Source organism: Telmatherina bonti (assembly GCF_933228915.1).
Source record: "Telmatherina bonti genome assembly, chromosome: 20".
NCBI lineage: Eukaryota > Metazoa > Chordata > Actinopteri > Atheriniformes > Telmatherinidae > Telmatherina > Telmatherina bonti.
The window spans coordinates 35705152-35993509 of record NC_136618.1 but is presented as its reverse complement, the minus strand read 5'-3'; the positions used below and the strand labels follow the sequence as shown (position 1 = coordinate 35993509).

At 46.0% G+C, this 288358-nt stretch overlaps 1 protein-coding gene across 1 annotated transcript; it reads right to left on the bottom strand.

Moving 5' to 3' along the window:
• Positions 1-98808: 98808 nt before the first annotated feature.
• Positions 98809-247895, bottom strand: vstm2a (V-set and transmembrane domain containing 2A; the record flags this gene model as incomplete). Its single annotated transcript, XM_079260017.1, has 5 exons — positions 98809-98885; positions 168085-168421; positions 172197-172247; positions 246722-246888; positions 247820-247895. The coding sequence occupies 5 exons, from the start codon at positions 247893-247895 to the stop codon at positions 98809-98811; spliced, it is 708 nt and encodes a 235-aa protein (XP_079116143.1).
• Positions 247896-288358: the final 40463 nt, after the last annotated feature.

Sequence of the window (288358 nt, the reverse complement as noted above, 5' to 3'; positions counted from 1 at the left end):
GTTGTCGACGTAACTGAAATACACAGTGTGTTGTTGACGTAACTGAATAACACACTGTGTTGTCGACGTAACTGAAACACAGTGTGTTGTCGACGTAACTGAAACACACACTGTGTTGTCGACGTAACTGAAACACACACTGTGTTGTTGACGTAACTGAAACACAGTGTGTTGTTGACGTAACTGAAACACACAGTGTGTTGTTGATGTAACTGAATCACACAGTGTGTTGTTGATGTAACTGAATCACACAGTGTGTTGTTGACGTAACTGAAACACACAATTTGTGGTTGACGTAACTGAAACACACAGTGTGTTGTTGATATAACTGAAACTAACAGTATGTTGTTGATGTAACCTAAACACACAGTGTGTTGTTGACGTAACTGAAACACAGTGTGTTGTTGACGTAACTGAAACACACAGTGTGTTGTTGATGTAACTGAAACACACAGTGTGTTGTTGATGTAACTGAATCACACAGTGTGTTGTTGACGTAACTGAAACACACAGTTTGTGGTTGACGTAACTGAAACACACAGTGTGTTGTTGATGTAACTGAAACACACAGTAAGTTGTTGATGTAACTGACACACACACTGTGTTGTTGATGTAACTGAATCACACACTGTGTGTTGTCGACGTAACTGAATCACACACTGTGTTGTCGACGTAACTGAATCACACACTTTGTTGTCGACGTAACTGAAACACACAGTGTGTTGTTGATGTCACTGAATCACACAGTGTGTTGTTGTCGTAACTGAAAAACAGTGTGTTGTTGATGTAACTGAATCAAACAGTGTGTTGTTGACGTAACTGAAACACACAGTGTGTTGTGTGTTGTTGACGTAACTGAATCAAACAGTGTGTTGTTGAAGTAACTGAAACACAGTGTGTTGTTGACGTAACTGAAACACACAGTGTGTTGTGTGTTGTTGACGTAACTGAATCAAACAGTGTGTTGTTGACGTAACTGAATCACACAGTGTGTTGTTGACGTAACTGAAACACACAGTGTGTTGTTGACGTAACTGAAACACACAGTGTGTTGTTGACGTAACTGAATAATACACTGTGTTGTCGACGTAACTGAAACACAGTGTGTTGTTGAAGTAACTGAAACACAGTGTGTTGTTGACGTAACTGAAACACACAGTGTGTTGTGTGTTGTTGACGTAACTGAATCAAACAGTGTGTTGTTGACGTAACTGAAACACACAGTGTGTTGTTGACGTAACTGAAACACACAGTGTGTTGTTGACGTAACTGAAACACACAGTTTGAGGTCTACGTAACTGAAACACACAGTGTGTTGTTGACGTAACTAAATAACAGAGTGTGTTGTTGACGTAACTAAATAACACACTGTGTTGTTGACGTAACTGAATCACACACTGTGTTGTTGACGTAAGTGAAACACACAGTGTGTTGTTGATGTAACTGAAACACACAGTATGTTGTTGATGTAACTGAAACACACACTGTGTTGGCCACGTAACTGAAACACAGGGTGTTGTTGATGTAACTGAATTACACAGTGTGTTGTTGTCGTAACTGAAACACACAGTTTGTTGTTGACGTAATTGAAACGCACAGTGTGTTGTTGACGTAACTAAATAACACAGTGTGTTGTCGACGTAACTGAATAACACACTTTGTTGTCGACGTAAGTGAAACACAGTGTGTTGTTGATGTAACTGAAACTCACAGTATGTTGTTTATGTAACTAAAACACACTGTGTTGTCGACGTAACTGAAAAACACAGTGTGTTGTTGATGTAACTGAATCACACAGTGTGTTGTTGTCGTAACTGAAACACAGTGTGTTGTTGACGTAACTGAATCACACACTGTGTTGTCGACGTAACTGAAACACACAGTGTGTTGTTGATGTAACTGAATCACACAGTGTGTTGTTGATGTAACTGAATCACACAGTGTGTTGTTGTCGTAACTGAAACACAGTGTGTTGTCGACGTAACTGAATCACACACTGTGTTGTCGACGTAACTGAAACACACAGTGTGTTGTTGATGTAACTGAATCACACAGTGTGTTGTTGTCGTAACTGAAACACACAGTGTGTTGTTGACGTAACTGAAACGCACAGTGTGTTGTTGACGTAACTAAATAACACAGTGTGTTGTCGACGTAACTGAATAACACACTTTGTTGTCGACGTAAGTGAAAATCACAGTGTTGTTGACGTAACTAAATAACACAGTGTGTTGTCGACGTAACTGAATAACACACTTTGTTGTCGACGTAAGTGAAAATCACAGTGTGTTGTTGATGTAACTGAAACACACAGTAAGTTGTTGATGTAACTGACACACACACTGTGTTGTTGATGTAACTGAATCACACACTGTGTGTTGTCGTAACTGAAAAACAGTGTGTTGTTGATGTAACTGAATCAAACAGTGTGTTGTTGACGTAACTGAAACACACAGTGTGTTGTGTGTTGTTGACGTAACTGAATCAAACAGTGTGTTGTTGAAGTAACTGAAACACAGTGTGTTGTTGACGTAACTGAAACACACAGTGTGTTGTGTGTTGTTGACGTAACTGAATCAAACAGTGTGTTGTTGACGTAACTGAATCACACAGTGTGTTGTTGACGTAACTGAAACACACAGTGTGTTGTTGACGTAACTGAAACACACAGTGTGTTGTTGACGTAACTGAATAATACACTGTGTTGTCGACGTAACTGAAACACAGTGTGTTGTTGAAGTAACTGAAACACAGTGTGTTGTTGACGTAACTGAAACACACAGTGTGTTGTGTGTTGTTGACGTAACTGAATCAAACAGTGTGTTGTTGACGTAACTGAAACACACAGTGTGTTGTTGACGTAACTGAAACACACAGTGTGTTGTTGACGTAACTGAAACACACAGTTTGAGGTCTACGTAACTGAAACACACAGTGTGTTGTTGACGTAACTAAATAACAGAGTGTGTTGTTGACGTAACTAAATAACACACTGTGTTGTTGACGTAACTGAATCACACACTGTGTTGTTGACGTAAGTGAAACACACAGTGTGTTGTTGATGTAACTGAAACACACAGTATGTTGTTGATGTAACTGAAACACACACTGTGTTGGCCACGTAACTGAAACACAGGGTGTTGTTGATGTAACTGAATTACACAGTGTGTTGTTGTCGTAACTGAAACACACAGTTTGTTGTTGACGTAACTGAAACGCACAGTGTGTTGTTGACGTAACTAAATAACACAGTGTGTTGTCGACGTAACTGAATAACACACTTTGTTGTCGACGTAAGTGAAACACACAGTGTGTTGTTGATGTAACTGAAACTCACAGTATGTTGTTTATGTAACTAAAACACACTGTGTTGTCGACGTAACTGAAAAACACAGTGTGTTGTTGATGTAACTGAATCACACAGTGTGTTGTTGTCGTAACTGAAACACAGTGTGTTGTTGACGTAACTGAATCACACACTGTGTTGTCGACGTAACTGAAACACACAGTGTGTTGTTGATGTAACTGAATCACACAGTGTGTTGTTGATGTAACTGAATCACACAGTGTGTTGTTGTCGTAACTGAAACACAGTGTGTTGTCGACGTAACTGAATCACACACTGTGTTGTCGACGTAACTGAAACACACAGTGTGTTGTTGATGTAACTGAATCACACAGTGTGTTGTTGTCGTAACTGAAACACACAGTGTGTTGTTGACGTAACTGAAACGCACAGTGTGTTGTTGACGTAACTAAATAACACAGTGTGTTGTCGACGTAACTGAATAACACACTTTGTTGTCGACGTAAGTGAAAATCACAGTGTTGTTGACGTAACTAAATAACACAGTGTGTTGTCGACGTAACTGAATAACACACTTTGTTGTCGACGTAAGTGAAAATCACAGTGTGTTGTTGATGTAACTGAAACACACAGTAAGTTGTTGATGTAACTGACACACACACTGTGTTGTTGATGTAACTGAAACACACACTGTGTTGGCCACGTAACTGAAACACAGGGTGTTGTTGATGTAACTGAATTACACAGTGTGTTGTTGTCGTAACTGAAACACACAGTTTGTTGTTGACGTAACTGAAACGCACAGTGTGTTGTTGACGTAACTAAATAACACAGTGTGTTGTCGACGTAACTGAATAACACACTTTGTTGTCGACGTAAGTGAAACACACAGTGTGTTGTTGATGTAACTGAAACTCACAGTATGTTGTTTATGTAACTAAAACACACTGTGTTGTCGACGTAACTGAAACACACAGTGTGTTGTTGATGTAACTGAATCACACAGTGTGTTGTTGATGTAACTGAATCACACAGTGTGTTGTTGTCGTAACTGAAACACAGTGTGTTGTCGACGTAACTGAATCACACACTGTGTTGTCGACGTAACTGAAACACACAGTGTGTTGTTGATGTAACTGAATCACACAGTGTGTTGTTGTCGTAACTGAAACACACAGTGTGTTGTTGACGTAACTGAAACACACAGTGTGTTGTTGAAGTAACTGAAACACACAGTGTGTGGTTGACGTAACTGAAACGCACAGTGTGTTGTTGACGTAACAGAATAACACACTGTGTTGTCGATGTAACTGAAACACACAATGTGTTGTTGACGTAACTGAATAACACACTGTGTTGTTGACGTAACTGAAACACACATTGTGTTGTTGAAGTAACTGAAACACACAGTTGGTGGTTGACGTAACTGAAACGCACAGTGTGTTGTCGATGTAACTGAAACACACACTGTGTTGTTGACGTAACTGAAACACACAGTGTGTTGTGTGTTGTCGACGTAACTGAAGCAAACACTGTGTTGTTGACGTAACTGAAACACAGTGTGTTGTTGACGTAACTGAAACACACAGTGTGTTGTTGATGTAACTGAAACACACAGTGTGTTGTTTATGTAACTGAAACACACAGTGTGTTGTTGACGTAACTGAAACACACAGTGTGTCGTCGACGTAACTGAAACTCACATTGTGTTGTTGTCGAAACTGAAACTCACATTGTGTTGTTGACGTAACTGAATCACACACTGTGTTGTCGACGTAAGTGAAACACACAGTGTTGTTGACGTAACTGAAACACACAGTGTGTTGTTGATGTAACTGAAACGCACATTGTGTTGTTGACGTAACTGAAACACAGTGTGTTATTGATGTAACTGAATCACACACAGTGTGTTGTTGATGTAACTGAATCACACAGTGTGTTGTTGAAATAAGTAAAAAACACAGTGTGTTATGTGTTGTTGACGTAACTGAATCAAACAGTGTGTTGTTGACGTAACTGAAACACACAGTGTGTTGTGTGTTGTTGACGTAACTGAAACACAGTGTGTTGTGTGTTGTTGACGTAACTGAAACACAGTGTGTTGTGTGTTGTTGACGTAACTGAAACACACAGTTTGAGGTCTACGTAACTGAAACACACAGTGTGTTGTTGACGTAACTAAATAACAGAGTGTGTTGTTGACGTAACTAAATAACACACTGTGTTGTTGACGTAACTGAATCACACACTGTGTTGTTGACGTAAGTGAAACACACAGTGTGTTGTTGATGTAACTGAAACACACAGTATGTTGTTGATGTAACTGAAACACACACTGTGTTGGCCACGTAACTGAAACACAGGGTGTTGTTGATGTAACTGAATTACACAGTGTGTTGTTGTCGTAACTGAAACACACAGTTTGTTGTTGACGTAACTGAAACGCACAGTGTGTTGTTGACGTAACTAAATAACACAGTGTGTTGTCGACGTAACTGAATAACACACTTTGTTGTCGACGTAAGTGAAACACACAGTGTGTTGTTGATGTAACTGAAACTCACAGTATGTTGTTTATGTAACTAAAACACACTGTGTTGTCGACGTAACTGAAAAACACAGTGTGTTGTTGATGTAACTGAATCACACAGTGTGTTGTTGTCGTAACTGAAACACAGTGTGTTGTTGACGTAACTGAATCACACACTGTGTTGTCGACGTAACTGAAACACACAGTGTGTTGTTGATGTAACTGAATCACACAGTGTGTTGTTGATGTAACTGAATCACACAGTGTGTTGTTGTCGTAACTGAAACACAGTGTGTTGTCGACGTAACTGAATCACACACTGTGTTGTCGACGTAACTGAAACACACAGTGTGTTGTTGATGTAACTGAATCACACAGTGTGTTGTTGTCGTAACTGAAACACACAGTGTGTTGTTGACGTAACTGAAACGCACAGTGTGTTGTTGACGTAACTAAATAACACAGTGTGTTGTCGACGTAACTGAATAACACACTTTGTTGTCGACGTAAGTGAAAATCACAGTGTTGTTGACGTAACTAAATAACACAGTGTGTTGTCGACGTAACTGAATAACACACTTTGTTGTCGACGTAAGTGAAAATCACAGTGTGTTGTTGATGTAACTGAAACACACAGTAAGTTGTTGATGTAACTGACACACACACTGTGTTGTTGATGTAACTGAAACACACACTGTGTTGGCCACGTAACTGAAACACAGGGTGTTGTTGATGTAACTGAATTACACAGTGTGTTGTTGTCGTAACTTAAACACACAGTTTGTTGTTGACGTAACTGAAACGCACAGTGTGTTGTTGACGTAACTAAATAACACAGTGTGTTGTCGACGTAACTGAATAACACACTTTGTTGTCGACGTAAGTGAAACACACAGTGTGTTGTTGATGTAACTGAAACTCACAGTATGTTGTTTATGTAACTAAAACACACTGTGTTGTCGACGTAACTGAAACACACAGTGTGTTGTTGATGTAACTGAATCACACAGTGTGTTGTTGATGTAACTGAATCACACAGTGTGTTGTTGTCGTAACTGAAACACAGTGTGTTGTCGACGTAACTGAATCACACACTGTGTTGTCGACGTAACTGAAACACACAGTGTGTTGTTGATGTAACTGAATCACACAGTGTGTTGTTGTCGTAACTGAAACACACAGTGTGTTGTTGACGTAACTGAAACACACAGTGTGTTGTTGAAGTAACTGAAACACACAGTGTGTGGTTGACGTAACTGAAACGCACAGTGTGTTGTTGACGTAACAGAATAACACACTGTGTTGTCGATGTAACTGAAACACACAATGTGTTGTTGACGTAACTGAATAACACACTGTGTTGTTGACGTAACTGAAACACACATTGTGTTGTTGAAGTAACTGAAACACACAGTTGGTGGTTGACGTAACTGAAACGCACAGTGTGTTGTCGATGTAACTGAAACACACACTGTGTTGTTGACGTAACTGAAACACACAGTGTGTTGTGTGTTGTCGACGTAACTGAAGCAAACACTGTGTTGTTGACGTAACTGAAACACAGTGTGTTGTTGATGTAACTGAAACACACAGTGTGTTGTTGATGTAACTGAAACACACAGTGTGTTGTTTATGTAACTGAAACACACAGTGTGTTGTTGACGTAACTGAAACACACAGTGTGTCGTCGACGTAACTGAAACTCACATTGTGTTGTTGTCGAAACTGAAACTCACATTGTGTTGTTGATGTAACTGAATCACACACTGTGTTGTCGACGTAAGTGAAACACACAGTGTTGTTGACGTAACTGAAACACACAGTGTGTTGTTGATGTAACTGAAACGCACATTGTGTTGTTGACGTAACTGAAACACAGTGTGTTATTGATGTAACTGAATCACACACAGTGTGTTGTTGATGTAACTGAATCACACAGTGTGTTGTTGAAATAAGTAAAACACACAGTGTGTTATGTGTTGTTGACGTAACTGAATCAAACAGTGTGTTGTTGACGTAACTGAAACACACAGTGTGTTGTGTGTTGTTGACGTAACTGAAACACAGTGTGTTGTGTGTTGTTGACGTAACTGAAACACAGTGTGTTGTGTGTTGTTGACGTAACTGAATCAAACAGTGTGTTGTTGATGTAACTGAAACACACACTGTGTTGTTGATGTAACTGAATCACACAGTGTGTTGTTGACGTAACTGAATAACACACTGTGTTGTTGACGTAACTGAAACACACATTGTGTTGTTGAAGTAACTGAAACACACAGTTTGTGGTTGACGTAACTGAAACGCACAGTATGTTGTTGAGGTAACTGAATAACACACTTTGTTGTCGACGTAAGTGAAAATCACAGTGTGTTGTTGACGTACCTAAATAACACAGTGTGTTGTTGATGTAACTGAAACACAGAGTAAGTTGTTGATGTAACTGACACACACACTGTGTTGTCTACTTAACTGAATCACACACTGTGTTGTTGATGTAACTGAATCACACACTGTGTGTTGACGACGTAACTGAATCACACACTGTGTTGTCGACGTAACTGAATCACACACTTTGTTGTCGACGTAACTGAAACAGACAGTGTGTTGTTGATGTCACTGAATCACACAGTGTGTTGTTGTCGTAACTGAAAAACAGTGTGTTGTTGATGTAACTGAATCAAACAGTGTGTTTTTGAAGTAACTGAAACACACAGTTGGTGGTTGACGTAACTGAAACACAGTGTGATGTTGACGTAACTGAATAATACACTGTGTTGTCGACGTAACTGAAACACAGTGTGTTGTTGACGTAACTGAAACACACAGTGTGTTGTGTGTTGTTGACGTAACTGAATCAAACAGTGTGTTGTTGAAGTAACTGAAACACAGTGTGTTGTTGACGTAACTGAAACACACAGTGTGTTGTGTGTTGTTGACGTAACTGAATCAAACAGTGTGTTGTTGACGTAACTGAAACACACAGTGTGTTGTTGACGTAACTGAAACACACAGTGTGTTGTTGACGTAACTGAAACACAGTGTGTTGTTTACGTAACTGAAACACACAGTGTGTTGTGTGTTGTTGACGTAACTGAATCAAACAGTGTGTTGTTGACGTAACTGAAACACACAGTGTGTTGTGTGTTGTTGACGTAACTGAATCAAACAGTGTGTTGTTGACGTAACTGAAACACAGTGTGTTGTTGACGTAACTGAAACACACAGTTTGAGGTCTACGTAACTGAAACACAGTGTGTTGTTGACGTAACTAAATAACAGAGTGTGTTGTTGACGTAACTAAATAACACACTGTGTTGTTGACGTAACTGAATCACACACTGTGTTGTCGACGTAAGTGAAACACACAGTGTGTTGTTGATGTAACTGAAACACACAGTATGTTGTTGATGTAACTGAAACACACACTGTGTTGGCGATGTAACTGAAACACACAGTGTGTTGTTGATGTAACTGAATCACACAGTGTGTTGTTGATGTAACTGAATTACACAGTGTGTTGTTGTCGTAACTGAAACACACAGTGTGTTGTTGACGTAACTGAAACACACACTGTGTTGTTGAAGTAACTGAAACACACAGTTTGTGGTTGACGTAACTGAAACGCACAGTGTGTTGTTGACGTAACTAAATAACACACTTTGTTGTCGACGTAAGTGAAACACCCAGTGTGTTGTTGATGTAACTGAAACTCACAGTATGTTGTTTATGTAACTAAAACACACTGTGTTGTCGACGTAACTGAAACACACAGTGTGTTGTTGATGTAACTGAATCACACAGTGTGTTGTTGTCGTAACTGAAACACACAGTGTGTTGTCGACGTAACTGAATCACACACTGTGTTGTCGACGTAACTGAAACACACAGTGTGTTGTTGATGTAACTGAATCACACAGTGTGTTGTTGTCGTAACTGAAACACACAGTGTGTTGTTGACGTAACTGAAACACACAGTGTGTTGTTGAAGTAACTGAAACACACAGTTTGTGGTTGACGTAACTGAAACGCACAGTGTGTTGTCGATGTAACTGAAACACACACTGTGTTGTTGACGTAACTGAAACACACAGTGTGTTGTGTGTTGTCGACGTAACTGAAACAAACACTGTGTTGTTGACGTAACTGAAACACAGTGTGTTGTTGACGTAACTGAAACACACAGTGTGTTGTTGATGTAACTGAAACACACAGTGTGTTGTTTATGTAACTGAAACACACACTGTGTTGTTGACGTAACTGAAACACAGTGTGTTGTGTGTTGTCGACGTAACTGAAAAAAACACTGTGTTGTTGACGTAACTGAAACACAGTGTGTTGTTGACGTAACTGAAACACACAGTGTGTTGTTGACGTAACTGAAACACACAGTGTGTTGTCAACGTAACTGAAACTCACATTGTGTTGTTGTCGAAACTGAAACTCATTGTGTTGTTGACGTAACTGAATCACACACTGTGTTGTCGACATAAGTGAAACACACAGTGTTGTTGACGTAACTGAAACACACAGTGTGTTGTTTATGTATCTAAAACACATTGTGTTGTTGATGTAACTGAAACACAGTGTGTTGTTGAAGTAACTCAAACACACAGTGTGTTGTGTGTTGTTGACGTAACTGAATCAAACAGTGTGTTGTTGACGTAACTGAAACACACAGTGTGTTGTGTGTTGTTGACGTAACTGAAACACAGTGTGTTGTGTGTTGTTGACGTAACTGAATCAAACAGTGTGTTCTTGACGTAACTGAAACACAGTGTGTTGTGTGTTGTTGACGTAACTGAAACACAGTGTGTTGTGTGTTGTTGACGTAACTGAATCAAACAGTGTGTTGTTGACGTAACTGAAACACACAGTGTGTTGTTGAAGTAACTGAAACACACAGTGTGTTGTGTGTTGTCGACGTAACTGAATCAAACAGTGTGTTGTTGACGTAACTGAATCACACAGTGTGTTTTCGACGTAACTGAATCACACAGTGTGTTGTCGACGTAACTGAATCACACAGTGTGTTGTTGAAGTAACTGAAACACAGTGCGTTGTGTGTTGTTGACGTAACTGAAACACACAGTGTGTTGTTGAAGTAACTGAAACACACAGTGCGTTGTGTGTTGTTGACGTGACTGAAACACACATTGTGTTGTCGACGTAACTGAAACACACAGTTTGTTGTTGACGTAACTGAAACACACAGTGTGTTGTCGACGTATCTGAATCACACAGTGTGTTGTCGATGTAACTGAAACACACACTGTGTTGTTGACGTAACTGAAACACAGTGTGTTGTTGATGTAACTGAAACACACAGTGTGTTGTTTTTGTAACTAAAACACATTGTGTTGTTGATGTAACTGAATCACACACAGTGTGTTGTTGATGTAACTGAATCACACACAGTGTGTTGTTGATGTAACTGAATCACACAGTGTGTTGTTGATGTAACTAAAAGACACATTTTGTTGTCGACGTAACTGAAACACACAGTGTGTTGTTGATGTAACTGAATCACACAGTGTGTTGTTGTCGTAACTGAAACACACAGTGTGTTGTTGACGTAACTGAAACACACAGTGTGTTGTTGAAGTAACTGAAACACACAGTGTGTTGTTGATGTAACTGAAACACACAGTGTGTTGTTTATGTAACAGAATAACACACTGTGTTGTCGATGTTACTGAAACACACAATGTGTTGTTGACGTAACTGAATAACACACTGTGTTGTTGACGTAACTGAAAAACACATTGTGTTGTTGAAGTAACTGAAACACACAGTTGGTGGTTGACGTAACTGAAACGCACAGTGTGTTGTCGATGTAACTGAAACACACACTGTGTTGTTGACGTAACTGAAACACACAGTGTGTTGTGTGTTGTCGACGTAACTGAAACAAACACTGTGTTGTTGACGTAACTGAAACACAGTGTGTTGTTGACGTAACTGAAACACACAGTGTGTTGTTGATGTAACTGAAACACACAGTGTGTTGTTTATGTAACTGAAACACACACTGTGTTGTTGACGTAACTGAAACACACAGTGTGTTGTGTGTTGTCGACGTAACTGAAACAAACACTGTGTTGTTGACGTAACTGAAACACACAGTGTGTTGTTGACGTAACTGAAACACACAGTGTGTTGTCGACGTAACTGAAACTCACATTGTGTTGTTGTCGAAACTGAAACTCATTGTGTTGTTGACGTAACTGAATCACACACTGTGTTGTTTATGTAACTAAAACACATTGTGTTGTTGATGTAACTGAATCACACAGTGTGTTGTTGAAGTAACTCAAACACACAGTGTGTTGTGTGTTGTTGACGTAACTGAATCAAACAGTGTGTTGTTGACGTAACTGAAACACACAGTGTGTTGTGTGTTGTTGACGTAACTGAAACACAGTGTGTTGTGTGTTGTTGACGTAACTGAATCAAACAGTGTGTTGTTGACGTAACTGAAACACAGTGTGTTGTGTGTTGTTGACGTAACTGAAACACAGTGTGTTGTGTGTTGTTGACGTAACTGAATCAAACAGTGTGTTGTTGACGTAACTGAAACACACAGTGTGTTGTTGAAGTAACTGAAACACACAGTGTGTTGTGTGTTGTTGACGTAACTGAATCAAACAGTGTGTTGTTGACGTAACTGAAACACACAGTGTGTTTTCGACGTAACTGAAACACAGTGTGTTGTGTGTTGTTGACGTAACTGAAACACAGTGTGTTGTGTGTTGTTGACGTAACTGAATCAAACAGTGTGTTGTTGACGTAACTGAAACACACAGTGTGTTGTTGAAGTAACTGAAACACACAGTGTGTTGTGTGTTGTCGACGTAACTGAATCACACAGTGTGTTGTCGACGTAACTGAATCACACAGTGTGTTTTCGACGTAACTGAATCACACAGTGTGTTGTCGACGTAACTGAAACACACAGTGTGTTGTTGATGTAACTGAATCACACAGTGTGTTGTTGATGTAACTGAATTACACAGTGTGTTGTTGTCGTAACTGAAACACACAGTGTGTTGTTGACGTAACTGAAACACACACTGTGTTGTTGAAGTAACTGAAACACACAGTTTGTGGTTGACGTAACTGAAACGCACAGTGTGTTGTTGACGTAACTAAATAACACACTTTGTTGTCGACGTAAGTGAAACACACAGTGTGTTGTTGATGTAACTGAAACTCACAGTATGTTGTTTATGTAACTAAAACACACTGTGTTGTCGACGTAACTGAAACACACAGTGTGTTGTTGATGTAACTGAATCACACAGTGTGTTGTTGTCGTAACTGAAACACACAGTGTGTTGTCGACGTAACTGAATCACACACTGTGTTGTCGACGTAACTGAAACACACAGTGTGTTGTTGATGTAACTGAATCACACAGTGTGTTGTTGTCGTAACTGAAACACACAGTGTGTTGTTGACGTAACTGAAACACACAGTGTGTTGTTGAAGTAACTGAAACACACAGTTTGTGGTTGACGTAACTGAAACGCACAGTGTGTTGTCGATGTAACTGAAACACACACTGTGTTGTTGACGTAACTGAAACACACAGTGTGTTGTGTGTTGTCGACGTAACTGAAACAAACACTGTGTTGTTGACGTAACTGAAACACAGTGTGTTGTTGACGTAACTGAAACACACAGTGTGTTGTTGATGTAACTGAAACACACAGTGTGTTGTTTATGTAACTGAAACACACACTGTGTTGTTGACGTAACTGAAACACACAGTGTGTTGTGTGTTGTCGACGTAACTGAAACAAACACTGTGTTGTTGACGTAACTGAAACACAGTGTGTTGTTGACGTAACTGAAACACACAGTGTGTTGTTGACGTAACTGAAACACACAGTGTGTTGTCAACGTAACTGAAACTCACATTGTGTTGTTGTCGAAACTGAAACTCATTGTGTTGTTTACGTAACTGAATCACACACTGTGTTGTCGACATAAGTGAAACACACAGTGTTGTTGACGTAACTGAAACACACAGTGTGTTGTTTATGTATCTAAAACACATTGTGTTGTTGATGTAACTGAAACACAGTGTGTTGTTGATGTAACTGAATCACACACAGTGTGTTGGTGATGTAACTGAATCACACATTGTGTTGTTGAAGTAACTCAAACACACAGTGTGTTGTGTGTTGTTGACGTAACTGAATCAAACAGTGTGTTGTTGACGTAACTGAAACACACAGTGTGTTGTGTGTTGTTGACGTAACTGAAACACAGTGTGTTGTGTGTTGTTGACGTAACTGAATCAAACAGTGTGTTGTTGACGTAACTGAAACACAGTGTGTTGTGTGTTGTTGACGTAACTGAAACACAGTGTGTTGTGTGTTGTTGACGTAACTGAATCAAACAGTGTGTTGTTGACGTAACTGAAACACACAGTGTGTTGTTGAAGTAACTGAAACACACAGTGTGTTGTGTGTTGTTGACGTAACTGAATCAAACAGTGTGTTGTTGACGTAACTGAAACACACAGTGTGTTGTCGACGTAACTGAATCACACAATGTGTTTTCGACGTAACTGAATCACACAGTGTGTTGTCGACGTAACTGAATCACACAGTGTGTTGTTGAAGTAACTGAAACACAGTGCGTTGTGTGTTGTTGACGTAACTGAAACACACATTGTGTTGTTGATGTAACTGAAACACAGTGTGTTGTTGATGTAACTGAATCACACACAGTGTGTTGGTGATGTAACTGAATCACACAGTGTGTTGTTGAAGTAACTCAAACACACAGTGTGTTGTGTGTTGTTGACGTAACTGAATCAAACAGTGTGTTGTTGACGTAACTGAAACACACAGTGTGTTGTGTGTTGTTGACGTAACTGAAACACAGTGTGTTGTGTGTTGTTGACGTAACTGAATCAAACAGTGTGTTGTTGACGTAACTGAAACACAGTGTGTTGTGTGTTGTTGACGTAACTGAAACACACAGTGTGTTGTTGAAGTAACTGAAACACACAGTGTGTTGTGTGTTGTTGACGTAACTGAATCAAACAGTGTGTTGTTGACGTAACTGAAACACACAGTGTGTTGTCGACGTAACTGAATCACACAGTGTGTTGTCGACGTAACTGAATCACACAGTGTGTTTTCGACGTAACTGAATCACACAGTGTGTTGTCGACGTAACTGAATCACACAGTGTTGTTGAAGTAACTGAAACACAGTGCGTTGTGTGTTGTTGACGTAACTGAAACACACAGTGTGTTGTTGAAGTAACTTAAACACACAGTGCGTTGTGTGTTGTTGACGTGACTGAAACACACATTGTGTTGTCGACGTAACTGAAACACACAGTGTGTTGTTGAAGTAACTGAAACACAGTGCGTTGTGTGTTGTTGACGTAACTGAAACACACAGTGTGTTGTCGACGTATCTGAATCACACAGTGTGTTGTCGATGTAACTGAAACACACACTGTGTTGTTGACGTAACTGAAACACAGTGTGTTGTTGATGTAACTGAAACACACAGTGTGTTGTTTTTGTAACTAAAACACATTGTGTTGTTGATGTAACTGAATCACACACAGTGTGTTGTTGATGTAACTGAATCACACACAGTGTGTTGTTGATGTAACTGAATCACACAGTGTGTTGTTGATGTAACTAAAAGACACATTTTGTTGTTGAAGTAAGTCAAACACACATGGTGTTGTTGAAGTAACTAAAACACACAGTGTGTTGTTGAAGTAACTAAAACACACAGTGTGTTGTTGATGTAACTGAATCACACAGTGTGTTGTTGTCGTAACTGAAACACAGTGTGTTGTTGATGTAACTGAATCACACAGTGTGTTGTTGATGTAAATGAATCAAACAGTGTCTTGTTGACGTAACTGAAACACACAGTGTGTTGTTGACGTAACTGAAACACAGTTTGTGGTTGAAGTAACTGAAACACACAGTGTGATATTGACGTAACTGAAACACACAGTTTGTGGTTGACGTAACTGAAACACACAGTGTGACGTTGACGTAACTGAATAACACAGTGTGTTGTTGACGTAACTGAATTACACACTGTGTTGTCGACGTAACTGAAACACAGTGTGTTGTGTGTTGTTGACGTAACTGAAACATAGTGTGTAGTTGACGTAACTGAAACACACAGTGTGTTGTTGACGTCACTGAAACACAGTGTGTTGTGTGTTGTTGACGTAACTGAAACATAGTGTGTAGTTGACGTAACTGAAACACACAGTGTGTTGTTGACGTCACTGAAACACACAGTGTGTTGTTGAAGTAACTGAAACACACAGTGTGTTGTTGACGTAACTGAAACACACACAGTGTGTTGTTGATGTAACTAAAACACAGTGTGTTGTTGATGTAACTGAATCATACACAGTCTGTTGTTGATGTAACTGAAACTCACATTGTGTTGTTGACGTAACTGTATAACACAGTGTGTTGTCGACGTAACAGAATAACACACTGTGTTTTCGACGTAACTGAAACACAGTGTGTTGTTGACGTAACTGAAACACACAGTGTGTTGTGTGTTGTTGACGTAACTGAAACACAGTGTGTTGTTGACGTAACTGAAACACACAGTGTGTTGTTGACGTAACTGAAACATACAGTGTGTTGTGTGTTGTTGACGTAACTGAAACACAGTGTGTTGTTGACGTAACTGAAACACACACAGTGTGTTGTTGATGTAACTGAATCACACACAGTGTGTTGTTGATGTAACTAAAAGACACAGTATGTTGTTGATGTAACTGAAACACACAGTGTGTTGTTGACGTAACTGAAACACACAGTGTGTTGTTGACGTAACTGAAACGCACATTGTGTTGTTGACGTAACTAAAACACAGTGTGTTGTTGATGTAACTGAATCACACACAGTGTGTTGTCGACGTAACTGAATCACACACTGTGTTGTCGACGTAACTGAAACACACAGTGTGTTGTGTGTTGTTGACGTAACTGAATCAAACAGTGTGTTGTTGTCGTAACTGAAACACACAGTGTGTTGTTGAAGTAACTGAAACACAGTGTGTTGTTGAAGTAACTGAAACACACAGTTTGTGGTTGACGTCACTGAATAACACACTGTGTTGTCGACGTAACTGAAACACACAGTGTGTTGTTGATGTAACTAAAAGACACATTTTGTTGTTGAAGTAACTCAAACACACATTGTGTTGTTGACGTAACTAAAACACATTATGTTGTTGACGTAAATGAATCACACACAGTGTGTTGTTGATGTAACTGAATCACACATTGTGTTGTTGATGTTACTAAAAGACACAGTAAGTTGTTGATGTAACTGAAACACACAGTGTGTTGTTGACGTAACTGAATGACACACTGTGTTGTCGACGTAACTGAAACACACAGCGTGTTGTTGACGTAACTGAATAACACACTGTGTTGTCGACGTAACTGAATAACACAGTGTGTTGTCGACGTAACTGAATCACAAACTGTGTTGTCGACGTAAGTGAAACACACAGTGTGTTGTTGATGTAACTGAAACACACAGTATGTTGTTGATGTAACTGAAACACACAATGTGTTGTTGATGTAAATGAATCACACACAGTGTGTTGTTGTCGTAACTGAAACACACAGTGTGTTGTTGAAGTAACTGAAACACAGTGTGTTGTTGAAGTAACTGAAACACACAGTTTGTGGTTGACGTCACTGAATAACACACTGTGTTGTCGACGTAACTGAAACACACAGTGTGTTGTTGACGTAACTGAATAACACACTGTGTTGTCGACGTAACTGAAACACGGTGTGCTGTTGACGTAACTGAATAACACACTGTGTTGTCGAAGTAACTGAAACACACAATGTGTTGTTGATGTAAATGAATCACACACAGTGTGTTGTTGTCGTAACTGAAACACACAGTGTGTTGTGTGTTGTTGACGCAACTGAATCAAACAGTGTGTTGTTGACGTAACTGAAACACACAGTGTGTTGTGTGTTGTTGACGTAACTGAATCAAACAGTGTGTTGTTGACGTAACTGAAACACACAGTGTGTTGTCGACGTAACTGAAACATACAGTGCTTTGTGTGTTGTTGACGTAACTGAAACACACAGTGTGTTGTCGACGTAACTGAATCACACAGTGTGTTGTCGATGTAACTGAAACACACACTGTGTTGTTGACGTAACTGAAACACAGTGTGTTGTTGATGTAACTGAAACACACACTGTGTTGTTTTTGTAACTAAAACACATTGTGTTGTTGATGTAACTGAATCACACACAGTGTGTTGTTGATGTAACTGAATCACACACAGTGTGTTGTTGATGTAACTGAATCACACAGTGTGTTGTTGATGTAACTGAATCACACAGTGTGTTGTTGTCGTAACTGAAACACAGTGTGTTGTTGATGTAACTGAATCACACAGTGTGTTGTTGATGTAAATGAATCAAACAGTGTCTTGTTGACGTAACTGAAACACACAGTGTGTTGTTGACGTAACTGAAACACACAGTTTGTGGTTGAAGTAACTGAAACACACAGTGTGATATTGACGTAACTGAAACACACAGTTTGTGGTTGACGTAACTGAAACACACAGTGTGACGTTGACGTAACTGAATAACACAGTGTGTTGTTGACGTAACTGAAACACAGTGTGTTGTTGACGTAACTGAATTACACACTGTGTTGTCGACGTAACTGAAACACAGTGTGTTGTGTGTTGTTGACGTAACTGAAACATAGTGTGTAGTTGACATAACTGAAACACACAGTGTGTTGTTGACGTCACTGAAACACAGTGTGTTGTGTGTTGTTGACGTAACTGAAACATAGTGTGTAGTTGACGTAACTGAAACACACAGTGTGTTGTTGACGTCACTGAAACACACAGTGTGTTGTTGAAGTAACTGAAACACACAGTGTGTTGTTGACGTAACTGAAACACACACAGTGTGTTGTTGATGTAACTAAAACACAGTGTGTTGTTGATGTAACTGAATCATACACAGTCTGTTGTTGATGTAACTGAAACTCACATTGTGTTGTTGACGTAACTGTATAACACAGTGTGTTGTCGACGTAACAGAATAACACACTGTGTTTTCGACGTAACTGAAACACAGTGTGTTGTTGACGTAACTGAAACACACAGTGTGTTGTGTGTTGTTGACGTAACTGAAACACAGTGTGTTGTTGACGTAACTGAAACACACAGTGTGTTGTTGACGTAACTGAAACATACAGTGTGTTGTGTGTTGTTGACGTAACTGAAACACAGTGTGTTGTTGACGTAACTGAAACACACACAGTGTGTTGTTGATGTAACTGAATCACACACAGTGTGTTGTTGATGTAACTAAAAGACACAGTATGTTGTTGATGTAACTGAAACACACAGTGTGTTGTTGACGTAACTGAAACACACAGTGTGTTGTTGACGTAACTGAAACGCACATTGTGTTGTTGACGTAACTAAAACACAGTGTGTTGTTGATGTAACTGAATCACACACAGTGTGTTGTCGACGTAACTGAATCACACACTGTGTTGTCGACGTAACTGAAACACACAGTGTGTTGTGTGTTGTTGACGTAACTGAATCAAACAGTGTGTTGTTGTCGTAACTGAAACACACAGTGTGTTGTTGAAGTAACTGAAACACAGTGTGTTGTTGAAGTAACTGAAACACACAGTTTGTGGTTGACGTCACTGAATAACACACTGTGTTGTCGACGTAACTGAAACACACAGTGTGTTGTTGACGTAACTGAATAACACACTGTGTTGTCGACGTAACTGAAACACGGTGTGCTGTTGACGTAACTGAATAACACACTGTGTTGTCGAAGTAACTGAAACACACAATGTGTTGTTGATGTAAATGAATCACACACAGTGTGTTGTTGTCGTAACTGAAACACACAGTGTGTTGTTGAAGTAACTGAAACACACAGTTTGTGGTTGACGTCACTGAATAACACACAGTGTGATGTCGACGTAACTGAATCACACAGTGTGTTGTTGATGTAACTAAAAGACACATTTTGTTGTTGAAGTAACTCAAACACACATTGTGTTGTTGACGTAACTAAAACACATTATGTTGTTGACGTAAATGAATCACACACAGTGTGTTGTTGATGTAACTGAATCACACATTGTGTTGTTGATGTTACTAAAAGACACAGTAAGTTGTTGATGTAACTGAAACACACAGTGTGTTGTTGACGTAACTGAATGACACAATGTGTTGTCGACGTAACTGAAACACACAGCGTGTTGTTGACGTAACTGAATAACACACTGTGTTGTCGACGTAACTGAATAACACAGTGTGTTGTCGACGTAACTGAATCACAAACTGTGTTGTCGACGTAAGTGAAACACACAGTGTGTTGTTGATGTAACTGAAACACACAGTATGTTGTTGATGTAACTGAAACACACAATGTGTTGTTGATGTAAATGAATCACACACAGTGTGTTGTTGTCGTAACTGAAACACACAGTGTGTTGTTGAAGTAACTGAAACACAGTGTGTTGTTGAAGTAACTGAAACACACAGTTTGTGGTTGACGTCACTGAATAACACACTGTGTTGTCGACGTAACTGAAACACACAGTGTGTTGTTGACGTAACTGAATAACACACTGTGTTGTCGACGTAACTGAAACACGGTGTGCTGTTGACGTAACTGAATAACACACTGTGTTGTCGAAGTAACTGAAACACACAATGTGTTGTTGATGTAAATGAATCACACACAGTGTGTTGTTGTCGTAACTGAAACACACAGTGTGTTGTGTGTTGTTGACGCAACTGAATCAAACAGTGTGTTGTTGACGTAACTGAAACACACAGTGTGTTGTGTGTTGTTGACGTAACTGAATCAAACAGTGTGTTGTTGACGTAACTGAAACACACAGTGTGTTGTCGACGTAACTGAAACATACAGTGCTTTGTGTGTTGTTGACGTAACTGAAACACACAGTGTGTTGTCGACGTAACTGAATCACACAGTGTGTTGTCGATGTAACTGAAACACACACTGTGTTGTTGACGTAACTGAAACACAGTGTGTTGTTGATGTAACTGAAACACACACTGTGTTGTTTTTGTAACTAAAACACATTGTGTTGTTGATGTAACTGAATCACACACAGTGTGTTGTTGATGTAACTGAATCACACACAGTGTGTTGTTGATGTAACTGAATCACACAGTGTGTTGTTGATGTAACTAAAAGACACATTTTGTTGTTGAAGTAACTCAAACACACATGGTGTTGTTGAAGTAACTAAAACACACAGTGTGTTGTTGAAGTAACTAAAACACACAGTGTGTTGTTGATGTAACTGAATCACACAGTGTGTTGTTGTCGTAACTGAAACACAGTGTGTTGTTGATGTAACTGAATCACACACAGTGTGTTGTTGATGTAACTGAATCACACACAGTGTGTTGTTGATGTAACTGAATCACACAGTGTGTTGTTGATGTAACTAAAAGACACATTTTGTTGTTGAAGTAACTCAAACACACATGGTGTTGTTGAAGTAACTAAAACACACAGTGTGTTGTTGAAGTAACTAAAACACACAGTGTGTTGTTGATGTAACTGAATCACACAGTGTGTTGTTGTCGTAACTGAAACACAGTGTGTTGTTGACGTAACTGAAACACACAGTGTGTTGTTGACGTAACTGAAACACACAGTTTGTGGTTGACGTAACTGAAACACACAGTGTGATGTTGACGTAACTGAATAACACACTGTGTTGTCGACGTAACGGAAACACACAGTGTGTTGTTGACGTAACTGAAACACAGTGTGTTGTTGACGTAACTGAATAACACACTGTGTTGTCGACGTAACTGAAACACAGTGTGTTGTGTGTTGTTGACGTAACTGAAACACACAGTGTGTTGTTGACGTAACTGAAACACACAGTGTGTTGTTGACGTAACTGAAACACACAGTGTGTTGTTGACGTAACTGAATGACACACTGTGTTGTCGACGTAACTGAAACACACATTGTGTTGTTGACGTAACTGAAACACAGTGTGTTGTGTGTTGTTGACGTAACTGAAACACAGTGTGTTGTTGACGTAACTGAAACACACAGTGTGTTGTTGACGTAACTGAAACACAGTGTGTTGTTGACGTAACTGAATAACACACTGTGTTGTCGACGTAACTGAATAACACACTGTGTTGTCGACGTAACTGAAACACAGTGTGTTGTGTGTTGTTGACGTAACTGAAACACAGTGTGTTGTTGACGTAACTGAAACACACAGTGTGTTGTTGACGTAACTGAAACACAGTGTGTTGTTGACGTAACTGAATAACACACTGTGTTGTCGACGTAACTGAAACACGGTGTGTTGTTGACGTAACTGAATGACACACTGTGTTGTCGACGTAACTGAAACACACATTGTGTTGTTGACGTAACTGAAACACAGTGTGTTGTGTGTTGTTGACGTAACTGAAACACAGTGTGTTGTTGACGTAACTGAAACACACAGTGTGTTGTTGACGTAACTGAAACACAGTGTGTTGTTGACGTAACTGAATAACACACTGTGTTGTCGACGTAACTGAATAACACACTGTGTTGTCGACGTAACTGAAACACAGTGTGTTGTGTGTTGTTGACGTAACTGAAACACAGTGTGTTGTTGACGTAACTGAAACACACAGTGTGTTGTTGACGTAACTGAAACACAGTGTGTTGTTGACGTAACTGAATAACACACTGTGTTGTCGACGTAACTGAAACACGGTGTGTTGTTGACGTAACTGAATAACACACTGTGTTGTCGACGTAACTGAAACACGGTGTGCTGTTGACGTAACTGAATAACACACTGTGTTTTCGACGTAACTGAAACACGGTGTGCTGTTGACGTAACTGAATAACACACTGTGTTGTCGACGTAACTGAATCACACACTGTGTTGTCGACGTCACTGAAACACACAGTGTGTTGTTGACGTAACTGAAACACACAGTGTGATGTTGACGTAACTGAATAACACACTGTGTTGTTGACGTAACTGAAACACAGTGTGTTGTTGATGTAACTGAAACACACACTGTGTTGTTTTTGTAACTAAAACACATTGTGTTGTTGATGTAACTGAATCACACACAGTGTGTTGTTGATGTAACTGAATCACACACAGTGTGTTGTTGATGTAACTGAATCACACAGTGTGTTGTTGATGTAACTAAAAGACACATTTTGTTGTTGAAGTAACTCAAACACACATGGTGTTGTCGAAGTAACTAAAACACACAGTGTGTTGTTGAAGTAACTAAAACACACAGTGTGTTGTTGAAGTAACTAAAACACACAGTGTGTTGTTGATGTAACTGAATCACACAGTGTGTTGTTGTCGTAACTGAAACACAGTGTGTTGTTGATGTAACTGAATCACACAGTGTGTTGTTGATGTAAATGAATCAAACAGTGTATTGTTGACGTAACTGAAACACACAGTGTGTTGTTGACGTAACTGAAACACACAGTTTGTGGTTGACGTAACTGAAACACACAGTGTGTTGTTGACGTAACTGAATAACACACTGTGTTGTCGACGTAACGGAAACACACAGTGTGTTGTTGAGGTAACTGAAACACAGTGTGTTGTTGACGTAACTGAATAACACACTGTGTTGTCGACGTAACTGAAACACAGTGCGTTGTGTGTTGTTGACGTAACTGAAACATAGTGTGTTGTTGATGTAACTAAAAGACACATTTTGTTGTTGAAGTAACTCAAACACACATGGTGTTGTTGAAGTAACTAAAACACACAGTGTGTTGTTGAAGTAACTAAAACACACAGTGTGTTGTTGATGTAACTGAATCACACAGTGTGTTGTTGTCGTAACTGAAACACAGTGTGTTGTTGATGTAACTGAATCACACAGTGTGTTGTTGATGTAAATGAATCAAACAGTGTGTTGTTGACGTAACTGAAACACACAGTGTGTTGTTGACGTAACTGAAACACACAGTTTGTGGTTGACGTAACTGAAACACACAGTGTGATGTTGACGTAACTGAATAACACACTGTGTTGTCGACGTAACGGAAACACACAGTGTGTTGTTGACGTAACTGAAACAGTGTGTTGTTGACGTAACTGAATAACACACTGTGTTGTCGACGTAACTGAAACACAGTGTGTTGTGTGTTGTTGACGTAACTGAAACATAGTGTGTTGTTGACGTAACTGAAACACACAGTGTGTTGTTGACGTAACTGAATAACACACTGTGTTGTCGACGTAACTGAAACACACATTGTGTTGTTGACGTAACTGAAACACAGTGTGTTGTTGACGTAACTGAAACACACAGTGTGTTGTTGACGTAACTGAAACACACAGTGTGTTGTTGACATAACTGAATAACACACTGTGTTGTCGACGTAACTGAAACACGGTGTGTTGTTGACGTAACTGAATAACACACTGTGTGTTCGACGTAACTGAAACACAGTGTGTTGTGTGTTGTTGACGTAACTGAATAACACACTGTGTTTTCGACGTAACTGAAACACGGTGTGCTGTTGACGTAACTGAATAACACACTGTGTTGTCGACGTAACTGAATCACACACTGTGTTGTCGACGTCACTGAAACACACAGTGTGTTGTTGAAGTAACTGAAACACACAGTTTGTGGTTGACGTAACTGAAACACACAGTGTGATGTTGACGTAACTGAATAACACACTGTGTTGTCAACGTAACTGTAATACACAGTGTGTTGTTGACGTAACTGAATAACACACTGTGTTGTCGACGTAACTAAAACACATTGTGTTGTTGATGTAACTGAATCACACACAGTGTGTTGTTGATGTAACTGAATCACACACAGTGTGTTGTTGATGTAACTGAATCACACAGTGTGTTGTTGATGTAACGAAAAGACACATTTTGTTGTTGAAGTAACTCAAACACACATGGTGTTGTTGAAGTAACTAAAACACACAGTGTGTTGTTGAAGTAACTAAAACACACAGTGTGTTGTTGATGTAACTGAATCACACAGTGTTGTTGACGTAACTGAAACACAGTGTGTTGTTGATGTAACTGAATCACACAGTGTGTTGTTGACGTAACTGAAACACACAGTGTGTTGTTGACGTAACTGAAACACACAGTTTGTGGTTGACGTAACTGAAACACACAGTGTGATGTTGACGTAACTGAATAACACACTGTGTTGTCGACGTAAGGGAAACACACAGTGTGTTGTTGACGTAACTGAAACACAGTGTGTTGTTGACGTAACTGAATAACACACTGTGTTGTCGACGTAACTGAAACACACAGTTTGTGGTTGACGTAACTGAAACACACAGTGTGATGTTGACGTAACTGAATAACACACTGTGTTGTCGACGTAACGGAAACACACAGTGTGTTGTTGACGTAACTGAAAAACAGTGTGTTGTTGACGTAACTGAAACACACAGTGTGTTGTTGACGTAACTGAAACACACAGTGTGTTGTTGACGTAACTGAAACACACAGTGTGTTGTTGACGTAACTGAAACACACAGTGTGTTGTTGACGTAACTGAATAACACACTGTGTTGTCGACGTAACTGAAACACACATTGTGTTGTTGACGTAACTGAAACACAGTGTGTTGTGTGTTGTTGACGTAACTGAAACACAGTGTGTTGTTGACGTAACTGAAACACACAGTTTGTGGTTGACGTAACTGAATAACACACTGTGTTGTCGACGTAACTGAAACACAGTGTGTTGTTGACGTAACTGAAACACAGTGTGTTGTTGACGTAACTGAAACACACAGTGTGTTGTTGACGTAACTGAAACACACAGTGTGTTGTTGACGTAACTGAATAACACACTGTGTTGTCGACGTAACTGAAACACGGTGTGCTGTTGACGTAACTGAATAACACACTGTGTTGTCGACGTAACTGAATCACACACTGTGTTGTCGACGTCACTGAAACACACAGTGTGTTGTTGATGTAACTAAAAGACACATTTTGTTGTTGAAGTAACTCAAACACACATGGTGTTGTTGAAGTAACTAAAACACACAGTGTGTTGTTGAAGTAACTAAAACACACAGTGTGTTGTTGATGTAACTGAATCACACAGTGTGTTGTTGTCGTAACTGAAACACAGTGTGTTGTTAATGTAACTGAATCACACAGTGTGTTGTTGATGTAAATGAATCAAACAGTGTGTTGTTGACGTAACTGAAACACACAGTGTGTTGTTGACGTAACTGAAACACACAGTTTGTGGTTGACGTAACTGAAACACACAGTGTGATGTTGACGTAACTGAATAACACACTGTGTTGTCGACGTAACGGAAACACACAGTGTGTTGTTGACGTAACTGAAACACAGTGTGTTGTTGACGTAACTGAATAACACACTGTGTTGTCGACGTAACTGAAACACAGTGTGTTGTGTGTTGTTGACGTAACTGAAACATAGTGTGTTGTTGACGTAACTGAAACACACAGTGTGTTGTTGACGTAACTGAAACACACAGTGTGTTGTTGACGTAACTGAATAACACACTGTGTTGTCGACGTAACTGAAACACACATTGTGTTGTTGACGTAACTGAAACACAGTGTGTTGTGTGTTGTTGACGTAACTGAAACACAGTGTGTTGTTGACGTAACTGAAACACACAGTGTGTTGTTGACGTAACTGAAACACACAGTGTGTTGTTGACATAACTGAATAACACACTGTGTTGTCGACGTAACTGAAATACGGTGTGTTGTTGACGTAACTGAATAACACACTGTGTTGTCGACGTAACTGAAACACAGTGTGTTGTGTGTTGTTGACGTAACTGAATAACACACTGTGTTTTCGACGTAACTGAAACACGGTGTGCTGTTGACGTAACTGAAACACGGTGTGTTGTTGACGTAACTGAATAACACACTGTGTTGTCGACGTAACTGAAACACAGTGTGTTGTGTGTTGTTGACGTAACTGAATAACACACTGTGTTGTCGACGTCACTGAAACACACAGTGTGTTGTTGAAGTAACTGAAACACACAGTTTGTGGTTGACGTAACTGAAACACACAGTGTGATGTTGACGTAACTGAATAACACACTGTGTTGTCAACGTAACTGTAATACACAGTGTGTTGTTGACGTAACTGAATAACACACTGTGTTGTCGACGTAACTAAAACACATTGTGTTGTTGATGTAACTGAATCACACACAGTGTGTTGTTGATGTAACTGAATCACACACAGTGTGTTGTTGATGTAACTGAATCACACAGTGTGTTGTTGATGTAACGAAAAGACACATTTTGTTGTTGAAGTAACTCAAACACACATGGTGTTGTTGAAGTAACTAAAACACACAGTGTGTTGTTGAAGTAACTAAAACACACAGTGTGTTGTTGATGTAACTGAATCACACAGTGTTGTTGACGTAACTGAAACACAGTGTGTTGTTGATGTAACTGAATCACACAGTGTGTTGTTGACGTAACTGAAACACACAGTGTGTTGTTGACGTAACTGAAACACACAGTTTGTGGTTGACGTAACTGAAACACACAGTGTGATGTTGACGTAACTGAATAACACACTGTGTTGTCGACGTAACGGAAACACACAGTGTGTTGTTGACGTAACTGAAACACAGTGTGTTGTTGACGTAACTGAATAACACACTGTGTTGTCGACGTAACTGAAACACACAGTTTGTGGTTGACGTAACTGAAACACACAGTGTGATGTTGACGTAACTGAATAACACACTGTGTTGTCGACATTACTGAAACACAGTGTGTTGTGTGTTGTTGACGTAACTGAAACATAGTGTGTTGTTGACGTAACTGAAACACACAGTGTGTTGTTGACGTAACTGAAACACACAGTGTGTTGTTGACGTAACTGAATAACACACTGTGTTGTCGACGTAACTGAAACACACATTGTCTTGTTGACGTAACTGAAACACAGTGTGTTGTGTGTTGTTGACGTCACTGAAACACACAGTGTGTTGTTGACGTAACTGAATAACACACTGTGTTGTCGACGTAACTGAAACACAGTGTGTTGTTGACGTAACTGAATAACACACTGTGTTGTCGACGTAACTGAAACACACAGTTTGTGGTTGACGTAACTGAAACACACAGTGTGATGTTGACGTAACTGAATAACACACTGTGTTGTCGACGTAACGGAAACACACAGTGTGTTGTTGACGTAACTGAAAAACAGTGTGTTGTTGACGTAACTGAAACACACAGTGTGTTGTTGACGTAACTGAAACACACAGTGTGTTGTTGACGTAACTGAAACACACAGTGTGTTGTTGACGTAACTGAAACACACAGTGTGTTGTTGACGTAACTGAATAACACACTGTGTTGTCGACGTAACTGAAACACACATTGTGTTGTTGACGTAACTGAAACACAGTGTGTTGTGTGTTGTTGACGTAACTGAAAAACAGTGTGTTGTTGACGTAACTGAAACACACAGTTTGTGGTTGACGTAACTGAATAACACACTGTGTTGTCGACGTAACTGAAACACAGTGTGTTGTTGACGTAACTGAAACACAGTGTGTTGTTGACGTAACTGAAACACACAGTGTGTTGTTGACGTAACTGAAACACACAGTGTGTTGTTGACGTAACTGAAACACACAGTGTGTTGTTGACGTAACTGAAACACACAGTGTGTTGTTGACGTAACTGAAACACACAGTGTGTTGTTGACGTAACTGAATAACACACTGTGTTGTCGACGTAACTGAAACACACATTGTGTTGTTGACGTAACTGAAACACAGTGTGTTGTGTGTTGTTGACGTAACTGAAACACAGTGTGTTGTTGACATAACTGAAACACACAGTTTGTGGTTGACGTAACTGAATAACACACTGTGTTGTTGACGTAACTGAAACACAGTGTGTTGTTGACGTAACTGAAACACAGTGTGTTGTTGACGTAACTGAAACACACAGTGTGTTGTTGACGTAACTGAAACACACAGTGTGTTGTTGACGTAACTGAATAACACACTGTGTTGTCGACGTAACTGAAACACGGTGTGCTGTTGACGTAACTGAATAACACACTGTGTTGTCGACGTAACTGAATCACACACTGTGTTGTCGACGTCACTGAAACACACAGTGTGTTGTTGATGTAACTAAAAGACACATTTTGTTGTTGAAGTAACTCAAACACACATGGTGTTGTTGAAGTAACTAAAACACACAGTGTGTTGTTGAAGTAACTAAAACACACAGTGTGTTGTTGATGTAAATGAATCACACAGTGTGTTGTTGTCGTAACTGAAACACAGTGTGTTGTTGATGTAACTGAATCACACAGTGTGTTGTTGATGTAAATGAATCAAACAGTGTGTTGTTGACGTAACTGAAACACACAGTGTGTTGTTGACGTAACTGAAACACACAGTTTGTGGTTGACGTAACTGAAACACACAGTGTGATGTTGACGTAACTGAATAACACACTGTGTTGTCAACGTAACGGAAACACACAGTGTGTTGTTGACGTAACTGAAACACAGTGTGTTGTTGACGTAACTGAATAACACACTGTGTTGTCGACGTAACTGAAACACAGTGTGTTGTGTGTTGTTGACGTACCTGAAACATAGTGTGTTGTTGACGTAACTGAAACACACAGTGTGTTGTTGACGTAACTGAAACACACAGTGTGTTGTTGACGTAACTGAATAACACACTGTGTTGTCGACGTAACTGAAACACACATTGTGTTGTTGACGTAACTGAAACACAGTGTGTTGTGTGTTGTTGACGTAACTGAAACACAGTGTGTTGTTGACGTAACTGAAACACACAGTGTGTTGTTGACGTAACTGAAACACACAGTGTGTTGTTGACATAACTGAATAACACACTGTGTTGTCGACGTAACTGAAACACGGTGTGTTGTTGACGTAACTGAATAACACACTGTGTTGTCGACGTAACTGAAACACAGTGTGTTGTGTGGTGTTGACGTAACTGAATAACACACTGTGTTTTCGACGTAACTGAAACACGGTGTGCTGTTGACGTAACTGAATAACACACTGTGTTGTCGACGTAACTGAATCACACACTGTGTTGTCGACGTCACTGAAACACACAGTGTGTTGTTGAAGTAACTGAAACACACAGTTTGTGGTTGACGTAACTGAAACACACAGTGTGATGTTGACGTAACTGAATAACACACTGTGTTGTCAACGTAACTGTAATACACAGTGTGTTGTTGACGTAACTGAATAACACACTGTGTTGTCGACGTAACTAAAACACATTGTGTTGTTGATGTAACTGAATCACACACAGTGTGTTGTTGATGTAACTGAATCACACACAGTGTGTTGTTGATGTAACTGAATCACACAGTGTGTTGTTGATGTAACGAAAAGACACATTTTGTTGTTGAAGTAACTCAAACACACATGGTGTTGTTGAAGTAACTAAAACACACAGTGTGTTGTTGAAGTAACTAAAACACACAGTGTGTTGTTGATGTACCTGAATCACACAGTGTTGTTGACGTAACTGAAACACAGTGTGTTGTTGATGTAACTGAATCACACAGTGTGTTGTTGACGTAACTGAAACACACAGTGTGTTGTTGACGTAACTGAAACACACAGTTTGTGGTTGACGTAACTGAAACACACAGTGTGATGTTGACGTAACTGAATAACACACTGTGTTGTCGACGTAACGGAAACACACAGTGTGTTGTTGACGTAACTGAAACACAGTGTGTTGTTGACGTAACTGAATAACACACTGTGTTGTTGACGTAACTGAAACACACAGTTTGTGGTTGACGTAACTGAAACACACAGTGTGATGTTGACGTAACTGAATAACACACTGTGTTGTCGACGTAACGGAAACACACAGTGTGTTGTTGACGTAACTGAAAAACAGTGTGTTGTTGACGTAACTGAATAACACACTGTGTTGTCGACATTACTGAAACACAGTGTGTTGTGTGTTGTTGACGTAACTGAAACATAGTGTGTTGTTGACGTAACTGAAACACACAGTGTGTTGTTGACGTAACTGAAACACACAGTGTGTTGTTGACGTAACTGAATAACACACTGTGTTGTCGACGTAACTGAAACACACATTGTGTTGTTGACGTAACTGAAACACAGTGTGTTGTGTGTTGTTGACGTCACTGAAACACACAGTGTGTTGTTGACGTTACTGAAACACACAGTTTGTGGTTGACGTAACTGAAACACACAGTGTGATGTTGACGTAACTGAATAACACACTGTGTTGTCGACGGAACGGAAACACACAGTGTGTTGTTGACGTAACTGAAACACAGTGTGTTGTTGACGTAACTGAATAACACAGTGTGTTGTCGACGTAACTGAAACACAGTGTGTTGTGTGTTGTTGACGTAACTGAAACACAGTGTGTTGTTGACGTAACTGAATAACACACTGTGTTGTCGACGTAACTGAAACACAGTGTGTTGTGTGTTGTTGACGTAACTGCAACACAGTGTGTTGTTGACGTAACTGAAACACACAGTGTGTTGTTGACGTAACTGAAACACACAGTGTGTTGTTGACGTAACTGAATAACACACTGTGTTGTCGACGTAACTGAAACACGGTGTGTTGTCGACCTCACTGAAACACACAGTGTGTGGTTGACGTAACTGAAACACACAGTGTGATGTTGACGTAACTGAATAACACACTGTGTTGTCGACGTAACTGAAATACACAGTGTGTTGTTGACGTAACTGAATAACACACTGTTTTGTCGACGTAACTGAAACACAGTGTGTTGTTGACGTAACAGAAACACACACAGTGTGTTGTTGATGTAACTGAATAACACACTGTGTTGTCGACGTAACTGAAATACACAGTGTGTTGTTGACGTAACTGAATAACACACTGTTTTGTCGACGTAACTGAAATACACAGTGTGTTGTTGACGTAACTGAATAACACACTGTTTTGTCGACGTAACTGAAACACACAGTTTGTGGTTGACGTAACTGAAACACACAGTGTGATGTTGACGTAACTGAATAACACACTGTGTTGTCGACGTAACTGAAATACACAGTGTGTTGTTGACGTAACTGAATAACACACTGTTTTGTCGACGTAACTGAAACACAGTGTGTTGTTGACGTAACTGAAACACACACAGTGTGTTGTTGACGTAACTGAAACACAGTGTGTTGTTGACGTAACTGAAACATACAGTGTGTTGTGTGTTGTTGACGTAACTGAAACACAGTGTGTTGTTGACGTAACTGAAACATACAGTGTGTTGTGTGTTGTTGACGTAACTGAAACACAGTGTGTTGTTGACGTAACTGAAACACACACAGTGTGTTGTTGATGTAACTGAATCATACACAGTCTGTTGTTGATGTAACTGAAACGCACAGTGTGTTGTCTGTTGTTGACGTAACTGAAACACACAAAGTGTGTTGTTGATGTAACTAAAACTCACATTGTGTTGTTGACGTAACAGAATAACACACTGTGTTTTCGACGTAACTGAAACACAGTGTGTTGTTGACGTAACTGAAACACACAGTGTGTTGTGTGTTGTTGACGTAACTGAAACACAGTGTGTTGTTGACGTAACTGAAACACACAGTGTGTTGTTGACGTAACTGAAACACACAGTGTGTTGTTGACGTAACTGAAACATACAGTGTGTTGTGTGTTGTTGACGTAACTGAAACACAGTGTGTTGTTGACGTAACTGAAACACACACAGTGTGTTGTTGATGTAACTAAAACACAGTGTGTTGTTGATGTAACTGAATCACACACAGTGTGTTGTTGATGTAACTGATTCACACACAGTGTGTTGTTGATGTTACTGAATCACACACAGTGTGTTGTTGATGTAACTAAAAGACACAGTATGTTGTTGATGTAACTGAAACACACAGTGTGTTGTTGACGTAACTGAAACACACAGTGTGTTGTTGACGTAACTGAAACGCACATTGTGTTGTTGACGTAACTAATACACAGTGTGTTGTTGATGTAACTGAATCACACACAGTGTGTTGTTGATGTAACTAATACACAGTGTGTTGTTCATGTAACTGAATCACACACAGTGTGTTGTTGACGTAACTGAAACACACAGTGTGTTGTTGACGTAACTAATACACAGTGTGTTGTTGATGTAACTGAATCACACACAGTGTGTTGTTGATGTAACTGAATCACACACAGTGTGTTGTTGATGTTACTAAAAGACACAGTAAGTTGTTGATGTAACTGAAACACACAATGTGTTGTTGATGTAACTGAATAACACAGTGTGTTGTCGACGTAACTGAAACACACAGCGTGTTGTTGACGTAACTGAATAACACACTGTGTTGTCGACGTGACTGAATAACACACTGTGTTCTCGACGTAACTGAATCACAAACTGTGTTGTCGACGTGAGTGAAACACAGTGTGTTGTTGATGTAACTGAAACACACAGTATGTTGTTGATGTAACTGAAACACACACTGTGTTGTCGACGTAACTGAAACACACAGTGTGTTGTCGACGTAACTGAAACACACAATGTGTTGTTGATGTAAATGAATCACACACAGTGTGTTGTTGTCGTAACTGAAACACACAGTGTGTTGTTGAAGTAACTGAAACACAGTGTGTTGTTGAAGTAACTGAAACACACAGTTTGTGGTTGACGTCACTGAATCACAAACTGTGTTGTCGACGTAAGTGAAACACACAGTGTGTTGTTGATGTAACTGAAACAAACTGTATGTTGTTGATGTAACTGACACACACACTGTGTTGTGGACGTAACTGAAACACACAGTGTGTTGTCGACGTAACTGAAACACACAATGTGTTGTTGATGTAAATGAATCACACACAGTGTGTTGTTGTCGTAACTGAAACACACAGTGTGTTGTTGAAGTAACTGAAACACACAATGTGTTGTTGACGTAACTGAATAACACACTGTGTTGTCGACGTAACTGAAACACGGTGTGCTGTTGAAGTAACTGAAACACACATTGTGTTGTTGATGTAACTGAAACTGACAGTGTGTTGTTGACGTGACTGAAACACACAGTGTGTTGTTGACGTAACTGAAACGCACACTGTGTTGTTGACGTAAATGAATCACACACAGTGTGTTGTTGATGTAACTGAATCACACATTGTGTTGTTGACGTAACTGAAACACACAGTGTGTTGTTGAGGTAACTAAAACACACAGTGTGTTGTTGAAGTAACTGAAACACACAGTGTGTTGTGTGTTGTTGACGTAACTGAATCAAACAGTGTGTTGTTGACGTAACTAAAACACACAGTGTGTTGTGTGTTGTTGACGTAACTGAATCAAACAGTGTGTTGTTGACGTAACTGAAACACACAGTGTGTTGTTGAAGTAACTGAATCAAACAGTGTGTTGTTGATGTAACTGAAACACACAGTGTGTTGTGTGTTGTCGACATAACTGAATCAAACAGTGTGTTGTTGACGTAACTGAAACACACAGTGTGTTGTGTGTTGTCGACGTAACTGTATCACACAGTGTGTTGTCTACGTAACTGAATCACACAGTGTGTTGTTGAAGTAACTGAAACACACAGTGTGTTGTGTGTTGTTGACGTAACTGAATCACACACAGTGTGTTGTTGATGTAACTGAAACGCACATTGTGTTGTTGACGTAACTAAAACACAGTGTGTTGTTGATGTAACTGAAACACACACAGCGTGTTGTTGATGTAACTGAAACACAGTGTGTTGTTGAAGTAACTGAAACACAGTGTGTTGTTGAAGTAACTGAAACACACAGTTTGTGGATGACGTCACTGAATAACACACTGTGTTTTCGACGTCACTGACTCACACACTGTGTTGTCGAAGTAACTGAAACACACAATGTGCTGTTGATGTAAATGAATCACACACAGTGTGTTGTTGTCGTAACTGAAACACACAGTGTGTTGTTGAAGTAACTGAAACACACAGTTTGTGGTTGACGTCACTGAATAACACACTGTGTTGTCGATGTAACTGAAACACACATTGTTTTGTTGACGTAACTGAAACACACATTGTGTTGTTGATGTAACTGAAACTCACAGTGTGTTGTTGACGTGACTGAAACACACATGGTGTTGTTGACGTAACTGAAAGACACAGTGTGTTGTTGACGTAACTGAAACGCACATTGTGTTGTTGACGTAAATGAATCACACAGTGTGTTGTTGATGTAACTGAATCACACATTGTATTGTTGACGTAACTGAAACACACAGTGTGTTGTGTGTTGTTGACGTAACTGTATCAAACAGTGTGTTGTTGACGTAACTGAAACACACAGTGTGTTGTTGACGTAACTGAAACGCACATTGTGTTGTGTGTTGTTGACGTAACTGTATCAAACAGTGTGTTGTTGACGTAACTGAAACGCACATTGTGTTGTTGACATAACTAAAACACAGTGTGTTGTTGATGTAACTGAATCACACACAGCGTGTTGTTGATGTAACTGAAACACACAGTGTGTTGTTGACGTAACTGAATAACACACTGTGTTGTCGAAGTAACTGAAACACGGTGTGCTGTTGACGTAACTGAATAACACACTGTGTTGTCGAAGTAACTGAATCACACACTGTGTTTTCGACGTCACTGAATCACACACAGCGTGTTGTTGATGTAACTGAAACACACAGTGTGTTGTTGAAGTAACTGAAACACAGTGTGTTGTTGAAGTAACTGAAACACACAGTTTGTGGTTGACGTCACTGAATAACACACTGTGTTGTCGACGTAACTGAAACTCACAGTGTGTTGTTGACGTGACTGAAACACACATGGTGTTGTTGACGTAACTGAAAGACACAGTGTGTTGTTGAAGTAACTGAAACGCACATTGTGTTGTTGACGTAACTAAAACACATTATGTTGTTGACGTAAATGAATCACACACAGTGTGTTGTTGATGTAACTGAATCACACATTATGTTGTTGACGTAACTGAAACACACAGTGTGTTGTTGAGGTAACTGAATCACACACAGTGTGTTGTTGATGTAACTGAATCACACACAGTGTGTTGTTGATGTTACTAAAAGACACAGTAAGTTGTTGATGTAACTGAAACACACAGTGTGTTGTTGATGTAACTGAATAACACACTGTGTTGTCGACGTAACTGAAACACACAGCGTGTTGTTGACGTAACTGAATCACACATTGTGTTGTTGACGTAACTGAAACACACAGTGTGTTGTTGAAGTAACTGAAACACACAGTGTGTTGTGTGTTGTTGACGTAACTGAATCAAACAGTGTGTTGTTGACGTAACTAAAACACACAGTGTGTTGTGTGTTGTTGACGTAACTGAATCAAACAGTGTGTTGTTGACGTAACTGAAACATACAGTGTGTTGTTGAAGTAACTGAATCAAACAGTGTGTTGTTGATGTAACTGAAACACACAGTGTGTTGTGTGTTGTCGACATAACTGAATCAAACAGTGTGTTGTTGACGTAACTGAAACACACAGTGTGTTGTGTGTTGTCGACGTAACTGAATCACACAGTGTGTTGTCTACGTAACTGAATCACACAGTGTGTTGTTGAAGTAACTGAAACACACAGTGTGTTGTGTGTTGTTGACGTAACTGAATCACACACAGTGTGTTGTTGATGTAACTGAAACGCACATTGTGTTGTTGACGTAACTAAAACACAGTGTGTTGTTGATGTAACTGAAACACACACAGCGTGTTGTTGATGTAACTGAAACACAGTGTGTTGTTGAAGTAACTGAAACACAGTGTGTTGTTGAAGTAACTGAAACACACAGTTTGTGGATGACGTCACTGAATAACACACTGTGTTTTCGACGTCACTGACTCACACACTGTGTTGTCGAAGTAACTGAAACACACAATGTGCTGTTGATGTAAATGAATCACACACAGTGTGTTGTTGTCGTAACTGAAACACACAGTGTGTTGTTGAAGTAACTGAAACACACAGTGTGTTGTTGAAGTAACTGAAACACACAGTTTGTGGTTGACGTCACTGAATAACACACTGTGTTGTCGATGTAACTGAAACACACATTGTTTTGTTGATGTAACTGAAACTCACAGTGTGTTGTTGACGTGACTGAAACACACATGGTGTTGTTGACGTAACTGAAAGACACAGTGTGTTGTTGACGTAACTGAAACGCACATTGTGTTGTTGACGTAAATGAATCACACAGTGTGTTGTTGATGTAACTGAATCACACATTGTATTGTTGACGTAACTGAAACACACAGTGTGTTGTGTGTTGTTGACGTAACTGTATCAAACAGTGTGTTGTTGACGTAACTGAAACACACAGTGTGTTGTGTGTTGTTGACGTAACTGAAACACACAGTGTGTTGTTGAAGTAACTAAAACACACAGTGTGTTGTTGAAGTAACTGAATCAAACAGTGTGTTGTTGATGTAACTGAAACACACAGTGTGTTGTGTGTTGTCGACGTAACTGAATCAAACAGTGTGTTGTTGACGTAACTGAAACACACAGTGTGTTGTGTTTTGTCGACGTTACTGAATCACACAGTGTGTTGTCGACGTAACTGAATCACACAGTGTGTTGTTGAAGTAACTGAAACACACAGTGTGTTGTGTGTTGTTGACGTAACTGAATCACACACAGTGTGTTGTTGATGTAACTGAAACGCACATTGTGTTGTTGACATAACTAAAAAACAGTGTGTTGTTGATGTAACTGAATCACACACAGCGTGTTGTTGATGTAACTGAAACACACAGTGTGTTGTTGAAGTAACTGAAACACAGTGTGTTGTTGAAGTAACTGAAACACACAGTTTGTGGTTGACGTCACTGAATAACACACTGTGTTGTCGACGTAACTGAAACACAGTGTGTTGTTGACGTAACTGAATAACACACTGTGTTGTCGAAGTAACTGAATCACACACTGTGTTTTCGACGTCACTGAATCACACACAGCGTGTTGTTGATGTAACTGAAACACACAGTGTGTTGTTGAAGTAACTGAAACACAGTGTGTTGTTGAAGTAACTGAAACACACAGTTTGTGGTTGACGTCACTGAATAACACACTGTGTTGTCGACGTAACTGAAACACACAGTGTGTTGTGTGTTGTGGACATAACTGAATCAAACAGTGTGTTGTTGACGTAACTGAAACACACAGTGTGTTGTGTGTTGTCGACGTAACTGAATCACACAGTGTGTTGTTGACGTAACTGAAACACACAGTGTGTTGTTGAAGTAACTGAATCAAACAGTGTGTTGTTGATGTAACTGAAACACACAGTGTGTTGTGTGTTGTCGACATAACTGAATCAAACAGTGTGTTGTTGACGTAACTGAAACACACAGTGTGTTGTGTGTTGTCGACGTAACTGAATCACACAGTGTGTTGTCTACGTAACTGAATCACACAGTGTGTTGTTGAAGTAACTGAAACACACAGTGTGTTGTGTGTTGTTGACGTAACTGAATCACACACAGTGTGTTGTTGATGTAACTGAAACGCACATTGTGTTGTTGACGTAACTAAAACACAGTGTGTTGTTGATGTAACTGAAACACACACAGCGTGTTGTTGATGTAACTGAAACACAGTGTGTTGTTGAAGTAACTGAAACACAGTGTGTTGTTGAAGTAACTGAAACACACAGTTTGTGGATGACGTCACTGAATAACACACTGTGTTTTCGACGTCACTGACTCACACACTGTGTTGTCGAAGTAACTGAAACACACAATGTGCTGTTGATGTAAATGAATCACACACAGTGTGTTGTTGTCGTAACTGAAACACACAGTGTGTTGTTGAAGTAACTGAAACACACAGTGTGTTGTTGAAGTAACTGAAACACACAGTTTGTGGTTGACGTCACTGAATAACACACTGTGTTGTCGATGTAACTGAAACACACATTGTTTTGTTGACGTAACTGAAACACACATTGTGTTGTTGATGTAACTGAAACTCACAGTGTGTTGTTGACGTGACTGAAACACACATGGTGTTGTTGACGTAACTGAAAGACACAGTGTGTTGTTGACGTAACTGAAACGCACATTGTGTTGTTGACGTAAATGAATCACACAGTGTGTTGTTGATGTAACTGAATCACACATTGTATTGTTGACGTAACTGAAACACACAGTGTGTTGTGTGTTGTTGACGTAACTGTATCAAACAGTGTGTTGTTGACGTAACTGAAACACACAGTGTGTTGTTGACGTAACTGAAACGCACATTGTGTTGTGTGTTGTTGACGTAACTGTATCAAACAGTGTGTTGTTGACGTAACTGAAACGCACAGTGTTGTTGACATAACTAAAACACAGTGTGTTGTTGATGTAACTGAATCACACACAGCGTGTTGTTGATGTAACTGAAACACACAGTGTGTTGTTGAAGTAACTGAAACACAGTGTGTTGTTGAAGTAACTGAAACACACAGTTTGTGGTTGACGTCACTGAATAACACACTGTGTTGTCGACGTAACTGAAACACAGTGTGTTGTTGACGTAACTGAAAGACACACTGTGTTGTCGAAGTAACTGAAACACGGTGTGCTGTTGACGTAACTGAATAACACACTGTGTTGTCGAAGTAACTGAATCACACACTGTGTTTTCGACGTCACTGAATCACACACAGCGTGTTGTTGATGTAACTGAAACACACAGTGTGTTGTTGAAGTAACTGAAACACAGTGTGTTGTTGAAGTAACTGAAACACACAGTTTGTGGTTGACGTCACTGAATAACACACTGTGTTGTCGACGTAACTGAAACTCACAGTGTGTTGTTGACGTGACTGAAACACACATGGTGTTGTTGACGTAACTGAAAGACACAGTGTGTTGTTGACGTAACTGAAACGCACATTGTGTTGTTGACGTAACTAAAACACATTATGTTGTTGACGTAAATGAATCACACACAGTGTGTTGTTGATGTAACTGAATCACACATTATGTTGTTGACGTAACTGAAACACACAGTGTGTTGTTGAGGTAACTGAATCACACACAGTGTGTTGTTGATGTAACTGAATCACACACAGTGTGTTGTTGATGTTACTAAAAGACACAGTAAGTTGTTGATGTAACTGAAACACACAGTGTGTTGTTGATGTAACTGAATAACACACTGTGTTGTCGACGTAACTGAAACACACAGCGTGTTGTTGAGGTAACTAAAACACACAGTGTGTTGTTGAAGTAACTGAAACACACAGTGTGTTGTGTGTTGTTGACGTAACTGAATCAAACAGTGTGTTGTTGACGTAACTAAAACACACAGTGTGTTGTTGAGGTAACTAAAACACACAGTGTGTTGTTGAAGTAACTGAAACACACAGTGTGTTGTGTGTTGTTGACGTAACTGAATCAAACAGTGTGTTGTTGACGTAACTAAAACACACAGTGTGTTGTGTGTTGTTGACGTAACTGAATCAAACAGTGTGTTGTTGACGTAACTGAAACACACAGTGTGTTGTTGAAGTAACTGAATCAAACAGTGTGTTGTTGATGTAACTGAAACACACAGTGTGTTGTGTGTTGTCGACATAACTGAATCAAACAGTGTGTTGTTGACGTAACTGAAACACACAGTGTGTTGTGTGTTGTCGACGTAACTGAATCACACAGTGTGTTGTCTACGTAACTGAATCACACAGTGTGTTGTTGAAGTAACTGAAACACACAGTGTGTTGTGTGTTGTTGACGTAACTGAATCACACACAGTGTGTTGTTGATGTAACTGAAACGCACATTGTGTTGTTGACGTAACTAAAACACAGTGTGTTGTTGATGTAACTGAAACACACACAGCGTGTTGTTGATGTAACTGAAACACAGTGTGTTGTTGAAGTAACTGAAACACAGTGTGTTGTTGAAGTAACTGAAACACACAGTTTGTGGATGACGTCACTGAATAACACACTGTGTTTTCGACGTCACTGACTCACACACTGTGTTGTCGAAGTAACTGAAACACACAATGTGCTGTTGATGTAAATGAATCACACACAGTGTGTTGTTGTCGTAACTGAAACACACAGTGTGTTGTTGAAGTAACTGAAACACACAGTGTGTTGTTGAAGTAACTGAAACACACAGTTTGTGGTTGACGTCACTGAATAACACACTGTGTTGTCGATGTAACTGAAACACACATTGTTTTGTTGACGTAACTGAAACACACATGGTGTTGTTGATGTAACTGAAACTCACAGTGTGTTGTTGACGTGACTGAAACACACATGGTGTTGTTGACGTAACTGAAAGACACAGTGTGTTGTTGACGTAACTGAAACGCACATTGTGTTGTTGACGTAAATGAATCACACAGTGTGTTGTTGATGTAACTGAATCACACATTGTATTGTTGACGTAACTGAAACACACATTGTGTTGTGTGTTGTTGACGTAACTGTATCAAACAGTGTGTTGTTGACGTAACTGAAACACACAGTGTGTTGTGTGTTGTTGACGTAACTGAAACACACAGTGTGTTGTTGAAGTAACTAAAACACACAGTGTGTTGTTGAAGTAACTGAATCAAACAGTGTGTTGTTGATGTAACTGAAACACACAGTGTGTTGTGTGTTGTCGACGTAACTGAATCAAACAGTGTGTTGTTGACGTAACTGAAACACACAGTGTGTTGTGTTTTGTCGACGTTACTGAATCACACAGTGTGTTGTCGACGTAACTGAATCACACAGTGTGTTGTTGAAGTAACTGAAACACACAGTGTGTTGTGTGTTGTTGACGTAACTGAATCACACACAGTGTGTTGTTGATGTAACTGAAACGCACATTGTGTTGTTGACATAACTAAAAAACAGTGTGTTGTTGATGTAACTGAATCACACACAGTGTGTTGTTGATGTAACTGAAACGCACATTGTGTTGTTGACATAACTAAAAAACAGTGTGTTGTTGATGTAACTGAATCACACACAGCGTGTTGTTGATGTAACTGAAACACACAGTGTGTTGTTGAAGTAACTGAAACACAGTGTGTTGTTGAAGTAACTGAAACACACAGTTTGTGGTTGACGTCACTGAATAACACACTGTGTTGTCGACGTAACTGAAACTCACAGTGTGTTGTTGACGTGACTGAAACACACATGGTGTTGTTGACGTAACTGAAAGACACAGTGTGTTGTTGACGTAACTGAAACGCACATTGTGTTGTTGACGTAACTAAAACACATTATGTTGTTGACGTAAATGAATCACACACAGTGTGTTGTTGATGTAACTGAATCACACATTATGTTGTTGACGTAACTGAAACACACAGTGTGTTGTTGAGGTAACTGAATCACACACAGTGTGTTGTTGATGTAACTGAATCACACACAGTGTGTTGTTGATGTTACTAAAAGACACAGTAAGTTGTTGATGTAACTGAAACACACAGTGTGTTGTTGATGTAACTGAATAACACACTGTGTTGTCGACGTAACTGAAACACACAGCGTGTTGTTGAGGTAACTAAAACACACAGTGTGTTGTTGAAGTAACTGAAACACACAGTGTGTTGTGTGTTGTTGACGTAACTGAATCAAACAGTGTGTTGTTGACGTAACTAAAACACACAGTGTGTTGTTGAGGTAACTAAAACACACAGTGTGTTGTTGAAGTAACTGAAACACACAGTGTGTTGTGTGTTGTTGACGTAACTGAATCAAACAGTGTGTTGTTGACGTAACTAAAACACACAGTGTGTTGTGTGTTGTTGACGTAACTGAATCAAACAGTGTGTTGTTGACGTAACTGAAACACACAGTGTGTTGTTGAAGTAACTGAATCAAACAGTGTGTTGTTGATGTAACTGAAACACACAGTGTGTTGTGTGTTGTCGACATAACTGAATCAAACAGTGTGTTGTTGACGTAACTGAAACACACAGTGTGTTGTGTGTTGTCGACGTAACTGAATCACACAGTGTGTTGTCTACGTAACTGAATCACACAGTGTGTTGTTGAAGTAACTGAAACACACAGTGTGTTGTGTGTTGTTGACGTAACTGAATCACACACAGTGTGTTGTTGATGTAACTGAAACGCACATTGTGTTGTTGACGTAACTAAAACACAGTGTGTTGTTGATGTAACTGAAACACACACAGCGTGTTGTTGATGTAACTGAAACACAGTGTGTTGTTGAAGTAACTGAAACACAGTGTGTTGTTGAAGTAACTGAAACACACAGTTTGTGGATGACGTCACTGAATAACACACTGTGTTTTCGACGTCACTGACTCACACACTGTGTTTTCGACGTCACTGACTCACACACTGTGTTGTCGAAGTAACTGAAACACACAATGTGCTGTTGATGTAAATGAATCACACACAGTGTGTTGTTGTCGTAACTGAAACACACAGTGTGTTGTTGAAGTAACTGAAACACACAGTGTGTTGTTGAAGTAACTGAAACACACAGTTTGTGGTTGACGTCACTGAATAACACACTGTGTTGTCGATGTAACTGAAACACACATTGTTTTGTTGACGTAACTGAAACACACATGGTGTTGTTGATGTAACTGAAACTCACAGTGTGTTGTTGACGTGACTGAAACACACATGGTGTTGTTGACGTAACTGAAAGACACAGTGTGTTGTTGACGTAACTGAAACGCACATTGTGTTGTTGACGTAAATGAATCACACAGTGTGTTGTTGATGTAACTGAATCACACATTGTATTGTTGACGTAACTGAAACACACAGTGTGTTGTGTGTTGTTGACGTAACTGTATCAAACAGTGTGTTGTTGACGTAACTGAAACACACAGTGTGTTGTGTGTTGTTGACGTAACTGAAACACACAGTGTGTTGTTGAAGTAACTAAAACACACAGTGTGTTGTTGAAGTAACTGAATCAAACAGTGTGTTGTTGATGTAACTGAAACACACAGTGTGTTGTGTGTTGTCGACGTAACTGAATCAAACAGTGTGTTGTTGACGTAACTGAAACACACAGTGTGTTGTGTTTTGTCGACGTTACTGAATCACACAGTGTGTTGTCGACGTAACTGAATCACACAGTGTGTTGTTGAAGTAACTGAAACACACAGTGTGTTGTGTGTTGTTGACGTAACTGAATCACACACAGTGTGTTGTTGATGTAACTGAAACGCACATTGTGTTGTTGACATAACTAAAAAACAGTGTGTTGTTGATGTAACTGAATCACACACAGCGTGTTGTTGATGTAACTGAAACACACAGTGTGTTGTTGAAGTAACTGAAACACAGTGTGTTGTTGAAGTAACTGAAACACACAGTTTGTGGTTGACGTCACTGAATAACACACTGTGTTGTCGACGTAACTGAAACACAGTGTGTTGTTGACGTAACTGAATAACACACTGTGTTGTCGAAGTAACTGAATCACACACTGTGTTTTCGACGTCACTGAATCACACACAGCGTGTTGTTGATGTAACTGAAACACACAGTGTGTTGTTGAAGTAACTGAAACACAGTGTGTTGTTGAAGTAACTGAAACACACATTTTGTGGTTGACGTCACTGAATAACACACTGTGTTGTCGACGTAACTGAAACTCACAGTGTGTTGTTGACGTGACTGAAACACACATGGTGTTGTTGACGTAACTGAAAGACACAGTGTGTTGTTGACGTAACTGAAACGCACATTGTGTTGTTGACGTAACTAAAACACATTATGTTGTTGACGTAAATGAATCACACACAGTGTGTTGTTGATGTAACTGAATCACACATTATGTTGTTGACGTAACTGAAACACACAGTGTGTTGTTGAGGTAACTAAAACACACAGTGTGTTGTTGAAGTAACTGAAACACACAATGTGTTGTGTGTTGTTGACGTAACTGAATCAAACAGTGTGTTGTGTGTTGTTGACGTAACTGAAACACACAGTGTGTTGTGTGTTGTTGACGTAACTGAATCAAACAGTGTGTTGTTGACGTAACTGAAACACACAGTGTGTTGTTGAAGTAATTAAAACACACAGTGTGTTGTTGAAGTAACTAAAACACAGTGTGTTGTTGATGTACCTGAAACACACAGTGTGTTGTGTGTTGTCGACGTAACTGAATCAAACAGTGTGTTGTTGACGTAACTGAAACACACAGTGTGTTGTGTGTTGTCGACGTAACTGAATCACACGGTGTGTTGTCGACGTAACTGAATCACACATTGTGTTGTTGACGTAACTAAAACACAGTGTGTTGTTGATGTAACTGAATCACACACAGTGTGTTGTTGACGTAACTGAAACACACATGGTGTTGTTGAAGTAACTGAAACGCACATTGTGTTGTTGACGTAACTGAAATGCACATTGTGTTGTTGACGTAACTAAAACACATTATGTTGTTGACGTAACTGAATCACACACAGTGTGTTGTTGATGTAACTGAAATACACATTGTGTTGTTGATGTAACTAAAACGCAGTGTTTTGTTGACGTAACTGAATCACACACAGTGTGTTGTTGATGTAACTGAAACACACATTGTTTTGTTGACGTAACTGAAACACACAGTGTGTTGTTGACGTAACTGAATCAAACAGTGTGTTGTTGACGTAACTGAAACACACAGTGTGTTGTCAACGTAACTGAAACACACAGTGTGTTGTCGACGTAACTGAATCAAAAAGTGTGTTGTTGACGTAACTGAAACACACAGTGTGTAGTTGAAGTAACTAAAACACACAGTGTGTTGTTGAAGTAACTGAAACACACAGTGTGTTGTTGACGTAACTAAAACACACAGTGTGTTGTTGAAGTAACTGAAACACACAGTGTGTTGTGTGTTGTTGACGTAACTGAAACACAGATTTTTGTTGACGTAACTGAAACACACAGTGTGTTGTTTATGTAACTAAAACACAGTGTGTTGTTGATGTAACTGAATCACACACAGTGTGTTGTTGAAGTAACTAAAACACACAGTGTGTTGTTGAAGTAACTGAAACACATAGTGTGTTGTGTTTTGTTGACGTAACTGAATCACACACAGTGTGTTGTTGATGTAACTGAAACACACATTGTTTTGTTGACGTAACTGAATCACACACAGTGTGTTGTTGATGTAACTGAAACACACATTGTTTTGTTGACGTAACTGAAACACACAGCGTGTTGTTGACGTAACTGAATCAAACAGTGTGTTGTTGAAGTAACTGAAACACACAGTGTGTTGTTGACGTAACTGAATCAAACAGATTGTTGTTGACGTAACTGAAACACACAGTGTGTAGTTGAAGTAACAAACACACAGTGTGTTGTTGAAGTAACTGAAACACACAGTGTGTTGTGTGTTGTTGAAGTAACTAAAACACACAGTATGTTGTTGACTTAACTGAAACACACGTGTTGTCGACGAAACTCAAACACACATGGTGTTGTTGACGTAACTGAATCTCACAGTGTGTTGTTGACGTAACTGAAACACACATGGTGTTGTTGACGTAACTGAAACACACATGGTGTTGTTGACGTAACTGAAACACACATTGTGTTGTTGATGTAACTGAAACACACAGTGTGTTGTCGACGTAACTGAAACACACAGTGTGTTGTCGACGTAACTGAATCAAACAGTGTGTTGTTGACGTAACTGAAACACACAGTGTGTAGTTGAAGTAACTAAAACACACAGTGTGTTGTTGAAGTAACTGAAACACACAGTGTGTTGTGTGTTGTTGAAGTAACTAAAACACACAGTGTTTTGTTGAAGTAACTGAAACACACATTGTGTTGTTGATGTAACTGAAACTCACAGCGTGTTGTTGACGTAACTGAATCTCACAGTGTGTTGTTGACGTAACTGAAACACACAGTGTGTTGTTGAAGTAACTCAAACACACAGTGTGTTGTTGACGTAACTGAAACACACAGTGTGTTGTTGACGTAACTGAAACACACATTGTGTTGTTGATGTAACTGAATCTCACAGTGTGTTGTTGACGTAACTCAAACACACAGTGTGTTGTTGAAGTAACTCAAACACACATGGTGTTGTTGACGTAACTGAAACACACATGGTTTTGTTGACGTAACTGAAACACACAGTGTGTTGTTGAAGTAACTGAAACACACAGTGTGTTGTTGACGTAACTGAAACACACATTGTGTTGTTGATGTAAGTGAAACTCACAGTGTGTTGTTGACGTAACTGAATCTCACAGTGTGTTGTTGACGTAACTGAAACAACGCACTGTGTTGTTGACGTAACTGAAACACACAGTGTGTTGTTGAAGTAACTAAAACACACAGTGTGTTGTTGATGTAACTGAAATGCACATTGTGTTGTAGACGTAACTAAAACACATTATGTTGTTGACGTAACTGAATCACACACAGTGTGTTGTTGATGTAACTGAAACACACAGTGTGTTGTGTGTTGTTGACGTAACTGAATCAAACAGTGTGTTGTTGACGTAACTGAAACACACAGTATGTTGTTGACGTAACTGAAACACACATTGTGTTGTCGACGAAACTGAAACACACAGTGCAATGCTGACGTAACTGAAACACAGTGTGTTGTTGACGTAACTGAATCACACAGTGTGTTGTCGACGAAACTGAAACACACAGTGTGTGTTGTTGATCATCACCATACACAGTGCAATGATGACGTAACTGAAACACACACTGTGTTTTTGACGTAACTGAAATACACAGTGTGTTGTTGAAGTAACTGAAACACACAGTGTGTTGTTGACGTAACTGAAACACACATTGTGTTGTTGATGTAAGTGAAACTCACAGTGTGTTGTTGACGTAACTGAATCTCACAGTGTGTTGTTGACGTAACTGAAACACGCACTGTGTTGTTGACGTAACTGAAACACACAGTGTGTTGTTGAAGTAACTAAAACACACAGTGTGTTGTTGAAGTATCTGAAACACACAGTGTGTTGTGTGTTGTTGACGTAACTGAAACACAGATTTTTGTTGACGTAACTGAAACACACAGTGTGTTGTTTATGTAACTAAAACACAGTGTGTTGTTGATGTAACTGAATCACACACAGTGTGTTGTTGACGTAACTGAAACACACATGGTGTTGTTGAAGTAACTGAAACACACAGTGTGTTGTTGATGTAACTGAAATGCACATTGTGTTGTAGACGTAACTAAAACACATTATGTTGTTGACGTAACTGAATCACACACAGTGTGTTGTTGATGTAACTGAAACACACAGTGTGTTGTGTGTTGTTGACGTAACTGAATCAAACAGTGTGTTGTTGACGTAACTGAAACACACAGTATGTTGTTGACGTAACTGAAACACACATTGTGTTGTCGACGAAACTGAAACACACAGTGCAATGCTGACGTAACTGAAACACAGTGTGTTGTTGACGTAACTGAATCACACAGTGTGTTGTCGACGAAACTGAAACACACAGTGTGTGTTGTTGATCATCACCATACACAGTGCAATGATGACGTAACTGAAACACACACTGTGTTTTTGACGTAACTGAAATACACACTGTGTTGTCGACGTAACTGAAATACACAGTGTGTTGTCGACCTAACTGAAACACAGTGTTGTCGATGTTTCTGAAACACACAGTGTGTTTTTGACGTAACTGAAACACGCACTGTGTTGTTGACGTAACTGAAACACACAGTGTGTTGTTGAAGTAACTAAAACACACAGTGTGTTGTTGAAGTAACTGAAACACACAGTGTGTTGTGTGTTGTCGACGAAACTGAAACACACAGTGTGTTGTCGACGTAACTGAAATACACAGTGTGTTGTCGACCTAACTGAAACACACAGTGTTGTCGATGTTTCTGAAACACACAGTGTGTTGTTGACGTAACTGAAACACGCACTGTGTTGTTGAAGTAACTAAAACACACAGTGTGTTGTTGAAGTAACTGAAACACACAGTGTGTTGTGTGTTGTTGACGTAACTGAAACACAGATTTTTGTTGACGTAACTGAAATACACAGTGTGTTGTTTATGTAACTGAAATGCACATTGTGTTGTTGATGTAACTGAATCACTCACAGCGTGTTGTTGACGTAACTGAATCTCACATGGTGTTGTTGAAGTAACTGAAATGCACATTGTGTTGTTGATGTAACTCAAATGCACATTGTGTTGTTGACGTAACTAAAACACATTATGTTGTTGACGTAACTGAATCACACACAGTGTGTTGTTGATGTAACTGAAATACACATTGTGTTGTTGATGTAACTAAAACACAGTGTTTTGTTGACGTAACTGAATCACACACAGTGTGTTGTTGATGTAACTGAAACACACATTGTTTTGTTGACGTAACTGAATCACACACAGTGTGTTGTTGATGTAACTGAAACACACATTGTTTTGTTGACGTAACTGAAACACACAGCGTGTTGTTGACGTAACTGAATCAAACAGTGTGTTGTTGAAGTAACTGAAACACACAGTGTGTTGTCGACGTAACTGAATCAAACAGATTGTTGTTGACGTAACTGAAACACACAGTGTGTAGTTGAAGTAACTAAAACACACAGTGTGTTGTTGAAGTAACTGAAACACACAGTGTGTTGTGTGTTGTTGAAGTAACTAAAACACACAGTATGTTGTTGACGTAACTGAAACACACGTGTTGTCGACGAAACTCAAACACACATGGTGTTGTTGACGTAACTGAAACACACATGGTGTTGTTGACGTAACTGAAACACACATTGTGTTGTTGATGTAACTGAAACTCACAGTGTGTTGTTGACGTAACTGAAACACACAGTGTGTTGTCGAAGTAACTCAAACACACATGGTGTTGTTGACGTAACTGAATCTCACAGTGTGTTGTTGACGTAACTGAAACACACATGGTGTTGTTGACGTAACTGAAACACACATGGTGTTGTTGACGTAACTGAAACACACATGGTGTTGTTGACGTAACTGAAACACACAGTGTGTTGTTGAAGTAACTGAAACGCACAGTGTGTTGTTGAAGTAACTGAAACACACAGTGTGTTGTTGACGTAACTGAAACACACATTGTGTTGTTGATGTAACTGAAACTCACAGTGTGTTGTTGACATAACTGAATCTCACAGTGTGTTGTTGACGTAACTCAAACACACAGTGTGTTGTTGAAGTAACTCAAACACACAGTGTGTTGTTGACGTAACTGAAACACACATTGTGTCGTTGACGTAACTGAAACACACAGTGTGTTGTTGACGTAACTGAAACACACAGTGTGTTGTTGACATAACTGAAACACACAGTGTGTTGTTGACGTAACTGAAACACACAGTGTGTTGTTGACGTAACTGAAACACACAGTGTGTTGTTGATGTAACTGAAACTCACAGTGTGTTGTTGACGTAACTGAAACTCACAGTGTGTTGTTTACGTAACTGAAACACACATGGTGTTGTTGACGTAACTGAAACACACAGTGTGTTGTTGAAGTAACTTAAACACACAGTGTGTTGTTGAAGTAACTGAAACACACAGTGTGTTGTTGACGTAACTGAAGCACACATTGTGTTGTTGATGTAACTGAAACTCACAGTGTGTTGTTGACGTAACTGAATCTCACAGTGTGTTGTTGAAATAACTGAAACACACAGTGTGTTGTTGACGTAACTGAAACACACAGTGTGGTGTTGACGTAACTGAAACACACAGTGTGTTGTTGACGTAACTGAAACACACATTGTGTTGTTGATGTAACTGAAACTCACAGTGTGTTGTTGACGTAACTGAATCTCACAGTGTGTTGTTGACGTAACTGAAACACACAGTGTGTTGTTTATGTAACTAAAACACAGTGTGTTGTTGATGTAACTGAATCACACACAGTGTGTTTTTGACGTAACTGAAACACACATGGTGTTGTTGAAGTAACTGAAACGCACATTGTGTTGTTGATGTAAATGAAATGCACATTGTGTTGTTGACGTAACTAAAACACATTATGTTGTTGACGTAACTGAAACACACATTGTGTTGTTGATGTAACTGAAACTCACATTGTGTTGTTGACGTAACTGAATCTCACAGTGTGTTGTTGACGTAACTGAAACACACAGTGTGTTGTTGAAGTAACTCAAACACACAGTGTGTTGTTGACGTAACTGAAACACACATTGTGTTGTTGACGTAACTGAAACACACAGTGTGTTGTTGACGTAACTGAAACACACACAGTGTGTTGTTGATGTAACTGAAACACACATTGTTTTGTTGACGTAACTGAATCACACACAGTGTGTTGTTGACGTAACTGAAACACGCACATTGTTGTTGAAGTAACTAAAACACACAGTGTGTTGTTGAAGTCACTGAAACACACAGTGTGTTGTGTGTTGTTGACGTAACTGAAACACAGATTTTTGTTGACGTAACTGAAACACACAGTGTGTTGTTTATGTAACTAAAACACAGTGTGTTGTTGACGTAACTGAAACACACATGGTGTTGTTGAAGTAACTGAAACGCACATTGTGTTGTTGATGTAACTCAAATGCACATTGTGTTGTTGACGTAACTAAAACACATTATGTTGTTGACGTAACTGAATCACACACAGTGTGTTGTTGATGTAACTGAAACACAGTGTTTTGTTGACGTAACTGAATCACACACAGTGTGTTGTTGATGTAACTGAAACACACATTGTTTTGTTGACGTAACTGAAACACACAGCGTGTTGTTGACGTTACTGAATCAAACAGTGTGTTGTTGAAGTAACTGAAACACACAGTGTGTTGTCGACGTAACTGAATCAAACAGATTGTTGTTGACGTAACTGAAACACACAGTGTGTAGTTGAAGTAACTAAAACACACAGTGTGTTGTTGAAGTAACTGAAACACACAGTGTGTTGTGTGTTGTTGAAGTAACTAAAACACACAGTATGTTGTTGACGTAACTGAAACACACGTGTTGTCGACGAAACTCAAACACACATGGTGTTGTTGACGTAACTGAAACACACATTGTGTTGTTGATGTAACTGAAACTCACAGTGTGTTGTTGACGTAACTGAAACACACAGTGTGTTGTCGAAGTAACTCAAACACACATGGTGTTGTTGACGTAACTGAATCTCACAGTGTGTTGTTGACGTAACTGAAACACACATGGTGTTGTTGACGTAACTGAAACACACATGGTGTTGTTGACGTAACTGAAACACACAGTGTGTTGTTGAAGTAACTGAAACACACAGTGTGTTGTTGAAGTAACTGAAACACACAGTGTGTTGTTGACGTAACTGAAACACACATTGTGTTGTTGATGTAACTGAAACACACAGTGTGTTGTTGACGTAACTGAATCTCACAGTGTGTTGTTGACGTAACTCAAACACACAGTGTGTTGTTGAAGTAACTCAAACACACTGTGTGTTGTTGACGTAACTGAAACACACATTGTGTTGTTGACGTAACTGAAACACACAGTGTGTTGTTGACGTAACTGAAACACACAGTGTGTTGTTGACGTAACTGAAACACACATTGTGTTGTTGATGTAACTGAAATTCACAGTGTGTTGTTGACGTAACTGAATCTCACAGTGTGTTGTTGAAATAACTGAAACACACATTGTGTTGTTGACGTAACTGAAACACACAGTGTGTTGTTGACGTAACTGAAACACACAGTGTGTTGTTGACGTAACTGAAACACACATTGTGTTGTTGATGTAACTGAAACTCACAGTGTGTTGTTGACGTAACTGAAACTCACAGTGTGTTGTTGATGTAACTGAAACTCACAGTGTGTTGTTGACGTAACTGAAACACACAGTGTGTTGTTGAAGTAATTCAAACACACATGGTGTTGTTGACGTAACTGAAACACACATTGTGTTGTTGATGTAACTGAAACTCACAGTGTGTTGTTGACGTAACTGAAACTCACAGTGTGTTGTTGACGTAACTGAATCTCACAGTGTGTTGTTGAAATAACTGAAACACACAGTGTGTTGTTGACGTAACTGAAACACACAGTGTGTTGTTGACGTAACTGAAACACACAGTGTGTTGTTGACGTAACTGAAACACACAGTGTGTTGTTGACGTAACTGAAACACACATTGTGTTGTTGACGTAACTGAAACACACAGTGTGTTGTTGAAGTAATTCAAACACACATGGTGTTGTTGACGTAACTGAAACACACATGGTGTTGTTGAAGTAACTGAAACGCACATTGTGTTGTTGATGTAACTGAAATGCACATTGTGTTGTTGACATAACTAAAACACATTATGTTGTTGATGTAACTGAATCACACACAGTGTGTTGTTGATGTAACTGAAACACACATTGTGTTGTCGACGAAACTCAAACACACATGGTGTTGTTGACGTAACTGAAACACACATGGTGTTGTTGACGTAACTGAAACACACATTGTGTTGTTGACGTAACTGAAACACACATTGTGTTGTTGACGTAACTGAAACACACATGGTGTTGTTGACGTAACTGAAACACACAGTTTGTTGTTGAAGTAACTGAAACACACAGTGTGTTGTTGAAGTAACTGAAACACACAGTGTGTTGTTGACGTAACTGAAACACACATTGTGTTGTTGATGTAACTGAAACTCACAGTGTGTTGTTGACGTAACTGAATCTCACAGTGTGTTGTTGACGTAACTGAAACACACAGTGTGTTGTTGAAGTAACTCAAACACACAGTGTGTTGTTGACGTAACTGAAACACACATTGTGTTGTTGTCGTAACTGAAACACACAGTGTGTTGTTGACGTAACTGAAACACACAGTGTGTTGTTGACGTAACTGAAACACACAGTGTGTTGTTGACGTAACTGAAACACACAGTGTGTTGTTGACGTAACTGAAACACACAGTGTGTCGTTGACGTAACTGAAACACACATTGTGTTGTTGATGTAACTGAAACTCACAGTGTGTTGTTGACGTAACTGAAACTCACAGTGTGTTGTTGAAGTAACTTAAACACACAGTGTGTTGTTGAAGTAACTGAAACACACAGTGTGTTGTTGAAGTAACTGAAACACACATTGTGTTGTTGATGTAACTGAAACTCACAGTGTGTTGTTGACGTAACTGAAACACACACTGTGTTGTCGACGTAACTGAAACACACATTGTGTTGTTGATGTAACTGAAACACACATTGTGTTGTTGATGTAACTGAAACACACAGTGTGTCGTTGACGTAACTGAAACACACATTGTGTTGTTGATGTAACTGAAACTCACAGTGTGTTGTTGACGTAACTGAAACACACAGTGTGTTGTTGAAGTAACTCAAACACACATGGTGTTGTTGACGTAACTGAAACAGACAGTGTGTTGTTGTAGTAACTGAAACACACAGTGTGTTGTTGAAGTAACTGAAACACACAGTGTGTTGTCGAAGTAACTCAAACACACATTGTGTTGTTGACGTAACTGAAACACACAGTGTGTTGTTGAAGTAACTCAAACACACAGTGTGTTGTTGACGTAACTGAAACACACAGTGTGTTGTTGAAGTAACTGAAACACACAGTGTTGTTGAAGTAACTGAAACACACATTGTGTTGTTGATGTACCTGACACTCACAGTGTGTTGTTGACGTAACTGAATCTCACAGTGTGTTGTTGACGTAACTGAAACACACAGTGTGTTGTTGAAGTAACTCAAACACACAGTGTGTTGTTGACGTAACTGAAACACACATTGTGTTGTTGACGTAACTGAAACACACAGTGTGTTGTTGACGTAACTGAAACACACAGTGTGTTGTTGACGTAACTGAAACACACATTGTGTTGTTGACGTAACTGAAACTCACAGTGTGTTGTTGACGTAACTGAAACACACAGTGTGTTGTTGAAGTAACTGAAACACACAGTGTGTTGTTGAAGTAACTGAAACACACATTGTGTTGTTGATGTAACTGAAACTCACAGTGTGTTGTTGACGTAACTGAATCTCACAGTGTGTTGTTGAAGTAACTGAAACACACAGTGTGTTGTTGACGTAACTGAAACACACAGTGTGTTGTTGACGTAACTGAAACACACAGTGTGTTGTTGACGTAACTGAACCACACACTGTGTTGTCGACGTAACTGAATAACAGTGTGTTGTCGACGTAACTGAAACACACAGTGTGTTGTTGACGTAACAGAAACACACACTGTGTTGTTGACGTAACTGAACCACACACTGTGTTGTCGACGTAACTGAATAACAGTGTGTTGTCGACGTAACTGAAACACACAGTGTGTTGTTGACGTAACTGAAACACACACTGTGTTGTTGACGTAACTGAAACACACAGTGTGTTGTTTGTTGTTGACGTAACTGAATCACAGTGTGTTGTTTGTTGTTGACGTAACTGAATCACAGTGTGTTGTTTGTTGTTGACGTAACTGAATCACAGTGTGTTGTCGACGAAACTGAAACACACACTGTGTTGTTGACGTAACTGAAACACACAGTGTGTTGTTGACGTAACTGAAACACACAGTGTGTTGTTGACGTAACTGAAACACACACTGTGTTGTCGACGTAACTGAAACACACAGTGTGTTGTTGACGTAACTGAAACACACACTGTGTTGTCGACGTAACTGAAATACACATTGTGTTGTTGACGTAACTGAAACACACAGTATGTTGTTGACGTAACTGAAACACACAGTGTGTTGTTGAAGTAACTCAAACACACAGTGTGTTGTTGACGTAACTGAATCACACAGTGTGTTGTCGACGAAACTGAAACACACAGTATGTTGTTGACGTAACTGAACCACACACTGTGTTGTCGACGGAACTGAATAACAGTGTGTTGTCGACGTAACTGAAACACACAGTGTGTTGTTGACGTAACTGAAACACACACTGTGTTGTTGACGTAACTGAAACACACAGTGTGTTGTTTGTTGTTGACGTAACTGAATCACAGTGTGTTGTTTGTTGTTGACGTAACTGAATCACAGTGTGTTGTTTGTTGTTGACGTAACTGAATCACAGTGTGTTGTCGACGAAACTGAAACACCCAGTGTGTGTTGTTGATCTTCACCATACACAGTGCAATGATGACGTAACTGAAACACACACTGTGTTGTTGACGTAACTGAAACACACAGTGTGTTGTTGACGTAACTGAAACACACAGTGTGTTGTTGACGTAACTGAAACACACAGTGTATTGTTGACGTAACTGAAACACACAGTGTGTCGTTGACGTAACTGAAACACACATTGTGTTGTTGATGTAACTGAAACTCACAGTGTGTTGTTGACGTAACTGAAACTCACAGTGTGTTGTTGAAGTAACTTAAACACACAGTGTGTTGTTGAAGTAACTGAAACACACAGTGTGTTGTTGAAGTAACTGAAACACACATTGTGTTGTTGATGTAACTGAAACTCACAGTGTGTTGTTGACGTAACTGAATCTGACAGTGTGTTGTTGAAGTAACTGAAACACACAGTGTGTTGTTGACGTAACTGAAACACACGTGTTGTCGACGAAACTCAAACACACATGGTGTTGTTGACGTAACTGAAACACACATGGTGTTGTTGACGTAACTGAAACACACATTGTGTTGTTGATGTAACTGAAACTCACAGTGTGTTGTTGACGTAACTGAAACACACACTGTGTTGTCGACGTAACTGAAACACACATTGTGTTGTTGATGTAACTGAAACACACATTGTGTTGTTGATGTAACTGAAACACACAGTCTGTCGTTGACGTAACTGAAACACACATTGTGTTGTTGATGTAACTGAAACTCACAGTGTGTTGTTGACGTAACTGAAACACACAGTGTGTTGTTGAAGTAACTCAAACACACATGGTGTTGTTGACGTAACTGAAACAGACAGTGTGTTGTTGTAGTAACTGAAACACACAGTGTGTTGTTGAAGTAACTGAAACACACAGTGTGTTGTCGAAGTAACTCAAACACACATTGTGTTGTTGACGTAACTGAAACACACAGTGTGTTGTTGAAGTAACTCAAACACACAGTGTGTTGTTGACGTAACTGAAACACACAGTGTGTTGTTGAAGTAACTGAAACACACAGTGTGTTGTTGAAGTAACTGAAACACACAGTGTGTTGTTGACGTAACTGAAACACACATTGTGTTGTTGATGTACCTGACACTCACAGTGTGTTGTTGACGTAACTGAATCTCACAGTGTGTTGTTGACGTAACTGAAACACACAGTGTGTTGTTGAAGTAACTCAAACACACAGTGTGTTGTTGACGTAACTGAAACACACATTGTGTTGTTGACGTAACTGAAACACACAGTGTGTTGTTGACGTAACTGAAACACACAGTGTGTTGTTGACGTAACTGAAACACACATTGTGTTGTTGACGTAACTGAAACTCACAGTGTGTTGTTGACGTAACTGAAACACACAGTGTGTTGTTGAAGTAACTGAAACACACATTGTGTTGTTGATGTAACTGAAACTCACAGTGTGTTGTTGACGTAACTGAATCTCACAGTGTGTTGTTGAAGTAACTGAAACACACAGTGTGTTGTTGACGTAACTGAAACACACACTGTGTTGTCGACGTAACTGAAACACACATTGTGTTGTTGACGTAACTGAAACACACAGTATGTTGTTGACGTAACTGAAACACACAGTGTGTTGTTGAAGTAACTCAAACACACAGTGTGTTGTTGACGTAACTGAATCACACAGTGTGTTGTCGACGAAACTGAAACACACAGTATGTTGTTGACGTAACTGAACCACACACTGTGTTGTCGACGTAACTGAATAACAGTGTGTTGTCGACGTAACTGAAACACACAGTGTGTTGTTGACGTAACTGAAACACACACTGTGTTGTTGACGTAACTGAAACACACAGTGTGTTGTTTGTTGTTGACGTAACTGAATCACAGTGTGTTGTTTGTTGTTGACGTAACTGAATCACAGTGTGTTGTTTGTTGTTGACGTAACTGAATCACAGTGTGTTGTCGACGAAACTGAAACACACAGTGTGTGTTGTTGATCTTCACCATACACAGTGCAATGATGACGTAACTGAAACACACACTGTGTTGTTGACGTAACTGAAACACACAGTGTGTTGTTGACGTAACTGAAACACACAGTGTGTTGTTGACGTAACTGAAACACACAGTGTGTTGTTGACGTAACTGAAACACACAGTGTGTCGTTGACGTAACTGAAACACACATTGTGTTGTTGATGTAACTGAAACTCACAGTGTGTTGTTGACGTAACTGAAACTCACAGTGTGTTGTTGAAGTAACTTAAACACACAGTGTGTTGTTGAAGTAACTGAAACACACAGTGTGTTGTTGAAGTAACTGAAACACACATTGTGTTGTTGATGTAACTGAAACTCACAGTGTGTTGTTGACGTAACTGAATCTCACAGTGTGTTGTTGAAGTAACTGAAACACACCGTGTGTTGTTGACGTAACTGAAACACACGTGTTGTCGACGAAACTCAAACACACATGGTGTTGTTGACGTAACTGAAACACACATGGTGTTGTTGACGTAACTGAAACACACATTGTGTTGTTGATGTAACTGAAACTCACAGTGTGTTGTTGACGTAACTGAAACACACACTGTGTTGTCGACGTAACTGAAACACACATTGTGTTGTTGATGTAACTGAAACACACATTGTGTTGTTGATGTAACTGAAACACACAGTGTGTCGTTGACGTAACTGAAACACACATTGTGTTGTTGATGTAACTGAAACTCACAGTGTGTTGTTGAAGTAACTGAAACTCACAGTGTGTTGTTGACGTAACTGAAACACACAGTGTGTTGTTGACGTAACTGAACCACACACTGTGTTGTCGACGTAACTGAATCACACAGTGTGTTGTTGACGTAACTGAAACACACAGTGTGTTGTCGACGAAACTGAAACACACAGTATGTTGTTGACGTAACTGAAACACACACTGTGTTGTTGACGTAACTGAACCACACACTGTGTTGTCGACGTAACTGAATAACAGTGTGTTGTCGACGTAACTGAAACACACAGTGTGTTGTTGACGTAACTGAAACACACACTGTGTTGTTGACGTAACTGAAACACACAGTGTGTTGTCGACGTAACTGAATAACAGTGTGTTGTCGACGTAACTGAATCACACAGTGTGTTGTCGACGAAACTGAAACACACAGTATGTTGTTGACGTAACTGAAACACACACTGTGTTGTTGACGTAACTGAACCACACACTGTGTTGTCGACGTAACTGAATAACAGTGTGTTGTCGACGTAACTGAAACACACAGTGTGTTGTTGACGTAACTGAAACACACACTGTGTTGTTGACGTAACTGAAACACACAGTGTGTTGTTTGTTGTTGACGTAACTGAATCACAGTGTGTTGTTTGTTGTTGACGTAACTGAATCACAGTGTGTTGTTTGTTGTTGACGTAACTGAATCACAGTGTGTTGTCGACGAAACTGAAACACACAGTGTGTTGTTGACGTAACTGAAACACACAGTGTGTTGTTGACGTAACTGAAACACACAGTGTGTTGTTGACGTAACTGAAACACACACTGTGTTGTCGACGTAACTGAAACACACAGTGTGTTGTTGACGTAACTGAAACACACACTGTGTTGTCGACGTAACTGAAACACACATTGTGTTGTTGACGTAACTGAAACACACAGTATGTTGTTGACGTAACTGAAACACACAGTGTGTTGTTGAAGTAACTCAAACACACAGTGTGTTGTTGACGTAACTGAATCACACAGTGTGTTGTCGACGAAACTGAAACACACAGTATGTTGTTGACGTAACTGAACCACACACTGTGTTGTCGACGTAACTGAATAACAGTGTGTTGTCGACGTAACTGAAACACACAGTGTGTTGTTGACGTAACTGAAACACACACTGTGTTGTTGACGTAACTGAAACACACAGTGTGTTGTCGACGAAACTGAAACACACAGTGTGTGTTGTTGATCTTCACCATACACAGTGCAATGATGACGTAACTGAAACACACACTGTGTTGTTGACGTAACTGAAACACACAGTGTGTTGTTGACGTAACTGAAACACACACTGTGTTGTCGACGTAACTGAAACACACAGTGTGTTGTTGACGTAACTGAAACACACAGTATGTTGTTGACGTAACTGAAACACGCACTGTGTTGTTGACGTAACTGAAACACACACTGTGTTGTCGACGTAACTGAAACACACAGTGTGTTGTTGACGTAACTGAAACACACAGTGTGTTGTTGACGTAACTGAAACACACATTGTGTTGTTGACATAACTGCATGATTAAAACCCAACTTTGGGAATTTTCTGCTCTGTCATAAAATGTGAAACTCTTTTCCTCTTCTCCTGTAGGACTATTTCCTGCTTTGGACAAAAGACATCTTCTTTGTAAGCAATAGACAAACTGTGGGGGACATGACACGTGTAAAGCATGATTCATAAATGTTTAAACTACCTTGTAGGGAAGTGGGTACTCACATTACATTTTTACCTGCTGGTACATGTGGGATTTGGATACTCCATTTGCACATCTGGATTTGTCCCAGTCTCATCTGACATTGTGTGTGGAACTGCTGCTGGATCGTCTATGTTGTATGTAGATTCAAATGATGTTTTCTTCTGTATTTATTTCATTTTTACGGAATAGCTTTTTACCTGTTGGGTGGATAATTGTGCTCCACTTGGCAACAAGGTAACCCAGACTGATGCAGAGAGCAGTTTCTCGTCTGTCAAACAAGCATGTGGGAAAACATCCTGTGAAAACAGCATTCATCTATATCAGAAGGGTCACGTCATTGGCATTAAGCAAAGCAGAGAAAAACATCTGTCTGATTCTCTTGAAGAGCAAATCGGCAGGTACAGGCAAACGAGGCAACATGGACCTGAAACGTCAAGTGGTCATCCACCATGACACCAAGATACCAGGCAGTAGCCGTAGGAACAAGTGTGATAAAGTCAAGCTCCACACTTAATTGCGGATGTAAGGAAGGATTGGCTGGACAGACAATGAGGTCTGTCTTGGACAGATTGAGCTGAAGGTGGCGATCCTTCATCCAGAGACATCAGCAAGGCAAGCTGATATTCTCATTGAGCACTGACCCCTGTTTTCAACTCATGTGATCTGGACACCTCTCCTCACCAGGATACTCTGAAGGATCTTCCTGAGCGGTTGGGCGAGAACCAGGAGAGGACAGATCCAGAGATGCCGAGCTCAGAGAGTGGAGAGGAGAATCTGATGGTTGGCTGTGTCAAAAGCAACAGACAGGTCCAGCAGGACCAGGACTGTGGACTGACCAGTGGATCTGGTCCAGCAGGACCAGGACTGAGGACTGACCAGTGGATCTGGTCCAGCAGGACCAGGACTGAGGATTGACCAGTGGATCTGGTCCAGCAGGACCAGGACTGAGGACTGACCAGTGGATCTGGTCCAGCAGGACCAGGACTGAGGATTGACCAGTGGATCTGGTCCAGCAGGACCAGGACTGAGGATTGACGTGTGCGTGTGTGTGTAGCAGGACACACACACACACACACACACAAACCTCATGTTTGACGTAGTTCAGTTGAACAAGTCAGCTAAGCAGTTTCTTCTGGGTGGCCAGCAGGAACCACACTGGCTGCAGGTCTCCAGAGAAGGCCCTGCTAACTCCATGTTTAAATGTTAAATGTACCAAACCAAGAAGAAATTCCTGTCTTTCCCTTTTAACTACTCTACAATACGCTGACCTCAGTTAATTTACTCCCATGAGTTGTTTTCTGTGTCCCTGGCTACATATTTTACCTGTTCCATACTGTCTATCTCTGCTTGGAGGGGGGGGCTGTTGGTGGTGGAGGGGTGTTTGGTGGGGCATGTGTGGTTGAGAGTGGAGGGATGGGGTGGTGGGGTGTGAGTGTGTGTGGGGGCGGGGTGGGTTGGGGTTTGTGTGACTTGGTATGGGTGAGTGAGTAGAGGTGGGGTGGGGGTGTGTATGTGATGGGGGATGTGTGTGGATTGCGGAGGGGTGTGTAGATGGGGGTTGAGAGGGGAGTGCGTGTTGGGGGAGGGAGGGTGTGCATGTATATGTGTGTGTGGTTTGGTGGTGGAGGGGGTGGTGCCCTGTACCCGGGGAGCGCAGCTGGTGCACTGAGGTGCCCTGGCTGCCACTAGGTGGCGGTCTGGGGATCCTGGTCCTCCGTCGGTGTGGGCTGTGCCCTCTGCCTGCGGGGGCGGGGGGCTGCTCTCGGCCTCTTGGGGCCCTGGGGCCTGCGCTCTGTCTGCCCTGGGTGGCCGGTGCCCAATGGTCGGCCCTTGTCGCCCTAGACCTGCTTGGGCCTGTTCCCCCTGACTGCGGGGGACTCTGGTTGGGCACCTCCTTCGCCACCTCCTGGGCAGATGCATGGCTGGCTCCGGAGTGGGGGGGTTGGGGTCTGTGCCTGGGGGTGACTGTCGGTTACCCGGGTCTCTAGGTCCTCCTGGCCTGCCTCTAGCCCTAGGCGGGCGGGGTCACATTGGCATGATCACTCTTCTCTGAACACGTTCCACTCTAAATGTTCTGCATGAATGTTCTGCATGTGTCACAGTCACTGAGTCATCCAGCAAGTTTATTCATTGACAGCAGGAAGCTCTCTTTCTGTCTTTCTGATTTAACCTGCTAGTTTCTGGTCCTCCTGGTTGTCAATGGTTCTGTTCTCCACAGGGACAAAAACACACATACCCATATATACACACTCATGGGTATGAGTGTGCATATATGTATGTATATCTATCTATATATGTATGTGTGTATGTATATGTGTGTGTATGCATGTGCATGTGTGTGTGTGTGTGTATATATATATATATATATATATATATATATATATATATATATATATATATATATATATAAATGAGTTTATCTTGTTTATTGTTGTATTATACGTCATGAGTTTATCTTGTTTATTGTTGTATTATACGTCATGAGTTTATCTTGTTTATTGTTGTATTATACGTCATGAGTTTATCTTGTTTATTGTTGTATTATACGTCATGAGTTTATCTTGTTTATTGTTGTATTATACGTCATGAGTTTATCTTGTTTATTGTTGTATTATACGTCATGAGTTTATCTTGTTTATTGTTGTATTATACGTCATGAGTTTATCTTGTTGAAGCACTACTGGACATCAAGTTGTAGCTGTACACAATCTGAAAGATAATAAAAAGCCTTTGAGATGACTTGATACATCCTTGTTTATTTACATGGTATGTTAAGGTACAGGCCGGTCCAGGCCCAGACTAACACTGGACTGATGGATACCCCCCCATCCCCCCTCTTTGGGATGACAGATTCTGAAAGATAAGACAAGACACAACAAATCACCCCAATCTTATCAATCAATGATGGTGTCTCACCTGTTTTTGTTGCCAGGCGATCCCTGGGTGTTGCCCGGCTTTGCAGAAGCTGATATTTGCATCTGACTAAACTTCTCTACATGAATATTTGCTATTTTTCTAGTTTCTTCCACCTCGTATGCTGGAGTGAAGCACAGTACAATCCAACACTTTCACCAATACTGAACCCACGCTCTGCTAGGACGTCTCCAGGCATCAGGTAGCATGCCTCTATCTGTCATGATCTGTGTATCACAGATTCTCCCTCCCCGGGCAGAAGATATAAAAGAGGCGTAGCTTTGTGGTGCAACACCAATCAGAAACTTTACAGTGATGTTTGCAGTTCCACCATGTCTCTGCTTGGGCAAGTACATTAGAGGGTCAATAAATACTTCAAAACAATCAACTATTCCAGCTACTCTACTACCAAATGCCTCCCTGAGTGCCATTGTAGCTTGAAGAACGTCTCGCTCTGGCCATTCAAGTTGGAATTCTAAGCTTTTATGAAGAATGTCAATCATTTTATGCCAAACTGTAGAAGCAGTAGACAGAGATGTTGAATCTTTCAATGGGAGATTCAGCCTTTGCAAAACTAAAGTGAACTGGTCCAATGCAGACAAGACGGACATAAAAGCACAGGCCATGTAGTGATCACTCAGTTCAGAAATCTGAAGGAAAACTAAGAAGTTGGGAGCCCCGTGTAAAACTAAGTCTTCATGTGTTTCAGAAGACTCCAGGCTGATGTGCGTGTCCAGTGCCTCCATCCGAAGATCTCTGAGCTCCACTGTGGTCTGAGAACATCCTCCATCCTCTCAATGTCTTCCTGTTTATTATGTATGTTTCTTCACCTGCACAGATTAAACTGTACAAACCTGAGACTTTACAGACACTCTAAGTTTATACCATCCATACACACTATCTCGCCCATCCTCTTCAGATCAGCCACATACTGGAGGAAATGTGTGGCCTTATGAGGATATAATATCATGATAATGTAATGATAATAATGTTGGTTATGATCTTATTACATCATTTCACCTTGGTAATTTAATGTCTCCTGGTCACTGACGTCTTCTGACTGTGTGTTGTCATCAGGCTGCGTCTATTCGGAGCTGCCAGCTGTCAGATCTGGGCTCATCTGTCTGCTGTTGAAGATGCAAATAGCCGCTACACATTCCAACCGACTTTGTTGCTCTTCTTTGAGCTTCATCCTCTGCTCTCGTTAGAGGCATGTGAACGTTTAGGCCTAGTTTTTTGATTACCAAGATTGACTGTTGGAGCCCAGTCTACTGACTCTGTCAACCGAAGCGTAGTGGCAGCCTGCAAAAGCCCAAGTACGTCCATATTACACTATTGTAAACATGTATTTAACGACACCCTGATGCAACGTAGCACAAACAGAAAATGTGTTTTTAACATTTGATGAAGTGGTGGCTGCAGACGTGCATTAGCAGACTCTGCTCCTTCCGATAGCAAACGTAGGTTTAACATCCACTTTTTACAGCGTAGTTCTGGGAGTTTCTTCAATTTCTCAGCTCTATGAACTATCTTCGGTACCCTAACGTATCGCTTTTCCTTCTCTCAGTTAGAACGTCTGGAGCAGCCATAAAGTACACAAAACAAAGGTGTTTTGACGGCATATCTTCAGTGTTCTCCTCAGGCGTCTCCATCTGAACTCGGCACGCTCACAACGCGTGACGTCACAACACTGTGACGTCGCGTGGACCCAAGCTGTGGCGTGTCAACAGTTAGCATTGTTTTAGCATATCACTGGACGAGTCAGTTTTGTGTATTTTATCATTTGTTGAGGAATTTCAGAAGACAAAAGCCACAATAATAAGTTCCATCCAAGAATATTTCTGGCTTTTCTGATCACGTATCAGTTCAAACCAAGGTTTTAAATGAGTGGACCCATTTCTTGTCTTCAGTTTCAACTCTAAATCATCTCGTTTCACATTACCTGCATGATTTTAACTATTAACACAGGTGTGTGTTTTATTTTTGGTTTGCATTAGTTGCAATTTTTATCTATTTTAATCTTTGCTGTGTTTTTTTTTAGGATTGTGGAAACCGAGCCGTGACTGGACAGCGGATTCCAGTTAGGTCACCACCCCTGTTTCTGGCTGAGTGGAGAGAGCAGGACAGGAGGAAGCAGAGACAAGCCAAAGCAGAAGGACAGAAAGGGAGGAGGCCAAACTACGGTGCAGCAGAACCTGGTCCAGAACTGCTCTAGGTTCTGCCGAACTGGACCAGGTTCTGTCAAACTGGACCAGGTTCTGGGTGTGGCCAGGAGGAGATTAACACACCTTGCTAGTAAAGCAATGTGGAAAAGCTTGTGTGCACCCCTTTCCCTCCCCCTTAGAACTGCTACATCTGGGCAACACTTTTCTTCTCCCCCAGCGGGGCATGTTGGTCCGGAGGGCATCCCAGGCCGTCCTCCTGCTGGATCTGCATTACCTTACTGGGAAATTAGAGCTTCCAGTTGCTGGGGGGTGTTTGCTGGGGTGGGTCTGTTTGGGCAGCTGTCTGGACTGGACCAGCTCTCCCAGATGCTGGTCTGGGCCTTCGCCAGGGTGCTGGGTGGCTCTGGGTTCTGTCCCTGCCTCATGCATGGGGGGCCGATGCCTGGCAGGGCTTGTGGTCTGCTGGGCAGGGTCCCCTAAAGCCTGTGCCCCCTGGTGGGGGCTTTCCTCTGCCTCCTTCAGAGCGGCATGTGGTGGTCCCTGCACTGGGCGGCTGAAGTTCCACGCTGCTGGTTGGCTGCTGGTTTTCTGGGACTAGGAGCCCTCTTGGCTCGCCCCCCCCATTCTCCAAGGCATTCCTACACACACCTGCACATATACTGGTTGCTGCTTTGTACGCAGCAATCCGTGGTTTTTTATTCCTGATGTTTTTTCTCCCAGGATTTAGGACTCGTTTTAAATAAATTAGACAGAAAATGCAGATTTTTTTGCTTCCTAATGTCTTTATTCCATATTTTACTTCATTAACTGTTTGTTTTACTGACAGCATGAAGATTTGCTCCCATACAGCGTTTAATGGTACGGCACTCAGATTTCTCTACTGGAGGTCATGTTGCTTCATCAAGCAACACCTCCAGTTGCACACGTCCAAACTCACCGGGCTGAAAACCACGAAATGGGAAAAAAAGCCTCATTTAAACGGCGACAGTTCGCACCTGCCATCTCTGACACAATCCCTCACCTGCCTGCCGTCTAGATTGCACATGCACATTACTACTCGCTGATCAGGATCTTAGTAGATCTGGCGCCAGTAGAACACATCAGACTGTGTTCAGACAGAGGCTTCTTCACCTCTGCTGCAATACGGAAGCAGATGAAATCATTCCCGTCTGAGGGAAAGTTGTGGAACGCACGGTCTCTCAGTAATAACATGCACATTTTCTTCTCATTAGGGATTTATAAAGTATGAATTCATCTCAACTGCAGTTTATGTTTAATCATACATGGATGATTTTTGATCCTTGACAGTAATGGTATTCATGTGTTTAAGACACGTGACTTAAACCTTGGAACATAATCAACTATGTTTTCATATCAACCCAGTGTGCTGCTCTTCCCTGTAATTGTTTGACACGTTTAATTTTGAAGAAGTAATACACGAGGGATTTATTCCATCAAATTGTCTTAAATCTTGTGCAGAATGACATTTGAGGGGTAGTACATGGCAGCACAGCTAACTGAATGTAATGAGTGTGTCTGAGACATGGCTCTGAGGATGGCCTTGAGTTAACAATATTTTGTGTTAATTAAAATGTTAATTAGACCATCCCACTAGCTGGACCCAGAGAGGCAGTGTTTTCTTTTTAGGTCACTCCATCTGACCTCCATCCAACTTCACAAATGTCGCGTATCAGCAGGGAAGCCCTCTGAAGTTTTTCGAAATCAGAGATGTGGCCGTGAAAGAGGAACACGTGCCATGTTTAACACGTAGCGGAACATTCTGGAGCATAGCAGCAGAAACTGAACTGATGGATGTAGATTTGATCATCAGCCTGCTGGGCTTTGTGTTTGCAACACATTATAATGTTGCAGATGTTGATTCTGTTGGTCTCGTTTCATCATCACCGCTACCGTGCAGTTCTGACATCACAGTGAAACCCAGGAGGTTAAAATCTCCATTTCAACTTCATCTCCATTTCCATTTCATTTCAACTCCAACTGACAAAAACATTGGGACATTGTGTGAGACAGCCCCCCCCCCCCTAAAGAAAAAGTAAGAAGAGGTAAAATCTGTTTGTCTTCACTGTCGTTTGCTGATATCTGATTTTTCCTTTTTGCTTTGTACGACCTCCGTCACTCTGCACGTCCATGTGAAGGGTCTTCAGCCTGGAAGTGATGCAGAAGGAGGCGTGTGCAGCACCCACTGCTTATGGAAGTAATTATGGATCTAAAACGACGTGTTGGGTTCATGCGGTGTGTGTGTGTGTATGTGTGTGTTGACTTTGAGGGAGTTGAGCAATCAGAGTCCACAAAATGATGTAATGATATGTTAGAATATTATGTTTTTATACCATGATTATTCTGACAACTGGCTGCATTATTTTCATATATACACACATGTAGTTCAACAATGGTAAATCACTGTAATATCCCTCTGTTATGGAGCGTCACCATAGCAACGTGTTCGTCCACTGATTCAGATCAGCTGCTTTTGACAGGTAAATGAGAAAAACGCGCTGTAGCTTGACAACGGTTGTTTAGCACAAAAATGATTGCATAGACATAGATCTGGGTAGGGATGCTGGCTCTATGTCTCTACCAACCTCCTCTGCCTTTGGTAGACTTCTTGTGTGTTTGGAAACAATCACTTGAAAGCATCAATGAAGTGGTAGTCTACTGGGCGGTGTGTGTGTCCACACTGCTCCATGGGTCAGAAGCCTGAACTGTTTCCGGGCGACACATCAGACACCTGGACGTCTTCAACATCATGTCCCTACGGCTCATCCTTGGCATCACCTGGGAGGACTGTGTCCCCCAGGCCGAAGTTCTTCTACGCGCCTGCCCCATCAGCATCGAGGCGACCCCAGCACACAGCCGACTCCGGGGTCAGCCATGTCCTTTGGATACCTGGCTGCTGACCGCCCTACCAGGTGCTACATGGAAAGCTCCTGTCGGCTAATAGAAAGCCAGACGGCTCAAAGCTGCACCACAACAACCAGCTAAAGAGGACTCTAAAGACGAGCAGGATCAACCCAAACCACCCGAAGTCAGCTGCTCCGTCTACCATAGCAGGGTCTCACACACCTGGAGGAGAAAGACAACCAACCACCAACAGGGCAACAAGGATGTCGCTTTGCTGTTCCAACACCACCTCAGCCTCCTGCAGCAGGTCTCACATGCCCTGACTGTTGCAGAGCATACAGTGGCATCATCAGCAGCAAGACAACCCCTGACAGTCCTATACAACAAAAGGACACATCTTTGACAGCAATGAGCCGCCTGGTGATTTCCTCAAAGAGACGGTCTTTCGTCAGAGCAACGAACACAAAGGTGGACAGCAAGATGTATTTTCTAGTCATTGCTTTACGAAGAAAAACTGCTAAAACTGTCTGCTCAGCATGCATCAGTGTGTACTTCTGTCAGGTGGCTGAGTAATAGCTCTGAGAGGGTGGAGGAGGTGGAGAGATGGGTGGAGAGGCAGGTGGAGAGATGGGTGGAGAGGCAGGTGGAGAGGCGGGTGGAGAGGCAGGTGGAGAGATGGGTGGAGAGGCAGGTGGAGAGATGGGTGGAGAGGCAGGTGGAGAGATGGGTGGAGAGGCAGGTGGAGAGGCGGGTGGAGGAGGTGGAGAGATGGGTGGAGAGGCAGGTGGAGAGATGGGTGGAGAGGCAGGTGGAGAGATGGGTGGAGAGGCAGGTGGAGAGATGGGTGGAGAGGCAGGTGGAGAGATGGGTGGAGAGGCAGGTGGAGAGGCGGGTGGAGGAGGTGGAGAGATGGGTGGAGAGGCAGGTGGAGAGGCGGGTGGAGGAGGTGGAGAGATGGGTGGAGAGGCAGGTGGAGAGATGGGTGGAGAGGCAGGTGGAGAGATGGGTGGAGAGGCAGGTGGAGAGGCGGGTGGAGGAGGTGGAGAGATGGGTGGAGAGGCAGGTGGAGAGGCGGGTGGAGAAACAGGTGGAGAGACGAGTGGAGTTTTGGTACAAAGAATTGTGGCTTGGGCTCCATAATGAGTACTAAATAAATATTCTATCCAAGTCGTATTACGGCACACTGAACTATTTACCTGGCATCGGTCACTGAACTACCTGGAGAGACCAAAACATAAATGTCACTCAGATAACAGAAACTCTGAAAGAACGAAACTCTTCAAAAGAAAAAGAACACATACTCATGTCAAAGTGTAATTGCACTTAATTAACAGCCTTCTGTTTCCCTAAACAGCCAGAATGAGTCGTGTCTGGCAGTTCCAACATGCTACACCACACAATCAATCATAGTTAGACATACACCCACACAGATACATATGCAAATACTCATTAATGTGCTGCACATTACCATTCTCCCCATTACACTCACGTTGAGATTAAGTATATGTGTCACACATTATCATTCTGCTCAGGTATGAAAAGCATTACTGCTCTTTTTAGTCAGAGCCATTCAGCCTGTTCCCTTTCCTACTTTATGACTCTTATCTGCCATCTTTTATAATACGAGTCAATGAAACTTGCAGAACATCAGCGGAAGGTCTTTCCAATGTCAGCTGTCCAATCTCAAAATGAAGACAGTGATTAAAAGGAATAAAGACAGGGAGTAGTGGGCCTCGAGGTGACAGACAGGCCGTCTGAAAGTAAGGACTTCTTCAAGTGGCCATTTGCTGTCCAAACCACAAAACGACGGCCCCAATTACATGTTTGCCGCCTGCATGTGAAGAGGCGGCTCGGCAAAGCAAAATGACTTCCACTGCTGACATTAAATATTTCACACAATTTCTGAGATCATGAATAGCTTTCAAAGCCAATCCAAGATTCATCTGTAAAGGGCTGCTTCTCATTTGTTTTCACTTCATAGTAATGACATACTTCTCATTTCCACTTGAAAATCCATCACTCTTTTGTCATTTGAATCCACTCTATACCATCAAATTACTGTTTTGGAAATGATGGTAGCTTGTGGGAGCTTAAAGGTTCCAATTTCATTTAAATAAGGCTGGTTCCATTCATTTTTCCCAACCATTTAACCTTTTATGTGCAGTTGATAAAATGTTTAATGTGGATGGACGTTGTTAAGGAGGGAACAGAACAAGGCTGTCCCACTGCGGCAGATATATCTATATGTCCTCTGTCACGGTTTAGTTTTCTGTTTTGTATTATTCAGGAATATCAAGATATATTAAAAAAAAACAATAAAATAACATAACCCTACACTATGCTTGGAGATCTTCCTAATGTCCTCAAGTGAGAAAACAAGTTCAGATGTTGTTAATTTATTTACAGCAAAAACAAATTTATGACATTCATAAAGGCTTTGCAAACTGTGGTAATGTGGGATACCAGAGGTGCTAAGCTCTGGTCCGGTCCGGTCCGGTCCGGTCTGATCTGGTGCGGTCCAGTCCGGTCTGGTCTGGTCTGTTTTGTTCTGGTCCGGTCCGGTCCGGTCTGATCTGGTGCGGACCAGTCCGGTCTGGTCTGGTCTGTTTTGTTCTGGTCCGGTCCGGTCCGGTCCGGTCTGATCTGGTGCGGTCCAGTCCGGTCTGGTCTGGTCTGTTTTGTTCTGGTCCGGTCCGGTCCGGTCCGGTCTGATCTGGTGCGGTCCAGTCCGGTCTGGTCTGGTCTGTTTTGTTCTGGTCCGGTCCGGTCCGGTCTGATCTGGTGCGGTCCAGTCCGGTCTGGTCTGGTCTGTTTTGTTCTGGTCCGGTCCGGTCCGGTCTGATCTGGTGCGGACCAGTCCGGTCTGGTCTGGTCTGTTTTGTTCTGGTCCGGTCCGGTCCGGTCCGGTCTGATCTGGTGCGGTCCAGTCCGGTCTGGTCTGGTCTGTTTTGTTCTGGTCCGGTCCGGTCCGGTCCGGTCTGATCTGGTGCGGTCCAGTCCGGTCTGGTCTGGTCTGTTTTGTTCTGGTCCGGTCCGGTCCGGTCTGATCTGGTGCGGTCCAGTCCGGTCTGGTCTGGTCTGTTTTGTTCTGGTCCGGTCCGGTCCGGTCTGATCTGGTGCGGTCCAGTCCGGTCTGGTCTGGTCTGTTTTGTTCTGGTCCGGTCCGGTCCGGTCCGGTCTGATCTGGTGCGGTCCAGTCCGGTCTGGTCTGGTCTGTTTTGTTCTGGTCCGGTCCGGTCCGGTCTGATCTGGTGCGGTCCAGTCCGGTCTGGTCTGGTCTGTTTTGTTCTGGTCCGGTCCGGTCCGGTCCGGTCTGATCTGGTGCGGTCCAGTCCGGTCTGGTCTGGTCTGTTTTGTTCTGGTCCGGTCCGGTCCGGTCTGATCTGGTGCGGTCCAGTCCGGTCTGGTCTGGTCTGTTTTGTTCTGGTCCGGTCCGGTCCGGTCTGATCTGGTGCGGTCCAGTCCAGTCTGGTCTGGTCTGTTTTGTTCTGGTCCGGTCCGGTCTGATCTGGTGCGGTCCAGTCCGGTCTGGTCTGGTCTGTTTTGTTCTGGTCCAGTCCGGTCCGGTCTGGTCTGATCTGGTTTGTTCTGGTCCGGTCTGATCTGGTGCGGTCCAGTCCGGTCTGGTCTGGTCTGGTTTGTTCTGGTCCGGTCTGGTCTGGTCTGGTCTGGTCTGGTCCGGTCTGGTCCGGTCTGATCCGGTCCGGTCTGGTCTGGTCTGGTTTGTTCTGTTCTGGTCTGGTCTGGTCTGGTTTGTTCTGGACCGGTCCAGTCTGGTCCGGTCTGGTCTGTAAGCAGTGGAGTGCAGTCAGGGGAGGCAGGGGAGGAAGTGTCCACCCAAAGCAGAAAAGAATAAATGAAATCGTTCCATTTTAATCAATTGTTTTCATTTTTTCCACATTCTTTCATAATTATTTTTTATATAATCTTTCAAGTTATAATTTCTTGTAGCCTGTAGTACATATTGATTTGAAAGTGATGGTATTTGGTGCTTTTCATAGCTCATAAAAACCACTCAACAGCTCCTCCTCCTGGCCAGGTAGAGAAGCTGCACAGGTAATATTACTGTATTACAGTCAAAGCCACGCCCTCCATTGACGGCACAGTGCTGCGCTAAATGTTCCCCTCATATCATCAATAGATGTGTGTTGCACAGTCCGTTTGTCCATATGAAACCCGTAGAGGAAGATGGACTGCCCGCCGGGATCTGCTGCAGGTTTTGCCTTCCTGTTAAAAGAGAGTTTTCCTTCCCACTGTCGTCTCGTGCAGCTCAGGATGGGGGATTGAAGCTTCCATGCCATCTGTTGGTTTCTCTGAGCTATTTATCATGAACTAGCTTGAATTGATGTGTCTCTGAAGTGAGATGACATTGTTGTGGAGCACTTCTGTCAAGTTCTGGATTTTAAAATATGGGAAATTCTCTGGCAATCGCTCAGACGGTGGTGGTGTGAGTATGAGAGGTGTCGCTCACCGGCCGTACCCGATCGTCAGCTGGGGGTACGTGCAGTTCTTTCTTTGTGGTACATTAAGTTTAATGATTGCTGTGTGTTTATTCTTCTCGGGAGCGGGGGGTTTGTCTCCTCATATCAGTGTATTTTCTCCCTACATCAAAATACGGGAGAAAAACGGGGGACTTGACAGCTTTGTTGTGAAGTGGCTCTGGACAAATAAAGCTGAATTGAGGCTCATTGACATAAAACGGGAAATCACTACACTGCTTTTTTAAGTTATTGTACTATTCCAATGGTCTACGTCGTTTGGTAAAATCAGTGAATGCTTCGCTCTGAAGCTAGCTGACAGCCTAACTGGCAGGATAACCCTGCTAAAGAAGCTTAAACTTTTTCCACGTCTTTTTTCTTTTGAAGAAAAATGCCAATCTGGTCTACTGGTTGTCGTTACATATAAAGTTAATTGGGAGAGTCTGAGCACTGCGTTTAAATCATTTAGCTGGCTTAGCAACTTTTTTTATTGGTGTCTTACAATCTTGATTTTGTTTAATTCAGCAGTCATTTGGCACCTGCCTACACATGTAAATTATCACTGGCGTGTCAATCACAATTTGGAACAGTCAACCTACCTAACCCTTGAGATCACGGCACATGCCTGGCTGTAAGGCCCCAAATATCCAAAACCTGTATCCACACCTATGGAACAACATCATACTTGTTTATAGTCCATTCTGGTCACTTCAGAAGAAGTCAGATTAGGCGGTTTGGATATCTGATTAGTTGGTCACCTGCCTTTGGACGTACTGTACCTCATTCCTCTGGAATAAAAGCCTGGAGCAGAACATGGGAAGCCTACGGATCCGCAGGAGGAGGTGGGGTACTTCATTAGGAAGAGGGATGTCTCGGTTTCTGTCCTAAACTACTTTCCTCTGTGAATCTCAGAAAAATGAAAGATAGTTGAAGGATGGATGGATAGATGGACATCTAGGGTGTGAAACTACTGTTGGCAGTCACAAGAGTGTGGCGACCTGTAATCAGCTGGAAGCCAAAAGGTTTAAGGCAAGTTATGCTTTACAACCTGGCACATTGCGCAGAAAGGACAACCTCTTTAACCATACTTCTCACCATGAGTGACAACTAACAGACTGAGACAGAAATGGGATTGATTAAACCACTTGCTTTGATGGTACGTAAAAATGACCAGTTCCCGACACCATTCTTGACAACAAGTTGATAAGAGTGGGTCATTTCATAGCCTGACGTTGTGTCCAAAGTTTACATGAAGTAAACCTGCATGAATGCAACCTTTAGATGCATTTAATTGTGTTAATTGCGCTTTAAGCAGTTATAAGTCATAAAGGTATGTAACATGAGCACTGCAGAGAACGTACTGCCTTGGGGTCTTGCAGGACCACAAACTGCAATTTTCCTCTTTTGCCTCTCACAACAAGGCAGTGATGCCTTCAAATTGTTAAACAATATCCATCCATCTTCTTTGGTGCTTGGTACACTTAAATGTCCCGTCGCTCTGCTAAAGACCTTGTCTCTGCCAGAACAACACATAGTGAGCTTTTCAAACCTTTTACTTGTACATGTACCTCTGTGATGTGGCACAAACCCAAGATTAATTTCATTGTCACACTCTCTCCAGCTTGTATCAAACAGATCTTCTGAACTCAACAGTTTCAGGATGTACTGACAAAGAAATCTCTCTTAATGATTAGAGCATAAAGCGTAAGACCAAAGCTGTGTCCTGAGTTCATGACTGTACAAACAGGTAAAATGATGGTACCATGAGATGAACTAGTATCCTGCTTATGCTGGTAAATCCTATCGACACTGCAACCAGGTGGGTGGTCCGTTGATGTTGCAGAGGCAGTGTTTGCTGAGGTTTTCGTCAAAGTTGTCCACTGCTCAAAGAAAAAAAAAAAGAACTCAGTCATACTTCTGGGATATTATAGGCCCAGTTAGGAAGTAATACTGATTGTGAAATAATTTAATCTTTTTGACAAGTTTGGCAGAGGGTCAGTAACTGTCTGGACAGACGTATGCTTGGGCTACACAGACCTCCATGTGCTAGCTAGAAGTACCTTGGCTGATATTGGGATGAGATCCTGAGACCGGCTGTCAGACCAGGTCCTGCTGCAGTGGGACCTGGGTTCTTTCTGATCTGGGACAATGATTATGTTGTACAGACATGTTTGTGTGATTGCTCTGAAAACAAATAACCTTTATGCAGTTTACAGCATTAAGATTAAAGCTAGTTAGGAAAGTCCTGGAGAGAGCACATCAAACTTATGTTTACATGATATAAATACCAGTAGTTGCATCATGTGTTCCTATCCATACTTTATTCATTTTTCCAGATTAGGTACCAGTTTGTCACTGGTTTTCAGAGCCTTCACAGTCAATGAGAACCAATGTTGGGGTCATCCCTCTAAAAAAGGTAACTAGTTACTTTCACTTGTTACTTCCATAAATTGTAACCTTACTTGTTACACCATTTGAAAAGTAACGTCTCTACTTTTTACTGTGCTTTTCAGTTTCTTACTTAATCGTGTAAATCAGGTGTCGGCGAATAGATGTGGCCTGGGCCAAAATATTTCTGACCAACTGAAAGGCACCAAAATCACTCCGCGGACTGGACAACAAACTGGAGTTTGTGTCGGCTCGGTTTGGCAGAAACTGCCCCGTTTCAGCTGATTGGGAGTCATGAGGATGACCACTGAGTGACTCAAGGCTGGATTAAAGTTACCCCCAACCGACAAGAGCTTCGCTATCTCGAATCTGGCTCCCTTGACTAGCCTTGGAGGCTAGTTTATCAAATCTCCTGGAGTGTCATTCTGCTTGATGCTCTGTCCTACCCTCCCCTGCTTCCATCCTCACAGGCTTGTGGACTTTCCTGTATCTGCTCTTCACACCCACATGCCCACCATCAGTGGCAGAGACTGAAGAGATGTACTGGTGGAAGCTCACAGACTCAGTTACTTACAGACAACACACGCAGGCTCATGCTCATAACTGCAGATACACCTCCCGTGGACTCATGCTCCTCCACCCAGCCACAGCCAAGCAGCAGCAGCCTCCTGAGCAGCTTGTTTTATGAAGCACTTCCACCTTCACTCTGTAGCTCGGAGAGAGGGGGAAGATCACAGTCAGACACAAACCGGAACAGTCGAAGACAGATGACCGTTAACATTAAAATCAATTACCCAGCACGGTGAAGCTACTTCAGCTTCTGCAGCCCAGTCAGGGAACCAGACCTCACAGTCATGGTTTGGACTTTTTGTGTCTTTTTAGTTTTTTTTTTTTGTTTGTTTGTTTTTTTTCCAGTTTTCCTTGTTTAGTTCTCTCATTTCTGGTTTCCCGTTCATTAAGTTCACCTGGACTCATTTAGTTGATTCATTACACCTGTGTCTTGTTCTGTTTCCCTGTATTTATACCCTTTGGTTTCCGTTCCCACTGTTGGTTCATTGTGTTTGCTTCTTGTGTTAATGTGTCCGTCACCTGTTTTGTCTTTCAAGTTTGGGATTAAAAACGTCTTGGTTCTGCATCCAGCCCCATTGTCCACAGGGTCCACACCTCTACGCTGCATGACACATGGTATGCCTTGGTGATATAGCAGCCTGCTGCAGCAACCTGTGGGTCATAGGCGCTTAAGCTGGAGTATCATGCAGGAACAGCCAGCGCCGAGCTCTAAGATGAAACAATGAGTAGCAATGAATGAGTGAGCTACAGCACTGCCTACCTGCCACCAACCTCAAGCCGAAGCAAAGGATGCCAGCCAGAAGCAGATGCAGAAAGTGCGCCTGCTAGGGACGGCAGCCCTGCTAGGGACGGCAGCCCTGCTAGGGACGACAGCCCTGCTAGGGACGGCAGCTCTACTAAAGACGACAGCCCTGCTAGGGACGGCAGCCCTGCTAGGGACGGCAGCCCTGCTAGGGACGACAGCCCTGCTAGGGACGACAGCCCTGCTAGGGACGGCAGCTCTACTAAAGACGACAGCCCTACTAGGGACGGCAGCCCTGCTAGGGACGACAGCTCTACTAAAGACGGCAGCCCTGCTAGGGACGGCAGCCCTGCTAGGGACGGCAGCTCTACTAAAGACGACAGCCCTACTAGGGACGGCAGCCCTGCTAGGGACGACAGCCCTGCTAGGGACGACAGCCCTGCTAGGGACGGCAGCTCTACTAAAGACGACAGCCCTACTAGGGACGGCAGCCCTGCTAGGGACGGCAGCCCTGCTAGGGACGACAGCTCTACTAAAGACGACAGCCCTGCTAGGGACGACAGCCCTGCTAGGGACGACAGCCCTGCTAGGGACGGCAGCCCTGCTAGGGACGACAGCCCTGCTAGGGACGGCAGCTCTACTAAAGACGACAGCCCTGCTAGGGACGACAGCCCTACTAGGGACGGCAGCCCTACTAGGGACGGCAGCCCTGCTAGGGACGACAGCCCTGCTAGGGACGGCAGCTCTACTAAAGACGACAGCCCTGCTAGGGACGACAGCCCTGCTAGGGACGGCAGCTCTACTAAAGACGACAGCCCTGCTAGGGACGACAGCCCTGCTAGGGACGGCAGCCCTGCTAGGGACGGCAGCCCTGCTAGGGACGACAGCTCTACTAAAGACGACAGCCCTGCTAGGGACGACAGCCCTACTAGGGACGGCAGCCCTGCTAGGGACGACAGCTCTACTAAAGACGACAGCCCTGCTAGGGACGACAGCCCTGCTAGGGACGGCAGCTCTACTAAAGACGACAGCCCTGCTAGGGACGACAGCCCTACTAGGGACGGCAGCCCTACTAGGGACGGCAGCCCTGCTAGGGACGACAGCCCTGCTAGGGACGACAGCCCTACTAGGGACGGCAGCCCTACTAGGGACGGCAGCCCTGCTAGGGACGGCAGCCCTACTAGGGACGGCAGCCCTGCTAGGGACGACAGCCCTGCTAGGGACGGCAGCTCTACTAAAGACGACAGCCCTGCTAGGGACGACAGCCCTACTAGGGACGGCAGCCCTACTAGGGACGGCAGCCCTGCTAGGGACGACAGCCCTGCTAGGGACGGCAGCCCTGCTAGGGACGGCAGCTCTACTAAAGACGACAGCCCTGCTAGGGACGACAGCTCTACTAAAGACGACAGCCCTACTAGGGACGGCAGCCCTGCTAGGGACGACAGCCCTGCTAGGGACGACAGCCCTGCTAGGGACGGCAGCCCTGCTAGGGACGGCAGCCCTGCTAGGGACGACAGCCCTGCTAGGGACGACAGCCCTGCTAGGGACGGCAGCTCTACTAAAGACGACAGCCCTACTAGGGACGGCAGCCCTGCTAGGGACGACAGCTCTACTAAAGACGGCAGCCCTGCTAGGGACGGCAGCCCTGCTAGGGACGGCAGCTCTACTAAAGACGACAGCCCTACTAGGGACGGCAGCCCTGCTAGGGACGACAGCCCTGCTAGGGACGACAGCCCTGCTAGGGACGGCAGCCCTGCTAGGGACGGCAGCTCTACTAAAGACGACAGCCCTACTAGGGACGGCAGCCCTGCTAGGGACGACAGCTCTACTAAAGACGACAGCCCTGCTAGGGACGACAGCCCTGCTAGGGACGGCAGCTCTACTAAAGACGACAGCCCTGCTAGGGACGACAGCCCTACTAGGGACGGCAGCCCTACTAGGGACGGCAGCCCTGCTAGGGACGACAGCCCTGCTAGGGACGACAGCCCTACTAGGGACGGCAGCCCTACTAGGGACGGCAGCCCTGCTAGGGACGGCAGCCCTACTAGGGACGGCAGCCCTGCTAGGGACGACAGCCCTGCTAGGGACGGCAGCTCTACTAAAGACGACAGCCCTGCTAGGGACGACAGCCCTACTAGGGACGGCAGCCCTACTAGGGACGGCAGCCCTGCTAGGGACGACAGCCCTGCTAGGGACGGCAGCCCTGCTAGGGACGGCAGCTCTACTAAAGACGACAGCCCTGCTAGGGACGGCAGCTCTACTAAAGACGACAGCCCTGCTAGGGACGGCAGCTCTACTAAAGACGACAGCCCTGCTAGGGACGGCAGCTCTACTAAAGACGACAGCCCTGCTAGGGACGGCAGCTCTACTAAAGACGACAGCCCTGCTAGGGACGGCAGCCCTGCTAGGGACGGCAGCCCTGCTAGGGACGGCAGCTCTACTAAAGACGACAGCCCTGCTAGGGACAGCAGCCCTGCTAGGGACGGCAGCCCTGCTAGGGACGGCAGCCCTGCTAGGGACGGCAGCCCTGCTAGGGACGACAGCCCTGCTAGGGACGGCAGCCCTGCTAGGGACGGCAGCTCTACTAAAGACGACAGCCCTGCTAGGGACGGCAGCCCTGCTAGGGACGGCAGCCCTGCTAGGGACGGCAGCCCTGCTAGGGACGGCAGCCCTGCAGCGACTGACTGCCAACAGGGAAAGGACACAGAGGTGTCCTGCTACACCACCACAACTCTCAAATATCCTGTTTTGGCTGGAAACTCCAGTTTTTTACCCGAGAAGAAACAACTTATAACTCACGTCACCCAGACACACAGCGAACCCTCCCCCACCCCCGCCAACCACTCTTTCTCCCACTTCGAACCTCTTGGTGTTTGCCAGAGAATTTCCCTCATTCTAAAACCCAGAACTTGAAGGGAAACGTATGTTACAATGTTTGTTGCAACACAAATAAAGTACAAACGGTTTCTTGAGCGACTGCATTTCTTTAGAACCCTTCTACATATTTGCTCAGCTGTGCTTTTCTAACATGCAGCCAGACAGCGGACAGATTGCTCCAAGGCGGCAGAAGCTTTTTACAACCAATTCATGCAATAAACAATACCCTCTATAACAATCTGTTATAGAGGGTATTTGTCTTTCGGTTTCTGGAATACAAAAAGGTTTGTAATAATGAGGAGCTGTGTGTGCAGCAGGTTACAGAGCGGAGATGAAAGAATATCATTTTCTTTTTTTTCTAAACAAGTTCAAGAAGCTCCTGTCTAGAGAATAACCAAGCCTGTGCCTCGCAGGTAATTTGAATTTCAGGACCCCTGCTGTATATTTAGAACCACTCAGTTGTTTGAAGTAGCTACATGCACCCTGCAGAGTTACACTGTTATGTGCACATTACTCCCCCAAACAGCCTGGATGTTACCTTAAGGTTTACCAGATGTGATGAATACACTTCCTTCCTCTTAAAACACACAGCCAGTCTTTCTTCTGCGTCTGGAAGCAGATCCATTCAGCTGTATCATTCACGCTAATTTAATGTTTACATTCCCTCACAGAAGAAGATGTGTGATTAGAGTTTTAAACATAAAGCTGTCGTATAACTACACACCTTCTGACACGTGCTTCTGATGGAGTGCATGATGCACGGAGGACAAGGATCGAGCAGGTGAGTGATAAACAGGTGTTGAAACCGTGTCCTGGAGATGGAGGCAGGAGGGTCTGTTAGCTGAGCTGCAGCATGGGACGTGTGCCAGGACGGTTGGCCTCACAGAGAGTGAAAGGTCTGTTTGGATGGAGTTTGCGGGGCTCAACTTATTGGAAAACCTCTTCAGATCATTAGTTGTGTCTGGACTTCCATCACTCTGATCGCCCTTCCCGGAGTCTGCACTCTTCTTTACTCATTCTGCCAGTGCTGCTTTTTATTTGCAGGATTTTTGCGTAGGCAGCTGATCAGGAGCCAAAGCCAGCCGCTGCTGCTTTGTGTGTCTTTAAATATGACTGCAGATGTGTGAAACATGGTTGGTTGTTTTGGCTGCATTTCTGACCGTATTGATATGAAGATTTTACCCACAGATTAATCACAATAGTTCATTCAGTTCTTATGAAACAGAAAATATTTTGGATTTTTGTTTGGAAAAAGTCCAAAGTTTTTGGACGTCTTCAGTAAAACTGCAGGTTGTTAATAAGCTGAGCTGCAGGGCTTTGGGTTTGTTTTTTGTGTGTTTGTTGGGTTTTGGTCCATGTAAAATGTCCTGAGATACATTTGTTGTGCAGTTAAGTAAATCTGAAGAGAAATTCAATCCAAGCAAGTGATGCCGAGACTGAATGAGGAAATGAACTGAGAGGCAGAGGAAATGGTTGCAGAAAGTTTAACCTGAAACTTCCTCAACACACACACACACACACGTGCTCACACACATGCACATGTTGCCACAATTAGGTTTGTCGCTATTTGATTCGTAAAAATCAAATTTAAAAAAAAAAACAAAAAAAAACAAAAACAAAAGGAAATTAAAGATCAAGAAGCCATTTGTGAGCGGATTGGCTTGTTTTTCACCTGCTCTCAGTCCAACACTGTAACTGTGGACTTTGGTTCTAACAAAGTCTTCGATGACTTATACAAGTTTTACTTCCAAATAAAGCCTAAACACAATCATTTTGTGTCTTTGTTTCCTGCAGGTAGACTTGCAATTTAGGATTTTACTATTTTCAAATTGATTATATATATATATATATATATATATTTTTTTTTTTTTTTTTTTTTTTTTTTTTTTAATTTATTTATTTTTTTTGAACAACATGACATTTAATTATCATCTGGTGCCACAACGAACCTGTTGTTCCAGTAGCTGTGGGTTTTACACAACTTTGATAGGTTATTTTAAATCTACAGAAGCACACTTTCAAGTACACAAGTACAATCATAGGCAACATAGTTCCACATACATCTAAACATCTAATCCACATTTGAGCTCATTAAAATATACTATAAGTATATGTTTCCAAATTTGAAAATATTCCAGTTTAGTACAAAGCAGTATTAGGTTAAGATATTTTCTAGAACACTACAAGTTAAAGTATACTTCCAACTTAAACTGAGTTAAGCAAGAAAATAAACTTCAAGTAGAATACTTTTTATTAAAGGAAGCACAAGTCCATGACTTTTATTAACGTTGTTAATAAATGTTGGCAGTCATGTTTAAAACATACTTAAGTCTCACAGCATATCATTGTTGAGTGATCAACCAGCCAAATTGATGTGTGGTTTTGTATATATGCTCAGTGTCTGCAGTGGGCACAAGCTGTACATTGGTGCAGTCAGCTACCCCTGTTAATCTGGGATATCCAGTTCTGTACCTCGTTTAATGACTGCAGAGTGGGTGGAAACCTAAAACTGGCCATCAGGCAGCACATAGCATTTAGGACTTGGACAGCACATCTGAAAAATATGATAGGGAGGTACAGACTGTGACAGCTACCATGTGCTGGAATGACCCAGATGGGAACATGCAGACTAGAAGTTGTGTCATTTGTGGGTATTGCATGTCTCCTCTCCAAATCCATCCTGAGTTCTTCCAACAGCTCCAAAATGCTGGATAGGCCATATGTTTTTAATATTGTCACCTCATTCATTGTAAAAAATATTCAGAAAACGGTGAAAAAAGGGTGTTCATCTCTTTGCTCCTGTAAATCCTGTATATAAACAGAGAATCCATCTACCTTCAATAGAACAAGATACAAGGATACTTTAGTCATTCCAGAGGGGAAATTAATGATTCAAATGCATTTTACAGACAAACATAGAACAATTACACAGAACACAGGTCCGGGCAGTATTTAGGCCACGCAGCCAGCTTTATCTGTCGTCTTTGAGTGGAAGAAACAACATGAAGTAAACATGGGTTGGAGGAGAAAAAAGGAAGTTTCTCTGTGCCGCCCTTACAGGGCAGTCTAGAGATTCAACAACAACAACAAAAAAAAAAAGCAAGCACTGATTTCAAGTGTGGTGGTTTAGTTAGTTTAGTTGAGTGACTGCAGGAGTTTCTGTCTTGGTTTCGGGCCTTTGTTTGCACTGCTGGTGTCGGGCTCTGCCGTAACACGTTTCTATAAGATCTACAACAGCTGAGTCCGTGAGTCATGCTCTCTGTCCACAAGCAGAAAGACCTGTGATTCTACCTGTGTGAGTCATCCGAGCAAAGGCACGGCCTGCCACAACTAAGATCATAATTTCATGTGCCGCCAACCCATCTCTGTCTGATATGGCTTCTGACCGAAGCGTGTCTCCTACAGACAATGCAATCCGCAAAACCTGTCCTGTCCAATGTCTTTCACACCAGCTGCATCCCCTAACACCTCCCGTCTCTGGAACTGTCATTACCCGGTAAACAAAACAGTGTTCATCAGTTCACTGATGTCAGTCTCAGACGACGGCTTGGGTTGGTCCCTCAGACAACACTTCCCCTTCTGGTCCTCTCCGCCATGGTGACACAGTCCACCTGCAGAAGAGAGACTACAGAGCAGTCCACTATTACATAGATGGAGAACCTAATCCCTCCTGCCTGGCCCTGCAGCTAGCTTCCTGCTCTGGATCCAAAACGTTGCCATTATACTCACACTTTTCCTGGGCCAGGACTGAGTAGATGTACCCAGAATGGCTGCGTCACCTCAGGCTTCTGGTCCTGCCTTCCCACCGCTGAGCCAGTGGTAAGTTCCATCTCCAACTGCTCCCTCCTCAGCAGTCCTCTTCTGCTCCACGGTCTGCTCCCTGCTCCGTTAGTCACACCAGCAGCTCCATTTTTATCCAGCAGAGACACTCGCACCTGTTCCCATTTATCAATTAGCATGGCTTGGATGGGTCTCCAGGGGGAGTTAGTGGCACATCAATACTAAGGTCAAACAAGCAATGGCTTGCAGTAAAAACACTTCAATCCAATCCATGCACTTTGGCCCTGACGCACATGTTAATCTTGCTTTGCAGGACAGACCTCAGAAGAAGAAGAGCTAACTCCGAGTCGAACTGCTCCTTCAGCTCTGGCAGTTCTCTCCACTTTGGAAAGATGGTGAATGTTAATCCATTTCTGTCCCTTCATAGATTTGACAGCAGGATAGCAGTGTCGTGGCCTGTGAAGTACATGCTCATCTTTCAGGCCCCTTTGGTAAACTTTGGCTTTTTTGAAACAACCACAGAGAAAAAAGCATCTAGCAGGAAGACGTGTTGGTATAATAAGCCATTTAGTCACTTCTGCATCTTTAACTAGAACTGTAGCGCTCAACACACAGACGTGCATCTCGAGTCGTTTTCATCATTCAAAGTGAGCTAGCGCACACTTGTTTGTTTAGATTTGAATGATGTTGTTTGTCAGAGGTTTTCATTTGGTAAAGCAGGCATTGTGTTCTGTTCACACACTCAGTGTTCAGTTCTCCTGGGCTCCACATTTTAATCAACCCACCCACTCACACACTTATTTGCTTAACTCCTCTCAGACGGCTGCTTCTGGGTCTTTTGTTGGCTTAAACTCAGAGCTTTGCACCTTAAGATGACAAGACTGCATTCAGTAACTGACAGCAATGAAGCCCCAACAGGTTGTGTCTGAATCAGGTGCCAATCTGGTTTTCCTCCAAAGCCTCTGGCTTCCTAAAGCCTTCAGCAGTGAAGGATGCTTAGCACTGAGGGGTGTGCACAAACAAATTCTCATTCCTTGGGGTGTTTCGTGAAATGAAACAATCAAGCAGGGTTAGGAAGTCACACGGTACATTACGGTGACAGATTCAATAAAGGCCTTACATCAATGCCAGTGACAATCGATAACTTTTAATGAGTGCAAATAAATAATGCAAGAACGTTGGCGCGCGCACACACACACACACATACACACACACACACACACACACACACACACACACACACACACACACACACACACACACACACACACACACAGACAGGTCATTGAAACTTTGGTGAAGTTTAATGCCCTTCAGTTGCTTTGGGTTTCTTAAAACGTCTTTTGGTGGGGTTGGTTTATCACCATCTGACTGCACCAATAAGACAGAGGAAGAGGAGCTTTTCTTCATCTGCTGGTTCCCTCCTTCCAGTAAAATAAGTGAGGATGAAATTGGTTGTGGTGAGGGAAATTATGGTGGAATAAAAGGAGAGTAACAAGAGCAAGTCAAGCTTGAATCTGAGAAATAAATCTTTATTTTCTGACGGTTTCACGAACATTTGTATGTTTTATCATGTCAGGAGGATTTTCTTCTGCCTGATTTCTCCTTTTCTCAACCTGAGGCTGGGAGCTGCACAACATGCATAACCTGCCTGCTGGAGTCTCTGCTGTGTGTGTGGTTTGTGATTATGTCTGAACACTTTGTTTAAACATAGTGGTTAGGTTCTAAATGAACAGCTGTTAGCCTTGCAGGCGTGGTCAGACTTCAGTTTAGCAGCTATAAAACCAAAACTTGCTGCCAGTTCAGCAGGTGATGAATGAAGCGAATCAGTTTGTCCTGGCGGTGTGTGTGTTTCCCACACAGTGCAACGTCCATCCATTGGCTGTGCAGTGTTCATGGGGAGACATTGCTCTAAGTCAGCAGAGTTAAGAAGAGAAACAGGGTTGTGTTTTGTAAAACAGAAGATGGCTGCTTTACATGGATGTACGCTTCATAGCGTTACATATCCAACGTTTACATGGATGAAGTGATCCAGTCGGTAGTATTTACATAACAAACAGGTTGATATGATAGTAATCCACATGCCCACAAGTTCCACTGAAGGAGGTTTTCTCTGCTGTTTACTTTCAATTCAACTTTTCAATTCAGCTTCATTTGTACAGCGCCACTTCACAACAATGTTGTCTCAGAACACTTTACATTCACATCATTTCCAGCCAGTTCATACATATCCTATAATAGAAACCAACTGATTGCATCGAGTCATGACTTGGATCCAATCCTCCATCCTGAGCTGCACGAGGCGACAGTGGGAAGGAAAAAACTCCCCTTTAACAGGAAGAAAACTTTCGGCAGAACCCGGCTCAGGGTGAACCTTCTGACCCTCAGAATACTCAGTGACCCTGAAGTCTTTCAGGTTCTAACAGAAAAGTTTCCTGTCTTGTTGTCACCTTCTTTCACCTTTCACCTCCCTGATACATCACATCATGTACCCTCGGGGGGAGGGTACATGAAACACTAGAAAAGGATGTGAAGGGATGAGTGTATACAGTCAGTTGTACAGAACATCTGGATTATATCTTTTTTTTTTTTTTTTTTTTTGTCTTGTCCAGCATTTAGGCAGCAGAATGATGGTCTGGATGTTCTGCTGAGCAAATTTTCTCTGCCAAGGGAAGCTTTATAGATATAATGATCCCCTTGACTTTCTGAATTTTTATTTTATTTCTATGTTTATTTTGTATTGTTGTTTGAATTGTAGAGTTTGTACTGCTGGACCAGAGAGGACAGACAAAAGACAGAAAGAGAAAGGAGAAGAAACACCTCATAAGAAAAGGGAAAGAGATAAAGGGAGAGAAAAGGGAGAGAAAAAAACAACAACTAAAAAATAACCCAAAAACAAAAAGAAAGACAACAACCTAGAGATGTATACATACACACATACAGGCACACACATACATATACACACACATACACACGCATACATACACATACATATACACACACGTATACACACATAATATATATATATATACACAAATATATACATATGTACACATATACATATACACATACATACATATACACACACACCTCTATGCACACACATACACACACATACATACGTACAAACATATACGCCCTCGCCAGTATTAACACATATACATACACATACAAGCCAACTTTAGATCATAGTAACTAAACTATGAATGTAAAAAGTTAAATATAAATGAGAAACAAACAGAAATGAGAAAACCAGCTGCTGTTAGTGAATAAACCTGCAGACGACTCGGTGACTCTGTCACATGCAGAACATGCAGAGTGGAACGTGTTCAGAGAAGATCATGCCAGTGTGACCCCTCCCACACAAAGGCAAGAGGCACGCCAGGAGGACCCCCGAGACCCGGGCCATCGGCAGCCATCCCCAGGCACAGACCCCAACCGCCCCACCCCGGAGCCAGCCATGCACCGACCCAGGAGGAGGCAGAGGGGGGTCCCAGCCAGAGTCCCCCGCAGTCAGGGGGAACAGGCCCCAGCAGGCCTGGACCAGCGAGGACCGGCCCCGCCGGGCACCGGCCCCCCAGGGCAGACAGAGCGCGGGCCCCACAGCCCCAAGAGCCCAGAAGCAACCCCCCCACCCCCGCAGGCAGAGGGCCCAGCCCACACCGACGGAGGGCCGGGATCCCCAGACCGCCACCGAGCGGCAGCCAGGCCGCACCCCAGTGGACCAGCAGCGCTCCCCGAGCACCAAGACCCTCCATGCACCCACGCACACAAACACACACACACACACACATACACACACACACACATACACCCACGCACACAAACACACACACATACGCACACACGCACACACATACACACACACACACATACGCACACACACACACAAGCACACATGCACCCACCCACCTACCCCCACCCACACCCACACGCATCCACACTTCCTCCTTAAACACACCCTATACACCCATTCTCTGACACACGCTCAAACTCACACTCTCCTACCCCCGTTCTTTATACACACACACCCCCTCACACACACATCCCTGCTCCCTCTATAATCACCCATTCTTCCATACACGCATACCCCACTCTACACACACACACACACACACCTCCCTACACCCCTCTATCCACATTCACACTCCTCATTGTACACCCACCCCATCACTTCCCTGCACCACCAACATAACCCCACATACACACCCCCACCCATCTGCATACACCCCCCCTTCCTCCTATCCCAGCGGCCATCCACTTTCCTAAATTCTTTCACCCTGATCCCCCCACCCCCCCTCTACCCTAACATTCAGTCACCACTTCATCCATTGGCTCCTGCACGCCCTCACCTTTCTTTCCCAACGTGTCCCCTGTGAGATACCCCCGGGGGAGCAGGGGATAGGAGGGCCACGATCAGGGCCCCACAACTACCCCCCACCCCTGTCAACGCCCCCCCACCACTCCACACATGCAGCCGATCCAGCACCACCCAGGGCCAGCAGCAGTCCCACCCCCGCCAGGCCAGCCCAGACCCAGGCCCCCTGAACAGCACCACTCCCCCGCCCAAACCCCCCCGGCACAGCCCCAGAAATAGGGGCGTGGCAGGACCCCATTGTCACCCCCTCCCTCCCAGCTTATGAATGATTGTGAAGTGTGTGTTGTTTGCAATTAAAATTGGGAAGAAGTAACCACATCATGTTGGGAGCGGGACCACCAAAGCAGCCCCGCCCACCGCACACTGCATGGCCCCCCCCCCCAAAATATGTCCATGTGTTGTCAGTGTGTGTTTTGTGTTATGTTGACTAAGTGTAATTAAAACTGGGAGGTGAACCGATGCTGGGTGCAGCGATGGAGACCACCTTGATGGCCTCTCTCACCATCCAGATCAACGTGTCCACCTCCCAACGCCCTGCCTGTGTGGTGGAAGAAGGGAAGGAGGGGGGTCCGGGGATTTAGGTCCCGAGGGAAGCGCCCCTCCCTCAAGAAGAGGAGCCACCTGCGGCACGAGGCACGTCCCCCATTCCCGGGGCCCCCGAAGGCCAGGACAGGCCAAGGGCAGCTGCCCCAACAACCAGGGCCCTCAGCAACACCAACAAAGGAGCCGCCACCGGCCCCAGAAGGCACCAACGAACCACATGCAAAAGTGGGGGGGGGGGCAAAGAAGAGGAGGGGCGGGAGAAGGAGAGACAGACCAAGGGCCCACCGCCCCCACACCCCTAGGAGACGCCCCCACCCAGAGACACGTTGCATTCCCTCCTCCTTTACACACCAACACATTCACACCCCCTCACCATCAGCCTGGTGTACACACACATCTACACACACACACACACCTACAGACCCACACATCTACACACACACACACACCTACAGACCCACACATACATCTATACACATACACACCCATTCTAACCCCCCCCCCCCCCGAGAAGCAGGGGACAGCCCCGGGCACCGGAGCCCAGGACCCGCACCCCGCCCACCCCGCAGCGGCACGGCCACCCGTCACGGAGCCAATACCCGCCGATCCAGCCCCCGCCAGCGACCTCGCCCCCCCGCCGCAAGGCAACTCCAACCATTGATCAACCCAAGGCCTCCCGCCAGGTCTGGAAACCTAGCCCCCCCAGTAATGAAGCAGCCAAGATCCCTGTCCAGGGGTCCACCCCAGACCCACAGCCACCTGAGCCACCCAGCCACTCCCCAGCCCCGAGCGGGATGAGGTCACACTCCCCCCCCTACACTAAGTGATGGAGCTGATCACAGGAGACCAGAGAGAGTGAAATCCAACTGACTGATCCTTTGAGGAGGCAGACATCATTTCCATGCTGATGTAATCTAATAACAGATTTCTAAACTGCTGGATACACAGATTCTGTTTGCTTTTCCAGTTCACAAGGATAGTTTTCTTTGCAATGCACAGGCTGCTGAGGATTGGTTTTGGATTAGATTATATCTAAGTTATGGAAATTGTCCCACCTATATGGACGACTGATCAGAAATGTACATTTTTAAATCAGGGTCAACTTTGTTGTTTTTGGCCAATAAATAAGTTCACCCTGATGAAGCGTGTACTGTAAAAAAAAAAAAAAAAAAAAAAAAAAAAAACAACAACTACAAGGCAAAAACATGACTTTTGGGCAGAACGCTGCAGGATCTGGATGTTTTTAAAGGTGGCGTGTCTCATCCAGCCCTGTTCAGCTACTGTTGGCATTCTACCTCTGCAAAGTTAGCTTTCTATTGAGCAGCGTTAGCTCTTTGAGCTGAATGGTGGCACCATAAACCAACGCTGGCACATATGATGGACACTTTTAACAGGTTCACTCAGAATGTAAGAGTCAAGGTACAGAGTTTTTTTAGGTTTCGATCCATACTTGTTGCTGTGTATGCACTGGGAGTATTACACACTGGTTGAGGTGGTTAAAACCCAGCTGTGTCCTTCAGAGATCCAGTTCTGAGACTGGTTCCCACTCTCGTGCTTCTGCAGTCCATGTTGTGGGTATTCCTCAATGTTTGGAGCACACATTCAGTTCCCTCTCCTCAACAGCAAATCCACCGTCGCTTGAACCATATCTGCATCATGGGATAGAATAATGAAGGATTTCTTACAGTCATTGGTTAAAAATGTGAGATTTGTTTGCTGACAGTGTCAAACTGTACATGTGACCACTAGCAGTCATAGCTTATTATTAAGCAGCTAAACCCTACCAATGTGTACAATGATCAACTATTTCCCAACTTATGGCAGAACAGAACACTTCGCATTGATGAAAAGGTTATTTGTTTCTGGGAGATGTACATTACCTGTGAGACAAGAGAGACAGTTCATTTGGAACCCCCCAGGACACAAAGCCAGTGTGCTTGGCCCCCTCCTGTGTTTCTTCCACACGTTTTTACATGAATCTAGATGCAGAACAAAGCTGGGAGATGAATCATCAGCTGCACTGCTGTCCATGGCTTCCACTGAAGTTTCCACTGAAGTTTCCACAGTCTCAGATGGACTGGTCTCTTAGGTTTGGGAAGCATTACATTCAAAATGGCTTCGTTCCTCTTCAGCTTACAGTGATGAATAAATGTGTCCTCTGTTCCATTTACAGTCATGAAGCAATTTAAACTGATAGTTCTTGTTGCTATTTCACATATATATTGTACCAATGTGTTGGTGTATGCTTTCTAACTGAGCAATGGAAATGACTCATTTTGACCTTATAATAATTAATTAAAGTAATTAATGTATACATTTTGGTAGCAAATTCTTAATGGAATAATGTTTGTAGAGTAATGGAGAAATGTTCTGACTGAAACCTCGTTGTTAAATCCTGAAGGAACTGATGTCCGCGTGTGAAAGGTCTTGTCGATCCCGCTCATGTTTACTCCCTCCAGTTACTGCTAACGTTTGCAAGGCACCACCAGGTCACCCAGTTTGTCCCTGAGCTGGGAAATGAAACAAACCAGTGGGGATCCATGGGAATGTGGTAACTGTAATGAATGTAAAGTGTCATCAAACAAACAGATGCAAACTTTGTTGTTGCTTTCTGCAGAGTTCAGTACAGGAGGAAAAACATGTTTTGTTCTCTCCTTTTCGTGCAGAGGCATCTCGGAGGAAATCCATATCTCTTACCTTTAGGCAACTGCAACCCCACAGTGTCTTTGGTTCCATCTTCAGCATCTTATTTCATGTAGGATGTCAACCTTGAGGCATGAGGAAGCAGCTGAGAACACACTGTGGCAAAGCGTGCGGTGCCACTAGTGGGGGGGGATCTTTGTAGCTCTCTTCCTCTGCCCGGGTCATGTTTCTACAATACATCCATGTATATTTCATGAGCACAGAAAAATGTAAACTTCACTTGTCCCTTTACATTATTTTTCCTCCTCAGTGAAGCACATAGAAGACACAGACCCCGGCCATCTGTGATTTATCGGCACAGCAACAACAGAATATACTTAAATATGCATAGAATTAGACCTGGTTAGTCATACAATAATTCTAACTTTTCCTGCTTCTTTATGCAGCAGCAGGACCAGTGCTCTGATTAAAGGGCCTGAGGCATGCTCTCTCTTTGCCTCCTCATAAATAAATGTGTCATTGCTGGCTGAATTAACAAACACAGACTCGGGGTTAATTAGACGCGAGCACCGAAGGCGTTGTGAAGGCCTGTCGGAATACAGAAATATTCCTCTTCTTTGTCTTCATATTCTTCTTCTGTCAAAGGATGAATTGCCTTTTTGGGGCCTGAAGATGCTCAGCAACGTGGACTGTCCCCCCAGAGGAGTGTGAAAGACGCCGAACGTTGGAGTGTTGAGGCAAGTTCCAGCCAATCAGACTCCACAGCACCACCTGTTTCCACAGCCTTGGCACTGCACCTCATCAAACCTGATGAAGTCTGGCCCACATATGGAACGTGCCAGGAGGACGACAAGTCAGTTTAGACTAAGTCCAGTGGGACGTCGGCCATTATGGTTCAAAGTAGCCATGCTCTGTTTGTCCAAAGATGATTCCCATATGCCTGAAAGTCCTTTTCGACATGGGAACCCACAGGGCGAACACACGGGGAGAACATGCAAACATGCAAAGCGGAGGCTGGAACCGCCAACCTGCTTGCTGTGAGGCAACAGTGCTCAGCACGACTCCACCATGCATCTTCTCTGGACTTACATGATACATAAACTAAACTTACAGTACCGCCAAGCCGGCTCCAGTACCGCCAAGCCTGGTCCAGTTGTTGTCAGAACCCCCATAGTGGGGAGTTACTGAGCAGAAGGCATCGTTGACCAGCCTCCTCCACCCACTCGTTTCCACACATCATGAAGCAGCGTATCACACAGAGCTGCTGCATGACAACAAGCCAGGTAGTGCTGCACCTGCATCAGCGGCTGCATGTGAGGGCGAGAGCGGCGTAGCAGAGAGGTTGCCAGGCGACAGGGTAGCCTTACAGACCGAAGGGGGGTAGGTTCTTCATCACCCGGCTTTCTCCACTGTTTGCAGCTTTGCATTTGAAACTCGCTGATTGTGCTAACCTGATTAACTCAGCCTCTGCTGCCAAATTCACTTCCAAAGAGGATCTCATGCCTTGCTGCTCATCTTCCTCCCTCCTGGTTCCATTTCCCAGCCCGTCTTTGCAGAGATGAGTGGATGATGAGATTTGACAGGCCCATTTGCAGCAACAGGAGAAAAGTTTGTGTTTGAGTTTTCTTTAAATTCCTGCCAAAACCTGCAGTAAAACAAAGATGCCCTGACTTCGTACTGAGAGCGTTTCACCCTCCGTACAGATTAATACTTTGATGGAGTTAAACACCCATCATAGACAAAGCTCCCGTATGCAGCAAAGGAAGACAAGTTAAAGTTATACATTTATCATAAGAACCGTCTCGTCTTCCGTGGAATCTGTACTTACAGCACAGATCCATAAATATTTTAGAAAGTTTAGTTTTGCAAATGTTTTCTCCTCATTCTTGACAGCAGATCCAGTTTCAGCTTCTTGGAAACATAATCAGCTGTTTTTCAGCAGAGCCTCCAGGATCTGTGAAGGTTAAAACCCAGAGTCTGAATGACTGAATGCTGCTGCAGATGACCTGAACCTCCACGTTAACCAGGCCTAAACGGCTTTGGGATGAATCAGACAGGAATGGAAACTAAAAGACCTGAGCAGAAGCTATGAAGCTTCATGTCTGGAAGAATGTGTCTGGGCACGACTCGCAGCACGTCTCCATGGCAGTTCTCCTCCCTCGCAGCACGCCTCACTCGCAGCTCGCCTCGCTTGCAGCACGTCTCCCCTGCAGCATGCCTCAACTGCAGCACACCTCCCTTGCAGCACGTCTTGCTCGCAGCTCGCCTCGCTTGCAGCACGTCTCCCCTGCAGCATGCCTCAACTGCAGCACACCTCCCTTGCAGCACGTCTTGCTCGCAGCTCGCCTCGCTTGCAGCACGTCTCCCCTGCAGCATGCCTCAACTGCAGCACACCTCCCTTGCAGCACGTCTTGCTCGCAGCTCGCCTCGCTTGCAGCATGCCTCAACTGCAGCACACCTCCCTTGCAGAACGTCTTGCTCGCAGCTCGCCTCATTTGCAGCACGTCTCCCCTGCAGCATGCCTCAACTGCAGCACACCTCCCTTGCAGCACGTCTTGCTCGCAGCTCGCCTCGCTTGCAGCATGCCTCAACTGCAGCACGTCTCCCTTGCAGCTTGCAGCTCGCCTCGCTTGCAGCATGTCTCCCTTGCAGCTCGCCTCCCTTGCAGAACGCCTCCCTTGCAGCCCGCCTCGCTCGCATCTTGCCTCGCTCGCAGCTCGCCTCGCTCGCAGCATGCCTCGCTCGCAGCACGCCTCCCTTGCAGCACGCCTCCCTTGCAGCATGCCTCGCTCGCAGCTCACCTCCCTCGCAGCACATCTCGCTTGCAGCTTTTCTCGCTTGCAGCACGTCTACCTAGCAGCTCACCTCCCTTGCAGCACGCCTCCCTTGCAGCACGTCTCGCTCGCAGCTCACCTCCCTTGCAGCACGCCTCCCTTGCAGCACGTCTCGCTCGCAGCTCACCTCCCTTGCAGCACGTCTCGCTTGCAGCTTGCCTCACTTGCAGCATGTCTACCTTGCAGCTCACCTCCCTTGCAGCTCGCCTCCATTGCAGCACGTCTCCCCTGCAGCACGTCTCGCTCGCAGCTCACCTCCCTTAGAGCACGCCTCCCTTGCAGCACGCCTCGCTTGCAGCACGTCTTGCTCACAGCTTGCCTCCCTTGCAGCACGTCTCGCTCGCAGCACGCCTGCTGACTATGAAGCAGGATTGGTGACAAAACGAGACTGATTTTCCTTTCTAGAGCTGGTTTGCTTCTGAGCAGGGTTTGGCATCATAAAGTGGGATCCAGTCAGGCGTTTTGTAGGTAAAAGAAAGGACGTGAATGCAGACTCCAGCAGTATGAAGGTGTTGCATCACACGACGAGAGGGGAGAGTTGGGTCTGAAACGGAAGCTGATAAAAAGCTTTTTGCTGATGACTCTGCGACGGACCTGTGCAGATGATCCCTGCCTCTCGGCTGGTCGGTGCTGGGATCGGCTGCAGCTTCCCCATGGCGCCGAGTGGGGCTGAAAGGTGAGTAAGGATGTTATTGGCCTTTCCACAGCGTGCAGTGTAAACACAGCATGAGTAGTGTGTGGTGGTGTGAAAGGTTAAGCCGTTTGCATGTTCTCTCTGCCTACTCCTCACACTTCTAAAATGTACATGTTATGTGAGAAAAAGCTGCTTTATTCCATGTTTCTATTTTATTTAGCTTTATTCTGTATGTTTCAGATACAGGGAACTGATATGATTACAGGCTGACCACTGACATGTGGATTGTCTGAAAATACAGTGTTCATTTCCACATGTTGCTCTGAGGTTAAAGATGTGGACTTAGGGAGGGGGAACCCACATCACACCCCCCAAACTGGCATGGAGAGTGAACGAGTTGCGCTAGAACTCCTCCCGGTCGCTGGAGCAGGCGTACCACTACATCTACTGGTGTAAGTATCACATGTTTTACTGGTGACACATCTTTTTATTATATTATACCTTTATTAAATACAACAATCTCCCATAAAATTCAATAAAAGCTATTCATAAGAACAACCGTCTGTCATTTTTAGACTCCTCTTTTTTTATATATTTTTTGCAGTTTGCGGCCATATTTATAGGAAATGTGATTGTAATACACACTACTGTTGTTTTCATTCAGCCTTTCACACTGACAAAAACACCTTCTCCATGTTTTTCTCTCTGTTTTGGACAAGAAGAAACAGCATGAATGTTTTTTGGCAAATGATGATTTTAATCTGTGATCATATCATGTTCCTGTCTCTGAGTTAATAGGGATAATGTAACAGTGAAACAGCAGTGTTATAATAAACACTTAGTCTGGGTTTACACGCTCACACCAGCTGCTAGAGATGCTCTGACTGGTTTATTTACACATTTTTATTAAGAAATTCATCAAACTCTGCAAATTTACTTCTTCCAGATGGTAGACCAGGACTTTAAAGATACATTCTTTAACTTTCTGAGCTTAAAACTCGACGTCCTGGACTTGTCAGATGACACAGTGACATCTATCTTGTGTATTTCTAGAGTCGCAGCTACTAGACTGAGAAACTGCACTGTACAACTTTCACATCCAGGACGCGGCGTTGGGCTTCATGGTATAATACGGAACTGGATGTTCTGACAACACAACGTTGCTGATTCAACAAAGAGACATGAAGATACAAAGAGAGGAAAAAAGGGTCATGGTGAGATGGTCTTCTGATGGCTGGAGTGAGCTGACAGGTCAGGTAGGATGCAGGATGGAGGCTGGGTTAGCCGTCAATGGGGTGGGGGGGCGGGTGCTGATGGGAACATGAAAAAAGTTCTGTAATGTGTCTTTAAAGGGTTAAAGATATAAATTGGTCGCATTAAGGGCATTAATTACATTTTAAATGTAGAATTTTACTGGGATGTTTATAATTCGGTTGTTTTGTTGGTGTTCGTAGTATTTCTGCATCCCTGCTGCCAGAACATTTCCTTTGTTTTAACTGCTGTTTCCAAGTTTCCTCTCAGAGACTGTGTGTGTGTGTGTGTGTGTGTGTGTGTGTGTGTGTGTGTGTGTGTTGGCGATGGACTGGTGACCTGTCCAGGCGTACCGTGCCAGACATTGGGTGGGATAAGCTCCAGACTCCCCCGTGCCTGGGATAAGTGGGTGTAACACATAGATGGGCTTGAATCTGAGCAAAATGACGAAACAAGCGAAGGTCTTGCTGAACATTTTCTAGTCTGGATGAGAGGAAGTGATATGAGACCTTTCCATCAAACCTTGTGACGAGGGAGAATCCCTTTTCGCTTTCTTCTTCTGGAGTTTTCTCCCACAGAAAATTCTGAAACTTGCTTCTTTGTTCATTTAGTTAGATTTAAAATGTCAAACCTTCACTGCAGCAAAAAACAAGAACTGTTTCTGAGCTGCATTCAAAATGAAAGGAAAAGGAGTGAAAAGTGCCACAGAAGTAAGTTTCCTGGAAAGTGGGACAGTGTTCAGCTCTGTCAGCGCTCTCTGCAGCTCATTCTGCTCAGTATGCGACCAAGCAAACAGATGGCATCCGTCAGTGTTTGAATTTCATCTGTGAAAATGGTTTATTTAAATATTATTCTGATATTGTCATCATAATACAAACTGTTGCAGTGTTTCAGTACAGAAGCCTCACAGAATACCAAGGAGAAGATAATTCATCAGTATGTCTGACAGGTAGACAGGACATGAGAGGAAACAAGACATCTGGATCGGATGGAGCTCAGACTACAGAAAATGTTTTTTCAGATATCATCCCTGTAAAAAGGAACTTAACGCTGAATTTCCCCTCTTTGGCAATAGAGACCAGCTGAGTCCAGCCGCCATTGAAACCCTTCCTTCAAATCATTCTTCATCTCAGTCACAACATCCATTCAGCCGCAACTGCCAACCGAGTGTGATCCAGGACACGTCTCTGACATGTAGATGGATATCCATCTCATTTCTCTTTAAAACGTGTTGAAAACATTTTTCCCGAGTTTATAGAGAAGAGATGAAGACTGACTTTGGACTTGTTAACACATGAATATGAACACATGACACCATTGTTACGAGTACATGCTGTTTTATTTCCTTTACAGCTTATCCGACACGTTGCACAGGATGGCGCGTCCACCCACACCCTGCCCTCTCTCTGATGGGGTGCAGTTCCTCTGAATCTGCTGTAAATTCTCCTCCTCACCTTGGAACTACGTTGTTTTCCTCTTTTCTTTTTTCCTAGAACTCAATTTTTCCCATAAAAACAGACCTTGTTTGGTTGAAACACAAAGCGACCGTGATGGGAGGAAAATGGTCTGATCCGGCCAGGATCAGCTGATTGGGACTGATGGGCTCCTCTTGCATCTGCCCTCAGTGCTGAATCAGCACATCTGGGAGCACCGCTAATGAATGGAGGCTCAATGTTTTACATGCGAGGTGGTCTAAGCAATGGAGACGAGTGTTTGGCCTGGTGAGAACAGCACATTCATTAATGCAATGAAAGCACAGATCATTCTTCATGTGTTCATGCAGAGTTTGGGCGTCAGAGCAGCAGAGGACCGTGATGGGGGACACCTGCTGCGGTGCAGTAGCTGCATGGTCTTTCACTGCTCCTCTATTATTTATCCATCTTCCAGCTTGGATTCAGATCTTTGCTGCCGATGGATGGAGCATAATTTCATCTGAGCTCAAAAGGTAAGAACAGAAAAGAGCTCTTTTATTTTGGCGGGGTTTCTACAGATCATGACGATGTGAAAACTGAAGCGCTGCTCTGTTGGTGTCAGATTGTCAAAGCATTTTGTTCAGAAATGCTCTGCGTGAACAGGACTGGTGGCCTCTCGCCCGTTGGCAGCAGAGACAGACCCTGATGAGATCATACATGGAAGGAAATCTAATCAATGAGTTATCAGCTGGAAATGTTCCTGCACGATCTAAAAGAATCAGTGAGTATTCTCTAAGTGGATCTCTTGTCTGTCCATTGTCAGTCGAAAAATGTGGGAGAAAATGTCGCTGAGGATCACCCAAACACAACCGAGCTCCTGCCTGAAGTTCTCCTGTTGGTTCCTCCCAGCGAGGCCACGCTGTTGGCTTCAGACCCTCTCAAGCACACATCAGGAGCTTCAACATCACAAATTGTCATTTCTGTTTTATTCTCACTGAGGAGACGATACAAATTAAATCGACAAAAGGACATTGTTTTTTCACACCAAAGCTAGCACATAAAGTAAAGCTAAAATCAACATATCGTAACAGTAAAGTCCACGTTTCCAACAATGTGTCCACCCTCCATGTCAGCCTTCAGACGGGACCCAGCATGCACAACTCATTATGTTTCACCAACAAGATGTAAAATTATGCACATCTGAAATCTGGATGGCCAACACAGCTGAAAGAAATATGCAAAACCTGACCTTTTTTTTTAACCTATTGGTGAACATTAATAGTCTAATTTAACACATACTTGAATCTGATTTCTCTCCTGGCGAGGACTAAAGTGCCTATTCACAATGAGCTTCCACGGCCAGAGTGATGTCTATGTACACAGCACATACATTAATCTAAGTGTTTCAAATTAAACAGACATATATCTAGGATCATATATATTACACAAATATAGATTCTTCATTTTCTTGTTGACTTTGAGCGATGAACACATGAAGTAGAACAGTAACACCAGAAAGTCTTTCAGCATTCACGCTGCAGCTCACATGGCGTCCGGACAAAGGTGATCCGGCTGCTGTAGGTGTGGCTGGTGGCTGCAGTAGCTGATGAGTTGGGTGCAGGAGCAGTGGGGGTGAGGAGGTGAGGAGCCAGCTGCCGTTTGGATGGTGGTGGTGGGGGGGGTGGGCTGAGGGGGTTGCGAGGGAGCAAAACAGGCAATTTTTCACTTTTTTTCTCGTTTGCTCTGAGAGCAAACAGGTGGAGCGGGGCTGGCTGCAGACCAGTTCCTCAGATTATAACAAGGCATCCCACACCAGGCCGCACACCAGCAGCAGGATGGCCAGGCCACAGCTGCATGATATTCTTGTACCTGCAAAGACAAGAAACGGAGAGTTAACATGTTTTCTGACATCTGCTTGACACGGAGTAAAACTTGATTCGCAGATCTTCTCAGCAGCTCGACGGGCTGCTCGCAAGTAAAGCAGCCAGTTTTACAAAACCCTGACACACACATGAGCATACTGACACACACACATATGCACACACACCTCGTGCCAGGTTCCATGTAGAACCATGAGACTGTAAAGAACAAACGTCTGGCTCACCACAGTGACCTGCTGAGCGAACACCCTCGTGGTCCCCACCGTGATTGGACCATGCTGAAGCCCACACCGTGACCATTCCCCCAACCTGCAGAATGTTGATGCCCGTTTCAACCGTTGTCACGCCCTCATACATCATGTGTCTTTCACATTGATATCATCAAAAGTAGACGCCGCAGCATCTATTGGAGCGCTAGAAATGCGGCGGCCATATTGGACCAGTAGCTCATCCGACAGCCCTCCTAGCGGAGGAGCCAAACAGCTGTTCCAGGTTGCCGTGAGAAACAGTCCACGTGGGATTACCTAGCTATGTGTGAACTCGGCTGTTGGTCTTGTTGTAGGAAGTGACCATTACTGTGCTGTGTTGATGGCCATTGGCAAATCTTAGGCAGGTAGGCTATGTCTACTGGTTTTGAACCAGCAAGTGATCAACCAGCACTGCCTTGGATAATAACTGACACTAGAACATTATTATAGAAATATAACCATTATTACTAGTCTATTACACTGTCAGCTGACTTTACATCAGCCAGTTATTTCACCAACAGGAAGATACTTCTCATGTCTCATTCTCACCACAGTTAACTAAGTGCAGTTGTACATGTTGATCTGTCTTTCCTGTCCTCTCCACCCCAACCAGTCGAGGCAGATGGCTGCCCTCCCTGAGCCGGGTTCTGCTGGAGGTTTTCTTCCTGTTAAAGTAAGTAAGTAAGTAAGTAAATTTTATTTATATAGCACCTTTCACAGACAGAAGTCACAAAGTGCTTCACAAAAAAGCAAAATACAAAAATAAAATACATATAAAAAGATACAACAAAAACACTGTATATAAAAATAGACACAGAAACTGCTGGTCATAACACCCCTAATCTACACAGGCTGGGTTGTTTCGGCAGGCTGGGTATGCCTGCCGAAACAAGAAGGTTTTAAGATTGCTCTTGAACACATCAACAGACTCAAGCGAATGTAGGGAGGATGGAAGATCATTCCAGAGCCTCGGCGCAACAACCTGAAAAGATCGGTCTCCTCGGGTCCTAAAACGAGAACGAGGGACCATGAGTAAGTTTTGATCCAACGATCTCAACCTCAAACTCAAATGGGGGTATATGGCCATGCAAGGCTCTAAAAGTGAGCACCAGGATTTTGAAATTCACACGAAAAGAGACAGGGAGCCAATGGAGAGTTTTCCGAATTGGCGTGATATGAGCCCTTCGGTTGCATCGAGTCAGCAACCGCGCAGCAGAATTTTGGACCTGCTGCAGACGAGACAACTCTTTTTTGTTTAGACAAGAAAACAAACCGTTACAATAGTCTAAACGAGAAGACACAAAGGCGTGGATAATCATCTCGAGCTCACCTTTGGATACCATTGTTCTAAGTTTAGAGATTTTACTCAGCTGAAAGAAACAATTTCGAGTGAGCTGCTTTGAGTGATGCTGTAATGACATTTCCTTGTCAAAAATTACTCCAAGATTTCTGAGACTTGACTTACAAGACAAGCTGTGAACACTCAAATACTGTTTGATCCCTGGAATAGCTTCATCAGGGGCGATCAGGGGGTGTTTTTTCTGAATTAAGTTGAAGGGAATTTGTGCCAAGCCATTGTTTAATTTGCACTAGACAGTTCATTAAAGAGTTCAGTTTCTGAATCTCCGAAGCCTTAAAAGAACAGTACAGTTGAATGTCATCAGCAAATAAATGGTAGGGAACATCATCAAACTCCTAAATAATCTTTCCTAAAAGGAGGACATAGGGGCATAGGACAAAGGGAAGTATTTTCCTTTCCACTGTCGCCTCGTGCAGCTCAGGATAAAGTTGAACTGAAAAGTTGAATTGAAAGTAAACAGCAGAGAAAACCTCCTTCAGTGGAACTGGTGGGCATGTGGGTTACTATCATATCAACCTGTTTGTTATGTAAATGCTACTGACTGGGTCACTGGAAAAAAAGTTTTTCAATAAGCTAAATCACAAGTTTAAAAGGTCTGACTCATTATAAACAGGTTAGTTAAAAAACCGTACAATATTTTTTTTTTCATTTGGGAAATCTTAACGTGTCGTCTCCCAAGTTTCCAGTTTTCATATTTCAGGTTTTCCAAAGAAAAGATTTGATGAATAAGTGGAAGGATTGTGTGGAAGATAGTCCTATTTCTGGGCTTTTAGCTGTAAAACTCTCTCAGATACTTTGTACATGTGGAAATGTGCTCTGGGATGATGTGTTCTTGTGGTAACATGAGACATTTTACTCTCTGTGCAGCCTTAAAGGTTTCTCTTCTGCTCTGTGACAATGTTTTTACATTTTCCATTTCTCTGCCATTGATCTATACGTGTATTTATATAAATATTTCTATTCTGCATATGTTTCCTTGTCTCTAATCACACATATTACATCTTATGTACATATCGGATTGATTTTGATGAAGATTTATTCGTGTTTTCCTTTTCTGTAAAAGCAATTGATCACATAGTTATGAATTATGCTGACAGTTTACATAGGATTTGCATATATTTTCATTTTCTCATATTTAACTTTATCCATTATGTTTCATGTAGAAATATGTTTTATTCAGAAATGGTTTGTATGTAAATTTGTTGTATCTTCTGATCATTACAGTAGTTGTCTTTTCTTCTATTTTATTATACATTAGCATGTGAATATGTAGGTGTATGTTTGTGTGTTATATATATATATATATATATATATATATATATATATATATATATATGTGTGTGTGTGTGTGTGTGTGTGTGTGTGTGTGTGTGTTTGTGTGTGCCGCAGTATGTTTATGGTTACATGTCCATCAGAATCTTTCATTTAATGATAAAGAATAAAAAATTTGCTAAATCTAATATTCTAAAAATATGCCTTGTATTATATTCAGAGATACAACCGATTTCATGCATTGGCGCTTTATTGCACCAGTCAGTGAGCAGAGTGGGAACCAGTCTAAGATGGAAGATGGAGGCCCTATGACTCGTCAGGACCAGTAGCGGTCAGCGTGGCGTCTAGATTTGATTTTTATGGTAGTTAAGTCAGTTAGTCCACTAGTTGGCAGCGTTGAGTAAACAGTTCAGTTGCACGTTCTGAGGTCAGTTCAGATCGGTTGGTGGCAGGAATACCCCACTCTCTTCATAAGCTCCTGACGTATGCAATGCTCTTCTTCTTCCTGTTCCTCTTTTTCTCTGGTTTGTTGCGTTTGCTGGTCACAGATGATCCAAAACGGGTTTCAACCAGTCCAAATGAGCTCCTTTCCCTCCGCTGCTAATCGCTCTTCACTGGTTTCCGGTTGCAGCACGCATCAAATTTAAAGCTTTGCTTCTGGTTTACAAAACAGTAACTGAAACGTCTCCCGTCTACCTTCACTCCCTAATCCAGACCTACACTCCCTCTCCACGGCTACGTTCCACCAGTGAAAGACGCCTCGTCTTACCACCACAACGTGGGACTAAATCACCAGCCAGACTCTTTTCCTCTGATGGTGGAATGATCTCCCAAACTCTGTCCGCTCTGCAGAGTCCCTGTCTACTTTCAGAGCAAGCTGAAGACTCAGCTCTTCCAGGAGAACTTCAACACTTAGTTTAGCTGTATTAAGTGGAAAGTTGGAGAACTTAGTCCAGTTCTTTACAACAAACTTTATGATATTAATTCTTGGTATTATATCGGTGATATTATGGGGTGGGAAGGGAGTAAACAAAAAGCAACAAAAAAAAAAAGAAAAAAAAAAAGCCTGTAGCACTTCATGGAAGGATCTGTGTCCAACTGGACAGTCCACCAGCACCTTCCTACCATGTCCTCTATTGTTAATTAATTAATTAATTAATTTCCTGCTTGTGTTGTTCTCATTCATATGTAAGTCTCTTTGGATAAAAGCGTCTGCTAAATGACTGTAGAATAGAATAGAATAGAATAGAACATGTCAACTAAACTGGCCATCACTGTGGGTTCCAGGGGTATCGCTCCATTTACTGTGTCAGTAAATTCTACACGAGGCTGATGAAAACTGAGCACATCATGTGTGGAAACGGCGCGGGAAGTGGAAAAAAAGCACCCATCTGTGTGTTTGTTGTTGTGTCAAGCATAAATATGTCTCATGGATGCCGTGTGGGATACCCAGTCACTCATACGAGGGCGATCGCCATGGCAACCACCTCTGCAGACTGAGCAAACATGGTCCCTGACATGTTTAACTTGTTTAGCAGAGAGAGCAAAAAAGCCAAAATAATAAATAAATACATCATTTAAAAGTATAAACAACAACTTTCATTTTATATTCAAGTAATAAATAAATAAATAATTTAAAAACATAAACAAAAACTATCATTTAATATTTAAATGATAAAAAATTTAAAAACAGAAACAATAACAACCATTTAACATTCAAATAAATAAAAAAACCCACAAGTACATCTCCTGCTGTTCTTTTATTTTTATTTTTTTGTTTCAGGCTTGTTTACAAATAGAAAGTCTGGATTTATAATATGTCCACATTAGAGCAAATAAAAACAATTGTGTTTTTTCAGAATAAAAGTTGTGTTTTTTAAAATGTCAAAATGTAATCTAACAATAAAAGCACTGAATTAATCAGCAAAATGTCCCCTTCATTCTGATGGAATTGAACGGATTACATTTGTTTTGTGTTTTGTGGGTAGAATGATCATAACATGTTATGTCAGCATCTGTCCACAGTGTGTTTCTGTCAGGTGCCCGTCATGACAACATCTGGATCGCTGTGAGGCATCAGATCTGAGCAACCACAAAATCTGGACAGAAGAATAAGAGAACACAACTCAGAGATTTGCTTCCCTCATCAGTGGACATGCAGTCCAACGCTACCGTGTGTTTACATGCATCGCAGCAACGCTGGAATGAATCTGCAGGTCTGAAGCAGATGGAGACAGTCCAGCTGACCAACATGTCTGACACGAAAGCAAAAATGTCTGAGAGCCATGAACCCGGCAGAGAAGAGAACAAACATCAACGCAACGCCAGTAAATTCGACACAAATGAGCAAAAGATCCTGCAGAAAAGAAAACGCACAATGTGACAAAAGCTGATAAAAATAAGTAAACGTGACCTCAGGAACCCTAACCCTTTTAAAGAAAGCATGTTTGAACTGTTCTGAGAGGCTTTTACACGGCCAGATGCCGCCAACAGCTCTGCCTGTTTGCTCAGCATCTGACGTGACTAACAAGTATACAAATCAGAACACAGCCTCCTCTGCTCAGCTGGATTTGCCTGCTTCTTGGAGATACTGAACCTGAACCAATGAGAGCAGAGAAACAGATGTCAGCTGTAGAGTCGTGTGCAGCAGATGTCTGAAGGAGAACCTTCTCCTGTCAGAGGAAACTGGGAGCATCTAACTGGGAAAATGATGTGAGACACCACAGAAGCACAAAGACGTTTTACCAAGATATTCACCAAACACAACACACTTTCACTGGAAGAAGCAGAGCACATGTATGTGTGTATGTGTGTGTGTGTGTGTGTGTGGGGGGGGGGGGGGGGGGGTTGTTCCTGGTGGTGCAGCTCTGCCGTCTAGGGAGCGGGGTGGGGGGGGGGGGGGGGGTGAAAGGTACAGAGCTGTACTCTCTCCACCACAACGCATGTGGCTCGAGGTGATCTAGAGAACAGGAACGCTGCAGTCGCTCCGAGGCAAGGCCTCCTGCACACTGGGAGTGATGAATCAGCCTCCAGCAGGGTGTGGAAGGACAGCCGCGGGCAGAAGGCATCCGCCAGCGCTGATCCAGGAACACAAGCTTTTTACTTTCCTCAGCTGGAGCAGTGAAGGACCCGTTGAACCACACACACCTTTCCAATGAAATTGGGGGGGAGGGGCTTACGCAGCTTCAAGAGAGTTCTTCTGCACGGGGGAGGGGCTTACGCAGCTTCTAGAGAGTTCTTCTGGACGGGGGAGGGGCTTACGCAGCTTCTAGAGAGTTCTTCTGGACGGGGGAGGGGCTTACGCAGCTTCTAGAGAGTTCTTCTGGACGGGGGGGGGGCTTACGCAGCTTCTAGAGAGTTCTTCTGGACGGGGGAGGGGCTTACGCAGCTTCTAGAGAGTTCTTCTGGACGGGGGAGGGGCTTACGCAGCTTCTAGAGAGTTCTTCTGGACGGGGGAGGGGCTTACGCAGCTTCTAGAGAGTTCTTCTGGACGGGGGAGGGGCTTACGCAGCTTCTAGAGAGTTCTTCTGGACGGGGGAGGGGCTTACGCAGCTTCTAGAGAGTTCTTCTGGACGGGGGAGGGGCTTACGCAGCTTCAAGAGAGTTCTTCTGGACGGGGGAGGGGCTTACGCAGCTTCTAGAGAGTTCTTCTGGACGGGGGAGGGGCTTACACAGCTTATAGAGAGTGCTTCTGGACGGGGGAGGGGCTTACGCAGCTTCTAGAGAGTTCTTCTGGACGGGGGAGGGGCTTAAGCAGCTTCTAGAGAGTTCTTCTGGACGGGGGAGGGGCTTACGCAGCTTCTAGAGAGTTCTTCTGGACGGGGGAGGGGCTTACACAGCTTCTAGAGAGTGCTTCTGGACGGGGGAGGGGCTTACGCAGCTTCTAGAGAGTTCTTCTGGACGGGGGAGGGGCTTAAGCAGCTTCTAGAGAGTTCTTCTGGACGGGGGAGGGGCTTAAGCAGCTTCTAGAGAGTTCTTCTGGACGGGGGAGGGGCTTACACAGCTTCTAGCGTGTACGCGGCAGATGTTGATTCTAACAAAGAAATGAGACACAATACACACTTTCAAGTCACTCAGCAAAAGTGTTCAATAACACCTGTAAAGCTGCTAAACTTATTTCTAGCAGCCGTTTCCTTTCTTACAGCTGCTGGAGGGTCTGACAAACTGCTACATATATCACCAAAGTGCTGCGATTTAGCGGAAGTTTTAATTATGTTTAATTTCTGTCATACAAAACACACTGAAGTGCTTTTCTCTCTGAAATATATCATATATCTATGTGTCATATTTTCTTTAACCATAGGCCTCTTTAATATCATGTGTAGACCTCGTTTTAACTGGTCAATGTTGTTTCGGGTTTATATTGGGACCGTTTCACTGTTTCATAATCGTCCACTTGGACATTTGAAATTAAGTTTTTCTTTAATAAAATACTCTCACTGAATCACAGGAAAATTCTGGATGTTTCCTGTTAGAGAATCATTTGGTTGTTCCTGATTTCCAGCATCATTAATTGTGCATTTCATCTTCTGAACCGCTTGGTCCGTTTAAGGATCACAGGAAGCTGGAGTCTACCCCAGCAACCACTGGGCGAGAGGCAGGTACACCTAGACAGGTCACCAGTCCATCACAGGGATGAATCCTGCATATTGCCGTTTTGGGAGACTAAATAACAAATGCAGTAAATGTTTGTAGTTGTTTCTCCAAACCTCTCTGCAGTCAGTAAGACACGGTGAAGAGCAACGAACAGTAGAAATGATGGAGACTTTACTTTGTACGTTCAGTACACGTTTCATACGCGATTTCAAGTTCAATTTCTCTGCTGTTATTAAAATGTATTTCTATTGTCTTTCAGGTTTAACATCATCCATAGCCTTTTTTCATTTAAGACAGTGATTTAGGCGTTTCAAGGTGCTCCGAGTTCCACTTTCATCACTGACAATAAACTCCAGTAAACATAAGGCACAGTTTACACACAAATATGAAATATTATTTACTGTACTGAGAGGTGGCAGCTGTCATCATACAAGTGGTTCACCACCAGAAGTGACACTTAAACTTTGTCACACAAGGCAAATGTAACCTTTTAGCAAAGCCCAGAACACCCAGCGGGGTCTAAATACTTTTCATTCTGCCTTTATGTACCACATAAACATGTTTACCACAGCTGTGTTTACTATTTTCTGTTTATTCCAGCATAACCTGACCAACTTGATCTGAGAATTATTTTTTTCAGTAAAAGATATTTTATTAACTCTTTGGAGCCAAAAATACAAAAATCAGCAAGTAAGCAAAAGTATGATTTACTTCAATAAACCCCCCAAACTGAATCCTGTTTACAAAAGAAACACAATGCTTGTCCATCAGTTTTATATCCGACCAATGTTGGAACCACCATGTCTGGTTGCTTCAACATCCAGCAGAAACTGGGAGAGTTGCAGATCTGAACTTTACAGAGAAGCTGACAGCAACGCTTCTCGGTGACAGCGCTGTAAAAATGTCACATCTCACACGGACTCGTTTATTGCCAATAAATCTGGTTACTTCATTTTAATCAGGTTAGCGGTGGAAAAACTGTCACTGACCATCCTGATGACAAGCACGCGCCACTTCCTGGAACACATGAGATCTGGATCATCAGACGTTAGCTTAGCCTCACGCTGACTCTCCATCCATTCCTCTGTTTCGTTCTGCAATTTACAGATTACCCAGAGTAGAGCAGCGACGGTATGCTAGGATCTGTGATCACACCGCCATGACTGGATCAAGTGACACGTGCACAGCGCCGTACCAGAAAAACTAGGTCACCCGGAGCGCTGCTGTCAGATTGAGAGGTCTAAGACTCTCTCCCAGTTTGCCTTTAACATGGAAAGACCATGTAAAACTGGTTATGACTATTTAATAGTAACAGTATTATCTGTAATTCACAAATTATTCAGAGAACAAATTATTCATTGGTTAAATCTGGAAATGCTCTAGTCTACCAGTAGAGGGAGTGCTACGGATGCCGAGTTAAAACGGCTCTATGACGCTATGTCTAGTTTTCTATGGTGTTATAGTGTTGAATACTCATCAGACATGTGAACGGCAGCGCTTTTTTTTTTTTTTTTTTTATCACCGAAACGCATGTTTGAGTTTTCCAGGACTCTCTGTGTGTGGTTTCCATGGCAACAAAAATAATTGGTTTTAGAGTTTTTTTCTACTAGAAATTTTAGCGATGTCCAGAGGGAGGGACTCTGTGATTGGTCATCTTCTCCAGGTTGTTCATGTTCACGGGAAAAAAGCCACGCCCACCTTCACTGCTCAGTATAACTACTCCTAGCAGCTGACCAATCAGACGCAGCCTGCAGGACACGGGGCAGAGCTTTCTCTGTTGGTTTGTTTCTGGCTGATCTGAAAGGATCAATACAACATGAACGGAGGGGTTTGTGGAAAATTATTGATTATTTCTGGACTCGTATAATAAAATAAATTCGACTGGAATGTGCATCATAGAGACACCTTAAACTAGTCTGCCGTTTCATTACGTTCCTACAATGCCAGTAGATCACCTCAGTAGGGTTAGGGTTAGTACATATAGTAGAAAAGAATCAATAATCAGCATGTATTTATAGGTAATAATTTACTGTCAAACAGGAAGTAGAACGTGTATGTTATAATCCATGATTAGAAACTAATTCACCATTTAATGGTTGTTTTTAGTTTAAAGGCAGCGTTGCAGAAAACAGCAGCTAGTTAGTATCGTACTGTTTAGTCTGTGAGCATTTACAGTATTCCTACAGTTTTCCAACAGTTTTCCTACAGTTTTCCTACAGTTATCCTACAGTTATCCTACAGGTTTCCAGCAGTATTCCTGCAGTATTCCTACAGTTTTCCTACAGTATTCCAACAGTTTTCCTACAGTTTTCCTACAGTTATCCTACAGTTATCCTACAGGTTTCCAGCAGTATTCCTGCAGTATTCCTACAGTTTTCCTACAGTATTCCAACAGTTTTCCTACAGTTTTCCTACAGTTATCCTACAGTTATCCTACAGTTATCCTACAGGTTTCCAGCAGTATTCCTGCAGTATTCCTACAGTTTTCCTACAGTATTCCAACAGTTTTCCTACAGTTTTCCTACAGTTATCCTACAGTTATCCTACAGGTTTCCAGCAGTATTCCTGCAGTATTCCTACAGTTTTCCTACAGTATTCCAACAGTTTTCCAACAGTTATCCTACAGTATTCCAACAGTTTTCCAACAGTATTCCAACAGTATTCCAACAGTTTTCCAACAGTTATCCTACAGTATTCCAACAGTTTTCCAACAGTTATCCTACAGTATTCCAACAGTTTTCCAACAGTTATCCTACAGTATTCCAACAGTTTTCCAACAGTTATCCTACAGTATTCCAACAGTTTTCCAACAGTTATCCTACAGTATTCCAACAGTATTCCAACAGTATTCCTACAGTTTTCCTTCAGTATTCCTACAGTATTCCTACAGTTTTCCTACAGTATTCCTACATATTTCCTACAGTTATCCTACAGTTATCCTACAGTTATCCTACAGGTTTCCAGCAGTATTCCTGCAGTATTCCTACAGTTTTCCTACAGTATTCCAACAGTTTTCCAACAGTTATCCTACAGTATTCCAACAGTTTTCCAACAGTATTCCAACAGTATTCCAACAGTTTTCCAACAGTTATCCTACAGTATTCCAACAGTTTTCCAACAGTTATCCTACAGTATTCCAACAGTTTTCCAACAGTTATCCTACAGTATTCCAACAGTTTTCCAACAGTTATCCTACAGTATTCCAACAGTATTCCTACAGTTTTCCTTCAGTATTCCTACAGTATTCCTACAGTTTTCCTACAGTATTCCTACATATTTCCTACAGTTATCCTACAGTGTTCCAACAGTTTTCCAACAGTTTTCCTTCAGTATTCCTACAGTATTCCTACAGTATTCCTACAGTTTTCCTTCAGTATTCCAACAGTATTCCTACAGTTATCCTACAGTATTCCTACATATTTCCTACAGTTATCCTACAGTATTCCAACAGTTTTCCAACAGTTTTCCTTCAGTATTCCTACAGTATTCCTACAGTTTTCCTTCAGTATTCCTTCAGTATTCCTACAGTATTCCTACAGTTTTCCTACAGTATTCCTACATATTTCCTACAGTTATCCTACAGTATTGCAACAGTTTTCCTTCAGTATTCCTACAGTATTCCTACAGTTTTCCTACAGTATTCCTACATATTTCCTACAGTTATCCTACAGTATTGCAACAGTTTTCCTTCAGTATTCCTACAGTATTCCTACAGTTTTCCTACAGTATTCCTACATATTTCCTACAGTTATCCTACAGTATTCCAACAGTTTTCCTTCAGTATTCCTACAGTATTCCTACAGTTTTCCTTCAGTATTCCTACAGTTTTCCTACAGTATTCCTACATATTTCCTACAGTTTTCCTACAGTATTCCTACATATTTCCTACAGTTATCCTACAGTATTCCAACAGTTTTCCTTCAGTATTCCTAGTTTTCCAACAGTTTTCCTACAGTACTGGTAGGGGGTACTGGTCTGTGGACTGGTTGCAGGTATAAACTGTGATGTGGATGAATGGCATAGAAGAGACTTTGTAAGAAGCTGTTTGTGCTGAACTTTCAGACTGTGTGTGAAACAGAATTCTGCACTCGTGTGTGTGGTGTGTGTTGTTTGTGTGGTGTGTGTTGTGTCTGCGCCCTGCAGAGGAACATATTGCTGTATTTTAGCATGTAAACACAAACTGGCAAAATTTCACTTTTCGAAAACACACAGATGGCTGGAAATGTCAGAAAGGCATCTCAGCTTGCATGTTGACTGAACAAACTTCACAGTTTTATGGGATTGTGAAAAACACGAGGTCGGGACGAGGATGAGGAGGAGTAGATGTCTGCCAGAGGAAGGCTGGTTGACCTTCAGCTTCCTGGAGGAAAGCATGCGTGCATGTCCAGGGAAGCGCACAAAGAGGGCTTCATGGTTGTGCAGATAGATGCAAGCGGCGTGTAAAAGGACTTGGCATGTTTTCACCAGAGAACATGCTTTTGCCTCACATGTGCAGCTGTTACACATCTGCAGCAAAAAGGTCAGAGGTCAGCGCTGGTTACACTGCAAATGCAGGCTAACCAAACACTTAATGTAATAAGATTCAGGTTTCTATCAAGGGAAATAATCTGCTGCAGCCGCGAGATGGTGGACCTGGGAAAGCAGGACAAAGTTTCTGCATTTCAGAAGCGAGAAATGTGTTGAAACAAGTGGTGAAAGATCCAATCCAAGTCCTTCAGTCAGAAACCAGTTCACAACAAGCCTGACAGTGTTTCCTGCAGTTCTTTTCCTTACAGAGCAAATATCTGAAAGAGAGAAACTAAACACATTATTCTACTGAATTTAACTGGTTTCCAATAATGAAATAAAAGGCTACGACCGTAAATGATCTCATTTTTATTTATTTTATATTAATTTGTTTATTTTCTTTCCCCTGACTTTTCTGTTTCTAATCCCTTACACCTCGGGCATTGTTGCATTTTAACTTCCCCGCTTGTGTTAAATGTTTTTAATAAAATTCTTTCATATTATCTATTACAAAAAGATTACAAATGTATCATTTTAGAGAGAAATATGGACTCAAAACATCTGCAAGTTGTTGAAGTTGTGAATGAGAAAGTGAAGTTTGGAAGATGTTGCAGCTGCACAAACATTTTGCTAAGTCTGCACGGACAAATATTTCTGATTCATATCAGATTGGATGTGTGACGTGTGTGTGGATGTGTGTTTACATGATGCAGAGATGTGAAGTGATTGTAATACTTCTGGTATACACAACGTGTATAATTTAATAGCAAGATTTTCTTGTCAGAAGATTTTCTGTTGGAGGAATGTGAGCAAGATGGATCCATATTTCACACAGCTGGTAGTAATTGATCATTTTAAGTTAAGTGTTTATGTCACTGTGGCACACCTAAAATAGGGTGGCCACATTTGTGATATTTTATTTGAAAATTGTGATTTATTTTGACTGAAGTATTTTTTTATGGGAGCAATAAAAGTGACGGATGCTTCCTGTGCTATTGAGACATGATTTGAGAGAGAGAGAGCACAAGATGCGCTGTGGTCTTACTTCCCTCTTTCACCTGCTTAAATACAGGTCGGTAAAGCATGTAGCAACCATCTATAATTTTGATACGGAACCTGGAGTTATTCTGGTGGATTGTAACAAATTTAATGTGGTTTAATATAGTGTTGTCATATGTAAAACATACTTTTGAGTAAGTTCTCACGAGTGGCCGCCATTTTGTGCCGCCCGCGCCATAGTTTACACGAGTGAGACAGCCGTTCGGTGGATTTTAATGGCTCCGGTTTACATAAAATAATTGTTACAGCCAGTGTTTAGGCATCTTGAATGGAAAATAGCCATATGTTTATGCTATTATAAACATATGGCTATGTTTATAACAGCATTAATAAATTTAGACTTGATCTGAGAGAGAGAGCACAAGATGCGCCGTGGTCTTACTTCCCTCTTTCACCTGCTTAAATACAGGAAACATCTCTGCTACTGTGGTTATCAGCCCTGAGACCCGTAACATCACCATGAAGGAAAAAAAAAAAAAAAAGGAAAAGAAACCAAAAATTAACAGAAGTCCTTGTTCAACGGGAGCGGGGTCTCGCCACCGTTAACAAATCCCACCTTTTCTCAGTTTCCCAATGACTGAAATATATCGTCACAGTTGTTTTATATACCAGTACTATAAAATACATGATACTGTCATTAATTATGATAATAATAATAATAATAATAATAATAATAATAATAATAATAATAATAATAATAATAATTATTATTATTATTATTATTATTACATAATTGAAGATCCTATTTAATGTACTTGAATAAAATAGCAGCGCTTTCCATTAATAACATAAATACAGAATAATTACATTAATAGCATCAATAATAATATTACTCAGCAAACAATAATAATCACACATGTAATACTACTAATTATGTTCCTAATAATACTACTAATCATACGAGTAATCATACTCCTAATCGTACTACTAACAATACAAGCAAACATACTACTAATCATACCAGTAATCATAGTGACTATTATTCCTGGATCATTCCTTACATGCAAATATGAATATGTGGACCATGTTGGTGTTACCTTGCCAGTCCCCTGTGCCCCCCCTCCTCCCCTCCTGATCAGCAACAGCATCTCAGGATGAAGATGTGTTGTAAGGATGGGCGTTCCAGCAGCACCCGCCTACATTCAGACATGACTGGCAGGGCCACCAGGTCATGATGACCTCCCTCTGAATCAAATCCAAATAACTGGTCGCTGAATGCTGCAAACTGTGCTCAATCAATTCTTCTGTGTCAGTTTTGACGTCTTCTACATCCCCTGAAAAGTCTGGCAAATATCTCAGGACTGTGCCACATTCTCTCTTGGATCATGTGATCAAGCTACACTTGAACGGAACAGCTGGAGGTTTGCAATTTATACATTATTGATTTGCTGTTGTGGTGGTTATTGTTATTTCATATTGGATTTTCAAAGCCATTTTTCACTTTGAGGGAAAACAAAGAGTAAAAGCATGTTGTACAGATGTGATTTCATTAGGTGGAGTAAGAATGGACAGAATGTAGCTGCAGTTGACATGTTCAATCAAATGTCCTCTGCAATATCAGTAAAACACCACATTACTACAGCAAGGCCATGCTTACAGCTGACATTAGCATGTGTCGGGGTATATTGGATCACACCTGGCAGCCCAGTGCGCCTCCACCAGTTCCTGCTCTGCATGCTAATATAATGAAGTCATTCAGCAAAATCCTGATTTATTCACTGAATTCAAATATTTTATAAATTCTCACAACAGAAAAGCATGATATGGGTGTAACCTTTCCATTCTTCTCATGCTCATGGCGAAGATGGACGCTTTTCTCTTTGCTCCCCCCCCCCCCCCACACACACACACACACACACACACACACACTCATTCCACCCTGCTACTTTGTCCTGTATGACTTACTTTTTATCTCTTTATTCCTTAAACCTTTTACATCATGGATCTGATGGTCTCTCAAAGCAATCGATCACATTTTTTCATCCTGGAGATCGGGCAGAGGGGAGCCCGCATGTCCTGACTGGACACATCCAGCTGGATATGATTTTGGACTCGCCAAGCGGAGACCGATGTGTCTGGCAGTTCTGTCTATTGAGGATGTAGAGGATATCTACAATTTCAGCCTAATGGTCCTCGGTTTTCTGCTGATTGGAGCTGGATTTCTGTTGTACCTGAAGATCTGCCAGATACAGGTAGCAACTGGCAGGCTGCCTATATTCTGTGGCAGTCTTTACCGAGTAAGCGGTGCACAGACTCAAGCATTGACTGAGCTAGATTGCAAATAGGATGCCAATCTAGACCAAACTGGTAAATTGGTGATGATGATCCACAGAATCGATTCCAGCGTGGAGCGGATGTCTGCTTGTATCGGTGGACATTGACCCCCCCCCACCTTCAGGCTGTTTGGAGCTGCCAGTGTGAGACCAGTTATGGACTCAAGGTTGGGAGCACAATATTTTCCTGGCCTGAAACCCAAACAATCAATCCTATCAGGACTTGTTGGGGGGGGGGGGGGGGGGGGGGGTGCCACAGTCCCCAGCATCCACATGGACTGTGGCACCTGGTTGCAGTCCACACACACCCTTGACTCCCCGTCTTGTTGTCTATCCTATGAATTTAGGCTTATGTGTGTGTGAGGTGTTTTTTTTTTTTTTTTTTTTTTCGTCCCCATGAGGCACAGTCTGGTGGTACCTGTTTTTTACCCTCTACCCTGAATCCTAATGTACTTCTGTTCTTATCTGCTGACAGGTGGTGCTGGATAAAGCTGGCTGAGAGGCCTCAGTCTGCCTGGTTCTGTAACTCTATGTATTATTGTTTTCTGTGTTTGTCTGTCTGACCTTGGAGGGGTTGTACTGGAACTTTGAATCTCCCATAGGGGATGAACAAAGTATTCTTGATTGATTGACTAACCTGCCTCCTCAGTGACAGCTGAATGGACTCAACCCTCCTCCAACCCTAAACAAACTCCAGTATATCCAGGAAATGGAAGTTTGAGGTGAAAGGTTTTAATAAACATTTCAACAGGTTTTGCTATGTAGTGTGATGAGGTTTTACCTTTGCTGTGTACAGAACTTTGGTTGACAGTGTTGTTTTTAAGAATTAAATGGGATTTGATTGGATTGGAGTGGATTTGATAAATCAAAAGGTAAATGATGAAACATTATTACTAAAAACTGTGTTTATAGTTTAGTTGTTTTACTTCAGACACTGTTGTTTTGTTTTATTCTCTTATAAAGAGACATATGTACTTGTCTCTTTCACATGAAAGTACTTTCATGAAGTACATTCATCCCAAAGTTCTGAATAATTGAAGGCATGTCCTTCTCACTGGCAGGTACCCAACATACGGCTGCAAGGGGAATGTATCACAACCACGGGTTTTAGATGGCTAACAGCAAAACTTAGCTTCAGCCTGCCTACCTTCGTAAACTGGTTAGCTTGGTTAGCTATTAGCGACAGGCAGGCGGAGTTTGCTTATTTTTGTCATTTCCAAGAGCATCTTGGTGGGATGCTGCCAGTGGCCCAATAATCTTCATGTCACCCCTTCAGAAACGTACTGGTGACAAAGGCTCCATCCATCTTTTATACAGCATGATATCACCACACTGGCCAGTGTCAACCATGCATGCACCAGCAGGACATTGTTTTTGGAGGACAGGAAGAGATGTAGAAAGGGAAAGGGCATCAGATCAGACCAGAGTGAACATCAGACTGACTTTTACTGACTGGACAGATGTCAGAGAAGAAACAGGATGTAAAATGCAGGATGAAGTCATCTTTAGCAAGTTCTGCAGGTTTTTGCCTCCTCTAGAAGGTAAAGCAGTGTTGGAGCACCAAGCATGTTGTGCAGATGTGAACTCCTTTCTTGTTTGGTGTTTTTCATACCGTCAGCTCTATCTGACTTCACTTACGTTTGGTGATTTTATTTTGTTTTGACGACTTCATCGTGCCGTTGATCAGCGGATGGGACCTGCCTGACTGATGGTTTAGTGTAGTGAATGAGAGAACCAGACAGGACACAGCAGTGAGGACAAGAAGCAAACAGCTTCTCAACATGACACACACAGTTTCTGCTCATTTCTCATCTTCAAAAGCCAGATTTTCCTAAGAACACACGGTGTGTGGATGTAGTGTAAGTCTGTCTCTGAGGACAGATATACAGACATGGTTTTACTAAAAAACTTAAACACTGAATGTTGCACAGTTGTTAATCTTTTCTGACTTTCTTTTTTTTCCACCGACGGTCATGTCATGAGAAAGAAAATAATGGTTTGAATCTGACCTGCTGTTCAGCTACAAAGCACCACGGTTCTGGCATGATCTGTGACAAATCTGCAATCTATTCCCTGAGATTAGGCTGGGCATTAATCTTCCATGCTCCACATGTCTGGAACAGATCTGCAATCAGATCCAGCTCTTGGGGACTGTAGACTGTACTGTAGCTATGTGGTTACCATGGTCTTCCTTTTAAAATCGGTTCATTTTATTTAAATTTCTCAAATCTATGCCACTCTCTTTAAAAAATAAAATACAAATATATATGAAACAAAACAAGAATCAAACATTATGATTAAGTTCTGTGAGAACTAAATAAAGAACCAGCGCAGATCTGTAGGTTCTGCACAGCCAGCGTGGCCAGGTCATTCTGTATTATATTATATTGACAGAAACATTGCTCCTGATATAAACAAGAAAAGGTAGTTCCAAGACTTTTGATGTTCCAATCCAGTGCATGGACTGGGAATCACCCAACCTGCCAGAAGCATGACGCTGTTTTAAGCAAAATTTCGACCTTATGATTCTGGGACCCCTCAACAGAGATCAGAGGACCAGAAATGCAGCTTCGTTTTGCTGTGAACTGAAGACAAACATCGAGACACTAGGAAAATGTGGAATCTCACAGAGCATGAAACGAAAACCTTTAAAACGTACCACTACAGATTCTCAGCATACCTCCCCCCAAAAGCAAACCCCATATTCGAGAAAAAGATGGAAGGAAGTGCTGAGCCATTTGAGCATTTTGTCAAACTGCTGGTTAAAGATTGTAACTATAACCACTCTGATGAGATGGTCTTATATTTGGCGCCAACTCACTAAAAGTAAGAGAAAAACTGCCTTGTTGTATATATGAGCCAATGCTAGAGAAAGCTGTTGACATAGCCCGCTCCCATGAGCTAGCACTAATTACGCTCAAGCATTCACAACTTTGGACAGCCTATACACTGCAAGACTGGCAAACCAGGTTATGCCAAGCATGCTAGCAGACCAAATGAAGCCCTCAAAACCGTCACGTAAACCTTGTAGTGCCAGCACCACAACAATTAGATGGAGTGCCCACCAAAAGCAGTACAGTGTCTGAAGTGTAGAAAATTCAACCACTTCACCAAAGCTCCATGCTCCAAACCAAACAGGACACAGGGAGGTACACACCGTTGAAATTAGCCTCTCTTACACAGAGTTGTTTATGGATACTGTCAGAGCAGAGGCAGAGGTTGATTCACATTCGCAAGCATAGATTTATGCTTGCGACAACAAAGTACAACAAAGTCGGCATACACCTACAAAGGATTCCAACAGGCTCACGCCGGTGCTGCAGAAGGACTCATATGACAATCAGGGGGGCGCACCAAAGTTACTGTTACCTGGAAAGCACATACAGGTACTGGAAACCAGACCCTCTCAATGTGACGTCTGTAAGGGAGATGCAGCCACCAGAATATGAGGCAGAGCTGGAAATATTTCTTGCCATGGTAAATGATTTTCACCCAACCTAGCAGAAACAAGAGTACTACTCAGAGACTTGTTGCATCAAGAAACCGAGTTTAAGTGAGACAAAGCATGAGCTAGGACATTTCAGTAGTCACACCTGGACCAGGGCCAGCATTGGCCTACTTTGACCCTGATGAAGAAGTTGCCTTGCAAGTGGATGGATCAAAAAGCGATTTGGGGGCAGCACTCATGCAGGAGGCAGACCAGTTGCATATGCTCCAAAACTACACAACAGCCTGCCTGCAACACATGCTTTCTCTACAGGAATACAAGATAACTCTCATCACCAACCAGGACAGGAGATTCCAGTGGTTGATACCTTTCCAAAAACCCATGAATGACAGCTCACTATCTGAAAGCATGGAGACTCAAGTACACACCGTCATCAGCACAGCACCAGTGGCTACAGACAGGCTTGATGACATCAGGACAGCTACAGCTAATGGTGAGCATCTGTGTGCCCTCAGGTGTGCTATCCAGCTAGGTCAGACACAAGGAACAAATGTCCTCCACTGACCAGTGAGTTTTAGAACCACCGCAGCAGCTTTCCTGAGACAGATGGCAGTAGTAGTAGTAGACATAGTCAGTCACAAGCTCAGACAAGACATGCTGCAACATATACACACAAGACACTTTGGCATAGAGTAAACACAGGGCCATGGAAACGGGAACAAAGTGTGACATCTGGCAAACACACTGCAGGTCCAACCAAAAGGAACACAACGTGTCCACAGATCTATTCTCTGCAGCTCTGAAAACGTCATTGCTATATGTGACCAACAGGCACTGAAATGGAGCGCCTTCTCAACATCACCTTGACTGCTGTCATCCACAAAACAAAAGCTGCACTCACAAGAAGATCATGTGCCATATACATATGCCACATGTCTTTTGTCTCAACAATATTTTCTTTTTTGTGTCAAGGTTGAAAAGTTTTAATAGTCGGCTTCATGTGGAACCTTTATTTAATATTGTGAAACAGCGAAACGGGATATGCATAAAAATGTTGGCTGAAGTTGTTGTAGCTCCAAAGGCAGAAAACGCTTAAGACAGAACCAGTCAGCATCTTCTGCACAGCTCCTGTGTTAATTATTATATCATAACTGCCAGTCATAACAAAGGCCGACATGTGAAACAGGCGATCCTCGATTTACAAACGACTTCCGTTCCGACCGCTGCAACGTAACCCAAAATTCTGTGTAAGTGGATTTTTTACCCTTCAGTACCCTATATTTTCCCCTTCATCACTACAGAACTATCTAAATACACGTATTATACATCATATTAATAGAAAATCAGTACAGGCAATCAAAATATGCTCTGAGGCATCATGCGACGTGTTGTAAGAGCTTATATGGACCCTTGTAACTTTGAAACTTGCTCTATTTTTTTTAAATATATATTTACTGAGTGAAACAACATAAGTCAAGAACCGCGTAACCTGAGGACCGCCTGTATACATTTCAAAACAAGTTTCAATTAGAGACAAACTAAAAATTCAAAATGAAATGAATAAATACATTTGCAGTCTGATGAATGTTATTATGAAATGGGATTTAACCAGAACTTAACCTCTTTAGTCATTTCAGATGGTGAATGAGCTTAAAGTTGTTGCTTCATGTTGATGTTAGAGGTTTGTCTCTGATTCACTGGAACCAAATACGTCTCGTTTCCACCAACAGTTCCACTAACAGTATTGGGTTGGAGGGGTTGAACCTGGAACCTTCTGGTGGAAACCCAGGAACATAAATCCATGCAAGCTCATGTTTCATATTCATAAATGAAATTTTTCATTGCTCTTTATAATATTATTCCAATAGTGTGCAGTAACTGGGCATTGATCTGTTAAATAAACTACGTTCCCACCTCTGTCTGACATTTTACACACTGGAGAAATGTTAGAACTGCTATTTATTAAGAAACTGAGGTGAACATTGTATCCTGTAGAATATTCCAAAATGACTTTCTTTAAATCGGTTCCATATAAAGTTCTGATGTGACATTAAAAAAACATTCTTCCTGACTAGGTTGGATTGCAGGGTCTTACCCCCATTATTTACCATTAGCCACCCTTCCAGTCAGACTGCCCACCCAGTGCAGTCCTGCAGCACCTGCACACAGCCTTGAAGCTCTGTTTTGTTTTGGTTTCTTCCAGTTTGACCGTACATGCATCTCATGCTTTTTGAAGTCTGCTGCAGATTTGGATTGTGCTTACCTGATCCGCTGGATGTTTGCCTTCATAAACTCAGCTAGATGTTCCTCCTCAGCTGCTTCTGCAGAAACACCGTCCAGCTGTTTGGGTTTCAGTGCACTTCTGAATGTGGACATGTATTCCAACAAAATCTAGTATGATGTAAAATCCAGAATGGATCCATCTCTGCAGACCCCCCTCCACAGCAGGGGACAGAACTGGATTCAGCCTGGGGTGAAAATATTTCTAACCAACTGAATGACCTTTTCACAGCTAAAACCTGTCTTTCTTTCTGTTTATACATTTATTAATACATAATATTATATATCATTATATTCAAATGCAAACAGTAAAACGTATGTTTATACTGTCTGTGTTTCATGCACAAGACAGAAGCAGATGTTAAACGTTCTGCTTCCAAACCAGCTCGGGAGGCTGAGTGGAGGAGAATCTGCAGCTCATTTTACCTAGCAGCAGCCAGCTGCAGATAGCTTCATGGTGTTGAAAGGCCGACCAGGAGATGGTGTCAGGAGCTTCCCCTCCGACCTTCTGACCCTAAAAGAGTTACTCTGAAATCATATATTCATGGCAGATTCACAAATGTTTGTACATGATTATCACAAGCTTTAACACTATATGTATTTTGTTCGTAACGCGGTAGTTGATTAGTTTTCTTATAACCCGTTTTAGTAACTTTTATAAGTGGTGAGATCGGGACCCCCTCCCTCTCCAGGCCCTGTATGTAGCTGTGGGGGGAGGCGAAAACAAGTTCCCCTCGTAGTTGACCTTGGATGGCAGATGTTTTATGATGTTTGTAATACAATAGTTCAACTAACTGTAGTAAACTTTTATAAACCTTTGGTTTTTAGTAGTAGTAATTCTTGTGAAATTATATTTACCATATAAAGGATTATAAAGCAGTATTATAGACGGTGTGTTTAAAGCGTTAGTAGGTGAGAATTCATCCCTATTCCCTATTATGAATTTCACAACATCAGACACATCAGACTCCTCCCGGTTTCTCAGCTTGGGCTGGAAGAAGATGCAAGATTCACAAGGACTTCCTGTATGCCGTAATTGTTGTGAAGACCAACACCTTATCTCTCCGGAACCTGCATCGGCGGAGGCCTGAAACACCTGGAACGGAAGGCTTCTTAGCGCATTAAAACAGAGCTTCTTTGTGTAACTGTTCCCCCTCCCATTCGGGAAGATGCATACTTCTTGAAGGAGGGGACTAGTAGTTTTGTGTGTAATAATTTGTATTACAGTAAATGAGAAATGTATGTGCGTTCTATAAGGTGGAGTTTAAAGTTTAATATAAAAACTGTGGACAAAGACGGAGCGAGGGCTTTTGCAGCTCCGCTGCGGCCCCAACGCATCACTTTGAAGAAATTGGACCGAATTGGAAACGACCGTGGAGAACTTATCATTGTGTGGGATCTGTAACTCTTTGGAGATTTTAGTCCTGCAGAAAATATAGTTCTTTCCGGATGGAAAGAGTGGTCTTTCTGAAAAGGAAGATAGAATTTGAGCAAAATAATACTCTCTGGGGATTTAGTCCTGCAGAAAATGTGGTTCTTTCTGGAGAGAAAGAGCATTTTTTCTGAAAAGGAAGATATAATAGTATAGAAGGGGAAAAAATACTCTTTTGAGATTTAGACCTGCCAAGAAACAGAATTCTTCTAAAAGAAGGATTGCCTTTCTTGAAGAGGAAGTTTAGAATTTTATAGAAAAAAAGAAACCCTTTTGGGATTCAGCCCTGCCAAAAAGGAGAATTTTTCTGAAAAGGAAAATTATTCTTTCTTGTAGAGGAATACAGCATATAGAAAAAAAAAGAAAAAAAAAAACACCCTGTTGGGAATTTTGGTGAGGAAAAATATTTTTTTTCTGAAAAGGGAAAACAGTTTTTCCTCAAAAGGAAGAATAGACTTTAACAAAAAAAATATTCTCATCTGAGACATATGGGTTTGTGCCTCTATGGAGATTATTCTGAATAAAGAAATATAACATTTTAATACTTTTCTCTGAATGAGGAAGATATTTCCTTACAGGTAAATGAAACAACATTTAGTATGGGTTAAACCCTCAGGGGAATTTTCTTTATTATTCTTTGTTTGTATTAATCTCATTGTAATAACCTGAAAAACTTCAATAAAAGATGTAAGTGTTAAGTTATAACCTTAACCTCCCAACAAAAAGTTAGCTTCTTTATTCTTCCAGTTTAAGGACAAGAAAGCGGGAAGGAGTCCTCAAACTCTCCAGGTAAGCCCCTTTACCCAGACGCCAGCAGAGGCAGAAGGTCTGGAACTATTATGCTGTTCTTATAACCTTCCGACCCCTGGCAGCAAAAAACTAGACTAAGCTCAGAGGGTACAAAGAACCGTTTAGTTAGGGTAATAGTTGGGACCTTTTTGTAGGGGATCAGTGTGAGAGACTATCCCTGGGGGGTCAGGGTGAGAGTCTGCCCCCCACCCCCTAACGAGTAAGAGATAGGCTTCGGCAATATTCTCTGAAGGGTTTTATGAAAATAACTCCAGTAAGAAATTAGCTTCAGTAACAGTTTCTCACAAGGGTCTAGTAATATTATATAAAATAAATGGTGGTAAACTAACGTCAGCAACAGTTTCTTATTGGATATTAAAAATAATTCAAAGAACTAGTCCTAGGGATAGTTCTAGAGAGTTCGAACCTCATAACCAGAATCTCACTGGTTATAAAAGTATAAAATGAGAAATTAAATAACCAGAATCTTACTGGTTATAAAAAATATTAAAAGAGAAACCGCTCGACCGGAGTCTCACCGGTCGAAGAAAAGAAGAAAAGAGAGGAACTTGAGAGGGAATTGTTTTGCAGTTACATTTCCTTTGAGGGTTCAACAACGGTAAACTTCCTTCACTTTACCTAACAGCAGCTAGCTGCAGATAGCTTATTATCAACAGAATCTAACAGGCCAGATATTATTGTTAGCTGCCAATTTTGCCCCCCTGGCCGCCAGTTGCTGACCACTGCTCTAAATTATACTTCCACCTCATCTGATCCTGGACATCGGGAAACTAGCAGCAGAACAGTGCAAGGCCTGTGCTGTGACAATGTGCAGTGTGGTTGAGATATGTAGAAATGATCATATTTAAGTAAATATTAAAAGTACTTGAAATTGAAGTTCATGTAGTTTTGGAAAAGCCAGGTACAGCAAGACATCATGATTTTATTTGATAAAGTTTTTGAATATGTACATTTCAAACAGTGGAAATGAACTTTTGGCTTCTGTGGTGAGAAGGAAACTTTAGTGATATTAGAATACAATCAAATAAATGAAATAAAATGAAATGAAAAATACTTTATTAATCCCCAAAGGGAAACTCAATATTGTAGTATATAATAATAATAACTAGAGGAGGTCTTGTTCCGGAGGCTGATGGCTGCTGGCAGGAATGATCTTCTGTATCTTTCAGTCTTACATCGGACCTGAAGAAGCCTCTCACTGAACACACTTTGTTGTTTCATCACTGTGTTGTGGAGAGGGTGTGAAGAATCCTCCATCATCTTCATCAGCTTGTGCAGCATTCTTCTTTGGACAATCAGCTCCAGCGGCTCCAGAGTTACTCCAAGCACAGAAGCAGCTTTCTGGATCAGTTTGTTGATGCTCTTCAAGTCTCTGGTTCTGATGCTACTACCCCAGCAGATGCTGCAAAGCTGACTGCACTCTCCACAACAGACTTCTAGAAGATATGCAACATCTTGGTGCAGACGTTAAACCATCTCAGCTTCCTTAAGAAGTACAGTCTGCTCTGACCTTTCTTGTAGATGTAGTCAGTGTTGCATTTCCAGTCCAGTTTGTTGTCCAGCTGAACTCCAAGATACTTGTATTCCTCCACCACCTCCACCTCCTCTCCCAGGATGGAAACAGTGCTTTGTTTATTCTTCTTCCTCCTGAAGTCAACAATCATCTCTTTTGTTTTGCTGCCAATTATTATGAGATGATTGTCACCGCACCATTTAACAAACTGACTGACCAGTTCTCTGTACTCTGCTTCTTGTCCATCCCTGATACACCCCACAACTGCAGAGTCATCAGAGTATTTCTGCAGATGACAGGACTCAGAGTTGTACTGGAAGTCTGAGGTGTACAGAGTGAAGAGGAATGGCCAGAGTACAGTTCCTTGTGGTGCACCAGTGCTGCTGACCTCCATCTCAGACACACAACCTTTCAGTCTCACAAACTGGGGTCTGTTTGTGAGGTAGTCATAGATCCAGGTGGTTGTGGAGGTATCCACCTGGAATTTATGGAGCTTCTCACATAACAAAGCAGGCTGAATGGTATTAAATTGCACTGAGAAATGAAAGAACATGACCCTCAGAGTGCTGCCTGAATGGTCCAGATGAGAGTGTGCTCTCTGGAGCAGGTATATGATGGTATCTTCAACCCCAAGTCCATTACGATATGCAAACTGGAATGGGTCCTGAAAGGTGTTTACTTGCTTGTTGAGGTGAGCCAGTAAGAGTCTCTCCAGGACTTTCATGATGTGAGATGTCAGGGCAACTGGTCTGTAGTCACTTGGTTCAGCTGGTTGTGTTTTTTTAGGCACTGGAACAAGGCAGGAGGTTTTCCACAGCACTGGGACTCTATTTTGTCTCAGACTGGTGTTGAAAAGGTGCTGGAGAATCGGACATAGTTGTTCTGAGCAGGTCTTGAGAACTCTGGGACTGACACCATCTGGACCTGCAGCCTTGTTCTGGTTCAGTTTCTCAAGTTGCTTCTTAACCTGATTGCAGGAGACCAACAAGGTGGAGGTCTCAGGATGTCCTGATGTGGAGGGAGATGAAGCTGTGTTCTGGTCCATGACTGAGCTGCAGGGTGACAGATTGGAGGCGTGACAGGAAAGCAGTGGGCTTATGGAGGGTGTGTGGTCTGTTGGGCTGGAGGTAGGGGGTGAACTGAACCTGTTGAAGAATATGTTCAGCTCATTAGCTCTGTCCAGACCTCCATCAGGCTGGTCCCCCTTTAACTTGAAGCCGGTGATCTTCTTCATTCCAGACCACACATCCCTCAGGTTATTCTGCTGGAGCTGACTTTCTAACTTCTTCCTGTAGTCCTCCTTGCACTTCTTAGTTTGTGTTTTAAGTTGTTTTTGTGTTGTCCTCAATAACTCCCTGTCTCCATCCCTGAAGGCTTTCTTTTTGATGTTCAGCAGCTTTTTCAGGTCACTGGTGATCCAGGGTTTGTTATTGGGGAAGCACCTCACTGTTCTTGTTGGGACGATGCCGTCCACACAGAAGTTTATGTAATCTGTCACACACTCAGTCATGGCGTTGATGTCGTCTCCATGAGGTTCACAGAGGACGTTCCAGTCTGTAGCCTCAAAGCCTCCTCTAAGAGCATCTTCAGCTTCAGCAGACCAGATGTTGATAGTCTTTGTGATGACTGGTTGCTGCTGAACGATGGGCTTGTAGGTGGAGGTGAGAAGAACCAGATTATGGTCAGATCTTCCTAAAGGAGGCAGGGCAGAACAACTGGATCCATTATTCATATTTGCATAAAATAAGTCCAACATCTTATTTTCTCTGGTGGAGCAGCTGACAAACTGCTGGAATGTTGGTAGAGTTGCAGAGAGGGAGACGTTGTTGAAGTCTCCGGAGATCGCCATGAATGAGTTTGGATGCTGTGTTTGTAGCCGAGCAACGACGGAGCTGATGACGTCACAGGCTGTGTCTGGTGCGGTACCAGGTATTATATAAACCACTACCAGAATAACACAGGTAAACTCTCTGGGTAAATAATATGGACGGAAGCTCACAGCTAACAGTTCGATAATATATAATATATAATATATAAATATTGCACGCTTATAGTCATTGTTGGAGTAGCTGACTTAAAACAGGTTGCAGGCGACTCATGACCCTGACAGGATATCAGCCCCACTGTGTTTTATCTTAAAAATGTTCTTTTTGCATCAATATCAGCAAAGCTGACCGGAAGCTCTGAAACAGTGCAGTCCAGCTAATTCCCCACACAACCTAAATGTCAGTTACATTTAACTAGATTTCACCTGGATCATTTATGCTGATTAAACGTGGACAAAGCTGACTCAGCTTAAAGTCTTTGTGTTTTACTGATCAGTGCAGCATCTCCATGTTGAAGTAAAAACTACCTCTGGCATCACTGTAAGACAGGTTTGGATTTGGTTTGGGTTTTTGTAACCGCTTAAGTTGTGATAAGCAGTTTATAATTTTTTACATATAAATGTTTTTTAAGGTTGCCACAGTTTCCAAATCTGTGTCCCCCCCTCGCCCCCAGTAAACTGTCTCTAGACACTACCCTGAAGATTACACAAATCCTGAGATTCCTGCAACAATACAGGACTTTGTGCAGATATTTGCAGTTAATAAGTAGGTAAACCAGATTGACTCACAAACAAGGTGAAGCTTATTAACGTGACACCATCACAGAAACATGCATCATGTGTACGTGAGTCTGCATATACGACAAGAGCTGCCAGGTCATGGAATAAGATCAAGTGATCCAAAAAAATATTTAAAAGTTCATCACTACAAAAAATGATGCAGTGACAATGTGAATACATTTAAAAAAATTAAATAAATAAATGAACAAAATAAAATGTGTAGTTTATTTATTTAAAGAAAGAAAATGTAATAATGAAATTATTAATGTAGAATGTTTGTAAGTCAGTGAAATTTCATTTTCTACATCTGGAGCTTTTTCTTTCTGCATTTTTTCATTGTTTTTTGTTATGACAAAATGCTACAAACATTGAATGTTTCCGACTGAATCATATTATCATGGTTGGACCCAGTGCCATTTAATAAAGCAATCTGGTCTTTTAAACATATTTACTCTCCTTTAAGATCCTGCAGCGGTGCAGAAGAACAAGTAGCCATCTCCTCTCTGACGGGACAGTTTGATTTGTCACCAGCCTATCAGATGGCAGCGTGAAGAAAAGGACAACTTCATCTTCATGTTTTCATTTCAAACACCTGAACATCGCCTCTGCTACCGACTAGCAGCTACCAGACGTCTGTTAACTGCAGTTTGTTGAATGACTGACTGAAGCATTACCATCTCTGAGGGACAGGAAGCTTAACTGCAGCTCATTTTGCTTTTCACCTGCTGACTTATGCAGCCTCCAGGTGCAAAGCTAAGTATTGTCGCAGCCCTGATCTAGTCCCGTGGTGTAGAATCTACTGTGATGAAGTGCTTCATATGTCTCATCTTCAGCATTTTAAACATCCGCTTAGCAGAAATCCCAGTCTAAAGAAGTGTCATGGCTTCCGCAGATTTTAATGCATGAAAAAGACAGTAAAAGAGGAAAAGTTTTGTTTTTTAACATCAGTCACACTGAAAGAAATCTGTGTTCAGTGAAACAAAACACCATCAGCATGCAAGCAGAAGCTCAGAAAGGGTTTCCATCAGCGGAACCAGGAAAAAAGCCCAGTTCCAGCAATCCTGCAGCTCTAACTGGGAGGCACCAGTGCTGCTTTTCATCGTCTCATGGCTTCTGTCACGTGCATCTCTTTAGCACATCTTTGTTCCTGGGAGCGGGGATGTGAAGAACACAGAGTTGTATTCCCTTTGCTAAGCTTCTTCAGAACGTTTCTTTTCTCCTTCCTTTCATCTTCCCAAGGTGCGTTTTAAGATGCACCGAGCTTCTCAGAGAAGAGGGAAAGATTTCCAGGTCAGGAGAAAAGAGACGATTCCATTAAGTAAAAATGAGCTAAACACTGTGAGAAGAGATGTTTTTCTCTTCTCTTCTAAATTGACCTTGCTATGATGAAGCAGGTATGCTGCTATTTTTACAGAAGAACAAAGAAACATTTTCACATCTTTTTGATCTCTGTTGCATTTTAATTTCAGAAAAAAAACAGCAAAACACACAAAATCCCAACTGAATACACACGTGCAGGCAAAAACAAAAGGCCTTTTATCTGGACAGTAGCTGTGTTTTCTCATTCATCCATCATTGTGGCTAAGAGCTTCCTCCACCTGATTCCTGTCAATGTTTGCATGACAAGGTCACAGAGTCTGCGAGATGTGACGGGGATTCGCTGCTTGTTCAGCTAAAAGGAAGAGCTCACGGAAAAAAAGGAATGTTTGGACAATTAACTTCCAGCTCGGAGCGTACAGCGCTTTGAGCTATCTGCAGCATCGGAACGATGCTTCGGCGTGGCTATCTCTGTCTCTGCTATCATAGAGACGTCTGTTGGGTGTGTTGGGTGTGACACCGTGTGTTGCGTTTATCAATATGTGTTGGGTGTGTCAGTGTGTGTCGGGTGTGTCAGTGTGTGTCAGTGTGTGTCGGGTGTGTCAGTGTGTGTCAGTGTGTGTCGGGTGTGTCAGTGTGTGTCAGTGTGTGTCGGGTGTGTCAGCATGGGTAGGGTGTGTCGGGTGTGTGTGTCAGCGTGTGTCGGGTGTGTCAGTGTGTGTCGGGTGTGTCAGTGTTGGTAGGGTGTGTCAGAGTATGTCGGGTGTGTCAGCGTGTGTCAGAGTGTGTCGGGTGTGTCAGCGTGTGTCAGAGTGTGTCGGGTGTGTCAGCGTGTGTCAGCATGTGTCGGGTGTGTCAGTGTGTGTCGGGTGTGTCAGTGTTGGTAGGGTGTGTCGGGTGTGTCAGAGTATGTCGGGTGTGTCAGCGTGTGTCAGAGTGTGTCGGGTGTGTCAGCGTGTGTCAGAGTGTGTCGGGTGTGTCAGCGTGTGTCAGCATGTGTCGGGTGTGTCAGCGTGCGTCGGGTGTGTCAGCGTCTGTCAGAGTATGTCGGGTGTGTCAGCGTGTGTCAGCGTGTGTCAGCGTATGTCGGGTGTGTCAGCGTGTGTCAGAGTATGTCGGGTGTGTCAGCGTGTGTCGGGTGTGTCAGCGTGTGTCGGGTGTGTCAGAGTGTGTCAGCGTGTGTCAGAGTGTGTCGGGTGTGTCAGAGTATGTCGGGTGTGTCAGCGTATGTCGGGTGTGTCAGAGTGTGTCGGGTGTGTCAGCGTGTGTCGGGTGTGTCAGTGTGTGTCGGGTGTGTCAGCGTGTGTCGGGTGTGTCAGTGTGTGTCGGGTCTGTCAGCGTGTGTCAGAGTGTGTCGGGTATGTCAGCATGTGTCAGCATGTGTCGGGTGTGTCAGCGTGCGTCGGGTGTGTCAGCGTGTGTCGGGTGTGTCAGCGTGTGTCAGAGTATGTCGGGTGTGTCAGCGTGTGTCGGGTGTGTCAGCGTGTGTCGGGTGTGTCAGCGTGTGTCAGAGTATGTCGGGTGTGTCAGCGTGTGTCAGTGTGTGTCGGGTGTGTCAGCATGGGTAGGGTGTGTCGGGTGTGTGTGTCAGCGTGTGTCGGGTGTGTCAGTGTGTGTCAGAGTATATCGGGTGTGTCAGCGTGTGTCAGCGTGTGTCGGGTGTGTCAGCGTGTGTCAGAGTATGTCGGGTGTGTCAGCGTGTGTCGGGTGTGTCAGCGTGTGTCGGGTGTGTCAGCGTGTGTCAGAGTATGTCGGGTGTGTCAGGGTGTGTCGGGTGTGTCAGCGTGTGTCGGGTGTGTCAGCGTGTGTCAGAGTATGTCGGGTGTGTCAGCGTGTGTCGGGTGTGTCAGCATGTGTCGGGTGTGTCAGCGTCTGTCAGAGTATGTCGGGTGTGTCAGCGTGTGTCAGCGTGTGTCAGCGTATGTCGGGTGTGTCAGCGTGTGTCGGGTGTGTCAGCGTGTGTCGGGTGTGTCAGAGTGTGTCAGCGTGTGTCAGAGTGTGTCGGGTGTGTCAGAGTATGTCGGGTGTGTCAGCGTATGTCGGGTGTGTCAGAGTGTGTCGGGTGTGTCAGCGTGTGTCGGGTGTGTCAGTGTGTGTCGGGTGTGTCAGCGTGTGTCGGGTGTGTCAGTGTGTGTCGGGTCTGTCAGCGTGTGTCAGAGTGCGTCGGGTGTGTCAGTGTGTGTCGGGTGTGTCAGTGTGTGTCGGGTCTGTCAACGTGTGTCAGAGTGCGTCGGGTGTGTCAGTGTGTGTCGGGTGTGTCAGCGTGTGTCAGAGTGTGTCGGGTGTGTCAGCGTGTGTCGGGTGTGTCAGTGTGTGTCAGAGTGTGTCGGGTGTGTCAGCGTGTGTCGGGTGTGTCGGGTGTGTCAGCACGTGTCGGGTGTGTCAGCATGTGTAGGGTGTGTCAGCGTGTGTCAGAGTGCGTCGGGTGTGTCAGTGTGTGTCGGGTGTGTCAGCGTGTGTCAGAGTGTGTCGGGTGTGTCAGCACGTGTCGGGTCTGTCAGCATGTGTCGGGTCTGTCAGCATGTGTCGGGTCTGTCAGCACGTGTCGTGTGTGTCGGGTGTGTCAGCATGTGTCGGGTCTGTCAGCATGTGTCGGGTCTGTCAGCACGTGTCGGGTCTGTCAGCACGTGTCGTGTGTGTCGGGTGTGTCAGCGTGTGTCGGGTGTGTCAGGTGTGTCAGCGTGTGTCGGGTGTGTCAGCGTGTGTAGGGTTTGTCGGGTGTGTTAGCGTGTGTAGGGTGTGTCGGGTGTGTCAGCGTGTGTAGGGTTTGTCGGGTGTGTTAGCGTGTGTAGGGTGTGTCGGGTGTGTCAGCGTGTGTCGGGTGTGTCAGTGTGTGTCAGAGTGCGTCGGGTGTGTCAGTGTGTGTCGGGTGTGTCAGCGTGTGTCAGAGTGTGTCGGGTGTGTGAGTGTGTGTCGGGTGTGTCAGCGTGTGTCAGAGTGTGTCGGGTGTGTCAGCGTGTGTCGGGTGTGTCAGCGTGTGTCGGGTGTGTCAGCATGTGTCGGGTCTGTCAGCATGTGTAGGGTGTGTCAGCATTTGTCGGGTCTGTCAGCACGTGTCGTGTGTGTCGGGTGTGTCAGCGTGTGTCGGGTGTGTCAGTGTGTGTCGGGTCTGTCAGCGTGTGTCAGAGTGTGTCGGGTGTGTCAGCGTGTGTCAGAGTGTGTCGGGTGTGTCAGCGTGTGTCAGCATGTGTCGGGTGTGTCAGCGTGCGTCGGGTGTGTCAGCGTGTGTCGGGTGTGTCAGCGTGTGTCGGGTGTGTCAGCGTGTGTCAGAGTATGTCGGGTGTGTCAGCGTGTGTCGGGTGTGTCAGCGTGTGTCGGGTGTGTCAGCGTGTGTCAGAGTATGTCGGGTGTGTCAGCGTGTGTCAGTGTGTGTCGGGTGTGTCAGCATGGGTAGGGTGTGTCGGGTGTGTGTGTCAGCGTGTGTCGGGTGTGTCAGTGTGTGTCAGAGTATATCGGGTGTGTCAGCGTGTGTCAGCGTGTGTCAGCGTGTGTCGGGTGTGTCAGCGTGTGTCAGAGTATGTCGGGTGTGTCAGCGTGTGTCGGGTGTGTCAGCGTGTGTAGGGTGTGTCAGCGTGTGTCAGAGTATGTCGGGTGTGTCAGGGTGTGTCGGGTGTGTCAGCGTGTGTCGGGTGTGTCAGCGTGTGTCAGAGTATGTCGGGTGTGTCAGCGTGTGTCGGGTGTGTCAGCATGTGTCGGGTGTGTCAGCGTCTGTCAGAGTATGTCGGGTGTGTCAGCGTGTGTCAGCGTGTGTCAGCGTATGTCGGGTGTGTCAGCGTGTGTCAGAGTATGTCGGGTGTGTCAGGGTGTGTCGGGTGTGTCAGCGTGTGTCGGGTGTGTCAGCGTGTGTCAGAGTATGTCGGGTGTGTCAGCGTGTGTCGGGTGTGTCAGCATGTGTCGGGTGTGTCAGCGTCTGTCAGAGTATGTCGGGTGTGTCAGCGTGTGTCAGCGTGTGTCAGCGTATGTCGGGTGTGTCAGCGTGTGTCAGAGTATGTCGGGTGTGTCAGCGTGTGTCGGGTGTGTCAGCGTGTGTCGGGTGTGTCAGAGTGTGTCAGCGTGTGTCAGAGTGTGTCGGGTGTGTCAGAGTATGTCGGGTGTGTCAGCGTATGTCGGGAGTGTCAGAGTGTGTCGGGTGTGTCAGCGTGTGTCGGGTGTGTCAGTGTGTGTCGGGTGTGTCAGCGTGTCGGGTGTGTCAGTGTGTGTCGGGTCTGTCAGCGTGTGTCAGAGTGTGTCGGGTGTGTCAGCGTGTGTCGGGTGTGTCAGTGTGTGTCGGGTCTGTCAGCGTGTGTCAGTGTGAGTCGGGTGTGTCAGCGTGTGTCGGGTGTGTCAGTGTGTGTCGGGTCTGTCAGCGTGTGTCAGAGTGCGTCGGGTGTGTCAGTGTGTGTCGGGTGTGTCAGTGTGTGTCGGGTCTGTCAGCGTGTGTCAGAGTGCGTCGGGTGTGTCAGTGTGTGTCGGGTGTGTCAGCGTGTGTCAGAGTGTGTCGGGTGTGTCAGCGTGTGTCGGGTGTGTCAGTGTGTGTCAGAGTGTGTCGGGTGTGTCAGCGTGTGTCGGGTGTGTCGGGTGTGTCAGCACGTGTCGGGTGTGTCAGCATGTGTAGGGTGTGTCAGCGTGTGTCAGAGTGCGTCGGGTGTGTCAGTGTGTGTCGGGTGTGTCAGCGTGTGTCAGAGTGTGTCGGGTGTGTCAGCGTGTGTCGGGTGTGTCAGCATGTGTCGGGTCTGTCAGCATGTGTCGGGTGTGTCAGCGTGTGTCGGGTGTGTCAGGTGTGTCAGCGTGTGTCGGGTGTGTCAGAGTGTGTAGGGTTTGTCGGGTGTGTTAGCGTGTGTAGGGTGTGTCGGGTGTGTCAGCGTGTGTAGGGTTTGTCGGGTGTGTTAGCGTGTGTAGGGTGTGTCGGGTGTGTCGGGTGTGTCAGCGTGTGTCGGGTGTGTCAGTGTGTGTCAGAGTGTGTCGGGTGTGTCAGCACGTGTCGGGTGTGTCAGCATGTGTAGGGTGTGTCAGCGTGTGTCAGAGTGCTTCGGGTGTGTCAGTGTGTGTCGGGTGTGTCAGCGTGTGTCAGAGTGTGTCGGGTGTGTCAGCGTGTGTCGGGTGTGTCAGCATGTGTCGGGTCTGTCAGCATGTGTAGGGTGTGTCAGCATTTGTCGGGTCTGTCAGCACGTGTCGTGTGTGTCGGGTGTGTCAGCGTGTGTCGGGTGTGTCAGGTGTGTCAGCGTGTGTCGGGTGTGTCGGGTGTGTCAGCGTGTGTAGGGTTTGTCGGGTGTGTTAGCGTGTGTAGGGTGTGTCGGGTGTGTCAGCGTGTGTAGGGTGTGTCAGGTGTGTCGGGTGTGTCAGCGTGTGTCAGAGTATGTCGGGTGTGTCAGCGTGTGTCGGGTGTGTCAGCATGTGTCGGGTGTGTCAGCGTCTGTCAGAGTATGTCGGGTGTGTCAGCGTGTGTCAGCGTGTGTCAGCGTACGTCGGGTGTGTCAGCGTGTGTCAGAGTATGTCGGGTGTGTCAGGGTGTGTCGGGTGTGTCAGCGTGTGTCGGGTGTGTCAGCGTGTGTCAGAGTATGTCGGGTGTGTCAGCGTGTGTCGGGTGTGTCAGCATGTGTCGGGTGTGTCAGCCTCTGTCAGAGTATGTCGGGTGTGTCAGCGTGTGTCAGCGTGTGTCAGCGTATGTCGGGTGTGTCAGCGTGTGTCAGAGTATGTCGGGTGTGTCAGCGTGTGTCGGGTGTGTCAGCGTGTGTCGGGTGTGTCAGAGTGTGTCAGCGTGTGTCAGAGTGTGTCGGGTGTGTCAGAGTATGTCGGGTGTGTCAGCGTATGTCGGGAGTGTCAGAGTGTGTCGGGTGTGTCAGCGTGTGTCGGGTGTGTCAGTGTGTGTCGGGTGTGTCAGCGTGTCGGGTGTGTCAGTGTGTGTCGGGTCTGTCAGCGTGTGTCAGAGTGTGTCGGGTGTGTCAGCGTGTGTCGGGTGTGTCAGTGTGTGTCGGGTCTGTCAGCGTGTGTCAGTGTGAGTCGGGTGTGTCAGCGTGTGTCGGGTGTGTCAGTGTGTGTCGGGTCTGTCAGCGTGTGTCAGAGTGCGTCGGGTGTGTCAGTGTGTGTCGGGTGTGTCAGTGTGTGTCGGGTCTGTCAGCGTGTGTCAGAGTGCGTCGGGTGTGTCAGTGTGTGTCGGGTGTGTCAGCGTGTGTCAGAGTGTGTCGGGTGTGTCAGCGTGTGTCGGGTGTGTCAGTGTGTGTCAGAGTGTGTCGGGTGTGTCAGCGTGTGTCGGGTGTGTCGGGTGTGTCAGCACGTGTCGGGTGTGTCAGCATGTGTAGGGTGTGTCAGCGTGTGTCAGAGTGCGTCGGGTGTGTCAGTGTGTGTCGGGTGTGTCAGCGTGTGTCAGAGTGTGTCGGGTGTGTCAGCGTGTGTCGGGTGTGTCAGCATGTGTCGGGTCTGTCAGCATGTGTCGGGTGTGTCAGCGTGTGTCGGGTGTGTCAGGTGTGTCAGCGTGTGTCGGGTGTGTCAGAGTGTGTAGGGTTTGTCGGGTGTGTTAGCGTGTGTAGGGTGTGTCGGGTGTGTCAGCGTGTGTAGGGTTTGTCGGGTGTGTTAGCGTGTGTAGGGTGTGTCGGGTGTGTCGGGTGTGTCAGCGTGTGTCGGGTGTGTCAGTGTGTGTCAGAGTGTGTCGGGTGTGTCAGCACGTGTCGGGTGTGTCAGCATGTGTAGGGTGTGTCAGCGTGTGTCAGAGTGCTTCGGGTGTGTCAGTGTGTGTCGGGTGTGTCAGCGTGTGTCAGAGTGTGTCGGGTGTGTCAGCGTGTGTCGGGTGTGTCAGCATGTGTCGGGTCTGTCAGCATGTGTAGGGTGTGTCAGCATTTGTCGGGTCTGTCAGCACGTGTCGTGTGTGTCGGGTGTGTCAGCGTGTGTCGGGTGTGTCAGGTGTGTCAGCGTGTGTCGGGTGTGTCGGGTGTGTCAGCGTGTGTAGGGTTTGTCGGGTGTGTTAGCGTGTGTAGGGTGTGTCGGGTGTGTCAGCGTGTGTAGGGTGTGTCAGGTGTGTCAGCGTGTGTCGGGTGTGTCGGGTGTGTCAGCGTGTGTAGGGTTTGTCGGGTGTGTTAGCGTGTGTCGGGTGTGTCGGGTGTGTCAGCGTGTGTAGGGTGTGTCGGGTGTGTCAGCGTGTGTAGGGTTTGTCGGGTGTGTTAGCGTGTGTAGGGTGTGTCGGGTGTGTCGGGTGTGTCAGCGTGTGTAGGGTGTGTCAGGTGTGTCAGCGTGTGTCGGGTGTGTCGGGTGTGTCAGCGTGTGTAGGGTGTGTCAGGTGTGTCAGCGTGTGTCGGGTATGTCGGGTGTGTCAGCGTGTGTAGGGTTTGTCGGGTGTGTTAGCGTGTGTAGGGTGTGTCAGGTGTGTCAGTGTGTGTAGGGTTTGTCGGGCGTGTTAGCGTGTGTCGGGTGTGTCGGGTGTGTCAGCGTGTGTAGGGTTTGTCGGGTGTGTTAGCGTGTGTAGGGTGTGTCGGGTGTGTCGGGTGTGTCAGCGTGTGTAGGGTGTGTCAGGTGTGTCAGTGTGTGTAGGGTGTGTCGGGTGTGTCAGCGTGTGTCAGCGTGTGTAGGGTGTGTCGGGTGTGTCAGGTGTGTCAGCGTGTGTAGGGTGTGTCGGGTGTGTCAGGTGTGTCAGCGTGTGTAGGTGTGTCGGGTGTGTCAGCGTGTGTCGGGTGTGTCGGGTGTGTCAGCGTGTGTAGGGTTTGTCGGGTGTGTTAGCGTGTGTAGGGTGTGTCGGGTGTGTCGGGTGTGTCAGCGTGTGTAGGGTGTGTCAGGTGTGTCAGTGTGTGTAGGGTGTGTCGGGTGTGTCAGCGTGTGTAGGGTGTGTCGAGTGTTTCAGTGTGTGCCGGTTGTGTCGGAGGTGTCAGCGTGGGTAGAGTGTGTCAGCGTGTGTCGGGTGTGTCAGAGTGTGCCGGGTGTGTCAGTGTGTGTCGGGTCTGTCAACGTGTGTCAGAGTGCGTCGGGTGTGTCAGTGTGTGTCGGGTGTGTCAGCGTGTGTCAGAGTGTGTCGGGTGTGTCAGCGTGTGTCGGGTGTGTCAGTGTGTGTCAGAGTGTGTCGGGTGTGTCAGCGTGTGTCGGGTGTGTCGGGTGTGTCAGCACGTGTCGGGTGTGTCAGCATGTGTAGGGTGTGTCAGCGTGTGTCAGAGTGCGTCGGGTGTGTCAGTGTGTGTCGGGTGTGTCAGCGTGTGTCAGAGTGTGTCGGGTGTGTCAGCACGTGTCGGGTCTGTCAGCATGTGTCGGGTCTGTCAGCATGTGTCGGGTCTGTCAGCACGTGTCGTGTGTGTCGGGTGTGTCAGCATGTGTCGGGTCTGTCAGCATGTGTCGGGTCTGTCAGCACGTGTCGGGTCTGTCAGCACGTGTCGTGTGTGTCGGGTGTGTCAGCGTGTGTCGGGTGTGTCAGGTGTGTCAGCGTGTGTCGGGTGTGTCAGCGTGTGTAGGGTTTGTCGGGTGTGTTAGCGTGTGTAGGGTGTGTCGGGTGTGTCAGCGTGTGTAGGGTTTGTCGGGTGTGTTAGCGTGTGTAGGGTGTGTCGGGTGTGTCAGCGTGTGTCGGGTGTGTCAGTGTGTGTCAGAGTGCGTCGGGTGTGTCAGTGTGTGTCGGGTGTGTCAGCGTGTGTCAGAGTGTGTCGGGTGTGTGAGTGTGTGTCGGGTGTGTCAGCGTGTGTCAGAGTGTGTCGGGTGTGTCAGCGTGTGTCGGGTGTGTCAGCGTGTGTCGGGTGTGTCAGCATGTGTCGGGTCTGTCAGCATGTGTAGGGTGTGTCAGCATTTGTCGGGTCTGTCAGCACGTGTCGTGTGTGTCGGGTGTGTCAGCGTGTGTCGGGTGTGTCAGTGTGTGTCGGGTCTGTCAGCGTGTGTCAGAGTGTGTCGGGTGTGTCAGCGTGTGTCAGAGTGTGTCGGGTGTGTCAGCGTGTGTCAGCATGTGTCGGGTGTGTCAGCGTGCGTCGGGTGTGTCAGCGTGTGTCGGGTGTGTCAGCGTGTGTCGGGTGTGTCAGCGTGTGTCAGAGTATGTCGGGTGTGTCAGCGTGTGTCGGGTGTGTCAGCGTGTGTCGGGTGTGTCAGCGTGTGTCAGAGTATGTCGGGTGTGTCAGCGTGTGTCAGTGTGTGTCGGGTGTGTCAGCATGGGTAGGGTGTGTCGGGTGTGTGTGTCAGCGTGTGTCGGGTGTGTCAGTGTGTGTCAGAGTATATCGGGTGTGTCAGCGTGTGTCAGCGTGTGTCAGCGTGTGTCGGGTGTGTCAGCGTGTGTCAGAGTATGTCGGGTGTGTCAGCGTGTGTCGGGTGTGTCAGCGTGTGTAGGGTGTGTCAGCGTGTGTCAGAGTATGTCGGGTGTGTCAGGGTGTGTCGGGTGTGTCAGCGTGTGTCGGGTGTGTCAGCGTGTGTCAGAGTATGTCGGGTGTGTCAGCGTGTGTCGGGTGTGTCAGCATGTGTCGGGTGTGTCAGCGTCTGTCAGAGTATGTCGGGTGTGTCAGCGTGTGTCAGCGTGTGTCAGCGTATGTCGGGTGTGTCAGCGTGTGTCAGAGTATGTCGGGTGTGTCAGGGTGTGTCGGGTGTGTCAGCGTGTGTCGGGTGTGTCAGCGTGTGTCAGAGTATGTCGGGTGTGTCAGCGTGTGTCGGGTGTGTCAGCATGTGTCGGGTGTGTCAGCGTCTGTCAGAGTATGTCGGGTGTGTCAGCGTGTGTCAGCGTGTGTCAGCGTATGTCGGGTGTGTCAGCGTGTGTCAGAGTATGTCGGGTGTGTCAGCGTGTGTCGGGTGTGTCAGCGTGTGTCGGGTGTGTCAGAGTGTGTCAGCGTGTGTCAGAGTGTGTCGGGTGTGTCAGAGTATGTCGGGTGTGTCAGCGTATGTCGGGAGTGTCAGAGTGTGTCGGGTGTGTCAGCGTGTGTCGGGTGTGTCAGTGTGTGTCGGGTGTGTCAGCGTGTCGGGTGTGTCAGTGTGTGTCGGGTCTGTCAGCGTGTGTCAGAGTGTGTCGGGTGTGTCAGCGTGTGTCGGGTGTGTCAGTGTGTGTCGGGTCTGTCAGCGTGTGTCAGTGTGAGTCGGGTGTGTCAGCGTGTGTCGGGTGTGTCAGTGTGTGTCGGGTCTGTCAGCGTGTGTCAGAGTGCGTCGGGTGTGTCAGTGTGTGTCGGGTGTGTCAGTGTGTGTCGGGTCTGTCAGCGTGTGTCAGAGTGCGTCGGGTGTGTCAGTGTGTGTCGGGTGTGTCAGCGTGTGTCAGAGTGTGTCGGGTGTGTCAGCGTGTGTCGGGTGTGTCAGTGTGTGTCAGAGTGTGTCGGGTGTGTCAGCGTGTGTCGGGTGTGTCGGGTGTGTCAGCACGTGTCGGGTGTGTCAGCATGTGTAGGGTGTGTCAGCGTGTGTCAGAGTGCGTCGGGTGTGTCAGTGTGTGTCGGGTGTGTCAGCGTGTGTCAGAGTGTGTCGGGTGTGTCAGCGTGTGTCGGGTGTGTCAGCATGTGTCGGGTCTGTCAGCATGTGTCGGGTGTGTCAGCGTGTGTCGGGTGTGTCAGGTGTGTCAGCGTGTGTCGGGTGTGTCAGAGTGTGTAGGGTTTGTCGGGTGTGTTAGCGTGTGTAGGGTGTGTCGGGTGTGTCAGCGTGTGTAGGGTTTGTCGGGTGTGTTAGCGTGTGTAGGGTGTGTCGGGTGTGTCGGGTGTGTCAGCGTGTGTCGGGTGTGTCAGTGTGTGTCAGAGTGTGTCGGGTGTGTCAGCACGTGTCGGGTGTGTCAGCATGTGTAGGGTGTGTCAGCGTGTGTCAGAGTGCTTCGGGTGTGTCAGTGTGTGTCGGGTGTGTCAGCGTGTGTCAGAGTGTGTCGGGTGTGTCAGCGTGTGTCGGGTGTGTCAGCATGTGTCGGGTCTGTCAGCATGTGTAGGGTGTGTCAGCATTTGTCGGGTCTGTCAGCACGTGTCGTGTGTGTCGGGTGTGTCAGCGTGTGTCGGGTGTGTCAGGTGTGTCAGCGTGTGTCGGGTGTGTCGGGTGTGTCAGCGTGTGTAGGGTTTGTCGGGTGTGTTAGCGTGTGTAGGGTGTGTCGGGTGTGTCAGCGTGTGTAGGGTGTGTCAGGTGTGTCAGCGTGTGTCGGGTGTGTCGGGTGTGTCAGCGTGTGTAGGGTTTGTCGGGTGTGTTAGCGTGTGTCGGGTGTGTCGGGTGTGTCAGCGTGTGTAGGGTGTGTCGGGTGTGTCAGCGTGTGTAGGGTTTGTCGGGTGTGTTAGCGTGTGTAGGGTGTGTCGGGTGTGTCGGGTGTGTCAGCGTGTGTAGGGTGTGTCAGGTGTGTCAGCGTGTGTCGGGTGTGTCGGGTGTGTCAGCGTGTGTAGGGTGTGTCAGGTGTGTCAGCGTGTGTCGGGTATGTCGGGTGTGTCAGCGTGTGTAGGGTTTGTCGGGTGTGTTAGCGTGTGTAGGGTGTGTCAGGTGTGTCAGTGTGTGTAGGGTTTGTCGGGCGTGTTAGCGTGTGTCGGGTGTGTCGGGTGTGTCAGCGTGTGTAGGGTTTGTCGGGTGTGTTAGCGTGTGTAGGGTGTGTCGGGTGTGTCGGGTGTGTCAGCGTGTGTAGGGTGTGTCAGGTGTGTCAGTGTGTGTACGGTGTGTCGGGTGTGTCAGCGTGTGTCAGCGTGTGTAGGGTGTGTCGGGTGTGTCAGGTGTGTCAGCGTGTGTAGGGTGTGTCGGGTGTGTCAGGTGTGTCAGCGTGTGTAGGGTGTGTCGGGTGTGTCAGCGTGTGTCGGGTGTGTCGGGTGTGTCAGCGTGTGTAGGGTTTGTCGGGTGTGTTAGCGTGTGTAGGGTGTGTCGGGTGTGTCGGGTGTGTCAGCGTGTGTAGGGTGTGTCAGGTGTGTCAGTGTGTGTAGGGTGTGTCGGGTGTGTCAGCGTGTGTAGGGTGTGTCGAGTGTTTCAGTGTGTGCCGGTTGTGTCGGAGGTGTCAGCGTGGGTAGAGTGTGTCAGCGTGTGTCGGGTGTGTCAGAGTGTGCCGGGTGTGTCAGTGTGTGTCGGATGTGTCGGGTGTGTCAGCGTGTGCCGGGTGTGTCAGTGTGTGTCGGATGTGTCGGGTGTGTCAGCGTGTGTCGGGTGTGTCAGCGTGTGTCAGAGTATGTCGGGTGTGTCAGCGTGTGTCGGGTGTGTCAGCATGTGTCGGGTGTGTCAGCGTGTGTCAGAGTATGTCGGGTGTGTCAGCGTGTGTCGGGTGTGTCAGCGTGTGTCAGAGTATGTCGGGTGTGTCAGCGTGTGTCAGAGTATGTCGGGTGTGTCAGCGTGTGTCGGGTGTGTCAGCGTGTGTCAGAGTATGTCGGGTGTGTCAGCGTGTGTCAGCGTGTGTCAGCGTATGTCGGGTGTGTCAGCGTGTGTCAGAGTATGTCGGGTGTGTCAGCGTGTGTCGGGTGTGTCAGCGTGTGTCGAGTGTGTCAGAGTGTGTCAGCGTGTGTCAGAGTGTGTCGGGTGTGTCAGAGTATGTCGGGTGTGTCAGCGTATGTCAGCGTGTGTCAGCGTATGTCGGGTGTGTCAGCGTGTGTCAGAGTATGTCGGGTGTGTCAGCGTGTGTCGGGTGTGTCAGCGTGTGTCGAGTGTGTCAGAGTGTGTCAGCGTGTGTCAGAGTGTGTCGGGTGTGTCAGAGTATGTCGGGTGTGTCAGCGTATGTCGGGTGTGTCAGAGTGTGTCGGGTGTGTCAGCGTGTGTCGGGTGTGTCAGTGTGTGTCGGGTGTGTCAGCGTGTGTCGGGTGTGTCAGTGTGTGTCGGGTGTGTCAGCGTGTGTCAGAGTGTGTCGGGTGTGTCAGCGTGTGTCGGGTGTGTCAGTGTGTGTCGGGTCTGTCAGCGTGTGTCAGTGTGAGTCGGGTGTGTCAGTGTGTGTCGGGTCTGTCAGCGTGTGTCAGAGTGCGTCGGGTGTGTCAGTGTGTGTCGGGTGTGTCAGTGTGTGTCGGGTCTGTCAGCGTGTGTCAGAGTGCGTCGGGTGTGTCAGTGTGTGTCGGGTGTGTCAGCGTGTGTCAGAGTGTGTCGGGTGTGTCAGCGTGTGTCGGGTGTGTCAGTGTGTGTCAGAGTGTGTCGGGTGTGTCAGCGTGTGTCGGGTGTGTCGGGTGTGTCAGCACGTGTCGGGTGTGTCAGCATGTGTAGGGTGTGTCAGCGTGTGTCAGAGTGCGTCGGGTGTGTCAGTGTGTGTCGGGTGTGTCAGCGTGTGTCAGAGTGTGTCGGGTGTGTCAGCGTGTGTCGGGTGTGTCAGCATGTGTCGGGTCTGTCAGCATGTGTCGGGTGTGTCAGCGTGTGTCGGGTGTGTCAGGTGTGTCAGCGTGTGTCGGGTGTGTCAGCGTGTGTAGGGTTTGTCGGGTGTGTTAGCGTGTGTAGGGTGTGTCGGGTGTGTCAGCGTGTGTAGGGTTTGTCGGGTGTGTTAGCGTGTGTAGGGTGTGTCGGGTGTGTCGGGTGTGTCAGCGTGTGTCGGGTGTGTCAGTGTGTGTCAGAGTGTGTCGGGTGTGTCAGCACGTGTCGGGTGTGTCAGCATGTGTAGGGTGTGTCAGCGTGTGTCAGAGTGCTTCGGGTGTGTCAGTGTGTGTCGGGTGTGTCAGCGTGTGTCAGAGTGTGTCGGGTGTGTCAGCGTGTGTCGGGTGTGTCAGCATGTGTCGGGTCTGTCAGCATGTGTAGGGTGTGTCAGCATTTGTCGGGTCTGTCAGCACGTGTCGTGTGTGTCGGGTGTGTCAGCGTGTGTCGGGTGTGTCAGGTGTGTCAGCGTGTGTCGGGTGTGTCGGGTGTGTCAGCGTGTGTAGGGTTTGTCGGGTGTGTTAGCGTGTGTAGGGTGTGTCGGGTGTGTCAGCGTGTGTAGGGTGTGTCAGGTGTGTCAGCGTGTGTCGGGTGTGTCGGGTGTGTCAGCGTGTGTAGGGTTTGTCGGGTGTGTTAGCGTGTGTCGGGTGTGTCGGGTGTGTCAGCGTGTGTAGGGTGTGTCGGGTGTGTCAGCGTGTGTAGGGTTTGTCGGGTGTGTTAGCGTGTGTAGGGTGTGTCGGGTGTGTCGGGTGTGTCAGCGTGTGTAGGGTGTGTCAGGTGTGTCAGCGTGTGTCGGGTGTGTCGGGTGTGTCAGCGTGTGTAGGGTGTGTCAGGTGTGTCAGCGTGTGTCGGGTATGTCGGGTGTGTCAGCGTGTGTAGGGTTTGTCGGGTGTGTTAGCGTGTGTCGGGTGTGTCAGCGTGTGTCGGGTGTGTCAGAGTGTGTCAGCGTGTGTCAGAGTGTGTCGGGTGTGTCAGAGTATGTCGGGTGTGTCAGCGTATGTCGGGTGTGTCAGAGTGTGTCGGGTGTGTCAGCGTGTGTCGGGTGTGTCAGTGTGTGTCGGGTGTGTCAGCGTGTGTCGGGTGTGTCAGTGTGTGTCGGGTCTGTCAGCGTGTGTCAGAGTGCGTCGGGTGTGTCAGTGTGTGTCGGGTGTGTCAGTGTGTGTCGGGTCTGTCAGCGTGTGTCAGAGTGCGTCGGGTGTGTCAGTGTGTGTCGGGTGTGTCAGCGTGTGTCAGAGTGTGTCGGGTGTGTCAGCGTGTGTCGGGTGTGTCAGTGTGTGTCAGAGTGTGTCGGGTGTGTCAGCGTGTGTCGGGTGTGTCGGGTGTGTCAGCACGTGTCGGGTGTGTCAGCATGTGTAGGGTGTGTCAGCGTGTGTCAGAGTGCGTCGGGTGTGTCAGTGTGTGTCGGGTGTGTCAGCGTGTGTCAGAGTGTGTCGGGTGTGTCAGCGTGTGTCGGGTGTGTCAGCATGTGTCGGGTCTGTCAGCATGTGTCGGGTGTGTCAGCGTGTGTCGGGTGTGTCAGCGTGTGTAGGGTTTGTCGGGTGTGTTAGCGTGTGTAGGGTGTGTCAGCGTGTGTAGGGTTTGTCAGCGTGTGTAGGGTTTGTCGGGTGTGTTAGCGTGTGTAGGGTGTGTCGGGTGTGTCAGCGTGTGTAGGGTTTGTCGGGTGTGTTAGCGTGTGTAGGGTGTGTCGGGTGTGTCGGGTGTGTCAGCGTGTGTCGGGTGTGTCAGTGTGTGTCAGAGTGTGTCGGGTGTGTCAGCACGTGTCGGGTGTGTCAGCATGTGTAGGGTGTGTCAGCGTGTGTCAGAGTGCTTCGGGTGTGTCAGTGTGTGTCGGGTGTGTCAGCGTGTGTCAGAGTGTGTCGGGTGTGTCAGCGTGTGTCGGGTGTGTCAGCATGTGTCGGGTCTGTCAGCATGTGTAGGGTGTGTCAGCATTTGTCGGGTCTGTCAGCACGTGTCGTGTCTGTCGGGTGTGTCAGCGTGTGTCGGGTGTGTCAGGTGTGTCAGCGTGTGTCGGGTGTGTCGGGTGTGTCAGCGTGTGTAGGGTTTGTCGGGTGTGTTAGCGTGTGTAGGGTGTGTCGGGTGTGTCAGCGTGTGTAGGGTGTGTCAGGTGTGTCAGCGTGTGTCGGGTGTGTCGGGTGTGTCAGCGTGTGTAGGGTTTGTCGGGTGTGTTAGCGTGTGTCGGGTGTGTCGGGTGTGTCAGCGTGTGTAGGGTGTGTCGGGTGTGTCAGCGTGTGTAGGGTTTGTCGGGTGTGTTAGCGTGTGTAGGGTGTGTCGGGTGTGTCGGGTGTGTCAGCGTGTGTAGGGTGTGTCAGGTGTGTCAGCGTGTGTCAGGTGTGTCGGGTGTGTCAGCGTGTGTAGGGTGTGTCAGGTGTGTCAGCGTGTGTCGGGTATGTCGGGTGTGTCAGCGTGTGTAGGGTTTGTCGGGTGTGTTAGCGTGTGTCGGGTGTGTCGGGTGTGTCAGCGTGTGTAGGGTTTGTCGGGTGTGTTAGCGTGTGTCGGGTGTGTCGGGTGTGTCAGCGTGTGTAGGGTTTGTCGGGTGTGTTAGCGTGTGTCGGGTGTGTCGGGTGTGTCAGCGTGTGTAGGGTTTGTCGGGTGTGTTAGCGTGTGTAGGGTGTGTCAGGTGTGTCAGTGTGTGTAGGGTTTGTCGGGCGTGTTAGCGTGTGTCGGGTGTGTCGGGTGTGTCAGCGTGTGTAGGGTTTGTCGGGTGTGTTAGCGTGTGTAGGGTGTGTCGGGTGTGTCGGGTGTGTCAGCGTGTGTAGGGTGTGTCAGGTGTGTCAGTGTGTGTAGGGTGTGTCGGGTGTGTCAGCGTGTGTCAGCGTGTGTAGGGTGTGTCGGGTGTGTCAGGTGTGTCAGCGTGTGTAGGGTGTGTCGGGTGTGTCAGGTGTGTCAGCGTGTGTAGGGTGTGTCGGGTGTGTCAGCGTGTGTCGGGTGTGTCGGGTGTGTCAGCGTGTGTAGGGTGTGTCGGGTGTGTCGGGTGTGTCAGCGTGTGTAGGGTGTGTCAGGTGTGTCAGTGTGTGTAGGGTGTGTCGGGTGTGTTAGCGTGTGTAGGGTGTGTCGGGTGTGTCGGGTGTGTCAGCGTGTGTAGGGTGTGTCAGGTGTGTCAGTGTGTGTAGGGTGTGTCGGGTGTGTCAGCGTGTGTAGGGTGTGTCGAGTGTTTCAGTGTGTGCCGGTTGTGTCGGAGGTGTCAGCGTGGGTAGAGTGTGTCAGCGTGTGTCGGGTGTGTCAGAGTGTGCCGGGTGTGTCAGTGTGTGTCGGATGTGTCGGGTGTGTCAGCGTGTGCCGGGTGTGTCAGTGTGTGTCGGATGTGTCGGGTGTGTCAGCGTGTGTCGGGTGTGTCAGCGTGTGTCAGAGTATGTCGGGTGTGTCAGCGTGTGTCGGGTGTGTCAGCATGTGTCGGGTGTGTCAGCGTGTGTCAGAGTATGTCGGGTGTGTCAGCGTGTGTCAGAGTATGTCGGGTGTGTCAGCGTGTGTCGGGTGTGTCAGCGTGTGTCAGAGTATGTCGGGTGTGTCAGCGTGTGTCAGCGTGTGTCAGCGTATGTCGGGTGTGTCAGCGTGTGTCAGAGTATGTCGGGTGTGTCAGCGTGTGTCGGGTGTGTCAGCGTGTGTCGGGTGTGTCAGAGTGTGTCAGCGTGTGTCAGAGTGTGTCGGGTGTGTCAGAGTATGTCGGGTGTGTCAGCGTATGTCGGGTGTGTCAGAGTGTGTCGGGTGTGTCAGCGTGTGTCGGGTGTGTCAGTGTGTGTCGGGTGTGTCAGCGTGTGTCGGGTGTGTCAGTGTGTGTCGGGTCTGTCAGCGTGTGTCAGAGTGTGTCGGGTGTGTCAGCGTGTGTCGGGTGTGTCAGTGTGTGTCGGGTCTGTCAGCGTGTGTCAGTGTGAGTCGGGTGTGTCAGCGTGTGTCGGGTGTGTCAGTGTGTGTCGGGTCTGTCAGCGTGTGTCAGAGTGCGTCGGGTGTGTCAGTGTGTGTCGGGTGTGTCAGTGTGTGTCGGGTCTGTCAGCGTGTGTCAGAGTGCGTCGGGTGTGTCAGTGTGTGTCGGGTGTGTCAGCGTGTGTCAGAGTGTGTCGGGTGTGTCAGCGTGTGTCGGGTGTGTCAGTGTGTGTCAGAGTGTGTCGGGTGTGTCAGCACGTGTCGGGTGTGTCAGCATGTGTCGGGTGTGTCAGCGTGTGTCGGGTGTGTCAGGTGTGTCAGCGTGTGTCGGGTGTGTCAGCGTGTGTAGGGTTTGTCGGGTGTGTTAGCGTGTGTAGGGTGTGTCGGGTGTGTCAGCGTGTGTAGGGTTTGTCGGGTGTGTTAGCGTGTGTAGGGTGTGTCGGGTGTGTCGGGTGTGTCAGCGTGTGTCGGGTGTGTCAGTGTGTGTCAGAGTGTGTCGGGTGTGTCAGCACGTGTCGGGTGTGTCAGCATGTGTAGGGTGTGTCAGCGTGTGTCAGAGTGCTTCGGGTGTGTCAGTGTGTGTCGGGTGTGTCAGCGTGTGTCAGAGTGTGTCGGGTGTGTCAGCGTGTGTCGGGTGTGTCAGCATGTGTCGTGTGTGTCGGGTGTGTCAGCGTGTGTCGGGTGTGTCAGCATGTGTAGGGTGTGTCAGCATTTGTCGGGTCTGTCAGCACGTGTCGTGTGTGTCGGGTGTGTCAGCGTGTGTCGGGTGTGTCAGGTGTGTCAGCGTGTGTCGGGTGTGTCGGGTGTGTCAGCGTGTGTAGGGTTTGTCGGGTGTGTTAGCGTGTGTAGGGTGTGTCGGGTGTGTCAGCGTGTGTCGGGTGTGTCAGCGTGTGTCGGGTGTGTCAGCGTGTGTCGGGTGTGTCAGCGTGTGTCAGAGTATGTCGGGTGTGTCAGCGTGTGTCGGGTGTGTCAGCATGTGTCGGGTGTGTCAGCGTGTGTCAGAGTATGTCGGGTGTGTCAGCGTGTGTCGGGTGTGTCAGCGTGTGTCAGAGTATGTCGGGTGTGTCAGCGTGTGTCAGCGTGTGTCAGCGTATGTCGGGTGTGTCAGCGTGTGTCGGGTGTGTCAGCGTGTGTCAGCGTGTGTCAGCGTGTGTCGGGTGTGTCAGCGTATGTCGGGTGTGTCAGCGTGTGTCAGCGTGTGTCAGCGTATGTCGGGTGTGTCAGCGTGTGTCAGCGTGTGTCAGCGTATGTCGGGTGTGTCAGCGTATGTCGGGTGTGTCAGCGTGTGTCAGCGTGTGTCAGCGTATGTCGGGTGTGTCAGAGTATGTCGGGTGTGTCAGAGTATGTCGGGTGTGTCAGCGTGTGTCGGGTGTGTCAGCGTGTGTCGGGTGTGTCAGAGTGTCGGGTGTGTCAGCGTGTGTCGGGTGTGTCAGAGTGTCGGGTGTGTCAGCGTGTGTTGGGTGTGTCAGTGTGTGTCGGATGTGTCGGGTGTGTCAGAGTATGTCGGGTGTGTCAGCGTGTGTCGGGTGTGTCAGTGTGTGCCGGGTGTGTCAGTGTGTGTCGGATGTGTCAGCGTGTGTCGGGTGTGTCAGCGTGTGTCGGGTGTGTCAGCGTGTGTCAGAGTATGTCGGGTGTGTCAGCGTGTGTCGGGTGTGTCAGCATGTGTCGGGTGTGTCAGCGTGTGTCAGAGTATGTCGGGTGTGTCAGCGTGTGTCGGGTGTGTCAGCGTGTGTCAGCGTATGTCGGGTGTGTCAGCGTGTGTCGGGTGTGTCAGCGTGTGTCAGAGTATGTCGGGTGTGTCAGCATGTGTCGGGTGTGTCAGCGTGTGTCAGAGTATGTCGGGTGTGTCAGCGTGTGTCGGGTGTGTCAGCGTGTGTCAGCGTATGTCGGGTGTGTCAGCGTGTGTCAGAGTATGTCGGGTGTGTCAGAGTATGTCGGGTGTGTCAGCGTGTGTCGGGTGTGTCAGCGTGTGTCGGGTGTGTCAGAGTGTCGGGTGTGTCAGCGTGTGTCGGGTGTGTCAGCGTGTGTCGGGTGTGTCAGCGTGTGTCGGGTGTGTCAGAGTGTCGGGTGTGTCAGCGTGTGTCGGGTGTGTCAGAGTGTGTCGGGTCTGTCAGCTCGTGTCAGAGTGTGTCGGGTGTGTCAGCGCGTGTCAGAGTGTGTCGGGTGTGTCAGCGTGTGTCAGCGCGTGTCGGGTGTGTCAGCGCGTGTCGGGTGTGTCAGCGCGTGTCGGTTGTGTCACCGCGTGTCGGGTGTGTCAGCGTGTGTCAGCGCGTGTCGGGTGTGTCAGCGCGTGTCGGGTGTGTCAGCGCGTGTCGGTTGTGTCACCGCGTGTCGGGTGTGTCAGCGGGCAGAAAACAAACTCAAAACTGAAATATTTGATCGGTTCAACCCAACACAGCTCTCCACTTTTTGGCCAAACGTGTTTGGCTCGGTGAAACGGAGCTGTAGATATTGATTTCATGGCAGCGAAGCAGACGGGCTCACCGAGGCACCTCCACAGGGAGCTGCCCCTGGCTTAGTGCCAGTCTAACGCTGCTGGTCCTCAGCTGGCTGGCAGACTGGTTGGCTGACTGTGTCTTCGGACTGCTTGCCTCTGTGTCTGGTGTCTGTGCTTCATAAGAAACCATGACTGGCTTGACTGACTGCTGATGTTATGACAAGGCATCTGGACAGTTTTCAGCTGTGAAGGAGGCCAAATGTGACAGCAGAGCTTGGTGAGTCACCAGGTTCCCACCAGCAGCCCACATTAATGCAACATCTTCCAAACCATTAAGCCGTAACGGCCTAGAGGGACAGAGCGGATCAGGACTTCATGCGTCTGTTGTTCTTTCCTTCAGACATTTAACACTTAAATCTCCTCTCTCACTTCCTGTTGCTTTACAAGGAAGCATAAATGATCTGAACCTCCTCCTCATCACTTTTCTCTTACATGTAAAAACAAGATAAAAGAAAAGAAGGAATGGAAGCTGAAAGTGAAGAAGCCATGTGGGTGTGCTTCTGCTAGTGTTTCATGACAGACTTCCAGGTTTCAGCTTTCCACACTGCTCAGATGCTTTCTCTGCTAACCCCCCCCCCCCCCCCCCCCCCCCCCTTATTTCTGTCAATTTCCTCAGTCTAACAGTTTCCATCACTGTATTTGTGATGGACTGGTGTCCAGGTGTACCTGCCTCTCACCCAGTGAATTCCGGAATAGACTCCAGCTTCCCCGTGAGCCTTAATCAGACTGAGTGGTTCGGACAGTGAATGAATGAATACGTCGGGTTCTATCATCCTTTTTTCTTTTCTTTCTGTCTGATTTTTAAGTGTTTCTGTCAATTTTCTGTGTTTCAGCTTTTCTTCGGTAAAGGATGAGTTTTCTTCATCTCCTTCTCTGTTTGGCTGCGTTGATCTTTTCCTCCTCTGCATTCAGCTAGCTTCCTGTTAGAGATGGAAGCTCGGGGGTCAGGTGGGGATCATGATTCAGTGTGATTCTTCAGATTCCAGTCGATCCAGCTGCAGGTCATGGCGACGCCGTCAGACCTTTACAGTTCCCCCTCTTTCAATTCCCCCTCACCCCCCGCAACCTTTATGATACAGGATTTAGAAAAAATGCCTGTATGTGTGTGAGTGTGTGTGTGTGTATTATATGTACAGTATATGTAGGTGAGGAGTAGGTAGGGGAGGGGGCCTATTCCACCTTTTACTTGAGCGTCATTCCAGGTGTATTATGTGTGGCTGCGTGTTGGCATGACGTGGTTTGGTACGATGCTGAACTGAGATAAACGTGGCGTTCCTGCCTGGGGGGAACTGACGGGGAAAAGTAGCTCGTTCTCTCTCTGATGTTTGTGTAACTTCATAGAAGAGTCTTTAGGGGACATGCGCATCAAATGCAGCGCTCTAAGAACATAATTCTTAAACTGATTTATCATTAACAAGAAGAGAAAAGCTAAAGCAATTTGGCTGTAACTGAACAGTTTACTGAGTGGAAAATACAACAGAACAGATGTTGTCTGACGGAGCTCAGCAAGCTTCACTTGGTCTATTGCAGAAACAAATAAATAAACATTTTAAAGCACAAATTAATAAAACACAACTGAACATCCTGGATGTGACGTTCAGAACACCAGATACAATGCTTTTCTCTCCATCAGAGGAAATGTTAACACACCCAAACAAGCATCAAATAAATACTATAACCATACACACACACACACATATTTTATACATATATATATATATATATATATATATATATATATATATATATATATATATATATATATATGACCCGATGTGTATATATATATATATATATATATATATATATATATATATATATATATATATATATATATATATATATATATCAAGCTGAGTTCGTATTGTTTTGGTTTCGTGTTTTCGTGCAGACCCTCAGGTGGAGACAAGTCTGGCTTCGGGGACATTTTGTTTTTATTTCTCTTTATTTATTTCTGTGGCTTTTGCTTTTTTTCCCTATATTCAGCACGGGTCACCTCTGAGCTTTGAGAGAACAACACTGCCAGGAACAATGGAGCCGACCTGTGATCTAACAACAGCTGACACACTCAAACCGCTCCACTGCTGAGCCCCCCCCCCAACTGTTTACAGATGCAGCAATGCGGAAAAAGAAATATCTGCACTCTCCCAGGTTTAATTTCATCTCGTTCCATTTACCTATTGTTGCTCATCAGCCTCAACTGGAGCAGCAGGGGTAATGGAAGTCTGTGGCCCTCAGCCGTAACAGCTCTCTGCAGCTCTGTGGAGGTGGCTAAGGCTGCCTGATCAGACACAGAGAGGCATTTATCTCTGTCAGACACACCGCACACAGGACTCTCTGCAACACAGTTGTCAGCATAATTTGGCTGCCTCATAATCTCTGACTCTGCAGCCCTGGGGATTATTCAATTTCTACATCTATTCAGTGGCAAGTAATATGTGCCTGTGTTCAGCTGCAGGCTGCAGACGGCTATCTGGTGCTCAGCCCAGCGCTAACTCCATCTGACCTGTCTGGCCAGTGAAGAAATGACTGGAAGAGCACAATTACAACAATACGAGATACGAATAAGTCTGAGAAATTATGAGTGATTTTACTCCAAACCCGGTGAGGCGTAACATACTGAGATTATCCCGTAAATACCGGAGTAAAAAATACCAGAGAAACGCAGTAAACTGTGTTTATTACAGACTGTAACCAGCGTGCTTCTTCCTTCCACGCTGCTGGGGATGATGGCAGGATGGTTTCTGTGGGTACATCACATCCACAGGACCAGTCAGAACCAGTCAGGACCAGTCAGGACCAGTCAGAACCAGTCAGGACCATTCAGGACCAGTCAGGACCAGTCAGGACCAGTCAGGACCCGTCAGGACCCGTCAGGACCATTCAGGACCATTCAGGACCATTCAGGACCAGTCGGAACCAGTCAGGACCAGTCAGGACCAGTCAGGACCAGTCAGGACCAGTCAGGACACTTCAGGACCATTCAGGACCAGTCGGAACCAGTCAGGACCAGTCGGAACCAGTCAGGACCATTCAGGACCAGTCAGGACCATTCAGGACCATTCAGGACCAGTCGGAACCAGTCAGGACCAGTCAGAACCAGTAAGGACCAGTCAGGACCAATCAGGACCAGTCAGGACCATTCAGGACCATTCAGGACCAGTCGGAACCAGTCAGGACCATTCAGGACCAGTCAGAACCAGTCAGGACCAGTCAGGACCAGTCAGGACCAGTCAGGACCATTCAGGACCATTCAGGACCAGTCGGAACCAGTCAGGACCATTCAGGACCAGTCAGAACCAGTCAGGACCAGTCAGAACCAGTCAGGACCATTCAGGACCAGTCAGGACCATTCAGGACCAGTCAGGACCATTCAAGACCATTCAGGACCAGTCAGGACCAGTCAGAACCATTCAGGACCATTCAGGACCAGTCAGAACCAGTCAAGACCAGTCAGGACCAGTCAGGACCAGTCAGAACCATTCAGGACCATTCAGGACCAGTCAGGACCAGTCAGGACCAGTCAGAACCATTCAGGACCAGTCAGAACCAGTCAGGACCAGTCAGGACCATTCAAGACCATTCAGGACCATTCAGGACCAGTCAGAACCAGTCAGGACCAGTCAGAACCAGTCAGGACCAGTCAGAACCAGTCAGGACCAGTCAGGACCAGTCACAACCAGTCAGGACCAGTCAGAACCAGACAGGACCATTCAGGACCATTCAGAACCAGACAGGACCAGTCAGAACCAGTCAGGACCAGTCAGAACCAGTCAGGACCAGTCAGAACCAGTTGGGACCAGTCAGGACCAGTCAGGACCATTCAGGACCAGTCAGAACCAGTCAGGACCAGTGAGAACCATTCAGGACCAGTGAGAACCATTCAGGACCAGTCAGAACCAGTCAGGACCAATCAGAACCAGTCAGGACCATTCAGGACCAGTCAGAACCAGTCAGGACCATTCAGGACCAGTCAGAACCAGTCAGGACCAGTCAGAACCAGTCAGGACCATTCAGGACCAGTCAGAACCAGTCAGGACCATTCAGGACCAGTCAGAACCAGTCAGGACCAGTCAGGACCAGTCAGGACCAGCCAGGACCAGTCGGGACCATTCAGGACCAGTCAGAACCAGTCAGGACCAGTCAGGACCAGTCAGAACCAGTCAGGACCAGTCAGGACCAGTCAGAACCAGTCAGGACCATTCAGGACCAGTCAGAACCAGTCAGGACCAGTGAGAACCATTCAGGACCAGTGAGAACCATTCAGGACCAGTGAGAACCATTCAGGACCAGTCAGGACCAGTCAGGACCAGCCATGACCAGTCGGGACCATTCAGGACCAGTCAGAACCAGTCAGGACCAGTCAGAACCAGTCAGGACCAGTCAGGACCAATCAGGACCATTCACAACCAGTCAGGACCATTCAGAACCAGTCAGAACCAGTCAGGACCATTCAGGACCAGACAGGACCATTCAGGACCATTCAGGACCAGTCAGAACCAGTCAGAACCAGTCAGGACCAGTCAGAACCAGTCAGGACCAGTCAGAACCAGTCAGGACCATTCAGGACCATTCAGAACCAGTCAGGACCAGTGAGAACCATTCAGGACCAGTGAGAACCATTCAGGCCCAGTCAGAACCAGTCCGGACCAGTCAGGACCAGTCAGGACCAGCCAGGACCAGTCGGGACCATTCAGGACCAGTCAGAACCAGTCAGGACCAGTCAGGACCAGTCAGAACCAGTCAGGACCAGTCAGGACCAATCAGAACCAGTCAGGACCATTCAGGACCAGTCAGAACCAGTCAGGCCCAGTCAGAACCAGTCAGGACCATTCAGGACCAGTCAGAACCAGTCAGAACCAGTCAGGACCATTCAGGACCAGTCAGAACCAGTCAGGACCAGTCAGAACCAGACAGAACCAGTCAGGACCATTCAGGACCAGTCAGGACCATTCAGGACCAGTCAGGACCATTCAAGACCATTCAGGACCAGTCAGGACCAGTCAGGACCATTCAGGACCAGTCAGAACCAGTCAGGACCATTCAGGACCAGTCAGAACCAGTCAGGACCATTCAGGACCAGTCAGAACCAGTCAGGACCATTCAGGACTAGTCAGAACCAGTCAGGACCAGTCAGAACCAGTCAGGACCAGTCAGAACCAGTCACAACCAGTCAGGACCAGTCAGAACCAGACAGGACCAGTCAGGACCATTCAAGACCATTCAGGACCAGTCAGGACCAGTCAGGACCATTCAGGACCAGTCAGAACCAGTCAGGACCATTCAGGACCAGTCAGAACCATTCAGTACCAGTCAGAACCAGTCAGGACCAGTCAGAACCAGTCACAACCAGTCAGGACCAGTCAGAACCAGACAGGACCATTCAGGACCATTCAGGACCAGTCAGGACCAGTCAGAACCAGTCAGGACCAGTCAGAACCAGTCGGGACCAGTCAGGACCAGTCAGGACCATTCAGGACCAGTCAGAACCAGTCAGGACCATTCAGGACCAGTCAGAACCATTCAGGACCAGTGAGAACCATTCAGGACCAGCCACGACCATTCTGGACCAGTCAGGACCAGTGAAAACCATTCAGGACCAGCCAGGACCAGTCAGGACCAGTCAGAACTAGTCAGGACCAGTCAGAACCAGTCAGAACCAGTCAGGACCATTCAGGAACAGTCAGGACCATTCAGGACCAGTCAGAACCATTAAGGACCATTCAGGACCAGTCAGAACCAGTCAGGACCAGTCAGAACCAGTCAGGACCAGTCAGGACCAGTCAGAACCAGTCAGGACCAGTCAGAACCATTCAGGAAAAGTCAGGACCAGTCAGAATCATTCAGGACCATTCAGGACCATTCACAACCAGTCAGGACCAGTCAGGAAAAGTCAGGACCAGTCAGAACCAGTCAGAACCAGTCAGGACCATTCAGGACCAGACAGGACCATTCAGGACCATTCAGGAGCAGTCAGAACCAGTCAGAACCAGTCAGGACCATTCAGGACCAGACAGGACCATTCAGGACCATTCAGGACCAGTCAGAACCAGTCAGAACCAGTCAGGACCAGTCAGAACCAGTCAGGACCAGTCAGAACCAGTCAGGACCATTCAGGACCATTCAGAACCAGTCAGGACCAGTGAGAACCATTCAGGACCAGTGAGAACCATTCAGGCCCAGTCAGAACCAGTCCGGACCAGTCAGGACCAGTCAGGACCAGCCAGGACCAGTCGGGACCATTCAGGACCAGTCAGAACCAGTCAGGACCAGTCAGGACCAGTCAGAACCAGTCAGGACCAGTCAGGACCAATCAGAACCAGTCAGGACCATTCAGGACCAGTCAGAACCAGTCAGGACCAGTCAGAACCAGTCAGGACCAGTCAGAACCAGTCAGGACCATTCAGGACCAGTCAGAACCAGTCAGAACCAGTCAGGACCATTCAGGACCAGTCAGAACCAGTCAGGACCAGTCAGAACCAGACAGAACCAGTCAGGACCATTCAGGACCAGTCAGGACCATTCAGGACCAGTCAGGACCATTCAAGACCATTCAGGACCAGTCAGGACCAGTCAGGACCATTCAGGACCAGTCAGAACCAGTCAGGACCATTCAGGACCAGTCAGAACCAGTCAGGACCATTCAGGACCAGTCAGAACCAGTCAGGACCAGTCAGAACCAGTCACAACCAGTCAGGACCAGTCAGAACCAGACAGGACCATTCAGGACCATTCAGGACCAGTCAGGACCAGTCAGAACCAGTCAGGACCAGTCAGAACCAGTCGGGACCAGTCAGGACCAGTCAGGACCATTCAGGACCAGTCAGAACCAGTCAGGACCATTCAGGACCAGTCAGAACCATTCAGGACCAGTGAGAACCATTCAGGACCAGCCAGGACCATTCTGGACCAGTCAGGACCAGTGAGAACCATTCAGGACCAGCCAGGACCAGTCAGGACCAGTCAGAACTAGTCAGGACCAGTCAGAACCAGTCAGAACCAGTCAGGACCATTCAGGAACAGTCAGGACCATTCAGGACCAGTCAGAACCATTCAAGACCATTCAGGACCAGTCAGAACCAGTCAGGACCAGTCAGAACCAGTCAGGACCAGTCAGGACCAGTCAGAACCAGTCAGGAAAAGTCAGGACCAGTCAGAACCATTCAGGACCATTCAGGACCAGTCAGAACAAGTCAGGACCAGTCAGGACCAGTCAGAATCATTCAGGACCATTCAGGACCATTCAGGACCAGTCGGAACCAGTCAGGAAAAGTCAGGACCAGTCAGAACCAGTCAGAACCAGTCAGGACCATTCAGGACCAGTCAGAACCAGTCAGGAAAAGTCAGGACCAGTCAGAACCAGTCAGAACCAGTCAGGACCATTCAGGACCAGTCAGGACCATTCAGGACCAGTCAGGACCATTCAAGACCATTCAGGACCAGTCAGGACCAGTCAGGACCATTCAGGACCAGTCAGAACCAGTCAGGACCATTCAGGACCAGTCAGAACCAGTCAGGACCATTCAGGACCAGTCAGGACAATTCAGGACCAGTCAGAACCATTCAGGACCAGTCAGAACCAGTCAGGACCAGTCAGGACCAGTCACAACCAGTCAGGACCAGTCAGAACCAGACAGGACCATTCAGGACCATTCAGGACCAGTCAGGACCAGTCAGAACCAGTCAGGACCAGTCAGAACCAGTCGGGACCAGTCAGGACCAGTCAGGACCATTCAGGACCAGTCAGAACCAGTCAGGACCATTCAGGACCAGTCAGAACCATTCAGGACCAGTGAGAACCATTCAGGACCAGCCAGGGCCATTCAGGACCAGTCAGGACCAGTGAGAACCATTCAGGACCAGCCAGGACCAGTCAGGACCAGTCAGAACTAGTCAGGACCAGTCAGAACCAGTCAGAACCAGTCAGGACCATTCAGGAACCAGTCAGGACCAGTCAGGACCAGTCAGAACCAGTCAGGACCAGTCAGGACCTGTCAGAACCATTCAGGACCATTCAGGACCAGTCAGAACCAGTCAGGACAAGTCAGGACCAGTCAGAATCATTCAGGACCATTCAGGACCATTCAGGACCAGTCGGAACCGGTCAGGACCATTCAGGACCAGTCAGAACCATTCAGGACCAGTCAGAACCAGTCAGGAAAAGTCAGGACCAGTCAGAACCATTCAGGACCATTCAGGACCATTCAGGACCAGTCAGAACCAGTCAGGACCATTCAGGACCAGTCAGAACCAGTCAGGACCAGTCAGGACCATTCCTGACCATTCACGACCATTCAGGACCAGTCAGAACCATTCAAGACCATTCAGGACCAGTCAGAACCAGTCAGGACCAGTCAGAACCAGTCAGGACCATTCAGGACCATGCAGGACCAGTCAGGACCAGTCAGAACCAGTCAGGACCAGTCAGGACCAGTCAGGACCAGTCAGAACCAGTCAGGACCATTCAGGACCAGTCAGAACCAGTCAGGACCATTCAGGACCAGTCAGAACCAGTCAGGACCATTCAGGACCAGTCAGGACCAGTCAGAACCATTCAGGACCATTCAGGACCAGTCAGAACCAGTCAGAACCAGTCAGGACCATTCAGGACCATTCAGGACCAGTCAGGACCACTCAGGACCAGTCAGAACCATTCAGGACCATTCAGGACCATTCAGGACCAGTCAGGACCAGTCACAACCAGTCAGGACCAGTCAGAACCAGTCAGGACCAGTCAGAACCAGTCAGGACCCGTCGGGACCATTCAGGACCAGTCAGGACCAGTCGGGACCATTCAGGACCAGTCAGAACCAGTCAGGACCAGTCAGAACCAGTCAGAACCAGTCAGGACCATTCAGGACCAGTCAGAACCAGTCAGGACCATTCAGGACAAGTCAGAACCAGTCAGGACCAGTCAGAACCAGTCAGAACCAGTCAGGACCATTCAGGACCAGTCAGGACCATTCAGGACCAGTCAGGACCATTCAAGACCATTCAGGACCAGTCAGGACCATTCAGGACCGTTCAGGACCATTCAGGACCAGTCAGAACCAGTCAGAACCAGTCAGGACCAGTCAGAACCAGTCAGGACCATTCAGGACCGGTCGGGACCATTCAGGACCAGTCAGAACCAGTCAGGACCAGCCAGGACCAGTCAGAACCAGTCAGGACCATTCAGGACCAGTCAGAACCAGTCAGGACCATTCAGGACCAGTCAGGACCAGTCAGAACCAGTCAGGACCAGTCAGGACCAATGAGAACCATTCAGGACCAGCCAGGACCAGTGAGAACCATTCAGGACCAGTCAGAACCAGTCAGGACCATTCAGGACCAGTCAGAACCAGTCAGGACCATTCAGGACCATTCAGGACCAGTCGGAACCAGTCAGGACCATTCAGGACCAGTCAGGACCAGTCAGGACCAGTCAGGACCAGTCAGAACCAGTCAGGACCAGTCAGGACCAGTCACAACCAGTCAGGACCAGTCAGAACCAGTCAGGACCAGTCAGGACAAGTCAGAACCAGTCAGGACCAGTCAGGACAATTCAGGACCAGTCAGAACCAGTCAGGACCAGTCAGGACCAGTCAGAACCAGTCAGGACCATTCAGGACCAGTCGGAACCAGTCAGGACCATTCAGGACCAGTCAGAACCAGTCAGGACCAGTCAGAACCATTCAGGACCATTCAGGACCAGTCACAACCAGTCAGGACCAGTCAGAACCAGTCAGGACCAGTCAGAACCAGTCAGGACCAGTCACAACCAGTCAGGACCATTCAGGACCAGTCAGAACCATTCAGGACCATTCAGGACCAGTCAGGACCAGTCAGGACCAGTCAGAACCAGTCAGGACCAGTCAGGACCAGTCAGGACCAGTCGGGACCAGTCAGAACCAGTCAGGACCAGTCGGGACCATTCAGGACCAGTCAGGACCAGTCGGGACCATTCAGGACCAGTCAGAACCAGTCAGGACCAGTCAGGACCAGTCAGGACCAGTCAGGACCAGTCAGAACCAGTCAGGACCATTCAGGACCAGTCAGAACCAGTCAGGACCATTCAGGACCAGTCAGAACCAGTCAGGACCAGTCAGGACCAGTCAGAACCAGTCAGGACCAGTCAGAACCAGTCAGGACCATTCAGGACCAGTCAGGACCATTCAGGACCAGTCAGGACCATTCAAGACCATTCAGGACCAGTCAGGACCAGTCAGAACCATTCAGGACCATTCAGGACCATTCAGGACCAGTCAGAACCAGTCAGAACCAGTCAGGACCAGTCAGAACCAGTCAGGACCAGTCAGGACCATTCAGGACCATTCAGGACCAGTCGGGACCATTCAGGACCAGTCAGAACCAGTCAGGACCATTCAGGACCAGTCAGGACCAGTCAGAACCAGTCAGGACCATTCAGGACCATTCAGGACCAGTCAGGACCAGTCAGGACCAGTGAGAACCATTCAGGACCAGCCAGGACCAGTGAGAACCATTCAGGACCAGTCAGAACCAGTCAGGACCATTCAGGACCAGTCAGGACCAGTCAGGACCATTCAGGACCAGCCAGGACCAGTGAGAACCATTCAGGACCAGTCAGAACCAGTCAGGACCATTCAGGACCAGTCAGGACCAGTCAGGACCAGTCAGAACCAGTCAGGACCATTCAGGACCATTCAGGACCAGTCAGGACCATTCACGACCAGTCAGAACCAGTCAGGACCATTCAGGACCAGTCAGGACCATTCAGGACCAGTCAGAACCAGTCAGGACCATTCAGGACCAGTCAGGACCAGTCAGAACCAGTCAGGACCAGTCAGGACCAGTCAGGACCATTCAGGACCAGTCAGGACCAGTCAGGACCAGTGAGAACCATTCAGGACCAGCCAGGACCAGTGAGAACCATTCAGGACCAGCCAGGACCAGTGAGAACCATTCAGGACCAGCCAGGACCAGTGAGAACCATTCAGGACCAGTCAGAACCAGTCAGGACCATTCAGGACCAGTCAGGACCATTCAGGACCAGTCAGAACCAGTCAGGACCATTCACGACCAGTCAGAACCAGTCAGGACCATTCAGGACCAGTCAGGACCAGTCAGGACCATTCACGACCAGTCAGAACCAGTCAGGACCATTCAGGACCAGTCAGGACCATTCAGGACCAGTCAGAACCAGTCAGGACCATTCAGGACCAGTCAGGACCAGTCAGAACCAGTCAGGACCAGTCAGGACCAGTCAGGACCATTCAGGACCAGTCAGGACCAGTCAGGACCAGTGAGAACCATTCAGGACCAGCCAGGACCAGTGAGAACCATTCAGGACCAGCCAGGACCAGTGAGAACCATTCAGGACCAGCCAGGACCAGTGAGAACCATTCAGGACCAGTCAGAACCAGTCAGGACCATTCAGGACCAGTCAGGACCATTCAGGACCAGTCAGAACCAGTCAGGACCATTCAGGACCATTCAGGACCAGTCAGGACCATTCAGGACCAGTCAGGACCAGTGAGAACCATTCAGGACCAGCCAGGACCAGTCAGGACCAGTGAGAACCATTCAGGACCAGCCATTTTCTTCGTGCAGAATTTTCTAGAGGCGAAGCTGTTTCAACAGAGGATAAAAGGATTAGCGGCTTCAGAAAGAGGAAAATTTGCGTCTGGGTTCAGTTCAAGGTCAACGGCTCCGAGGGTGCAGGCAAACCTCCGGAGCTGTCTACTACCAGCTCCAACAACTTGGACCGCTTTAGGATCAACTATCTCCTGGTGAAATGTGAGTTTCCCGCCAGGCGGGTGTTCAGTAACTCTGCAGGTCTACAGACCGGTCTGCAGGAGCCGCCTTCCAGACAGTAACGACGAATCGAAGCGGTTTCTATCTTCATGTGACACTGAAAGTACACGCTTTTACCAGATGGACCTTCTCATAAACATCTCATGACATAGGAATTTGTTTGTCCACTCTAAACCAGTTTAATCTTGTCTCTGTGTGCTTTCAGGGGTTCATCTTAGATCACTTTCTGCATTCTGACCCGAACTGAATCAGTTTTATTTTACGACAAGTCCATTTAAACAAGCAGGTTGATGTGGTTTTTGTTCAGTACCCATGTGACCGGCTGGAAAAACTTCATGCAGGTTTTATTTAGGGCAGTTTACACATGAAGACGTTTCTGCTGCTGCTTTTATAGACTTAATGCATCTCCAGACGTCTGTCCCACCAACACAGTAGCTGTGTTTACCTGTGTTTTGGTTGTTGTTGTTTTCTTACTGATCATCATCACCAGCAACATTTCCTTCCAAAGGTTGTTTATTTGGCTTGGAATTAGGATGTTTCAGGATGATAAAATGGAAAAAGTCAGACCCTCCGGTCTTCATAAACGTCTCACATGTTGCGTCATTACAACCAAACAAGTTTGTTATTAGTTATTAATATTGCTGCTGTAATTTCCAACAACACCCCAGTTTAACTGGTCTGTTTACATGTACATCAACAATGTGTGGTGTAGATGCGCCCGTAGTGAGGGAAGATCTGCTCAGACTGATAAAACTTTGGCTTTATCATGATCATCTTCATTGGTTTTGCCTTCATGCTGGATGTAAAGACAGAGTGGACTGCTGGGAAAGTCCTGGCAGAGACACGCAAAAACCTCACCGCCCACCTACTGTCTGAAGTACCTGTAGCCCAGTCTTTCCTGCTGGTCATTCTTTTTCTTTGGTTGCACTGCTCCTGGATTGTCTACAAGACGTGACGTTGGCTCGTTGAGCTCAGTGGGCTCGTTGGGTTCATTGAGCTCGTTAAGCTTGTTGAGCTCGTTGAGCTCATTGGGCTCATTGAGCTCATTGGGCTCATTGGACTCGTTGGGCTTGTTGGACTTGTTGGACTTGTTGGGCTTGTTGGACTTGTTGGACTTGTTGGGCTTGTTGGACTTGTTGGGCTTGTTGGACTTGTTGGACTTGTTGGGCTCATTGGGCTCGTTAGGCTTGTTGGGTTTGTTGGGCTTGTTGGCCTTGTTGGGCTTGTTGAGCTCATTGGGCTCATTGAGCTCGTTGAGCTTGTTGGGCTCGTTGGGCTTCTAAGATGGCTGCACTCTGTCGGGCTGAGTAGGTTTGTGATGCGCCGGGTTCCCATCTGCTGCAGGTACACTCTGTGTTTCTTCAGCATGCAATTTCTTATCTGTTATGTCTGCCAACGTTTTCAGATGCCTCTGTCAGCGTAAATGTTTGATGGATTGGCTTATTGGAACTGGTGAGCAGCCATGGTGCCTCTGCATTGGTTGCAAACCAGTCAGCGGGTGCTCGTGCTGGTTGGACGTGTTCGCATCTCATTGAATGATCGTTACATTTGTGATATTCATTGTGACATATTTTTGGTTCATTTCTGTAAAAGAGAGCAGAGGAAACGTCAGCACACTGATTAGTTGATCAACACATGGAAAAGGAACTTGTATATTAATGTCTATTTTAAAGAGTACTCTCACTGACTGAATTATTGAGATTTATGTGGAATGATGATCCTGGATTAAGACTTTCCGTTGCTAATTGGTTATGACGTGTGTTTGGACATTAATTTCCTTATTCTGATAGAATATGATAATTTATTTTTCATCAACTGTATTATTTCCTACCTGGTCCTGTTTGTACTGGCCAGGTTCCGTACAATTGATGGAGAGCTGGTCTTTAGACTCTGAGTCTGATAACCAGCATCTGCCAGTGCGACAGAAGGCACTGCAGCCCTGATCACACATATTTCCCTGAGAGACTTTTGCCTTTTATAGGCTAAAGAAGTGGCTTTGACAGGTTATGTGTATTTCTTTTTTCTTGTTTTTGCATTGGACTTATTCCCTACATTGAATTAAATGTTATTGTGGATTGTAAATATGTATATATATATGAGCAGTTTTCACTAAAGAAAAATACATCACCGCTATTAACTGCAATTCTGCGTCTGTAGTCCATTGGTCCATTAAACGCAGCATTTCCCTCCGAACTGAAGCAAGCCTTCTCATATTGGACTGGATTTCCCTGTAGCAGTTGGAGCACATGCTGCACACCGCCGTGCAGCTTTTCATGCACAAATAATCAGACAGTTTACTCTGAGGTGAGGAGGATTTTAACCCTCTGCACGTAGCAGCCGCCTAAAGAAGAGCAGGCCTGCAGTGGAAGTCATGAATCTCGGTGAGGCTTTGCTATAGCTCCGCGGTGATTTCTCAGACCCTACGGGAGACATTTAAAGTCTCAGACTGTTCATGGGAAATGAACACTTTAACAATGGAGTCTTGAAGCCATTACAGCCAGTGAGAAGTTGGCTGAAAGGGTCGAATCAACATATTTCATATTGTGAAAACAGGAGTGACAGGATGAAATAAGGCTGCAGACTTCTCGAACATCTGAGTGAATAAGTGTGTTCAGTAGTTATGACCCGCTCCACCATGCAGCAACCAGCTGATGCCTGGCAGGCCATCATTTCACGTCTCTGTGTCCTTGTCAAAACTCCAAGGAATCTCACATTTACTGGATTTAAATATTTGCAAGGAGACAACTTGAGCCTGTTTCGCCAGGTGTAAGGGTCTAAAAAAAGATGATAGTTTAATCACGTAAATAAAGCAGATTTCATAAGAAAGGCTGCATGCAGACATGGAAGAATCCTGCTGCTGCTCATTCAGCAACTTTCCTCACAGTTTTGTCCAAAACATCCTTTCAACAGTTTCTCTGCTTGTTGGCAGCCGGGGCGTCCCACTCATGTCCTCACTGTTGTCCTCTCCACGGAAGGTCACGTATCAGAAGTCATGCAGCTGATAGTTAGACTCTTAACCTAGAGATACACACACTCACCGTACACAGGCGGACATGTGTGTACATGTACTCCATGTGAAGTATTTGCTGGTTGATTTGGGTTTTAAACAGTTCTATCTGCAAGTTCAATCTAAGTACTAACGATCTCTGACTCTGAAAAAAAGGAAAATATTTAGAACAATGAAAAGAGGAAATGTCATTTGTGGTTCGTTTTACAGTGAAATTCATCAGAACTCTGACAAGAATTCTGGTAACCAGATTTTAAGCCATTTATTTTGTGTTTTGCTTTGTTTGCGCGAGCCAGAGACGTCCTTTTGCCTCCGTCACAGGAAGGACACGGAAAAATACCAGCCGCCATGTGAGCTTCCTAAAACAGCAGTTTAAATGCAAAGCTGCAGCAAACCGTGCAGAAGTCCATCGAGATGATATGACTTTATTCACTTAGGTATAGCAGAGAGGTCTCAGGCTGAACTTCATGTATTCATTCATTCATTTCCTGAACCGCTTAGTCCAGTTAAGAGTTGCAGGAAGCTGGATTCCCTCCCAGTGATGTGAGAACTGCAGTCCTCCCGTGATGGACCAGTTACCTGTCCAGGTGAGAGGCAGGAACACCTGGACAGGTCACCGGACCACCAGTTTTTTTTACTGTCTGTGGAAAGCAGATGGATGGATGATGGTGCTTAAACTTCATTACATGTCATATAAACACATATGATTGTTTGTATATTGATCTTTCTCACTCCACTAGATATTACTAGTGTAGACATTACTTCCCAGTGACGCCTCATGCAGCTCAGGAGGACTGGATCCAAGTCCAGACTCCATGTATAGTTTTGGCTGTGCTTAACTGGACTATTTGTTATAAACTGGCTGGAATTGATGTGTCTGTGCTGAGATGACGTTGTTGTGAAGCGGCGCTGAAATAAACAAATAAAGCTGAATTGGTTTAAAGTAAAATAATGTTGCTGTTGTCATTGTATTCTAATCCAACAGGATGGATGGAGAAGGGGTGGGATTTACGAAACTTTGGCTCAGACCCACTCCTTTTGAAGGAGGAAACTTTGTTGTTTTGGTTTTATTTTATTTATTTATTTGTTTATTTTCATTCTGGTGTTGTTGTCAAATCAAAGTCAAATCAATCATATTCTAGTGTAGTTCATGATTAACTTAAATCTGAAAAATGTTTGTTTTTTTGTCAAAAAGTCTACATGAAAAGAAATAGTTCTTTAAGTAGGGCCAAATTAGTACTGTATCACATATAGTTACCATGTTACCATGGATACGATGATGAGCTCAAGTCAACAGAAACGTTGATTGGAGCTCAACTAATTAGGTGCAGGTCCATTTTGCTGGCAAGCTAACCTTGGTGCCGTCATGTTTCCGTGCTCGCCACGAGTGCTCAGCTCAGAATCAACAACTTTTTAAAAAATGTTCTGATATTCTGCGTCTTATCTTTGCTAATAACCAATCCTGTCACCACGCTGCCGCCACATAGCCACCACGTAGCCGCCACGCTGCCGCCACGCAGCCGCCACGCTGCCGCCACATAGCCGCCACGCTGCCGCCACGTAGCCGCCACATAGCCGCCACATAGCCGCCACGTAGCCGCCACGCTGCCGCCACGTAGCCGCCACGCTGCCGCCACGCAGCCGCCACGCTGCCGCCACATAGCCGCCACGCTGCCGCCACGTAGCCGCCACATAGCCGCCACATAGCCGCCACGCTGCCGCCACGTAGCCGCCACGCTGCCGCCACGTAGCCGCCACGCTGCCGCCACGCAGCCGCCATGCTGCCGCCACATAGCCGCCACGCTGCCGCCACGTAGCCGCCACATAGCCGCCACATAGCCGCCACGCTGCCGCCACATAGCCGCCACGCTGCCGCCACGTAGCCGCCACGCTGCCGCCACGTAGCCGCCACGCTGCCGCCACATAGCCGCCACATAGCCGCCACGCTGCCGCCACGTAGCCGCCACGCTGCCGCCACATAGCCGCCACGTAGCCGCCACGCTGCCGCCACGTAGCCGCCACGTAGCCGCCACGCTGCCGCCACGTAGCCGCCACGCTGCCGCCACATAGCCGCCACGTAGCCGCCACGCTGCCGCCACGTAGCCGCCACGCTGCCGCCACGCAGCCGCCACGCTGCCGCCACGCAGCCGCCACGCTGCCGCCACGCAGCCGCCACGCTGCCGCCACGCAGCCGCCACGCTGCCGCCACGCTGCCGCCACGCAGCCGCCACGCTGCCGCCACGTAGCCGCCACGCTGCCGCCACGCAGCCGCCACGCTGCCGCCACGTAGCCGCCACGCTGCCGCCACGCAGCCGCCACGCTGCCGCCACGTAGCCGCCACGCTGCCGCCACGCAGCCGCCACGCTGCCGCCACGCTGCCGCCACGCAGCCGCCACGCTGCCGCCACGCAGCCGCCATGCTGCTGCCATGCAGGAGACTGCAGAAATGGCGGCACAAGATGGTGGAACAGAGTTGCCATAGAACGGCCTGTAATGAGGATATTGTACTGAAGCTCAAAGGCTCTGTGGACATGACTGTTACTATTAATGGAGCGGATGCATCAAACCCCCCCCCCCCCCTCCCATATATTTATTTCCTGAAGACGTAAATGCGCCATGTGCACCCTCTGTCCAAACAGAACCCATGACAACCCACTGATCCAATGCAGAATTACGTCAGGATGTGTTTCATGTAAACCTCCATTTGGAATTCTTATTTCCATGTAAAGTCATTCATTCTGAATTAAAAAACACCATGTAGGCGTTGATACTGTGACATCATAAACAATATCATGCTGCAGACTTTGGTTTCATAGACATATTCACTCATTTAGAACAGGCCAGTCAACCTGCTGATGCATTATTAATCTCAATGTTTCCACATGTAATCTTTCCTTCTACAGACATGCACAGAGACACTCTTCTTTGTCTACTATATTATATGGCTTTTTACTTAGTTTATCATTCTATAGAAACATACAATAATTCATAAAATAATATGTTATCAACTTTATAAAGGAGAAATATTCTATAAAAACTGACTGGTATCATTTTCTTGTCCTGTTTATGACTGAGGTGAACCTGGTATTTACATGTACATGTATGCAGGAACTTTTATACGATGTGTGTTTATTCTCCAGTGAGTGGCAGTGTGTTTGGGGACTCTCCTAATGTCTAATGAAGTGGTAAAGTTGTAAACATACCATCCTGACTTATGAATATGGTAGAAAACAGCCTTTGAGTAGTGGACACGATGCATTAATGGGTAAAGTTGAGTTTTCTGTCTTGTACGTTCCACAGGTGAGTACATTTTCTTTATTCCTATGTTTGAGCATTTAATTGTCTGCAGTCGGAGTGTGAAGGAGATTTTTAGCAAAATGGTAAAATGCAGCTGGAAAACATGTCCCACTCTGCCTTTTAATACCAGCTGAAAACAACCAGATAATGCTGGAAATTGCAACAAATCTCCATGCATCCATCCCAGAAGATCGCCTGCAGCGTTACTGCAGCTGCCGTGCCACAACCGCAGCAGGAAACCCGGGAAACAAAACCTGCACCAGGCACCACAAGCTGTCCGAAACATTGCCAGTGGACACAGCTCATATACTGGGAGAACACCTGTGAGGTAGGATGAACTGAGCTTGTGACAAGCTGTGCATCGCTGATTTGTTACTGGTTGTTTTGAAGTTGTTTTGTTGTCATTGTGACGTATGTCCCTGGTGGCTTTGATGGGTGTTGACATGCTGGGCAGCAGCTGGAAGAACTAGAGGCCAGAGATGGTAGTCTGTATGCATTATGATATTCCCATGCCTCATGGTGGGCAGGGCTGGCTTTGGCCTTATTACAGTCTGCTGACCTGTGTCTAAACATGCCCCCCCCCCGCCCCCACCGCACCCCTTTTCCCTTTAAAACCAGAACTGTTTGTGTCCCCTCATGCAAAGTGCAGCTACTGCTGCTAAACCTGTTGAACGACGATGTCTGAAACCACGGTGGAACTTCCCAAACTGAGAAAAGCTAAAACTCATTGACAGAGAGAAATGTTTGGCCCAAATGTGCCGCTTTGTTTGTCCACTAGGAAGTCCCCAAAGCCAGACGGATCAGAACCACTTCTGGTCCAAAGATACAACATCCGGCCCACATCCGGCCCACATCTGGCTCACATCCGGCCCACATCCGGCTCACATCTGGCCCATATCCGGCTCACATCCGGCTCACATCAGGCCCACATCTGGCTCACATCTGGCTCACATCCGGCTCACATCCGGCCCACATCCGGCCCACATCCGGCTCACATCTGGCCCATATCCGGCTCACATCCGGCCCACATCCGGCTCACATCCGGCCCACATCTGGCCCACATCTGGCTCACATCCGGCTCACATCCGGCCCACATCCGGCCCACATCCGGCTCACATCTGGCCCATATCCGGCTCACATCCGGCCCACATCCGGCTCACATCCGGCCCACATCTGGCCCACATCTGGCTCACATCTGGCCCACATCCGGCTCACATCTGGCCCATATCCGGCTCACATCCGGCTCACATCAGGCCCACATCTGGCTCACATCTGGCTCACATCCGGCTCACATCCGGCCCACATCCGGCCCACATCCGGCTCACATCTGGCCCATATCCGGCTCACATCCGGCCCATATCCGGCTCACATCCGGCCCACATCTGGCCCACATCTGGCTCACATCTGGCCCACATCCGGCTCACATCTGGCTCACATCCGGCCCACATCTGGCCCATATCCGGCTCACATCCGGCTCACATCAGGCTCACATCTGGCTCACATCCGGCTCACATCCGGCTCACATCCGGCTCACATCCGGCCCACATCCGGCTCACATCCGGCCCACATCTGGCCCACATCTGGCTCACATCTGGCCCACATCCGGCTCACATCTGGCTCACATCCGGCCCACATCTGGCCCACATCTGGCTCACATCTGGCCCACATCCGGCTCACATCTGGCTCACATCCGGCTCACATCTGGCTCACATCCGGCTCACATCCGGCCCACATCCGGCTCACATCTGGCTCACATCCGGCTCACATCCGGCCCACATCTGGCTCACATCCGGCCCACATCTGGCTCACATCCGGCCCACATCTGGCTCACATCCGGCTCACATCCGGCCCACATCCGGCTCACATCCGGCCCACATCTGGCCCACATCTGGCTCACATCTGGCCCACATCCGGCTCACATCTGGCTCACATCCGGCCCACATCTGGCCCACATCTGGCTCACATCTGGCCCACATCCGGCTCACATCTGGCTCACATCCGGCTCACATCTGGCTCACATCCGGCTCACATCCGGCCCACATCCGGCTCACATCTGGCTCACATCCGGCTCACATCCGGCCCACATCTGGCTCACATCCGGCCCACATCTGGCTCACATCCGGCCCACATCCGGCCCACATCCGGCTCACATCTGGCCCATATCCGGCTCACATCTGGCCCATACAACACCTTTTAACTGAGCCATGCTAGAGTAAAGTAGCTGAACATGTCTGCTATCTGGGACCAATAAATGTGTTTAACGATCCTAGAAACACAGCAAATAAAGTGACTTCAGAGTTCAATCTGTTTTCTTTAAAGCCAGAATCCCTCACAGCTTCATACACAACGCAAGCAGGAAACTTTATCTTCCTCTCATGGCAGGTAAACAGCATGTAAAGTGAGGACAAACAAGCAGAAAACTTACGAAAGGAATCAGTTTTCATGTTTCATATCAGTCTTTAGGATAGATGTGTGTGTGGAGAGTTTTGGCTCGTGATTGCCTTCCCCAGCATCACCAGACATGGTTGTGTGATGGTTTGAGTGGTTATTGTGTGATTGTGCTGCAGAGTCCAGGATAACGTGCACATTTTGGAGGTAAAGTAGGAAAAACAGGCATGAAGACCCTAAATGTGTCATGGAAAAGTTTGAACACCACAGTCATCAGATTGTTAAACAGGGAAACAGGAACGCTTTGATTTTCCAGTAAGTTAGAAAATACCATCACGTGTGTTGCTGGGAAGGAGTTGGAACTCCTCCAGGCTCCATCCACAACTCATGATATTCATTCACACACGGAAACAGTGACCATGGTGACCAACGTCGTAGTAACAGGGTGATAACATGATGTCATCATGTGGAGGCAACCTCCTACCTGAGCCGGGCTTGTGTTTATCTGTGTTGGAAGATGTGTGAGACGTGGACGTGGAGGCCACCCTCTGGTCTGAATTCATGTGGTCCTGGCCCAGAGTTGAGCTGAACTTCCTTGGCTTCTTATCTGTCAGGTGCAGCGGGGAGCTTTCCTTGGGTGCCAGCGGCGGCCGGCGAGGCCTGACAGTGGCGTTGACCTTCAGCCAGGCTTGGGCTTTGTACTCCACAATCTCTCCATAGTTAGCCCGAGTCACCCGGCACTCGTAGAGCCCTTCGTCATTCTTACTGACTCTGGAGATCTGCAGTTTGTGTGAGATGTCGTTGCCCTGGACTTTAACTGTCTGTTGAAGAAGCAAACAGTCACAGTGTCACAAGCCGTAGTATGATCTTCATCACGTCAGGCATAGAAACTTTTCCATTTTTCATACTATCACTAGGTCATTACCAGGCCTGATCTGTGAGATGACCAGCTAGTGTAACTGGTTAACACAAGCTTGTTCCCACAGTCAGTTTGTAAACCAGTTGGTACCGAGTTGGTCTACATGCAGGCTGTGTTCTAGGTTTTTGGTGTTTTCTGTGGCCTGGCATTTATACTGCAGCATATGCAGGGCTTAGTATAGATGCATTAGCTCCATCTTTACGGAACACTTTTCTTTTCTAACATAATCAGTTCAGCCAGTCTTTTAAAAACGAATGAAACATTGTCTCCGTGATCTTGACGTAACAAGGTCATTATCATGTTAGCATACAGGAGAATGTCCACTCTGGGCTCCTGTACATCCTCTCTTTCTTTTGTTTTCAGATGTGTGACTTCCATCAGCATCATTCATCATCTGCAGATGTAAAGAAGGACAAAGATTGATGATGATTTAACCGTAAACAGCCAAATGTATGCTGCATTAAAATGACTGAAAATAATAGGAATGTGAAGAACAATGTCTGATCTGATCCAGGCGGTCCTGCAGGCTCTGGAGGAGAAAAGGAACAAGCCGGACCGAGGATGTTTGACCCGGCGCAGACAGAAGACAGGTTGGAGAGAAAACAGTCACGATTTCTGGAAAGATCCTGAAATTATGATAAAAATATGCCTGAACTGATAAATCTTTGATGAATCTTTTTGTTCGAGTGAGAGGCAGGAGCTCATCCTGCAAATGCAGCCTGGAACGGAGGAAGGAGACCTTTGCTTTAAAAATATAAATCTTTTTCCACAGAGGTCTTTCTTTCTTTTAAACATCGTACGCCTGTCTGGTCCTCTCTTCTGCTAAATACCAGTACAGCTCCTCCTCTGGTGGGAATGGGGAGATATTATTCTAATGGTTTGACTGGTTTCACCAAAGTGCAGCGTGAACACGGTCCGCATGGATACACCCCCCTACAGCTGGACCCAGTCTCCAACCGAACCGAGTCTCCAACCAGACCGAGTCTCCAACCGGACCGAGTCTCCAACCGGACCCAGTCCCCAACCGGACCGAGTCTCCAACCAGACCGAGTCTCCAACCGGACCCAGTCCCCAACCGAACCGAGTCTCCAACCAGACCGAGTCTCCAACCGGACCGAGTCTCCAACCGGACCCGGTCCCCAACCGGACCGAGTCTCCAACCAGACCGAGTCTCCAACCGGATCGAGTCTCCAACCGGACCCAGTCCCCAACCGGACCGAGTCTCCAACCAGACCGAGTCTCCAACCGGACCGAGTCTCCAACCGGACCCAGTCCCCAACCGAACCGAGTCTCCAACCGGACCGAGTCTCCAACCGGACCGAGTCTCCAACCGGACCCGGTCCCCAACCGGACCGAGTCTCCAACCGGACCGAGTCTAGCGGACTATTCTGATGTGAATGCAGCCTAAATATTGTACTTATTGAAGTGTAATATTGTTCAGGACCTGGTGAAATATGGTCTAAATGGAGAAAAAACATTTTCTAAAATGAGGCTAATTTGCATTTTTCACAGACAGAATAAAGGCGTCACCAATCAGAAGCACGTTAACGGATCGACATGTTTAGAAGATTTCAGTCCACATGTGGCCCTGCGATGGACCGGCGAGCTGTCCAGGGTGTACTCCGCCTTTCGCCCAAAGACTGCTGGGATAGGCTCCAACTTCACGCAACCCTTCAACGGACTGAGCGGTTAGGATAATGGATGAATGAACGAACGAACAAACGAATGAATGAATGAATGAATGAATGGTTCCACATTTGAATGTGTATTTTTAGATCAGGGTGTAATGTGTTCGAGGCTTAACCGAAGCATTTCCAACTGTAGCTAATCTCAGCGTTATTTATTGACGTGTGTTTGGAGACGACAGTTTGGAGAAGTGGAACTAGAAACATTTTCCATGCATGAGAAATGAGAAACTGCTACCAGTTTCTGCACCTTTCAGCAGGACAGTCATCACGAAGCAGGACACAGCTTGTTGTTAATCCATGAGTTAAATAAGGATTCTCTCATGGCTTTTTTATGCAACCCATGTTACAAAATCACTGCTTGAGCTCCAGTTAAAGCCTAAATTACACAGATTACCTTACTGAGATGAAATCATCATCACATGGTTTCACCAACAGCATTAAGCTTTTCATGAAGTGACCATAATTCACGTTTTCTCCTGTTTTTATTTAAGTCAGGTGGAATGAAATAAAAACCCTTCGTGTACATATTCCACATGATCCTTTTTGCGTCTGCCGGCTACACCGGCGGTAAGTGGATGTAATGTCATTTCCATTGAGGCTTGTGTTGCAGTGTTGGCGTAGAGCCGTTAGTGGGAGAGGAAAGCAAACAGCACTAATCAGCATGGCATGCAAATGTACCGCTTCAGATTTAAAACTAGTTTAGGATTATTAAGGAGGAGAAACTGAAATCAGGAAACGGCGCTGAGAAAGCAGCCCTTTGTTTACATCAGATGGTTTTTTCTTCTACTGTTTTTGTTTGGAAGGTCAACCATTCTGTGAGGGCCAAACGGAGGTACTCCCTTCAGACATGATACTTGTAAACACGCGGTTGGTGGTTGGAGGAACTTTTTCAGGCTTCATGTAAACAGAACAGATTTGATCAACATGTGTCCTGACTGGAGAAGCTCTGCACATCTAAACATGGCTACAGACATGTAACACACCAGTCGTACTGATGATGAGGACTACATAAACATCTCGGTTTGGCTGAGACGTTGACAAAGTCTACTTGGTACTGGGCTGTTTCCGGTAACTGAGCCCTGAGCCAGTTCTTCAGGCTTCTGTTTAAAGACATGAGTGTATGTGTACGACCGGCTCTAGGCCTCTGAGTGGCAGTAAAGAGATGAACATTACTGGTGAGTGAACGTAGACGGCGCCTGGAGCGGACAGAACATTTCAGGCTATCATTGTAGCTGTTGCTGCAAACCTTTATTAAATCATAGTGTGTGTGTGTGTGTGTGTGTACACATTATATCATAAAGGTCAGCAAAGCAGAACAAAATTAGAGGGAAGCTCTTTGCACAGAGATCCAGCAGAGATCTCCAAAGAACTAGTGTGGCTCCAGTTTGGCCCCATTGGGTCCTGACGTCTCCCGCTGGGGGCCTCAGGTTTTAACAGGTTAACAGAGAAACATAAATATACTGTAGATGGAAATGTCTGGAGAGTTAAAATCAGCCTTGCTGTGTTGGAGCCTGACGCCGTTTAATTAACTGAAACAAGCAAACATAGCTATGCTTGCACTTTATGCACTTTAGTCAATGTTAGTGAAGTCTAGGAAGTACTTGAAAGCCAGAAGACAAAGGAGCGATGATTTGGTTGCTCACACGCTGGTATCCAGGACTTAGAGGGGTTTAGATGTGTCACTTGCCATTACACATGACTTGTGTGACAATCTGAGGTCTGTTTAGATCCAGGCTCTGGGCACAGAAAGCACACAGAGCTGCACAGAGAGGGGGAATGGTTGCTGGTGCATGAACGCAGGAAGAGAAACACTCAGGCTGTAATGATATGCTGCCAGTGATTTCACTGATTAGCTCCCTTCTCTGCTGGAAGGTGTATTATTCAGGAAATCAGCTGCTGTTGTGTTTGCTCATAAAGAATCCCTGCTGACGTCGGCCACAATGGAGCGTGTTTGGTTGGAAAGGATGCATGACGTGTTCTTCAACTTACACTTATTTTTGTCCCCTCGTCATCGGGATCAGGCTCTGGTATCATCTCCATCTGGAAGCACAGAGAAGGAGGGAAAGGCGCATTAGCAAAGTGACAGTAGCCTGTTGGGTACAAGCTAGCCCAAAGAGCCACTCATAGATATATTTTATGCAGGCACAGTGTTGGACTCCCTGAAACCAGCGTAGAGATTGCTAAGACAAGTTTGAGAAAAGGCATCATCTATCCGCCGAGGCTCATAAATGTTTCAAACTAACATCAACACACAGTTTGCAGACTGAGCGACTCTGCTGCCACTGTGCTGCCTCTGACAGTAAACCCACTCTCCCCACTGTTTCCCATTTATTTTTAGATTCCTTGAGTGCTTCTGTGCAGAAATTAAAGACAACTTCCAGATGTCACTGCAATTTTAGAGGGAAAAGGGATTCACACCAGGACAACCAGCTCTTCATGCCTCTAAACCTTCAGCTTTCTCTGCAGACAGACTGGTCTTACCCAGAGATATATACAACAGGCACAGTGTCAGCAGACTTCTGATACAGGTAAAACCTGCTGAATCACAGCTCCCAGGCTTCAGAATCGCTTCTGCTGGAGCCCTGCTGGCTGGTTCTAACATGATGGCATGCATTAAGCCCACAGCCAGCATCATGGACTGGCCATTGAGTTTAGAATCATTTATTTACCCCACATCAGAAGCCAAATGGACAAGTGCCCAGCGAATAGCAGAAAAACCAAAATGGCTGCTGACAACAATGTTGAGGAGAGGAGGAGGTTTGTCCAGAGGAAGCTTCTGGCTCTACGGCTGAGGAAAAGAGGAAGGGCAGGAGACGATAAGATGGCTACTTATGAGCGTTTGCTGCACACAGCGTTCCTTCAAGTGCTGTAATTATGTTGGATGAAGGAGGCTGCTTTTCTCTGGAGGATGTTGGGTAGACAGGTGATTAATGAGGAGAATTAGGAGCCGTAGCTTTCGCTCTCTGCATGTATGCACCACTCTTCCACCGTGACTCCACAGACAGACCTGGCATCCTCTGCTGAAGGAGACGGAGGTCGCCGGGACGCATCTTCAGGCGAGGCCCATTAATCGTCTTGTATCTTGGAGTTAAGACTGCTTAAGGTCATCAGTCTTACAAACCAGCAGCTATATGGCCTTGGTCTGTAGACCCTGAGGGGAAGGAAGGAGGACTTCTACTGGCAGCAGAGGCTCCTCTCTGGTCTGCTCAGAGAGATGCTGGGCTCACAACAACATGGCAGATGGAAAGACTTTGCAGGTTCCCACCCCTCAGAATAAAGTTCAGAAGCAAAACCATCTGAAACATCAGAAGCTCTGTTTGTTTCCAGAACTAAAATATTCCTGTTGAGTCTGGACTTGGGGACCATTCAAACCATCACTAAGATGAGATGGTCCCGATCCATGAACAGCCTTGTCCTTCAGTTGTCCACCAGGAGGAATGGGAGAATTTCCCAGACTCACTGGGCTGTAGTGTTTTCTATTTCCTTACGACCGTAACGTCTTTGCATAAGCTATGGTTTAGTGTTGGCTCTGTTTCCTCTGGGAGCAGCAGCACCCGAAGCTGGGAGGAGAACTGCTGTGTCTGGACGTCATCAGCAGAGGAGAAAGTCTGAGAATGCAGAGATCTGAGGGAAGACAGGATGCAGGACGGATGCTGAATCAGCCGTTGGGAGGGAATGCCTCACTGAGGACGTCTGCCAAAGTTCAGGTGGTATATCACCATCCTGGTGCTGGATGTTTGGGAGACATGAACGGTTGGTCCTGAAATCCAGCCATGTTGATGCTGGACTTTGTAAGAGGGACTCAGAATGTGGCCTGCAGGCCACAACTTGCGTGTTGATGAAGTGTCAGTAAGAGCTGAGTTTGGAGTGAAATGACAACTTTTCACCTGCAGCAAGAGTCAAAAAGTCACCTGAAAGTGAACTGCTTTCCAGCTAAAGCGTGATGAAGATTACAATTCTCCGTCCTCAGAGTTTTAAATGCAGCCTCAGACCTCGGTGGGAGGAAGAAATGACTGAATGATAAAAATCATCTCATCATTCGTTATAGTCTGCTCTGACAGCTGAAAGCTCCACTTGAATAATCTGTTAATACGTCATAATTAAGTGCTGTCTGGAAGGATGGTCGTGCTCCACTGTTTAAGTCACATTTTCATCCTATCTATTATCCTCAACACTGAACTCAATCTACCTGCAAGCCAAAGCTTTTTCTTTTATTCATAATTTGCTGTGATATTTCTGCACGTATTGTTTTAGTGCTGTTTGCAGATTTCATCCTCCTGGCGATGAAACTGGAAACCACTGATCTGCACTCTTCCGATCTGAAAATGTGTTGAACTCAAGTCTCGCTTGTTAAAGAGAAAAATCAAATAACAAAATGGGATTATTTCAACATCTTACTGTAAGTTACTGAAGGTTTAACTTTTCTTTTACTGTTGCCTGAAAGGATGCATCCGAACTTCATATCAACCCAGTTCATCTAGGATTCAGTTAAATGATGTCAGACAAAGAGCTGTGCATGATGTTATATCAGGTAAATCTGAGCAGATTTACGTTTGTCTGAACAGAGGTGAATATCTTAGAGCGTCACAAGCCGATATTAATGATGGACGATGTCAATCTTTCATCAGGGGAATCCAGGGACAGACCTCACATTCACCTTAGGAACGCCATGAAGATCCAACACAGTTAATGACAGGAAGAGAGAATAGTTCACTATAAACCCCCTTCATCTCCATGGAAACTAGCAAGACCTTCATCTCCATGGAAACTAGCAAGACCTTCATCTCCATGGAAACTAGCAGGTCCGTCATCTCCATGGAAACTAGCAAGACCTTCATCTCCATGGAAACTAGCAAGACCTTCATCTCCATGGAAACTAGCAGGTCTGTCATCTCCATGGAAACTAGCAGGTCCGTCATCTCCATGGAAACTAGCAAGACCGTCATCTCCATGGAAACTAGCAGGACCTTCATCTCCATGGAAACTAGCAAGACCTTCATCTCCATGGAAACTAGCAGGTCTGTCATCTCCATGGAAACTAGCAGGTCCGTCATCTCCATGGAAACTAGCAAGACCGTCATCTCCATGGAAACTAGCAGGACCTTCATGTCCATGGAAACGAGCAAGACCTTCATCTCCATGGAAACTAGCAGGGCCTTCATCTCCATGGAAACTAGAAGGTCCTTCATCTCAAATGAAGGCACAGGACTCATGCTGGTATAGTTTTTAGGGTTGGAATGAAACTTTTCACGACAAAGCAGCGACAGGAAGACATGATATGTGATTGTGGCTGTGAGCCGCCAGAGTTTCCGTCCCACCGTGATGAGACAGATGTCTTCGTTACCAGGAGAGTTTCTGCTTTCATACGACACCTTGCTTGTGTGGTTCTCTTGTAAAAGTCAACCGAAACTATTCTCATATGTGTGTTACGTTTCCATATTACTGCGTGTGGTTTGGGTTTGGTTCAGCTGGCAACGCTTGGCAGAGCCTTATAGCCTTGTCATTTGCCGGGTTATGTTAGGATTGGTGCCTCCTGGTGTCTGCAAACATCTTCTGTACAACACAGTCTGCCTTCTGAACAAATGAAGCGAGTGGTGACCGAACCAAGACGGTCATATGGGGAACAAAAGAAGAAGATATGCGCAAACATCTGGTTTCTCCACCTTCTGAAAACAAACACATGAGCAGGTATGTCTGCCAGAAGTCGTCAGGAATGATATATGAATGACTCGTTGGTAATATCAGAGGTCGCAGCATCAGTGTCAAAACCAACAGCTCCAGTTGGATTCATGTGGAAACTGGGAGGAGGACCAATGAAGAGATGAGGGTATTCCTTCAGGATAGATGGTTCTTCTGAAACGAGACCTCGTCACCTTTCAAACATTTTAAAATGGTTTCGTCCAACCTGAGCATCGGATCTGACTGCAGGAAGGAGGCGCAGCCATTAGTCATCCTGTTCTGCACCACTGCAGTCAACATGATTGCAACTTAATGAATGTTCAGTATCAATTAATGATCTTGACATTTCTTATCTGTTAATAAAGACGTTAATCTGCGACAAAGACGTTACGTTGCCTGTCAGGTAAAACAGGTAAACGCATTTCCATTTTCAGCCTTTAAATGTTTCCTTTCAAATCTTTGAAGACATTTTGAAAGTTTCTCCAGACACAGTCAGACTGAATCTCCACTCCCACCCCCCGTATTTAAATTCTGTCGCACGAGTGCCTTCTGAGCCGAAACCTCGGCCACTCACGAGTATCTCCATTTCAATCACTTGTCTCTTTATTGCAAAACCTTTCCAGCATGACTCGCTGCCATTTTTCATGCAAATCTCAAATTGACTTCTTGTAAAATGTGCCGTGCAATTACTGAGCATCAGAAAGCCTCATTGAGGGGCTGAAAGTAAATTAATGTCACATGAAGAAAAATGGTCATCATTTAAAGTAAAACCTCGACACAGAGCCCACTGTGTGGCTCCGCCTGGTGATGAGGTCAGAGGTCATGGGAGGGCTTGGACCCCAGCTCATGTCTACACACAGCGATGCTGAACGTTAAAACGAGTTTATCCTGCGATCATCGGGATCCGCAGGAAGACTCAGAGTTCAGATTCAGGTCAGGAACTTCATGTGACCCATCAAAGCCTTTAATCTGATTAAGTGATGGAGGTAGGAACTGCTATTATGTCTGTTGTGGTGAAAAGCTCCTCATCACAACACCAGCGTCACAATACGCATTTATAATTCCTCCAAAATGTGCACGTGTCACATGCACTGAAATAAGCGACACACAAACATATTCAGGTAAATTTCTGCCGTGTTATTCATCTTCATCACATTAATTATGAGGTCCAACAAGGGAGCACCCCCCTCACCGAGACAGCTCATTTAGCGTCTGATTGGCTCATGAAGTCGTCGTAGAGACGCCACGGCGTCCTGGCGGCTCCCGTCTGGTTTCACGTCCACACAGATGTTCGACGGAATCATCTGGACCGTTTTACACTGTTTTATTCTGTTCATCTGGGGGGCGTGCGTCTGTCAGGAGGCAGGACGTGCTCCTGACATCTGAATGCTGGAAAATAAATCTGTAAACTTACAGAGCTCTTTGGTTTTTTACAGTTTTCCCAGTATTTTTAAGATCCAGGGAAACACCAGTGAACCTGTTAATGTGCAGACTGGGATAAACTTTACTGGGAATATATGTCCCACCCCCCCACCAACCCCCCCCCCCAATTCATGGACAAAGTATTTATCATAGACGCTAGCGTCTTTCCGTAACATTAAACAACTGAAATAAATATTATATTCCATTTAAAAATATTTTTATCGCTGGATTTCGCTTAAATTGTACAATTAGTTTTTATTCAGTTTTTCCAGGTTTTTTTTCTCAATCAGTCCTTTCATGTTTGATAACAATATTTTTTTCTGGATAATTTTATGACCATCTTAAAGATAATTCAGATTATTTCAGTTTGAGCTCATTTTGTAGAAGAAGGTTTTCTGAACCGTAAATCTACGGCGTAACGTGTCTTGACTTTATTCGCCGTACTTTTCCATCCATCTGGTCAGTGGCTGATGCCTCCTTTGTCCTCTAACAGATGAGTGATGTGACATAATGTGGGGAAACATCCATTTAGGCATTTTAGCAGCAGAACAAGCCTGAAAGATCTGGAAACCCCGTCTTGTTGTCAGTCTGACTCAAAGAGCTCCGTCTTCTTTGATGATTTCTTTGCACTTAAGCATCATGTAAAATCTCTGATGTCCTCATTTTCACAGCAGCAGCAGGAGAAGTCTGGATGTGGGACATGATGATGCCTGTCCAACAGACGCCAACTTGTCCATCCACTTTGAAGATAATTACAGGCTTAGCGAGTCTGTGGTCTTCCTCTGGTGGTCTTCCTATGAGGGACGTGGTGGTCTTCCTCTGGTGGTCTTCCTAATAGGGACGTGATGGTCTTCCTCTGGTGGTCTTCCTCTGGTGGTCTTCCTGTGGTGGTCTTCCTGTGGTGGTCTTCCTGTGAGGGACGTGGTGGTCTTCCTCTGGTGGTCTTCCTCTGGTGGTCTTCCTGTGGTGGTCTTCCTGTGGTGGTCTTCCTGTGAGGGACGTGGTGGTCTTCCTCTGGTGGTCTTCCTGTGGTGGTCTTCCTATGAGGGACGTGATGGTCTTCCTCTGGTGGTCTTCCTGTGGTGGTCTTCCTGTGAGGGACGTGGTGGTCTTCCTCTGGTGGTCTTCCTGTGGTGGTCTTCCTGTGAGGGACGTGGTGGTCTTCCTCTGGTGGTCTTCCTGTGGTGGTCTTCCTATGAGGGACGTGATGGTCTTCCTCTGGTGGTCTTCCTGTGGTGGTCTTCCTGTGAGGGACGTGGTGGTCTTCCTCTGGTGGTCTTCCTGTGGTGGTCTTCCTGTGAGGGACGTGGTGGTCTTCCTCTGGTGGTCTTCCTGTGGTGGTCTTCCTGTGAGGGACGTGGTGGTCTTCCTCTGGTGGTCTTCCTGTGGTGGTCTTCCTGTGAGGGACGTGGTGGTCTTCCTCTGGTGGTCTTCCTGTGAGGGACGTGGTGGTCTTCCTCTGGTGGTCTTCCTGTGGTGGTCTTCCTGTGAGGGACGTGGTGGTCTTCCTCTGGTGGTCTTCCTGTGGTGGTCTTCCTGTGGTGGTCTTCCTGTGGTGGTCTTCCTGTGAGGGACGTGGTGGTATGGACGATGGATGATGTTTTACAACGTTGGACATCTGAGGGGAGGTCTGCTGCTGGACATGAGACTCGTGAAGTTTCATCTGATGAAAGTGAAGGAGAAGGAAAGACAGCTGCTATAAAACCGGATGGACTGAATGATCCTGCTTCTGACTCGTAGAGCCAGGAGGAGGCAACATGGAACACATCTTTGGAACATTTTCAGCTTGGTGAGACGAGAGAGAGCCGGCTCCTCTTAAACATGTTCAGTAAGTTCTGCTGCTGAGACAGAAGATGAGAGAGACGTACAGATTGATGCAGTTCTTTAGGGGGAGGCAGGTTTGCTTGGATCTGGGACGTTCTGGGAATTTCACACGTTGGATAAACAGCAAGTCTGCTAATTGTTCTGCTGTATTAAAATGTTCCTTATGAGGCAAACATTTGCTCCAGTAAACAATATGATGTTTAACCAACAAGAAAATATGTGCTCACTGTAAATTTGATGTGAGAAGAAACGTTTCGGATTAGCTGATCTGGGAGCATTTTTACCACCATCAGCTCTTCTTTTAACAACATGATGGAGGATTTCCATTTCCCTCATCATGACGCCAGCAGTCGCCACCGCTCCCATGCAGAGCAGCTTCCTCTGGATGACCTTATGCAACCAGAATAATAATAATAATAATAATAATAATAATAATAATAATAATAATAATAATAATAATAATAATAATAATAATAATAATAACAGAAATATGTGGAGATGGATTCTGACTGGCGTTAATGTCGTTGTGGTAATCAAGCTTTGGGATCCATTAAAAACACAGACGTCCCTGTGGACCAGGACTGGCTTTGTGTTATCTTTTCAGACGTGTCTCTGATCTGTTCTGACTCTCAGCCAATCAGCAAAGACCACGAGTAAAGTCATCTTGGAGGCATATGCAACGTGAGCTTTTTGGAGGAATGCGTCCAAACTTCCCATAATTATTCAACAGTGCATGGGATGGGATGTCCGAGTTACAACCATGCCTACTGACACCTTCGTCTGCTTGCATCCAGCCCCCCCCCCATCAAACCATCTGGGTGAGACAACAGAAGAGGTATTGCTGCATGTGGAAACCTTTACAAAGTATCAATACTTCCAGTTATGACGAATATGTTTAGCATCTTCGTGAGCTATTATTTAGTAATGAGTAATGACTTACATGTGTCATAAATCCAGTTCCTCTCTGGTGGAGCCCCCTGGGAACGATGCAATCCCACTTTAAGAACAAAGTCAGGCCACAGCGGGTGCAACGCACATAAAGCCCAGTGGTGCACCGTGTAGATCGCTTACTAATTACAATGCTCACTGACTTCCACTTGAAGATGTTTTGGTTCTAAGCTTAGTTGTTAACTCTAATTATATCCCACAACTGACAGGGGTCCCATTCAAATGCAGCAAGCAATCCCTTCACAGCCCACTGCTTCGTGACAACTGTTATGTTAATTACCTGTAAAACCTGCAACTGCTTGTGTAGAACACACTCAGGAGCTTCAGTTTTGTACAGTAGCTCCATTTTTTATCATAACCTCCATTACAGACCAAGGAGTGTTGACATAGTCTGACAGCAGAACATGCAATGGGTGGGGATGATGATGGTGATAATGATGATGATGATGATGATGGTGATGATGATGGTGATGATGATGATGATGATGATGGTGATGATGATGATGATGATGATGAAGATGATGACAATGATGACTATGAGGATGTTTATGATGATGATGGTGATGATGATGATGATGATGATGACTATGAGGATGATGGTGATGATGAAGATGATGATGAAGCTGATGATGATGATGGTGATGATGATGATGGTGATGATGGTGATGATGATGATGGTGATGATGATGATGATGATGATGATGATGGTGATGATGGTGATGATGATGATGATGAAGATGATGAAGATGATGATGATGATGATAATGATGATGATGGTGATGATGGTGATGGTGATGATGGTGATGGTGATGATAATGATGATGATGATGGTGATGATAATGATGATGGTGATGATGGTGATGATGAAGCTGATGATGATGATGATGACTATGATGATGATGATGATGATGACTATGATGATGATGACGATAATGATGATGAGGTTGATGATGATTTTCCACTTTTACACAATCCAGCAGAGCCCTGTCTTGTTGGAAATAGGATCTACAGCATGTGAAGATGTGATAGAATTATCTTTCATTTTCATGATCCGTGAGATGAGCTGAGTTATTATCTCTCAGATGGACGAGCTGGACACGTTAACTTGGACCGTTATGGAAACCAACCGGGGTTTTGAAATGAAAGCAAATATCATCATTTCTGTCTGTAACCTGCCTGAAATATTAAGATCTTTTTAAATGAATACTTCATGGCTCATTAAAAGTCAGATTTTTAGATGTTAAGTTAAAAATAAGATGTTTCCATTCAGTTTAAAAATACTTAAACTTCTGGTCAGAAAGGTTTTATTCCATGATGTGGAAAAATGAATATTGGATATTTTCTTTTGAATAAAAGGAAATTCTGTCAAAAGGCAGGTAGTTTTAGTCATGTGACCTCATGTCTGAAGTAGGGGGTGACCATCGGCGGGTGGCGCAGGGACAAGATAGGAAGGTAGATGGTATTGTTCTCTGCTGGTGATCCAGCTGGTGGTCCAGTCGCCTGGACTGACTTGCAAATTCAGCCTTTTCTTTAATGAAAGGGACGAAGACATTTGAGGACGACTGTTTGAGGTGAGAGGCGGGGTTAACCGTGGACAGGTCACCATCCCTTTGCAGGAGGAGACCATTAATGTGCACAGAACCTCAAACTCTGGCTGTCTTGTCTTCATGGTCAGTGTGAGGGTTTGTAACTGGTTCTAAGAGGAAAACCCTGAAGTGCTTCGTAGATCTCTGTCTAAAGGCTCACCGGAAACGCAGCCCCCCTGGAGGCTGGTCTCTGGTGGTCTTTTTCAACCCCATGTGTAAATTATCTTCATTCAGTGTCAAACTACCTTTGCAGGTTGGAACATGGCAGGCGATAATCAACCAGACCAGGGTGGGAAAGGACATGATGAACAAGCAGAAAAATGAATAGACACCTTTGGGGGTTCCTAATTGATTTGGCAGTTTAATTTTTGTCCTGGCTGGCCCATTTATTTCCAGAGAGACAAAGAGGTGAAATGTCACAGCGGAGAATGAGGCAAAGCAGCCTGTGAAGAATACCAAATGAAATGAGAGACGTTGGCTGAAATGCCAACTTCAGTCGACGGCTAGCAGAATGACAAAGTACTAACTGCCCACAAAGGGAATGGCTAATGAGAGCTGAGAGGTGACATTTGAAGACAAGCTGAACTTGTCTCAGATTGAGCCCAGTTTTTAGAGCTCATTTGGGTTGTTTTGTTCTCGTGCTGCTCTGGTGGCCGAGTCTTTAACAGGTGACGTTGGCCAGAGTGCCGTCCAGTTTAATCTGGACTCCTGCGGTTCAGAGAATTTCTCTCTTCTTGTGAAACAGACTTCCATTAGTGACAACGCAGAGAATCACTTTTAATTTGGATGTGAGGAAAGGAAGAAAATTGCAGAGGCTAAATGAATGGAAGCAGCATCTCTTCCAGCCCCATTACAGCCTGGTTTTCAGCCCTCCAACTTACAAATGAACTCTTCTTCTGGAGAATGTGGGAAAGCAATCACCTTGTCTTCTTCTGGCCAAGAAAACAACATGCCAGCAATCAGGCTGAAAACTAAATAATACAACAGGTTCTGTTTCCTTTAGCTTACTTGACTTGAACATAAGATGGTGGAAACACGTTAAAACTCACTGAGGGGAGATTCTTAACGGGATCACATGATGGGGTTGACGTGAAGCCTGTCGGAGACGTCTCTGTTCACAGCGCTGCAGATGAGAGACGTGTGTGCAGAAAAACACCACCAGGATGCTGCAAAATGGAAGCTGAACACTCAGAAAGCTCTTTCAAACAACTGAATGACAATGTCACAGATGAATCCCGTTGATTTAGCAGATAAATTACGTGATTAAAAGTAAAACAACATTTGAAAATTACACACGCTTCAAATGTCAGGACAAAGAAAAGAACATCTGGTGTCGAAGTGACATTCTCAGTCTCTCAGGAAGGATTTCAGCCACTCTGCTGCAGCCCTCTCAGGTCTGCAGCTCTCACTGTGTGACTAAATGTTCCATAAACAGAGGAGAGTTTTATTTTACTCATACGGAAAGAAATAAACACCTAAATGTCAGAAGAATCATGGAAATGTTGCTTAAAGGGCCAATGTCCCATTTTCCCTGCTTCCTGCTTCATCTGGAAGGTTTAACAGCTTCTTCTACTTCTTCTTCTTCTTCTTCTTTTTATTATTATGATGATTATTAATAATCATCATAATAATAATAATAATAATAATAATAATAATAATAATAATAATAATAATAATAATAATAATAATCATCATCATCATCATCATCATCATCATCATAATCATAATCATACTTGTTAATAATATTATTATAAATAAATAAAAATAAATAATAGAAATAATAGGCTGCACAGTGGTTAGCACTGTGGCCTCACAGCAAGAAGGTCACTGGTTCGATCCTTGGCTGGTTTGGTCAGTGACCTTTCTGTGTGGAGTTTGCATGTTCTCCCCGTGTATGCGTGGGTTCTCTCTGGGTACTCTGGCTTCCTCCCACCATCCAAAGACGTGATGATAGGTTAATTGGTCACTCTAGATTGCCCCTAGGAATGAGTGTGAGCGTGAGTGGTTGTTCATCTCTCTGTGTGTGGCCCTGTGATGGACTGGCGAGCTGCTCCAGGGTGTACCCTGCCTGTCGCCCAAAGCCGGCTGGGATAGGCTCCAGCTTCCCCGCGACCCTGAATTGGAATAAGCGGTTCGGAAAATGAATGAATGAATGAGAGAAAAATGAATGAATAGAAATAATAATAATAAACAATAGAAATACTAAAACTAAGCTGCTTTCCACTATCTGGTGTCTCCAGACTTGAGTTCAGGCCTGGACACAGTGCTGTGATAAATCCTCAGCCACCAGCAGGACTGAACTCTTGGGGACCTGCTGGAGACTCTTTCATCGGCACACGACGATGTGACGCAGCAGAAGCTTCTGGAAACCAGACCATGGTTCTGCAGTGGAAGCTGTACAACCTTGTGGTTTTATGTTTCGGTGGTGAATGTTGTTGAGCAGACGGTGTGTGTATGTCCCACTACAGAAGTCACTTTAAAGCTCACCTTAAATCTTTGAGCAGCCTGCAGCCGTTTCTGGTCTTGTCCTCGTGAGAGGTCCGCAGTGTGCAGGACAGATTGATAGCTGCCTCTGAGACATCTGTTTATTGATCAGCCACCAGACTCTACCGCAGTTTTAATATGCTGCTCATGCAGGCAAGGGGTGTGTGTGTGTGTGTGTGTGTGTGTAAAGCCTTTAAATGAAGAAATTGCGTTCCACATCTAAAAAGACAACCAGACATGGACACAACGGTTGGTTCCCTCCAGGCAATGAAAGGAAAACTCACGATGTCACAGAGATAACTTGAATCTGACATAAATAATACAAATTTTATGAAGTTTCACCATCAAGTCCGACGTTGCTTTGCAACCAGGGTTCAGTAGAATTATATAAAAAGTAAAGTCATGCAGCAGTTGTGGACAGACATGATGGGACCTTAACGTCGCGTGTCGTCGCCTTTCGACTGCAGTCAGACGTTTCCTGGAACGGAGACTTCTGCACCTCAGCAGCTATATTAAAACATCTTTGGCTGATCTTTGTCTTTCTGACCTCGTGAACATCCACACACCATTTTACTTTATTGTGAGCTTGAGAGGTCTTGGGTTTGGTATGAGTTGTAACAAGAAACTGTCCAAACAGGCAACAAGCCTGTTGTCATGACTCGACTCATTCCTGCTGGAAAACCAGGCAGATCCAATCATTTCATGCTCGCTGAAGGATTCCGTCCTGTGTATTTTGACTAATTGCTGTAATTGAGCAGTATATGTTACTTATACAGAGTATAATTACAGGAGAGAAAATGATCCTGTTTCATAGAAATTAATTGGCACATAAATTAGGCATTCAGAGGTGTCATTTCAGATGTCTGGGTGTCAGGCGACTTGATGAAAGCTTCTTAATCACAGGATTTATTTAGAATGGAAATGGAATGAATTTATTGGTAAATAAGATGTGATGGAAGGAGACACATCTACCATCCAAATAACCTGAGAAGCAAGAGGATGTCCAGGCTGGCAGAGAGGGAACGGAGGTGTAAGTTGCAGTAAAAATGGGTGAAATAGTTTCACCAACACGTTAAATTCTACATTCAGTAAGAACAGTTTCAAGGTTTGCAATGGAACCATTTCACTTTTCCAGCAGAGGAAGTAGCCATGTGGGTGTATGTGTGCTGCATTACTGAGACGCTGCACTTTTAGCTTTGATTCCAGAGGCATGCAGACCTCTTTTAGAAGATAACAAGTTAGCAAGAGTCTCTTCAAAACACGTTGCCTTGAATTCGTATCAGCTTTGAAGTTCAGATGTCTGATCTCACAAAGTAAGGATGCAGTTAAGAGAATTTCCCAAAAGTTAAAGGAGAGAAATGAAAGCTGGAGAAACCGAGCGTTCCTTTGAAAATGATGTGGAACGGCGAAGTCTGAGATGACCTGACATGCACGAATTAACGCCCTGGATCGAGTTTTTCAGGATTAAACACAGAAAACAAATCTACAATTATAGTTTAAATTAGAGTAAAGGCTCTTGTATCACATGAAAGCTTTGATTCAGTTAAACCATCCATGAAGCCTCTAACGGTGCACACATCACACCGACATGCAGCCTCCTTTATGTCAGACAGCTGCTGTCTGTACACAACGGACAGCATGTCAAACCCATGAACATCTTCACTGCTCCAAAAGCCGACATTATTACTGCAATGCATGTCATCAGGACAAGTCAGGGATCTGAATGAGAGAGAGGTTGGAGGTAAGATCTTCCCTGTGGTTTGCTGTTTAACAGGTCCTCTCACAGACCAAAGACAGGGCTTGTACCAGCCTTTTCCACGTTCTTCTTCTTCATTTCACATTGAGGGTCAGAGGATGGAGAAGACTTTACCAGACAGGAAACTATGTGGTTTCTCTAACACATTCACATGTACTGCTGTGGTGTGAAATAAAACATCGATGCATGACTTGTGATGTTCCACAGCGGTAAAATCTGACTCCTATCAGTACGTCCCATTCCTCCCCAACATTTGTGCACGCATACACATAATTAGCCCTCTAATTGCACAGTTTTTACTATTTAAAGTCAGTATCTGTCCGTGGCTGTCGGGACTGCTAATGTAGAGCAGAACAAACATGGAAGTGTGGGAGAGAATGAGATGAGTGCTGCTCTTCTGGAGACCTGGAATACAAATGTCTCTCTGAGACCAGGAACACAGTCAGATGCAGGTATCTAGTTTGTTCGTTATTTAATCAGCAGCATTTAATCAGACATCTCCCTGATGAGAGTACTTCCAAACGATGTGGGTTTGGAAAGGAAACTCTTTCCTCATCACGCGTGTTCCTGAGATCATGTGACCGACTCCCCCAGCAGCAGATATCACTTCGTTACTCATAATGCTTAGATAATGGATGAATTTCTTGCTATTTTTAAAAGTTTTTCCACTTAAATGTTTCAGATCGTCACGCTAATTTTGATATTAGACAAACACGAGGAGAGTAAATAAAAATCCAGCTTTTAAATGGGGATTTATTTAGGAAAACAGCTGTGGAGGACTCTTCTCCTCACAACTGTTTTCCAGCATCAAGTGGTCCCACCACAGCATTTCAGCTGGATTCCAGTCTGGACTTTCACTCCAGAACCGTCTGAAGCCATCAGAGCTGGACCTCCTGGTGTTTCTGGTCGTTGTCCTGTTGCAGTCTGCTGATGGGATGAACTGATGACTGAACACCATCCTTCAGCATGTTCTAGTAGACGCAGAGTTCATGTGTCATCAGTCACAGCAAGTCCTGAAGCAGCACAGCAGCCCCACATCACCACACCACCACCACCATGTTGGACTGCTACTATGGTGTTGTACTTTTCCACTAGATGTAACGGAACACACACCTTCCAGAAAGTGGAGAATGCCTCTGACTGTGATTGGCTGGAGGCCTAAAGCCTTGGAAACGGCTTTGTAACCTTTCCAGACTGACAGATATCAGTCACCTTGTTTCTCACGTGGTCTTCAATGTCTCTGGAGGCGACATGATGTGTTCTAGATCTCATAGCCTGGTTCACTTCCTCACACAGATTCTAGTTCAGTCATTTCTGAGTTGAGCATAAAACTCAGCTCAGCTTTCAAAAACATCTGGTTCATCACACTCAACTCATGACTCTACAAGGTGGTGGAGAATGAGAGGGCTAAGGTCCTCTGGGACTTCCAGATCCAGACAGATAAAATGGTGGTGGCCAACCAAGCGGACATAGTGATCATGAATAAGCAGCAGAGGAAAGCCGAAGTGATCAATGGATCCATCCCCAATGATGGAAATATCAGGAAAAAGGAGAAACTGGAGAAGTACCAAGGCCTCAAGGAAGACCTGGAGAAATCTTATCAGTATGTCTTTAGTGACAGGATATGTACCACAATCATTTAAAACTGCTGTAATCAAGCCTTTACTTAAAAAGCAATCTCTGGATCCAGAGGTGATAGCAAATTATAGACCTATATCTAATCTCCCGTTTATGTCCAAAATTCTGGAGAAAATTCTGGAGAGTTTCAGCTCAGCTACATGCCCACCTGAGCAGAAATAATTTATGCGAGGAGTTTCAGTCAGGATTTAGAGCTCATCATAGCACTGAGACGGCATTGGTGAAAGTTACTAATGACCTTCTTATGGCCTCAGACAAAGGACTTGTGTCCGTACTTATCTTGCTTGATCTTAGTGCTGCATTTGATACAGTCGATCATAACATTCTGTTACAGAGACTAGAACAGGTGGTTGGAATTACAGGTACAGCGTTAAGCTGGTTTAAATCATATTTATCTGATAGACTTCAGTTTGTTCACGTTTGTTCATGTAAATGACAAGTCCTCCTCACAAACTACAGTAAGTCATGGAGTTCCTCAAGGTTCTGTACTTGGACCAGTACTCTTCACGCTATATATGCTCCCTTTAGGCAAAATTATTAGACAGCATGGAATAAACTTTCATTGTTATGCAGATGATACTCAACTATACTTATCCTTTAAACCAGATTAAACAAATCAGCCCGATAGGCTACAAAATTGTCTCATAGACATAAAGACTTGGATGTCTAGAAATTTTCTCCTCTTAAACTCAGATAAGACTGAAGTAATTCTCGTTGGATCTGAAAAACTCAGAGCTAAATTTTCCAGTTTTGTAATGAACCTGGATGGCATTACTTTAGCTTCCAGTGCTACAGTGAGAAACCTTGGAGTAATATTTGACCCTGACCTGTCCTTTGGCCCACATATTAAGCAGGTTACTAAAACAGCCTTCTTTCATTTACGTAATATAGCCAAAATTAGGGACATTCTGTCTCGGAGTGATGCAGAAAAACTGGTTCACGCTTTTGTTACTTCGAGACTAGATTACTGTAACTCTCTATTACTGGGCTGTCCTAAATATGCCCTGAAAAGCCTTCAGCTGATCCAGAATTCTGCAGCCAGAGTCCTGACCAGAACCAGCAGGAGAGATCATATTTCTCCAGTTTTAGCCTCTCTTCACTGGCTGCCTGTTGAATCTAGAATAGAATTTAAAATCCTTCTCCTTACATATAAAGCCCTCCACAACCAGGCACCACTATATATCAAAGACCTCATAGTTCCTTATATACCAAGCAGAGTACTTCGTTCGCAGACTGCAGGCTTACTTGTGGTTCCTAGAGTCTCAAAGAGCTGAGCAGGAGGCAGAGCCTTTGGTTATCAGGCCCCTCTCTTATGGAATAAGCTCCCAGTTAGTGTTAGGGAAGCAGACACCCTCCCCACCTTTAAGACTAGGCTGAAGACTTATCTTTTTGATAAGTCCTATAGCTAGGGATGGTTAGCATCCCTTAGTTATGCTGCTATAGGTTTAGACTGCTGAGGGACATTTCCTGATACACTGAGCTTCTTTCTCTTTATCTCTCTCTTTTATCCCCCCCCCCCCCCCCCCATAACAGTGTTGCATCATTAACATGTATGTCTCCTGTCTCAGCAGGTCTCCCTGGCCGGGAGTAGCAGTTCCTGTTGTCTGTTGTCTTTCTGTCCTCTTCCCCCCACACAGCAGAGGCAGATGGCTGCCTGTCCTGAGCCGGGTTCTGCCGGAGGTTTCCTTCCTGTTAAAAGGGAGTTTTTTCCTTCCCACTGTCGCCAGTGTGCTTGCTCAGGATGGGAGATTTTGGTTCCCTTATATAGGCTGTTATGAATTGCCTTTTTTTCGCTGTATATATATATATATATATATATATATATATATATATATATATATATATATATATATATATATATATATATGTGTGTGTGTGTGTGTGTGTGTGTGTGTGTGTGTGTGTGTATACCAGATTAAAGACCATATCTTATTTTAATACGCAGAAACATTTGTTCAGTTTGCTCTGCATGCAAACAAAGAGCAGTATGATGCAGGCGGGTTCTTTAATTTCCAACTAGACTCAGCGGCAGCAACTTGACGGCTTGTCAGGATTATGAAAATGGAGAACACAGAAAATACCTCATAACACCGTGTGTGTAATTTTTAGCATCAGTCATTTCATGAGAACTCTGGAAATCCTCCACCTTGTGTACTTTTTCCTTGTCTTACTGCATCTGCATAGTTTTTCCGTTGTTACAGAGCAGGGAAGGGACTTTTCACATGAAGCCTCAGAAAATGTTTACTGAAATGTAGGTAAATATAAATGGAAGATCTTACATCTCAGGAAGGATCAGTCCTAATGACGGGTCGGTGTTATGAAAGACTAAAACTGTGTTTATTATTTTAAAATTGTTTTACATTTAAATCTCAAGATAAAAGTTTGATGCATCTTGTTTAGAAAATAAACAGTAAAACTTTTGACCTGGAGGTGTAACGTATGAAACTAGATCTGTCCGTGTAAGTCTAGGACAGTAAACAGTAACGACGTCACACCGGCTTCATCACGTAACAGTAAATACGTCACACACCGACTTCATCGCGTAACAGTAAATACGTCACACACCGGCTTCATCGCGTAAGAGTAAATACGTCACACACCGGCTTCATCGCGTAACAGTAAATACGTCACACACCGGCTTCATCGCGTAACAGTAAATACGTCACACACCGGCTTCATCGCGTAACAGTAAATACGTCACACACCGACTTCATCGCGTAAGAGTAAATACGTCACACACCGGCTTCATCGCGTAAGAGTAAATACGTCACACACCGACTTCATCGCGTAACAGTAAATACGTCACACACCGGCTTCATCACGTAACAGTAAATACGTCACACACCGACTTCATCGCGTAACAGTAAATACGTCACACACCGACTTCATCGCGTAACAGTAAATACGTCACACACCGACTTCATCGCGTAAGAGTAAATACGTCACACACCGGCTTCATCACGTAACAGTAAATACGTCACACACCGACTTCATCGCGTAACAGTAAATACGTCACACACCGACTTCATCGCGTAACAGTAAATACGTCACACACCGACTTCATCGCGTAACAGTAAATACGTCACACACCGGCTTCATCACGTAACAGTAAATACGTCACACACCGGCTTCATCGCGTAAGAGTAAATACGTCACACACCGGCTTCATCACGTAACAGTAAATACGTCACACACCGGCTTCATCGCGTAAGAGTAAATACGTCACACACCGGCTTCATCACGTAACAGTAAATACGTCACACACCGACTTCATCGCGTAACAGTAAATACGTCACACACCGGCTTCATCACGTAACCGTAAATACGTCACACACCGGCTTCATCGCGTAACAGTAAATACGTCACACACCGGCTTCATCACGTAACAGTAAATACGTCACACACCGACTTCATCGTGTAACAGTAAATACGTCACACACCGACTTCATCACGTAACAGTAAATACGTCACACACCGGCTTCATCACGTAACAGTAAATACGTCACACACCGGCTTCATCACGTAACAGTAAATACGTCACACACCGACTTCATCGCGTAACAGTAAATACGTCACACACCGACTTCATCGCGTAACAGTAAATACGTCACACACCGGCTTCATCACGTAACAGTAAATACGTCACACACCGGCTTCATCGCGTAAGAGTAAATACGTCACACACCGGCTTCATCACGTAACAGTAAATACGTCACACACCGACTTCATCGCGTAACAGTAAATACGTCACACACCGGCTTCATCACGTAACAGTAAATACGTCACACACCGACTTCATCGCGTAACAGTAAATACGTCACACACCGGCTTCATCACGTAACAGTAAATACGTCACACACCGGCTTCATCACGTAACCGTAAATACGTCACACACCGGCTTCATCGCGTAACAGTAAATACGTCACACACCGGCTTCATCGCGTAACAGTAAATACGTCACACACCGGCTTCATCGTGTAACAGTAAATACTGCTGTCGCCAAGCTGCGAGCTCCAGCACATCTCCAAGCTCCTCTTCCACACAGCAAACTCCCAGAGAAAGCCCTGAAACATTTCCCTCGTCTGCTGCCGTTCACGTTCCTGGTTCATGTGATGAAGCTTTCAGTGAACTGGACTCCAACGATTAATCCCCATCCCAGCAGATGATGTTTCAGTTTGTCACATTGAGGCTGATTAACCTGAGTGATGGCCTTTCACCCTAAGACTGCTGGATAGGCTCCAGATTACCCACGACCCTGAACTGGATTAAGCGGTTAGGAAAATGAATGAACCTGAGTTGTGTCAGAAATATGTCACATCCCAGTCAAAGAGCAGGCTTGTGTTCCGAACGAGAGCTGACCAGATACCATGATGACTACAAGCACTGGACCCAGCATGAAAAGAGAAAACTGGAAATCTTCCTGGTGCCCAGGGTGATAAACTCCATCAAAACGCCAGCTGCTTTCTTCATTCACGGCTGGTAAAGTGAGACATGGCTGCAGAGTGCATGTCCAAAACAAACCCTTCCATTTAATTTCAAATCAATGAGTAATTCCATTTTTACACATTGATTGGTGTCCAGCATCAGATAAGAGGATCAGTATCGTTTCCATGTGGTATCAAGTCGATGGAGGGAACTTTGAGGTCGTCCTGGGCAGCAACAGCTGGATCTGTGTCTGCATGACTCCTACATGATTTATAAATATCACAACACTTCGTCTTCACGTTACGTATCTCTTCTAAGCAAGTCCATGTTGTGGTAAAATCAAAGGAATCATCGTCCCGATGTCCAAAGCATGAAATACTACAAACTGGTAATAACACGGCAGAAACTTAGCTTTTGATGGAAACAGGCTATATATTGGGTTGTCCATTTACACCAATGATCTCATCAAGTCCTCTGTGATTACAACACTATGTATTTATTGGCTATGAAAAACATTATTTTTTTCATTCTGGCCATCAACAGGACCAAATTATCTCTGAGTACCTTATAAAGAACAAGCTGACTGACTGAAACGATAGAAAAGAGACTCTTCCTAACCATCACTGCAAAGGATTGAGTCAGTGTGGCTCCACAGCTGCGACCGACAACACGGTCAGCTCTGTCAGGCTGCATTTTATGGCATTTCATGCTGATTATTCTAATAAACTGTGGACAAGTGGCTTCACAAATCTGCTTTATGTCACCTGACTGATGAAAGGACAAAATCACTGTGGGTGTTTCTGAGGTGGGATTGTGTGACATATTCAGCGTCTAACCTGCAGCAGATAACAGTCAGAGAGCTGAGTTTGCAGAATGAGATGGGGGGGGGGGGGGGGGGGGGGGCATGAGACGACAAAATCTTTCACAGTACAGAAGCATTGGGTCTCCTAGTGGCTTGAGCAACAGCTACGTTGTGGATTAAACTCCACATCAGTTGTTCACTTCGTCTTCTTTGTTGCAGAACTTGAAGCTGCAACACAATGCAACATGAAATCTGAAATATGACAGAAGTCATTCATGTAGCCGCTGCAGAAATGATCTGCTGTCAAGTTCAAACCACTCTGAAAGGTTTAAGCTGGAGCTGAGTGAGCTGGCGAAAGATTGCATCTCTCCATGACCCACTGGTGAGCAGTATTTAGCTCAGCTTCCACGTCAGGAACCCTCTGAACTCAGTAAATCTGCCAGGAGTAAAGACATGGAACTAAACAGAATAGTTCTCATGGACATGGTGTGTCGTCGACCAGCGTGTTCTCACATCCAACTGTAGCTATCAGACTTGTTTCAGCACCTCCTTCTCCCCAGGAGCAGGATGTTTTTCTGATGTTTTGGATGTTTTGTGTTTGATAAAACGTGTCTCTGATGTCCCGGCTGCTGGTTTCTGGGATCTGAGGCATCACCAGTCAGCTGGAGGACAGAACTCCGGCTTATGTACAAATTTATTCTTCTTCCTGAGCTGGAGTCTGGTGGTGAACGGATTGGTCCAAATATAACATTGGTATTGATATTAGTGAAACAACACTGATACCTAAGTTGCTCTCCTCTCTGCAGCATGTGCTGACCTTAGTGTCTGTCTGTAACCCCTCAGTTCCACCCAACTGACTCTGTAGCATTTTTATGACAAGGTGAGGTGTCGTGTGAAGTAGTGTGACTTTCCACCTCCAACGTAAACACCTCATCAACCACAGTGTCAAGCATTAAATGAGATGGCTGATAGCTTGTTGCACATATCAACAGTTATGAGATAATTTTGATGTTTCAGAGTCAAACAATCCAAAGTTGGCCGGATCTGCTAAAAGGTTGCATGTAGAAAAACATGCAAGTCATTGTACACACACTGATGCCTGCATCTCTAAAAGGTGCAAAAAAGCCTCTGCATCCAGGTAGTATTTCCATCATAATGAATATGTGTGATGCACACAAAAGATGTGGTCCAATATGTGGTTCAGGTTTTTCCCGCTGCATGTGGGCAACAATATGAGTTCCAGTTTGGGCTTAGGCTGTCACAAAGGGATGGTGGAGGTGGACCCAAATGCAGCGTCTGGAGGCAGGAAAGCTGAAAGTAGATGTTTATTTCCACAGAAAAAATACTTGAAACAGGAAGGCGGGAAGCAAACAAAATGAAGCAGGAGGACCAGAAGTCAACGGGTTTAAATCCACAGGGACTAAACGAGACACAGGTGAACTAATGAACAGGAAACCAGACATGAGAGAAGTACACAAGGAAAACTACAAACTAGAACAGGAAACCAGAACTAAGATATAAAACAACATGACATCAGGATTTATTAGGGCTTTAGAGTGGATTTGGGGTTATTTATGGTGTAGTACCAGTTTACACCAGTAGGGCACCTCTCAGCTAGCCGAAACTCGGCTTTTTTAGCTGTCGTTGGTTTTTTGTGACGAAGAGTCGATGCAGCAACAGCGTGACGATGTCCTGTCTGCTCATTTAACTCTCACGTTAGAGCTTTACATATGTGTGGAAAAAGGAAGAAGATCTGTAGCAGCTGAAAGTATTGTTTGATGCCTGTTGCGACGGTTTAAGTTGTATTTTTAATTTTGTTTTCCTGCAACGTGGCGAGGTTGTATTATCGTGGTAGTTTAGGATGCCTTTGGGATTCAGTCATAAGCTCCTACAACCAATGTTAAACTGCTCCTGGAAATATTTAGTTATGATTGCTGTGTGCACGTTCACAGGCGTGTTTAATGTGCAATTAGATCAAGTATTTGCACTTGGAGACAGACTTTGTAAACCTGGACTTCAGCAATTTACAGTACTGGAGAGATAAAAGGTGGATTGTTACTGTTTACTGGAGAACATTGTAAATGCATTTATTTAAATATGTTCAAAATGTTACATAAACGACTCTGTGAGGAAGAGTCGATGCAGCAACAGCGTGACGATGTCCTGTCTGCTCATTAACCTTTCTTCTCCGAAACTTCTGTATGGCGTACGCGTGCTCAGGACCTGCAACATATACAGTATGGGGTGTTCACAAGCAATATGCTTACAGAGAAAATGTAAATATATTAATTTAGCGGCAATGTGATCTATCAAACCTGAGATCAATGTTATTAATAAAAACTGTCTATGTCTATATTATAACACATTTCAAAAGGACGTGCAGTCTGTGTGTGTGATTGTGTGCACGTGGCTGCAGTTATTGTTACCAGAAGGAGACGTGGAAACAAAGCAAGGAGCCACAGAGAACGTCTTTTTCACCGTTGTGTGAAGATTTTTCTGAAGAAGACCATCATAGGAACAGGTACCATGTGTTGGAGGAACTCAGGATGGTTTTTGAGCCATGAGGAGGAGGCCTGCACACCTGTAATTTTCTGAGTGTCTGATAACTGTCAAGACTGGATCCTATCCCGTTTTCAGATGACTCACTCTGCAAACATCACCTGCAGTGACAGGATTCCTCAGAATAATGGTAGCATCCATATGCAGCTTGTAGAGAAATAGCAAACACACACATTCACTGTGCAGTGTGTCTGTGATGCCAAAGGCATAATTATCAATGTTGTAGTAAAATATCTCAGGCCAGTGCATGATTTTTTTATTTTGAAAGAGCAGCTTTCTGTTCTCCAAGTTGCCAGCAGTCAGTAGGTGGGTCAGTTTCTGAAATCCTGCAAAACCATAAAACATACAAAACCCTCATTTAGGTCAGGAGTCTTCAACACAGTAGCACCTTCACCGTTTACAGTTACTCTTAGTAAGTCACCCGCAACAGCCCCACACACAAAACACTAGATTGTACACACATGTTACTGCTCGCAGATTGGAATCTGAGTAAATCTGGCCCCGTCTTGTTTTATTTTTTATCCAGTAATGTCCTGCCTGAAGGATTCTCTTTGTCTGGATTGACACGCCTTCCCATCATTAAGCATCAGAAATGGAGCAGCCATGTAGTTTTAGGGAAGCAGAACAACCTGATGTGTCAATGGTGCTTCAGAAACCCTGCATGGTGCACCTAGTGGTGCTACAGAAATCCTGCATGGTGCAGCTAGTGGTGCTACAGAAACCCTGCATGGTGCACCTAGTGGTGCTTCAGAAACCCTGCATGGTGCAGCTAGTTGTGCTATAGAAACCCTGCATGGTGCAGCTAGTGGTGCTACAGAAACCCTGCATGGTGCAGCTAGTGGTGCTACAGAAACCCTGCATGGTGCACCTAGTGGTGCTACAGAAATCCTGCATGGTGCAGCTAGTGGTGCTACAGAAACCCTGCATGGTGCAGCTAGTGGTGCTACAGAAATCCTGCATGGTGCAGCTAGTGGTGCTTCAGAAACCCTGCATGGTGCAGCTAGTGGTGCTACAGAAACCCTGCATGGTGCAGCTAGTGGTGCTACAGAAACCCTGCATGGTGCAGCTAGTGGTGCCACAGAAACCCTGCATGGTGCAGCTAGTGGTGCTACAGAAACCCTGCATGGTGCAGCTAGTTGTGCTACAGAAACCCTGCATGGTGCACCTAGTGGTGCTACAGAAATCCTGCATGGTGCAGCTAGTGGTGCTACAGAAACCCTGCATGGTGCACCTAGTGGTGCTACAGAAATCCTGCATGGTGCAGCTAGTGGTGCTTCAGAAACCCTGCATGGTGCAGCTAGTGGTGCTACAGAAACCCTGCATGGTGCAGCTAGTGGTGCTACAGAAACCCTGCATGGTGCAGCTAGTGGTGCTACAGAAACCCTGCATGGTGCAGCTAGTGGTGCTACAGAAACCCTGCATGGTGCAGCTAGTGGTGCTTCAGAAACCCTGCATGGTGCAGCTAGTGGTGCTTCAGAAACCCTGCATGGTGCAGCTAGTGGTGCTACAGAAACCCTGCATGGTGCAGCTAGTGGTGCTACAGAAACCCTGCATGGTGCAGCTAGTGGTGCTACAGAAACCCTGCATGGTGCAGCTAGTGGTGCTACAGAAACCCTGCATGGTGCAGCTAGTGGTGCTACAGAAACCCTGCATGGTGCATCTAGTGGTGCTTCAGAAACCCTGCATGGTGCAGCTAGTGGTGCTACAGAAACCCTGCATGGTGCAGCTAGTTGTGCTACAGAAACCCTGCATGGTGCAGCTAGTGGTGCTACAGAAACCCTGCATGGTGCAGCTAGTTGTGCTACAGAAACCCTGCATGGTGCAGCTAGTGGTGCTTCAGAAACCCTGCATGGTGCAGCTAGTGGTGCTACAGAAACCCTGCATGGTGCAGCCAGTGGAAACACTCCTATTCAGCTGCACAGCGGCGACTTCATGCTTGTCGTAACAGAGAGGTAAGGCGCCTCCCTGTCACAGTGCACATCAATTACACGTCGCTCCTCCTTTCCGCTCAGGTGTTCTGATGCTGTATGGTCACATGACTCAACTAGGCGGTTAAATAGACAAGCAAACTGGCACACACACACCAGCTATCAGTCATTCCTTTTGACAAAGCAATGCCACATTCCCTGAAGGCTGGATGTTTGGCTGCACGTGCTCTGTGGTCAGACATCTAGTGTTATGCAATGTATTCAAGAGCCAGTGGTGCAACGGGAGATCTGAGTCTCTGAGGACCCCTGCCCGGAGCCGCTGCCCCCGCGGTCCTGGAGGGTCCTGGAAACAGACTTCCACAGCTCATAATTCCCATGTGGACAGTCTCCAAATTGTAAGATCCCCAGACTGATGGTTTGCTGCAGTATAGAGCCATGTTAAACACACACACACACACAACTTACCTATTGTAAGACCCCTTGGTGACGACTTGCACTAACATTGTTGTCAATGTTTAACATAATGGAGTAAACTAGCATCAGCTGCCTTTAGCTCCCCCTGAAGGTATCTTGCCTTGACACCGCTCTTTGCTCCCAAACTCTCGCAGCTTTTCCTGCGTTTCGTCTCACTTCTGTTTAACCTCAGACTGGTTCTGATGGAAAGTTGTAGACTGAGCAGCTGGTGGACATTGCCCAACATCGACTATCACCATCAGTTCATGGCAAGAAAATGATCTCTTTCTCCAAACCTTAAAGGTTCCGTGTTCATTTTCCATCATCACAGATTTCTGCTCCATTCAGCTCCCGGTCCAGAGATCTGCATGTCCAGGTTAATAATGACCTGACTTCAGTCTGGTCTCCAACAGGCTCCAGCCATCCTCAGTAGGATGAAGACGGAAAAGGCAACGCATGACTTCTCTGATTCTCAGTTATATATTTGATCATGACCAGTGGAAGATAATAAACAAACCTCTTTGTGAAATAAATCGTGGTTATGTGGCGCTTGTCTCTTTGGAGGTTTTGTCCTGTAAAACATTCAGAGATACATAAAGTTGCATTGAATTAAACTGAACTCATGTTTCTTTTGAAGAGCCATGTAGAGCTGAAAACATACAGAGAGAGAAGCGAGCGGGGATGCAGGAAGTCATTAGTGTGGTTAAATAAGAAATCAATGTAGAACGGAAAGAAAGTGCTGTTGAGTCTGCTGATTCCTCCACACATCTGCTCTGTTGATCCTGACTGATACCAGGATCATTGGGACAGACAACACATGGGTACATGTCAGAGGGTGATCAGTATCATAACTGAGTGAATGCAATAATACTTTGTATTTATTATCCTCTGACTACCATCCAGCCAATGGAGGCCTAAAGCAATTAAAGGCAGAATCAATGTCCTGAGTGAAAACACTGTGACAGCTCTATTATCCCTGAATCCAGCAGGCCGAGTGGAGTCTCATCTCTCTGTTCCCCTCTCTTCCTGTTGTAACGTACACTAAGTTACATAGATCTGTTTTAAAGTATCTGCAGTGGAGTACAAGTAGACATCCAGCCCCTGGAACCATTCATAAAGCAGCTTCTCTCATTTTCAGCCATTTTCCAAACATTTCATTCAGTGAAAATAAAACATTATTCATTCCGAATAAATATGGCAGATTCACCTCTCTGCCTCTACCAACCTCTGTTTCTACCAGCTTCTACTTCCACCAGTCTCTACTTCTACCAGCCTACGTTTCTACCAGCCTTTACTTCTACCAACCTCTGTTTCTACCAGCTTCTACTTCCACCAGTCTCTACTTCTACCAGCCTATACTTCTACCAGCATCTACTTCTACCATCCTCTGCTTCTACCAACCTCTGCTTCTACCAACCTCTGTTTCTACCAGCCTCTGCTTCTACTATCCTCTGTTTCTACCAGCCTCTGCTTCTACTATCCTCTGTTTCTACCAGCCTACGTTTCTACCAGCCTTTACTTCTACCAACGTCTGTTTCTACCAGTCTCTACTTCTACCAGCGTCTGCTTCTACCAGCCTCTGTTTCTACCAGCCTCTGTTTCTACCAGCCTCTGCTTCTACCAACCTCTGCTTCTACCAGCCTCTGTTTCTACCAGCCTCTGTTTCTACCAGCCTCTGTTTCTACCAGCATCTGCTTCTACCAGCCTCTGTTTCTACCAGCCTCTGTTTCTACCAGCATCTGCTTCTACCAGCCTCTGCTTCTACCAGCCTCTGTTTCTACCAGCCTCTGCTTCTACCAACCTCTGTTTCTACCAACCTCTGTTTCTACCAACCTCTGCTTCTACCAGCCTCTGTTTCTACCAGCCTCTGTTTCTACCAGCCTCTGCTTCTACCAGCCTCTGTTTCTACCAACCTCTGCTTCTACCAGCCTCTGTTTCTACCAGCCTCTGCTTCTACCAGCCTCTGTTTCTACCAGCCTCTGTTTCTACCAGCCTCTGCTTCTACCAGCCTCTGCTTCTACCAGCCTCTGTTTCTACCAGCCTCTGTTTTATACAAACCTCTGCTTCTACCAACCTCTGCTTCTACCAGCCTCTGCTTCTACCAACCTCTGCTTCTACCAGCCTCTGTTTCTACCAGCCTCTGCTTCTACCAACCTCTGTTTCTACCAGCCTCTGCTTCTACCAGCCTCTGTTTCTACCAGCCTCTGCTTCTACCAACCTCTGTTTCTACCAGCCTCTGCTTCTACCAACCTCTGCTTCTACCAGCCTCTGCTTCTACCAGCCTCTGCTTCTACCAACCTCTGTTTTATACAAACCTCTGCTTCTACCAACCTCTGTTTCTACAAACCTCTGCTTCTACCAACCTCTGCTTCTACCAGCCTCTGCTTCTACCAGCCTCTGCTTCTACCAACCTCTGTTTCTACCAGCCTCTGCTTCTACCAACCTCTGCTTCTACCAGCCTCTGCTTTTACCAGCCTCTGCTTCTACCAGCCTCTGCTTCTACCAGCCTCTGCTTCTACCAACCTCTGTTTTATACAAACCTCTGCTTCTACCAACCTCTGCTTCTACCAGCCTCTGCTTCTACCAACCTCTGTTTTATACAAACCTCTGCTTCTACCAGCCTCTGTTTCTACCAACCTCTGCTTCTACCAGCCTCTGTTTCTACCAGCCTCTGCTTCTACCAACCTCTGTTTCTACCAACCTCTGCTTCTACCAGCCTCTGCTTCTACCAGCATCTGCTTCTACCAGCCTCTGCTTCTACCAGCCTCTGCTTCTACCAACCTCTGTTTTATACAAACCTCTGCTTCTACCAACCTCTGTTTCTACAAACATCTGCTTCTACCAGCCTCTGCTTCTACCAGCCTCTGCTTCTACCAACCTCTGTTTCTACAAACCTCTGCTTCTACCAACCTCTGTTTCTACCAACCTCTGCTTCTACCAGCCTCTGTTTCTACCAACCTCTGCTTCTACCAGCCTCTGCTTCTACCAGCCTCTGCTTCTACCAACCTCTGTTTCTACAAACCTCTGCTTCTACCAACCTCTGTTTCTACCAACCTCTGCTTCTACCAGCCTCTGCTTCTACCAACCTCTGTTTTATACAAACCTCTGCTTCTACCAACCTCTGTTTCTACCAGCCTCTGCTTCCACCAGCGTCTGCTTCTACCAGCCTCTGTTTCTACCAGCCTCTGTTTCTACCAGCCTCTGTTTCTACCAGCCTCTGTTTCTACCAGCCTCTGTTTCTACCAGCCTCTGCTTCCACCAGCCTCTGCTTCTACCAACCTCTGTTTCTACCAGCCTCTGTTTCTACCAGCCTCTGCTTCTACCAACCTCTGTTTCTACCAGCCTCTGTTTCTACCAACCTCTGTTTCTACCAACCTCTGTTTCTACCAGCCTCTGTTTCTACCAGCCTCTGTTTCTACCAGCGTCTGCTTCTACCAGCCTCTGTTTCTACCAGCCTCTGTTTCTACCAGCCTCTGTTTCTACCAGCCTCTGCTTCCACCAGCGTCTGCTTCTACCAGCCTCTGTTTCTACCAGCCTCTGTTTCTACCAACCTCTGTTTCTACCAACCTCTGCTTCCACCAGCGTCTGCTTCTACCAGCCTCTAATTCTACCAGTCTCTACTTCTACCAGCCTCTGCTGCTGCTGTCTCCTTGTCGATCCGCATCAGTTTTTTTCCAGCCAATCAATGTGCGCAGCACGTTGGCATTGACGTCCAATCTTACATCTTATCACACTCTGCTAATGTGTCCAGGCACTTAAACCTCCACGGTACATCTGGTAAAATCATTTTTGGCTGCATTTGTTCAATTTGATGTCAAGACTTTGCCCCATTGACCATTAATAAGTAAAATCAAAATGATTCTATATTTTAGTATAAACATGTATCGCTACGCTCTCTGAAGGGTTTAAAAACATGTCTCTAACACATAGATCCATCTAACCGGCTAATCAGCCCATTTTTACCCGAAAGATGTGATAGTCACCATCTGAACCCCATCAGCCTGCGGCTGCTGCATGGGCTTCATGTCCCCATAGAGACATTTATATGCACACATACACCTGTTAGAAAGGTATGCCACTATGACCACGCTTCATCACCATAGAAACACGGGGCAGAGTGGTGCCTGTTTATGACAAGTTATTGCCGCTCACGCTGTGCCTGGTGGACTGGTAGACTCGGTAGACCACTACCCTTTGTGGACTGAACCGGAGTGGGTTGGTGCAATGGCTGACGCTTCAGCGCACCTTGGCTGCTGACGTACCTGGAGCTGACACAGCAGATGTCACCTTGCCTCTCTCTGCTTGTCCTGAGCAGTAAACAGAGAGCGTGAGCTGCGTCTGATTCAGCTGTTGTAGAGAGAAGTGCCAACGACAGAGCCAGCAGTGCAAACAATCACCTGAAACTGAGACAGAAACTTCAGCAGTAACTCATCAAACTCTCTGAACCACTGTGTTTAAAATCAGTGCTTGTCCATAACTTACACACAATAAGCTAATAATCCACAATGAGCCACAAATCCCTCCCTGTTAGACACGGTTCAGACCAAGGCATGTCCTCATAGACACCTCAATCTGCAAAACCCGTCTTGTACTATGTCAGCTACATCCTCTTACCTTCGGTCTCAGGAACCATCAGTCTGCAGGAAATAAAGCAGAATTCATTGGTTTATTTACTAGTTTCTCAGACATTCAGGTCCTAGCCCTGACTGAGACCTGGATCCACCCAGAAAACCCAGTTTCTCCAGCTGCCCTCTCTTCCAATGCAGAATTCACCCAGACACATTGCTCTGCTGGACGAGGAGGCGCTTCGGCATCCTTCTCTTCAAAAAGAACTTTACCACACATGACTGCTGCTCATAGTTGGGACCGGGTCAGCAGACGACTGGGAGAGTTGAGGAAAGCTGTTTTAATGTTTCTGCAACTGAACAGGTTAACTAGAGACAGGTGGGTGTCATGATTGTCATGCAGTTCATTTTAAGGTAAGTTTATTGGCTCTTTAAATGTTCATCAGCTGGATAATCTGTCAGTCGCTGCATGGATTGCTGGTTTAACATGACGTTTTCCAGATAACCAGCTGATGGCAACTGTGACCAACAGGCACTGCCAAACCAAGAACCACAATCCTACCAGATGCTCAACTAGCATAGGCTGACTCCTTCCTCCTGTCCAGCTGCCTTCTGAAGAGAGGGGGGCAGTTTGATGGGTTTCTTACACAAATTCATTCAGATCTCTTCAGAAACCGTAAACTTAGCGTGCATGTGTTTGCAGCCCGGACAGGGAGCCCACCCAGGCTTCCACAGAGGGAAGACATAATGCCAGTTTCATCCAGGACCCTCTCTGCTGTTGGAGTGAGTGCAGCGAGATGTCATGACTAAGCCTGCTTGATGTGAAAGTCTTATAAAAAGACTGACAGGTACACTTATCTGATACACCTGTGTTAATTTCACTCAACAGCCATCATCAAACTGAAGCATGGTGACGTTAAGCAAGCTTAATGCGTACAGACAGGCTGGACTGAGCGATGGGATGATGCTGAAGAAAGTAACATGCTTTGTGTCACTTCACTGTTACTACGTTGTTTTAATGGAGCGTAGCAGGTCCTGAAACCTGCAGGCTTCATCACACACACTGGTATTGTTAGCTAACAGCGTTTCCACTGAACACGCCTGATATGATGTCTTCATCAGACACAAACAACACAAGTTCCAGCTAACAAGGTGCGATAGGTTTACCGCTTTGATCTCAAATGGTTTTAGTCCTGCAGTCTCTGAACAGGAAGGGTTGAATGTAGGACTCATGGGGTTTTTGCTCCTTTCACAAGTAAAAGCATAAATCGTTCAGAGAGGATGGATCCATTCTGGCTGAGAGGCAAACTGACAGATGGTTGTTTAATGTAAACATTAAATTACATTTTACCAGATTTACTGATTTCACTGACAAACATTCAGGATCCTTGGCCAGTATTATATCCAGAATATGTTGTTCCTCTGTTTAACTCATCCCTGCCACACTCTGAGACCAGATTTCAGCTGGGAACGTCGGTATGCTCTCCAGACTTAATGTGTCGTATGGACAATGGACAGAAGAACTCTGCTTATTAGAACTGTAAATAATTAAACACATTAACACTCCAGCAGTGTTAAGTAATGTGCAAAAGCAAAAAAATGCAACATCTAACAGTAATCTAACTGAAATGAGGCTAATTTGTGAGAAATATGTATGGAACATAGAGAAGGTGCATGCTACCATATTAACAGATTATAGGAAACACCATTAGCTATGTCATGAATCCCATTAACAGCAGTCTTAACCAGTTGCCTCATGGACGTGTGGAAGCTGTGTATTATCAGGGGTGATCCAAGGTTCAAATGCTTTGAATTACTAAGAAATGAAGTTTATTTCCTCCTTTTGCACTGGAATAATCGAGCATCCTTCAAATTGAGAGGCGATAATAGCTGAGTGTGAAGCGGCTGGGATGAGAATCAGCACCTCCAAATCTGAGACCATGGTCCTCAGCCGGAATAGGGTGGATTGCCCTCTCCGGGTCAGGAGTCAGGTCCTGCCTCAAGTGGAGGAGTTTAAATATCTCGGGGTCTTGTTCACGAGTGAGGGAAGGATTGAGCGCGAGATCGACAGATGGATCGGTGCGGCGTCTGCAGTAATGCGGACTATGCGCCGGTCTGTCGTGGTGAAGAAGGAGCTGAGCCAGAAGGCGAAGCTCTCAATTTATCAGTCGATCTACGTTCCTACCCTCACCTATGGTCATGAGCTGTGGGTCGTGACCGAAAGAAGGAGATCTGGTATACAGGCGGCTGAAATGAGTTTCCTCCGCAGGGTGGCCGGGCTCTCCCTTAGAGATAGGGTGAGGAGCTCGGTCATCCGGGAGGGGCTCAGAGTAGAGCCGCTGCTCCTCCGCATCGAGAGGAACCAGTTGAGGTGGCTCGGGCATCTGGTCAGGATGCCTCCTGGACCTCCCTGGTGAGGTGTTCCAGGAACGTCCCTCTGGGAGGAGACCCCGGGGAAGACCCAGGACACGCTGGAGGGATCATATCTCTCGGCTGGCCTGGGAACGCCTCGGGATCCCCCCCGCAGAGTTGGCAAATGTGGCTGGGGAGAGGGAAGTCTGGGCTTCCCTGCTTAGGCTGCTGCCCCCGCGACCCGACCCTGGATAAGCGGCAGAAGATGGATGGATGGATGGATGGATTATAAATGAATATTCCATATAATAACCTGAAGGCTGACGTGACTTCTGCGTAACATGATCAGAATGTCTTAATAAAAACATCCAAATTTCTTTTCAAAGCACTTTTATGAAACATTTATTGTTTCAGACTAAGAAGGGGCATTCAAGCCAAATGCTGTTGTGATTATGAAGCCATCGTGTGATTACGTGACTTCATGGCAGCTGTTAGCAGATGCAGGTGCAGAATGGGCCAGTCCTTATCTGAAAAGTTTAAGGGTTGTATTCTTGTTTTAATCAGGACCTGCTAATGTGGTTCAGATTCTCATAAAGATTAGCAGAGTTGCCTTTTTACCACCTTTTCATCCTGAACTGGTGCAGTTTCAACATTTGGAACGGTATGACTAATTTTAAGATTTCACAGTTGTGTTCTCGGTTTTGGGAATTTTAATTGTTTTGGTTGAACTAAATACTGATTCTATATAGTTTTCAAAAATTTTTATGGAAACTCACAGAGAAACTTTTTTATTTTTTGTTGTTTATTATCTACTATTCTATCTACTATTTTTTTTCTTTTAATATAAAAAGCAAGTATTAAATCCTCATTGTTTGAACAAAGACCAGATGACAGTGGTCACACGGTCTCCCCGCGAGCTGGGCCACATTAATGCCTGACCAAACTGTGGTTCTCACAGAGTTTCACTAAAAAACAAAATATTCCTTTTCTTCATGCTTCTCAGTTTGTAATGAATATTTTACACATAAGTTATTCTCAAGTCAGGCTTTTGGCAACGGCTAAATCTTTAGTGAGCAAGTGGGGCCAGTAGCAGCGTTGCAACAGAACCAGAGGCTGCAGCAGGACTCCTGACAGGAACAGTAAAGGGGGATACATTTCTCCTACCTTGGCCTCATTACATTGGCCGTCTGTCCAAGACACGATAAATGATGAAATCCTACTAAGTGGGGGCACCTTACCGCTCAGCTGGTCGACCAGATGCCCTCTGCTCACATGGCAGCCATACTTCTTCCTTTTTATATTTATTTAGGCTTTTTGTTGGTTTTTAGAGGCAACAGTAAACATCTGTCTGCAGTGGGGTGTCTGCTTCAACAAACAGGTCACATTGACATAAATCCGCACAAACTCTGGACTGGACTCTGGAGTTATGAAGAAATGAAGGGAAAAGAACCAAAGGTTAAAGTCTTAAAATGGAACTATTATGTACATTTCAGGCTAATTTATGTTTATTTCTGAGCCCAGAAGGGCTGGGATTAATGGAGTTATTGTCACAAATGGCTTTATTTACTTCAGACCGACCCTCTCCGTAGGCTGTCAGATCAGCCTGCGGGCAAAACGAGTGGATTGAGACTCTTCCGCATTAAGCCCCGCCTCCCGCCACTGCACTACATCGGGAGCGCACACCGCACCTGCTTTCACCATCATTGTAACGTCTCATAAACAGAAGGATTAGGCTCATATGAACTCAATAAAAAAACAAACTACAATGTCAACACATAGCATACAGCCCTACATGTTGGAACCTGAATCAGAGCCTGAAAACGAAGTGGAAAACAGCAACCCACAGCAACGAATGCAGCAGGATGTCTCTCTTTGGTAAACTCACCAGCCATCGTTGGAAATAACTTTATCCCACGTTTTCCACCCGCCTGATGTATTTGTACATGCCCTTGTTAACCAGTAGAAGGTAACCAATCACACAACCTTATCCCCCGGGACGTCACAAGGATTTTTAAGTAGAAAAAAACTCTCTAGAACGACGTGTTTTTCGTCGCCATGGAAACCGAACGGAGAGAGTGCTGCAACTCAAACTCAAACTCAAACATGTGTTTAGGTGATAAAAAACAGTGTTGTTCACATGTCTGATGAGGATTCAACACTGTAACACTGTAGAAAGCTCAGAAAACTCCAAATACCATCATAGGAACCCTTTAGTTTTGCTATCAACTGTGTCTCCACTGTGTCTCCACTGTGTCCCCACTGTGTTTCCACTGTGTCCCCACTGTGTCCCCACTGTGTCTCCACTGTGTCTCCACTGTGTCCCCACTGTGTTTCCACTGTGTCCCCACTTTGTCCCCACTGTGTTTCCATTGTGTCTCCACTGTGTTTGCACTGTGTCCCCACTGTGTCCCCACTGTGTCTCCACTGTGTCTCCACTTCGTCTCCACTCTGTCTCCACTGTGTCTCCACTGTGTCCCCACTGTGTCCCCACTGTGTCTCCACTGTGTCTCCACTGTGTCCCCACTGTGTTTCCACTGTGTCCCCACTTTGTCCCCACTGTGTTTCCATTGTGTCTCCACTGTGTTTGCACTGTGTCCCCACTGTGTCCCCACTGTGTCTCCACTGTGTCTCCACTTCGTCTCCACTCTGTCTCCACTGTGTCTCCACTGTGTCTCCACTGTGTCCCCACTGTCTCCACTGTGTCCCCACTGTGTTTCCACTGTGTCTCCACTCTGTCTCCACTGTGTCCCCACTGTGTCTCCACTGTGTCTCCACTTCGTCTCCACTCTGTCTCCACTGTGTCTCCACTGTGTCCCCACAGTATCTTCACTGTCTCCCCACTGTGTCTCCACTGTGTCTCCAATGTGTCTCCACTTCGTCTCCACTGCGTCCCTACTGTGTCTCCACTTCGTCTCCACTCTGTCTCCACTGTGTCCCCACTGTGTCTCCACTGTGTCTCCACTGTGTCCCCACTGTGTTTCCACTGTGTCTCCACTGTGTCTCCACTGTGTCCCCACTGTGTCTCCACTGTGTCTCCACTTCGTCTCCACTCTGTCTCCACTGTGTCTCCACTGTGTCCCCACAGTATCTTCACTGTCTCCCCACTGTGTCTCCACTGTGTCTCCAATGTGTCTCCACTTCGTCTCCACTGCGTCCCTACTGTGTCTCCACTTCGTCTCCACTCTGTCTCCACTGTGTCCCCACTGTGTCTCCACTGTGTCTCCACTGTGTCCCCACTGTGTTTCCACTGTGTCCCCACTTTGTCCCCACTGTGTCTCCACTGTGTCTCCACTTCGTCTCCACTCTGTCTCCACTGTGTCTCCACTGTGTCTCCACTGTGTCCCCACTGTCTCCACTGTGTCCCCACTGTGTTTCCACTGTGTCTCCACTCTGTCTCCACTGTGTCCCCACTGTGTCCCCACTGTGTCTCCACTGTGTCCCCACTGTGTCTCCACTGTGTCTCCTCTTCGTCTCCACTCTGTCTCCACTGTGTCTCCACTGTGTCTCCACTGTGTCCCCACTGTGTCCCCACTGTGTCTCCAATGTGTTTCCACTGTGTTTCCACTGTGTTTGCACTGTGTCCCCACTGTGTCCCCACTATGTCTCCACTGTGTCTCCACTGTGTCTCCACTTCGTCTCCACTCTGTCTCCACTGCGTCTCCACTGTGTCCCCACTGTGTCCCCACTGTGTCTCCACTGTGTCCCCACTGTCTCTCCACTGTGTCTCCACTGTGTCTCCACTGTGTTTCCACTGTGTTTGCACTGGTTCCCCACTGTGTCCCCACTGTGTCTCCACTGTGTCCCCACTCTGTCTCCACTGTGTCTCCACTGTGTCCCCACTGTGTCTCCACTGTGTCTCCACTTCGTCTCCACTCTGTCTCCACTGTGTCTCCACTGTGTCCCCACAGTATCTTCACTGTCTCCCCACTGTGTCTCCACTGTGTCTCCAATGTGTCTCCACTTCGTCTCCACTGCGTCCCTACTGTGTCTCCACTTCGTCTCCACTCTGTCTCCACTGTGTCTCCACAGTATCTCTACTGTCTCCCCACTGTCTCCACTGTGTCTCCACTGCGTCTCCACTTCGTCTCCACTCTGTCTCCACTGTGTCTCCACTGTGTCCCCACAGTATCTCCACTGTCTCCACACTGTGTCTCCACTGTGTCTCCACTTCGTCTCCACTGCGTCCCTACTGTGTCTCCACTTCGTCTCCACTCTGTCTCCACTGTGTCTCCACAGTATCTCTACTGTCTCCCCACTGTCTCCACTGTGTCTCCACTGCGTCTCCACTGTGTCTCCACTGTGTCTCCACTTCGTCTCCACTGCGTCTCTACTGTGTCTCCACTGTGTCTCCACTTCGTCTCCACTGCGTCTCTACTGTGTCTCCACTGTGACTCCACTGCGTCTCCACTGTGTCCCCACTGTGTCTCCACTGTGTCTCCACTGTGTCTCCACTTCGTCTCCACTGCGTCTCTACTGTGTCTCCACTGTGTCTCCACTTCGTCTCCACTGCGTCTCTACTGCGTCTCTACTGTCTTTCCACTGTGTCTCCACTGTGTTTGCACTGTGTCCCCACTGTGTCTCCACTGTGTCCCCACTGTGTCCCCACTGTGTCTCCACTTCGTCTCCACTGCGTCTCTACTGTGTCTCCACTGTGACTCCACTGTGTCTCCACTGTGTCTCCACTTCGTCTCCACTGCGTCTCTACTGTGTCTCCACTGTGACTCCACTGCGTCTCCACTGTGTCCCCACTGTGTCTCCACTGTGTCTCCACTGTGTCTCCACTGCGTCTCTACTGTGTCCCCACTGTGTCTCCACTGTGTCTCCACTTCGTCTCCAGTGCGTCTCTACTGCGTCTCTACTGTGTCCCCACTGTGTCTCCACTGTGTCTCCACTGTGTCCCCACTGTGTCTCCACTTCGTCTCCACTCTGTCTCCACTTCGTCTCCACTGTGTCTCCACTGTGTCTCCACTGTGACTCCACTGCGTCTCCACTGCGTCTCCACTGTGTCTCCACTGTGACTCCACTGCGTCTCCACTGTGTCTCCACTGTGACTCCACTGCGTCTCCACTGTGTCTCCACTGTGTCTCCACTGTGTCTCCACTTCGTCTCCACTCTGTCTCCACTGTGTCTCCACTGTGTCTCCACTTCGTCTCCACTGTGTCTCCACTGTGTCTCCACTCTGTCTCCACTCTGTCTCCACTGTGTCTCCACTGTGTCCCCACTGCGTCTCCACTGTGTCTCCACTCTGTCTCCACTGTGTCTCCACTGTGTTTCCACTGTGTCTCCACTGTGTCTCCACTGTGTTTGCACTGTGTCCCCACTGTGTCCCCACTGTGTCTCCACTGTGTCTCCACTGTGTTTCCACTGTGTCCCCACTGTGTCTCCACTGTGTCCCCACTGTGTCTCCACTGTGTCTCCACTGTGTCTCCACTCTGTCTCCACTGTGTCCCCACTGTGTCCCCACAGTATCTCCACTGTCTCCCCACTGTGTCTCCACTGTGTCTCCACTGTGTCTCCACTTCGTCTCCACTGCGTCTCTACTGTGTCTCCACTTCGTCTCCACTGTGTCTCCACAGTATCTCTACTGTCTCCCCACTGTCTCCACTGTGTCTCCACTGCGTCTCCACTGTGTCTCCACTGTGTCCCCACTGCGTCTCCACTGTGTCTCCACTCTGTCTCCACTCTGTCTCCACTGTGTCTCCACTGTGTCCCCACTGTGTCTCCACTGTGTCTCCACTTCGTCTCCACTCTGTCTCCACTGTGTCTCCACTTCGTCTCCACTGTGTCTCCACTGTGTCTCCACTGTGACTCCACTGCGACTCCACTGCGTCTCCACTGTCTCCACTGTGACTCCACTGCGTCTCCACTCTGTCTCCACTGTGTCTCCACTGTGACTCCACTGCGTCTCCACTGTGTCTCCACTGTGTCTCCACTTCGTCTCCACTCTGTCTCCACTGTGTCTCCACTGTGTCTCCACTTCGTCTCCACTGTGTCTCCACTGTGTCTCCACTGTGACTCCACTGCGTCTCCACTGCGTCTCCACTGTGTCTCCACTCTGTCTCCACTGTGTCTCCACTGTGACTCCACTGTGTCTCCACTGCGTCTCCACTGTGTCTCCACTCTGTCTCCACTGCGTCTCCACTGTGTCTCCACTGTGTCTCCACTCTGTCTCCACTCTGTCTCCACTGTGTCTCCACTGTGTCCCCACTGCGTCTCCACTGTGTCTCCACTCTGTCTCCACTGTGTCTCCACTGTGTCTCCACTGTGTTTGCACTGTGTCCCCACTGTGTCCCCACTGTGTCTCCACTGTGTCTCCACTGTGTCCCCACTGTGTCCCCACTGTGTCCCCACTGTGTCTCCACTGTGTCCCCACTGTGTCTCCACTGTGTTTCCACTGCGTCTCCACTGTGTCTCCACTCTGTCTCCACTGTGTCTCCACTGTGTTTCCACTGTGTCTCCACTGTGTCTCCACTGTGTTTGCACTGTGTCCCCACTTCGTCCCCACTGTGTCTCCACTGTGTCTCTACTGTGTCTCCACTGTGTTTGCACTGTGTCCCCACTGTGTCCCCACTGTGTCTCCACTGTGTCTCCACTGTGTTTCCACTGTGTCCCCACTGTGTCTCCACTGTGTCCCCACAGTATCTCCACTGTCTCCCCACTGTGTCTCCACTGTGTCTCCACTGTGTCTCCACTTCGTCTCCACTGCGTCTCTACTGTGTCTCCACTTCGTCTCCACTGTGTCTCCACAGTATCTCTACTGTCTCCCCACTGTCTCCACTGTGTCTCCACTGCGTCTCCACTGTGTCTCCACTGTGTCTCCACTTCGTCTCCACTGCGTCTCTACTGTGTCTCCACTGTGACTCCACTGCGTCTCCACTGTGTCCCCACTGTGTCTCCACTTCGTCTCCACTGCGTCTCTACTGTGTCTCCACTTCGACTCCACTGCGTCTCCACTGTGTCCCCACTGTGTCTCCACTGTGTCTCCACTGTGTCTCCACTTCGTCTCCACTGCGTCTCTACTGTGTTTCCACTGTGTCTCCACTGTGTTTGCACTGTGTCCCCACTGTGTCCCCACTGTGTCTCCACTGTGTCTCCACTTCGTCTCCACTCTGTCTCCACTGTGTCTCCACTGTGTCTCCACTGTGACTCCACTGCGTCTCCACTGTGTCTCCACTGTGTCTCCACTGCGTCTCCACTGTGTCCCCACTGCGTCTCCACTGCGTCTCTACTGTGTCTCCACTGTGTCCCCACTGTGTCTCCACTGTGACTCCACTGCGTCTCCACTGTGTCCCCACTGTGTCTCCACTGTGTCTCCACTCTGTCTCCACTGTGTCCCCACTGTGTCCCCACTGTGTCTCCACTGTGTCCCCACTGTGTCTCCACTGTGTCTCCTCTTCGTCTCCACTCTGTCTCCACTGTGTCTCCACTGTGTCCCCACTGTGTCCCCACTGTGTCTCCAATGTGTTTCCACTGTGTTTCCACTGTGTTTGCACTGTGTCCCCACTGTGTCCCCACTGTGTCTCCACTGTGTCTCCACTGTGTCTCCAATTCGTCTCCACTCTGTCTCCACTGCGTCTCCACTGTGTCCCCACTGTGTCCCCACTGTGTCTCCACTGTGTCCCCACTGTGTCTCCACTGTGTCTCCACTGTGTCTCCACTGTGTTTCCACTGTGTTTGCACTGTGTCCCCACTGTGTCCCCACTGTGTCTCCACTTTGTCCCCACTCTGTCTCCACTGTGTCTCCACTGTGTCCCCACTGTGTCTCCACTGTGCCTCCACTTCGTCTCCACTCTGTCTCCACTGTGTCTCCACTGTGTCCCCACAGTATCTCCACTGTCTCCCCACTGTGTCTCCACTGTGTCTCCAATGTGTCTCCACTTCGTCTCCACTGCGTCCCTACTGTGTCTCCACTTCGTCTCCACTCTGTCTCCACTGTGTCTCCACAGTATCTCTACTGTCTCCCCACTGTCTCCACTGTGTCTCCACTGCGTCTCCACTTCGTCTCCACTCTGTCTCCACTGTGTCTCCACTGTGTCCCCACAGTATCTCCACTGTCTCCACACTGTGTCTCCACTGTGTCTCCACTTCGTCTCCACTGCGTCCCTACTGTGTCTCCACTTCGTCTCCACTCTGTCTCCACTGTGTCTCCACAGTATCTCTACTGTCTCCCCACTGTCTCCACTGTGTCTCCACTGCGTCTCCACTGTGTCTCCACTGTGTCTCCACTTCGTCTCCACTGCGTCTCTACTGTGTCTCCACTGTGTCTCCACTTCGTCTCCACTGCGTCTCTACTGTGTCTCCACTGTGACTCCACTGCGTCTCCACTGTGTCCCCACTGTGTCTCCACTGTGTCTCCACTGTGTCTCCACTTCGTCTCCACTGCGTCTCTACTGTGTCTCCACTGTGTCTCCACTTCGTCTCCACTGCGTCTCTACTGCGTCTCCACTGTCTTTCCACTGTGTCTCCACTGTGTCTCCACTGTGTCCCCACTGTGTCTCCACTTCGTCTCCACTGCGTCTCTACTGTGTCTCCACTGTGTCTCCACTTCGTCTCCACTGCGTCTCTACTGCGTCTCCACTGTCTTCCCACTGTGTCTCCACTGTGTCTCCACTGTGTCCCCACTGTGTCTCCACTTCGTCTCCACTGCGTCTCTACTGTGTCTCCACTGTGACTCCACTGTGTCTCCACTGTGTCTCCACTGCGTCTCTACTGTGTCTCCACTGTGACTCCACTGCGTCTCCACTGTGTCCCCACTGTGTCTCCACTGCGTCTCTACTGTGTCCCCACTGTGTCTCCACTGTGTCTCCACTTCGTCTCCAGTGCGTCTCTACTGCGTCTCTACTGTGTCCCCACTGTGTCTCCACTGTGTCTCCACTGTGTCTCCACTGTGTCCCCACTGTGTCTCCACTTCGTCTCCACTCTGTCTCCACTCTGTCTCCACTTCGTCTCCACTGTGTCTCCACTGTGTCTCCACTGTGACTCCACTGCGTCTCCACTGCGTCTCCACTGTGTCTCCACTGTGACTCCACTGCGTCTCCACTGTGTCTCCACTGTGTCTCCACTGTGACTCCACTGTGTCTCCACTGTGTCCCCACTGTGTCTCCACTGTGTTTCCACTGCGTCTCCACTGTGTCTCCACTCTGTCTCCACTGTGTCTCCACTGTGTTTCCACTGTGTCTCCACTGTGTCTCCACTGTGTTTGCACTGTGTCCCCACTGTGTCCCCACTGTGTCTCCACTGTGTTTCCACTGTGTCCCCACTGTGTCTCCACTGTGTCCCCACTGTGTCTCCACTGTGTCTCCACTCTGTCTCCACTGTGTCTCCACTGTGTCCCCACAGTATCTCCACTGTCTCCCCACTGTGTCTCCACTGTGTCTCCACTGTGTCTCCACTGCGTCTCCACTGTGTCTCCACTGTGACTCCACTGCGTCTCCACTCTGTCTCCACTGTGTCTCCACTGTGACTCCACTGCGTCTCCACTGTGTCTCCACTGTGTCTCCACTTCGTCTCCACTGTGTCTCCACTGTGTCTCCACTGTGACTCCACTGCGTCTCCACTGCGTCTCCACTGTGTCTCCACTGTGACTCCACTGCGTCTCCACTCTGTCCCCACTGTGTCTCCACTGTGTCTACACTTCGTCTCCACTCTGTCTCCACTGTGTCTCCACTTCGTCTCCACTGTGTCTCCACTGTGTCTCCACTGTGACTCCACTGCGTCTCCACTGCGTCTCCACTGTGTCTCCACTGTGACTCCACTGCGTCTCCACTCTGTCTCCACTGTGTCTCCACTGTGACTCCACTGCGTCTCCACTGTGTCTCCACTGTGTCTCCACTTCGTCTCCACTCTGTCTCCACTGTGTCTCCACTGTGTCTCCACTTCGTCTCCACTGTGTCTCCACTGTGTCTCCACTGTGACTCCACTGCGTCTCCACTGCGTCTCCACTGTGTCTCCACTCTGTCTCCACTGTGTCTCCACTGTGACTCCACTGTGTCTCCACTGCGTCTCCACTGTGTCTCCACTCTGTCTCCACTGCGTCTCCACTGTGTCTCCACTGTGTCTCCACTCTGTCTCCACTCTGTCTCCACTGTGTCTCCACTTCGTCTCCACTGTGTCTCCACTGTGTCTCCACTGTGACTCCACTGCGTCTCCACTGCGTCTCCACTGTGTCTCCACTGTGACTCCACTGCGTCTCCACTCTGTCTCCACTGTGACTCCACTGCGTCTCCACTGTGTCTCCACTGTGTCTCCACTTCGTCTCCACTCTGTCTCCACTGTGTCTCCACTGTGTCTCCACTTCGTCTCCACTGTGTCTCCACTGTGTCTCCACTGTGACTCCACTGCGTCTCCACTGCGTCTCCACTGTGTCTCCACTCTGTCTCCACTGTGTCTCCACTGTGACTCCACTGTGTCTCCACTGTGTCTCCACTGTGTCTCCACTCTGTCTCCACTGCGTCTCCACTGTGTCTCCACTGTGTCTCCACTCTGTCTCCACTCTGTCTCCACTGTGTCTCCACTGTGTCCCCACTGCGTCTCCACTGTGTCTCCACTCTGTCTCCACTGTGTCTCCACTGTGTCTCCACTGTGTTTGCACTGTGTCCCCACTGTGTCCCCACTGTGTCTCCACTGTGTCTCCACTGTGTCCCCACTGTGTCTCCACTGTGTCCCCACTGTGTCTCCACTGTGTCCCCACTGTGTCTCCACTGTGTTTCCACTGCGTCTCCACTGTGTCTCCACTCTGTCTCCACTGTGTCTCCACTGTGTTTCCACTGTGTCTCCACTGTGTCTCCACTGTGTTTGCACTGTGTCCCCACTGTGTCCCCACTGTGTCTCCACTTCGTCTCCACTGTGTCCCCACTGTGTCTCCACTGTGTCTCCACTGCGTCTCCACTGTGTCCCCACTGTGTCTCCACTGTGACTCCACTGCGTCTCCACTGTGTCCCCACTGTGTCTCCACTGTGTCTCCACTGTGTCTCCACTGTGACTCCACTTCGTCTCCACTCTGTCTCTACTGTGTCTCCACTGTGTCCCCACTGTGTCTCCACTGTGACTCCACTGCGTCTCCACTGTGTCCCCACTGTGTCTCCACTGTGACTCCACTGTGTCTCCACTGTGTCCCCACTGTGTCTCCACTGTGCCCCCACTGTGTCTCCACTGTGACTCCACTGCGTCTCCACTGTGTCCCCACTGTGTCTCCACTGTGTCTCCACTGCGTCTCTACTGTGTTCCCAGCTTGTCCAAACAAAGGTAATCATGTGAACTTGTGTTTGGATTTATCCCGTGTTTTATGTCTTTATCTGGGGACATTAACAGTAAATCTCCTGCCAGCGTCTCAACATTGTGCAACAAAGAAACGACTCCAATGAAGCAGAACTAGTTCAGATGAATCCTTTTATCTAAATAAGAAACAATAGAGAGAAAAATCTCAGATCTGGTCGTTGGCATGTAATTATCTGTGTTTCACTGAAGATAGGTGAACAGGAGACTCTAAGTCATTAGAGAAATTAATCATGATGGCCAATAAAAGTCCACTAAATTAGATTTAAGCTCCTTGGGGAAACTATTATGGGGCCATGAGCCCTGTAAGCTGAGACAAATCATTCTCAACCCTCTCTCCAGCAGTAAGACACTGCTGCTATGATGAAGAGTAAAGCTAAAAGCAATACTGGCCTCCTCATTTACAGTCTGGTCCTGCCGTCTAACATCCATAACCTGGACGCCTGTTTCATCAGGAAAAGATATTCTTTACTTTTCCCTCACACACTTACACACATCAGAAATCCATTAATGATTAGTGTGAGTTTACAAATCATGGTCAGACATGGATGTTTCAGATACAACATTTTATCTTCTTATAAACTTATTCTGTTTTTAAGTCATTCTGAAACTCTTCAGGGCAGGTCTACAAGTGGTCTTGATTTGAGCCAAATCACACATTTAATCAGTGTTTCTCTGCAGCGCAGTCGTCACATCCGCTGGATTTATGACTTTTACGTCCTCTTCAGAAAGTGTCAACATTCAGTCAGACGGATATCGCAGCTTTATTTGTTCTGGCATTGTTTTCACCGACTGGCTCTAACTTCAAGCCATTTCATCAGCACATTGTTCTAAAAATCAAACTGGAATAAATAAACATCTACAAAGAATTTTTGTTGCTTCTGAATCTGCTTTGAGGATGTGTGACTGTGTACAAGACTGCAATGCATCGTGATGCTTCCTGGAGGAGAAGCAGTCTGTTGTTCCATCATCTGTAAACATGCATGTTTTATAGATATAAAGTAAAGTGGAGCTGAACGAAGCAGATGAAGTAGCAAAGATGTTTCTGCTTATGTTCAGTATAGAGATCAAAATACAGATGAATACATTATTGAGTAGTGCCGTGTTTCACTATTAAAGTTTAATCTTCACAGGGTTTTCCTGTATTATGTTGTCAAAACATCCATAGAACAGGCTTATGGTAAAAAACTTTCTAAAAATAAATACATAAAGTAAACATCCTCAGCAGGAGTGTGTAGGAAGTTTCTTGTGAGGGACGTCACTACACAGCTGTACCCCCCCCCCCCCCACCACCACCACCACCACCACCACCACCAACGACGGCTATATCGTCCTGTCTCTTCTCTGAGACCTCGCCATCATGTACAAGTCCGTCTGATGGTGACTCATGTCCGACTGCATGCCTTGTTGCTTTCTGTCCCTCCGTCAATACTTGCGTTTCCTTTCATGGTTAGTAATTCAAATTACTGTTGAGTGACATGGAGCTGCAAAGCAAAGTGCAGCTTTAACGCCATGTATCTGAACCAAAGCATCCCTTTCAGAGGTTTGGAAATGTGAGGAAAGGCGCAGCAGCACGTTTACGTGACGAACGACCAGAAATAAGAGCATTTCATCTCTGGAGTGACAGTTACCTTCAGCTGTCCATCTGTAGACAAATATATGGTGACAAAAACAAAGAATTCATTCTTTTTCATTGTGTTTATGTTGCAGTGCTGTGTAATAATATGCCTGAAATATTATATGATGTAAATAATCAAGATGTGAGTTCACTGCATTAATTATGATGAATTAATTACAGAAAAAGGAGAGTTTAATCACACAACGTGGAATGTTTGTCAGTTTCATGACACACTGATGCACACAGCAGACCTCTGCTGATAACGCCGCACTTTGATGTGAAACGAAACCATTTTCAGACCTCTCTGGGACTTCATTTAAAGAAAAAAATTATTATTAAATAGTCCGGCGACTTTTCTCCAGTCTGCAACCTCTTACAGGACTTTTTACTCTGTATTTGTTTTTGTCCACAGCTTTATTAACATCTGACAGTAATGGATGGATCAATCAGTGGGACTTCAGTCTGGTCCTGCAGCAGCAGTGATCACCTCCTGCTCTGCCTGCAGCTGGAAGCTGGACGCTGCAGGAGGACCAGGCTTCTAGAGAGTTCTTCTGGACGGAAGAGGGGCTTGAGCTGCTTCTAGAGAGTTCTTCTGGACGGGGAAGGGGCTTACGCTGCTTCTAGAATGCTAGAAGCTAAAGTGCTAAACTTCTAGATTGCGCCGTCTGTTGGCAGCAAATTGTAGTAGCTCTGACTTGCTATCTTGATTTTTTTTTAAAAGTACAAAGTCGTCTTGCATAGATATTACCTCAAATTAGGGATTTTTTTCTGAGGATTTCATGCCGGTTCGGAGGGTGTGCTGCAAGGAAGATTTTTCTGCATATTTTTGCTCTTTCAAGGTTTGTTATGATGAGTGTCAATGACTTGTTTACAATTGAGATCAACTGATTAAAATCTCCCAAATCAGGATTATCAGCGAAACAACACATCAAATCCCGATGGAGATGAAAAGAAAGAGAAGAGGATGCAGAGCGGGAGTCAGAGAATGAAGAAGGCGATGGAGATTTAAACCATTTCTCCCGACTGTCCTCATGGGTAATGTGAGATCGCTAGCTAACAAAACGGACGAGCTGGAGATGCTAACAAGGTCTCAGAAAGAATACAGAGAGTGCAGTATTATGTGCTTCACCGAGACATGGCTGCATGAACACATCCCTGACTGTAATGTGTCTGTACCGGGCTTTAAAACGGTCCGTGCAGACCGCAGTAGACAACACAGCGGAAAGCTAAAGGGTGGTGGAATTGCAGTGCTGGTTAACCAGCGTTGGTGTCACCCTGGACATGTTACTGTCAAGGAGAAGAGATGCACAAGGGACATGGAACTGTTAGCTGTGAGCTTCCGTCCATATTATTTACCCAGAGAGTTTACCTGTGTTATTCTGGTAGTGGTTTATATAATACCTGGTACCGCACCAGACACAGCCTGTGACGTCATCAGCCCCGTCGTTGCTCGGCTACAAACACAGCATCCAAACTCATTCATGGCGATCTCCGGAGACTTCAACAACGTCTCCCTCTCTGCAACTCTACCAACATTCCAGCAGTTTGTCAGCTGCTCCACCAGAGAAAATAAGATGTTGGACTTATTTTATGCAAATATGAATAATGGATCCAGTTGTTCTGCCCTGCCTCCTTTAGGAAGATCTGACCATAATCTGGTTCTTCTCACCTCCACCTACAAGCCCATCGTTCAGCAGCAACCAGTCATCACAAAGACTATCAAAATCTGGTCTGCTGAAGCTGAAGATGCTCTTAGAGGAGGCTTTGAGGCTACAGACTGGAACGTCCTCTGTGAACCTCATGGAGACAACATCAACGCCATGACTGAGTGTGTGACAGATTACATAAACTTCTGTGTGGACAGCATCGTCCCAACAAGAACAGTGAGGTGCTTCCCCAATAACAAACCCTGGATCACCAGTGACCTGAAAAAGCTGCTGAACATCAAAAAGAAAGCCTTCAGGGATGGAGACACGGAGTTATTGAGGGCAACACAAAAACAACTTAAAACCCAAACTAAGAAGTGCAAGGAGGACTACAGGAAGAAGTTAGAAAGTCAGCTCCAGCAGAATAACCTGAGGGATGTGTGGTCTGGAATGAAGAAGATCACCGGCTTCAAGTTAAAGGGGGACCAGCCTGATGGAGGTCTGGACAGAGCTAATGAGCTGAACATATTCTTCAACAGGTTCAGTTCACCCCCTACCTCCAGCCCAACAGATCACACACCCTCCATAAGCCCACTGCTTTCCTGTCACGCCTCCAATCTGTCACCCTGCAGCTCAGTCATGGACCAGAACACAGCTTCATCTCCCTCCACATCAGGACATCCTGAGACCTCCACCTTGTTTGTCTCCTGCAATCAGGTTAAGAAGCAACTTGAGAAACTGAACCAGAACAAGGCTGCAGGTCCAGATGGTGTCAGTCCCAGAGTTCTCAAGACCTGCTCAAAACAACTATGTCCGATTCTCCAGCACCTTTTCAACACCAGTCTGAGACAAAATAGAGTCCCAGTGCTGTGGAAAACCTCCTGCCTTGTTCCAGTGCCTAAAAAAACACAACCAGCTGAACCAAGTGACTACAGACCAGTTGCCCTGACATCTCACATCATGAAAGTCCTGGAGAGACTCTTACTGGCTCACCTCAACAAGCAAGTAAACACCTTTCAGGACCCATTCCAGTTTGCATATCGTAATGGACTTGGGGTTGAAGATACCATCATATACCTGCTCCAGAGAGCACACTCTCATCTGGACCATTCAGGCAGCACTCTGAGGGTCATGTTCTTTCATTTCTCAGTGCTTTTAATACCATTCAGCCTGCTTTGTTATGTGAGAAGCTCCATAAATTCCAGGTGGATACCTCCACAACCACCTGGATCTATGACTACCTCACAAACAGACCCCAGTTTGTGAGACTGAAAGGTTGTGTGTCTGAGATGGAGGTCAGCAGCACTGGTGCACCACAAGGAACTGTACTCTGGCCATTCCTCTTCACTCTGTACACCTCAGACTTCCAGTACAACTCTGAGTCCTGTCATCTGCAGAAATACTCTGATGACTCTGCAGTTGTGGGGTGTATCAGGGATGGACAAGAAGCAGAGTACAGAGAACTGGTCAGTCAGTTTGTTAAATGGTGCGGTGACAATCATCTCATATTAAATAGCAGCAAAACAAAAGAGATGATTGTTGACTTCAGGAGGAAGAAGAATAAACAAAGCACTGTTTCCATCCTGGGAGAGGAGGTGGAGGTGGTGGAGGAATACAAGTATCTTGGAGTTCAGCTGGACAACAAACTGGACTGGAAATGCAACACTGACTACATCTACAAGAAAGGTCAGAGCAGACTGTACTTCTTAAGGAAGCTGAGATGGTACTGGTACTGGATTTCCCTTTGGGGATTAATAAGGTATTCTTCATTTCATTTAATTTTCTAGAGACTTCTTCTGGACGGGGGAGGGGCTTACGCAGCAGCTGTGGCTAACCGAGAAGGGTAAACTATGGGTGCTTTCAAAAATCTAAACTAGAGAATTAAGGGACAGGGGACCACGCCTACCAGCCTCCCCCCACCCCACCTTCCCCCTCATACTCCAAACCATAGGCATTATGGTTTTCTCTTGACGAGCCTCAGAAACATATTGGTGTTAATGGAATTATTGAAGAAGAAGAGAAAAATGTTTTAACCATTTATTCACTCCTCAGGTAAAAGTGTGAAGTTCTACACAGTGAAGCATGCTCCGTCACCACCATCCTCATCTCTTTTACATCGATCACTTCATTCATTCATTTTCTTAACTGCTTAGTTTGATTCTTTCCCACCAATCAAACAGGAACACCTGGAGAGGTCACCAGCCAATCACAGGGTGCTGTTAAATATATTTATATGAAATTTTAGTTATATCCTCTAATTGGAATCTATTAAAGCCAATGGTACATTTTTCTAAGCACAGACTTCATTTATTTTGCCAAGCAAGTGTAGAACAAGAAGAAATCAATGTTATATGCAATCAGTAATGATTTATCCTCCTAACAACATGATTGGATGCATGACAAGCTGCATGCCGCCTGGTTATGCAGGCTGGAGGACTCAAAGCCGATGCAACTACAGGGACCAAGGCTGCAGCCAGAGCTTGCAACAGAACAGGACTGGAACACATGTGACAATGAAACAAAATACTTCTACAGACTAATAGTTTGTACATTATTGGCCTCATTAGCGCAGTGTCATGTGAGCAGTGCTGCTTTTTCCCCAGTGGGAGTATGAAGCATCAGAGACTGCTGCATTTACAGAAACATCAGAGTCAGTTGAAATGTACTTGTGTGTCTGACAGTTTGTGCAGCACCAAATGGCTTCAGTTGGCTTTTAGGAGGAGTGGAGCAGAAGAGTCAAGCAGAGCAGTGACAGCAGAGGAAACACTGATGAAATTATCTGTGGCTGTTGTTAGAAAAAGGCACATGAGGGCTCCAGCCCCCCATCCCAACCCCCTCCTCTAACACAAAAGTAATAAAGTGTGTTTGCTGTTTGCTGCCACCTTTCTGTGTCGGTGGTTTCTCCACCCTCGTGTGCAGTAAGAAGAAACACCACATGCAGTTCGTTACAGAGCAAGCAGTCTTCCTCAGCAGCTGATTTCTTTCTTTTTCCAAATTATTATTTACAAAATCTGGTCTGGAATCAAGCCCGGTAGTGAAATGAAACATTGATATGAAGCTCTGATATTGTGATGAAAGCCGTGAGCTGCAGAAACAGCAGGTCTTATTTTCAGCCTAATCCTCATCACCACATCAGCAATAAAACACGTAAAACAGACTTTGTGGATTCAGAGAAAAATAAGGTGTGTAAGCTGATTTCTATGGTGCTACAGTCAGACCTTAACACCCCATCATTACTCATGTTTTATAATTTGCCTTTCCTATCAAACAGCAAGGATAAACCATCTCTCTAATCCATGTTTAATTTCCTGTCCCACTATGCTGTATGTAAACCCATTTCTCCACCATCACTGGTCATTATCTGCTGCTGATTACAGCACCAAAAGAGCACGATGGATTAAGGGGAAGCTGTTGGTAAATATGTTGGCTACGCTTAGAAAACAGATGCCTCGGGCTCCTGACCGAGCGTGTGTGATGAGTGGGGAGCTACAATGTCTTGAAATGTCATGCTGATGTTTCTACAGCTGGTTTGTTTCTGCTGCGTTGCTGCTAGCATGAAAAGGACAGGGATGGTGTTGGACAGAGATCATCTTTCTTTGTCTTTACAGGCTGAAAACTGAGGCTGAGAATGATGAACAGATGCTGATGTAACAGGATTATTCCAGCAGTGGTCATGTGGACATCGTCATGGTGGAGATGATGTGAGCTTTGTGACATGGTGCATCATCCTGCTGGAAGTTTCCATCAGAAGATGCTACACTGTGCTCAGAAAGGGATGGACATGGTCAGCAGCAGGACTCTGGTAGGCTGTGGAGGTTAAACCAGGACATGGTGGTACTGAAACTTATTTAAAACCTACAATTACGTTCACATCCCATCACATATGAACATAAACTTTAACAATGAATTGATTTCATGCTCAGTGGAATCAAAACTTTCCCAATAAAAAGGAAAAAGTAAACTAATGAAAACAGAAAAAGCTAAACGCCTCCCAGTCAGACCAGTTGGACCTCAGCCATAGTTAAAGAAGATCCATAGCAGCTGTGAATCCTTTCATCTTTAATCCAGGCAGCTTCCACACAACAGCCTCCACAGGACTGGGACCTTGTGACCTTAGGACAAACAGAGTCATTCCACTGCAACAAGGTTACAAACTCAGCTCAACTCTACGCGTGCAGCCAACCAGTCAACCAGTGTCTCTAAACTTGCTCATGAAAAATGAGAAAAATGATAAATGGCCATGTGTGTTTGAGTGTAAAATGAGCCAACAGAAGAGAAACAGTTCACAGTCATTAGTTCTTTGTGTGGCTGCCCATGTTGCATTGTTCTTCCATCTTCTCCTCCGGTTTGGTTGAGTCTGTGTCGAGTGCAGGTTCCTGTAGCTGGCAGGTGTGGTACTGGGGTTGTGTGGGAAAATCCCAGTAGACCAGCAGTTTCTGAGATACTCAGACCAACAAACAGGTTACATTCAAAGCCAATTTAATTGTCTAATTTTCCTGCATGAAGTTGCTGCTCTGTGATTGACCAAGTAGAGCAGGGGTGCCGTGCTCAAACCCGGCCCTGCACCGTTCTGCAACACACCTGAACAACATGGAGTCTCATTGCAGGCTGCAAGCTGAACGACCCACATGTAGCATTCAGCTACGCTAAACAGCAGCTGAAGAGGCCACCAAAACAGGTCCTGTGTGCCGGTTCTGTGTACCGATCCCGCGTACTGGTCCTATGAACTGGTCCTGTGTACAGCTCCTGTTTGCTGGTCCTATGTACTGGTCCTGTGTACTGGTCTCATGTACTGGTCCTATGTACTGGTCTCATGTACTGGTCTCATGTACTGGTCCTATGTACTGGTTCTGTGTACTGGTCCTGTGTACTGGTCTCATGTACTGGTCCTATGTACTGGTCTCATGTACTGGTCCTAAGTACAGGTCCTGTGTTCTGGTCCTGTGTACTGGTCCTATGTACTGGTCATATGTACTGGTCCTATGTACTGGTCCTGTGTAATGGTCCTGTGTACTGGTACTATGTACTTGTCTCATGTACTGATCCTGTGTACTGGTCCTGTGTACTGGTACTATGTACTTGTCTCATGTACTGATCCTGTGTACTGGTCCTGTGTACTGGTCTCATGTACTGGTCCTATGTACTGGTCTCAGGTACTGGTCCTGTGTAGTGGTCCTATGTACAGGTTCTGTGTACTGATCCTATGTACTGGTCCTGTGTACTGGTCCTATCTACAGGTCCTGTGTACTGGTCCTATCTACAGGTCCTGTGTACTGGTCCTATGTACAGGTCCTGTGTACTGGTCCTGTGTACAGGTCCTGTGTACTGGTCCTGTGTACTGGTCCAGACAAAACAACTCCAGGAAGAGTGGAACTGTAAAGGACAGAATTGCAGGTGAACTGGTTTTAAACAGGGAGGATAAGTGTGTGTGTGTGTGCATCTGTGTGTAGTGAAGAGCATCGTCTGAGTGTCCGCGGTGCAGAGGGAACTCTGCCTCCCTCTTCAGCTGATGAGGCAGGGACAGTTTGATCCATCCAGACTGTATGATGTGTGTCATACAGTCTGGTCCGACTCAGAGTCAGAGCTGGACAGATAAATGAGGTTTTCTTCTGCATGCAAACACATCCAGATATTCCCCCAGAGCCTTCCTGTCTCCTTATTGAATAACATCTTTCATATGTTTCTCCATCTGCCCGTCTTTGTGTCCCTGCCTCCATCTTCTCTTTATTCCCCGGTACGTGAATGGACTTCACATGGTTCCAGCCATTTCCGGTTCAAGGTCAGGCTTTTCCTGACATCTTAGTAGAGAGGAAAGAGACACAGCTTGCAGGAATGGCTGCTTGCTTTTTACTGAACTGTTTTTAAATATGTGCACAAAGTCTTGGCACGGCATGGTTTAATGTTACAAACCCATCCAGCAGAGAGGAAGGCTTCTTCTCTGGTGACTGATGTGTCCGTCAGAGACAATGTGAGTGGTTCTCACATTCAGGTTTTATTATTCACAAGGTAATGTCATTAATGTCACGGTGCTGTTGTAAATAAAGGTTTTAAACAATGTAATGGAGGGTGTCAAACTGAACCAACGAGTCATTTTAAAGCAAGAATAGACTATTAAAGCGTAAACGAACAGTTAGTATTTATCAATGACACCTAGTGGTGGAGTAAGGGACAGCAGCCGTTGCTAATCTCATTTATCATCCTGCAACAAACTGCATGTTCAGGAGATCATGTCTGAGTTATGTCCCTTTGCTTTTAGCTCGTGTAAAGAAGAGGCACAGCGCTGTGTTTCCTCCTACAGCTTCTGCTACTTTAACCTGATTAAAACTCTTCTTTGTTCAGACATGAATCTGGACTGGACTTGTTCTGGCTGCGGTTAGAAAAGCTAACTGTTGCTAATCCAGCCTTACTCAGCTGGTTACTCAGCTGGTTGCCAGGTTTGGACATGTGGATAGGTTACCAACACCGAACTGTTGCAGTCTGTTGAAAGTTGCCAGGTTTTAGAACATCACTCCACCTGTGGTTTTGGACAGGTAAATAAATAATAAGCTGCTGAGAGTGAAATACAGTGAGGTGAAGGTGTGCAACATTTTCCTGTAAGGTGTCACCAACATGCGGCACCAAACTATGGACGGATTCATCACTAAGACACCGAGAAAAACACCGTTAGATGGACACAAAGTGCTGCAACACTGAAGGAAACGACGAGTCTGAGCTGCAGCTGTGAAACCAGGGAGCGCGAGCGTCACGAGCTACGTGTTCACTCTGCTAACCGTTGGCTTGGAAACCTGCAGTGCCATTTTAAAAGCAGTCAGGTTCATCCTGCTGGTTGGATCTGTCGTCTGACTTCCCAACAGAAACAGTCAACATCGCTGCACTTTGCTGGGAAGGAGAAACCAGGCCAACATGTCCCACTGCTGTCCCATCTGAAGCAGTTCTCTGGCTCTTCATGCCCTCTGTTGAGGATAAACATCTCAAACCATTCATGCAGCCCTCCTGTTGCATCTGATCCACCACCAACTGTTGCATTTTTCTGTCTTATTTAATTCCACATCAGTCTGGGAGAAAAGTTAGATTAAAATACAGTTTAATTAGTTCTACTCACTGTTTTAATAAGTGGATGTGACCTTCTGAACATGTACTGGTCCAATTAAAAGTTCTGCAAAGCAGGCTGTGAAAGCAGACTGCAGGAAAACTACCACAGTCCTCATGTGGAGGAGAAAACATCTTCTGAGACCTTCACATTCCAGCTCTTTTACTGCAGCGAACAGGAACCAGATCCTGGACATGATCCATCAGTATGAAGCCCTGCAGCTTCTTCAGGACGTGACAGAGACGCCATTCCCTCCCTCCTCCTCCCTGACGGCGCAACAGAGGACCATCGTCTGGAAGACAGCCATCCAGACAGGATACATGTCCACTCACCTCTGCAGCTGGTTTCACCGCTCTGCTGTTTCTAGAGACGCTCTGCGTGCAGCTGCTGGTCTCCACCACCATGATTCTGCTTCCTAACATTTACCGTGTGTGTATGAGAGCGTCACACGTCCGACAGCATCCAGCTGATGGGCCTTCACTCCAAATAAACTCTCTGTTTAATCCAAGCCACACAGCTGCTGCTTTGGTAAGTACTCCTCCAGTAACATGAGAAATTCATGTGTTTAATCCTCTGAACTTTTATGTTTTTATGTTAAAAAGCAGAAAACAGTTTTTAGTTTATTCTTTCAGAAAGTCATTTAATCCCCGAGCTGCACAAACTGACAACATAATCAAACAGCAAAGAGTTTAAAATGCAATCTGCATGTGCAGATGAATATTTAAACGCTCGGCTGCATTTAAAAAAGCTCTTCATTTCCATCAGAAAGGCGACTTTAGTGACCAAACGTCTGCAGACGGGGAGAGCAGCGTGAGGGCAGAACACAGTGAGGTCCACCGCTCACCAGTCTGCTTCCTCGCAGCAGACCCAGCTGGCCGTGCACATGAAGTTATCCTACAGGACACTCTCTGTGTGTGTGTGTGACCAAAACGCAGCATCTGCATGGTAAACATGCAGAAACGGTGAGCTGCTAGTGCAGCTATGTGAAAGACAGTCGCAGCAGGACTTCTGTCTGGCTGCTGGTTCTGGACGACAGGCTGCAGATTGTCCTGCCAGCTACCTGCCTGTTAGAACACACACACACACACAAACACACACATCCTCCACTCTGGCGTGGAAGTGTGGAGGTTTTACTGAACGTCTTTGACCTCTTGTCCCGACCAGCGCTGGCTCAGCACCACAAGGTTCCAGGTCTGGATCTGGACCTCTCTGCGTGGAGTTTGCATGTTCTTCCCATCACGCTGCCTCCAGGCTCCGCCCACATGGCTGTGGAAGCTGGTCTCTGACTGGCTGGTGTGAAAGATGAGGCTTCCTGCTCCCAGATGCTGGATCCACGTCAACAAAACGTCTAAATGCTAAAAGCAGAAACACCTGAACCTGCCCCCACTCAGTCCAAACCCCCACTCCTTGGTGACCTCCCCGGGTGTGGCGGGCCTCCGGTTGGGAACCTCTGGAGATAAATGTCTGTTTTTCTTTATTCTTTTATTTTTCATACTTTCATCCCTTTTAGTGATGCTCATGGTGACGTGTCGCTGAGATCTGCTGTCCTCCGTCTCCTCCTCGCCGTCGTCGAGCAGCTCAGATGCTTTTCCAGCTGAGCTGAGATGAACTGCAGGTGTTGGTCCAAGGTGACTTCCAGGTGATGCAAACGGCACCTGGCAGCTGCTCTGCCCCCCCCCGCCGACTGGCTGGACGTGTGTTCCTACCCAGCAGCAGCTGAGAGGTCGTCAGACTGTCTGAGACCTTCCTGCTTTCCAGACTTTACTATGAAACTGCTGTTTTTCTGCCGTGAGGCCGAATGGCTGCGACTGTGCGGCCATCTTGGAGTCTGCACGGCTTTCATCACCTCGTCCGTCGCCTTTCGTGTCGGAGGGATTGAGAGGCGACAGGAGCGCTCCTGATCTCATCCTCATGTGTCCACTGAGCCCCGTAGGACGCTTCAGCGTGGTCGGACAGCGGTAAGGTTCTGCTGCGTGTCGTCGGCTGATTCATGTCCTGAAGGTCTTGTTGTTGAGTTAAAGACGTGGAGACACCCGCTGACTTTCACTCAGACCAGTTAATAGTTAACAGACCTGTCTGTAAGAAACTCTTCGTCTGAGTCGCTGTTTAAAATGGAGAGACCATGGCGATGCAGCCACTTCCTGCAATGGTGAGGAGAAGCCTTCCTCCTCTGACGGGCGCCGTCGCCAGAGTCTGACAGTGAGTGCTTCACAGACCACTGGAGGAAAATGAAAGCAGCAGGCTCCTTCATGTGAGGGTGCACGCTCACGCACAAACAGCCGCCTCCTGCAGAGAGCTGCAAAGTGTTCGGAGGCCATTACAGATCATTCCAGGCGTATGAGAGCGACGGAGGCAGAAGAGTCGCCAGGACGAGGCCCGGCGAGCCTTTTCATTCAGCCTGCTGCTGTCTGAGCCGGAGGAAGGACGGCGCTTTGATGGAGGGGCGGAGAAGCACACAGTAAGGTCACTCAGAGAGCATGGCGGCCAACGGATTTTATGCTTCCACGCAGCTACACCCGGTGGATTTATAAAGTGACTGGTTAGGAGATAAGGCTCACTGAGTGCATGTGGTCAAAGTGTGCCGGTGGAGGTTTTATGTAGGCTTCATTAGTATTCCTCCCGCTGCTCCAACTGCTCCCTGTTTCCTTTGGCAGCACCAGACCGACGGGCGACTTCTCCTTCATCTCTGCATCTCTGTGCTTCCCAACACCCTGCAGGTCCAAACCCAGGTCTACATCCATCTGGACTGACACAACACAGAGTGGATCTTTAAGCTGTAAATCTGCATCGGAGCATCACCAGGTGATTTGTTTGGTTTTCCTCTGGATATTGGTTGCCATGGCACCGCAGCAACGTTTCTGTTTCCTGAATGTGTTTCTGAGCCCTGCAGGAGGAAAATGTTCGGACCTGCACACACGCTGCATGAATGAAAACAGCTGCAGATCCACAGATAAATCCGACTTTTCTCCTCTCTGATCCAGGCATAATTCCGGCCAAGTGGAATTACCAGCGGACAGTGTGCTAAAGATTCACTCCATAAATGGATCTCATAGCAAACAGCAGCATCCGGATTAGCTGGAGAAAGAAGAACGGAGCCCACCTCTTCAGAAAGAGAAGGATTTACGGCTTAAACCCAAAACAGAAAGGAAATATTGTTAATTTGGATGGACACACATGGAAATCCAGTTTACTGAAACCTGCTTTCTGTAGACCTGCTGCTCCTCCAATCAGGGGAGGAGGAGCAAGCAGCAGTGTTTGCTTAACTCCACCTCCACAGCCTCGTACTCGCACAGGGTCATGTGTGTGTGTGGGTGTGTGTGTGTGTGTGTGTGTGTGTGTGCGTTATCTACTATTTGTTTTAATCTTTATGACTTGGTTTTATCTCGTAAAGAATTTTGTGTTGCCGCGGCATGAACAGTGCTCAAGAAAGGAAGCTTGATTTGATTGATTTGATGTGATGTGATGTCGTGTGTCACACTTTCAGCCCATACAACAGGAGGGAGGACAAGCGCACCTCACACAGCCTGCTGCCGCCAAGCGGAAATGGAATTTACGTTAAAATGAAGAAGACATCTTGGGAAGCAGGACTCGGATATTCTGGACCTGCAGAGCTGCTGCCCTGCAACACCAACAGACCTGGGAAAAATGTCTGAGATCCCTGATTCTCACGTCATGCAGGTCTGCACAGGCCTGGTAACAAGACATCCATGTGATTTGCGTGTGTTGGAGAAGGAATTCATCTAAACATTGCAGGAGTGGACCTCCAGGACCGGACTCTGGCGCCGCTGTTTATTACGTTAGACATATTACCATCACGCTGAAAGGTCACGATGAAGGGTCACGGTGAAGAGTCACGGTGAAGGGTCACGGTGAAGAGTCACGGTGAAGGGTCACGGTGAAGTGTCACGATGAAGGGTCACGATGAAGAGTCACGATGAAGGGTCACGATGAAGAGTCACGGTGAAGAGTCACGGTGAAGAGTCACGGTGAAGGGTCACGGTGAAGAGTCACGGTGAAGGGTCACGGTGAAGAGTCACGATGAAGGGTCACGATGAAGAGTCACGATGAAGGGTCACGATGAAGAGTCACGGTGAAGAGTCACGGTGAAGAGTCACGATGAAGGGTCACGATGAAGGGTCACGGTGAAGAGTCACGATGAAGGGTCACGATGAAGGGTCACGGTGAAGAGTCACGATGAAGGGTCACGATGAAGGGTCACGATGAAGGGTCACGATGAAGAGTCACGATGAAGAGTCACGATGAAGGGTCACGGTGAAGAGTCACGGTGAAGGGTCATGGTGAAGAGTCACGATGAAGGGTCACGGTGAAGAGTCACGATGAAGGGTCACGATGAAGAGTCACGGTGAAGGGTCACGGTGAAGAGTCACGATGAAGGGTCACGGTGAAGGGTCACGGTGAAGGGTCACGGTGAAGAGTCACGGTTAAGAGTCACGGTGAAGAGTCACGATGAAGGGTCACGATGAAGGGTCACGGTGAAGAGTCACGATGAAGGGTCACGATGAAGGGTCACGATGAAGGGTCACGGTGAAGAGTCACGATGAAGAGTCACGATGAAGGGTCACGGTGAAGGGTCACGGTGAAGAGTCACGGTGAAGAGTCACGATGAAGGGTCACGTTGAAGGGTCACGGTGAAGAGTCACGATGAAGGGTCACGATGAAGGGTCACGGTGAAGGGTCACGGTGAAGAGTCACGATGAAGGGTCACGGTGAAGGGTCACGATGAAGGGTCACGGTGAAGAGTCACGGTGAAGGGTCACGGTGAAGGGTCACGGTGAAGGGTCACGGTGAAGAGTCACGGTGAAGAGTCACGGTGAAGAGTCACGATGAAGGGTCACGTTGAAGGGTCACGGTGAAGAGTCACGATGAAGGGTCACGGTGAAGAGTCACGATGAAGGGTCACGGTGAAGGGTCACGATGAAGAGTCACGGTGAAGGGTCACGGTGAAGGGTCACGGTGAAGGGTCACGGTGAAGAGTCACGGTGAAGGGTCACGGTGAAGGGTCACGGTGAAGGGTCACGGTGAAGAGTCACGGTGAAGGGTCACGGTGAAGGGTCACGGTGAAGGGTCACGGTGAAGGGTCACGATGAAGAGTCACGGTGAAGGGTCACGATGAAGGGTCACGGTGAAGAGTCACGATGAAGAGTCACGATGAAGAGTCACGGTGAAGAGTCACGGTGAAGAGTCACGATGAAGGGTCACGGTGAAGGGTCACGGTGAAGGGTCACGGTGAAGGGTCACGGGTCACGGTGAAGAGTCACGGTGAAGTGTCACGGTGAAGGGTCACGGTGAAGGGTCACGGTGAAGAGTCACGGTGAAGGGTCACGGTGAAGGGTCACGGGTCACGGTGAAGGGTCACGGTGAAGAGTCACGGTGAAGGGTCACGATGAAGAGTCACGGTGAAGGGTCACGGTGAAGGGTCACGGTAAAGGGTCACGGTGAAGAGTCACGGTGAAGGGTCACGGTGAAGGGTCACGGTGAAGGGTCACGGTGAAGAGTCACGGTGAAGGGTCACGGTGAAGAGTAGCGATGAAGAGTCACGGTGAAGGGTCACGGTGAAGGGTCACGGTGAAGGGTCACGGGTCACGGTGAAGAGTCACGGTGAAGAGTCACGATGAAGAGTCACGGTGAAGAGTCACGGTGAAGGGTCACGGTGAAGAGTCACGGTGAAGAGTCACGGTGAAGGGTCACTGTGAAGGGTCACGGTGAAGAGTCACGGTGAAGGGTCACGGTGAAGGGTCACGGTGAAGAGTCACGGTGAAGGGTCACTGTGAAGAGTCACGGTGAAGAGTCACGGTGAAGGGTCACGGTGAAGGGTCACGGTGAAGAGTCACGGTGAAGGGTCACGGTGAAGGGTCACGGTGAAGAGTCACGGTGAAGGGTCACTGTGAAGAGTCACGGTGAAGAGTCACGGTGAAGGGTCACGGTGAAGAGTCACGGTGAAGGGTCACTGTGAAGAGTCACGGTGAAGAGTCATGGTGAAGAGTCACGGTGAAGGGTCACGGTGAAGAGTCACGGTGAAGGGTCACGGAGAAGGGTCACGGTGAAGGGTCACGGTGAAGAGTCATGGTGAAGGGTCACGGTGAAGGGTCACGGTGAAGGGTCACGGTGAAGGGTCACGGTGAAGAGTCACGGTGAAGGGTCACGGTGAAGAGTCACGATGAAGAGTCACGATGAAGAGTCACGATGAAGAGTCACGGTGAAGAGTCACGGTGAAGGGTCACGGTGAAGAGTCACAGTGAAGAGTCACGATGAAGGGTCACGGTGAAGGGTCACGGTGAAGAGTCACGGTGAAGGGTCACGGTGAAGGGTCACGGTGAAGAGTCACGATGAAGAGTCACGATGAAGAGTCACGATGAAGGGTCACGGTGAAGAGTCACGATGAAGAGTCACGGTGAAGGGTCACGGTGAAGAGTCACAGTGAAGAGTCACGATGAAGGGTCACGGTGAAGGGTCACGGTGAAGAGTCACGGTGAAGGGTCACGGTGAAGAGTCACGGTGAAGGGTCACGATGAAGAGTCACGATGAAGGGTCACGGTGAAGGGTCACGGTGAAGAGTCACGGTGAAGGGTCACGGTGAAGAGTCACGGTGAAGAGTCACGGTGAAGAGTCACGGTGAAGGGTCACGGTGAAGAGTCACGATGAAGAGTCACGATGAAGAGTCACGATGAAGAGTCACGATGAAGGGTCACGATGAAGAGTCACGATGAAGAGTCACGATGAAGGGTCACGGTGAAGGGTCACGGTGAAGGGTCACGGTGAAGAGTCACAGTGAAGAGTCACGATGAAGGGTCACGGTGAAGGGTCACGGTGAAGAGTCACGGTGAAGGGTCACGGTGAAGAGTCACGGTGAAGGGTCACGATGAAGAGTCACGATGAAGAGTCACGATGAAGGGTCACGGTGAAGAGTCACGATGAAGAGTCACGATGAAGAGTCACGATGAAGAGTCACGATGAAGGGTCACGGTGAAGAGTCACGATGAAGAGTCACGGTGAAGAGTCACGATGAAGAGTCACGATGAAGAGTCACGATGAAGAGTCACGATGAAGGGTCACGGTGAAGGGTCACGGTGAAGGGTCACGGTTAAGAGTCACAGTGAAGAGTCACGATGAAGGGTCACGGTGAAGGGTCACGGTGAAGGGTCACGGTGAAGGGTCACGGTGAAGAGTCACGATGAAGAGTCACGATGAAGAGTCACGGTGAAGGGTCACGGTGAAGAGTCACGATGAAGAGTCACGGTGAAGAGTCACGGTGAAGTGTCACGGTGAAGAGTCACGGTGAAGAGTCACGATGAAGGGTCACGGTAAAGAGTCACGGTGAAGGGTCACGGTGAAGAGTCACGGTGAAGGGTCACGGTGAAGGGTCACGGGTCACGGTGAAGAGTCACGGTGAAGTGTCACGGTGAAGGGTCACGGTGAAGGGTCACGGTGAAGAGTCACGGTGAAGGGTCACGGTGAAGGGTCACGGGTCACGGTGAAGGGTCACGGTGAAGAGTCACGGTGAAGGGTCACGATGAAGAGTCACGGTGAAGGGTCACGGTGAAGGGTCACGGTAAAGGGTCACGGTGAAGAGTCACGGTGAAGGGTCACGGTGAAGGGTCACGGTGAAGGGTCACGGTGAAGAGTCACGGTGAAGGGTCACGGTGAAGAGTCACGGTGAAGAGTCACGGTGAAGGGTCACGGAGAAGGGTCACGGTGAAGGGTCACGGTGAAGAGTCACGGTGAAGGGTCACGGTGAAGAGTCACGGTGAAGGGTCACGGTGAAGGGTCACGGTGAAGGGTCACGGTGAAGAGTCACGGTGAAGGGTCACGGTGAAGAGTCACGATGAAGAGTCACGGTGAAGGGTCACGGTGAAGGGTCACGGTGAAGAGTCACGATGAAGAGTCACGATGAAGAGTCACGGTGAAGGGTCACGGTGAAGAGTCACGGTGAAGAGTCACGGTGAAGGGTCACTGTGAAGAGTCACGGTGAAGAGTCACGGTGAAGGGTCACGGTGAAGGGTCACGGTGAAGGGTCACGGTGAAGAGTCACGGTGAAGGGTCACTGTGAAGAGTCACGGTGAAGGGTCACGGTGAAGGGTCACGGTGAAGAGTCACGGTGAAGGGTCACTGTGAAGAGTCACGGTGAAGAGTCACGGTGAAGGGTCACGGTGAAGAGTCACGATGAAGAGTCACGATGAAGAGTCACGGTGAAGAGTCACGGTGAAGGGTCACGGTGAAGTGTCACGGTGAAGGGTCACGGTGAAGAGTCATGGTCAAGGGTCACTGTGAAGAGTCACGGTGAAGAGTCACGGTGAAGGGTCACGGTGAAGGGTCACTGTGAAGAGTCACGGTGAAGAGTCACGGTGAAGGGTCACGGTGAAGAGTCACGGTGAAGAGTCACGGTGAAGGGTCACGGTGAAGTGTCACGGTGAAGGGTCACGGTGAAGAGTCATGGTCAAGGGTCACTGTGAAGAGTCACGGTGAAGAGTCATGGTGAAGAGTCACGGTGAAGGGTCACGGTGAAGAGTCACGGTGAAGGGTCACTGTGAAGAGTCACGGTGAAGAGTCACGGTGAAGGGTCACGGTGAAGGGTCACGGTGAGGAGTCACAGTGAAGAGTCACGATGAAGGGTCACGGTGAAGGGTCACGGTGAAGAGTCACGGTGAAGGGTCACGGTGAAGGGTCACGGTGAAGAGTCACGGTGAAGAGTCACGATGAAGGGTCACGGTGAAGGGTCACGGGGAAGCTGGAGCCTATCCCAGCTGGCTTTGAGCGAAAGACAGGGTACACCCTGGACAGCTCGCCAGTCCATCACAGGGAAAATCTAACTCGTTGGATTTATTTCAAATCATTACATAAATAAAAGAAGAAAGCAAACTAGTCATGTGAGTCACTGGGGTGAATGAGTAGAATGAATTTGGTTATACTGGAAGAGAATCATGTTGTGTGAAAAACTGAACAGAAATGAAAAGATTTACTGGTTTTATTTTCAGCACATGGCGAGTTCACTGGCTGAAAGTAACTAGTCGCTTTGTAGCAGCAACTCACCAACAGTATGGTCAGACGTGTCTCACGCTGCACGTCTGCCTGGATGACTGGTTTCCCCCACACAGACCAGTGTGCTGGGCAGACACGTCTAAGGAGCAGCACCAGTCAGGTGAACTGGATCTGTTGTGTCTGGAACTCGATGAAAGCCGGATTATTACTGATATGGACACCAAAGCGTGTTGTCCTGTGTGTTCATCAAGATCATCAAGGTGTCATGGGATGATGTTTGTTTTTTCATATATATGATTTTATTATTCCTGAATAATACAAACAAGAAGAGCAAATGAAACTAAAGAGAAGATTGGAGCCGTTCCAGCTGCTGAGAATCAGTCCAGATGTTGGTCTTTCTACTGGTCTTTCTTGGTTTTTTTACCTCTGCAACAGTCAAATGTCACTTCATCGTCATACAAGAAGAAGCTGGAAGGCTAAACTGCACACCTTCTCACAGCTCGGTGCTGATTGGACAGAGGGTGCACGTGACGTATAACGCAGATAAACAAAGTTGGCTCCCTGCTTCTCGCCTTTTCAGTCGTAACTTGTAAAAATTACATAATAAGAGCCAGTTATTTTTTATTATAAATGTGAAGTAGCAGCTCAACACCAGCATACTACTTCACTTTTTGCAGCAACTGAGAAGGAGAAGAAAGATAGACCACCGAACACGGGAGGTAAAACAAGGCGTGTCATCGGGACAGGACTTAGAGCGGAATAAAGGTTTACATGACAGAGGAATTAAATAGATCGGAATTAAAATGGGAATAAACCAGCTGCTGACATCGGAATTAAGTTTAATTCCGTATAGAAATTAGTGTTAGGAATTAAGCGTTTACATGGTCGTTTTTCATCAGTTTAAAGTGGAATTAACTTTTATTCTGGATTAGAGAGGAATTAAAACTCCATGTAAACGTAGCAACTGTCTTCAACTCAGGAAGTCGGTTAGCTTGTGGAAGCACTCTTCCTCCTGAAAAACATCCCGGCAACTCTTTTACAGTCAGTATTTTCTGTGAAACTGCGTTTTAATTATTCATCTTCAGCTTCCTGTACCTCAGTTTGTCCTGAACGGAGCTGTCATCAAACCTCACGCTGTGACAGCTTTGCATTTTAGTTAGGAACAAAACAGCTCGTTAAAAAGCACGGAAACAAGCAGATGCTCTTCATATGTGGATCAACTGACAGCGCCGCTGCAGAGCAGCACACGTCCACCAAGCAAAGCCACAGCTGAGAAGGGCTTAGACACTGATTCAGCTGAAGTTAGTTAGTTAGTTAGTTAGTTAGTTAGTTAGTTAGTTAACTGATTTATGAATACTTGTCACAATATTAAAGACATTTAATCAGTTTTGCAAATCAGATGTGATGAACTGAAAACCTGTCCAGGTTTCTTTCAGTGGGACTAGAAGAGACAGAACTAAACTCAGCAGGAACAGCTCAGAGCAACACTGCAGGTTGATGACATCACGTCCTGACCAGTCAAACTGGAAACCAGAACAAAATATATCCCACTTCTACTAACAAGAACAAATGCCCTCAGAAGCTACTCCATCCATGCAGAAAGATCTCCCCCTCTGATTAGCTGTGGAACAGCACGCCAAGTGGCGACTTTCCCTTTAAAACATGGAGGTTACCTAATGAATGACAAACTGGTCTCACAAACAGAACCAGTTCAGGTTTATGCTCTGTTGTGGGAAAACGAGGCTCCTTCTAACTGAACATTGTCAACCTTAAAGCCTCCAAAGACCAAGAAAAACACATGGAGCTTCGCGTTACATGTCAGGAAGGAGCACCGGCATTTTGCTTCGGATGCTAATGAAAGCAGACAACTTTGTTTGGTTTAATGTGTTTTTAATTTAATTTAATTTAATTTAATTTAATTTAATTTAATTTAATTTAATTTAATTTAATTTTGTACCTTCATGTCCAGATGCGGAGCATCACTGTAGGAAAAAACACACAGTAGTGAATTACAATGACATTCCAGCATCTGTGGCGCCAGAAACGTGCAGAAAAAGAGGAAATACACGTAAAATCACAGTACAATTCCATGATAAAAATATCATTTCTTTTCCTTCATGTCAGCATTTTATTGTTTAATAAAAGACATGCGTACACATGATGTTTAAATTATATGGACTGCAAAAGTACAAAATATGAGTCTTACAGTACCGATGTTTGTCTCAAGCTTGGTTTCATGCATATTTATGGAAGATAGTTGCATTAGGGCTGTATGTGGATGTGGGTGTTAGCATCATTACTTCACAGCCTCAGCTCGGAGGGGAGGGGGTGCAACCAGGCCTTTCCGTGAGGAGAAAGCATGTTCTCTCCACGTATGTGTGGCCTCTCTCCAGGTGCTCCGGCTTCCTCCCACAGGCCAAATGAATACATTATGTTAACTAGAAAAGCTCAGTGAGGTCAGACCGCCAGCAAGTAGCTCACAGCAGGATTTCATGCTGATGTTCTGGTCCAACAGCCATCTGACATCTATCCACGATCAGATTCCAGATCCACTGATAATGAATCCACAGTGTTTTGGCAACATTGTGCTGTTTGTGCATGTTTGTTTTCCTTCAGTAATTAAAAAAAAGTTGTTCCTGTTCTGGATGGTAGTATCCAGAATGTTCTTCCCATTCTGGACTGTAGTATCCAGAATGTTCTTCCCATTCTGGATGGTAGAATCTAGAACATTGTTCCTGTTCTGGATGGTAGTATCCAGAATGTTGTTCCTGTTCTGGATGGTAGTATCCAGAATGTTGTTCCTGTTCTGGATGGTAGTATCCAGAACATTGTTCCTGTTCTGGATGGTAGTATCCAGGATGTTGTTCCTGTTCTGGGTGGTAGAATCCAGAATGCTGTTCCTGTTCTGGATGGTAGTATCCAGAATGTTCTTCCCATTCTGGATGGTAGTATCCAGAATGTTCTTCCTGTTCTGGATGGTAGTATCCAGAATGTTCTTCCTGTTCTGGATGGTAGTATCCAGAATGTTCTTCCCATTCTGGACTGTAGTATCCAGAATGTTGTTCCTGTTCTGGATGGTAGAATCCAGAATGCTGTTCCTGTTCTGGGTGGTAGAATCCAGAATGCTGTTCCTGTTCTGGATGGTAGTATCCAGAATGTTCTTCCCATTCTGGACTGTAGTATCCAGAATGTTCTTCCCATTCTGGATGGTAGAATCTAGAACATTGTTCCTGTTCTGGATGGTAGTATCCAGAATGTTGTTCCTGTTCTGGATGGTAGTATCCAGAATGTTGTTCCTGTTCTGGATGGTAGTATCCAGAACATTGTTCCTGTTCTGGATGGTAGTATCCAGGATGTTGTTCCTGTTCTGGGTGGTAGAATCCAGAATGCTGTTCCTGTTCTGGATGGTAGTATCCAGGATGTTCTTCCCATTCTGGACTGTAGTATCCAGAATGTTCTTCCTGTTCTGGATGGTAGTATCCAGGATGTTCTTCCTGTTCTGGATGGTAGTATCCAGAATGTTCTTCCTGTTCTGGATGGTAGTATCCAGGATGTTCTTCCCATTCTGGATGGTAGTATCCAGAATGTTGTTCCTGTTCTGGATGGTAGAATCCAGAATGCTGTTCCTGTTCTGGGTGGTAGAATCCAGAATGCTGTTCCTGTTCTGGATGGTAGTATCCAGAATGTTCTTCCCATTCTGGACTGTAGTATCCAGAATGTTCTTCCCATTCTGGATGGTAGAATCTAGAACATTGTTCCTGTTCTGGATGGTAGTATCCAGAATGTTGTTCCTGTTCTGGATGGTAGTATCCAGAATGTTGTTCCTGTTCTGGATGGTAGTATCCAGAACATTGTTCCTGTTCTGGATGGTAGTATCCAGGATGTTGTTCCTGTTCTGGGTGGTAGAATCCAGAATGCTGTTCCTGTTCTGGATGGTAGTATCCAGAATGTTCTTCCCATTCTGGATGGTAGTATCCAGAATGTTCTTCCTGTTCTGGATGGTAGTATCCAGAATGTTCTTCCTGTTCTGGATGGTAGTATCCAGAATGTTCTTCCCATTCTGGATGGTAGAATCTAGAACATTGTTCCTGTTCTGGATGGTAGTATCCAGAATGTTGTTCCTGTTCTGGATGGTAGTATCCAGAATGTTGTTCCTGTTCTGGATGGTAGTATCCAGAACATTGTTCCTGTTCTGGATGGTAGTATCCAGGATGTTGTTCCTGTTCTGGGTGGTAGAATCCAGAATGCTGTTCCTGTTCTGGATGGTAGTATCCAGAATGTTCTTCCCATTCTGGATGGTAGTATCCAGAATGTTCTTCCTGTTCTGGATGGTAGTATCCAGAATGTTCTTCCTGTTCTGGATGGTAGTATCCAGAATGTTCTTCCTGTTCTGGATGGTAGTATCCAGAATGTTCTTCCCATTCTGGACTGTAGTATCCAGAATGTTGTTCCTGTTCTGGATGGTAGAATCTAGAACATTGTTCCTGTTCTTGATGGTAGTATCCAGAATGTTCTTCCCATTCTGGACTGTAGTATCCAGAATGTTCTTCCTGTTCTGGATGGTAGTATCCAGAATGTTCTTCCTGTTCTGGATGGTAGAATCTAGAACATTGTTCCTGTTCTGGATGGTAGTATCCAGAATGTTGTTCCTGTTCTGGATGGTAGTATCCAGAATGCTGTTCCTGTTCTTGACGGCAGTATCCAGAATGTTGTTCCTGTTCTCGATGGTAGAATCTAGAACATTGTTCCTGTTCTGGATGGTAGTATCCAGAATGTTCTTCCCATTCTGGATGGTAGTATCCAGAATGTTCTTCCTGTTCTGGATGGTAGTATCCAGAATGTTCTTCCTGTTCTGGATGGTAGTATCCAGAATGTTCTTCCTGTTCTGGATGGTAGTATCCAGAATGTTCTTCCCATTCTGGACTGTAGTATCCAGAATGTTCTTCCTGTTCTGGATGGTAGTATCCAGAATGTTCTTCCTGTTCTGGATGGTAGAATCTAGAACATTGTTCCTGTTCTGGATGGTAGTATCCAGAATGTTGTTCCTGTTCTGCATGGTAGTATCCAGAATGCTGTTCCTGTTCTTGACGGCAGTATCCAGAATGTTGTTCCTGTTCTCGATGGTAGAATCTAGAACATTGTTCCTGTTCTGGATGGTAGTATCCAGAATGTTCTTCCCATTCTGGACTGTAGTATCCAGAATGTTCTTTCTGTTCTGGATGGTAGTTTCCAGAATGTTGTTCCTGGTCTGGATGATAGTATCCAGAATGTTCCTACTGTTCTGGATGGTAGTATCCCGAATGTTGTTCCTGTTCTGGATGGTAGTATCCAGAATGTTCTTCCTGTTCTGGATGGTAGTATCCAGAATGTTGTTCCTGTTCTGGATGGTAGAATCTAGAACATTGTTCCTGTTCTGGATGGTAGAATCCAGAATGTTGTTCCTGTTCTGGACTGTAGTATCCAGAATGTTCTTTCTGTTCTGGATGGTAGTTTCCAGAATGTTGTTCCTGGTCTGGATGATAGTATCCAGAATGTTCCTACTGTTCTGGATGGTAGTATCCCGAATGTTGTTCCTGTTCTGGATGGTAGTATCCAGAATGTTCTTCCTGTTCTGGATGGTAGTATCCAGAATGTTGTTCCTGTTCTGGATGGTAGAATCTAGAACATTGTTCCTGTTCTGGATGGTAGAATCCAGAATGTTGTTCCTGTTCTGGATGGTAGTATCCAGAATGTTGTTCCTGTTCTGGATGGTAGTATCCAGAATGTTGTTCCTGTTCTGGATGGTAGTATCCAAAACGTTGTTCCTGTTCTGGATGGTAGAATCCAGAATGTTGTTCCTGTTCTGGGTGGTAGAATCCAGAATGCTGTTCCTGTTCTGGATGGTAGTATCCAGAATGTTCTTCCCATTCTGGACTGTAGTATCCAGAATGTTCTTCCCATTCTGGATGGTAGAATCTAGAACATTGTTCCTGTTCTGGATGGTAGTATCCAGAATGTTGTTCCTGTTCTGGATGGTAGTATCCAGAATGTTCTTCCCATTCTGGATGGTAGTATCCAGAATGTTGTTCCTGTTCTGGATGGTAGAATCCAGAATGCTGTTCCTGTTCTGGGTGGTAGAATCCAGAATGCTGTTCCTGTTCTGGATGGTAGTATCCAGAATGTTCTTCCCATTCTGGACTGTAGTATCCAGAATGTTCTTCCCATTCTGGATGGTAGAATCTAGAACATTGTTCCTGTTCTGGATGGTAGTATCCAGAATGTTGTTCCTGTTCTGGATGGTAGTATCCAGAACATTGTTCCTGTTCTGGATGGTAGTATCCAGGATGTTGTTCCTGTTCTGGGTGGTAGAATCCAGAATGCTGTTCCTCTTCTGGATGGTAGTATCCAGAATGTTCTTCCCATTCTGGACTGTAGTATCCAGAATGTTCTTCCTGTTCTGGATGGTAGTATCCAGAATGTTGTTCCTGTTCTGGATGGTAGAATCTAGAACATTGTTCCTGTTCTTGATGGTAGTATCCAGAATGTTCTTCCCATTCTGGACTGTAGTATCCAGAATGTTCTTCCTGTTCTGGATGGTAGTATCCAGAATGTTCTTCCTGTTCTGGATGGTAGAATCTAGAACATTGTTCCTGTTCTGGATGGTAGTATCCAGAATGTTGTTCCTGTCCTGGATGGTAGTATCCAGAATGTTGTTCCTGTTCTTGACGGCAGTATCCAGAATGTTGTTCCTGTTCTCGATGGTAGAATCTAGAACATTGTTCCTGTTCTGGATGGTAGTATCCAGAATGTTCTTCCCATTCTGGACTGTAGTATCCAGAATGTTCTTTCTGATCTGGATGGTAGTATCCAGAATGTTCTTCCCATTCTGGACTGTAGTATCCAGAATGTTCTTTCTGTTCTGGATGGTAGTATCCAGAATGTTGTTCCTGGTCTGGATGATAGTATCCAGAATGTTCTTCCTGTTCTGGATGATAGTATCCAGAATGTTGTTCCTGTTCTGGATGGTAGTATCCAGAATGTTGTTCCTGTTCTGGATGGTAGTATCCAGAATGTTGTTCCTGTTCTGGATGGTAGTATCCAGAATGTTGTTCCTGTTCTAGATGGTAGTATCCAGAATGTTGTTCCAGTTCTGGATGGTAGTATCCAGGATGTTGTTCCTGTTCTGGATGGTAGTATCCAGGATGTTGTTCCTGTTCTGGATGGTAGTATCCAGAATGTTGTTCCTGTTCTGGATGGTAGTATCCAGAATGTTCTTCCTGTTCTGGATGGTAGTATCCAGAATGTTGTTCCTGTTCTGGATGGTAGAATCCAGAATGCTGTTCCTGTTCTGGATGGTAGTATCCAGAATGTTGTTCCTGTTCTGGATGGTAGTATCCAGAATGTTGTTCCTGTTCTGGATGGTAGTATCCAGGATGTTGTTCCTGTTCTGGATGGTAGTATCCAGAATGTTGTTCCTGTTCTGGATGGTAGTATCCAGAATGTTCTTCCTGTTCTGGATGGTAGTATCCAGAATGTTGTTCCTGTTCTGGATGGTAGGATCCAGAAGATTGTTCCTGTTCTGGATGGTAGAATCCAGAACATTGTTCCTGTTCATGATGGTAGTATCCAGAATGTTCTTCCCATTCTGGATGGTAGTATCCAGAATGTTCTTCCTGTTCTGGATGGTAGTATCCAGAATGTTCTTCCTGTTCTGGATGGTAGTATCCAGAATGTTCTTCCCATTCTGGATGGTAGAATCTAGAACATTGTTCCTGTTCTGGATGGTAGTATCCAGAATGTTGTTCCTGTTCTGGATGGTAGTATCCAGAATGTTGTTCCTGTTCTGGATGGTAGTATCCAGAACATTGTTCCTGTTCTGGATGGTAGTATCCAGGATGTTGTTCCTGTTCTGGGTGGTAGAATCCAGAATGCTGTTCCTGTTCTGGATGGTAGTATCCAGAATGTTCTTCCCATTCTGGATGGTAGTATCCAGGATGTTGTTCCTGTTCTGGATGGTAGTATCCAGAATGTTCTTCCTGTTCTGGATGGTAGTATCCAGAATGTTCTTCCTGTTCTGGATGGTAGTATCCAGAATGTTCTTCCCATTCTGGACTGTAGTATCCAGAATGTTGTTCCTGTTCTGGATGGTAGAATCTAGAACATTGTTCCTGTTCTTGATGGTAGTATCCAGAATGTTCTTCCCATTCTGGACTGTAGTATCCAGAATGTTCTTCCTGTTCTGGATGGTAGTATCCAGAATGTTCTTCCTGTTCTGGATGGTAGAATCTAGAACATTGTTCCTGTTCTGGATGGTAGTATCCAGAATGTTGTTCCTGTTCTGGATGGTAGTATCCAGAATGCTGTTCCTGTTCTTGACGGCAGTATCCAGAATGTTGTTCCTGTTCTCGATGGTAGAATCTAGAACATTGTTCCTGTTCTGGATGGTAGTATCCAGAATGTTCTTCCCATTCTGGATGGTAGTATCCAGAATGTTCTTCCTGTTCTGGATGGTAGTATCCAGAATGTTCTTCCTGTTCTGGATGGTAGTATCCAGAATGTTCTTCCTGTTCTGGATGGTAGTATCCAGAATGTTCTTCCCATTCTGGACTGTAGTATCCAGAATGTTGTTCCTGTTCTGGATGGTAGAATCTAGAACATTGTTCCTGTTCTTGATGGTAGTATCCAGAATGTTCTTCCCATTCTGGACTGTAGTATCCAGAATGTTCTTCCTGTTCTGGATGGTAGTATCCAGAATGTTCTTCCTGTTCTGGATGGTAGAATCTAGAACATTGTTCCTGTTCTGGATGGTAGTATCCAGAATGTTGTTCCTGTTCTGGATGGTAGTATCCAGAATGCTGTTCCTGTTCTTGACGGCAGTATCCAGAATGTTGTTCCTGTTCTCGATGGTAGAATCTAGAACATTGTTCCTGTTCTGGATGGTAGTATCCAGAATGTTCTTCCCATTCTGGACTGTAGTATCCAGAATGTTCTTTCTGTTCTGGATGGTAGTTTCCAGAATGTTGTTCCTGGTCTGGATGATAGTATCCAGAATGTTCCTACTGTTCTGGATGGTAGTATCCCGAATGTTGTTCCTGTTCTGGATGGTAGTATCCAGAATGTTCTTCCTGTTCTGGATGGTAGTATCCAGAATGTTGTTCCTGTTCTGGATGGTAGAATCTAGAACATTGTTCCTGTTCTGGATGGTAGAATCCAGAATGTTGTTCCTGTTCTGGATGGTAGTATCCAGAATGTTGTTCCTGTTCTGGATGGTAGTATCCAGAATGTTGTTCCTGTTCTGGATGGTAGTATCCAAAACGTTGTTCCTGTTCTGGATGGTAGAATCCAGAATGTTGTTCCTGTTCTGGGTGGTAGAATCCAGAATGCTGTTCCTGTTCTGGATGGTAGTATCCAGAATGTTCTTCCCATTCTGGACTGTAGTATCCAGAATGTTCTTCCCATTCTGGATGGTAGAATCTAGAACATTGTTCCTGTTCTGGATGGTAGTATCCAGAATGTTGTTCCTGTTCTGGATGGTAGTATCCAGAATGTTCTTCCCATTCTGGATGGTAGTATCCAGAATGTTGTTCCTGTTCTGGATGGTAGAATCCAGAATGCTGTTCCTGTTCTGGGTGGTAGAATCCAGAATGCTGTTCCTGTTCTGGATGGTAGTATCCAGAATGTTCTTCCCATTCTGGACTGTAGTATCCAGAATGTTCTTCCCATTCTGGATGGTAGAATCTAGAACATTGTTCCTGTTCTGGATGGTAGTATCCAGAATGTTGTTCCTGGATTTTCTGACCTTTAGTGTGATATGCAGAAATTCTGAAAATGATTTTTGCCAACCTCCAGATGCTGACCCAGATCACTCCAACATTTAACGACATTGAAGTCAGGCCAAGACCCGTTCTCAGAAACACCCGAAAAGATCCTTCCAGGTGGGTTTGCATAAACCAGCAGAACCTCCACCTCCGAGGTTTGTAGCCACTCTAAATGAATTATTGTTATTGTTATATTATTGTTATAACTATTATCATTGTTGTGTTTTTTATAATATATTTTATATTTTCATTGTTGTTATTGAACATAATTTAGAAATAAACTTGCACAAAGTAGGAGCAAGAGTTAACTTGAGGTAACACACACACACACACACACACACACACACACACACACAGCAGCTATAGAAATGTTATATGTCCTGTAATAAAATAATATCTTATATAATAGATTTAATTAAACAGCTGTATTGATCCCAGCCAGGACCTTCTGGCTGAGGGCCTTGCTCAGGGGCCCACAGAGTGGTAAAACGTAGGGAATGACATCACGCCGTCTTTCTGGATGACACGCAGAGAAATGTGTTTTGTGTTGGACAAGACTGAGAAGCAGAAGTTTGTAGCTGCAGATCTGCGCTTTATGTGGAGAGATTTCTATCATTCAGAGCCATCAACAGAAAACTGCAAGAAGGAATGCAGACTGATCCCAGAACCTGGTCCAAGTGGACCTGTTGGAGTCGTTTGACCCTGGTGAGGTCATGTCATGGCTGTGTGATGTCATGGCTGTCTGGAACGGCATGGCGTGGCACAGAGAGGTTCGGCATCGTTTTGTCATGTGATGATAACGTTTGCTTTATTTCCAGGAAGGAGCTGTGTTCTCCTGTCTTTCATGTCCTCCTCTCTAAACACATCAACACTTTCCTGTAAACATAATATTTGCATTCTATGAGACTGTTTCCAGAAGGCCTGGTGATTTCCAAACCACTTCTTTCACACGCCAACCTGACTGTTTCCGAACAATGCACGCAGCAGCCTTCGTTTCAAACAGCTTTGCCTGATAAGAAATGTGAACAATGTGATGTGTGCATCAATGGGCCACTTCAGCCCAACATGCAGGAGTCATGTCGGCTCAAACCCACATCAAAGCGCCGCCGGAGCCGCTGTGAGAGCTGGGCAACAATGGAGCAATAATTAAAGCCACATGGATATCAAGCTACATCCACCCCCTCCTCAAACACACAAGCAAACACACATCCCTCCTCTTTGTGACAAAATATATGTTTGATGTCTGCCATGAGAAATCCCCCCCCCCCCAACATGGACGACCTGCTGTCAGCCAGACCAGGTCGCTTCCGTCTGTTTGGAGAACACCCCCACCCATTAAGCAGCCCTTCGCCATTCAAAGCAACGGCGCGGGGGGGTGTAAAGCCTCTCCATCTTAATGAGTCACATCAGCAGAATATGGATCGATTCACCATTTTTCATCCATTCAGGCTCGTTTCCTTCATCTATCATGTAATTATGGGGGGGGGGGGATAATAAATAGTGTTTAATCATTTCTAAAAGCTGGATGTTTATAAGGACAGCAAGTGTTTGGTGAGAAGTTGTGGCGCGATAGGCGAGCACGCGCTTGTGCGTCTGCAACATGCTGCCACCCCCCCTTCCCCCCGACCGCAGGGGTATCAGGAGGGTGAATGAAGTGAAGGGTCCCTGTACCTCTGCAGAGTCCACGTCCTCCACGCTGTCAGTGGGTTCTGGAGCCCTGACGAACCACCACTGGATCTCCAGGTACACGGACGCGGTTCCGCTCTGGAACGCGCACGCCATCTCTATGTTCTGGCCCTCCTTCACCGTCATGTTGGAGGGCAGATCCGTGAAGCGACCTGGGGGGGGGGGGGGGGGGGGGGGAGAGGGGAGGAAGAGGGAGGGAGGGGGGTATAGATGAGGGGACAGTTTCTACAGGCAGATAAATCATCGTGCACTAATCAGTGGAGCTGGCTGCCGTGCGCGAGGTGGACGTTTGGAAAGGAGCCTGATGAAGATGCACCCCCCTCCAAACCCCCCTCTCCGCACAAACATTGAATTATTCAGACGCGTCCTCGCGCGCAGACACGCGCAGAATTCTTTTCATGGAATTTTCCTCAACATCTCGTTTTTTTGGGGGGCTCGTGCGAGTCAAACAAATCCGACAAAAAGCCTGAAGAAGAAAAGCTAAAACTTTCGTCACATTTTGCTGGAATCGATAAATAAATAAATAAAGATGAATAAATAAACAAATAAATATAAATAAATAAATAAATAAATAAAGATGAATAAATAAAGGTAAATTAATTAATTAAACGATAAATAAATAAATAACTGTGCAAAGCAGGCAGAAGGAAGCCTCCTGCTTCAGGTTCTTGGTGGAGAAGGAAGATCTTAACACTGAGCGGAGGGAAGGCGCGCGGAACGGCGCGTGGTTTCAGCACCGTGGACAGCTGCACGCGGCGGCTGTCCACGGTGCTGACACGTCCCACGGTGCTGCCTGGACTAGATCCTGTCCTTCACCAGGAAACCGTTTCTCATGCGGGGGGAGAGCGAGCCAGACTGGCGCGTGAAAAGCCCACCAGTTGCTTTTCCCCGCAGCAGAAATCACGCAACATGTCATCATCATCATCATCATCATCATCATCTCCACCGCTCCGCAGACACGCGCACTGCGCACTTTCTGCACTTTCTCCGCGCGAGCAGCTCGCGGTGCGCAGGGCAGCAGAGCCCCCACAGCCGCATCACAGCGCCAGTTTGCTCCCAGTTTGCTCCCAGTGAGCCTCTTACCTTCAAAACCAAATCCCAGCTGGACACAGAATCCCGCTAAGAAAAGCAATCCAGCGGAGTCCTGAGGTGTCCTCATGATTCCAGCAGAGACGTTCCTCTTCTTCTTCTCACATCAGATGGAGGGAAACAGTCTGTCTCCGCTGCAAAGCCAAGAGAAAAGCTGCTCTCCGGAGGAGTCAGGCAGCCGCTGGAAGAGCGAGTCTGGACGGAGAGTTCCGGAGGAGGAACATGCTGAAAGCTGCAGCTGCTGAACTTCCTGTTTCCTTCCTCCTGCTCTGTCTCGCGACTGTGTGGAAGAAGCCGCTGCAGTCTTCTTCTGCGCTGGCGGAGACACGTCAGTCTGGCGGATCCACACACTCCCCACCTCCACCAACACACTCCTCACCCGGCCCAGCGGGCTTCCGTCACCTCTGCCGTTTGGCTTCATGTGAGAATCAGCTGGCAAATAAAAACCTGAATGAATCAAAGAAATCTGGCAGAACATTTAGAAGAGGGTCCTTTATTACAGCTGCTCTTTGGATGGATGTTGTTTCAATTCAGTTCAGTTTATTTGAGTTAATTTCATTTTCTTTGATTTTATTTCATTTCATTGTTTAAAATTTTCCTAACTTAGACATCAAATGTAATAAAGCAGAAAATAAATAAATAAATAAATTAGCCTTGGTACTTAATCGGTCAAAGAGGCAACAGACCGGAAAGAAATGAGGTGTGTGTGTGTGTGTGGTTGACCAGCGACCCGACAAGCGGACAGCATGTCCTGAGTCATTAAACCAGCAGAAAAGACTGGAAAATGATGGTTCTCCCAGCAGACTGGGAACACTTTGCCCTCTCCTGTAATGGGAACAAACTGTGCTTCTTTTTAAAAAAATGTCTCTTAAATGTATTTGAGACCAATCGGGGGGGCAGTAACTGGTGAGAAAATCCCGAAAAGAAGAAGAAGCAGGAAATGGTTGTATTTGCTCTCATAAGCATTTTCTTCCACCTACTGAATTCCCAAATTCCAGAGCCAGGGATGTCTGATCAGCAGCTTGTTCTGCTAGTTTTACCTCAGAACCTCCTATGTTTAACAGTCATGTTTGCATCTGTGTGTGTGTGTGTGTGTGTGTGTGTGCTAGCAGACAGCTAGCAGGTGTTGATGTGTGTAAACTGTCTCATATGATGACATGTTTGTCAGCAGGTGTTTGTGTGAAGCAGCAGGATGTTTTCACGCCCTCATCACCGACACACTACATTCTGATGATGAGTCATGACTGAATCTGGTTTTTGTCGAACTCCTTTCTCCGCCTGTAGATGGAAGATGTGGCGGCCATGTTTTACTCTTCCACCATTCCTTCATCCCTACACCAGTTGGACATCATGGCTTCATCCCAACATGCACACTGTAAAGTTTTTCTTCCTGACCACAAGCCTTGACTCCTCTGTTGGATCCAGATGTCAGGGTTTCCACGGCACAGATCCAAACTCTTGAGCCAGGATTAGTCATTTACAGTGCGACGCTGCCCTCCATCATGCTGGGAGATGCACAGATCGTCGCCACGCTTCTCCTGAATCAGTTCTTGGAAAACACGGTGACATGATGTGAAAGGTTCCAGTTTGTTCGTGTGAATGACGAGTCTTCATTCACCAAAGTAAGTCACTCAGTTGATCTGGATTTCTTTCACTTTCTACACGCCTCATTTAGCTGATATTATTAGACGGCACGCTAGAAGCTTCCGTTGCTATGCAGACGACACCCGGCTATACTTGTCCATACTGACACCACTCAGCCTGTTGGGTTACAAACACCTGGATGGCTGCCTCATGTCACTTATAGGGAGGAAACTGGAGTTATTCCTTTCCAGGATTTTTCATTTGGTTCACATTTAAACCAGGTTTCTAGAACCTTCTTCCACTAAAATGAGAAACATCGTGCCTCAGAGATGCAGGAAACATATTTCCCGCGGCCGGAGGAGAGTTCCTATTATGCTGGATATGGACTGATTTCTTTTGTTTGTTTTCATACTGGTTGGGGGAGGCAGTGGACCACTACCATTTTTCTTTCCTTTGTGTTTTAACCTGCTGCCTGGACTCTGGCTGCAGGCGAAGGACCAACCACTCCCAACGACTTCCACCAGTAACATCCTGCCATTCAGTACTGTAGGATATTTTTACAGGTTTACTGTCCCACGTTGTGAGATGTTTTTTTTGTTTTTTTTTTCTAGTGAAACATAGTGGGTTCCTTTATCCTTGCATGTCTTTTTGTTTTCTGTTTCTTACAAAGTGCTGTGCTTTTAACGGAGGGGCTGATACAGGGTGGGGTGAGTGGGACGGGTTGGTTCCCTCTGGTTTAGATCTGCTGAGGACCTCGTGGCCAACTGGATTAAAGTTTTGAATACTTTCTGCATTGTTGTTGCCCGGTAGGATCGCATAGTGTGTTTTGTCGGGTCCCAGCTCCTGATAAGTTGCTGGCTCTGTACCCGACGCGTCATAAACAAGTTCACCTCGTATAAAATGGATAGATGTTCAGTTTGCTCTGTGAAAAAGAGCAGAAGCAGCAATTATGTCTCCAGACCATTTTCCAATAATGAGAGAAACAAAGGAGATGTAAATGTTCGGACCCAAATGGAGTTGTTCATTTCTTATATTTCGTAGCTTCTTCTCCCGGCTCCCCTCCTCCCCCTCCAGCAGCGCATACCTGATAGCCACACCCTGCATATAAACAGCGAAGAAGTAGTGAAGAAGAAACTGGGACGGCAAACATGGCTGAAAAAATGTAGGAAGGATTTCCCGACCCGGCTCGGTTTATTTGCCTCCTCCTGCTAAACAGCCGAGAAAGAGAAAATCATTGGTGGAAAAAGCTGCGAATAAAAAAGCCTCGGATCACACAAGGAGCAGAACCAGAGGGGGAGGAGCCAAGACAAGAGGAGGGGCAAACACAGGGGAGTGGCCTATGTAGGGGAGGGGCCAAGCCAGGGTGCCACTTTCACATCCTGCTAGCTCCCAACATCACCACCCCGGCTTTACCAGGCAAAGACAACCAGTTAACCAGCTGCCCTCCTGCTGACGTCATCACCTCCTTTCACCGACACAGGATGGCAATAAAATCGCAGTTTCCTTCCTAACTTCACGAGAAGACATCTGGACACTACCGAGTAAATCTCATTTACTGGATACTAACGGCGATGTTGGAAGTTGATCATAAAATCTGATTTAATTCGGACAACACACACTGTGTGTGTGTGTGTGTGTGTGTGTGTGTGTGGTCAAAGCGACGCCTCTTGCTCCACCGTTGTGACACATCATCACGTGTTTCCAGCTCTGGATCAATCATTTGTATTGATGAAATGTTAAGCAAGCAAATAAATAAAATCCCTTTTCCTGGTGCTGCCAGGAGAAAGTTCTCACCGAGGATGATGTTGGATGGCGCTGAAATCAGAAGCAGATTTTGTATCATTTTCTGTCCTACCGTAACGTTAAAGCAACGCTGCAGTTCCTCCGTTTCATGTTTAGGCTGGACAGTAGTGGAGGTTACCGTTTGCTTTTGGCTTTTTCATTCATCATCCGACTCGTTGAGTCCGATGAGGGGAAGCTGGAGCCTATCCCAGCAGTCTGTGGGCGAAAGGCGGGACACATCCTGGAAAACTCGCCAGTCCCCCCCCCCCCACCACCACCCGACAGGCTCGTCAGGGGGAATGGAGTGGAATCCATCCACCAACTTTCCAGTTGGGAAACATCTGCTTGTCCTCCTCAGCTACAGCCGCCCAACACAAACACAAAGCTGTCAACTGTTTTCTGTTTGTTTTGTTCTGGTTCTCTGTGTTTTACTGTGATTTTGCAGTTTGGTTTCTTTTACCAGAATATTTCCATCTTTTTAGTTTCTCTATTCGCTTCCTTATTTCATCTCTTATCAATAATAATAACACAAATAAACAAGAAAAGGAACCTTTCAAACAGAGAAATGTCACCTCTGCTGCAGAAGAGCAGTGTGTGTTTTAACTGTCATGAAACACCATCTGCTTTGCCAGTACAATAGCCATTAGCCAGTGAAACCACATTTTAGCTGGTTTCCTGCCAGCATCCATGTTGTCTGCCTGAGCACACTCCATGACGTTTGCTGAGTGCAACAGAGTGCATCAAAAATAATTAAACACTTTTTCCAGGGTGATGATGCAAGCAGTAATTAATTGCCTTTGCAGTCAGTAATGTTCATTAATGTGGCTGCTACAATAATCATGCTTTCTACCAAAGCGTCTCATCTCTTCTTATCTTTATTCCCTGAGGTTTCCTGGTTACACTCTGCACAGAACAGCAAATTCCACACCTAACAGAACAGAACAGACTACAGTACAAGTCAGCTGAAATGTTCTCCTAAAACACTTCTCATTTGCTTCACTGCTAACGACAACATGTCGCCCACCGATGCCAAAACTATCACATCCAGTACTAGAAAAGCACTCGGAGAGCACAGACCTCCACCAAGGCTTTTAAAAAGTCCCCGGATCCAGACAGTGATCCGAGTCACCACTAAAATGTAACCAGTTGTTCCTTTTCACATTTCCAACAACTGAAAATTACATGAAAATCTGTCCTTAATTTTTTCAGTTATCCACTGTCTCCATCCTGCTGGTCTCTGGACCACTGTCTCCACCCTGCTGGTCTCTGGACCACTGTCTCCATCCTGCTGGTCTCTGGACCACTGTCTCCACCCTGCTGGTCTCTGGACCACTGTCTCCACCCTGCTGGTCTCTGGACCACTGTCTCCACCCTGCTGGTCTGTGGACCACTGTCTCCACCCTGCTGGTCTCTGGACCACTGTCTCCATCCTGCTGGTCTCTGGACCACTGTCTCCATCCTGCTGGTCTCTGGACCACTGTCTCCACCCTGCAGGTCTCTGGACCACTGTCTCTACCCTGCTGGTCTCTGGACCACTGTCTCCATCCTGCTGGTCTCTGGACCACTGTCTCTACCCTGCTGGTCTCTGGACCACTGTCTCCATCCTGCTGGTCTCTGGACCACTGTCTCCACCCTGCTGGTCTCTGGACCACTGTCTCCATCCTGCTGGTCTCTGGACCACTGTCTCCATCCTGCTGGTCTCTGGACCACTGTCTCCACCCTGTTGGTCTCTGGACCACTGTCTCCACCCTGCTGGTCTCTGGACCACTGTCTCCACCCTGCTGGTCTCTGGACCACTGTCTCCATCCTGCTGGTCTCTGGACCACTGTCTCCCCCTGCTGGTCTCTGGACCACTGTCTCCCCCTGCTGGTCTCTGGACCACTGTCTCCACCCTGCTGGTCTCTGGACCAATGTCTCCACCCTGCTGGTCTCTGGACCACTGTCTCCATCCTGCTGGTCTCTGGACCACTGTCTCCACCCTGCTGGTCTCTGGACCACTGTCTCCACCCTGCTGGTCTCTGGACCACTGTCTCCACCCTGCTGGTCTCTGGACCACTGTCTCCACCCTGCTGGTCTCTGGACCACTGTCTCCACCCTGCTGGTCTCTGGACCACTGTCTCCACCCTGCTGGTCTCTGGACCACTGTCTCCACCCTGCTGGTCTCTGGACCACTGTCTCCACCCTGCTGGTCTCTGGACCACTGTCTCCACCCTGCTGGTCTCTGGACCACTGTCTCCACCCTGCTGGTCTCTGGACCACTGTCTCCATCCTGCAGGTCTCTGGACCACTGTCTCCACACTGCTGGTCTCTGGACCACTGTCTCCACCCTGCTGGTCTCTGGACCACTGTCTCCACCCTGCTGGTCTCTGGACCACTGTCTCCACCCTGCAGGTCTCTGGACCACTGTCTCCCCCCTGCTGGTCTCTGGACCACTGTCTCCACCCTGCTGGTCTCTGGACCACTGTCTCCATCCTGTTGGTCTCTGGACCACTGTCTCCATCCTGTTGGTTTCTGGACCACTGTCTCCATCCTGCTGGTCTCTGGACCACTGTCTCCATCCTGTTGGTTTCTGGACCACTGTCTCCACCCTGCTGGTCTCTGGACCACTGTCTCCATCCTGTTGGTTTCTGGACCACTGTCTCCATCCTGCTGGTCTCTGGACCACTGTCTCCATCCTGCTGGTCTCTGGACCAATGTCTCCACCCTGCAGGTCTCTGGACCACTGTCTCCACCCTGCTGGTCTCTGGACCACTGTCTCCATCCTGCTGGTCTCTGGACCACTGTCTCCACCCTGCTGGTCTCTGGACCACTGTCTCCACCCTGTTGGTCTCTGGACCACTGTCTCCACCCTGCTGGTCTCTGGACCACTGTCTCCACCCTGCTGGTCTCTGGACCACTGTCTCCACCCTGTTGGTCTCTGGACCACTGTCTCCCCCCTGCTGGTCTCTGGACCACTGTCTCCACCCTGCTGGTCTCTGGACCACTGTCTCCACCCTGCTGCTGGTCTCTGGACCACTGTCTCCCCCCTGCTGGTCTCTGGACCACTGTCTCCATCCTGCTGGTCTCTGGACCACTGTCTCCACCCTGCTGGTCTCTGGACCACTGTCTCCATCCTGCTGGTCTCTGGACCACTGTCTCCATCCTGCTGGTCTCTGGACCACTGTCTCCCCCCTGCTGGTCTCTGGACCACTGTCTCCACCCTGCAGGTCTCTGGACCACTGTCTCCACCCTGCTGCAGGTCTCTGGACCACTGTCTCCCCCCTGCTGGTCTCTGGACCACTGTCTCCCCCTGCTGGTCTCTGGACCACTGTCTCCACCCTGCAGGTCTCTGGACCACTGTCTCCACCCTGCTGGTCTCTGGACCACTGTCTCTACCCTGCTGGTCTCTGGACCACTGTCTCCACCCTGCTGGTCTCTGGACCACTGTCTCTACCCTGCTGGTCTCTGGACCACTGTCTCCACCCTGCAGGTCTCTGGACCACTGTCTCCACCCTGCAGGTCTCTGGACCACTGTCTCCATCCTGCTGGTCTCCGGACCACTGTCTCCACCCTGCTGGTCTCTGGACCACTGTCTCCACCCTGCAGGTCTCTGGACCGCTGTCTCCATCCTGCTGGTCTCTGGACCACTGTCTCCATCCTGCTGGTCTCTGGACCACTGTCTCCATCCTGCTGGTCTCTGGACCAATGTCTCTACCCTGCTGGTCTCTGGACCACTGTCTCCACCCTGCTGGTCTCTGGACCACTGTCTCCACCCTGCTGGTCTCTGGACCACTGTCTCCACCCTGCAGGTCTCTGGACCACTGTCTCCACCCTGCTGGTCTCTGGACCACTGTCTCTACCCTGCTGGTCTCTGGACCACTGTCTCCACCCTGCTGGTCTCTGGACCACTGTCTCCACCCTGCAGGTCTCTGGACCACTGTCTCCACCCTGCTGGTCTCTGGACCACTGTCTCCATCCTGCTGGTCTCTGGACCACTGTCTCTACCCTGCTGGTCTCTGGACCACTGTCTCCACCCTGCTGGTCTCTGGACCACTGTCTCCATCCTGCTGGTCTCTGGACCACTGTCTCCATCCTGCTGGTCTCTGGACCACTGTCTCCATCCTGCTGGTCTCTGGACCACTGTCTCCATCCTGCTGGTCTCTGGACCACTGTCTCCACCCTGTTGGTCTCTGGACCACTGTCTCCACCCTGCAGGTCTCTGGACCGCTGTCTCCACCCTGCTTGTCTCTGGACCACTGTCTCCACCCTGCAGGACTCTGGACCACTGTCTCTACCCTGCTGGTCTCTGGACCACTGTCTCTACCCTGCTGGTCTCTGGACCAATTTCTCCACCCTGCTGGTCTCTGGACCACTGTCTCCACCCTGCAGGTCTCTGGACCACTGTCTCCATCCTGCTGGTCTCTGGACCACTGTCTCTACCCTGCTGGTCTCTGGACCACTGTCTCCACCCTGCTGGTCTCTGGACCACTGTCTCCACCCTGCAGGTCTCTGGACCACTGTCTCCACCCTGCAGGTCTCTGGACCACTGTCTCCACCCTGCTGGTCTCTGGACCACTGTCTCCACCCTGCTGGTCTCTGGACCACTGTCTCCCCCTGCTGGTCTCTGGACCACTGTCTCCACCCTGCAGGTCTCTGGACCACTGTCTCCACCCTGCTGGTCTCTGGACCACTGTCTCTACCCTGCTGGTCTCTGGACCACTGTCTCCACCCTGCTGGTCTCTGGACCACTGTCTCCACCCTGCAGGTCTCTGGACCACTGTCTCCATCCTGCTGGTCTCTGGACCACTGTCTCCACCCTGCTGGTCTCTGGACCACTGTCTCCACCCTGCAGGTCTCTGGACCGCTGTCTCCATCCTGCTGGTCTCTGGACCACTGTCTCCATCCTGCTGGTCTCTGGACCACTGTCTCCATCCTGCTGGTCTCTGGACCAATGTCTCTACCCTGCTGGTCTCTGGACCACTGTCTCCACCCTGCTGGTCTCTGGACCACGGTCTCCACCCTGCTGGTCTCTGGACCACTGTCTCCACCCTGCAGGTCTCTGGACCACTGTCTCCACCCTGCTGGTCTCTGGACCACTGTCTCTACCCTGCTGGTCTCTGGACCACTGTCTCTACCCTGCTGGTCTCTGGACCACTGTCTCCACCCTGCTGGTCTCTGGACCACTGTCTCCACCCTGCAGGTCTCTGGACCACTGTCTCCACCCTGCTGGTCTCTGGACCACTGTCTCCATCCTGCTGGTCTCTGGACCACTGTCTCTACCCTGCTGGTCTCTGGACCACTGTCTCCATCCTGCTGGTCTCTGGACCACTGTCTCCATCCTGCTGGTCTCTGGACCACTGTCTCCACCCTGTTGGTCTCTGGACCACTGTCTCCACCCTGCAGGTCTCTGGACCGCTGTCTCCACCCTGCTGGTCTCTGGACCACTGTCTCCACCCTGCAGGTCTCTGGACCACTGTCTCTACCCTGCTGGTCTCTGGACCACTGTCTCTACCCTGCTGGTCTCTGGACCAATTTCTCCACCCTGCTGGTCTCTGGACCACTGTCTCCATCCTGCTGGTCTCTGGACCACTGTCTCCACCCTGCAGGTCTCTTGACCACTGTCTCCACCCTGCAGGTCTCTGGACCACTGTCTCCATCCTGCTGGTCTCTGGACCAATGTCTCTACCCTGCTGGTCTCTGGACCACTGTCTCCACCCTGCTGGTCTCTGGACCACTGTCTCCACCCTGCTGGTCTCTGGACCACTGTCTCCACCCTGCTGGTCTCTGGACCACTGTCCAGACAAATAAATAATTCAACAGCATTAAAAGATAAAGTGCTACAGGTTAAGGTGCTACAAGTTAAGGCACTGAAAAAACAAAGTTCAGGACTAGTATCAGTCTCTCCTGCTCCTCCCTGAAGTGGCTGCATTATACAGCCTGATGGCACGAGGGATGAAAGAGTTTTTTAGTCAGTGGAGCAGCCCAATGAGAGAAACCTGGAGCTAACAGAGCTCCTCTGCCGAGAGAAGACAAGATATAGGGGGTGGCTCTGATCATCATCATTAATGATTCTATAGCAGCTGGGAAAATAATTTCTTTAGACTTAAATTTGAATAAGAACTGACTTTAAAACAACTCCTGATTTTTGTCTTTGTTTACATTATTCTGAGTGAGGACATTTCCATCATCCGAGCTGCTCTCTGGGCCTAAACCTTGAAACACTACAAATTCTTTCAGCAGAGCGCGTGATGGCACATCCATACATGTTAGCAAGAAACAAAAGATCCGAGCCTGTCATAACCATTAGTATGGATCCTAAGGCAGGACCATTAAGAGCGATATCACACTGCAGATAAAGTGGGAAAGGACCAACCTCTCAGCTGTTTGTAAGACAGAATATAGTGCAGACAAGTTCAAATTTGATCAGTAATACGCCTGTAGTTATATATATTCATGTGTCAGAAAATGCAATCTATAAAGATTTGTAGATATTATCTAGAGAAATAGTCTTAGATGCTCAGTGTCAACACACACACACACACACACACACACACACACACACACACACAAAGATGAATGAAAATAAACATGTGATGTTTGTTCCTTTGGTATGAAACTGTTAAATAAAAGTTGCTGCTTCAAGCTGCTTTCAGAGGTCCCATAATAAAACAAACAAAAACCAACCACCTTTATATATGAACTTATTTCAAAAGACCCAGACTCTGATTCACCAGTGACCAAGAAGAAAAACCAAGCAGGAGACACAATGAAGAGTTGGGCTTTAAATTATCAGAAACTTTCAAATACCTGTAGAGCTCCATCATTGCCAAGAAGAATATAAAGTAGATTATGGCAGCTGCAACAAAACAAGAAAAAGTAGAGGCAAACAAGATGAGACAAAGAAAAGAAAACAAGACCAGGCAAAGGGATAAAAAAACAACACCAGGCAAAGGGGAAAAAAACAACACCAGGCAAAGGGAAAATAAAACAAGACCAGACAAAGAGAAAATAAAACAAGACCAGGCAAAGAGAAAATAAAACAAGACCAGGCAAAGGGGAAAAAAACAACCCCAGGCAAAGGGAAAATAAAACAAGACCAGACAAAGAGAAAATAAAACAAGACCAGGCAAAGGGGAAAAAAACAACCCCAGGCAAAGGGAAAATAAAACAAGACCAGGCAAAGGGAAAATAAAACAAGACCAGGCAAAGGGAAAATAAAACAAGACCAGGCAAAGGGAAAATAAAACAAGACCAGGCAAAGGGAAAATAAAACAAGACCAGGCAAAGGGGAAAAAAAACAAGACCAGGCAAAGGGAAAATAAAACAAGACCAGGCAAGGGGGGAAAAAAGACTTGGCAAAGAGGAAAAAAAACAGGCAAAAGGGAAAAAAATAAGATCAGGCAAAGGGAAAAAATGATGCTTTTCAAAGTGACAATGCGCATAGTGGTAGCTTACAGCTCCTGTCTTTTTTTGTTGTAACTTGTACGTACACAGCAAGCCTGTTTATAGTCATACAAACCTCCTAAACATTGAATCATGGAGGGAACATCTAGAACATTGGTTCTAGCGCTAACACCACTCTAAGGATTCCTGCTAGCCGGAGAAAGAAGCGTTGGTGGGAGAGGAAACGGAAACGGGGCTGCAGGGCAGGAATTGTATGGATGAAAAAGCAACCTCACAAACTGCCCCTTCCTTGTGTTTTTGTCTCAAATACCAGATCCATGGTCAACATAATGGATTACTTAAAGTTGCAGATCGCATCAAAAGGGCTCATCCAGGAATTTTGCCTTCTGCTGTTCAGGGAAACATGGCTTCGCTCATCCATTCCAGACACAGCTGGAAGGCTGCACAGTTTACCAGCATGACAGAGACAGTAACTCTGGTAAGAGCAAAGCAGGGGACTTTTGCACCTTTGTTAATATAAGTTGGTGTGCTAATACTTGAACCATTGCTGGACATTGCTCCCCAGACCTGGAGCGGCCTGTCCATGTGTATCCTGACTCTCATCAGATTGCAGTCTTAATCGGACTAAGCGGTTCGGGTAATGAATGAATGGAGATGCTGTTGCTGCTGCTCTGCACACCACCTTCATGCATGTGGAAACATTCTGCTGTAAACATGTTTATTTCTGCTGTAAACAGGTTTATTTCTGCTGTAAACATGTTTATTTCTGCTGTAAACATGTTTATTCCTGCTGTAAACAGGTTTATTTCTGCTGTAAACATGTTTATTTCTGCTGTAAACATGTTTATTCCTGCTGTAAACATGTTTATTCCTGCTGTAAACATGTTTATTCCTGCTGTAAACATATTTATTTCTGCTGTAAACAGGTTTATTTCTGCTGTAAACGTGTTTATTTCTGCTGTGAACATGTTTATTTCTGCTGTAAACAGGTTTATTTCTGCTGTAAACATGTTTATTTCTGCTGTAAACGTGTTTATTTCTGCTGTGAACATGTTTATTTCTGCTGTAAATGTGTTTATTTCTGCTGTGAACATGTTTATTTCAGCTGTAAACATGTTTATTTCTGCTGTGAAGTTGGTCTTTTTAACATGGGAGTCTTTGGGGATTTGCTCTGTTTTGCAGCCCCTAGTAAATGAAGGTGGAACTGCAGTTTTATGCACTTCCGCATAGGCTTCACTTTTAACCGTAGGAGGTTACCGCTTGCTCTGTACCTATTACTGCAACCCCACCCATGGGAGCAACACAATCATTGAGTTTGCAGATGAGACCACCTTTGCAGGACTCATCTTAGGGGCAGATGAGAGGCCGTACAGGGACGAGGAGGACAGGGTGTCAACATGGTCTGAAAAACTAAAACCACATCACTGCTGACAAAAGCTATTTTCTCAGGATCCTCAGAAAGAACCATCTAAAAACTGTTAGTGTCCTTTCAGCGCTGCACCGTGGAGATGGAGCTGCACCACGGCATCTCATTTGGGTTTGCCAGCTGCATAGCTGCAGAGAGGAAGGCACCGCAGACGGCCATCAACCCCACCCAAAAACTGATTGACTGTGCTCTTTAATTTCTTGAGAACATTTACAACTCTCAGCAGAGCCACAGGATCCCCTGAGACCTCTCCCACCCTGGTCACAATCTTTTTGAACTGTTGCCCTCAGGTAGACGCTTCAAGACTATGAAGGTGTGGAGGTACTGGGCAGTGGACTACATTACCCATAAACCAACGTGCCCACGTGGAACGTCCAAAGAGGGACAATCAGTCAACGTGCAGTGGCTACACAGTGCTGAACGCAGAGAGATGACAGTTGTGTTAGCTTGTTTAAAAGAACATTTAAAGCTGACGATCAAAGAAGGAGGAATGAGGACAGACCATATGGTTTGATCAGAGGAAGAGACCTAGCTGCTGGACACGGAGCTACCGGGAGACACGTCGTACAACATCAGAGTTATCATAGCTAAGTGTGGACAGTTGGCTTACTAGTGTAGCCATAGTGTGTGGCTAAGCCACCGGCTGTCAGAGGAGGAAGACTTACCGTTTCCCGGTGTGCTGAGGAAGGACACGGCAAGTAGATCCAACCAAGAAGGAGCTGGTTCTGCTTTCCAATACCTTCACCAAGGTTGGAGCAGGTGATCACCAACAATCATGATGGATCAGGAAGGCATAAAGGGCCCTGATGACGACTCCCATCTTTTTCCTCTGGATTTCCAGTCCTGCCACAGATGGACATTTGTGGACATTTCACTAATGAGGTGCAATCTGTTGGACATTTTCAGTTAGAGCTAAGGTTGAGTGTGCATATTGATGTTCATTTTCTGTTTGCATCCTTTTGGTTGGGGTGTTATAAAAAAGGCTTGTTCACCAAGTAGTCTTATTTCATGTGTTGCCAACAGACTAATATTTTTATGACCATTGTTGTGGCTCAAGGATATTCCAGATAATGTAATTACTTACCTGCACAAGTGGGGTGGCACTATTAGTCCCTGCTGTATTTTCCTTTTATTTGAAACAAATGTGCACCTTGTTTTGCAAATATCTGTGCCTTCTGTACATAAATGCTGAGGTTAGACACATTATTTCAGTATCTGGGTCAATGAAATGTTATGATGGAAATACTGGGTGTGGGGAGGCGTCTAGATGAGTCTTAATGGCTATGGTGGAGAATTAAAAGTCGAAAAGCTCTCAGCAATCCTTGAGTACACCCCAGGCCTACACCATGCCATTTAAAAGGCCCCTCCATAGGTGCACTCTTAACACCAAAGTTGTTAACCAATACACACAAAGCTGGAGACGCAGGGACCCAGTGCCCCGATGGCCCAGTAGTGTGTGACCAAGCCCCAGTAAGTTCTGCTCCTTACCAAAGCTACAACGAACTGGCTGAAAACAGTGTTTATCCCAGAGTTGTTGCATCACTGAACTCTGGTTTGTCAAAGCAATAAATCTAAGCTGCAGTTTAAGAACCTGTGGAACGTCATGTGTTTCGGTCGCTTTTCTACATTTTAGATCATATTTTCTATTCTATTTTATTTCATTATTATTTTATCTCATTCATAGCGGTTGTATTCATAGTATTGCACTGTGTCCTATTTATTTTATTGATTATTTTTTATTGTTTGTTTTACATGAGAGCTGCTGTTCTATTCTATTCTGAAGAGGGGAAGAAACAAGCCCAGGCGAAGAGGGCCTAACCAGAGAAGGGAGAAAGTGCAGGAAACCCTGAGGGAGCCAACATATGGCTTCACAAAGCCAGTACAGGGCCAGAGAAATATACTGATTACACACACATTTACCTAAACTCTAGAGATGGACCAAACATCTGGAAGAAGGTCCAGTTGAGACTAAAACTGAGCTCTCTGGACGTCCAGGACAGTAGTATGTATATCTGTCCAACACCTGCACAGCAGTTACTTTAGTAGCTTAGAGACAATAAAATGGCTTTTTGCTTTATTTGTAGTTCAATCTGCAGAGATGTTTTCTCACACTGACAGTTAATACTAACACAACATGATTGTCCATGCTGAGTTACTCTTCCATCTGGCTGGTTTGATGGCCTGATGGAGGACACTGGAGAGAACAAGGAGAAAATCCCAGGAAAAGTGTGTCCATTATAAAGCTAAATATCCAGCGGCAGCAGCATGTGAGCGCTGCGGAACAACAGAAAACGTTTTTTACATCTTGTCCTCTGTCAGAGACAAACACAAGCTGATGTTTTTCTCAGCATGTAAAGTAACCTGTGATGATGTCATGAGGTGCAGCAAGCACCTGTTATCATGTCCATCAGTGCATCTTTAGGCCATCATGTGTGAACATCTACTCATACTCTTATTTTTCAGAAAAATGAAGTAGTAATTTCATCACAAGTTATTTATTTTACACAGTCAGAGTCAGCTCACTGTTCTGCTGCTCAGCCCTGCAGCTCTACACAAGGCAGGGGTCTGCTTCGACGGGCCCACATGACCATGCAGCCAGTCCCATGGGAGGATGTGGATCATCCCGCTTGGTGAAAACAAAAAGCAGGGAGATGCTACGCTGCGAGGGAGACAGCAGACGGCCATGAGGAGAACGTCTGAGTGTGTCATGATGTTTAATATGAGTGACAAGCTGCACTTTAAAGGACCTCAATGAGTTTGGTTTTTATTCTGCTTCGTGACTTTTTTGTTAATTTGTGCAATAAAAACTTTAATTGTAATTTTAAAAATGATAAACTAAATAAAAATGCACAAATGGAGGTAAATATAATGCTTCTCATCGAACACAAAAGGTTTTTAAAACAAACCGTTCAGTTTTTAGAAGCTACGGTAAAATAAATGCTCCTTAAGATCCTGAATGGAGTGATTTGGGAGCAGAAAGAAAAGGCTTTCCTTTGGAAACAAAGAGCCAACTGAAAAGAAACATCACAACACATAGTCACTGACTATGTGTGTCAGGGGAAGCCTGACTCAAACACCCAACTTCCCAGTTATAAGCCGACTGCTCTTCCTCCTGAGCTACAGCAGCTAGGCTGTGTGGTACAGCAGCTAATCAGAGTACCACACAGCCTAGCTGCTGTAGCTAATCAGAGTACCACACAGCCTAGCTGCTGTAGCTAAGCAGAGTACCACACAGCCTAGCTGCTGTAGCTAAGCAGAGTACCACACAGCCTAGCTGCTGTAGCTAAGCAGAGTACCACACAGCCTAGCTGCTGTAGCTAAGCAGAGTACCACACAGCCTAGCTGCTGTAGCTAAGCAGAGTACCACACAGCCTAGCTGCTGTAGCTAAGCAGAGTACCACACAGCCTAGCTGCTGTAGCTAAGCAGAGTACCACACAGCCTAGCTGCTGTAGCTAAGCAGAGTACCACACAGCCTAGCTGCTGTAGCTAAGCAGAGTACCACACAGCCTAGCTGCTGTAGCTAATCAGAGTACCACACAGCCTAGCTGCTGTAGCTAAGCAGAGTACCACACAGCCTAGCTGCTGTAGCTAAGCAGAGTACCACACAGCCTAGCTGCTGTAGCTAATCAGAGTACCACACAGCCTAGCTGCTGTAGCTAAGCAGAGTACCACACAGCCTAGCTGCTGTAGCTAATCAGAGTACCACACAGCCTAGCTGCTGTAGCTAATCAGAGTACCACACAGCCTAGCTGCTGTAGCTAAGCAGAGTACCACACAGCCTAGCTGCTGTAGCTAAGCAGAGTACCACACAGCCTAGCTGCTGTAGCTAAGCAGAGTACCACACAGCCTAGCTGCTGTAGCTAAGCAGAGTACCACACAGCCTAGCTGCTGTAGCTAATCAGAGTACCACACAGCCTAGCTGCTGTAGCTAATCAGAGTACCACACAGCCTAGCTGCTGTAGCTAAGCAGAGTACCACACAGCCTAGCTGCTGTAGCTAATCAGAGTACCACACAGCCTAGCTGCTGTAGCTAAGCAGAGTACCACACAGCCTAGCTGCTGTAGCTAAGCAGAGTACCACACAGCCTAGCTACAGCAGCTAGGCTGTGTGGTACTCTGCTTTGTGGATCTTAAAAACTCCAGCATGGCTCCACGTTGCCACTTTGGCCTTTGGCTCACCTCTGACTGGAGCGTTGGTTCAGTCAGTTTTCAGCAGAGCTGACTGAAGCAGCTCCTCTCTCGGCTCTGATGTACCTGCCTGCATATTTTGTGCTTGTTTTGTTGCATTAAGACAGATATGTTGTTTAATAATTCATATACTTTATGCTGTTTTGGTTTTTTGACTGGCAGTTGCTTTCAGCTGTTCTCATCATATGCATGATTAGGTATGACTATGGTTTCTTTAAATACTTGTACAATATTTGTAAATATACAGTCTCCTTCCTTTTCTCATCAATACTGTACATCAGATTATTAAGGTGTTAGTGTAACCAAGCCAGTCCTGGTACTGACTTGTTCAGCTCTCTCTTGGTGAAAGTACTCTGCGTTGTGTTTAATAAAGGCGCTGAAACAGTGGTCTGGTCTCGCCTGCACCGGCCATATATTCTCGGACGCCTCCGTCACAATATTGCACAGGATACAGAGTGCTGGTCAGGCACAGTTAACATGCAGTTGGTTTACATGACACTGTAAGGAAATGAAAAGACTTAGACCGTGGAAAAATATTCCTGTGCATAGAGTGCTCACTAGAACCGACTTACCTCGGAAGCATCCGTCCCAATACTGGCAACAATCAAGCGTAGTTGATGACGCAAGTAAGCCAGTATTCAGGAGGAACGCCCACAAGTCACCACACACACAGTGCATAATGCAGCCCAATACCGTGACAAGTGGAATACACTATTTATTCTGTTACATACCCCCCTGCTGAATTCCACTTGATCACGGACGAATAAGCCAAGAAAATAAAAAAAAATAAAAAAGAGACCAGCCACTTAAGCATCTGTTGGTACAAACCACGCCTGGTAAAGAACCTAGAAAAACAAAATAGCAACATGAACAATGAAGGAGGAAAAACAAAGTTCAGTCTCATCTTAGCCCACGTTGCTTACTTGCACAACACTGATTAATTCTCCACTACAGTCACAAAATCTCAGTCAAGAGACTACCCAAAAAGGGTCAGCATGGAAGAGGTTGGCCAGACCCCATAACCATGCACAGAGCGAAATATGTCTGTTACATATCACAAACACTGTGCACTGTAAATCACCTCAGTGTGGCAAAAAGGATAACTCAGGGCTCACGCATACACAGAAAAAAAAATACATCAGTTTTCAAAAGCATGAACTAGAACGAAAACAGTATACAACAGCATTAACAGTGCTGGATGTAATCAAACACATACAGAAAAAAAATTGTACCTATGTGTCATTATTTTTTTTTTTCTTTCTTTTCCTTTTTTTTTTTTACGACAATGATGATAACCCTGTTTTCTGATGCATCAACTCAATAAGTCTTGTAACAGGCTTCAACAGTCTCCCACCCCTGGACCTAACCTGGCCCCTGACTGCCATGGTATCCCCCAATGCCACACAATCATGCGCAGCGGTCCCAGAAAAGACTGAGTCCCCCACACCTACAGAACCGACATGTCCATCATCAACAACAGTTGTGCTGCTAGCAAGATTGAAGTCACCAACATGCGGTGTGCCAGCCATGGAGGCTGGAGGATTGGATTGGGATGAGACACCAGACCCTCGACCAAGAGGTGGCGCAAATAGAACGATGCCAGGAGCTTGGGCACAGTCGGATCCATGCATTCCTTCAACATTTCCCCTGTTTAGCTATCCAGCAATCTCCAAGTTGCCATCACTGGATGACACAGATGGCAGCTCCGACACCCAAGCCAAGTTCCTGTACTCTACAGAATCCACAGAAACACCCACTGACACCTTGCCAGCATCACCCGCCATAGAACTGGACCTGGAAAACTTGTCCAGTCCATCCTCAGAGGTAGGGACCCCTAAGGGAAGGTAGTTCACTGGCATAATGAGGTTACGATGGACCACCCTCTCCTGACCATTGGCAGCATTCTGAATCCTGAAAGTGTGGCTTCCTTCGTTCAACTCCACCACCACATAGATGACATTTTCCCACCGGTCAGCGAGCTTTTTCTTGCCACGCTCTCCCTTATTGGCCAGCAACACCCGGTCACCCACTTCCACCGGTGCCCCACGCACCTTTCTGTTATAGAGATCAGTGTGACGCTGCAACTGCCTGGACGCCACAGTTTGGGCAACATCAATGGCCTCTTTCAAAGTCTTTCTCAACGACTGAACATACTGACTGTAGTCCGTGACATCAGGGATGTCCAGAACAGATCCGAAGACGAAATCAATGGGCAACCTTGGCACTCGTCCAAACATAAGTAGAAACGGTGCATAGCCAGTTGTTTCATCAACCGTACAGTTATAAGCGAAGGTGAGTGACTGCAAAGCTGCAGGCCATCTGTGCTTAGCCTTAGGTGGCAAGGCACGGATCATATTTCCAAGAGTTCTGTTCATCCTTTCACAGGACCCATTGCCCATTGGATGATAGGGCGTCGTGTGGGACTTTTGAACCCTAGCCACAGCCAGCAACTCACCGATCAAAGCGCTCTCAAAATTTACCCCTTGGTCTGTGTGCAATCGTCTGGGGAACCCATAAATGATGAAGTAATGATGCCAGAGCTGATGTGCAACAGCCTTCGCTTATTGGTTAGGGCACAAAAAGGTGCGAGCCATCTTCGTAAAGTGGTCGGTGACCACAAGGACATTTAAGGACTTATTGGCTGAATCCTCAGCGGTCCAAAAGTCAATACACACCAGCTCAAGAGGCTCCGACATTCTGATATTCTTCAGAGGGGCTCTGGCTTCTGGCTCTGGTGACTTGCTCACCACACACCGTCGGCAGCGTTTCACATACTCCACTACATCTCTAGCCAACCCCAGCCAGTGGAATCTTTGCCGAGCCAGGTACAATGTCCGCTGTTGTCCCTGATGACCAGCCTCATCATGAACCCCCTTCAGTACTTTGGCACGCAGCGAAGATGGGACAACATAGAGGAAGGATTTCTTTTTGGTCACAACATTCTGTGTCACGCGGTATAGCACACTGCCCTTCATTACCAACTTAGACCAGTCTCTTAACAACCTGTTGACCCCCTCAGGTTCCTTCCCACATTCCCTCCACGATGGCCTATGTCCTCTTTCCACATAAAAAAATAACCCTGCTCAGAACATCATCACTGCACTGTCCATCCAACAGCACATCATGTGAGAGTACCTTCAAATCAGTGCTGTCAGGAGACTGTACAGTCTGAGGACAATGCAGCAGCATAAGTGCCTGAGGACAGATCCTGGACCCAACCTGCTCATGTGCACAAAGAACCGCAGCGACCTCGTCCGCGGTCAAAGTCTCTGCTTTAACAACATTAGCACACTGAGAGGTCACAGACTGACCCGAAGCTAGAGCTGTGTCACCCAAATGAGCAGAGCAGCAGAATGCCTCCTGCACCCCATGTGTACAAACTGCAGTAGCTTCTGCCAGAAGATCTACATACGCCACCCTGGTCAAACAATGGGATGTGCTGCGCTCCACAAATGGCTCCCTGCTCAGAGCATCAGCCACTACGTTTTTAGGTCCCGGTATGTATCTGAGAAAATGAAAGGGTGCCAACTTTGCAATCCATCTTTGTTCGCAAGCATCAAGGTGAGCCTTGGACAGTACGTACGTTAGGGGATTGTTGTCCGTCCAGGCAGTGAACCGGTGGCCCCTCAGCCAATGATGGAACTTGTCGCACACAGCCCATTTTAACGCAAAGAATTCAAACCTGTGTGCTGGGTACTTGGACTGTGCATAGGTAAGGGACTTACTCGCAAAGGCAATTGGTCTGGCAGCCGACCCATTTTCAGGAACCTGCGACAGAACCGCAACCAATCCATTAGTGGAAGCATCCACATAGCAGAAAGGGCTTACTAAAGTCTGGGTGGGCCAAAACAACATGGTCCAACAAAGCCTGCTTCAGCCGACAAAAAGCCTCTTTACACTCTTCTGTCCAATCACAAGCTGTAAGCTTCCCCTGGTGATGCTTCTTTGCTGATCCCCGGTGGCCCTTTTTGCCTGATGTGAGCCTGAACAGTGGTTTTGCTATTGAAGAACAACTTTCAATGAACTGTTGGTAATATACTACCATGCCCAAAAATGAGCGTATCTTCCGTTGTGAGGGCACATTTGTATTGTTTTCCATAAGGTCAGACTCTGTCAATGATGTAATGGCAGCGACCTTTTCCGGGTCAGAACTGATTCCATCTGCAGTCACAATATGCCCCAAGAAATTGACTGACTTCGGTAAGAAATAGCATTTCTTTGGGGCCAGCTTCAGATTATGAGCTTGTAGTCGCTGAAATACAAGCTCCAGGCGTTCTAAAGCTAAAGCCTCTGTGGGGGCGAACACCAAGACGTCATCCAAGTAACAGAGCATGCTGAGGAAGTTCTGGTCTCCAAATACACTCAGCATCATTCTCATAAATGTCGCCGGACTATTGCACAGCCCTTGTGGCATGCGATTATATTCGTAGCGTCCAAATGGCGACGTGAAAGCTGTATACTTCTTATCTTCCTCATGCATCTCTGCGTTATAGTAACCTGAGGTGAGGTCCATTGTGGAAAAGAAAGCATTGCCACCCAACGCGGCTAGAGCGTCAGATGGATGTGGGAGTGGGTGAGCATCTTTCACAGTCCGTGCATTAAGTCAGCGGAAATCATTACAGATCCTCAAATCTCCTGACTTCTTCCAGACTAGCACCAAAGGAGATGCAAACTCACAGCTTGGTTTTCTTATGATTTCACGCTCCTCCATTTCGTCCAAGGCTTGTCGCAACTTTTCATATTGTGAGGTATTGCATGGCAGTCGGAATGGACTCTCATCAACAACCCTTATTCGATGGAGACAGCCCGAAGCCTTTCCACAATCCAACCTATCCCTCGAGAAGATGGACTGAAATTTAGCAATGAGGTTGACAAGGCTCTCCTTGCCAGCCAGGGACACTTCACATGAATCAACATCTATGTCAGACAGCCCCAAGTCATACAGTGCGGAGTGTAGTGGGTCAGCCTGACTGTCCAACTCCCCTGACTGATGGCAATCAGGAAGGCTAGAGCTCTCTGTTACCAAGCTGTGTTCATCATGGCCGCAGTTTGGCCCTGTGGTTGACACTTGCACATTTTGCTGAACGGGGGACTGAGGGTCAAAGGTGCACTTGGCGCCACTGAAACGTTTCAATGCCATACAAACATGCACGTCAGCAAGCTTAGCATTTCTCTTTACAATGATAGGCTTGTCAAATGGGTTTATCACTTTAACAGGTAGCCACCCATCATCTCTCAACAATGCCACTGTTGTGCCTACTATGACTGATCTTGGTCTTGACTTGGCACTTGTTGGTTCCACCACAACCGTACTACCAGATGACACGTCACTGGTTTGCTTCAGTTTGCCCCAGAACACATGTTCAGTCATTGGTTCCAGTGTAATAGCCTTTTTTATAGTGATGACTCCGATTTTATCAGGTAGACTCTCTGTACAGTTCTCCACCTCAGCCATCAAACTGAATAACCTATCCCTGGGCTCGCTTCCATCAACAAGTGTGGGAGCGCCACAATCTTGCACACCCCGCTTCATTCTAAGTTGATGAACCAAATATCTCAGCAAATTGCTGCCGAGAATGAGATCGTCACTCTGGCCATCAACCACTAGTGTTGGAACAATCACTTTACAGTTATAGATCTCCATTTCCAGATCACACAAGCCTGACGGAGTCGTCTTAGAGCCACCACAACAGACCACTATATCAGTATGTTCCAAAATCCGGCTTCTCAAAATAGATTGTTGTAGTAACTGAGGAACAACAGCGGAACTCAGTGTGCAAGCCATTGACCCACTATCAATCATGGCTTTGACTACTGTTCTGCCACCGAGTATCACATCTTCGTAGAAAAGGTTATCATGAGATTTCAGTCTCTGAGTGTTTTGGAGGACTGGTCTGCGTCCACAGTCTCTCTCCTCACATAAACTCTGGTAGACAGATTCTAAATAACCAACATCAATCCCTGGGGAATCACATTTAGACCCAACATCCACCCCCTCCAAATTCAGGCCAGCTAGTTTTCCCCCTGCCGCGCCGATGGTGTGGTGATCTTAGACTTGGTAGCTAGAGCTCCGGTGCAGTCTGTGCGCGTGTGATCAGGTGAAAAGCAAACGAAACACAAATGATTGGCTCTACAGTGATAATGAGTTGTGTGGCTCCCATCCCCACAAACAGCACAAGGTACATTAGATTCAAGTTTTGATGTCTGATTCTGGCATGAACGACCCTCAGCTCCATCACGCATTCTGCTTCTTTGTGGTTGCTGTTCAAGCACGCGCTCCAACATACTAATGATACGATCAAGGCGATCAGTGGACTCACCAGCCTTTCCTACATCCGGTGCCAGTACGGAAATGATGGGTGGCATCACATGCTGCACACAGGTGTTAACCTCCTGTTGATTTGAGGTTAAAGAAAGGGCCAGTCCGATCTGTGATGTCCGTTCATGGTCCCTGCTATGTTCCACTAGTTTTTCATGCACCTCAGTAACAGACCACTGAGTCAGGGGTTTACATTTGAATATCATTGAAAGTTCAGGGTCCGGGCAGTGACGTTTGAACAGTCTTCAGACAGTCTTCTGTCACTTCCATGGCTCTATTCAACCTCAGCCAGTAGTAAAAGGGCTTCTCACCTGGCTTAGGCAAGGTAGCATAAAAGTCAGCTAGAGGCATGTTGGATGAGACTGTGTCACTGAAATGCTGTTTCAGAATTTCAAAAGTGGGGGCTGGGCCACCAGACAGGACAAGGGAGGGATTGCTACGTAAACCCACTCTCACCACTTCCCGTGCCCTCCCACAAAGCTTACTCAGCACTTCATCAGCCTGTTCCCCTAACGGAATCTCCTTCTTCGTTAGGTAAGTCCCCATCACTCCTTCCCACTCCTGAACCGTGTGTATGTCATGCCCGTCCCCTTTAAAACTAACAGGCTCTTTAATTTCAGGACTGATCACAACATTAAATTGCGAAGGATCTGTCATTACATTGATCGCAGACCCAACTGAACATAACCCCATCCTGCTGCCCAACCGAGACTCAATGCAGGAGGCAATGGTGTCACCTATTGAGAGCCCAATCTGCGTGGCTATATCAAGCAAATTATTGCCTGACACATCCTCACCCTGTGAGGTTTGAGTGTGCGCGAAGTCATGTGGAACACCCCCAACATTACTACCACCGCTTAAGTTCTCCAAACCCGGACTAGGGACAGATAAACCAGGAGAAAGCAAGAATGTGGCTCTGCCCCTGCCAATGGTGGGAAGAGGAGTAGATGTTACCGAACCCCTCCCTCTGCCATAACTTGCGTTACTGTCCATGACTGAACCACAGGTTCTGGGTAAACCCCTATGTATAACCAACTGCAAAAAAAAAAAAATGCACAAGTGAATAAAATAACTAAACACAATTAAAAGGAAACAGGCCTCAATAAATTTAGGTTGAGCCAGCCAAAAGAATCAAGCTAAGTAACACAAAAGTTATAGTTATATATAAACGTTATATATAAACCAGAAATTATCTGAATTGTTAGACAGCCAGAACAGCTTAAACCACCCACCTCAGTAAAACCGTAGCGTCCGCGGTGCAACACTGTCCTCTTGTGGCGAAATATGTTACTTCATGTGCAGAAGAGTCCACGCTCCTGGCGCGACCGCGCGGTCACATGACAATGCAGTCTTTCAGAGTTCCTGATAGGTGGCGCGCTTCGCGCTCCTCCTGCTGCCGGAAAACACTGAGCCAATCCCTGTGTAGCAATCCTGGCTGCAAGGGATGACTCCGCTGCACAGTCGAATACTCCAGCATGTAGACAGACCCAAACCCGCCAAGTCGGATCCGATGCTTGGGTCACGGCACCAGTGTAACCAAGTCAGTCCTGGTACTGACTGGTTCAGCTCTCTCTTGGTGAAAGTACTCTGCGTTGTGTTTAATAAAGGCGCTGAAACAGTGGTCTGGTCTCGCCTGCACCGGCCATATATTCTCAGACGCCTCCGTCACAATACTGCAGAGGATACAGAGTGCTGGTCAGGCACAGTTAACATGCAGTTGGTTTACATGACACTGTAAGGAAATGAAAAGACTTAGACCGTGGAAAAATATTCCTGTGCATAGAGTGCTCACTAGAACCGACTTACCTCGGACGCATCCGTCCCAATACTGGCAACAATCAAGCGTAGTTGATGACGCAAGTAAGCCAGTATTCAGGAGGAACGCCCACAAGTCACCACACATACAGTGCATAATGCAGCCCAATACCGTGACAAGTGGAATACACTATTTATTCTGTTACATTAGCCTGCAGAAGACCTGGTGGTTGCTGCAACGTGTCATGGTGGTGATGCCAGTCCAGAAATCCACTGCTGAAATAGAGGAACCATGATCCGTCTGAAGACAGCGATGATGAAAAACTGGTGCCAGAAAGAGTCCTCCGAAAAACTAACCAATAAAAGGCTTTTTAAAAAAGCACAAGAATAAAGAATAAAGAAGAGGAGGCGTTTCTGTGATGTCCAGTAGTCTGTGCTGCCGTCTCCCAAACGGTCCATCTCTGTTACGAAGACCTGGGATGTCCAGACCCGTCGGCCAGCAGCCCACTGACAGCTGCACAGCACTGTTACCATGTCTGGCATCACTCCTCTTCTCCAGTTGGACTCATCGGACCCTCGGGCCGGTCGGCTGGCCCTCCGCTAAACCCTCAGTAACCTAAAACAGGCTCATATTAAAAGAAAAGAAAACAGACAAGATATTTGAAGGACAACGTCTGAACATATAAACTGCATCTCCACATCTTGAGGAAAACTTTAGAGAGGTAGAGGGTGCTGGGAATTATTAATGGATGCATTCAGCACATTATTTATTTATTGACTGATTTATTTTCAGTTCACTGAAATATTCGGAAAACACTGACAGCAAATCCTTCATATTTCAGAATGAACCTGATGTATCATACATTCCCTCCGTGCGGTGGCTCAGTGATGACTCAGGAGGCTGCTTAACTGGATGCAGGGTGATAGACAGCAATCATTCGCTTTTATTCACACGCTTGACCTTTGACAAATGAGATGTATGTGTGACTAAGTACGTCATGAAAATCCCTTTTCCCTGCTGCATGCTCTTATCGGCGGTGACTGTAGCAAACACGCCATCAGTGATGGCGGGAACCTGCGAACCTCTCTGGCGACGATACAGAGCCCGTCACACATCAGTGGAAACATCTCATCAAACATTTATGCTATCAGCGCCGCAGCAAATCCAAGCCAATGTGGCGAGCCCCGGGTATAATTACAACACATGATGATAAATAAGCTCTACAGCAAAGTTAGAGGGATATCGTCGGCTGTTCTGATCCTCCGAGCCCATGCAAGTGATGAGATAATTAACAGCAGCATGAAAATTACGACACAGTTTCAAAGTTAATATTAATTACTTGCTTCACCGAGGTGATTTTCCGCAGGCCTGCATGTCTCTTGTTTGTGCTGTAAAACCACAACCACTGGCTCTGTGTGTGCTCAATGAAATAATTTGAAGCAACATGTCGCAAAAAACCTGAAGATTCGATAGAATCAGACCCAGAAGTGGAGTTTGATTGGACTCTGCTGCTCAGGGAGGCATTTACATGCACAGCTACTTTCAGACTAATGACCTGAATGACAGAAGTTTCAGGTGAACACTTTCTTCTCACTGTTCTTTTAATTTTATTTTTTTCATTGCAGAAATATTGATTTAGTTTTTTCTACAGGATGAGAATCCTGGCATGTTCTGAAACAAAAAGAGTCTTGTCATACCCTGAAAGTCCGAGTTTGAAAATTCATCCGTTCATCCATCGTCCGATGAAGGGAAGCTGGAGCCTATCCCAGCAGGCTTTGGGTGAACGGAGGGGACACCCTGGACAGCTCGTCCATCACAGCAGTCTGACAATTAAAAACTTCAAATAACGTTTTGAAAACTTAAAAAGTATTTTTAAAGTCAGAGAAAAAGTTTGAAACTCTGCAAAGCATCACTTGAATTTTAATTTTCCGTTTCTTCCTCACATGTCCAGAGACGTAGAGCTCTTGTTGCAGCCGTGCTGTTTTCACATCGACATGTTCAGAGTCTCAGGAATGGCGTGTTGTCCCACCACATCAGTCTGTTAAAACCTCTGAAACCGTCTGTCTGCACGTTTGCAGAAAAGTTTTGAAACTTTAAATGTTGAGTTTAAAATGTTCAGATCTTCTGCAAACACCATTTAGTGCATGAGCTCTGGCTGCTTTTTGTTTTTGCACTTTTAGACCTCCAACAACAACATGGGGGGGCAGTTGCTGCTGACGTGAGGTTGAAAGGAAAGTTTAAATAAAACAGCTGATGGAGGTGGTGAGAAAGTAGGAAAATGTTTAGAACACGTAGCATTTAAAGACAAGGTCACAGTCCCACGCCGCTCTGCTGCAAAGAAATGATCTCATTAATTATGAAATAACCAGATCAACTGTTCATTGCAATCAAACCCCCCCCCCCGCAGCATTGTTCCCGTTTAAACTGCAACTAGTAAGAGTCAGTCTGATTCTCCTGTTGTCCATTTCTCTCTTTGTTTTCCTCTTTTACCCCGATAATGGAGGACGTAACCAAAGGGATGATGGTGTTTCCACTGAGTTGTCCATGATGGGTGTTCATGTTGGTATCCAGTTTCTGCTGCATGGCAGGGGGCTGGAAGGCTAAACACAGCTGCCATGTCCAAACCTGGGCTGGAAACACAGCAGGGAGACGCAGTGCTCCGGATGCTGCAGGGGTCGGATGCATGGGTTTCACATTGAATTGTTTTATTGCATGTGTTTTTAACTGTGCCACAACTATTTTAGTATTTAATCTATTTAATCTTTAATCTTGTTTTTAATAAACTGGCTTTTATTAAGATTTAGTGGGGTTGTCTCTGGTCCCCCTGATTTTTTTTATTTAAAGATCCAAGGTGGCTGGGAGGACGTTTTTACCTGTTTATTTTCTTTCTTTTGTTTTAACATGCCCCGGCCACCGTTACACATGCACTGAACATCAGAGCGCCATGAAAGTGAGTCAGAAGCAGAAATCCAGACTGCTGATTCATCATGCTGATCATGACCTTCAGAGTGCATCCTAGCAGGCTTCCTCTGTTTTCTATCCCGGTTTAGACCCGTGTAGTTCATGTCATGGCTTTGGTTAAGCTGCATAAGAAGAATTGGAGCTGGACGTGAATAAATACACACACACATGTTGCTCTTTAGAAAACCAGCCAGATCATCCAACCGCTTCACTCAACCTGCTTTTGGCTTTGCAACTTCTGTGTCTGCAGTAAAGCCAAGCAGGAACGATGTGTACAGCCCAGAAAAGTGTTGTCCAAGCTCTCTTTCCTCCTCTAGCAGGCCTGCAGACTAATGGGACAGACAATCAAATAGCTGTGATGGACAGACAAACACGAGGCTGGACCAGAGGTTGACAGGCGGTCTTCCTGCATCATTAACCCACTTTGTTGTCAGGAAGTGCTGCCACTGTGAGCCAGTGTTTTTGGCAAGCCGCATTATCAGTGGTGATGGAGAGAGTGATTGCAGCTGCATGGGGGGGGGGGGATTTCCACAGATTGAGTGGATCAGGAACATTTAAAGCAGGAAAGATCCATTAAAAATGTATTTAGGTCACGCTGGAGTGTTTCATAGTTATCTTATATCTAGAAATGGGGGTTTCAAAATGAAACCCCCATTTCTTGCTTTCAGGTGAAATTTATGGAAAATGCAATATGTTCATGCTACAGTGATATAATATCATAAAAGTAAGACACTTAAGTAGAAGGATGCACTACTGATTTCCTCATCTCAAAAAATTCATTCAACACAAAAGGTAACAACAATGGTAGTTACACCATAACAAAAAATGTGAATGTCTCAATATCTGGTCATGTGCCCTTGAGCATCAATTACAGCTTGACAACGACGTCTCGTGCTGTTCACAAGGCAACTTATTGCCTGCTGAGGCATGGCATCCCACTCTTCTTGAAGGGCAGCCCTCAGGTCATTGAGGTTCTGGGGTGCAGGGTTTCGAGCCTCTACACGACGGCTCAGCCGATCCCACAGGTTTTCAATGGGATTCAGGTCTGGAGAGAGTGCAGGCCGTTCCATTTGAGGTCCACCAGTCTCCAACAGCCGTTCCCTGATGATGCGGCCTCGATGAGCAGGAGCATTGTCGTCCATGAAGATGAAATTAGGCCTGTGCTGTTCATGTAGGGGCACAATCACTGGATTAATGATGTTATTCAGGTAGTATGGGCTTGTCACTGTACCATTCACAAAGTGTAGGGCAGTTCTGTACCAAGTGGACACCCCTGCCCACACTGTAACACCGCCACCACCAAAAGCTGGCCTGGTGACAACAGTGGCTGATGCATAGCGCTCTCCCTGACATCTCCAACATCGTTGCCGGCCATCATTTCTGCTCAGTGTGAATCGACTTTCATCAGAGAACAGCACTGAGGCCCACTGGTTCCTCGTCCAGCGTAAATGCTCCCTGGCCCATGCAAGACGATGATGCCTGTGCCTGGTGGTGTGGTCAGGTACCCGTGCAGGTCGTCTAGCACGCAGACCACGCTGATGGAAACGGTTTCGAATGGTCTGACGTGACACTTGGGTGCCTCTCACCTCTCTTAAACGTGCCTGGAGTTGAGTGGCATTCATCATCCGGTTTCTCAGGGCAGTGTTCACAATGTAGCGGTCATCAGCACGGGATGTGGCCAAAGGACGTCCACTTCTAGGCCTTTCTGTGACTCTTCCAGTCTCTCCATATCTCTGTTGCAACCTGCTGATGACACTCTGTGACACTCCAAGCTCAGTGGCCACTTCTGTCTGAGAACGTCCTGTTTGAAGCATGGCAATGGCAAGGGACTGTTGTTCCATTGTTAGGTGTCGTCTTGGTCTCATGATGTCAAAATGTGAACAGCATGATGAGGACAACTGTTTAAACACCAGCTCTAATTGAACCAGGACATTTATTGGTCAATTCAAGGATCACACACCTGCTGTGATTTTTGCCGTTAAGCTCCTTGTTAGAGAACAGCAACTTGTGCAAAATTTATTGAAACATTTAACAGTTGGACATGTGCATTTAAAAGCTTAGAGAAGATCACATTAAGTTCACCTGTACAGGTTTCAATGCATTTTAGGCTTGTTGTGAAATTTCACCTAAAAGCTGAATATCCCTAACTTTTTTTGAGTAGTGTATATTTGTATCCATATCTACATCTGCATTTTTACCTGCATCTGTATCTGCAGCCATCAGATCTTTTCAGCAGATTTTTTGTGCCTGTCATCCTTTCCAAATGTTCTCTTTTTGAAAGACAGGAGTGACTGAAACAACACATTAATAATAATACTGGATAAAGTACTCTTTCTTTTTATTTTTCATTGGATTAATTTTTATGAATGTATATTAATGAGTTTACTTTGTAACTGCAGTAATCTTTGTTTCCATGTTCCAAGTGAACAAACAGAATAAAATAAAGGAAATATTCTTTGAATAGATCAAACTGTGGAATGAAGTGTGTCGTGCAGAAGGCGAAATTCACCTCAAGCAAGCTTTAAATCAAGACATTTTAACATGTCAAAATAAATGAATGTTTTTAATATTTAATCCTCTACGTAGTGATGGCAATCTCCACGCAGGCTGATGGGACTTTCACCCTTAAGGATTGAGACGCCTTCATAAACTCCATTTTAGTTTAAAGACCCTTTCAGATCAAGACCAGTTGAAAATTACAATAAAAATATTCATTTATGTCTCAATTGAGATATTTTTTGTTTGTTTGTTTACCTTATTACCATATAAGTTTCTTTATTGAGCCTTTTTATATAATATTGGTTTTGCCAGTTTCAGTCCTCCACATATTTAGGACAGTTGTTAGCTAACGCTAATTTTTTCCTCCACATAAAATGTAGTAGTCTGTCTTGCTTATGTAGTATTTAACTCCATACTGATCAGTATTTATTTCTTTCATTAAGTTTGAAGGCCTGCAGTGGTCTAATAAGACAATATATATGGGATTGGATCCTCCACGTCACCTGGTCTCATCTCAGCCATCTCTGAGTGGCTGACCTCAGCTCCAATGAGGACCTCTCCAATCCAGGATAAAAGAGCACCAAGTTCTTCATTCTGGGGCAGCTGTGTGGTGGCCACTAAGACTGGTTTTTGGTGGTTGGTTTTTGAAAAGCCTTTACACCCTTGTCGATAGTATTGTTGGCTTTTGTGTAGCCTTGGATCTTTGTTGTCTGTTTTGATTGTTTAATGACGTGGGTTAAAGGTGCTTCATTGTGTTTGTGTTTAAAATTAGTTCGGTTTTAGTATTTGGTTTTTCTGCACCACCTGCCCTTCCAATTGGGCCTGTATGGATTCTTTTTATTTTGCTGTGGGACAATAAAGTTTCCCAATTTTCTTTTCAGTCTGGCACATTTGTTTTATGTTGCGGCTCTTACCCCTAGACCGATGGGTTGTAACATAAGTGGGAGCTCATCCAGGATATTTCCCGTCTTTTTCTTTTTTATTTTCTTACTGTAATGCAAGACTTTCTGTGTGTGGAAATATGAATATTTCTTTTGTTCTTTGGTGTGTTACCACTCTCTATGGCAACCTTCAATCTGGAGAGCTTGTTAGCTTCTCCCTCTCGTGTGGCCCTGAACAGATGCCATAAATCTGATTTACTGCAGATTACAGACCACTATCAGCTTCATATCCCAAAGCAGGCTACTAGGAGTGACATAAAGGCTAGTCTGGTGGAGCAGTTGGTCGCAATGGAAGTGTTTGTGCCTGTTGCTGTAACTGCAGTACCTTGTGAGGGCACTCCTGTAGAGGGTGACCCCAAGGAGAAAGTCATGCCTCCTACTGCTGATGCTGTGGAAGATAATGTGCATAGTGGAGACCGCTTGGGTAGAACACCGGTTACACTCCCTTGGTTTGATCCACTCTCTCCAGGCAGTTTGTATGCCCGAGGTGGGACCTGACTGAAAGTGCGCCTGGCACGACTTGAGATCGAGGCACGCGAAAAACAATAGGCTCGGCAAACCCAACTCGGGTTTGACCTCCAGAAATTTCAAATCGAGGCAGAAACACAGGTAAAACTGTGTTAGCTGGAACTGGAAGCTAAAGCGCCATCTATCCCTAGTGGAAGCTCCACAGTTGAGCCCTCTGTATCCACTGCCTTTGATGTAAGTAAGTGCATTACTCTGGTACCTGCATTCAGGGAATCTGAAGTTGATTCCTATTTTTCAGCATTTGAGCATATCGCTAATGCTCTGTTTTGGCCACAGGATGTTTGGCCTCTGTTGTTACAGTGCAAGCTGTCTGGTAAAGCACAAGAGGTAATCGCAGTGCTTCCTTTAAAGGATAGCCTGGACTATGACAAAGTCAAAGGTACTGTTCTGCAAGCATACGAACTGGTTCCTGAAGCCTACAGACAAAGATTTTGCCATCAGACAAAATCTGCTGGACAAACTTGTGTTGGATTGGCCGGAGAAAAAAACATTCTCATTGACAAATGGTGTGTAGCATCCAAAAGCATAGAGTATGAGTCCTTAAGAGAATTAGTTTTGGTCATAGAATTCCTTCCTGATCGTGTGGTCCTGTATTTAAATAAGCAAAAAGTATCCACTCTTTTTTCAGCTGCTCTTGTAGCATATGAATTTTTACTCACACACAAGACGTCATTTTCTGTTAATGAGAAAAATCGTGCTACCTCTGCAACTCATGTTGCATCTGTTAAGACATCTAGTGGTATTGAAAACTGAGAATGTTTTTATTGTCATAAAACCGGACATGTCATCGCAGATTGCTTGACCTTTAAGTGTAAAAACCAAGCAAAATCAGAACAGCCCAAGGGAGTTGGTTTGGTAAAAACTCATACCCGCTGTAGAGACACTGGTTATGGTTGCCCTGAAACGGATTCTCTTGATTCCTGTTTATCATTTGGTTTTGAGGGTTATGTGTCTGGTAATCCAGATGACCATACACTCATCCGTATATTAAGAGACACTGGTGGTTCACAGTCTCTCATTCTTGCTAGTGCTTTACCATTTTCAAACGCTTCATCAGGGGCGGCTGGCCAATAGAGGGCGCTAGGGCGCCGCCCTCCCGGGCAGCTCCCGGCAGGAAGCATTGTTCATAAGAGTTTTGCAAAAACATCAAAAATTAAATTTTTGTATTTACATAATGGATATATCCAGTGACACAGTGATAAATTGGTGTAAATTGATATATTTTTAACAGAAAAACTTTTATTTAAAATGTGTTTTTACTGCATGTCTACTGTATGTCTACCGTCTATATGCGTCAGGTCCAGCTTTGGGGCGATCGAAAAATCGCCCCGAGGAGGTGGGGTTTTGCAGCACATTAGTCAATAGCATAATCATATTGCCGGCGAATTTAGCCTGTCAGCGTGGTCCAAATAGTTCCCTGAAGGGCAACAATTTATGCCTGAATTTATGCAGTTAGATGACACTCAACAGACGGCATTTTTCACACGATCGTACGATGGAAACTGTAGGAACTAGCATTAACTCTGTCAGATCTCTCCTTCAAAACCCATTTGAGAGGAGAACTTTGATGGAGAAGATTCAGATAAAAGAGCTGGGACCGGATCAACCTGACCTCACCATCAGACAGCCGGCAAGCGAGAAGGGAAAACCTTATGTGAGAGGATTCTCCCGTAACTGGTACACCAGAAAGGCTTGGCTAGCTGGATACAGCTATGCTAATGCTTTATTTTGTTTCCCATGCTTGCTTTTTAAAACCTCTGGGACAGATCCCACCTGGACCGTTACGGGAGTGAGGGATATGAAGCATCTGTCTGAGAAAATTAAAAACAGGAAAATACCAGAGCACACATGGATAACTCCGTGAAACTAGCCATGTTGGGAAGGCAGAACATAGCTACGGTCACAGACTGGCGGTGAGGAAACACAATGAGGACGTGGATAAAAACAGACATGTTTTATCCAAAATAATTGACTGTGTTAAGTTTTGTGGTGCCTTTGAGTTGGCCTTGCCTGGACATGACGAGACAGACTCGTTTGAAAACCTCGGTGTTTTTCGGGGGCTGGTAGACTTCGTTGCCTCCCTGGATAACGTGCTTCAGGAGCACCTGAAGACGGCGACTGTGTTTAAAGGGACATCAAAGATGGTCAAGAACGAGCTACTGGACTGCATGTTGTCCGTGGTGAGGAGTTACATCGTGGAGGAAGTGAAGAATGCAGATTTTGTTGCCATTCAAGCCGATGAAACGACTGACATTTCCACCCACTGTCAGCTGGTGTTTGTACTGCGCAACATAGCTGGCAGCAAAATACAGGAGCGGTTCTTCGAGTTCATGAACATCCAGAATGCTTCCGCGGACACCATGAGCTCAGCGCTCCTCCAGAGGTTACACACCGTCCTCCAGAGGCTACACACCGTCCTCCAGAGGTTACACACCATCCTCCAGAGGCTACACACCGTCCTCCAGAGGCTACACACCATCCTCCAGAGGTTACACACCGTCCTCCAGAGGTTACACACCGTCCTCCAGAGGCTACACACCATCCTCCAGAGGTTACACACCATCCTCCAGAGGCTACACACCGTCCTCCAGAGGTTACACACCGTCCTCCAGAGGTTACACACCGTCCTCCAGAGGTTACACACCGTCCTCCAGAGGTTACACACCGTCCTCCAGAGGCTACACACCGTCCTCCAGAGGTTACACACCGTCCTCCAGAGGTTACACACCGTCCTCCAGAGGCTACACACCGTCCTCCAGAGGTTACACACCGTCCTCCAGAGGCTACACACCGTCCTCCAGACGTTACACACCGTCCTCCAGAGGTTACACACCGTCCTCCAGAGGTTACACACCGTCCTCCAGAGGCTACACACCGTCCTCCAGAGGTTACACACCGTCCTCCAGAGGTTACACACCGTCCTCCAGAGGCTACACACCGTCCTCCAGAGGTTACACACCGTCCTCCAGAGGCTACACACCGTCCTCCAGACGTTACACACCGTCCTCCAGAGGTTACACACCATCCTCCAGAGGTTACACACCGTCCTCCAGAGGTTACACACCGTCCTCCAGAGGTTACACACCGTCCTCCAGAGGTTACACACCGTCCTCCAGAGGCTACACACCATCCTCCAGAGGTTACACACCGTCCTCCAGAGGCTACACACCATCCTCCAGAGGTTACACACCGTCCTCCAGAGGTTACACACCGTCCTCCAGAGGCTACACACCGTCCTCCAGAGGTTACACACCGTCCTCCAGAGGTTACACACCGTCCTCCAGAGGCTACACACCATCCTCCAGAGGTTACACACCGTCCTCCAGAGGTTACACACCGTCCTCCAGAGGCTACACACCATCCTCCAGAGGTTACACACCGTCCTCCAGAGGTTACACACCGTCCTCCAGAGGCTACACACCATCCTCCAGAGGTTACACACCGTCCTCCAGAGGTTACACACCATCCTCCAGAGGCTACACACCGTCCTCCAGAGGTTACACACCGTCCTCCAGAGGCTACACACCGTCCTCCAGAGGCTACACACCGTCCTCCAGAGGCTACACACCGTCCTCCAGAGGTTACACACCGTCCTCCAGAGGCTACACACCATCCTCCAGAGGCTACACACCGTCCTCCAGAGGCTACACACCGTCCTCCAGAGGTTACACACCGTCCTCCAGAGGCTACACACCGTCCTCCAGAGGCTACACACCGTCCTCCAGAGGCTACACACCGTCCTCCAGAGGCTACACACCGTCCTCCAGAGGTTACACACCATCCTCCAGAGGCTACACACCGTCCTCCAGAGGTTACACACCGTCCTCCAGAGGCTACACACCGTCCTCCAGAGGTTACACACCGTCCTCCAGAGGCTACACACCGTCCTCCAGAGGTTACACACCGTCCTCCAGAGGCTACACACCGTCCTCCAGAGGTTACACACCGTCCTCCAGAGGCTACACACCGTCCTCCAGAGGTTACACACCGTCCTCCAGAGGCTACACACCGTCCTCCAGAGGTTACACACCGTCCTCCAGAGGCTACACACCGTCCTCCAGAGGCTACACACCGTCCTCCAGAGGCTACACACCGTCCTCCCAGACGGACAGAAGGCCAAACTAGGCGTATGACGGGGCTGCTGTTATGAGAGGGGCCACCGGAGGTGTGCAGCACAAAATTATGGATGTTTGTGAAAATGCTCATTACATCCACTGCTACGCACATCAGCTGAACCTAATCATGCAGCAGGCAACATCCCACATGCCCAGGATCGACACGCTTCTTTCCGACCTCGCTGAATTCTTCTCCAGGTCACCAAAGATAACCGCGATTCTGGATCAGGTGGTTTCTCATAGACTGCCCAGAGCCTCGGCAACACGCTGGAACTTCCACAACCGCGCTGTGAACACTGTGTACGAGCACAAAGACGACCTGCTGAAGTGTTTCCAGACCATCAGAGACTCTGAAACTTTGACAACCAAACTAGCAGAGAGGCTGGGGGCTTTGTGAGGACGCCTCATGTGGACATGCTGTTCAACCAGCTACAGAAGAGGAACATCCACCCTGTCTGGATTAAAGCTCTCCTTCAGCGGTTCCACCACAGTTTCCTCAAGATCAGGTAAATAATTATATCTAAAGTAACGGACAGAATGTTATTGTCAAAGAGAAGCTGCTCAATCAAATCTGTAAAAGGTTTTATTGGTCTTATTATCATAGTAAATTATTCTTATAGAGCACAGAGTTCTTTTAGGCCTTCAGTGGAAACTAGAAACATTTGACTGAATTATTAGTTTCTATCAGATAATCTTCAACATGTGAACTTTTCTAGGATAAAACTTTTGTTGAGTTTTATGATGAACTCAGTCTTAATCCAGGTTGTTACTCATACAGACTAAGTCCACAGTAGGTTTAGATCAGTTCCACAGATGTTTAAAGTGCTTATAAACATCAGTCATGTAAAGGTAATGAGTGCAACTTTTTATGTTTGGACCAGGATGTCCATCCCGTCCCTCTGTGAGAACAGCTGGACCGCCACTAAAGAGACAGAGGACGCTGGGACCAGAAGAACAACAGAGGTTGGCCACAGAAGTAAGTCTCATTGTTCCCTTTTTTTACAGAACAGAGAAAAAGAGAAGAAAAAAGATTTGGTGGGAAAGATCTTATAAACCACGGCCAATAGGAATAAAGTAACTGACAGTCTGTGACTAATATTTATGTAGTCTGGACTCTTATTTTGGTGAAATGATGCTCTGTCTGACAGAGGGATGTTGGATATGTGGCGGGGGGGAATAACTGCTCCCTCCTTAGAATAGAAATATTCCAGTTGTAATTTTATTCTAAAGGAAAGGTTCTGTTGGTTCCAGGTCTGTGATACCATCCTGGTGCATGCTGAGGAACGCTTTGCATCCACTCAGCATCTCGTTAGTGCAACACGGCTGCATGGAGACGTTTTCCTCAGCACAGCGGGAGATTTCCAGAGGCAGCAATGGACACAACGGTGGAGGCTTATCCCATGCTGGACAAGGCCAGGCTCAGAACTGTCCCTCATCTACGACAACAGAGAGTTTAAAGCCTCTGTAGCAGTTTTTCATGGAGAACAAACTTCAGAGCACTTTCTCAGAGACTGTCAGCCTTCTCCAGATCCTCATGACGACTCCCATGACAACGGCTGAGTCTGAGAGGTGCTTCTCCACTCTGAAGAGGATCAGGACCTTCCTGAGGAACTCCATGACTCAGGATGGCCTCAGTCCTCTGGCAATGCTCTCCATGGAGAAGAAACTTGTGAGGGACATTCCTGACTTTAATAAGAGGGTCATTGAGAGGTTTGCCATGCAGAAGGAGAGGAGAGCAAGGTTCCTCTACAGATGAACAGAAACTTTACACAACTGATCTCCAGAGATGGGAGGTTGTGCCTCCATCAGGTCATCTCCATGCCATGTGTTTGTTCTGTTCAGACACAGCAGTCAGCATCAGAATCAGCGGCTTCAGTGGCTTAAATGGAACACTGTTAATAAGCCATTTTCCTTTTATAGATGACTACATAAAGAAGTTTTGATATTTGCTGTTATGGTGTTATTTCATGCAATTGTTGAATGTGTAACCTTCAGTGGGAAATATCTTAATTTACTCTTTTGCATTAGCTAATGTTTACAATCTTTGACAATTACTGGAAGTGACTGCCCCACCTAAAAAAAATATCTCACCAGCCGCCAGAGCGCTTCATCCTGCGGATACAACTCTGTTTTACAAGGTGTTGGGATGAGTTACGTCCCAAGACCAGTTCACTGTGTATGCATTAAGTCTGAGCTTGTTAATGGTTTCTTTCCGCTCACTGTCTGCCCTAGTTTGCCCAAAAAAAGTGTAACAATGCTAATGGGTAATGATGTGGCAGGTGGATTAGTGGTACCAACTCTAGAGGTGGTGGATGAACCTTCAGCTATCATCCCCACCGATCCGTCTCATGACTCCAAATTGTACCCTGCCTGCGTAGTCACTCGGGCACAAACCAGTAAAAAACACTGACATTGAGATTTCTGACTCTGTCCTGTTTCCCTTCTTGGAAGACAATCCTCCCACCAAAATTGAAGAGAACACTAGTCTGCCGGGACAGGATGTTTCAGAAAATCCTTCATCCGACCCACTACCATTAACACATGAGCATTTGTCCCTTTCTCAGATGGCTGATCCGACACTACAAAAGTGTTTTGATAATGTAAGAAGTGCTGAACAAGCTGAAAAAGAATCACAAGTGTATTTCCTTGAGAATGGTGTTCTTTTGCGGAAATGGTCCCCTCCTCATAGCGACTTGGCAGGTTGGAGTACGGTAGGTCAGATTTTGGTGCCGACTCAATACAAAGTCTTGTCACTAGCTCATGGAAACAAATGGAACGGACATCTGGGAATCACAAAAATGTATCAGTTGTTACCGCAGCTTTTTTTTTTTTTGGCCTGGAATGAAAGGTGATGTTACCAGATATTGCCGGAGTTGCCATGTTTGTCAGCTTGTGGGTAAACCAAATCAGCCCATACCGCCTGCTCCCTTGTGTCCTATTCCTATTTTGGAACAGCCTTTAGATGAGGTTATTGTTGACTGCATAGGCCCCTTGCCGCGAACAAAGAGTGGACGTCAGTTCCTTCTGACTATCATGTGTGCATCCACACGTTTTCCAGAAATCATTCCTTTGTGTAACATCACCACTAGGTCTATAATAAAGAACCTAATGCTGTTCTTCTCAACATTCGGACTTCCAAAAGTAATACGGACTGATCAAGGAACACATTTCCTTTCAAAGCACTTTAACCAAGTGTGCAGAACACTAGGTATAAGACATGTTACTTCTAGTGCATATCATCCAGAGTCTCAAGGAGCTTTAGAACGATTGCACCAGACTGAAAACTATGCCAAAAAAAAGTACTGTCTGGAAACCAAGGACAGCTGAAGATGAAGGTGTTCCCTTTGCTGTATTCGCTGCTCGCGAGGCGGTACAGGAGTCACTCGGTTTTAGAACTTGTCTTTGTGCATACACCTCGTGACCCACTTCGAGCATTAAAGGAACAGTTTTTGTTTCCAGAGAGTCCGAAAGTTGTGGTGAGTAAATATGTCAGGGATTTTCATGCCCATTTAACGCATTGGCCAGGGAACATCTGACTTCATCTCAAACTAAGATGAAACAGATACATGACTGGACGGCTGCTGTTAGGGAATTCCACGTTGGGGACGAAGTTCTTGTGCTTCTACCTGTGGTAGGCTCTGCACTATCAGCCAAATATGAAAGACCGTTTGAGGTTTTGGAACGCCTAGGAGATTACAATTATGTAATTAGAACGCCAAACCGATGACGCAAGTCTCCTGTATGCCATGTAAACATGTTAAAGATGTACCACTGGAGACCAGCCCCTGATCTGGAGAGGCAGGCCACTGCTGCCGTAGTACCTGAACTGGAAATACCTGAAGAGGATGATACAGACAATGGCCTGAACATGTCAAAAACCTATTGTTTTGATGGCCTGTCTTCCAAAGTCTGAGATGCTAAACTCCTTACCTAGCTCACTTTGTCATTTAATTCAGGAACAACAAAGTGATCTCACCCTTTTAATAAATTACTTTATGTCTTTTTGGAGATGTAGCAATGCGTACCACTGTTTTGGCCCATGATATTGATGTGCAACACTCCAAAGCAAATACGTACCAAGCAAATCCCTTGAAACGTGCTCTTATGAAGCAAGAAATGGGACGCTTGCTACAGAATGGTTTAGCTAAACCTAGTCATAGTCCATGGAGTTCTCTGTGTTTGGTTGAAGAAAAACCTGATGGCACTATTGATTCATCATGGACTATAGGAAAGTTCATTCTGTCACAGTCATGGATTCCTTTCCCCTCCCCAGGGTCAATGATTGTGTTGACAGTATTGGCGCTGCCACATACGTCAGCACACTAGACCTACTAAAAGGATATTGGCAGGTTCCTTTAATGGACCGTGCCTCTGATATATCTGCTTTTGTGACCCCTGACAATTTCTTGCAATACACAGTTATGGCCTTTGCAATGTGCAGTGCACTTGCAACCTTTCAGAGGTTGGTTAACAAAGTGCTTTCTGGTCTGCCTAACTGCTCAGCATACTTAGATGACCTTGTTGTGTTCAGTGACACTTAGTTTTCTAATTTACAATCTCTAAGAGATGTATTTGATCGTTTAGCACAGGCATCCCTCACCTTGAATTGGCCAAATGTGAGTTTGCTCAGGCAAATGTTACATACCTTGGAAGTCAGGGACAAGTGCGTCCTCTTGAGAGCAAAATCAATGCTATTTTGGAGTATCCAGCCCCTGCCACCAGACGTGAGCTTCTGCGGTTTTTAGGCATGGTTGGATACTGACGCAGCTTTTGTCGCAACTTTTCATCTGTCGTGAAACCCCTCACTTTTATTCTTGAAATCGATGCAAGCGCTGTGGGAGCTGCGGCTGTTTTATTGCAGGAAAATGCTCAAGGTATACAACATCCTGTTTGTTATTTCTCCAAGAAGTTTAACAAACACCAACTCAAATACGCAACCATTGAACAGAAAAACTTAGTCTTACTACTAGCTCTTCAGCACTTTGAAGTGTACCTCGGGTCAAGTCCTTCAGCGATTGTGGTGTACGCCGATGTATAACCATAACCAGCGT